The 288,358-nt window shown below is 39.6% G+C and overlaps 1 protein-coding gene across 8 annotated transcripts; it reads left to right on the top strand.

Moving 5' to 3' along the window:
• The first annotated feature begins 57,656 nt into the window (after nucleotides 1–57,656).
• On the top strand, nucleotides 57,657–252,934 carry LOC126183261 (neuropathy target esterase sws). 8 transcript variants are annotated; one of them, XR_007536712.1, is made up of 29 exons: nucleotides 57,657–57,956; nucleotides 62,627–62,711; nucleotides 65,021–65,103; nucleotides 70,389–70,508; nucleotides 70,605–70,702; nucleotides 70,919–71,013; nucleotides 81,382–81,527; nucleotides 95,665–95,874; nucleotides 98,380–98,431; nucleotides 102,613–102,776; nucleotides 106,714–106,914; nucleotides 107,207–107,412; nucleotides 122,812–122,943; nucleotides 133,114–133,237; nucleotides 147,587–147,743; nucleotides 151,869–152,015; nucleotides 167,214–167,446; nucleotides 167,830–168,012; nucleotides 170,793–170,948; nucleotides 180,127–180,246; nucleotides 198,985–199,171; nucleotides 207,684–207,800; nucleotides 227,668–227,879; nucleotides 233,155–233,244; nucleotides 238,013–238,214; nucleotides 239,689–239,834; nucleotides 245,228–245,587; nucleotides 252,356–252,449; nucleotides 252,546–252,589. XR_007536712.1 is itself a non-coding variant. In XM_049925078.1 (28 exons), the coding sequence occupies exons 1-28, from the start codon at nucleotides 57,846–57,848 to the stop codon at nucleotides 252,629–252,631; spliced, it is 3,954 nt and encodes a 1,317-aa protein (XP_049781035.1). In that variant the 5' UTR covers nucleotides 57,657–57,845; the 3' UTR covers nucleotides 252,632–252,934. The 8 variants fall into 8 exon arrangements, 4 of the variants coding, with proteins under 4 accessions (XP_049781035.1, XP_049781034.1, XP_049781036.1 ...); XR_007536713.1 differs by having other exon boundaries at nucleotides 252,356–252,453; nucleotides 252,546–252,562; XR_007536714.1 differs by lacking the exon at nucleotides 252,356–252,449 and having other exon boundaries at nucleotides 252,546–252,934.
• Nucleotides 252,935–288,358: the final 35,424 nt, after the last annotated feature.

Here is a 288,358-nt window from a genome sequence, read left to right as displayed (position 1 = left end):
GCATTTCCGCTGTTTCTTTTTTGGGACATTTTCTGAGTCTGTTTAGGTTACACGAACATCCTCAGACAATGTGGGGCACGTGTAACGCCAGAAATGCATATCCTCCTATTTCCATCTATTGTACTATAAATTTGTTTTCCTTATTTTTGTTACCTGAATACATGACATTTCTGTGTCTTTACATATTGTAATTGTTTTACTATTTGTATATATATTTATGCATTTATATCGATGTATAATTGGTTTGTTTCGTAAATATTATTTGTATTTTTACGCTGGGTCTTGCCTAGGGAAAACTGCTATCGAACGATTACATCGATAGGTCGTGTGAAGAATCAAAGTGTGTAGGATCTTTGGTAGTGTTAACTCTGCCGCGTGGAGCGCGGGCTGAGAGAGAGTGTCTGGCTGGGGTAGTGCAGTGGTGCAGGTGTGTTGTGTGCCGCTCCCGCGCGTTGCCGCGCTTTCGGGGTTTGGCAGCATGTAATTGCGCTCGAATTGCTATGATAGTTTCTGACACGGTGTCGCGGACGGGAAACATTAGCTGGCTCACATCAAGAGCCCGTTTCGCCTGGTGACCGTGTCGAGAAGAAGGCGCGCCAACATCCAGCTTCTGCAACAGCGACGGCCGACAATGAGTGACTGTCGCCACCTCCTCGATCGACGGCTTCAAACCTTCAATCAACCAACAAGGAATACTGGTAGCACATAAAGTTTTAGAACTGTATGGCAGACCTCAGCTTTTAAAATTGTTCCATTTGCCTCGCAAAATTACAGCAACTTAGCATGAACCTTTGTTGCTCATTGTCCCAATTGCATTACCAAGTAGGGTCCCTTCCTTTTCCAAAAAGAAACCGAGTGTCGTTGAAATTCAGACGCCAGCATTAAATCACAATCATTCCAGTTCACTACTTTAATTTCAAAGTTCAGTTAAAGTATTGATAGCTGGCTACAATATTAGATTACACAAGCACAAATTAAGAGTGCAGGTTTCGTTACCACATTTTAGCTTACCTGTGACTGCAGCTCAGCTTGGTACGTACTAAATTTTACTATTGTTAATTGTTCAGAATCATTTAATTCAAGTTCAAAGTTAAATCTCTTATTTCTAAATTGCGTAGATTCAAGTAGCTTTTGAAATGATTGTTGAGGTAGTCCAAGACTAACCGCATTTTACTGAATTTCGATGTGCTTCAGAAAGAAAGCTCACTATTAACTTCAGTCACTAAATTAACTTTCGATTTTCCGGTTTTATTAATTCTTTTGCTAAATTAAGTCAGAGCGTAGCGAAATTTATTACTTCTGACAAACTTTCAGTTTTCACACTACATGTGTCAACTTTCAGTTGCCACGCTTCTAGTGCTAATTATATGTGCAATAACCTTTCTTTTTCAGTTACTATAGTAATTGTCCATAGGACTGGCGACCGTAATTTTCCCCAAATCTCAAATATCTAATTACCGCTAGTTAATTGTTAACGTAACGGCCGCACATTTACTTTCTTTATTAACTTTACCCCTTTTCAAAATTTATTTCCTCCAGTATCATTTGCATTTTTCCTTTCATTTAGATGTAACCCTTTCCTCCCTCTTTACCGACAAATTAACTTCGGTGACGATTGCTTTTCCCAAATTTCCATTAGGTACACGCGGTTTCATTTTTCACTGTCATTAAGGTCGATAAGTGAGGGGGAGGTTACAACGGAGATCCCAAATCGAACAACTACACTGCAGATTTTGTAAGTGACGTCTCCGTACGTGAATGATAACAAATGTAAAAGCCAACGCCTCGTCGACTTTGAATATCTTAAAAATGTGAGCCAATATTTTTAAAACTCGAGTGACGAAGGTTGCGGCATCAAAAATCAGACAACACACAAGGTAAGCGATTCAGCTGCGTGTATTAACACTGGGATATACTGATGAAATTTGAAGATTCGCTATACAACCCTGGCGTCGCAATATACAATGCATTTCTTCTGGCGGCAAAATACGCAAAGGCTAAAGTCTATCACTCAAATACTGCGACTATTAATGCTTACAGTTGTGCCAATGGAGTAAATACAGAAAAATAAGCAGTTTTTATCATATATGTTACGTATAAACTTAGAAACATTTGTAGGCCAGATTTGGAATTCACAAGGCCCACTAAGTGGGTTGCTATTTCATGTCTAAGTCAACTGACGAATGTAATTAAATTTCAAATTGCAGCGACAAGCATTCAGAGTTCCGATATCGCCGCCTCTAGCCTTGCGTGTTATTGGCGTTCGAAGTCTGAGTCTTCCGGCGGGTAAGCTCCGTGTCAATTATTACTTACGTCTATCTACGTTTCAATGTCATCTGAACATCAGTTACGCTCTTTGGAACTTCCAATAGAAGCTTAATAGGGAGCTACTTCATAGGGCCGCCTCTGGCCTAATTTCGACCTCTTTCCAATGCCATTAATCGACGTAGCGTGCAGTATGCGACCGTCCTTCAAATCAACAACACCAAAAACACACATCCTTTAATATTTGCGTCGAGTTACCAGTGCTTTCGGAAAAAAAAACATTGTTAACCTCAAGGTGGACAGAAAACGTATCACTTAGTTTTATTTGATGTTATCGACGGAAACTACACACATACACACACACACACACACACACACACACACACACACACACACACACACACACACAGTTTACGGACATAATTACTAGCTTATTATACTGAATGAGAGGACATGGCTAGTATCAAAAAGCAAGGCTCTACAGCCACAATCCCAAAAGGAAAAAGCCTCTTTATTGAGTTAACCTACTCGTGACATACAGTGAACAGACGCTCCTGCAGGCTTCATCTTACAGAGGCTAATGCATCAACGCTACTAAATTAATGGAACTTTCACCTGGTTTGTGAACAAATTAATGAGTCTTCATGACCTATAAGAATAGGGATCTCGGCTTATACACTTTTTATTTGTGCGCTGTGACCCATCGATAATTTACTGGAGCACTCTTCTTGGAATTACGCGAAGCTTGAAAGTACCAGTGCACTCTCAAGCTCTCCCAAAGTTTGCGGATACTTCTCTGGCTCCCATACAGGATTACCACACTTGGAAAAGGTCTCTGGTGGGTAATAACTTAGTGAGAGATTAAAGGTTAACTTTAACTTTCACTACATAATGAATCGTTCTATGAGAGCAATGTGTAGACGGACAAAGTATGTCCGTGATTAGTGCTCTTCACATTGCCTTATCACTTGCTTAACCACATGTGCTTTGATTATGGCGCAGGGACGAAAATTAAACTGTATCTTAAAAACAATCTAAATACACCGTTTCAGCATTTCCATTTCGTTCGTTCAGTTCTTCAGTAGTATATGCATCGAAACAACATAGGGCATGAAAGAGGGAGTTCCGTAACAGATTCCTTTACTTCCTGGTGTGCGTATTCCTACAACATGTTGTACAAGTAGTCAAAACAGTTTACAGCTACGGAAAAAGTAATAAAGTGCACTGATTGATGAAATACTGTCCATATGGACTGTCACAGTTGTAATGAGCACAGTTAAAAAAAATCAAATTATGTATGCTTAATACTTCGTACGGAATACAATGTGTTCATTGATTCTTGACGTTTATGTTTCGCTGACGGTCTGTGTGAATGCCGTCATTTGAAATGCATTGTGGATTGTTTTCACGTCCATTGTGAATTGACCTGCGTGTGTACGCCGTGGTAGGATTACATATGCAAATGATTAACATTTCACAGCAACCGCATAAACCAGAGAGGGGTAATGCCATCTATATTCTATATATAAGGACAAACTACGCAGCAGGTTTCGTACCCAGAAATCGCATTAGAATTTTGCTTGTTTATAAGAACGAGAAACGTCTACCAGCAATATCGCTACGCGACAGATGCAGGATCGCGCCTTTTCGATTTCCGTGATATAGCTGCACACATTAGTCGGGATTGCACGTCTGTCATGTGAATATGAAATCGATGGGTTCAGGACAGCCGTACTCATTGCCATGCAGGCAGCCATGGATCTGCGATCTTTCCGAACCGAAACAAAAAACTTGAAAGTGGCGCCTCCCCCCCCTCCCTCCCCCCACCAAACCATCGCCCCTTCGAGCGTTTGAGATAGGAAGACAAAAATTATATTAAAAAAAATATTTCTCAGAAATATATTCATTTTGTAGCGCGCATCTTTCTGAAGAGTTTTATATATAAAACATATGTGTTCGAGGAAATGTAAGACATGTTATTAGGTTGGTCTTAAGTGTGCCAAAGTGCAGTGTCACGCGTCGCCACCAGCATTCTTGTGTCGCACGTCACTGTACTTCGCTCTGTGGAATTCAAACATGTATATTTTATAATGGATGCCATCAAACCTATATTCAGGACATTCGAAGTAAAAAGTCCTGTCGTGCCTCTCCTGCCCCCAGTCGGCCGGTTTGATAACCTTACACTCTAAATAATAATAATAATAATAATAATAATAATAACAATAATCACAGTTAATACTGGGTGGAATTATTTGTGACTGGGAGAATAAGAACTCTTCAGAAAATTTGCGCTCCTTATTGCCTATTAGCTAATAACTTTCTCTTCTGTGTGAAACAATTTTAAATATACGAAACATACACACATCAAAAAAAAGTTTAGAATCTCCTCGATTCCGGGAGTTCCGGAACCTGTACAGAAAATTGGAATAGAGATCAACATAAACATCATTTCCGGCCTTTTTATTGCTCATAAGAACCACACATTGCATGTTTACCACCATACAGCGAGACCTTCAGAGGTGGTCAACCAGATTGCTGTACACAGCAGTACCTGTAATACCCAGTAGCACGTCCTCTTGCATTGATGCATGCCTGTATTCGTCGTGGCATACTATCCACAAGTTCAGCAAGGCACTGTTGATCCAGATTGTCCCACTCCTCAACGACGATTCCGCGTAGGTCCCTCAGAGTGGTTGGTGGGTCACGTCGTCCATAAACAGCCCTTTTCAATCTATCCCAGGCATGTTCGATAGGGTTCATGTCTGGAGAACATGCTGGCCACTCTAGTCGAGCAATGTCATTATCCTGAAGGAAGTCATTCACAAGATGTGTACAATGGGGGCACGAATTGTCGTCCGTGAAGACGAATGCCTCGCCAATATGCTGCAGATATGGTTGCGCTATCGGCCGGAGGATGACATTCACGTATCGTACAGCCGTTACAGCGCCTTCCATGAGCACCAGTACGTGCGTGAATGAGGATAATGCACAGTCGACAGAAGTTGAAAATAAGTTACGAGTGGGCACACAACCCAACGTATATAATGAAGGAAGTTATGAAGCGATAATTAGAGCATTTAGATGCGATTATGTGGAAGTAGCGACGAAGAAGAAGAAGATAGATGAGGATGAGGAAAAAGTAGAGGATGTTGAAGAAAGCGTAAATGAAGGAAGAAATAGAGAAGAGGAAATAAAAGAGAGAGAAGTAGCAGTCGAAACTTATCCTACAGAAAGTTCGAATTCACAAGGGAAATTCCTAAAAAGACTCATGTATGATTCCGTGGAGGATTCGTTGATGCAAGAAGAAGAAGAACAGAACCAACGCTTTCAAATTCAACCAATTGTGAAGGCCATGGTAAAGCATATCCCAGTCAATATTGTAATTGATAGCGGAAGTGAACTGACTGCGATCTCAGAAAATTTATTCATGCAGTGTAATGCCAATGAGGAATTGCCAATTCTGAAAACACGTAAGATTAAAGTAAGAGGTCCTATTAGAAACAATGCTGCGGAAGTTACGAGACAAACAAGGTTAACTCTTTCGTGTCAAGGTCAAAAGATCAAAGCCAACTTCGTGATTATACCTAAACTAACTGTAGATTTGATTATAGGTGCAGATTTTTTAAATGAGAGACGAGCGATAATAGATATGGGGAAAGGTAGCGTAACATTCGGGAATGTCACACTTCTCTTTGAGCAAAAGCTAAAATTAGAAGAAATACCAGTTATAAACAAACAATTAAGAATGACGCGAGATAAAGAGGATGAAGAATGGTATGCACAAAAGGGGGAATCGCCTCAACTCATGTTAGAAGTCCATAAAGAAATCGATGAAAAATTTCAAGAAGTTCAAGGTATTTCGGAACATAGTAAAAGAGAATTAGAGGGTATTTTACGAGATAAAGCAGAGGTATTTTTACCTAAGACTGGCAGTATTAAACACTTTCAGTACAAGTTTGAAGATTAATTTTATTCCTGGTAAATAATCAGCACAATATTTCAAGATTATATTGCAGATAAGATCGCCAGGAGAAAGAAGAATGAAGAGAGAGGAAGGTGGGAAAAAGAAAGTACTTTCAATAAAAACAAAAACAAAAATAACACCAATAGTACCATAGATTAAGGTGAAGGGATAAAGCGTAGATAGTCTAACAGCATGAAATACTAAAATGCTATACACCATGACACTACACAAAAAATAAAAAACGAATTTGAGGATTTTTGTAGAAGTTAAGACTCAAAATATCTTAGAATTGTAACATGGAAAGGGCGCCGAAAATGGAATACCACAGACTAACACAAGAATGTCTAAATGCATGTCATGCCTTCCCACCGTGAGACAGACACAGTTCCGAGGGGAGAAACGAGAACAGAATCTGAGAGCAGAACCGTGCTAAGCTGAAAGGCCCTACGATAAGGAACGGACACCCACGTCGCCAGCTAACCGCTAGGACCACCCCCCAGCGCATGTTAAATGCTACAGCCCTCCAGAACAACAGTATAGATCTTACGATAACACAAAAAGGGCCACCCCCAGGAGCAAGTTTTAGTGTATGACTTTTTCGCGTCTCTGTTACGTTAGGACCACCCCTCAGCTCATGTTAAAAGATAGAGCCCTCCAGAAGAACAGTATAGATCTTACGATAACACTAAAAGGACCACACCAGCTGCAAGTTTTAGCGTGAGACTTTTTCGTGTCTCTGTTACATTGCAAACATTAAAAACATTGCCCCACCACGAAAAATATAACGTTTCTCATTGGATAGACAGAATTTTTGTAGGCAGAGCTTAAGGTTAACATTGAGAGCCTGATTGGTCAGATGAAAACACAGCCAGATAGTTTTTTTAAACCAACTTCAGTAAATTGTAGTAAGGAGAAGTTAGAAGAGAGTTGCTTCCGAGACGGCGAGGTGAGCGGAGCTGTGCTGCCCGTCGCCCCCTGACGAACACCGACAAGGTAATGAACGCATGCGACCTGTAAATAACTCGTAAATTACCAAAATAACGCACAACAAACAACTCGTAAATTATCGAAATAATTTCAGTACACAGCATACAGACCTGCAAACTACTCCTAAATAATGCATGTATAATGCTCTGCAGACATGTTTGCCAATTGTAAACTGCCAAAATAATGCATTGCACAGCCTACAGACCTGCAAACCACTTGCAAATAATGCAATACATTTATGTCTAGAGAGCCAAACAACTCGTAAATTGTCAAAATAATAATCCATCTAAAAGACCCTGAAAACATGTTTTCTTATCCTCAACTCACGAAATCATGCACCAGTCTTTATTTAAACAATTTGAGGGACTACAGCCATCCAGTGTATTCGCCATGAGGTCCAGAGTCTAACTGACCTAGTATACAGTACCACCACCAGAGGTCGCTGTTGTCCATTCCATTGCATGACATAATCAAAAATGGAGGGGGAAAATGGAGGGAAACAGTGTGTTTGCCTATGAGGTCCGGCCTAGTACACAGTACCACCACCAGAGAGTGCTGTCATCCCTCTCATCTGTTCGACCACTTTCTCTCTCATAATCCTAAAGGGGCATGTGTCACGTGTCTAGCCCACGTGTGCACATAGTGATGTCACAGTTCATGATATAGAAACCTGTTCCACTGCTCATGATTCTAACGGGACATGCGTGATGTGTGTAGCCTGTGCGCGTGCATACTAGCGTCACAGTGTCTCGCCCGCACGCGCATGCTGACATCACAGATTGTGCAATTTGAAATCTGCTCTGCTGCTCGCGATTTTAACGGAACGTGCGTGACGTGTAGCTAACGCATTGCCTTGAAAAGTGCACATCCAACAAGGTTCTCAATGTTATACTAAAGTCACATCACTATGTAAAAACAAGGTCCAAGTCAAACTCTCGGAAACTGTATATTGTCCCACAAATACTTAACGTTTGCTTTCTTGACGTCTCAGCTTGTCAGCATAGAAAAATTCCTGCCCTAACGTGATCTGTTTACCAATATGGCCCAGAATTTCATGTTTTCTGCTGTACACCATCCCTAAATACTAAAAAAGATTCTCTATTTTATCATCTCAAGACCTTCTAAATGATTTGCTTCAGCCTTTATGAAGCTAAGTTAAATCTATGAAACAATAGACTTAATACCAGCAACCTACAACTGCATATATATAGCATTCACCTTCGAAAATCACTAAGCTCTCAGACTTTGAGCGAAATGCAATAAAAAAAACATCCGTTCCTTGATCAAGAATATATCTAATTGCATTCTCCACAGATGAGCTTGTAATATACGCATAATGACTCCAGATGCAGAGGCTGAATTCAATATCATCCAGCATGCATTCCAAATAGCATCTTCACTCATAGTATGAATTCTTTCGCTGTAAATCGATAAATTATCATACAATCAGTTCTCCTCAAGGTACTGAAAGCGTCTGGTTAGTTCAGCTTTCAGTCACTAGGACTGCTAATGAGCCCCCCCCCCCCACACCAAAATGTTCAACACCCATTGGTTAATGCTGAGATCATGTGATGCTACGTCATCACATCTATATAAGGAATCGCTCTCCTACAGTCTTTCTCATTCTTCCTTAGTTCGTCTCAGCGTTCGCTGATGTGTGTGTGTTTGTGTGTTCACTATTTGTTGTATCGCTACAAGATGAAGAGAGATAACTCCAGCAATATCTCAGAGTGTAGTGGGAGGAGACTTAGAATCCAGGAGATGGGATTACCAAGTGAGTAAGTAATTTCTATTTTCAGTTTGAATTTTCGTGTTTATGTTAAGTTCGCCTTATTAATTCTGCCTCCTTGTAACAGTAAAACTCGAAGATTTTGTCCTCAAGGAGAGAGAGGAGTGGGCTGGATCACAACAGGCTCTGGAAGTCCAGCGTCCTGTGTTGGTTGTACAGTCGGAATTGCATTGTGAGTATAATTTTCATTGTAATTTGTTCTTCTTCTGTACTACCCATTCAAATTTTTTCTTACTTCATACTTTTTTTTTTCTAGATCACCTGAAGCACATGCAAATTTAGTTGGTGGCACAGCTGCGGTCTGCTCCATGTACTGTTGCTACTGCTGTAGTAGATAATTGTTTTCAGCCACCAGCTGTAGATAGCCGACAACAGCACCCACGTAAGTATAGAGAAAAATATCCATGTATGATCTTTCAGTGTAACTCGACATTCAAAATAAATAAAATTATGTCTCTTTCTGTTACAGGAACAGCTCTACTGGACTTGCATTTGCTGGGCAGGCAGCTGGAGGCTACCCATCAGGAAATGCAGGAACAACCTCCAACAAATAATGAGATGCCCAAGCATCATACTTGCAAGTTAAAAAAAAAAAAATATTGCCTCTCACTACTAATAGTGGCAGTACTAGGATAGGAAGTTTTTTCTTTTCTCTAACAAATCTATTTATATATCCTTTTTTTTTGTTGTTCTAGACGAGGATCTAGAAAGGCACTCATATCTCGCCCTCCTACACGATAGTTACGATGATTTTTTGAGGGTGCGGTGGAGTCACCTGATAAATTGTTTATGCCCTGGAGCCAGAGCGAAAAAGATAATTACTCACTCTGCTTATAACCATGTCATCGTCAGAATTCACTCTTTCACCACGCCAGCAGCAGTAAACAATGTAATTAACTATTAGTTATTTTATCTCTTCTTCTTCTTTTTCTTCTACAGCGGTGTGGCACGCATACCGATGGCGACTAAACTGTCCTCCTCATCAAAGCGGCGTCCAGAAAGGCACGCCTCGCCTGTAAGAGCGCCGCTAGTCGCCGCACGGGAAGCGTCCGCCGCCGTCGCCGCTGACCAGGGTCCCGAGCCTGCCCCGGCTGCCGCAGCCACTACAACATCGCTCTGGCGTCCATGGGCCACCCTCTCGCAGCGACTCGATTCAGCAGCGTCTCCTCCTGTGCCACCACGTGAGGTACAGCGCGCACCCCTATCCACCTCGCCAACTCCATCGACTAGTTCTAGTTACAGAATTAGTAATAGAGAAGATCCTGTGGCTAGTGGCAGTTCCCTACCCCGTCCTTTCAGGGAAGGACATCAGGTCAGTGATACCATACGGCAGTTAGAGTACTCGGTGATTGCTGACGCCTTTGAGGAGCAAATCTTGTTCACCAGTATCGACAACCCGGCAGGAGGGTACCGCGATCCTGTTGGATTTCTAAGTGTGTGCCTTCCTGTCGTGGAAACGGAGCTCCGCAAGGTAGTCAATGATCCGCGGTATCCCGCCAGCAAAATGCAGAGCTGTGTTTTCCATTGAATTATAGCACCCCCCCCACCCCCACCCCCCAAGTTGAGTCTGGTGTTGAAGAAATGAGTACTCATTATCTTCGGCGGGAAAATGGCGTACTAACATGGAGCACATCAATCGGCTAGTGGTTTCATAAATCCACCTTGAGTGCTATATGGGGCCGGTTTTCTGAGATGGAAGTGGGAGGCTCAGATAAGGTACCCAGCAGAATTCTACACCAGGAGATTCATACACATGTCTACGACCCGGTAAAGGGAGGGTCTAGCTTTATCATGCTCCCTAAAGATATAGCTAACAAGAAGGCATGCATTAATGTCGAAAATAGAAAGGATCAGGCTTGTTTTGCATGGTCAGTCCTGACTTGCGAAAGAAAGTACAATTACAGAGATCATCCTGAGCGTCCCAGTACATACCATGTAGGTATTCGTGTTATAACTTTGATAGTATAGAGTTCCCCGTCAACCAGGACATACCTAAATTTGAGGCACAGAATACCGGCATATCAGTGTATGTTTATGGACTGGAGAAGAAAAGCAAGTCAGATGAGCAAGACAAGCATATCATCGTTGAACCCTCCGTTTCTCAAAATTTGCCGGTGAGCGTGAGCTGCATGTAAACATGCTGCTCTTCTCTGAAGGTGGTAATTATCACTATGTTTGGATCAAAGACATGTCCCGACTCCTTTCCGCCCACCTATCATCTGATCATCATCTAAAACATATTTGCTTAAGGTACCTCAATTATTTCTCCTCAGACAAGTTATTATCCGCGCATCTAGTAGACTGCTCTTCCAAGGATCCGGTACGTTTAATTATGCCTACTGAGGATAACAAATTCATAAAGTCTAAGAATTCTCACCACCAGGAGCGATGCCCGTTTGTAGAGTATGCCAACTTTGAAAGCCTCCTGGCTCCTGTGATCTGCTGTGAAGGTGACCCTACAGCCTCACATACCACCTTTACAGAAAAACGCGTACCATATGTGGCAGCATACCCAATTGTATCATCATATGATTCCAGTCCTTACCGCTACAGATCGTATCTCGGGGACAGACCTGGAGTTTGGTTGCTCACTGAACTCGTAAAACTTTCATGGGAGGTTGATATGCTTTACAGTGGCAACGTTCCCATGACCAGATCAAAGGAGAGGGAAGATCTGTATAATAAGGCACTTGATTGTCATGTTTGTGAGCTGCTGTTAGAGAGAAAAGCGGAAACTCCTCGTAGGGACCACTGTCATCTTACGGGTAAGTTCCGTGGTGCAGCTCACAATGTGTGCAATTTGAAGTACCAGCTAGCTAGGCACATACCTATTTTCTTCCACCATTTAAATGGTTATGACGCTCACTTTCTAGTTGAGCACTTGGCTGATTTCGGTATGTAGAAAGATCAGGTCAGTGTCCTACCTAAGAGCGTTGAGAAGTATATTTCATTCTCCAAATCAATGACGCTGAGAATTACGCTCCGCTTCCTTGAAATGCTACGTTTTATGCAGGCACCACTCGAGAAACTCGTTCAACTCTACCTCTGAGGGATATGCATATCACTCAAACTGCATTTCCGATGATTGAAAGTTACAACTTGCTACTATGTAGGGGGCTTTCCCATATGAGTATGTGGATAGTATGACGAAATTCAACGAAACCAGGCTACCCGGCATAACTGCATTCTCCAGCAACCTCACAGGCAATGCCATAATGGGTGCAGAGTATGAGCATGCTGTGAATGTATGGCGGGAATTCAATATTTCCACTTTAGGAGAGTATGCACGGCTTTACATGGACACAGACGTGCGCTTGCTTGCGGACGTTTTTGAGAAATTCCAAATTCCGGAGCCTATGTATGACCATATAATCTCTGGATCCTGCCTTTTATTACACGGCACCTGGGTTGTCTTGGGACGCAATACTCAAGAAAACGAACTGCAGCATCGAATTATTGACCGATCCTGACATATTTCTTTTCTTTGAGTGAGAGATCCGTGGGGGACTTTGTCACTGTGTCCATAGGCACGCGAAGGCAAATAATCCGCAGATGAGGGACAGGTTCTGCACATACCTTGATTCGAGTTATATAATGTACCTCGACGTGAATAGCTTATACGGGCATGACATGCAGCAATCACTGCCGACTGGCGAGTTTCCATGGGTGCCCGAAGACGAATGCAAGGGATTAGGTGGAAAAATCATGGGGGGTATGGCAGCTGATTCTGATGTAGGGTATTTGGAAGAGGCAGAACTCATGTACCCTATTAGTTTGCATGATGCGCATACCGCTTTGCCACTGTCTCCAGAGCAACTAGTTCCGCAAGGAGGCTCCACACCAAAACTGATGAAAACTCTGGGAATAAGCACAGATACATTATTCATTATTGTAACCTCCAGCAATGGTTAGAATGACCCGGGCTATCTCCTTCAAGCAGTCCCCCTGGTTGAAGGAGAATATTAATATGAATAGGAGACAGAAGCTTCCTTGATGTGTGACTTCGAGAAATATTTTTATAAATTAATGAATAATTCAATTTTCGGTAAAACAATGGAGAATTTGAGAGGATGACGTGAAATTTTTATTAGAACCGAATGGGATAGGCGTTATATCGTAAGAAAATGCATTGCTATACCAAATTTTAAGCATATCACCATTTTCAATAAGAACTTTGTTGCTGTGGAGATGGCGAAGACTGCAGTAGAGTTTATGAAACCTATTTATGTGGGGATGTGCATACTAGACCTATCCAAACTCCACATGTACCACATTCATTATGAGTTTACGAAAACTCATTTTGCAGATCCTAAATTACTTTATGTGGATACAGATAGTTTTATCTACTGTGTGAAGAACTGCGAGCCATATGAAGTAATTAGGTGCCATGGTAATGCATTCGACATGTCCTCATACACAGCTGATAATCCTTATGCTATTATTCTGCAGAACAAGAAGGTTATCGGTCTTATGAAGGACGACGAGTCGAATGGATTGCTGATTGTAGAGTTTGTAGTTCTACGCTCAAAAATGTATGCATATCGCCCATTGGAAGGTGCCACCCCTAAGCACACATCTCGATCCCTGAGTCAACAGATGGGGACGTCTGCAAGACAACCACCATCAGCACGAACAGTTCAAACATGTCTGCAGCAGCATGGACTATCAGCTCGGAGACCATGGCTGCTGTTACCCTTGACACTGCATCACAGACAGGAGCGCCTGTGATAGTGTACTCAACGACGAACCTGGGTGCACGAATGGCAAAACGTCATTTTTTCGGATGAATCCAGACTCTGTTTACAGCATCATGATGGTCGCATCAGTGTTTGTCGACATCACGGTGAACGCAAGTTGGAAGCGTGTATTCGTCATCGCCATACTGGCGTATCACCCAGCGTGATAGTATGGGGTGCCATTGGTTACACGTCTCGGTCACCTCTTGTTCGCATTGATGGCACTTGAGCAGTGGACATTACATTTCAGATGTGTTACGACCCGTGGCTCTACCCTTCATTCGATCCCTGAGAAACCCCACATTTCAGCAGGATAATGCACGACCGCATGTTGCAGGCCCTGTACGGGCCTTTCTGGATACAGAAAATGTTCGACTGCTGCCCTGGCCAGCACATTCTCCAGATCTCTCACCAATTGAAAACGTCTGGTGAATGATGGCTGAGCAACTGGCTCGTCACAATACGCCAGTCACTACTCTTGATGAACTGTGGTATCGTGTTGAAGCTGCATGGGCAGCTGTACCTGTACACGCCATCCAAGCTCTGTTTGACTCAATGCCCAGGCATATCAAGGCCGTTATTAAGGCCACAGGTGGTTTTTCTGGGTACTTATTTCTCAGGATCTATGCACCCAAACTGCATGAAAATGTAATCACATGTCAGATCTAGTATAATATATTTGTCCAATGAATACCCGTTTATCATCTGCATTTCTTCTTGGTGTAGCAATTTTAATGGCCAGTAGTGTATATATATAAAGGCTTTGTATGTCTAAAATGATATTAGTTTTGCTGAAGATGAATGCTATTAAGGAGGTGAAGTTTAACATGGGAGATAACAAAACACATAAAATGCTTACATGGAATTACGCCTATCATACAGCACGAATTGGGTTATGGGAGCAGGAGGGACGTGACTGTGTCCACTTCCAGAGATATATAGCAGACATGTCTAATATTATATCTCCTGTGCTTGAAGAAAAGCACAGACATAGCATGTGGTTAAAAAACTGTACACTGTCACAGTGGGAACAGGGTTGAGAAAGAATACAGAGGCTGTGAGGTAAAAGTTCATTTATTTCTCATCCAACTTAAAAGTAATTTTACACTTTCATAAGCAGACATAGCAACACTTTTTTCATACATGTTCTTGAGTCGATGGAGAGAAGGCCCCATGTAGAATTCCACGTCTTGAATAGCAGCAAACTGAAAGATTCGGCGCATGCATGAGATCTTCTCCTCGCTATTCATGTAGACGATGGTATCCATGTGATCGAATAATCTAAGCACAGTCACCATATCTTTATAAGGTATGCCAGGATCATCCCAGTGAATTCCATAGTAGAAATGTGTTAACCACTTTGCACTCTTCCGTGTCTTAGCACACTTCAGATACTTGAAAGGCCTTGGTGATGCAATGTTTGCTGAGAATGTCTCTATTATTCCAGCATCTTGTGTGTATGCTACAAACGCAACATCTTTGAATATGAACTGTCTACACTCACCATCATAGAAACCCTGAGCATCTGCAATGATGTTCACTCCTTGAGACGCCATTGTGAAATGCTGTAGGTATCGTGGAGCATTTATACAGGTCATTGCACTACACCAGTGAGCGGGCAGTAGTTTATCACACTGTGGGGCGGCTGGTTGGAATTTATAGTTGCTGTTATTTAATTGAATGTAGAAACACTGCATTTCCCTGCCATTTAACCATAAGTGGGGCGGCGGGTGGAATTTATATGTTATATAAATGTTCCTATTATTTATGCTGTCTTTTGCCGTTCTCAACACTGGCTATCTAACTACAATATTGGCAACCAGAAAGTGATTAGCAAAACGTGAAGCCTGTAATTAGAATTCCTAGTGCCCACTTCATCTGAGAAATACACTTATAGCTACAGCTTATAGCTCTGAGGAATTAGGAGATTGTCTGGGATTCATAACAAAAAACGATCGTGAAAAAACGTTCGATATATTCTGAAAGTCACAGATGAAAAAAAAAAGCATCCACACAATCCAACTACCAGAGCAGTTCAGAGTCTAATGCGCTGATGCAACTATAACTGTTCAAATTAAATGTTTAAATGAATGCTCGCCATAATTTGATGATAATGTTCATCAAACGCCACGCTAAATAATGGTAGAATGTCTGCCCCGCGGCGGCACGTGAAAATACGACATTCGCAAACTGAAGATATATCATTAAAGTCATCCCAGAATTTACACTTCACTCGAAAATGATTTCATGGTTACGCGCATCCCGAGTAACTTAATACAGCATCTGAGGCTGTTTATAGCAGTGATACCGACGCGACGCGACTCCCGGCACAGATGGTGTGCTAATCTGCGTCTGGAGAGAACTGGGGCCTTGCTTCCTCGCGCAGCGTTCTTATATATAAAGCCGCGGTGCGGACGGCTAAGGGAACGCCTGATCAAATCGGCACTCCCAACTAGCCGCTGGGCTAGTAATGCACCACTTTAAGTCGTTGAATAAATCATAGCTTCTTTTGCTGATGGCCGATGAAGCTCTCAATTTAAATGTGCATTCAGCACACAGGTAAGTAATTATAATAAAAGTCTGACGTGGCTAAGTAAAATATTTTGGGCGAGAGAATTAATTTAATTACACTACACGCAGTAGACGAGCTCTGAACTTGCCCTTTGGAGATACGCTATCGCTATGGTTATATAGTTATTCAATTGAAACTTCTCACATCTTTATGATTATAGCGGATATCCATTCTACTTAAATATAAACATCCTAGCCTTATTTATTAGCCTACTTAATCTATCTTGCTTCCTTAATTTTTAAGACAAAAACCAGAAAATATTGAATTTCAACTAAAATCTTAATTTGTAAGATCCAAAGTACTGTTTCTATTAAATTATTATGAAAATGAATCTAAATATAAATTTTTAAGTCTCTAGCTCTTTTCTGTTGCGCCAATGATTTTTACAGAAAAACGTCCAAATTTTGAAAATGGTTAGAGTTATTGAGCTGACATTCAACACATACTGATTTAGTATTACTCCTAACGTGCCAGAAACGTTTCAGGTTATTTACTTGATTTTTAAAGTATTGCACAACATTCATGACGTCAGAGCTAGTCACAGCGGACTCGGCTGGCACACAATAGAAAGACTGACGTGAATTTATTATGGCGTGAGTAGGCTGCTTCCCTACATCACCCACTACTTAAATTTTTCGTTTTTGAATGTTAATGAATGAAAAAAAATTAATTACAAAAAGGGAAGCAAAAGTACAGCTTAACTTCCTATGAAAATTTAAAATTGAACTGTATACATATAGAAATATTAAAAGGGAAACTGATCACCTACTTTAATTATTTAAATTTCTGGCTTGTTCACTGCCTCTCAAGCAATATTATCTTTCAAATTTAAGCAAAATCAATGAAACACTTTGGCATACATATTGCCTTGACAAACAAACACATAAAATTATGTAAAATTATAAAAATCTCAAATCCATTAAATACATTTTTACATACACAAATTCAAAGAAAATAACACAGTTATTCATGATACATAAACAGATGATTGTATCTTAGCAGTCTTTTCTAAACCTGAAAGAAAATTTTACAATCATGACAATTTCAATTTTACACACGAGGTTGTAGCCGCTTTGGCTGGCGTTCTACACTTCCATTCACAAGGGTAGAGGAGGGGAAGTTGCTATGGTGTGCGTCCTTCACGTTCACTCTAAATTACATGGGGAAAGGGAGGGGTCACTATGAGTTGTGTCCAAGTCACTCCACGCTCTCACGCAGTTACCAGGCTGCCATTATCTGGTTTGTCCTGTAGAACAAACAAAAAGAGTGCCTTAGACTCTGTTCACTTAATATCTAAGGGTGGGTCACAATGAAATGGGGATATACACATTTTATCTTTCAATATGTTGCTGGAACAAAGTTAACAGAACTTTTTCAATTTTACTCCCTCGGTTACTTAACTGACATAAAATCGGTAAACATATGGCTCAAAACGCCGTTAGCCACGTACTAGAGAAAATTTATGCTCAAGGCATACAATCATAAATCCTATTTAATTTCAATTTATTATTTCTGGGCCGGAACACTGAACCAATGCTCGGTACATTCCTGATACATTTGTATTTTATTTTTTTAGCTGACTCATCTTCGATTATCTTATTCTTAGAGATAGTATATTTGATTAGTAGTTGTCTTCTCAGCTTCTTTGTAGATGTGAGTAACTTGTGGTAGTAGTACAGTTCTGAGTGTTCAAAACACACTACGTTTAGTTGACTACTAAATCCATTTATTGGTCCTCTGCTGCTGTGTCAGTTCCACATATGCAATTATGTACTTACTTCATCGAAGTGTATTTATGCTGAGCTATAAATAATGTTTCATGTCTGCTATTATGTACTTACTTGCTTTGCCAGTGTATGAACTTAAGTAATACTCCATTAAAATTTAAAGCACAGGATAGCTTATTTATTTCATATCTATAGTGTATTGTAGCTGATCAGTTTGCGCACGTGGCAATCCATTTCCACTCGATCGGATGCTGAAACCTCAGGTAGTCTCTCTCGACCTACCACTAAAGTGCATTAAGTAATTATGGATGAGCGTAATGTTAAATTCCTTAAACCTATAGGACACTATGAGCTGCTCTGTCTCATCTAACATAGGGGTACCTATGGTCGCATTCACGCCTCCAACTCATAACCTCAATACGTGTAGGTGTGTCCTGTCACACACTACACCAAATAACGGCCAGCTCCAACCTTATAAATATTTCAAGGACGTGTCCTTCACGTCTCAACCACAAACATTATTCAATTCTATTACATTGCCATTCCTTGCTACACAAGGTGAGTTCATTCTTACAACTTATCTGCATATTTTTCATAACACTAAGCAATCTCTTAGCTCTACAGCATACAATAGGTTTCACTGCCACTTCAGATCCTGCTTGTACATGAATTTGTATATCTTTTTTAAATATTATTGCGGGACCATTTCCAATAAAACAACACTTTGTACTTACAATACTACCAGGATTCTATACATACTTGTTACTCAAATACATTTGTGTCTTAATTACATCATACTTCTCTGTTGTTTATGTCACAGTTAGGTTTCTCACGTTAGGTATTTTCTTCACTAATCGGTGGATAGAATGTTTACAGAGCTCATGGCTTGATAGCCATGACAGAAAATTTTTGTATTGCAAAGAAGGAGTGGAAACTTTGTTGGATAGGAAAGATGAAGATTGAGTGAGACCTGAAATGGAAAGAAGATCTCACACAGCTGGGACTGCACAGCTGCCACACTGTGTAGAGGTTCCAGAACAACCTCCACCCTACAGAATTCATTGGTGTCAGACAATTTTTCATATGGGAAAGAAGGGGTCGAAATTTTTGTGGATAGAAAAGATGAAGAGAGTGAGTGAGATCTGAAATAGGAAAGAAGATCTCACACAGCTGGGACTGCACAGCTGCCACACTGTGTAGAGGTTATAGAACAACCTCCTCCCTACAGAATTCATTAGTTTATTATTGGTTTGATAACCATAACGGAAAATTTAATGTGTTGGAAAGAAGAGGTCGAAATTTTTGTAGATAGGAAAGATGAAGAGTGAGTGAGATCTGAAATGGGAAAGAAGATCTCACACAGCTGGGACTGCACAGCTGCCACACTGTGTAGAGGTTACAGAACAACCTCCTCCCTACAGCATTCATTCATAACCTTTGACCACGCCAGGTCGATTTGAAAATACCATATGATGCCTCTTTAGAACCTGTCTCAGTTCTTCCTTTTGATTAGCTGAAATTTTATCGATTTCCTGCACTTTAGCTTCTATTTTGTCCAAAATAATTGCTTCTTCTTCTGTGTTTAGCTTACTTTTACTAAGATTAACACCTTCGTCCCAATATCCCCTATTTTTCAGAACTCGTATAGGCAGTTCCCAAGTTTCATCATTAGTTACTACATGTTTATCACAAAAAGGTACTGTAATTACTCCAGTTATCGGCAAGATCATTTTTAACTGACTTCTTTCAAAGTCAACAACACTCTGATATTTTGACAAGAAATCTATGCCAATTAAAACCTCAATACTGAGATTGTTTACAATCAAGCAGGGATGATCAATTAAATTACCATTAATGTTAAAGGGCAGCAAAGCTTCTTGCTTTACCGTTTTTGACACCTTGCCGGTAGCACCAATTATTCTTAGTCCTGATACCCTCATTACTGTAAGCTTGTCTTTACCAGGTAATGCATCAAAGAAGGACTGAGATATTGCACTCACCTCACTTCCACTGTCTAAGAGACAACGTACATTGATACCCAACATATTCACTATTATTATTGGGTGGCTTATTCTAGGTTGTACAGGTGGTTCCTCAAACTCATCCAATAGTTCCTTTTTGATTTGTCTCCAACTAAAGTGATCGACATCTGTCTTCATTACATTTAGGTCAAAGTGTGTAGGGGTTTCCTGAATTACATTTTCAGCTGCCTTTTCCAGTCGGTCTATTAATTTCAAATCGAAACACCGCACGACTTCATTACATTTAGTTTGCTGAACATGACCCAAATTACTGTAGTCTGAGCGATTCTGCGCCTCCAGACCGGGCATAACACTAGTTACAGCTAAACCACTTTCACTATTATCGTCGGGTTCCTTCTCTAGTGACAACTGGTCACAGCTACCAGGTTCATCGACCCCCAACAGGCTACCCTCTACATTCTCACTTACCTCCTGTCCTAAATCTATTAGTACAGTATCAACATCCTGCACAGGCACTTTAGATAAGAGCACATCATCCTCATCGTAAATATAAGCTTCTTCACCTGACAATTCAGTATTTTGTAGCTCCTCCCTACCGTTACACTGCTGCGCCTTCTCGTTCTCTTCCCACTTAGAGAGCGTCTCTAACACGGTATCTATCAAATACTGTGAGTGATCTAATCATTCTGCTGTATCCTTAGATGCTACCGACCCTTCATCCACATGTTCAGTTTGAGTATTCTGATCTGTCTTACCAATTACTGTAATCACTGGGTTAGGAAAAGTAACCGCCTGGTGAGCGCCAGTGTCTTCATAGACGGGAAGTAGTTTTCCTGCCTCGGCTTACTACTGTTTCCTTTATTTCCATTATAGTTAACTGGCACAGCATTGCTTTCCGCACTGTTGTTTACCTGCATAATCTTGTTTGGAACAAAATTACTATCATTTGGATGCCATTGTTGGTTCTGATAATTATTTCTCCAATTCCTACCTCTCTTAGGATGGCGAACACCTACTGTTCTGATGTTTACATTGCCATTCTGCTCGTTCTTAAAATTACTACTAGTGTTATTACCATTTCTGTTATTACGTGCTTGCTCCTCATTGGCAGCAACACGCTCTACACATTCCAAATACTCAATGAAACGATCAAGATTGTCTCTAGGGGCAGATATAATTCTAGTTTGCCAATACCATGGCAGTTTGGCTTCAAGGCCTAGTATTATCATTTCAGGTTTTAGCTTTTCGGCCAAATGTGACAAACGTGAGATCCATGACGTAGCAAATTCTTTAATGGATTCCTTGCCTGCATTGAAGCGTTTTCCACTCCAAAATTCTCTCAACACTTCATTTTGCTTATTACTAGACCAATACTCATTAATGAAAACTGTTTTGAATTCCGCTAATGTTTTACATTTCAACATAACATCAGCTGACCAACGCATGGCGTCATCTGCTAAATGGCTTCTAATAAATGAGATTTTCTCTCGTTCAGACCAAGTTGGTGGAATCACATCTTCAAAATCGTTCCAGAAATCTAGCGGGTGGATATTTTTGTCTGGATCGAACTGCAAGAACTGCCGACACCCGATAAAAGCGGCGTTTGCAGCTACAACTTGTTGCATACTACCATTACCAGAAATTACTGAAGCTACTTTACTCTCAATGTTAGTACTAATATTTTCTACTCTCATTTCAACATTATCTACTCTTTGCACAATATGAGTAGTATCAGTTTTGATTGCGTCTACTTCTGCTTGACATATGTTTACTTTTATATTAACATCTTTAAACCTATCTGAGCACAGTTCAGATTCCGCCTCGATCTTTTCTGTTAACTTCTGCTCCAGCTTCACATCTTCCATTTGGAAGTCTTTGCGAACCTCAGCAACTTCGGATTTTACTGTTTTATACATTTCAGAAAATTGTTGAGCAACCTTTTTCTTAATATCCTCATGGTTGTAATCAATGTTATAATTCAAACTGTCCAGATCCTCTTTCAACTTATTGCAACCAGCCTTGAAGGTATCGTCCATTACCTCCAATCGTTTATCAAAATTAGTTTGGCTAGCCACAATCCTGTTATTTACCTCAATTATATTAGATTTTAATTCAGCATTGCTGGTAGCTATTGCTTGTAATATAACATTTAAATCAATAACCCCAGTATCTTTGGGTTGCTCGCTAGCTGGCTTTTTATCACACTCAGGTGATGAAAAACTTGCTCCAACACCAGAATCATCAAAACTAAATGAAACTTCTGATTGATTAGTCATATCTAACTTCTCCTTCTTAAACTCTACCATCTCTGATGACTGTTTCGTTTTTAACTCATCAGATAAACTATCATCCAATAAATTAACAATTTCTGCTTTCTGTTTTACTACAGGGGTCTCTATTATTGAATCATTGCGCCTTTTTACACTTGTCAGGAGACAATACTTCATATTTCACTTTAACATTACTATTTTCATGCATATTTACACTTGAACCGTTGTCTGGATTTACAGTTCCCTCAACAGACATAGGTTTTGATTTAAGTTTAACCTCAGTTTCTTTTGAGGTTCGATCGCCGAAAGTCTTTTAGTAAAATTTTTAACAGCTTTTCACTTAACTTAGTTCCTTCTGCACGACGTATGGCGTTGCCGGCGCGACGTACCAGGATTACTGATGCGACGCGGCGCGCTGAACTGCAGACGGCACTTCCACGGTTGCTGTGTGTTTGCGAGGCCCGCAACTGCAGGCGCGGCACCGGTTGCTCCGGCGGACGACTGCAGTGAGGCTAAACTGGCTTCTCGCGATGCCGGCAGCGCCGCTAGACTCAGTGCCAGCACCGTCAATCCAGATGCGTTGTTAATCCAATTGCGTCGTCCACATACACACGTAACACTATCGCTCTTCTGTCACTCAGTTGCGTGTCGCATTTCACTCCCGAATTCGAATATTTAAAAATCACTTTCACTATTACTCAATTTCTTTCCCGGCCGATGCACCATATGCGGGGCGGCTGGTTGGAATTTATAGTTGCTGTTATTTAATTGAATGTAGAAACACTGCATTTCCCTGCCATTTAACCATAAGTGGGGCGGCGAGTGGGATTTATATGTTATATAAATGTTCCTATTATTTATGCTGTCTTTTGCCGTTCTCAACACTGGCTCTCTAACTACAATATTGGCAACCAGAAAGTGATTAGCAAAACGTGAAGCCTGTAATTAGAATTCCTAGTGCCCACTTCATCTGAGAAATACACTTATAGCTACAGCTTATAGCTCTGAGGAATTAGGAGATTGTCTGGAATTCATAATCAAAAACGATCGTGAAAAAACGTTCGATATATTCTGAAAGTCACAGATGAAAAAAAAAGCATCCACACAATCCAACTACCAGAGCATTTCAGAGTCTAATGCGCTGATACAACTATAACTGTTCAAATTAAATGTTTAAATGAATGCTCGCCATAATTTGATGATAATGTTCATCAAACGCCACGCTAAATAATGGTAGAATGTCTGTCCCGCGGCGGCACGTGAAAATACGACATTCGCAAACTGAAGATATATCATTAAAGTCATCCCAGAATTTACACTTCACTCGAAAATGATTTCATGGTTACGCGTATCCAGAGTAACTTAATATGGCATCCGAGGCTGTTTATAGCAGTGATACCGACGCGACGCGACTCCCGGCACAGATGGTGTGCTAATCTGCGTCTGGAGAGAACTGGGGCCTTGCTTCCTCGCGCAGCGTTCTTATATATAAAGCCGCGGTGCGGACGGCTAAGGGAACGCCTGATCAAATCGGCACTCCCAACTAGCCGCTGGGCTAGTAATGCACCACTTTAAGTCATTGAATAAATCATAGTTTCTTTTGCTGATGGCCGATGAAGCTCTCAATTTAAATGTGCATTCAGCACACAGGTAAGTAATTATAATAAAAGTCTGACGTGGCTAAGTAAAATATTTTGGGCGAGAGAATTAATTTAATTACACTACACGCAGTAGACGAGCTCTGAACTTGCCCTTTGGAGATACGCTATCGCTATGGTTATATAGTTATTCAATTGAAACTGCTCACATCTTTATGATTATAGCGGATCTCCATTCTACTTAAATATAAACATCCTAGCCTTATTTATTAGCCTACTTAATCTATCTTGCTTCCTTAATTTTTAAGACAAAAACCATAAAATATTGAATTTCAACTAAAATCTTAATTTGTGAGATCCAAAGTACTGTTTCTATTAAATTATTATGAAAAAGGAATCTAAATATAAATTTTTAAGTCTCTGGCTCTTTTCTGTTGCGCCAATGATTTTTACAGATTAACGTCCAAATTTTGAAAATGGTTAAAGTTATTGAACTGACATTCAACACATACTGATTTAGTATTACTCCTAACGTGCCAGAAACGTTTCAGGTTATTTACTTGATTTTTAAAGTATTGCGCAACATTCATGACGTCAGAGCTAGTTACAGCGGACTCGGCTGGCACACAATGGAAAGGCTGATGTGAATTTATTACGGCGTGAGTAGGCTGCTTCCCTACAACACGGTCATGTAGAACTAGAGCATACACAGCAGTGTGTTCTGGAAAATTTGTCGATGATTCAAATTCAATTCGCACATCAGTAGGTCCAGACTTAAATCTCGTTCTGTATCGAGCAGTCTATTACGATGATCGGTGAAAACTCCTTGAACTTACGCAGACTGAGTAGACACCCTCCTCCTTCTCCTTCGGCAATTTTATAGTAAGAAGCACTGATGACCGTGCAGCTTCGCTAGAATAAATGATAATTAATTGAAACTCTCAGCTGCCGACAGGTGTTGTTGATATACCTCGATGGGGACAGTTGAAAATGTGTGCCCCAACTGGGACTTGAACCTGGGATCTCCTGCTTACATGGCAGACGCTCTATCTATCTGAGCCACTGAGGACACAGATGAATTATTCTAGAGAAGCTGCACGGTCATCAGTGGTATCTGTTCTTTTGAGAACAATTACTATCTTCATATATAGTTAAAGGCTACCCGGCCATTGACCTTCTTCTGTGTGAATGCGCACGGGTTGCCCAAACTCTTATGGGTATTGTCACCTTAGTGGGCATGAGTAATGAGTGGATGGGCAAATATCTATTATGTGCATTACATATGTAGATATGTAGATTGTGGACAGTTGGGAATGTTGTTCTCACGGGAAGCGTGCAAGGGATAAGTCCCAGCAGTCGCGCTATTCATCTGTGTCCTAGGTGGCTCAGATGGATAGAGCATGTGACATGTAAGGAGGAGATTACCTCGTACCTCTTCTATCAGTCTGAAATGCAAGTATGATTAATCTAGTTGCTTCTAGATGGGAGAAGGTTTTAATAGCCCATGTTTGTCTGCTCACAGTCGGTAACACTGGGTACTCGAAAACCTCCCACAAGCGAAATGTCAGTGACAGAAATGTGCCAGAATTCAGAACTTTTAAAAGCTTCAAACGCACCTCGTCTGATACACTGATGTGAATCATTTTCCATATTATCTTGTTAATTGTGATCATATTCTCCTTGAATGTATGAGTTATTGTCCGTCGCACTCCGTACCAGAATGAGTTCTTTTTTAGCGTTCGCAATAATCTGTCTCATGTCCTCAGAGTATCCCGTAAGCAGTTTTAGAGGTATGCATGCAGTACAGTAAATCGACTGTAGTCTGCAACTGTTCTATCCTCTGAATCTTCTATGAAGCATCTCGCATTTTCTAAACTACGCAAATCTGCTGGTGATGCCGAGACATATTTTTTAAGGGTTGATGTTATGCTGACATTGTGTGTACGGTCGATCTCAGACTCACTGAGTTCACAGCGTATCTCTTGGAACAGGAATGCTAAAGTGTTACGTGTAAGCTTGGATCCCACTGTATCACTGCACAATCCTAATTTCATCATTCTTGTTAAATGTGGTTTAAGTGTAAGGTTTATGAGAGAAGTATTCCTGACGTACAATTCTCTCATCATACTCGACCGGACTGGTTATATAGAGTGAGGACGTCATTGTGCGGTTTCGAGCCAACTGATTTAAGAAACTCGTAGTTCGCATGTGTTATCACATTGCTGTTTGGTAGCGAAGTGACATGCTGTGGATTGGGTGCACTTGTTTTATACCGTACGCCCATCCTGCCTTAGATGTAATCGTACAATGATTTCCTGACCACGAAAGTCAACAAGTTGGTTATTCTGGTCCACAATACCAGCTCCAAATAGTTCAGTGTCTGAGCTGTCACTGGAAGGTAAATTGCATTGGTAGGGGTCTCAACAATCATACCCCGTTGCAACTGAGGGGAATGATCCGTAAATAGTGTGAATCAGACTATCGTTGAGATAGGAGTTCGTTGCAATGTTACACTCGACTCGGATTGTGCTGATGGGAAGTATGTCCACAGTCTGATCTGTCTTGTAAAATTTACTTGGATCCTTCTTCAAAACCCAGTAGGCGCCCTATTGAACCTTTCTGTTTAAATTCAATCGTTGCATTTACAGTCCTTATTTCAGATTTAAGTGTATTGATGTTTGCACGTAGTTCAATAACTTTTCTAGACTGTTTTAAGACTTCGTGTAAATCGTCGATATCGTACGCACCCAGTTCTATTTCCACAATATCTTTTTCACCATTAGATGCAGTTTGTTGTTAGTCTCAGTGATATTTGCGATGCTGTTGTACGTCTCCACTCCAATCAATGCAATACTCCATTCACCAACGCTCAAATCAATTGGCGGGAAGTAATTTGCATGCAATACAGATAATCGTTCTTTTAACGTCAAAGTGTACGACATTGCATCTGAACCTCAACTAATGAAGAAATGTGTAAAGCTCCTCCTTATACAGCATGCTTCTTCTTCTTCTTCATCTTTGTAAACGTCAAGAGAAACATGGTGTATAGATGCCCCCAGAGATATGTATTAAAGTCCTGATAGCGCCGATAATTGTAGAACACGCGTCTTCTGTGAGTGAAGTATCGTTGTAATTCTTTTGGTGGTTGCAGGTCACAAAATGAATCGAAATAGTAGACGGTATCTGAATTTTTCATAACATATGACACCCAGTATGTGCCGGGGCCTGCAGGAACATCTAAATTTACAATGCCACATTCACCAGTTTTCCACATAGTCTTCTGTAATGTATCCTGCATAAGCACACCATGGAATCTTGGAATGTTGAATTTACTTCTAACAAACTTAAGAACGTCAGTATTTGTGAGTGGTCGATCTGGTAGGACTGCTAATGGGCTTTTTTTTCATTTATGAATAGACCAAGCCCTTTCCTGTACGGTTTCAAGTATAGTCCTTTTCCGATGGCTGCGGCTTCCATCATGAGGTTATGTCTTCTTGCCTCTTCTAACTGCGCTTGGGAGTTTTGCGCGTTCTTGACTATTCAAGCGATAGCTGCAGCGCCACCAGCGAGGGAACCTACCGCCGAGAGCGCGGAGAGGGCCGGGATGAGAAATGGAAGAAAACCACCAGATGCCTTGGGTATTGGTAAAACTCGAGGTGCTTTAACCGATCCTATTCATCTTCATCTTCTTCCTGCATCTTTGTGCTTCAGTGCGTTTTTAGCTGCATACATCACTGTCGGGATACAGTTATTCAAACAGCTCTGCTTCCCGCCCTCGTCCTTCTTTTCGTTTAGAGCACAACGTGCAGCATTCATAACTCGCTTGAAATTCATCACTCCTAAACCCAACTTAATTTTTCCTCGCATGGTTTTATCAACTGCAAATGCTGCAATGCTTTCACCTCTACCAATATCCTTTCTTCTCCGTATCACCTTAGCCTTATCAGCTAAAATCCTATCTGCAATGTGACGACTTGATAGATCTTTATTTTCAGCGTTGTTGTTGTTGTGGTCTTCAGTCCTGAGACTGGTTTGATGCAGCTCTCCATGCTACTCTATCCTGTGCAAGCTTCTTCATCTCCCAGTACCTACTGCAACCTACATCCTTCTGAATCTGCGTGGTGTATTCATCTCTTGGTCTCCCTCTACGATTTTTACCCTCCACGCTGCCCACCAATACTAAATTGGTGATCCCTTGATGCCACAGAACATGTCCTACCAACCGATCCCTTCTTCTAGTCAAGTTGTGCCACAAACTTCTCTTCTCCCCAATCCTATTCAATACCTCCTCATTAGTTATGTGATCTACCCATCTAATCTTCAGCATTCTTCTGTAGCACCACATTTCGAAAGCTTCTATTCTCTTCTTGTCTAAACTATTTATCGTCCATGTTTCACTTCCATACATAGCTACACTCCATACAAATACTTTCAGAAACGACTTCCTGACACTTAAATCTATACTCGATGTTAACAAATTTCTCTTCTTCAGAAACGCTTTCCTTCCCATTGCCAGTCTACATTTTATATCCTCTCTACTTCGACCATCATCAGTTATTTTGCTCCCCAAATAGCAAAACTCCTTTACTACTTTAAGTGTCTCATTTCCTAATCTAATACCCTCAACATCACCCGACTGCATTCGAGTACATTCCATTATCCACGTTTTGCTTTTGTTGATGTTCATCTTATATCCTCCCTTCAAGACACTATCCATTCCGTTCAACTGCTCTTCCAAGTCCTTTGCTGTCTCTGACAGAATTACAATGTCATCGGCGAACCTCAAAGTTTTTATTTCTTCTCCATATCATGTTCCATACACGCTTCGTCGAACAGATTAACCATCTTATCACCTCGTGCCAAGCGTTTCTGAAGCTTTGTCCCAGGTCCACAGTAGTTATACACGGGATGTGTAATTCCACTGGCAGTTTGTCTATAATACCACCACCACCCCTAATGCGTCTCCTAGCACGCATTTTATGCTACTGCGGTGGTTGTGAACTATGCGCCCCCATTATATAGCAGATCGTCGGCATCAATCCAACTGTTTTGTGTAGCAGGAAAACAAAGCCATTTGACTAGTGCTTTATTTCCACGACGTCTTATGACTCCACGAGAAAAACATCCGGTTCTGAGCTTTTCTGCAACTCCTCGGTGTAGAAGCAGTCTGCAATTTCTTCACCTTTACTATCCTTCAATACAAAAGTTCTAAGATTCGTTCTTTGCACTTTTGAAACTGTAAATATCTCTGTTGACCAGTTCGGTAGGTATGATTTCTCAAATGCCGTCTTGTGTTTTGAGATACGTACCAAATCACCTACATTAAATTTCTGTCTGCGTGGATCCAGCATTTTAATGCGATAGTACACCGTATTCATGAGTTCATTATCACGAAAATCGATTGGTCTCGTTTTTATTGTGGTATGTTTGGTTCGACTATAGTGAGCAATTATTTCTGGGACGATATTTGTCCATTTGTATGAGCCGCGAATGTTAAAACGCATCCACATTCGACCTTTTATTGTTCTGTTCAGACGCTCCACGCTACTTGCCTTCAGTTGAGTGAATGTTGAGTAGTGATGTACTCCATACCGCTGCATCACGGTCTTGAAATATCGATTGTAAAACTCTCCGCCGTGATCGGTTTGGAGGTTGTCTGGGCATAGATTCGTCCCTGTCTGCACCAAATGCTCAAAACCATCCGCGTCATTTCTACCCGTTTTTGTTTTAACAGGTAATGCCCAAGAAAATTTGCAGTATGTATCAATAAGCATTAAAACATATTTGAATCCATTATTCTCATGTGAATATTCCCTAATACCTACAAGATTAGCTTGCCATAAGTCATCCAAACCTTTAATCATAACATGCCTACGAAGGTATGGTTTGCGTGCTGGTTTGTGCAGTTCTCGAACTACTGTCTCCATACTTATTCGATGACACCTCTCTCTCTAAGCTCTGAGATTATTGAAACAACTTAATTCGAATGAGCTGTATTACCTGCAACAGCTGATGCCATGAGCAGCCATAGTCGATCTATTAGCTCGTTGGGGTCGTCATAATATACATACTGCAGGAGTCGATTGTTCACTGCCTCATGCTCAATATCAATGCCATCACCGCTGTTGTTGTTGTTGTTGCCGTCTTCACGTATTGGTTTTATAATGGTTTTCTATTTCTTGTTGCTCAGGCTTTTCACGATCCTATGTACGTACATCAGCCATGTGCAGTATTTCACGGTACGTTTTCCTATCATTAACTGAATAATTTATAGGTTTTTAGTAGGTCTTCTGAAAATAAGATTCATTAAGCCAGGTGTTCTCTCAAGCCACCTATCACCAGTCCGTATTGTGTCATCAGTTACAGTTAAAGGATGCGTACCCAACATGTACAGTCTTCCTTTGCTAACGCCGAATGTTCTGTCTATCTGACCAGGGGCGTGACGGATAATGAGTTCGTCAATGGCAACACCATCGTTATCGAGTGTTTTTGTTTCTGCTGAGAGCTGTCGGAGAGATTCAGTAACCGGCTTAAAGGTCTCTCTTAGTGTTTGCAGTCGATCCATATGCCCTAACCTCAGCAACCGTAATTTCTCACGAACTGCTTTCTTCACTTGAATCACTTTCTGCTTCGTTGACATCTCGGTGTATACTAATCCGACATCTCCGCAGCGTTAGGCTTTATATATCCGCTCATCTTCTTCCTCTTACTATGTACCTGCTCCCCCTTCTCAACAACAAGGAACTCTACATCTGTTTTCCCCTCAATAGCCTCGAACTTTAAAGTTAAGTTGGCTACTTCATTAACTAACCCATTTAACGCATTCACCATTCTCAGAAGAGTCTGGTAATACGTCTCTAGTTCCCTGCGTATACCTCCAACTTTATGCACAACAGCCTGAATTTCCGCAGTCATGTACAGGCGAATGTTCTGTCTGTGTACACCCATTCCCTCGCGTTGAGAGCTAGACATATGCGGGAATTTGTCCATGGTGCAGTGCATACTGATGTACTAACCTCTCTTACCGTGCTATATATGCAAAAACTCTTGAATGTTTCGCCTGTACCTACCATCGGTCAATTTTCTTGTTTTATCAGTAAGGAGAAACCCATACTGTGAATGATTCCAGCAATCAGCACATATCTTTACAAAATCATTGAACGACATGTCGGTTCCGACATGTGCCTGGTAAATGTGTTTTAAATTCAGATTGTCTTGTTTGAAGGCTATAATGAGGTTTGCACTATCCCTAACAAATTGTTTCATAATTCTGCAACATCTTTGGCTTAGATAAAATACATCACCACCCATATGACGACCGAAACAGAAATATTTTCGAATTCGGTCTTGGTTTTCCACAGCAACATCGTCAAATATGAAGACAGTGTTTGGCTTTGCTTTTTCAGGTGGTGAATATTACTGCTTTCATTGAATTTCGTGTGTAACACCATCTACACCATGTAATATCTCCTGAAATAGCTGATACTTGGGTTGAAACAGTGTTTTTGAGAATACACAAACATGCTCAAATCGGACTCCATCTACATGTGTTAGCAGCGTCATGAGGACATTAGTCTTCCCACAATTGCATGGACCTACAATAATTGCTGGTATATTATCAGGAAGGAGAATTCCGTTCTTCTTCTTCTTCAGGTCTTCTTTTGCATCTTCAGAGGACCAGTCACCGACATCAAAGTTCATGTGATGAGGATGTTTCACTCACACTGCCATGATTCTCACTACACCACGTACTGACAAGTAGTTGACATATACAGAAAGATACACTTGAAGGGAAAGTAATAGTATGTGTAGCTACTATAGCTCCATCACTTAACTGACTGAGCTATATTGGCTACACAGAGAAAATAGATGTATACATATATTTTACCCATGAAGAGTAAGTTGACTATTCATTATGTCAATAATTGATATAGCATTGAAAAAAATTAATAATTCTAATACTTTGACTATAGTGAGAGTTGTATGAAATAAAACACAAGCGCAGTTTGAGATTATGTATACATACATTATTTATTTATTTAAATATCATACATAGGGTGTAGTATTTCAGGAAAATCATTACTCTCTTTATGTATCTTCTTGTTCGCACCTGTACAGTATTTCCCAAACTCAGCCAGTGGATGCCTCACAGTACTCAGGTTTTTCACACACACATTTAATCTTTTTCTCTTTCGGTTCAGCATTCTTGTGCAAACAAAGGCGATGCTGCAGATCATCAACATGTACACTATGCACATGTAGGGAGTTCACAACATCATTGTATGTACAGTCTATGCTGGGCAGCCAACGGTTCAGTCTCTCCAATGCAAGATGTAGCGCAGTATCCAGATCGTATAACTTCATAACTGAGGCGTGCATTAGATAAACACAGTTGTCACCCGATTTCACACATCGTGCACAGTCATCATACATTTTTGTAATAGAAAGTGTCACAGCAGTAAGGCAAATGTATTGGGGGGGGGGGGGGGGACGAGTTGGATAATACTCTGTAGTCATCTGCTGGATAGATGTAGCACTCTGCATGACATATTTCGTCCCAGTCCTGACTCGGAAACTGGCACTTTAACACCCTTCGATACACTTTCAATTTCCATTCTCGCATGCAAGCCCGAGACATTACGTGCTTCTATACCAATGTTTACACGTTTCGTTCCACTGGGAGTTAAATTGTATGTGGAAGCGAAAAGCATGAGTACACTCGATGCCTTCTTATCCACAGAATCTGCACTCTGTGGTTGCACTATCACAGGGGTGTTATGCTGAGATGGGTCATATGTTGGTGACCAGTACTGTCCTCCATCTTCATGCTGTTTAGGATCACTAGCAGCGTTTGATGTGTTGGGGGCAGATTGCGTGTCATCATCACACAAATCGATGAGTGGGATGGACAACAGCTCATTGTCCTGCTCCAGGACGTGGGCTATGTGTGCTACAGAATCCCACGTGGTCGCTACAGGTTCAGACATGCTGGAGGTTGTTGCTGTCGTAGGTCTAGAGGTCGCTGCAGCTCTCGACAATATGACAGCTGAGGTTGCTATAGGTCTGGAAGCGGCAGAGATTGGTATGTTGGCGCTCGCCCTGCTGGCCTGGACTCATTGAGAGCTACTGCTGAACAAAGACAAGGAAGCATTACACATGGATCAATACACAGAAACAATGAATAATAATAATAATAATAATAATAATAATGCTAACCACAGAGGAAAATGTGATATGGGGTACTTACTTTTCCATCTCCTCCTGTTCTGCCAGGCCGTGTTGGATTGCAACTGCTGTTGACGCTTCATGGTTCCTCTTCTTCTCCTTCTTCTGCTGCTGTTGAGTGACTAAGCAAGACTGAGGTCCCAGAGCTGCTGAGCCAGCACTGCATCCCCTCCAGTGACATTACGAGATACTGCCATCCTGCTGACTAAAGCCTAAAATATAACTAGATTAAGGGCTGCTATTGGTTCCCACCATTTTCCCCGCCATCTTGGATTACGTTACGGAAGGAATGACAGCACCCTCTGGTGGCAGTACTGTGCACTAGGTCAGTTGGACTCCAGACCTTGTGGCGAACACACTGAATGGCTGTTCTGCATCAAATTGTTCAAATAAAAACAGCATGCAAAATGAAGACTTATGTCCAGCACAGGTTGGGTCCTTTTCCCACCAATCCCGAGGAAGAGGTGGCGCTCGGGTGACTCAGGTTAGTGGAGGTAGCCCAAGTGACCTATTTTCCTGCCATTTTCTTGGGTTAGTAGAGGTGTGTTACATTGTCCTGATGGAATTTGAACTTCCGCCATTTTCTGGGGGAGGGGAGGGGAGGAGGGTTAGGTTAGTGGAGGTAGCCCAGTTGACTTATCTTCCCACCAAAATTCAAATTTCCCGCCAAAATACTCCATCTTGGATGATGTCATGCACTGTTGCCAAATCTACAGGCCGCCATCTTGGATGATGTGATCGCCACCATCTTGGATACATCTGGCAACAATGGAGAGTGTGGTGACGCCTGCTTTGTCGCACTACTGACGATCCTCTGCATAAATGCTCTTCTTCAGTACTGTGTCCCTCTGGTTGATTTTGACCTTCACAGTGACGAGCACTATATAAAATGTTTCATTGTCCTGTATTAAATAATTTCGATAGTCACCTGAACAATTTTTCTGAACCTTTTTAATCAAAGAAATGTGACTGTAACGATACCGGTATTCCTTACCCCAAGTACCAAGTTTTCTTATATTTATTTTCGTGTCCATGTCCGTAGCTGCAGTATCTACGGCTGAAGTTGCGATAATAATACGTGTTCGATTCGTTTTCGCACGGAACATGGTTGCAACTAACTTACTTGCTGCGCACGCACCAAGCAGGAGTTTAGAACTAACGAAACTCCACGTGGCACTCCTGTAAGCCGACTTGCGCGCCAGTGAGAACGTGTCCCTAAACTATCCACGCCTCTGAGCGCCACGGTTCTGTGTACGTTCAGGACCGCACACAAATGCTCCTCACTTAGTCGTGCGGTTAAAACGGTACGTGCGAGGGCCACTATTGTTGCGGCTTCCCTTGAGGCGGAAACAGAGACAAGCGCCGACAGTGACGTGTCCAACGACAACCCTGGACACGGGAATGACTCCAGGTCATCCTTTCAGACGAGAAACGGCTCTGCAGATAGCCTCAGGTACCCATGTACGGAGACCCCAAGGAAAACAAACATTGCTACATTGTATTCATCGTTGTCATAAGAGCCCAGCAGTGGTGTGACGGTAGCGATGCTAATGAGAAAAACAGGCCGTGTCGTATACGTCACAGCACGTGACAATGCAGTTCTTGCCAATGCTAGCAGCCGTCTCCGGCGGGGAGTAACTATTTCAGACGAGTTTAATAGCTCTTGCCTGCACGTTTAAATGAATGCAAGCGGCACACGACAAAATTAAGATCTTCAGCGGGTCCCTTTTCAATTACATATTGATTTCCCGTGTGCCCTGCGCAGAGCGGAGCGTTCGCGAAGTGTGATGGCCTGTGACGTCAAAAGTTCGTTGCGAGGTCCGTATTTCCCGTGGGCCCCGGACGGTAGGGGGTACCATCAAGTACACAACGCAATCACCCCTGGCTGGCATACTGCGTCATTTGGACAGCAGGCATTACATTTATGACGCATCAGTCCTTTGAGTCCCACCAATATGAAAAAAAACTAATTTTTTTCAAGTAATTAACCTTTATTATCACAGTAAGCAACGAATGAAAGAAGACATTGGCGAAAATTAAACATTCAGTTGTTTTAAGAAGGTAACTTCACTTTGAAACTCAATTTTAAAATTTTCGCAAAATTAACCTTTATTATCATAGCGAACGACGAATATAAGAAGAAACTTGCAAAAAGTAAACAATTTTTTTATGGAGGTGGTTTTACTTTTAAGCCGCTAGGACATACAGTTTTCAAACACCCACTGTGCGGCTGGTCCCGGCGGAGGTTCGAGTCCTCCGTCGGGCATGGGTGTGTGTGTTTGTCCTTAGGATAATTTAGGTTAAGTAGTGTGTAAGCTTAGAGACTGATGACCTTAGCAGTTAAGTCCCACAAGATTTCACACACATTTTTTTTTCAAACACCCATCATTTCATGTGATACATTTGATAACAAATTCGCATATTTCCTAGACACAATCCCACATCTCGAAATTAAACAAAATATTGTCCTAAATAACAAGCGAAAAGTGCCATAAAATTTAATAAGTTTTTTTATAAAAGCTATATACTGTCCCAGTGGTTTCATTTGGAAACCACTCATAAGAACAGTAGTACAAACTCAAATGTATGTTACAATAACTTCAGATATACTCACATTCACTGTCAATGATCTGTTCAATACGGCCACTATAAAAGAAACCTCATCTTCCACAATCACGTAGCACAGTCTCCGCGCCGACTGTTGGTTTGAACGCTATTAGTGACTGCTACAATGCACTACATTAGTAGAAGTACGTCAGCGTACTAGTCGATGTCTCTGTCTTACAACCGCATCAGTGGTTTCATGCTGAAGGCACAGGTACTTCAAAAACATTAATAAAATGGTGGTTTCAGGCAGAAATCAATGTTACTCAAAGGGTTAACGCTGGTGGCTGTGCCCTGTCTTCGAGGTCTCCGTGATGTTATCTTTCAACAAGATAATGTAAGACAGCATGTTATCTGCGCTGTCCTGATCTACAGGGGGGGGGGGGGGGGGTGTACAGAAATATGGAAACACCAAAAATACAACGCATTACCGTGCCTAATACAGTGTAGGAAAACTGTTGACATTCAAAACAACGTTCAACAATGGATAAATACAGGTACTGCACAGTTCTCGAGGGAATCACATACTATTCTTGCACCACAATAGTGGCAAGTCAGGAAACGATGATGAACGTGGGTAGTGGGGGGTGATGATGATGTTTGGTTTGTGGGGCGCTCAACAGCGTGGTTATCAGCGCCCGAAACGTGGGTAGTGATCACACGTTCTTCTCCCCAACGTAGACCACAAACGGTTAATGATACTGAGATCTAGTGACTGTGGGGATCAGGGGAGATTCAACAATGCATCCTCACGTTGACAGAACCAGTCACTGACGATGCTGGCTGTGTGGACAGAAGCCCTGTCGTCTTGGATCACAGGTCACCATTAGCGAACAAACATTGCGCCATGGGATGGACCCGATCAGCCAAAACGGTCTCATAATCCACGGCAGTAACGCTACCTTGCAGAGAACCATAGGGCTCATGGAATATGATAAGGCTGCCTAAATCATCACCGAACCCTGCCATGTTTCACTCCTGGGGAGTAAACTCGACCAGAAATTGGAAACAGTGTGGAACAAGACTCATCCGACTGAATGACATTTTTTCATTGCTCCATACTCCAGGTTTTACGATGTCGGCACCACGTTTTCCTATTACGGGCATTTCCACCATTGATGAGTGGTTTTTGAATTCCAGCTCGTCCTTCAAATCCCTGCTTGTGGAGCTCCCATCGTGTTATTTTGGTGCTGAAAGGGTTCGCGGTTCGACATTGAGTTCTGAAGTGACTTTTGCAGCTGTCGTCGTCTTACTTTTCGTGACAATGCTCTTCAATGAACGTCCGGCACTACCACTGAGCACACACTTCCGTCCAAGTCTTGATTTATCGGATGATGTTTTTCCACTTTCCCTATATGCGATATAACCCTTCGATACTTTGCCTGTTGAAGCACCATACTCTCCGGCTACCTCGGTTGCAGAAGCGTCCACGACACTAGCACCAATAATATTTGCCCTATTCGAATTCGCTTAGCTCCGACATAATGCAGTCACGACTACACAGAACACTGTTCTGACCATGATGATAATTGCAATTTATTGAGGGCATTGCACGGGTGCCGTCCATGGTGAAATACACTGGTGTCCAAAATTAAAGCAACAAACGGCAGTTTTTTCACAAAACAGTATAGACAGATGTTAATAAAGTAGAAATAATGTGAAGAATACAGAACGTAAACAACTGCAACATGCATAACTGTAGACAAAAATGTTCTTCGTTTTTTCCAACTTAACGGATTTGCACACACATTCCGACAGCTGGTTAGTGTGCTCAGTACTGAGTGTGACCATCACTGGCAGCAGTACAAGCCTGACAACGACGGGACATGCTGTGAATGATCTCATTAATCTCATGTTGAGGCAGTAACGGCCATTCTTCCTACAAAGCTGTTCGCAAGTCTTGGAGAGTGGTTGATGGATGTTGACGTGATGCAACCCGTCTCCCTATGGCGTCCCGGCCGTGCACTATGGGATTCAAGTCGGGTGAGCGAGCAGGCCACGCCATGCGTGCAATATCTTCCGTTTCCAAGAAAACATCAACCACCCCTGTTCAATGAGGCCGACCGTTATCGTCCGTCAATTCGAAGTCCTCCTCGATATCGGTGTCTTTCCACAACGTTTGGGTCACGAAATCGCGTTACAAGTTCCCTACAGAAGCGAATCAGTCGACAATCACTCTCCAGACCACATCGTGACTCATCTGTGCAAAGAACATTGGCCCACCGTTCGACTGCCGGGTGGTATGTTGACGACTCCACTCTTAAGGGGCTCCGGAAAGGCTCAAAATCATGAAAAGTTCAATTTTTACTTTTTTTCGTTTTCTGAATCTGCAGACTATTACCTTTTAATAGATATATAATTTATTCAATTCCGAAGACTACAACTATTTTTAATTTTTTTTTTCAAATGTGTTCTACATGGGCGTGACCCACTGTGGCGCTGTTAAACTGTTGTCAAATGGTGTTATTATTAACGTCCGTGTTCATCAGGTACATTTTAGTGATGTGAGATAAAGTATGTGTTGTGGCTAACCTGTGATGGTTCAATATATATCGCTAGTGTGATTGTCGATTGTTTCATGTTTATTTACTCTGTCGTTATCTCGAAAATATTCGTAATTAATTCTGTTTCTTGAGTCTCTGTTTTGTTGAAGTATAATAATGAGTAAAAGTAAAGTTATTAGAAATCCTCTGAAGGCTTTTAAGAAAAGGAGAAATGTTGGAAAGCCAAAGGTATGTGTTATTACTGTAAATAATAACATTCTAACATGGTACGAGCGATGCTTGCTTTAGACAAGGAACGCCTTCGGGCTGCAGACAGGGCTGTAAAGAGTCTAGAAATACAAGCAAGAGTAAACAGGAGGAGAAACAAGAGGAAGCTGGAGGAGGAGTTTGCAGAGGATGAAGATAATCCATCCTATGGACCTGGAATGCACTAAAAAGTTAATCCAATCTTTGTCGCTCGATTCCCAAAACTTTTATTTTCTCATACTAATTACATGTTTTCTAAGGATCTTCCAAATATATTTGTTTCAAACTTTCAGTAAATGTTACACAGTACCTTCTGCATAATTTAACACAGCCTTTTTCCAAAAAACTGTATATTTTTGAATATATAAATAAAAATTTGCAATAAAATGTACTGAATTTTCATTACAATTGAAAAAAAAATCATCTTTAATAACTGAACTAAAATTTTGTAAAATCCCTGTGTTAAGTTGTAGCCCATATTCCAATAAATAATCTGTAAAAAGTTCAACTTCCTACCTCAAATACTTTGAGAGGAAAGATGTAATTTATAAGCGTTATTTTAACATTGCAAGTATAGGGCGTTCCGGAGCCCCTTAAGGCCGGTTCCCACTACAACGCGGCAGCGCACCGTGCGGCAACCGCAGCGGCAAGCGTTTTCCGCTTTGCGCGGCGGCTCGCGGAATTGGCGTTCCCATCTGGAAGCGGCAGACGCTAGCGGTAGCCAATGACGGAAAGCCACTGAGGTGCGGGGTGGGACCCACTGAAACGCCCGGTGCGTTTGAAACAGATTTCATGACTACCGTTCATGATTGTACACTATCTCCTGACACATTCAGATAGTTAAGAGAGACAAAAATTTAAAATGTGATACGGTAGCAGGTACAGGAAAACAGTAAGAACACAAAGGCTTAGGGGAAGGGATGAAAGTGGAAGCCACCTGATAGAATTTCGCACAGAGCATAATGTTATCATCGCCAGCACCTAGCTTAAGAATCATGATAGAATAATACGTATTTGGAACAGAGTTTTCGAAACCAGATTTTAAATTGTAAGACAGTTCCCGGTGCAGACGCAAACCGACAATAATTTATTGGTTACGAGCTGCAGTTTACAGCTAAGCAGACAGTAAACGGTAGCAAATTAAGGAGATGGAACTTGAATAAGTCAAAATTGGTTCAAATGGCTCTGAGCACTATGGGACTTAACATCTTAGGTCATCAGTCCCCTAGAACTTAGAACTACTTAAACCTAACTAACCTAAGGACAACACACACATCCATGCCCGAGGCAGGATTCGAACCTGCGACCGTAGCAGTCCCGCGGTTCCGGACTGCAGCGCCTAGAACCGCACGGTCACTCCGGCCGGCTGGAGGGGTTATACAACTAACATAAGCACAATGTTAGACTCCTTTGAAATGTCTGAACACGCAAGGCAATACTGATCCTATCACTTAGCTAAGTAGACAGACTGAAGAACTGCAAAACTGTATTTATAGCATTTGCATGTTTAGAGAAAGGTTTTGACAATCTTAATTAAAAACATTCTTTGAAGCTCTTATGACTGGTCCTTCATAACCACTTGCGAGACTGTGATCAGTGAGACTTTATGGATACTGAAAATGATTCACATAATATTATATTTAGTGCTTTATGCCAAGGTGTTTGACACAAAGATGCGATCAGGGATGTAAAATCTTTCGGTAAAAGAAATCAACTTATCAAAGACTATACATCTGACTTTAAAGACTGTTTTGGCGATGCTGGAAAGAGTAATTGGCAATCAGGTGTTATTACATGTAATTATAAAGTATTCTAAACGTTGCAAATAAACAAAATATCTTAAGGCAAAACGAAATAATAAATAAGAAATTTGTTTACGTGGCCATCACCTGCAGCAAGCACTGAAATATTCGTTTTGTAAATAACAAACGCCATTTTCTTCCTGTGAAGTATTTTGTTTGTTATATACGCTTTTCGCCTTTTACTTTAAGGCACTTCCAGTGGAATCTTTGTGTTATTTGTAGATTATGAAACAGTTCGGGTCCTATTTTTTTACGTGAATAAGTGATTACTGACAGTTAATCGAATTTTTGGCTGGCGTCTGCGTTTCCACTCATCGCACAGCGCAGGCTGTAGATCGCACTATAAAATCACTTACCAGACGTAAGCACATAAATTTCACGTTACAAACTTTTTCCTTCACAATTTTTATGTTTTTTGCACTAATTGGTGTGGAGCACAATTATTCTTCTGTCACTAGCTGCGAATATTTTACCAAAAACTGATTTAGAGTCGTAATGCCTGCGTGTTCAATGTATGTCTCTTCTTATTTGGTTTGTTTTTGTACACGTTGACAACCTAACGAAGGATTAGCTGAAAACTAAAGGCTGTTCATTCTGTCTTCTTTATATCTGTTCATGTGTGCGTGTAGTTAGTCAGGCTGATCTGAAGAAATTTAATGTGAATGTAATATATGCCAGAGCGTAGTTGAAAGTTTTCGTGTTCAGCTGATTCGAGTTTTGATTTAAATATCTTGTGGAGGAGTTCATGTAAGAGTGAGAACAAAGGGGTTGTATGCTAATATTCTGATAATAATCATCTGTTGAAATGTTGTTCTACTATTTTATCTTTTCATGTAAGCAATAAATTCACTCTTACATGAACTCCTCCACAAAACATTTAAACCAAAACTGAAATCAGCTGAACACCAAACATTTCAACCACTGTCTGACAACTACCGCACTCACTTTCAACTTTCTATAACTATCACTGGCTAGCCACACACACATACAGATATAAGGAGAACAGAAATAAACAAACATTAGTTTTCAACATATAATTCTTTAGGTTGGCAACATATACATAAACAAACCAAACAGGGAGGGACATGAGGTGAACACACTATAGTTACGACTTTAAATCAGAGTTTTCGATAAAATGTCTGCAGCTAGTGACAGAAGAAAAGAGAGCGAACATGAAAATGTGCTTTGTTCCATAAGCTAAGTTTTAGTTCAACCTCCAGCATGTGACCAGGTGAGGGAAAACGCATATGTCCACCAAAAACTCGATTAACTGTAAGTAATCAGTTATTCACGTAAAAAAAAGATATGAACTGTTTTATAATCTGCAAGTATCACACATCAAAACAAAACTGAATCATTCTAGATTCCACCGAAGATGTCTTAAAATAAAAGGCAAAACGCGTCTTGAACAAGCAAAGTACACTGGAGCAAGAAAAAAAACGTTTGTTACTTACCAAAGGACATAATCAATAGCTGTAGATACTTAGCAAATTACATCTTATGACATACCAGCAAATTAGTTTCGGTTTAACTTCTGTAAGTCTATATAGAATATTGTAAATATTAACGTGTGCCATGTCACTGTAATTTTCATTCCACCTGCTATTAAATGCCGTTTAAAAAATTCATCTATCCAATCTGAAAAACTGTTGTTACTTTCATATCTCGGTAGATAAATCTATTTTGGATATTTATCATGCGACCAAATACATGACTTTTTACAAGTTATCGTTTGCAAAAAAAACAAGTTTCGATTTCTTGAAAAGTTTACGAAATTTGCGGTTAATATAACCACATGGTTTACGCATCGCGATCAACCCGCACGCGGTCACCGCACAGCCCGTCCGCCGACATATAATTCAATATCTCGAGAACGGTGACAGCTATCGTTCTGCTCTCGGCTTTAAAAACAATTTAGATATGTTGACCAAATTTCATAAGCAATAATGTATTACCTAAAATGAACTGTACGCAAAGTCCACGCAATGCGTTTTTACCTCTGCATACTCATTAAAATTTTGTGTAATCGTTTACGTAAATGCAATACAGCAAGTAACCATGACGAATAACGAAAAGAAATTCGGCCCTTTATCGAGAGAAGATATCAGCCTGTAACATGGACGAAAATGATTTCCTTCTGTGAAGGCGCGACAGAGGTACACATACAGCAGGTCTGGCCACTCTGACGAAGCCTCCTTACTCCGTCTGCCTCGATACAACACGTCCAGTGGATGCTGAGGGGTCAAACACCAAATGCCGTGCAGGACTAAGGCGGTACCGTCGTGTCCTTACAGCCAAATAACGGTCCTCTTTTTCTGATGTCAACATGGTCGGCCCTGTCCTGATCTAAACCACCGTCACCTCCGAGAAACAAGAGAACGATTCACATTAAGCCATCGGGCCTCACCAGTTTGCGACTGTCGTGCTTCCATTCTTCCTACGGTACGCCATAGGCGTCTTCCCTGTGCCATATTCAGTAGCGGTTTGTAAGTATACATTCCTAGTGTTCACAAATTTTTAAATTCCGATAAATATGAGAGTGTTAAATTAATAGCGTCTGATGTGTAACAGTTATACTTATCAACATATTTATATGACTTCAGCCGGTGTCAATAGTAATAATAGTAATCGTAATAATAATAATAATAATAATAATAATAATATGCATAACTTGTCTGTTTTGTGGAAATTTGTCGTTTTGTACATAATTAAGCACTGTTTATGTCAAGAACGAAATAATGTTTAAGCTTTCAGTACTCTCCGTTTCGCGTTTTTGTGTAATTGGGAGTTTTCGCCCTTCTTTATTTTTTCGGACAAATGTACAAGATCCCTAACACATATATAAGTTAACGAATTAACTTCTGGGCTGAAAATCAGACATTCTTATGTTCCACCCACACAACAACTTACGCTTACCATACACTTATTCGTTAAATGTTCGCTTGTAGTCACGCTTATTTGATTTTGTCATTTTTATCAGACAGCGGATCTGGTCTGGGAGGCCCTAGTTCCTCTGAGGCTAACTTTTCTCGATAACTTTTTTTTCTGTTAGCATTTAAAACAGATTCAACAGTGTTCGTGTTGACACTGCACAGGAAGCCGTCTTCGACGCCATTTTTAAGTGAATACCAGAGAAACAGTAAGACAGCTTTTCGTGAATATTCATATATACGTACAATGTGGGCCCACAGTACAGATAAACCTGTCCTATCATGACATCAACAGATGTCAGAAGGATGAATAAATGCTATAGTCTCACAATCGACGATGATGTGCCTTATAGTTATCAGCGCCTCAAATGGATTACTGTATGATAAAATCCAAAACTTGATAAAGTGTATCTCATTCAGAACCCCACAAAATAGGTTTTCCTATGACTGTAACTATAACATATATTGATGTCCGATCTAATTTTGCTATACAAGATGTCTTATTTATCTTGCTCACCCAAAATAATTTTTTTCTGGTGCGTTAAATGAAAAACTGTTCCAACCAATATTTTTTATCATCACTGGGTAGTTCTTGCTGAGAGTATATGTTTTATGTATCCCCACAGATGTAGCAGATACAGGTAGAGGTTAAATTTTTTTAAAAATGGAACCATGTACATTTTATCCAAGAATACAATTACGCTCTCCAAGAGTTATTCAAAAATATGTCACATTTCATCACTTTTGTCAATAAAATGTAGATGTGCAAACCATAAAGAGTATACAGGTTGTGACGAAACCGCCGGCCGGAGTGGCCGAGCGGTTCTAGCCGCTACAGTCAGGAACCGCGCGACCGCTACGGTCGCAGGTTCGAATCCTGCCTCGGGCATGGATGTGTGTGACGTTCTTAGGTTAGTTAGGTTTAAGTAGTTCTAAGTTCTAGGGGCCTGATGACCTCAGAAGTTAAGTCCCATAGTGCTCAAAGCCATTTGAACCATTTTTTTGTGACGAAACCGAGCTGTTTACTGCCTTGACTGCTCACATTACATGCCCAGTGTAGTGCTGTGTGGGTTTTGTTTATGATTTCCGACTCATGTAAACAAAGGTACCACTCCTCCTCCCCTACCCCTCCCACCTCGTTTGTTGTCGCTTTAGCCTACAGTACACTGCATCAGAGTAAGTTAGTAACTGCATAGCGGTAGTACACACTGTGAATACAATTTTTGTTGCATAAAGGTGTATGATCTACACACATAACGATGAGGTAGAAATGCTGCTGATCTACGTACGTTGCTAGGAAATAATTTAGTAATTTGCACTTTTATGTTCAGTACCGTTAGAGACCATCATGATTATTATGTTAGTATGTCTATCTTCTACTCTACTGTACGTACCCGTACTGTAATTTGTTGTAGGTGGGCGAAATTCTGCTCGTTAGCAACGACTCTGTAGCAGGCGATTCGTTGACAAGCCATCACATCGTTGGGTGTTTGGTCGTCTCATTTCTCGCCTACTTGAAACGGGAAGTTTAAATGCGAGACCTCGAAATCATCAGAGAACACAACACGAAAAAGACATTAAATGTAACAGCATCCAAAGAAAAATGATCAATAAATCTGCATAGCCGCGAATCCTTGGCGTCTCAAAAACAAGTGAACATCGCATTCTGAATAGTTATAAATTGTATCCTTACCATGTTCATTTACAACAAGAACTTCATGGAAATGACTTCAACAATAGGGTTCAATTTTGTCAGTGGGCCCAATAACAACTTCTGACTAATCCTAATCTCTTCTCAGATGTTCTTTTTACCGACGAGGGGTCATTCTCCAACAAAGGAATTGTCGATATGAGAAATAAGTATTATTGATCCACCAACAATCCACGATGGCTCCGACAGGTAGAACATCAACGTCAGTGGAAAGTTAATGTTTGGTGCAGAATTATTGGAGATACCTTTATTGGACCTTTCTTTGTGTCAACCAAAGTAGCAGACAATATGCCCGATTTTTTAAGACATACTCTTCCTGTTCTCTTAGACGCCGTACCTCTAAATCAGAGGATGATCATGTGGTATCAGTATGATGGATGCTCTGCTCATAATGCCTTATGAGCACTAATTCTGGACTACAAATACCCTTGTAGGTGGAAAAGCTGTGGTGGCCAGTTAGTTGGCCTGCCCGATCTCCGGACCTTACACCGCTGGATTCTTTTTCTGTGGGTAGCAGTCAAGAGTGCTGTCTGCCAAAATGTCCCAACAACACCAAAGGACATACAGCAACACATTATTGATGCTTGTAAGCCATCACAGACGAAGAAGTAGCACGATATAGGGCGCCCTTCATCCACAGAGTGGCACTATATATGAATGACAATGGTCACCATTTTCAGCATGGCCGGCCGCTGTGACCGATCGGTTCTAGGCGCTTCAGTCCGGAACCGCACTGCTGCTACGGTCGTAGGTTCGAATCCTGCCTCGGGCATGGATGTGTGTGATGTTCTTAGCTTAGTTAGGTTTAAGTAGTTCTAAGTCTAAGGGACTGATGAGTGATGACCTCAGATGTAAATTCCCATAGTGCTCAGAGCCATCTGAACCATTTTCTTTTCAACATGTGGTGTAAATGCTCTGTTTTTCATGTAGTGGTCCAATAAATGTATCACAATAAGAGTTACTACAAAGGGCCATGTTACTTCTACATTGTCATAAATGCTGTAATACGGTACTGTATAATGACAAGATCCAACTACTGTACAGTGCTGTGCTAAGTTTATTGGTAATTTGTTAAATGTTAAAATGCTCCTCAAAGACGTTAATAAAATGCACTGAAGTGATAATTCAATTAGAGAAGCTAAGTATTATTTATCATTTCCATAGCTACTAGTTTTGTAGATAAAATGGTACAGTGTGATACATTTTTGAATACCTTTTGGTGAGGGTGAGGCTGAATAAAATGTACATGTTTCGTTTCCATTTAAAAAATGTAACCTCTACCCCGTGTCTCCGACATCTGGGAGGAAACGTAAGACTTAAACCCTCAGCAAGAACTACCCAATTATGTAAGCGTAGGCTTCCGCGGCCGTTGTCATCTTCAATAAAATTCTTCAGGGTATCAGACCGCATCGTCATAATTTTACCCCTCCTCCTCCTCCTTTTACAGCCAATCAAGTAACGACACGGTTTTCTCGTGCAGCTATTTAAGGAACCAAGTGAGTTTCATTTAGCGGTTTAACGTAAGGCCCTGATGAAGGCTAGCTGCAACGCTGGCCGAAACGTTGGCGCATTTTAAATTATGACGATGCGGTCTGATACCCTGAAGAATCTTATTGAAGCTACCCAATTATGTTAAAAATCATTGGTTGAAACCATTTTTCATTTAACATATCAGAAAAAAGTTATTTTGGGTGAGCAAGATAAATGGGACACCCTGTATAGTGAGTGAATTGTCATATGTGAGGAATGTACTATCGTCTAGCGGGATTTATACCAAGCCAATAGGGCAAAAGTCTGCTGCCACCTGGTGGCACTGACATAAACTTGTAGTTGAGTACTAAGGACTAGCAGTGCACGTCGTGAACCGCGCACGTTGTTAACAAATCCGTATGTATTTGGCCGGTAAGGCAATTACGTCACGTCTGGCGTGCATGCGCAAAAGATCTTTAAAACCTGCACAACTGAAGGTGTGCACGCGACCCTGATGCGAAGTTTTACCGAGTCTAAAGGAGCAAGGTAGCATAACGCGGTAGATTTAGTGCCGTGTACTTCAGATTACTGTATCTACATTACATGTAACAACATCCAAAGAAAAATAATCAATAAATCTACAAGGTGTCAAAAGTTAGGGTGTGCACGTGCTGTTACACAACAGCCGCCACCGGCCCATACTGCACCATTTGTGACTGTGTACACAGCGGTTGTGGATGTGGGACTACCCGGCAAACACTACCCCGTTTCATAGGTGCCCTGATGTCATCGGTGGAGTGTCTGAGCGTTGACCAAAATGCCATCTTCCATGCAGAACACGATCGTGCGGGCACCTGTTGACAGTCTGTATGATTATATCGTGAATTGGACAGATGTGGCGGAAGTAGTGGTTTGTTACTTTAATTTTGGACGCCAGTGCACAACATCGCAGCCTGCATTAACAAGCATGCATTTCTTGCCGTGTTTCCATATTTTTGTCCCACCCCTGTCCTTGACATCGAGGGGGTTCAGTTGTTGCCTGTAGTGCCACTTCCTCGGACGAAAAATGAAAAAAGAAAAAATAGCAAGCAATACCCCAAAAATTTCCCCAAAACAAGTTCCAAATTCCATGAAAAGTGAACATGTAACCAAAGTTCCATTTAACAGTATTATCTGGATAATAACCAGTAATTGAAACAAGAACCTTATACTTAGCAATTTATCAACTTACAAAAGAAAGATAGAACCTCAGTAAACTCAAACTCAAAATCATAGTAAATCGCAAAATTACTATAATTAAAATTAGCAAAGTAGAACCAACGATCTCAAAGAATACTTCGTGTGAGTACTCGTTGAGAATCGTGAGTAATGCCTAAGGAAAATTTGATCCATTGTCACTACGTTACGAGAGTTAGCCGAAGCTGGTCAGACTTGTTTGAATACTCGTATATGTAGGCGTGGTTAGATTGTTTTTCGAGGATTGATAATTGCGATCTACTATGACGCAGTGAAACGAAACATTAACTTTAACTATAACATCGTTTAGAACTCAGATAGAGGACTACCTTATATTAGACTAAAGTGAACTTTTTAATTAGGTAACTCGAACTCAGCTCTAGTTAGGCGTTGAACGGTGATAGACAATTAACTTCATTCGTAATTGCAAACGGACTCTGGAACTTGGCAATAGTTTTAAAGCAGATAATTTATAAATCCCCCCCTCCCCACCCCACCACCACCATCACCACCTGGGGAAGCTTCTTCTCACGGCCTTATTAGGAAGTGATCGTTATTGTGAAATAAACCATCCTTTCGTGCCAATTTACGCATTTGTTACTCCAAATTACAAATTTGTTTAGAGACATAACTGTGATCTTTTGCGTGCTGGGATAATATTTGACTGAAGCGCTCGGCGCATATATAGAAACTCTTTGACGTTAGCCCGCATCTCGTGGTCGTGTGGTAGCGTTCTCGCTTCCCACGCTCGGGTTCCCGGGTTCGATTCCCGGCGGGGTCAGGGATTTTCTCTCTGCCTCGTGATGGCTGGGTGTTGTGTGCTGTCCTTAGGTTAGTTAGGTTTAAGTAGTTCTAAGTTCTAGGGGACTTATGACCACAGCAGTTGAGTCCCATAGTGCTCAGAGCCATTTGAACCATTTGAACTCTTTGACGTTAGGAAGCAATCGCAATGTTACGACTTATTAGAGATTTGAAATTACAACCAAACTATGGGGAAGTTGGTGTCGGTGGAACTGAATTGAATTTATCATTAATATTTTAATAGCAACTGTTAAACCATCGAATATAAACGAGTTAATTTCTACGAGTAGCGTAATATTTGTCACAATTGGTGAAGTAAATATCACACACACGTCGAGAGTTCAGTTCAGCACTGTTTTTTGTAATGTGGTCTTTACCTAACAACAGTATCATCGCTCTACCGACTATCGCCGAGTTTTGGCCAGGGCCGATCAATACTAATCAATCAACTACCAACTAGAAAAACCGCTGACGTTACATGCCCTGGCCAGCACATTAACCAGAGCTCTCACTCACTGGAAATATCTCGATAATTGGTAGCAAGAGACTGGCGCACCACAGCTTGTCAGGCACTACGATCGATGGAATGAAATACCCGTATCCGTCACCAAAGCTGAGTTCGTCTCGACGTTCACGCGGGTTAGCGTCATTGTTGCTGGCATAGGTGGCAGCCCTGTGTACTAAATTTTGCACTCTGTATGCCCCCAAGTCACCTTCAAATTCAATCGTATATTCTGCCTAATATAATGTATACGCGTAGTAAGTGAATTTCGTTGATTGCTATATACAGTATACTGATGCTGCAATTTTGAAGGCCAGCTGTGTAGCTCAAACGAGTGCTCAAGTGAAAACGCGGAAGTAGCACGTGGCGACGTAGCCTCGTGGCCGCCAGGTTGGGAGCAATCGTTTCGACTTAGGCAAGGCCAGCAACTTGTACACGGGTCCGGCTCCACAGAGCAGCTTGGCCTGTCTCACAGACTCGCAGGCCACCGACAGGCGATCCCTGCTTGTGCCTCGCTATGAGGCCCCAACCTCATGGGCACAACTCGATGTCCTCCCCATTCGACAGCACACGCTTGTCACCATGGACGCAGTACTTTTTCCTCTACGGCGAGTGTCCGTCAGAGACAAGGGTATCGTCAAAAGTGCCTCAGGGAAGTGTGACAGGACCGCTGTTATTTTCTATACACGTAAACCATCTGGCGGACAGGGTGAGCAGCAATTTGCTGTTAATGCTGTGGTTTACGGGAACGAGACGTTGTTGAGTGACTATAGGAGGATATAGGATGACTTAGACAAAATTATTAGTTGGTGTGATGAATTACAGCTAGCTCAAAATACAGAAAAAAATGTAAGTTAATGCAGATAAGTGGGACAAAACAAACCCGTAATGTTCGAATACAGCATCAGTAGTGTGCTCATTGACACAATCACTTCGATTAAATATCTAGGCGTAGAGTTGCAAAGCGATATGAAATGGAAGGAGCACGTGAGGTTTGTTATAGGGAAGGCGAATTATCGACTTCTGGTCATTGGGAGAATTTGGGGGCAAGTATGGTTCATGTGTAAAGGAGTCCGTTTACAGGACGCTAATGTGACCTATTCTTGAGTAATGCTCGGGTGTTTGGGACCTGTACCACACCAAGGAAGGCATCGAAGCAGTTCAAATGTGGGCTACTAGGTTTGTTACTGGTAGCTTCGAACAACATGCAGGTGTTATGGAGATGCTTCGGGAACTTAAATGGGATTCCGTGGAAGGAAGACGACGTTCTTTTTGAGGAACACTAGTGTCAAAACTTAGAGAACTGGCATTTGAAGCTGACTGCAGTACGATTCTATTTTTGCCAACTTACATTTCGCGTAAGAACCACGAATATAGGTAAATTAGGGCTCATAGACAGTCGTTTCTCCCTACCTCTATTTGCGAGAGGAACAGGAAAGGAAATGACTAGTACTCGTAAAGAGTACCCTCAGCCACGCACCGTAAGCTGGCTTGTGGAGTATGTATGTAGATGTAGACTGCTCTTGAACAGGCCTAGTGCGGGAATGGTCGCTGTTTGTGATGTACACAGTGCCTTTGAATAATTGTGAACACCGACATTCTTTGCATAGCTGAGACAGCTTAACTGTTCGAATAAACTTCGTAAGTTTCACATTAAAAACATTGGATTTTTCCGTCTTAATCGCATAGCAAAAAAAAAAAGAAGTTTTTCACTTTCTTACACTACTGGCCATTAAAATTGCCACACCACGAAGATGGCGTGCTACAGACGCCAAATTTAACCGACAGGAAGAAGATGCTGTGATATGCAAATGATTAGCTTTTCAGAGCATTCACACAAGGTTGGCGCCGGTGGCGACACCTACAACTTGCTGACATGAGGAAAGTTTCCAACCGATTTCTCATACACAAACAGCAGTTTACCGGCGTTGCCTGGTGAAACGTTGTTGTGATGCCTCGTGTAAGGAGGAGAAACGCTTACCATCACGTTTCCGACTTTGATAAAGGTCGGATTGTAGACTATCGCGATTGCGGTTTATCGTATCGCGACATTGCTGCTCGCGTTGGTCGAGATCCAATGACTGCGGTGGGTTCAGGAGGGTAATACGGAACGCCGTGCTGGATCCCAACGGCCTCGTATCACTCAGCCACGTCTCGATCATGATGGTAGCATCCGTGTTTGGCGACATCGCGGTGAACGAACGTTGGGAGCGTGTATTCGTCATCGCCATACTGGCGTATCACCCGGCGTGATGGTATGGGGTGCCATTGGTTGCACGTCTCGGTCACCTCTTGGTCGCATTGACGGCACAGTGGACATTACATTTCAGATTTGTTACAACCCGTGGCTCTACCCTTCATTCGATCCCTGTGAAACCCTATATTTCAGCAGGATAATGCACGACCGCGTGTGGCAGGTCCTCTACGGGCCTGTCGGATACAGAAAATGTTCGACTGCTGCCCTGGCCAGCACATTCTCCAGATCTCTCACCCATTGAAAACGTCGGGTCAATGGTGGCCGAGCAGCTGGCTCGTCACAATACGCCAGTCACTACTCTTGATGAACTGTGGTATCGTGTTGAAGCTGCATGGGCAGTTATACCTGTACACGCCATACAAGCTCTGTTTGACTCAATGCCCAGGCGTATCAAGGCCGTTATTACGGCTAGAGGTGGTTGTTCTGGGTACTGATTTCTCAGGCTCTGTGCACCCAAATCGCGTGAAAATGTAATCACATGTTAGTTCTAGTATAATATATTTGTCCAATGAATACCCGTTTAATATCTGCATTTATTCTTGGTGTAGCAATTTTAATGGCCAGTAGTGTAATTGGTAAAGCATCATCAGTGGTGATTCTATACGCGCTTTCCATACATAACACCTTTTTTACCTTCGATTCCTATACCACCGAAAAAAACTTGCTCATATGACATGTTTTGAACATGTTTGTTACGGCTTTCATTGCTCCTCTTCACAAGTTTAAATGACGATTGATTTATCCTCTCGTTATTATCGGAAGTTTCACTCGAAAAAAGCTTGATAACGCTTTCGTTACTTCTTTTTCATGACTTTTAAAAGCAGACTTCCCCTTTAACTGCATTTTGTTTTTATATGAATTTCACTTTAATTTCGTTAGGCTTTGTTCGGCATAGGAGAAAAAGGGGATGGGTTATTTTAACTGTATAGTGATTAAAATGTAAAGAATTATTACGTGTGCAAAATGTTCATGACATCACAACTGTTTATGCTTTATCGACGAACGACAATTATCAAGTTTTCTTGTGTAGACTGGAGCATCCGCCAGGTTAGCTGCGCGCGTTAGAGCGTCGATTCCATGATTCGGGGAAGCGCGCCTATGCTGAATAGAATCCGTCCGGGGATTAAAGGCCTAGTGAGACAGAACGCGGCCTGCCTGCGCCGCTCACGACGCAGGTGGCAAAACGCTAGTGCCACACAGGCAAAAGCGTCTGGCCTTAGCGGCTGCTGTTGCTGCGTCAGCTGTCACACGGTGGACGCAGTAGAAACGTCGTTAGCAGCTTGCATGTGTAGCGCGCTACAACGGAGCTGCCTCCCGCAGCTGCTGCCACGCAGCGGTCAAACGCGTCATCAGGCGTGCACAGCCGCTCCTCTGTCCGGCGAATCTGTATTCTGCGACAATTCGGCGCCACCGGCGCTGTTTCTAAAGTTGCTGCAGCGTCACAGTCGCACTCCTTGTGACCTGCACGATACATAACGAACGTTTCAACGATGCCGTCTGGCCGTTGCGTCTCAGCACCTCATGAACGAGGGCCGGTGTGCCGGATGTGGTGTTTACGCGCTTTCCCACATCCGATTAGGTGAATACCGGGCTGGTACCCACATTCCGCCTCAATTACCCGACACGCAAACATTTCGAAAACGTTCCCGCATTTTCATATGGGATAAGACATTTCTAGTCTATTCCAAGCTATACGGGGTGCACAAATTTCGTCCTGGGAAGGGGGGGAGGGGGGGGGGAAGGGGTAACAGAAAGGGCATCCGCCAACCCCTGCCATCAATATTGCCAAATCCAGATTAACATGCCAACCCTGTGGAGATACTGGATAAAAAAAAAAGAGAAAGGAGAGTTGTGTATACAGATATTTTCTACTAGTTGCTAAAGATAATAGCAGACTTCAACAAGAAACAGAAGTGAAAATTCTACTGGGTCTGTGATGTATTGGTGAACATGTTTAGACACCGTGATGGACCTTCGTAGCAACAGGACATCACTGCGCACCGCGATTTTTAAAAGACTGCACTGCACACAGTAGTAACAGCTGTATGAATAAAAAAAAATCACAATGGTTGCTGCGATGTTTGGTTTCCGTAAATTACCTTTAGCATGCGCGACTAATCAGTCTTACCCTAGTTCCTCAATGTTGAAACCAAATCGATAATTTTTTCTAAGAATCTTGCTCTTGTAAAATCTATGGTACTCTTCGCTATCACACTTGCATATAGTGGAACGTATTTACTGTTCCTTCACAAGAAACTCGAATGTGCTGATTAAGAGTAACGGGAGAGAAAAATGCTGTAAAGCAACAATGACAGGAAACTATGAGATATCAGCGGATAGTAACAAAAACAAAAACACGGTTTCCCAGTAGCAACTGTGGTGATTTCTCTGGGCGAATGCCCAGATAGTTCCTTTGCAAGGATATGGTCCATTTCCACCGCCATCCTTTCTCATTCCATGGTTTGATTCATCGTTAATGACTTCTCCGTCGACGGACGTTCGACCCCACTCTTTCGTCCTTCTTTCACGCAGCTGGCGCAGAGCAGTAGCTTCGCTGCCGAAATGACAGCTATCTCGAAAAAAATGCGGGCCAGATGGTTTTATTCTTCAGCTGAAAACCTTATTGTGTAAGTCAAAACCTAAACTACGGAACAATACGAACAGGAAAGATAACTGTTTATAGAGATAACTACACAGTCCAGACACGTTAATGTTACTAAAAACTATGTTCGATGTCAACGTGCGAGAACCATTCGCGGACGGCAGGCGGTAGCACTATATAGCAGTGGAGGGTATGTAAAGTTTGTCGAGGGACGCAGAAGACAGTGCAAATGTGGTACGGCAGAAACAGTTCTATTTATCTGACGATGAAACGGGCAAGGCCATTGATGTTTGGGCCAGGTGAAAGCATTCCCGAAACGGCTGACATAGTAAACTGTTCGCGTGCCGCCGTGGCGAAAGTATACCGTGCATGGCAAAATGGCGCTATCCAAAACCGCCACGGGCCATAGATGACAGGGGTGAACTACGGTTGTGGAGATGTGTACTTCGGGAGAACAGACCCGCAACTGTTTGGCTAATAACTCACCGATAAGTATCACATAATTTATGCTGGTCATGCGGCACTGTGCGACATGACTAAAACTTGGGACTCCACATTTCATTGCCCCAGCCCTCTCTCTCCGGTAGAGCCTATATGAACTACTTGCCATTCTGTGCAGATTATGCCATGATGTTAAAACTGTTTTATGATGCCCACATTTCCTCGTCCGGTATTCCGAGCCTGCTCTACAGTTTTTATCATATTGCCTCCGTGTGCAAAGAATGTATAAGGGGCGACCAAAAAGTTTCCGTTCGAGGGCGTTGCCGCAGCGTGTATGCAATTTGGCGCGACTCCAATGCGGGTGTATAAACACCGACATATAGGCAAGAGATTAGTACCGGGTGATCAAAAAGTCAGTATAAATTTGAAAACTTAATAAACCACGGAATAATGTAGATAGAGAGGTAAAAATTGACAAACATGCTTGGAATGACATGGGGTTTTATTAGAACCAAAAAAAGTTCACAAAATGTCCGACAGATGGCGCTGGACAGCAAAACGTCAGTGACTGCGCATGATAATCGTGTATCAATGGTGATGTAATGAGAGAGAGCAGTCGCAGCAGTGAGCCAGCAGTCGCAGCATGTTAACGTTACCTGAAAAGGAGCTTTTAGTGGAGCTGTATTATCAGAATGGGGAATGTGCTAGTTCAGCGTTACGATCCTATCGCCATAGGAAGGGGATTCGAACGGGTAAAGGTCCGTTGTCAAATGCAGCTGTGGCGAGAATGATTTCGAAGTTCGAAGCCACGGGTTGTTTAGACGACAGAGCCCGTAGTGGCAGACCGAGCACAAGGCGTAATGCTGCTCAGACAGTTCAGGAAGAAATGGAGACTGTAGCGGGTTCGTCTATGCACGGGGAAATCAGTGCTCGGGCAGTCACACGTCGCACCGGCATTCCATACACTACTGTTTGGTTGACAATGAGGCGTACCCTTCGATACTGTCCGTACAAAATCCATCGGCTACCTGGTGATTTAGTGAAGCGGAGGGCATTTGCGGTTTGGGCGTTTCAAAAGATGGCGGAAGATGACGACTGGTTGAGTAACGTGTTGTGGACCGACGAAGCTCATTTCACGCTCCGGGGTTCTGTTAACGCCCACAACTGCAGAATTTGGGCTACCGAAAATCCTAGAACTGTCGTGGAAACTCCATTGCACGACGAGAAAGTCGCGGTATTGGTTGGATTTACCACATCTACCGTTATCGGGCCTTTTTTCTTCGAGGAAATGCGTGATTCTGGTTTTGTAACTGCTACCGTGACGTGTGAGAGGTACTTCGATATGTTACAGAATCGCATCATCCCCAGCTTGCCCGATAAACACCTGCTGGGACGTACGATGTTTATGCAGGATGACGCTCCACCCCATATTGCTAGACGCGTGAAAGATCTCTTGCGCGCGTCGTTTGGTGATGATCGTGTGCTCAGCCGCCACTTTCGTCATGCTTGGCCTCCCAGGTCCCAGACCTCAGTCCGTGCGATTATTGGCTTTGGGGTTACCTGAAGTCGCAAGTGCATCGTGATCGACCGACATCTCTAGGGGTGTTGAAAGACAACATCTGACGCCAATGCCTCACCATAGCTCCGGACATGCTTTACAGTGCTGTTCACAACATTATTCCTCGACTACAGCTATTGTTGAGGAATGATGGTGGACATATTGAGCATTTCCTGTAAAGAACATCATCTTTGCTTTGTCTTACTTTGTTATGCTAATTATTGCTATTCTGATCAGATGAAGCGCCATCTATCGGAGATTTTTTGAACTTTTGTATTCTTTTGGTTCTAATAAAACCCCATGTCATTCCAAGCATGTGTGTCAATTTGTATCTCTCTATCTACATTATTCCGTGATTTATTCAGTTTTCAAATTTATACTGACTTTTTGATCACCCGATATCTTTCCGACGTGCGTGCGGTAAATGTGGCAGCGTGAACTGCCGGGCGGGGTAGCCCGCGGTCTTTACCCCAGCACCATTGCACAGTTCGCGCGGCTTCCCCCGTCGGAGGTTCGAGTCCTCCCTCGGGCATGGGTGTGTGTACTGTCCTTAGCGTAAGTTAGTTTAAGTTGGATTAAGTAGTGTGTAAGCCTAGGTACCGATGACCTCAGCACCTTGGTCCCATGGGGAAAAAAGGAAGACGTGAACTATGGCGACGTTGTTACCAGGTCCGACGTGCTTTTATTCTTTTCTTGGTTTCCGAAGGACAAACGCCGGTGGGCATCCATCAGAGAATGAAGAGTGTGTATGGGGCAACATGTCTGTCGAAAACTAGCGGCGTGGAATGGTGCGCCAATAGCCGGTCGCGATTCGACACAAGGTGCCGGTCGATCTGGAGGCTAGAGCCTCATCCAAGCGACACTTGAGCACCCGCTCTGTATTCCTGACCTGTCCCCATGCGATTATTACGCCTTCGTTTCCTTAAAGAAAGGCTTGAAGGGTCGACGATTCGTGTCTGAAGAGGATGTGCAGTAGGCAGTTACGGATTCTTCACACAGCAGGACACGGTATTTCACTAAACGAGTATGTTCCAACCTGGAGCTTAGGTGGGTTGATTACCTCAATGCTCGCGGCGATTTTGCCTGATTGGCTTACCAGTTCTGGCCTGTGCGGCCTTCGAACGGAAACTTTTTGATCGCCCCTTGTATAATGTACGACGCAGTTCCTTATTTATATGTGTTTAGGCCTACAGAACGATCAACAGAACGGTTATTAGCGCTTTTTCTCATTTACGGTTACCTCTCTTGCGAAAAAAATACATTTTGTATGAAGCTTAACATTCTCACTCAATGGAGAAATGGGCAGCCTTTGAACTGCCACACTTCTGCTCTGTATAGCAAGTCTTAATACTGTTGTGTATAGTTTGCTTGTTTATTTGCTATAAATTCTTTAATCTGCTTCCGTATCAAAAGTAATCGTCTAATGTTCTATCCCAACTCTGTTCTAATACGCGGAATACTATGTGTCTGGTAGCTCTGAAACACGACTGGTCAATAAGAAAGCACACGAAAAGACAGGCAGGCAAACGTCACTCGTGCGATTCAGTTGTTGTCCAGTTGGTGATGCATGTATCGGCGACAGTATTTCGCTCACATTTTCTTTCGTCATACACAAAACTTCAGTAGGTAGTTCTCATCTCTGCGGAAGTTGTCAGTCGGTGCCTTTTACTTCGTTATTTATCAGTTTTGGCACAGAACATGTAGAATATATTTTATTTTGTACTTTATTATGACGAATCACCGCCTTGAAAACTTTTATTTACATATTGCCTTTGTCAATACATCGGGTACCACGGTGTGCTGTTCGCAATTCAGTATGACGTAACGCATTGCCGCCAATCGAATTCGTTGTTGATCCTCAGACTTTGCCCCTCGTACAGTCAGCTGTTTGGTAGTGCGGGAGAAGGACGCCGTGCGCCTGTGTCAGCGTTTTAACAGTGTTAGCATGAAGTGAACTTTTCCAGGGATTTAGTAATTATCTAAAAGTCCAGATGAACGTGTGTGCTCTACAGCTACATGCGAAAGACACAAAGAAAATTTAATGACGAGGAGAGTCGACGGGCACGATGTTCAGTTTGAATATGCTGTATTTAAAAGAATACCTGTACGGATTCGGCGACTATATAGGGTTTGAAAAATGGTCCGAGACTATATCAACAGTCGTGCATCGGAATCTGGTTTGTACTTCTTGTTCATATGTTATGCAATGTTGACGATTACTAACAAAAATGCTCACTTCACTCACATCAATTAAGTGTCACTGAGTAAAGATACTGGTACAATTTAGTTGAATTGTAAACTTCTTCATTAAAAGGGTAGTATAATGTCCTTCCTATCCGTAAATTACTTTGTTGGCGTTGAAGATATATATGTGTGAAGAAGATTGTTTTCGAGATGAAATATTTGTGTATATGTAAGGGATTATGTTTTAAAACCCAGAATCATGTCATTCAGACCTAACGCCATAAAGTGTAACTGATTAATATATGCAGACCACATCTGTGAAGCACAGTTAAGTTTTTATCCTGTTGTGTGACACGTAAGGTGTTTTGGCAGAGGCAGCAGATACAAATAAGCAAATCACATGTACGCTCATAAATGTGAGTGAGTGATGACAGTTAAGTACTTTTCATCCAATATCACACATAAGAGTGAACCAAGTATTGTATTATTGATTATATGTAAAACTGAAGTGCATGTTTGCTATAATAAAACACCCGTAATTCCTTAGGACAAGAGTGTTGCCAGTAGCATAAACAAGTTATGTTTGGAGAAGTTCAAAAAGCAAACAAAACCTGCAGTTGTATGTCAGGACACATGGACGGAACAGAAATTGTTGGGTACCCACATTGTGCATGTGATATTTTTATTTCTAAACAAATAAAATGTTAACACAAAGGTCCCCTTCGTTATGTGATTATGTGCTCGTTTTTATTTGGCTGCCAAATGACCTGTAGAAAGCAACTCTGTGAGTTGCACAAGACATTCAAGCTGATTGTTTTCATTGCACTGCCAAACATCATTTGGACATTAACTCTGTGTCTTGCACAAGATACTTGAGGTGTGAACAGTGGAACTGTTTTGAGGCATAAAGAGATTCCCCTTTCTTATAATTATTCTGTTGATGTCATGTACACTAAATCTGGACGGTTTTTATCAACTTATTGGTTAAAGTATGGTATTGGACCCCCACCCACCACCCTGAAATCTTGGTTGTGGTGACAGACTGATGTGTACACAGCTCGAGGTCTAGTTTAGGTTGGAAGGTGACAGTTTGGTTGTGAGTTGGCAAAGCCAGTGAATGTGAAAGTCAGATAAAGTTTGTGGTAACAATTTGACCAGTAATGAAGCTTAATGTTTACATATGTGATGTATTGAAAAAAAGGGGGGGGGGGTCCATTATGTAAATGTATCACACAACCCCTAAAACTCCAGGCACACAAAAAAGTTGCATTTAATTACATTGTGGTTTGTCATAAAGTCAATGAGAAATCTGGCCTGAATTTGCCACAAAACTCAAAAGCAATTCTGTGGACAGCACAACATTCTGCCAAATTTATTATGAAAACCTATTTGTAATCAGAGGGGGGGGGGGGGGGGGGGGGGGGAGGGATGTATTACTGAAATTGAGCTATGCTAGAGATTATAGATCAGTCTGTCACCACAGCCAACATTTTATTTATTTATTTTTTTTTGGGGGGGGGGGGGGGGGCTGTGGCACTATTACTGTCACCTGGAATCCTTGATGAATTGAACAAATTCTTTATTTACAAGTACCCTGCTGTTAATGGAATGTTAAACTGTGAGAAAGAAAGGCAAAAAAATATCTGTGTAACAGGAGCAGTACTATATAAACATGACATTGATAAATTTCTATACACCGTGTGTGATTTTGAGCTGTGCACCAGAGGATACGTATGAAACTGCAGATTTTGTAAATATATTTTGTGGAGGGGTATGTCAGGGAAATAAGTGAGTTGAAGAGGACATGATATTAGGGACGGGACCTGCAAGCTCAAGCCTTCTGACAGATGTATTCCATGTATCTTATTTGTGCCCAGCTCCAGTCTGGGCAGTTTAATTGTGGAAACCTTTGCAGGGCTGAGAAAGGTCTTAGAGCTGTGCCAGTCTCTAACATTTGCAGTATTAACCTGTTATCAGAGAAAGTTGTCATCTATTACAGGAGATTTTGGTTGGAGCTCTTTTACAGAGATCGATGACAGAATACTCCACCAAAAGGTGGTAAGGCTAAATTTTCTCTGCACCACTGCTGCCGACAAGCTGCTGATCACATGAACAAATGGCCAAGCTAGCTTAGTGATGCAAATAACACGATCATTGATTAGTGGTGAATTGGAAGATGATTGTATTGTGTGATATAATATACTAATATATGGTGATGTGTGGCTGTTGCAGAAGACAAACTATTGTTGTTGTGCCAATGGCAAAGTTTGTGCAGATGGTGTATGATCATGGGGCTGTTTTTTGATTTTTGATCTTTTACTGTTACTTTTGGTCGATAACTGGATCATATTGTGAATATGTTCACACATTTTAGACATTGGCCACACAGTAGCAACAGTTTGATAGCTAACATTTTTTCTGTGTGCGCATGATAATGCTTCTTTCCACAAAGCAGGCTCCAGTACATTATGATATCAAGAAAATAAGATGGATGTGGTGGACAAAAAGCAAAATAATTCAGATCCTTCTAAAATGGGGACAAGTACTTCTTACCAGTATAGTTAATAGGGCAGAGAAACCCCACACACTGCCCGGTATGAATTGTATTGCAACAACTGATAATAGGAAGAAACTTTGTGCCGGAATAGGACAGGAACCCAAGTCTGCTGTGAACAGGCAGCTCAGTACCTACTAAGTCATGTGGGCAGATCCGCAGCTAATCTCACACCTGCCATATATTAATGATTTTCATTTTTTAGTACCATTTTGCAGTGTTGTATAAAAGATCTACAAAATTAGAAATTTTAAAAGGAAAGCAGAGGTAAATAGAACCTGTGAGCAGAGCCATGCGTGTGCTTGTACAGCTCATTTAATAAAACCTTGCCCACTAAAGATAAACCTTTTATCAAATTTGTTTCTAAAGTTAGCTGCTTGTTTTTACACCTTAGAAGATTTTCATTCATGTAACGTGCTGTAGCACTCAAATTGAGAGCCAGCTCCAATTGAGGAATACTTATCTTTTCATTTGTAATGTTAAGAAACTTCCCTGCTGTAACACACAGTAGCAGTGAAGGATGGGCTTTCATCCGACAACAGTGGAAGTTACTTCTCCATGGAGGAGTAGGAGTGTCCTTTAAGACCTATCCCAATCTTTAACAAACTATCATTCAAAGAGTAGTATTGTGTCTTTTAAAGAAGTGTAGTCACTTCTTGTTCTGAAGTGAAGGAGGAATTGTGCCCCATTATCCTTGCAGAAAAGAGCTTGGGATGGATAGGCAGCTCTACTGTGTACTGGATTCTAGAATCCAAAATCTGAAGTTCCTTGTGGTATGACTTTTTGAGCCAGGTTAATTGACTCCTACCACATCACTTTGCCTTCTCACAACCAGCCCTCCACCCGTCTACCTAAACTAGACCTTACTCTGTGCTACCAATCTGTCTGTTGCCACTACTGAGATTTGGTATTCACATTCATTGGCTTCAACTACTCAGGACTGAGCTGAAGCCGTTCGGCCTAGCCTCAACCTTGGGCTACACTACAGAGCAGCCTGTCAGCACAAGATACATTCTACAAAATATTATAAATGCAAAACAAATATTGTCAGTATTATGTTTGCTCACCTATGATGTGACATACCAAGTAGCATTTGTATCATGGGTCAAACCCAGCATCCAGTTTAGTTTGCACCAACTGATCCACATTTGAGGCCTTCTAATGACAGTGTTATTGATGAGATACATGAGTGATGTGTCATCACAGTTCAGGTGGAGACAGTCTAGTAAGAGATTATTATGGGTCATCAACAACAAAGATTACTGTATAGGAAAGCTACTGATTTCAGATATGAAAAATGACTGAGCATTTTATTGGTGACAGTGATTTAACTACATTAGAAATGGTTACAGATACTGCAATGCCTGTTGTTATGATTCAAACATTTCTGTTTAACTCTGTCATTTGTCTTATCCTCGAAGGCTGATTTTATATTTTGATGTCACTCATTTTAAGTTTTTCTTTCTGATGTTCCTTTTTTATGCATGCGGTTCAAGGGGAGGATTTTAGAAATTGGCTTGTTTTTCTCATCATTATTGACTTCTTAATGTAATTCACTTATCATTAATTTTAGGGGGTTAGTTATACTGTTGTTTTGCTGTCCTAAGCTTATAACTTAGGACAGCAAGGCAATGTACTACAATAACAATTGTCACCATCTGCATTTTCATCAAATCAGAGAAATTTCTCTTTGTGATGGACAATCGTGTCGGCCCTGGAGTGTCGGGACATTTGCTACTTTTCTGCCTTCTCAAAATTAATTAATTTAGTAGTGTGTCATTTTCTGGGCTGTGTTTTCATCTTCAAACAGTTAGCTAATGTTCAGGGGACCTGTCCCAGTTCTGATGAAGCTCCAGAGCTCGGTCCAGAGACGAATTCATGCTTCCAGTCCAGTTCGTGTAGCCTATGTGTAATTCACGACATGGAGAACACTGGATTAGATTAGAACAGATTAGATTAGATTGCCTCAAATCAGATTATGGAGTGCATTGTCTTGTAGTATCTAGTGAATTGTCAGTTTATTTAGATAATTTATGTTACTGCCTAGACAAGAAAATTTTATCAAATCATCTTATGGAATCTCTAATGCTGTTGGGTTGTGTGTTTCAGTTCATGTTCCAAGTGGTAACTGTCCTGCTCATTCTCTATGCAATTCAGATAATTCTAAACTATGTTCGAGACTGGAGCAACAAGGGTAAGTGTGTGTGTTTTATTGCAATGCATTCTTACAGTGGTTACTCTCTTTCCATTTTCGAGTTGTGGTTGTATACTGTGTGTTAAAACCAATTCCTTTACTTCTCTTTTGAATAACAGGGTCTCATTAGAGAGAGTGCACAAACCAGTTTTGGTAATAATAAACGTTTATGTACAAAAAGTTCTTCTTTGAATACTCAAATAATCATGGCACACATGCAAAATGTTTGACAACAGAGAAACTTGTCACCCATCACACCATTCCCCTGTTGCTTGGATGCTGGCTGTTTGCGTGAAAATGTTTTGTACTGGACATATGCCTGAAAAACTAAAGAATTAAATTAACTTTCACTTTAAAGCATTGCAAATAATAGTAGTTGTGTGTACCTAGGCTGTATTTCAAATTTTTTGAAAAGGATGATAATAGTGATGATATTTTGAGGTAATTTTACAATTACTAATGGGTATGCTGAAAACAGATTTGAGAAGAAAATGAAAATGGGGAACATAGAAATAGTCTGACTGTAGCAAAATTGCTGATGGAAATTACTGTAGCTGTGGGCAGGAAAATTGTTTAGAACGGAAGTAGTGAAGTAGTAGAAAAGAATTTTACAACTTAGAGCACTATGCTGACATACATTAATATTTTTAAGAATAAGAAATTAAATATTGTAGAACCCATGTTGGTACTGTCTGCCAAATTGCAGATATTTTTCTTTAACTGACAAATAATTAGTTACACCTGAAAAGATAAAAGTTTATTGGGTAAAATCGCACCTCTCTTACTGAGAGCTTTTGTTACAGAGGGTTTGTGGTAGATGTGGTTACTCATTTTGTAGTCTGTATGAATTTTTTTATGTTCTTAACATATCTGTGTTACATCTTTCATTAGCAGGTGTCCTAAACAGATTTTGTATAATGATTTTCTCTTTAAAACCTCAATATTTTATGTTATCTCACAATTGTGCAGGTTTCATCATCACTCTGTTGTGCAGTTTATTCTAGAGGTTAGCCTAAATCCAAAGTGGTGATGCAGCAGTTAAGACAAGAGAGTCAGAATACCTTTCTGGATGTCTTGAGTTAGATTTCCATATTTTCTCTAAATGAGGAAATGTGTGTGAAATTTTATGGGACTTAACTGCTAAGGTCATCAGTCCCTAAGCTTACACACTACTTAACCTAAATTATCCTAAGGACGAACACACACACCCATGCCCGAGGGAGGACTCGAACCTACTCCGGGACCAGCCGCACAGTCCATGACTGCAGCGCCTTAGACCGCTCGGCTAATCCCATGCGGCTTTCTCTAAATGACTTTATATGAATATTATGATATTTCCTTACACAGACAATTGCTGATTCATACCTGTAATGCTTTTCTAGATCAACTATCAGTGTCTAATGTCCTTGATGTTGATGGGATATTGAATTCTTAATGTTCCTTTGTTAAAACCATTTACTTTACTTTTCTTTTGAACAACAGAGTGTCATTAGAGATAGTGCACAAAACCAGTTTCGGGAAGGAAATTGAAAGGAACCGTCATGACATTTGATTTAATCAATTTAGTGAAACCATGGAACACCTAAATCTGGATGGCCCCAAATGTAATTGAACAAGGTCCTCCTAAATGGAAGTCCAGTTCTCAACCATTGCACCATCTTGCTCATTAATTCTCTTTGATGCAAACAGTATCAAATTTTTATGTGTAAACACAGTTTCACCAAACTGTCATGGTGATAAGTGGTGATAAGGAAATGTTAACAACCTTTACAACATCTGGTTGAACACTATCTTAACATATCCTTTTGTTGTTCAGAAAGGAATATGATGTCAGTGAGGGGGTGATATTTACTCAACCTTTACCCTTATTTCAATTGCATGTGGTAATCAGCTAATACTAAACAGCAAGCAACTCACAGAGCTCAAATAATGATGGTTGAGAATGGGTTTCGTGAGTCTGGGTTCCTGAGTTTGTGTCTGATGAGTGTTCTTATGTGCTATTTCTTTGAAGAAAAGGGGTGGCGCAGTGGTTAGCACACTAGACTTGCATTTGGGAGGACGACAGTTCATTCCCGTGTCCGGCCATCCTGATTTAGGTTTTCCGTGATTTCCCTAAATCGCTCTAGGCAAATGCTGGGATGGTTCCTTCGAAAGGGCACAGTCGACTTCCTTCTCCATCCTTCCCTTATCCGATGACACCGATGACATTGCTGTTTGGTCTCCTCCCCAAAGCAACCCAACCCCAGTCTTAAATCTGAAACTTATTTGATTTTTCATCTGTCACTTATTAAAATACCTCTTGTTTACAGATTTACCAGAGGCAAGACGGTCTGGAAAACGCTTCAGGAAAAGGGATAAGATGATGTACTACGGCAGGAAAATTATGAGAAAGGTCAGATGATTTTCCACAAAATAAATAACACTTTCCCCATGTTACTGTTTGATACTGAGCTATAAGAGCACTTCGTAAAAACTTTCAATTCATCGAGTACCTTTGCCTTTCAGCATGATTGTGAAAAAGTTTATACTCAGAAGTCAAGTAAGTCAGTCAGTCAGTCAGTCTCAGGCTCTGTCCTGTGTTTTATGGGCAGTGCAGCAATCATGAACAGCTTTCTTGGCAAATTCTTAGTTTTTTTCATTGTCTTTCTCTGCTTTGTGTGCTAGGAAGTGTGCATATATTCATTGTGTGGGGCGACCACCTTGTTGGATGCCTTTGCCATGTAGCGTTGTAGAAGGTGTATCAAAATTATGTTCATGATTTCAGAAATTAGAAATTAAATAAGAAAGTGCATTATAATAATGCCAGTATTGGTGTACAGGGAGACTCAATTTTTTTTCCTTTACAAATGTTCAATTTGTACACCACATATCACATGGCTTACATTGAGCCGACAACAAAAACTGTCTGAATCCAATTAGCTGCAACAATTTATGATTGTTGGGTTTACACTTCCCGTGTGACAGCAGCAACTGAAAACTTTCACGAGCCACTGTGTTTGTCCATTCATTGGTAGCATATGTAGCAGGAGCAGTGAAAAAGAGATCTGGCCATAAGCAGAGTGTTTATAGCTATCAGTGCTCTTGATGTTTGTATAAATGGCATAATTTCTAGATCCAATTGCCCGCATCTCGTGGTCGTGCGGTAGCGTTCTCGCTTCCCACGCCCGGGTTCCCGGGTTCGATTCCCAGCGGGGTCAGGGATTTTCTCTGCCTCGTGATGGCTGGGTGTTGTGTGCTGTCCTTAGGTTAGTTAGGTTTAAGTAGTTCTAAGTTCTAGGGGACTTATGACCACAGCAGTTGAGTCCCATAGTGCTCAGAGCCATTTGAACCATCTAGATCCAATTTTTAGTAGGTCCATTAGCTGATACTTCAGAAAAGCTGTAATTGTTTAAAAAATGAGTTGCATTTGTAAGTGAAACTTTGACACTTGATGATATAGCCTAGAACTTAGTATACTACAGAAGACAGTGTGGCAGTTGTTATTGAAATGTCTGATAATGAAGAACTGGGAACACAATTTTTTCTCATCCTATATTTATGTTACGCTGAGCTAGTGAAGTATGTATCCATGTGCAGTCATCATACCTCTAGTGCTAACAATGTATATATTCGATAGGAGCTGAGTGTGCCAGTAGAGCTAATGCCAAATATGTGTATTTTGTGGTTTTCTTAATAAATGACAGTGACGTAATACTCAGTTGTAACTCTTCAGGTAGTTTGTGGGATTACTAATTGTTCCTCCGTGTGACTCACATGGCAGGAGCTGCAGTTTGTCGATCTTGTGGCCTGCTGTGTATTGTTCCATTGTATTTGAAAATATGTATGTGTGTGTTGTCTGAGGAGGAAATAGGATATATTCTCACAGAAAGTTGTAGTGAGAGTTAGTTTTGTCGTTCTTTGTCTGAAACTGAGTACACTGTGCCTCTTTATTCTTGTCCTCCGATGCCTCATGACTGGAAAGCTGCTTTTCTCATTGCATAACTTCATCTTCCAGAAGTTCTACTGACAGTGATAAAATAGAGATTAAGATAACATGCCCCAGTGAAGAAAGGCAACTTTGTGGAAAAATTTCATGGTACAAAAAAGAGCTGAAACTTAGGGTTTACGATTTTGATACAGCACATTCAGATGTGACTCCTATAATTCTGGAAAACCCTTGTGCATTACAAGTTTATCAGACATGTTTGCAAATAAATTAGTCTCAATTATTGTAGATAAGATTAACAGATCCTGCCTGGTGCAAGGTGCTTCTATTTATGAGAGAAGCTGTTTGAGGGCCTGGAAAGATATGTATATGTATATAGCAGAAATGTATTGTTTCCTGGCAGTAACTCATCTCAAGTCGACAACTAAAACCTTGAAATGTAAGCTGTACAAAATAATATCAGATAAAGCTCATCCATTGTGGATGTTTAAGATCAGTTGTTTCTTGCCTGAGAGGGTTAGTTCAGAAGAGCACTTACTAGATTCCAGAAAGCTTGTATTGGCAATAGTCTCCCATTGTTCAGGGAATGCATGGCTTGCAAACAGTACATTCCATTTAAAAGATGACTTTTAGTATAAAAATATTTGTTCAGTGTGAGTGTGAAATAGAATTTATGCTTGACTTTCTAGTTTTTAATGGTGCAAAGTGTGACATCGTACTCAGTGAAGACTATTTGGGAATTACTTACAATATTGTGACAACATTATTGGAACCTTATTTGGGGAGAGGGCACACACCGTATGTGAATTGTTTTCATGAAAGTGGAACAAATGCTGTAGTTACAGTTCACATGAACATGGAAGGTGTGCTAAAACTTGAAGCCAAAATGCAAAGAAGAGAGAGTGAGTTTGGGTCGACAGACACTGTGATGGCTTTGAATAAGAGAGATGATTTGTGTGTTGAAGACATGGCATACTGCTGAAATGAAATCAGCAGGGAAAGTAGACAACGAAACTAGTACTGAAAAATTTAAACCACAATGTGTATTGGATTACAGCAGTGGACAAATGCAGCATGCTACTTAGCTCAGTGGAATGAGTTCACAAAACACACAAATGGCACAAAAAAACTGTTTTTTTCTTATTACTTAGGCATGTGTGTGCTAAAATCCCACATTTTTTACAAGGTTTGCACTGGAAAGAATACTTCAGTTATCAAATTTCATGTCAGCCTCATAGAGTGATTTTAGAGACATGCCATCAAGAAATGAAAATACCAGAAGATTGTTGATCAGGCAAGGAAAATCAAGTGTGGCTTTGAGAAAGACACTTTCCAAGCAATAGTGAACTGTCAGTGAAACAACGTGGACCTGTAAAGAGATTCATCATATGCAACAAGAACAAAAAATAAAAGAAACTGCTTTACTCCTCTAAACAGTATGATGTGGGGCTGTGTGCTGTACCTTGTTTTGAAATATATCACACAAAAGCTCTTTCTGAAATGTGCCATTAGAGGATCCCTTAGCCACTTCAGTGTGGCGCAGGTCCATCTTTCCATGACAATCTTGATTTCGCCCAAACAGCTGTGTGCAAAGGTAGGCTACATAATTAAAAATCAGTAAGAAACAATGTTGGGAAATTATACATTTGCAGAAAGTGTGTGTCAACATCTCTGGCTCCCCAACCTACAGAGTGCACAATTCTGGCCACCCTGAGTAGATTGCAAAATCTTTTCTACGTCTACATTTGTACTCCACAAGCCACCATATGGTTAATGGCAGAGGGTACCTTTGACCACTGCCAGTTATTTCCTTCCCTTTTCTACACGCAGATTAAGTGAGGGAATAGCGACTATCTATACTAGTACATATGAGCCCTGATATCTCATATCTTGTCTTTGATGTTCTTAATCAGAATTTAGAGTGGCAGCAATAGAATTGCTCTGCAGTCAGCCTCAAACTCTGGTTCTCTGTAAAACTGAATTGGGGTTCCATCTTGACCTGGCAACTTATTTATTTTCAATTGTTTTGGTTTGCTTCTTTGTGTCATTGATGCCTGTTTAATGTCCTCCATACAGGAGTCTGTGTGGCTGTGAAATGATGGTACATTTTTATGATCATCCAGCATGAATGCTTTCTTAAATGCAAAATTTAAAACTTCATCTTTCTTTTTTGTACCTTCTATTACCACATCAGACCAGTTGGTGAGTAGTTGAATAGAAACCTTCAATCTGCATAGCAGTTTTACATAGGACCAGAATTTTCTCTGGTTCTCAGCAAGATGTTTTGCTAATGTGTGATAATGGAAGTTGTTGTATGCTTTGCGCATCAGTATTTTTATAGATGCATGAATTTCTACTAAATTTTGCCTGTCCCTCATAGTTACTAACAGCAGAACTCCTGTCACACGAGTTGTATGTTTCTTGTAAGAAATTGGTCTCAACCTTGAAAGCTCTAGTTCTACATCACGGAGAAGTGCTGCATGAACCTGTGGGACCTCCAGTTGCATACTTCACGTACCCCAGATGTGTTTACCCATTCCTCTCCTTTGTTACGTTGTGTTCCCGTAAACATACGGCAACTGTTACCTTTTTCTGTAGATCTTTTCAGGTTGGTATGGTGGAGCTTTTAGCTGTATTTTGTTAGTATGATACTGGGTAAATGAGTGTGTCATTGTAAGTGCCAGACTATTAATCCAAATATCTGGGGTTTGATCTCTAGTCAGTTCAAGGATTTTTGTCACTTACCACTTTTTTCAGTTCTGATAATGATTTATTAATTAGAAAAATGCCAGGTTACACTGTGTTTTGGAGTCCACATTAAACTATTATCTCCCCCTATAATTAGCTGGGTCATTTGTTTCCAATGTTAAAGGAAGACAACAGCATAGCACCTCCAATAGGACTGTGCCTAATAAAGTACTGTGTTGCTCTAAACAACTTTTGGGTTGTTGAAAACATGACTTTTGTACCAGATAAACATTCAGCTATCTTTCATTTAATATACTCATATCTGCAAATATCTTAAACAAGACAACTAAGTGAAAATTTATTCAGTAGTGATAATCACCAATATTTTCAATGCTCAAGGCTAAAACATCATGACCAATGTACTTGACCGTTTGACATTAATATGAAGTGGGCATTGGGTGGCCTTTAAGGTTGGGCTTCTTGCTACAGATTTTGAAATTTTGGAGTTGTGGCTCCAGTTGACCCACTCTGATGGGTCCACTCTCCCTCCTCCTGAACAATATCAGTCCCACCTGAATAATACCATAGATGCTCAGAGTGCTCTCATCTACTGCCTGTCCTTCCAGTGACATCAATTCATATCAGCAACCAGACCTCCATCTAAATGAGAAGCTACCAACTCCTACCTACTACACCATTATTAGAGGCTATTGAAAACTGTTTGTTCTTATTTTAAACATGTGTGTCAACTTTTTTGTGCACTACTGTTTTCCTGGAAATTAAGATTGGTTATGAAATCTTTCAACATACTTCTATAATTCAGATTCAGAAATGGTTAGTGAATCCTAAAGAATTTGATGGGTGAGGCTGTACAAGTCATACATAATTCCCAGATGTGTCAGTGTCAGATAACTACACAGATTTTATCGATTAGATACTTTTATTTTGAACCTTGTATCCTAGTGCTTGAAAATACTACTTATTAAAAACTGGAATGGCATATTCTTTTACTTTAGCTGTATGTAAATGACAAATAAAATAAACATATTGTATGTGTGTTCCAGGTGAAATCTGTAGCCTCATCACAAGATATGAAAGGCCAGAGGCGCAAAATAGCAATATCAAAATTTGCCAAGCAGATACTTCTGCAAATGAGCAAGGATTCAACACCCACACAACTTAAGGTTAGCAGTTATGTAGGCTTACCATTAAATTTAGTCCCAGCATTGAGATGTCTCTGCAATAGTTGCCTGATATATGTATTTTTCATTTTTCAAAAGGTCTTAGAACCTCCTGCTGAATATTTGGAAGAGGATGTTACAAGCAAAACAGACAAAGGAGTCCCCCCTGATGTTGTATATATGTTGCAGAGTATAAGGTGAGAATACAGTACATATTAAGACACTAAACAAGCAATTTGCATGTTTTGTATTGTTATGGGAAGAAATCGTAGGAAAAGTGATGATCATGCAATTAATACAGAAGAACAAGACTTAGGAAAGTGTAATTAGTATGTTCTCATTTTTCATTGATTCATTTTGTAGCATAACATTGAGTATTAGTAGTATTGGTTTTCCATTTTTTTCTTTTGCAGAGTTTTTGGACATTTTGAAAAGCCTGTGTTTTTGAAACTGTGCAGACGGACAGAGATAATTAATGTTCCTGCTGGATCCTTTCTTTTCAAGATTGGTAGGTACATAACTGGCATCTGATAACTTCACCTTCATAAATGTTGCTGAAATTAATTATATGGTGTCTTTTAATCTGTAGGGAGTTGTATACTTACATGTAGTAGTTAAGCTTCTACTTTAATTTCCTATAGTACTCTCATTAGGTAAAAGAAAGGTACTCTTCTGGCCATTAAAATTGCAACACTATGGAGACAGTTGGCAACAAACATAAAATTGACATGAATTACAATATATTCATGGATATGCAAATTATTAGAATTTCACTGTAACCATATAAATTACCTAAGAGTAATGCCACCTACAGTCTGTATGTAAGAAATAATTACTGAGCGGGTATCTCCTACATAAATCACCTTTCAGTGTTGTTTGCTTGTGAGGTGATGGTGTAGTGCAGCTTGTAAGAAGGAAAAATACCTACCATCATGTGTGGAAATTCTACTGTAGCAGCATAGTGACCTATTGAGATTGCAGTTTATCATTCCGTGATATTTCTGCTCACTTTGGGTGGGGTCCTGTGACTGTCATGCAGATGTGGAATCAATGTGTTCAGGAGGACCATACTCAATCTCACATGGGATCTCCGTAGCTCTGCATGACTGTACAGCCGTGTCACCTACCTTGAGTTAGGAAATGGCCTTGTTTGCAGTAAGAATGGTATCCACTTGTGCACCGGAATAGTGTTTGGACCGTCACTGACTCTCAGCATGGTTACCATTGTTGGGGGGGTTTCCTTGATGGAGCACCTGAGAGATATGCACCAAATGTGGTGTACCCACTAGTGGCACAACATTGTCTTTTCGGTTAACTCCTGGTTGTGTGTGCTACACCTCAATTTCTCTCTCTCTCTCTCTCTCTCTCTCTCTCTCTCTCTCTGTCTCTGTCTCTGTCTCTCTCTCTCTGTCTCTCTCTCTCTGTGTGTGTGTGCGTGTGTGCGTGTGTGCGTACGTGCGTGCGTGCACGTACATATGTCCTGAGAGCCTCGTACATACAAGGCTCTCAGGAGAATGAAAATTATCAGGTTGCATTCCTTATCCTCATACGGGGCAAGTACCTAACATGATGGTATGGGGTGCTATTGGAAACAAATGATCACGTTCGCACAATCTGGCAGCAGGTGTTACATTTATTTTTGACCTATGCATGAGGTCTCCTTGATGATGTCTTCCAACAAGATAATGCATGACTCAATGTTGCCCTGCTGTCTTTACCTACCTCAATTCAGTGGGTGTAAACATCTGATTATGCATTGCTGAGAGACTGACATGGAACCAATTGCTGTACACTATGATTGATTAACTCTGGCACAGAGCAAAAGCAGCGAGGAATGACATCTAAGCTCAGTTTGATTGTAGCCAGATGGATGAGAGACATTGTTGCTGCCAGTGATGGCATTTCTGTGAACTAAATTTGCATCCTACACCCCCATCTCACTTGCAATTTTTATCGTGTATTCGTCCCACTGGACTGTACATACAAATTAAGTTAAATTTCATTATTTGCTGTCCTTCCTGGTGTTGAAATTTGAATGACAAGCAGTATGTTATGGTTGAGCAATGAGTACTTGACATTTATTGTATACTAACAGTTAATAGAAAATTGTATGATCTTAACTTCACTGCTGTTTAAATGTGTGGGATTCATGTATGGGAGGTAGTGGGAACACAGAATTAAATGGTACAAATGATCAGTAGTGTAAAAACTTAAAGATCCATTGGTTAGGAAGAACTGGAGGAGTATAATTACATACAGTGAGTTAAAACTGCATTCCAGACTGAGACGTGGATGAGGATCCCCCACCGCCTTCTCCTCTTTCATAGGCAATGTACTACCAATTGCGCACCCTGAGCAAGCTTCATGAGCCAACTCAAATGTGCCAGCTTACCTGTGGCTGTCCTCATATCCTACTAATTCCATACTGTCTCCCATATATTGGTTAACAACACTGATATACAGAAAAATAATTTCTGTGACAAGGACAAAATACATACTACTTGGAAGATAATTCTTCTCTCAATCCAGATCTAATTTCAGAAATTCTGTATAGGCCTCAGTTTTTGTGTAATAATGGTTTTGTGCTAAGCACATGCCAGCTTATGCATTAAATGTTTCTGACAAATGACACTTAATTATAACAAGAGTTCCAAATTTTAAATAGCAAAGAAATTGTCAGCATACCAAGGAATCAAATAAATGTGCAATAAGCGTAAAGAATAGCAATGAAACATACCTAAAAAATATTTCCTTCTTGTTTTCTTGTGATATTCAGCCTCGGAAACATCTCTTTGTCAGATCCAGGACAATATTTAGCCTCTTATTTGGCTTTGACAACAATTTTCAGTGTGAGAAATGGCTGTTGTAACCATTTGGCATGGTTGTTATCAAAGACACCAAGGTTATCTCTGAAGAAATTGAAGTGATAAACAAAGAAATGTAGTTTATGTGATAGGCTACATTCCATATGGTGGTAGGATATTGGTATTTTATGTATAATGTTACACTATTTCTTTGCCTTTTGGCTGTTGGGAAAGATATTGCAGACACTTGTGAAAGAAGAGCCATAATTTTTTTTCCCAATATTAATCAACAAATCAAGATGATGATCAGCAATTACTTCTCCCATTTGTGGTCCTACAAATACTCCTTTCATCTTTGCTTGATTGATCTTTGGGACCTAAGATGTCGCTTTTTGTTTGTGGCACTCACAAAGTTTTTGACAAACGCAAGTTATTAATATGCAGAAGTGGTAGCTAGGCATTCTAGGGCTCAACAGGAGGAGTGTTTGTGACATTCTTCTGTCAAGCTGTAGTTCATCTCACCTGTACCTCATTTTTTGCCTGTTATAAATAGAGAGCAGCTGTGATTTGTGTACCTGATGAAGTACTTGTGAGTAACATTTTGAAGTTCTCATATGTCTCTTTTTGGGTGAAGTGAACATTCAGAATGGAAGATAATTTATTCAATTTGTGGAGAAGTACTGTGTTCAGATTAACTTTGCTACAATCTATGAACAGGCTTCACTAATTTATACTGAGATCATTGCCAAGATTCTCTGTAAATGATTCAAATACCATTACAAAAAAGTCATGACACCTTTATTCAGAAAAGAGAATATGTCGGTCATGAGATACTTATTTTCCTATTGCATTAAAGAATATTCCATCTTTGAAACCTGGAAACTAAAAATGCAGGCTGTTGCTTTGTCAAATTTAAATCATGAATGAGATCATAAGTGTGGCTAATTTCTTTCATAGGAGGTATGAAATGTAGGGTTGGCATGCATATCTCTTCCTCTGAGTTCACTGTATTTGTCATCATATGAGGTGTAGCTATAAAATAATGGCACTATTCCTGTAAAACATTATATTTCAAATACATAAATATTTATTTATTGTCACCTTTAATATACTCCCCTCCTCTATCACTACAGCACTCCATTTGAATTTTCCTTTGATGGAAACAGTGCTGGAGGTCTTCCTCTGTGAGCTCCTTGATGACACATGTCACTTCTTTCTTTTTTTCCACTGCTTCAGCAGACTGAAAACTTGTTCCTTCTAATGCAGCTTTGACCTTGGGGAATAAATAAGTCACATGGTACTAGGTCAGGTGAATAAGGCGGATGGTCTAACACTTGGATGCTGTGTCTTGATGCAGAACCCATGACTTGTTCTTCCACAGTTTGCATCATTTTTTCTTATTTTTTTCACGGACTTGAGCAGTAACTTCAAGGTAGTAATGTTGATTAATAGATTGATCTTCCATAAACAATGTCATGAATATTGTGGGGGAGGGGGGGAGGGACAGTCAAAAATTCAAGCTTTTTTTGCTCTTGGTGAAGTTGGGCACTTAGTTTCTGGATCATAATTGAAGAGCCAGGATTAGTTACATGTTATCACTCTTTTCAAGACATTAGGATCATTTTTGATGATATTCAATGTGTCAGTACAATCATTTTCACAAGTTTCTTTTTGTTTGTTTGTGAGAATTCTGAGCATCAATTTTACACACGCTTCTCTCAAGTTGGTAACGTAAAATTTGCCTTATGCATTCTTCAGAAATTCCTCCAGTTTCAGAAATTGATTGACTACTCAACTTATGGGCAGATCGAATAAGATATAAGGGCATCCGAGGAGTGAATAATATCCAACGTCTTCTCGGCCATCTTGGAAACACTTGAACCACTCAGAAACTGGCATGTGATAAACAGCCTTCACCATACGCTTCTTTTAGTTTGCTCTATTATTACACTTACATTTTTCTGACAAAACAAAATGACAGCTCTTACACAAATGACTGCCACGGCCACACTGATTTGTCTACAAATGCTAGAGATGCTGCATTTGACTGAGAAAGCTTCGTGCTTGACAGCTATCAGTTGTTTGTGTTTGGGCATGTGTACTTAGTCTGTCACAACATGTCTTGTTATTTTATAGCCACACCTCGTATCATCTTCACTCACTGTTACAGAAGCAGATGGCACCGATACTGGCAATTCTCCACTGTGAAATATCTGTTGTAGTAGTATATCATGATACTGCACAGTTTCCTTGACTTTCAGTGTGAGTTAAGGCATTTTTGTGAGACAGAAATAAGAGTCTTGTGCACCACGGTTGTTTCAACCAAATCTTGGGTGTAGCAAAGGGTATGTGATGTGATACTTTTAATGCAGTACTTTTAATTGGGCTGTCAGGAGTGTATCGCATGTCAAACAGTTTTTGTATGGGAGGGGCAGGGATATTTCAGTCATAGTCAACCTCACAATTAACATAGTGATCATAGCACTTCTTTACCTGGTAATTAAGCTTTTGGGATTTTGGAGTCACCTCTCCTCACATACAACAAAAAGCATTTGTACAATTCACACCTTAAAGAAAAATTTCTTCTAAATTACTTTAGAAGATGAGCCTCCATGAATGTAGAAAACAAGCAGTCACATCTAACAATTGTCTGAACCCAATGCTGATATAGAAGAAACATAACACAATGCGATTGTGTGTGTTTGAGCATGACTCAACAGTGTTGCCAAACATGTCACTGAAGGTGGATTTGTAAACTGAAGGTTATATACGCGAAGTCCTTTTACATAATTAGACTGTTTTTCAGCAATTACATCTGCAGAATAATTAAAATGAGCCACAGCAAAAGAGACAAACTATAGAATTTTCAAGAAATTCAATAGATAGAAACCAGTATGTCACAGGAACAGTTAGCTCAATGGACAAAACCCAGTTTCAGTTTTGAACACACCATGCACAATGTAGCTGAGTGCACTATTCACATTGTTGATGAGAAGACTCCCTCTGACCAGTTGTTGTTGTTGTTGTTGTTGTTGTTGTTCTCAAGTTTTTCCATCCTTTTTAAATAATTTGTGTCAGTATTTTACAACTATATAGCTGAGTGGTCAGCATGGCAAAATGCCATGTGAAGAGGTCCGGGTTCAGTTCCTTGCTGCGTAAGAGATTTTCCTCTGCTCGAGGACTGGGTGTTGTGTTGTCTTCATCATCATATCGTCCTCATCAACGTGCAAGTCACCTGAGTGGTGTCAACTGAGAAGACTTGCATCAGGCTACTGGTCTACCCAACAGGAGGCCCTAGCCACACAACATTTCATTTCATTTCATTTCATCCATTAAACTGATGGTTTGGTAATATTCACATCGGTCAGCACCTACATTCTTTGAAGTAGGAATCATGACATTCTTTGTGAAGTGTGATGGTATTTCACCTTGCACATAAGATGGAATAGTTTCATCATGGCTGGCTCCCCCAAGATCTCAGTAATTCTAAGGTAATGTCGTCTGCTGTAGTCAATTTGTTTTGACTTAGGTCTTTCAGAGCTGGCACAGTCTTCTTGTAGTATCATATCTCCCATCTGATTCTTATTGATGTCTTCTCTTTCTATAGTTTTTGCACACAATTTGAATAAATACAGTGTGTTGAATAGCCAATATCAAAATATACGTACACTGCTACGGGCAAAAAACATGAGCTATGAGCTGCCAAATATAGACTATAAGTACACATAAAGACAGAGAGCTTCATGCAGAATAGTCCAAACATGGCTGAATATTGTAGATGAATGAGCAAGTGCATTAAGTAACATTTAAATTATGGAAATAAACTACATTACGCACCCATGGTACCTGAAATGCAGTAGACATGAAGGTTAATAAGTAACCCATAGCCTTTCACAATGAGCACCTCAAATGAAGACAAGCTGAATACAGATCTCTTTGGAACATTCTTCTAAACCACTCTTGAAACAGTATTCAGAAGGTGTTGGGAATGATCGTGGATGTTTGTTGGTTTAACCACATTTGAAGAAAGCAAATCAGATCAATTGTTTGAATCCAGATGCCAGAGTGTGGAAGTTCACGAAAAATTGATTGTGAAGAAAATGTATTCTTTGCCATGCTTTAACGGTGGATGGTTGGACTATTGTATCTGTGATAAACCATACTGTACTTTTGAATCGACAAAAAAAGAAAACATTCTCTGGTTGTACCAGTCCAGTACTTTTTACATGGATCAGCTTCTTGTGAAATTCGTCACTGAAACTCTCTCATTGTATAGGGCATCATCTTTATTTGTTGTCCAAGAATCAATCAAAAGAAGAATTTGATCTTTCCTATGCAAATCTGTTTCCTATGCAACCTGTTTCAGGAGCACCTTCAAATCCCTTTTTTACGTTTGTAATTGCTAGTATATGCTTTCGTGTTGGTTAATCGAGTGTCGTAAGTGCCAGAAATTTTCTACTGGGTTCCAACACAAGAACATCGAAGGGTGACATCCATCACAATAAAATGTGTGAATCAAATATGAATGGGTGATTGGTGCCACTGAACTGACAGCACCATAAACTATCTTTGCCCCCTTAGTGCAAGCATTCTATCAGTATGTAACTATTTACCGTAACTTGAATGATATGCTTTAATTATCTGCTCTTGTGTAAAATTTTACTCTCGAATGGGTCACCTTGCTTCCATAACAAACTCATCAGCTTTCTTTTGTATAAAGCATCACCAACAAATCTGCTTCCAACTTTATACATGCGAGAACAATTCCCCCCTTTGAACCACTGCAGCCATGTTTTGGAAACTTTTAATGTTAAGATGTTGTTTGGATCAGTTTGTACTTTAAAAGACGTCTCCCAGATTTGTAGCATTTGGTCGAATATACACACATCAAAAAAACTTTTGCGTCACCTCGGTTCTGAGAGTTCTGGAACCTGTACATAATATTGGAATAGAGATCAACATAAACATCATTGACATCTTGGGTTGTCAGGTGTTCTTCCGGATATCGGTGTCATGCTTGCATGATATTTCGGTAACGTAGCTTGTAACCTTCATCAGACGACGCTGATATCCATCAGAACACTTGGCAATCCAAGATGTCATTAGGTTGCTGGGAAAGCCTGAAGAGTTATAAACATCATTTCCTCCCTTTTTATTGATCATGAAAACCACACATTGCATGTTGTACCACCATACAGCGAGACCTTCAGAGATGGTAGTCCAGATTGCTGTACACACCGGTACCTCTAATACCCAGTAGTACATTCTGTTGCATTGATGCATGCCTGTATTCGTCATGGCATACTATCCACAAGTTCATCAAGGCACTGTTGGCCCAGATTGTCCCACTCCACAACGGCGATTCCGCGTAGATCCCTCGGAGTGATTGGTGGGTCGCATTGTCCATAAAAAGCCCTTTTCATTCTATTCCAGGCATGTTTGATAGGGTTCATGTCTGAAAAACATGCTGACCACTCTAGTTGAGTGATGTCATTATCCTGAAGGAAGTCATTCACAAGATGTGCATAACGGGGTCACAAATTGTCATCAATGAAGATGAATGCCTCGCCAATATGCTGCTGATATTGTTGCACTATCAGTCGGAGGACGGTGTTCATGTATCGTACAGCCATTATGGCGCCTTCCATGACCACCAGTGGTGTACGTTGGCCCCCACATAACGTCGCCCCAAAACAGCACGGAACCTCCACCTTGCTGCACTCTCTGGACAGTGTGTCTGAGGCATTCAGCCTGACCAGGTTGCCTCCAAACATGTCTCCAACGATTGTCTGGTTGATGGCATATGCGACACTCATCGGTGAAGAAAACATGATGCCAGCCCTGAGCAGTCAATTTGGCATGTTGTTGGACCCATCTGTACCATGCTGCATGGTGTCATGGTTACAAATGCATGTTGGGAGTGAAGTTGCACATTATGCAACCTATTTCGCACAGTTTGAGACGTAATATGACTTCCTGTGGCTGCACGAAATGCATTATTCAACATGGTGGTGTTGCTGTCAGGGTTCCTCCGAGCCATAATTCATAGCAATAGCAGACCTTGGGCAGCCTGAGAAAGGCAAGTCATCGACAATTCATGTCTCTCTTTATCCCCTCTATGTCCGAACAACATTGCTTTGTTTCACTCTGAGACACCTGGACACTTCCCTTGTTGAGAGCCCTTCCTGGCACAAAATAACAATTCGTACGTGATTAAACTGCGGTATTATCCGTCTAGGCATGGTTGAACTACAGACAACATGAGCCGTGTACCTCTGTGCTGGTGGAATGACTGGAACTGATTGGCTGTCAGTCCCCCCTCCGTCTAATTGGCACTGCTCATGCATGGTTGTTTACAGCTTTGGGCGGGTTCAGTGACATATCTGAACAGTCAAAGGAACTGTGTCTGTGGTACAATATTCACAGTCAATGTCTTATCTTCAAGAGTTCTGGATAACTGGGGTGATGCAAAACTTTTTCTGATGTGTGTATTTCCATGTTGTTCTCGGATTGCAGTCAATTGATCATGTACCTCATTATTTATTCTCTCTCGTAGCACCTTCATGTTTCTGTCATGTTATTTGTGTCTCTTCAAAGTCTTACAAAACTGTCTTGCTTTTTGTCTTTTTTGTGTCCTTGCAGTAGTGAATTTGACTTAACATGTCAAATTGCACCAAATATCTTTTCTTGTGTTCTGAAACATAAATCAACTGGTCTCGTTCAAAAGTAGGCAACAACTGTGGGTTAGCATGGGTTTGCCACCTCAGCTGTTTAGTATGTGTACAGGTACTTGCCTTTTCTCCAAAAATTTCTTTTAATTTTCCTATATGTTACAGCTGTCTTGCCAATAGTAATGCATTTTCTACTGCCTTGAGAAGTATAATAGAAGAATTTGGTCTTTTTCAGATGTCGTCATGTTAATGATTGACTGCAGGGAATATTTTGCTATGGTTTGAAATGATAGGCAAGCCTAGTGTTACTCCATCGGCGGCCCCATTGTGGATGATCATTACATCTTCACTGCTTCATCCAGATTTTATAGGCATCAGCAAAGTAATCTACAGGAATTTTGTTCTATTCTTCTTTGGTGATGGATGATATGAGGAACCACTGCTGTTGTCACTGCCAAGCAATGGTAGACCACTTTCTGAAGTTAGCTCATTGTCTAGCTGTATTGCTGGATTGTCCCCAAAAACCAGTCTTCATTGGTGCCTTCTTAATTTACCACAAGGTTTCTATACTCTTCAACAACGTCTTCATCAAGTAGCAGTTTTCTGATCTGTTTGAATAGTATGTGAGCTGCCCTAGTTGGCCTTTCCTCTGAAATACCTAAAAAAATCAGCTCAATGACCTCAGCTGGTTTCATAGTGTAACAGCCTATGCATACAACACATTGCATTACCCACTGATACATAATTAGCAGACCATTCTCCATCTACTCCTTTCGTTGCACTCCCTGCTCCCCTGCCCCTCCTACCAATTCCAGTGGTCCTTAACATGTCAAATTGCACCAAATATCTTTTCTTGTGTTCTGAAACGTAAATCAACTGGTCTCGTTCAAAAGTCGGCAACAGCTGTGGGTTAGCATGGGTTTGCCACCTCAGCTGTTTAGTATGTGTACAGGTACTTGCCTTTTCTCCAAAAATTTCTTTTAATTTTCCTATATGTTACAGCTGTCTTGCCAATAGTAATGCATTTTCTACTGCCTTGAGAAGTATAATAGAAGAATTTGGTCTTTTTCAGATGTCGTCATGTTAATGATTGACTGCAGGGAATATTTTGCTATGGTTTGAAATGATAGGCAAGCCTTTTAGTTCTAGTGCTACTATAGCAAATTTCATTCTAATGTGGGTAATAAGGAGAATTCACATCAGTCCTGAGAAGTAAGAGAGGAAACAATGCATGAGGTGTGATTGTTACTACAGTATGTGTACCCACACGCACGCACGCAGGCACACACACACACACACACACACACACACACACACAAACACACACATTCCCACATTCCTTCACATTTTTTCTGTCTAATATTGTTTATAATCTGCACTTCCATTTCCTATTCTGTCTAGGAAATCCTGATGAAAATGTCTATATTGTTCAGAGTGGAAAATTAGTCGTTTTCACCCAAGAAGGTAATACACCACCAGTGGAGCTAAAGATTGTGAGGCCTGGTGAGACTGTGACATCGTTACTCAGTTTCACAGACGTTTTAACAGTAAGTGTGTTTCTTATCTGGTGTATGAAATAATATTATTTAAAGTCAACACTTCATACATGTTATGTAGATGTAGAAAATAAAATATTTATCAATATAATTAGTAGAAAAGTACACATAACCAGGAGTAACAATTTTTATATTTGTGCTCTAGAAGTTTAGAGTGTGCAATAAAATTGATTTTATGTGAGAGTAGCTTGGGCCTGTTTTGTATGAACCTGTTGTGGCCTGGTTGTGTGTGTTCTGACAGTACTCTGTTTTGATTTCTGTGTTTGCTGTAGTACTTGTCACATGCAGTATCATAGTACCTACTTCCTATGTTCAGTTGGGAAAATCTTTTGCTTTTTGAACTGATTATGTGCTTTTGAGAATTTAATTATTGTGGAAAGAAAAGCCATGTAATATGATACAGGTATATTTTTAATTAATTTTATGTACACTTGCTCTTATGACAGGCTGGTCACTGGCTTAAGTTTTTTATTATTTGGATTAATGTTCAGTAATGTAACCATTGAATTGCAGTTTTGTAAAAACTGCAGGTCATTTTCAAGTATGCAAATAATCGCTGTCTGTTTAAAGTAAAACTGTCCTCAGTCTGAAGGCTGGTTTGAACATCCAAAGTTCTTGGTAGTCATGGTCCTTTTGGATGTGGTATTGTAATATCACTAATCTAGTTTATGACTGATGTAGAACTCTTAATCTGTAGTTTCTTGCTGAAAACTATGCACAGTTTATAACCCTTGGCAGTGGCCACTTATATTGTAAACCATTCCATAACAAATTCAGTACTCTGATCCCTATACACATTAACCTTCCACAGATCACAGTTCGTAATAATAAATAGTTCTGAGTGAATCATAAAAACATTTAGTATATTAAGTAATAAGGATAGATACTAGAATTGGCTTTGACACACACTTTGACAAACAGATACACACTTTGACACAAAATGTTAACTGGACAAATTCTGGTGGCAAACTTTGTTACTGATATGTTGAATAATAGATTGTGGATTGCAAACAAATATTTACCAGCTTGACTAAGTAGTCTAACTTAGAGATGTTAGCTGGGTGATAGCTAGCCATTGATGCTGACTTACTGTCTTGTGGTAGTATGGATAGCCATGTGTAAGTATTATTAGAGAAACTAGTAATTAAATTTTACTTTTATTATTATTCTGCTTTTGCGGCCTCATGGGACCTCTTCAGTCAGTCATTTTCTGGTCATCCTCTTCAGTAGATTTTCTTTCTGAACTGTCCAGCATCTTTTTTGTCATTCTTCATCTGTAAATACCCTTGTTATTGTTTGTTGATTTTTGTTTAAATCTTATTTTTATGTTTTTCAGTTTTTTAAATTTCTTGTTTTGTTTTGCAAATTGCCCTGGGTTAATTCTAGCTCTTTCATATCATCCCTGATTTCCTTCAACCGTCCAGCTTGTTACTTCATGTTCAGAAGTTTGTGTGTAATTTTTCTTGATAATCTCATTTCTGGTGTCGTCATAATGTGACCACAAAAAGAGGTCATCTTTTTTCCCTACAGTATCTGTAATGGGCTAAAGTTTGTTGTACACCACTTCATTTGGCAAGTTTGTTGTACACCACTTCCTTTGGCACTATCCGCCATTGTCAATCTTTTTGATTTTTCTTATTTATGCGTGTTCCAGCTCTTCTTCTCTCTACTTTTAGGATTCTGTCGATACTGTTTTTCTGGGTGACTGTGAAGAGTTTCGCTTTCATGTGTAACTTTTGGTTGAGAAACCATGTTGTAATGTTTAAACCGTGTTAATTTCTGAGCTTTTATCATTTTGTTAGTTCTTACTTGCCATGCAAGTTTCTCATCCAAGTTACATGTTAAAATTTCTCCAGGTATTTCAATTGTTTTACTATTTTTATTTTCCTGTTATTTACTGTTATGTGGTTGATTATTACTGGATCTGCTGCCATTATCTCGGTCTTTTTGAATGATATCTGGAGTCCTATTTTTTGTGCTATATTTTGTAGACTTGTTATTTGATTTCTGGCTTCTTGAATGTTATTATCTAGTAACACTAAGTCATCTGCAAATTCCAATCAATTTAAGTTTATTTGACCTTTTCTGTTTCCAGTTCTTATGTTTTTAGGATTTTTCTTGTACCACTCCCTCAAGTACTCGTGAGCAGAGTTGAGAAATAACAACAATAAACCATCTTCCTATCTTAACACTGTTTTAATTGTAAATGGCTCAGATGTTTCTCCTCTGAACTTTGCTTTAGATTTGATGTTCGTTAGAGTCAAGTTTATAAGTTTTATTAATTTGGTGTGGAGACTGAAATTCCTTCACATCTTCACCGTATAAGTCCACAAAGGTTATGGCTTGTTGGTTTTGTTTTGTTTTTTAGTAATCCATTACCAATTTCAAAGTGATTGTCTGTTCTGGGCTGTTTTTCCAGGGTCTAAAAACATCTTGGTATTGTCTTAGTTCCAGTTCAAGTTGACCTTTACAACAATTGTGTAGAATTCTTGGCATGACTATACATGATATCCAATAGAGAAATTCCTCTATAGTTGTATGGATTTGATTTGTCTCCTTTTTGTGTAATGGATGGATTATAGCTGTAATTCAGTGTTTTGGTATTTCTTCTTTGTTCCAAATTTTCACTATGCCTTGGTGTAATGATGCCTCCTCTGGTTCTGCTGCATATTTTCAAAGTTTTGCAATGTTTCATTTTCTCCACTTCCTTTGTAGTTTCTGAGCTCTTTCATAGCTTTGCAGACTTCATGGTTTATAGATGAGTTTATATGTTCTGATGGTGTTTCAGTAGGGGTATCTGTGTTGATTTGCAGTAGTGTTTATTTGCAGTAGTTCTGGAGGATCTTTGCAATTTACTAACTTTTAATTGATGTTTCTTCTAAAATTTCTATATCTTTTCTACTGCCATGGGCCAGCTTATTATTTTTATCCATTAACATTAATACTGGAGTGTCATATTTTTGTAGGTGTCTACTAAATAATTGTAGTAATCCTTGAGTTTGTTTTCTCTGTATTTGTTTCTATCATTAGAAGTATATATCTTTTTGATATTGGCATTTAACCCTTCTTATTATTTATTTGGTTATCATTCTCTGTTCTGTGAGTTCCAAGTGTGATTATTTTGTGTTATATCTCTAATACCTTAACCATCTGCCACTGTTTTATCACACTCACCATTCCATAATCAGTGTTTTTTCCTTGGATGTACTATGGCTACCTGCTCAGCTATTTGTTTCAACTGGGGAACTATTTCTTCTAGATCATCAGTTATTTTTATATTCCTTGTTTGTTCTTCAAATTCATTGTTACTTATCAGTTTTCATTCTATTGAACTAAGTACTGATTTTGTATAACTTTACGCTAGATAATTAGAAAAGTGTTAGTCAGATCTACTGTTTGATTGATATGTGAAGGTTTACCAATTTTCGTGTATATTTCTCAGGTTCATAATTTCCCTAATTCGTCCAATTTCTTAATTAGTGGCATATTTGGATAACCAAATGTACTCTCTGGTTCAGAAAATTAGGGCAATAAAAGTATAACATCAGATCTCGGAACTGAACAAAAATAGTTAAAAACGAAATAGTTAAAAATGAAAGTAATTTTCTTTTTGTGAGTAAAGAGGTATTAAATCACAGCATTTTTATTGATTACTTGATACTGGAACAATTTCAATTACAGATTTCTCTTAAAGGAAGATGTTTTGTGGAACTTAACTATGCCATGTGAATTAGCACCATCCAAATAATCTAGTGAACTATGAATTTTAGTAAAGTACAGACACTATATAAATTTTTGACATATTAAGTAAATGACATATTAAGTAAGTGACATATTAAGTAAGTGACATATTAAGTAAGTGACATATTAAGTAAGTGACATATTAAGTAAGTGACATATTAAGTAAGTGACATATTAAGTAAGTGACATATTAAGTAAGTGACATATTAAGTAAGTGACATATTAAGTAAGTGACATATTAAGTAAGTGACATATTAAGTAAGTGACATATTAAGTAAGTGACATATTAAGTAAATGACATATTAAGTAAATGATATACATCTTCTACCAGTCTAATAATACTGAAAAAAAAGACAAATTGGCAGATATTTTGGTATCCAACACTTGTTCTAAGACAAGTGAAACATACTGATTCAAAAGATGCAAACCATTTATCTCCATTACCCATTGTTTATTTAGATTTACTCATTCAACCAGTTTGATTTCACTAGAACAGTTATTTGTTACATGGAGTATTAGTGAACATGGCCTTAGTAAAGAAAGTAGTGAGATCGAACCACATGACACATATACTATATAGTAATATCTAGTTAAAGGTATAATACACACATAAAATTCTTACACACTGAAAATGCTTCCTTATCGAAGGTGTGTTAGGTTTGAATTTCATGACTGTAGGCTTTGGTTTCTGCTGAGCATTTGCCATGTTACACTGAAGTGTCCGGCAGTAGTCAGCCAACACTGCTGCACTCCATTAACCTTGATACCGAGATGTCCTGGTGAAAATATTCACTGTGTTTGTCACTGATTGAACCAAGATTTTTGGGGAAGAAGTCAAGATGTGAGTCGAGGAGACATTTTGAGGGACATGCTGACAACCAGCTGTTTGTACGCACTGATGCACTTCTTCACAACATTTCCATAGTCAGAAGATTTATGAGTTCCAAGAAAATTTGTTACAGTAAAGTAGACTCTGAGGCATGGTGCCATCCACTATTTTTCAGGTACACAAATAACACCCAGAGATTGGAAGAAAAAATAAATTACAGGAAAAATCCGAGGACTGACTTGGGACTGAATTAGGACCTTTTGATTGATAACCTGCTACTTGCCCAGTTATCTACTGAACTGTTGAGCCGCACACTACATGTTTATTAAACTGAGGACATCAAACATTCGTTAGCCTTTTCAGTTTTCTATTTGTGCCTCAAATTCACATCATCTTAGAACCTTTACTGTATTATTGAGAATTTATGTATGTCTTTAAAAAATAGAAGCAATGCTCTTCACTATTCTAATCAAGAGTGTTTAGAGTTTGTAGGCTTCTAATTTAAATAGCTATCTGTGAGACTCAAAAATTATGTTGTACTCAAACATTTTGTGGAAACATTGCTGGAAGTTAATCTTGCAAAAACAATGAATTTGCCAAAAGAACCTCCATAATTGTCCTATTCTCATAGAAAAAATTTCAATGATCTACCAAGTGAAAATCTATTGTTTTCTCTGTCTGTGTCTGGATCTCAGTGAAGAAGTGACCACTACTCAAGCTGGAGAGCCTGATGAGCTTAAGAGTCATTTTCTCGATATGGAGATCCTGCTGTTCAATCACATGTACAGCAATAGTAGATGTGTTGACTGTTGCCATTGTGGTTTCCAGCCAGTTGTGGGCAACAGACAACTTCTCCATACTAGCCATACTCCCTAACTGTATCTATTGTTGAAAGAGTAAAGATCCACTTTAACTTTGTTCAGTGAGATTAAAAGTGAGCAACTACCTTGTACACTGATATTACACTAGATATAATTTTTACAGAAGAGCAACTGTTTGAAGCTGAAGTGAAGAAACTTTTCCTGGTACTTCCATCTATGGTGCTTTGATACCTGCCCACAGTACAGATAACATTGCTACGGGTCTTCTGTGCAGGCTGGTTGTAGTCTGACCAGAGGTGATAGCGATGATCCTGTACCTCTGGCATTTGTGCCAAGGGTGTTTGCCTCCTAACCTTTCTGCAATATTTTCTATGCAGATGTTGCAAATTTTAAAATTTGTAAATAGTTTTAATGAGACGGACACATTATTAAAAAATATATTACTTAAATTGACTAATTGATTGAAAGCATTGCACGCAAATTGTAGCAGATAAGTTACAAATTATATAAATTTTCTAAAGAAGTTGAAAATAAAGGATTATTGTTTATGGCAGTTACTATACTTTGGTTTTAGTATCATATATAATAAATAACAGATTTTATTTGCTGTTCATTAGTTATTACTAATGGATAAATTGTTAATTAGAAATTAAACAAAAATGGTGAGAAAGTATACCATTCCAGGAAATGTTGTTGTTATAATTTTACTGTGCTTTTCCTTGTTTTGAACAAAGCAAACTCACTGTCATTGTAGTCAAGATTAGCATCTGTGTTATATTCTGTCAGCTGTCTGCTTTTACCTGTACGTGACCATGGGTACTTAATTTGCTGAAACTGCTTTCACTAGATCAGGGGTGGAAAAATGTGCTATTGTGAATATAACTGCCTGTGAATGCCCACACTGCTTGCCTGTAGTTCCATTCTACCTCTCTGTTAACATCACTCGTTTGTTACTGATGTGTGCGTGTGGCAAGATGGGCCTCTTTACTTCACGTCATTCATGTTATCAGTGTTGAAGTCACTTTGGCATTCATTGTAGGACAAAATTAGTGATAGGAAAATGGTTGAGAAAGTTTTAAGATTTTCAAAATATAAAACTGTCCAATCCCTACACTCCAACCCACAGTGGGAAGAAGATAACTTTATTGAAACATGGATTGGCCCCTAAGTGTCTGTTTTGTAATGCCATTTTATCGGCTAAATTCAAGTAGGTGTATGTTATTTCTTGAAAATGTTGTTATTATTTATAAAGCCTTATGTGGTTTTTGCTTTTGATTTTACCTCTTTGTTGTAGTGTATTTACAGGAATAGAACCATGCCATCCACAGTGATGGTGCATTTAGAGGGAGCCATCACATGGCTCTTAAAATAGCCAAAACAGCACTTCCAATCAGCAATGTAGAATTTTTTAAACAATGTTTTGCTACTGCCTCAACAGTCTTGTGCCTAGCGGCTCTTAAGTTTTCGAAACAGTTCCTTTTTTATGGAGAACAGATTGTAGATGCATCAAAGAAATGGCAAATGACGTTTAAATGCAACTGAAAGATAATACTAAAGATTTATTTCTCTTTGTCATGGATCCTGCTCAGCTTGCTGTTGTTGTGAGAAGTGTTGGCACCGAGTTCAACTTGCTTGAGGAACTCCTCAATTTAATCCCAGTGCCAATTGCTTATAAAACATTAGTGATGCATGTGACGTCTGTTGGGAAAGATTTCTGTTGATGGCAACAGATGGAGCACAAACTGGACAGAAGTCTGGTGTCATTGCTTTGACACAGAACAAGGTGAAAGCAGTTGCTATCCACCAGTGATACACTGCATCCTACATGGCCTCAATCTCCGGAGTGAAATTTGCACCCTGCAGTGAATTGTGCACTCAGGACCTTTCCCTTTCGCAGGCAAGTGCTTCACCAACAGAGCTAACTGAGCACAACTTCACAACCCATTCTCACAGCTTTACTTTGTCCAGTACCTCATCTCCTATATTTTACAGATCACAGAAGCCATCCTGCGAAAATTGCAGGACTAGCACTCCTGAAAGAAAGGATATTGTGGAGATATGGCTTAGCCACAACCTGGGGCATGTTTCCATAATGAAATTTTCACTCTGCAACAGATCACACACTGATATGAAAGTTCCCCACAGAATAAAACTGTGTGCCAGATCAAGAATCCAATCCAGGAACTGTTTCCTGAGTTTGAGACTTCATCTGGCACACAGCTTTCATCTGCCAGGATGATTCGTCATGTTAATCCGCTTGAAAAATGTGCCAGAATAAGTGGCATCATGGTCATTGTTGCAAAGTAATTAATAAACTGAGATCATACAATTTGCAATATTGGAGTTTATATCCTTTCTGGCATTCTGGCAGAGCTGGAGTGTGATAGTAGCAATGTGCCATATTTTTGTGAAGTGTACCAGTTGTCGAGGTGCTAGTTTAGATTTTTTTTTCCCAACTTGCGTAAATACACAGCATTATTCATGAACATGAAAGTACTTCTTATAAAGGAGTTTGAATATCTCCAATGTATATTAGATCTTTGATTTCTAACTCACCTTACGAAGCACCTGAATGTCTTGAGTACAACTTCACAAGGTATGCTTAAACTAATAGCTGATGTTTTTGACACCGGTTTTGGGGTCTAAAAGAAAATTGCTGTTGTGAATAAAGCAGCTTAATAGGTGTTTAACAATAATAATAGTAATAATAATAATAATAATAATAATAATAATAAAAGATCAAGCAGACACAGCAAACCCAGCTAAGTATCGCCCCATAACATGCCTACCAACAATATACAAAATATTAACTTCAGTAATTACACAGAAATTAATGACACATACTACACAGAACAAAATTGTAAATGAAGAACAAAAAGGCTGTTGCAAAGGAGCACGAGGATGTAAAGAGCAACTGATAGTATATGCAGAGGTGACATATCAAGCTAAAACTAAACAAAGGTCGCTACACTACGCATACATTGATTACCGAAAAGCTTTTGATAGTGTACCCCACTCATGGTTACTACAAATATTGGAAATATACAAAGTAGATCGTAAATTGATACAGTTCCTAAACATAGTAATGAAAAATTGGAAAACCACACTTAATATCCAAACAAGTTCAAATAATATCACATCACAGCCAATACAGATTAAGCGTGGAATATACCAAGGAGACTCATTAAGTCCTTTCTGGTTCTGCCTTGCTCTGAACCCACTATCCAACATGCTAAATAATACAAATTATGGCTACAATATTACTGGCACATATCATCACAAAATCACACATTTGCTATACATGGATGATCTAAAACTACTGGCAGCAACAAATCAACAACTCAACTAATTACTAAAGATAACAGAAGTATTCAGCAATGATATAAATATGGCTTTTGGAACAGACAAATGTAAGAAAAATAGCATAGTCAAAGGAAAACACACTAAACAAGAAGATTACATATTAGATAACCATAGCGACTGCATAGAAGCGATGGAAAAAACAGATGCTTATAAATATCTAGGATACAGACAAAAAATAGGAATAGATAATACATATATTAAAGAAGAACTAAAAGAAACATATAGACAAAGACTAACAAAAATACTGAAAACAGAATTGACAGCAAGAAACAAGACAAAAGCTATAAATACTTATGCTATACCAATATTGACCTACTCATTTGTAGTAGTGAAATGGAATAACACAGACCTAGAAGCACTCAATACACTTACACGATCACAATGCCACAAATATAGAATACATCACATACATTCAACAACAGAAAGATTCACATTAAGCAGAAAGGAAGGAGGAAGGGGATTTATCGACATAAAAAACGTGCATTATGGACAGGTAGACAATTTAAGAAAATTCTTTCTAGAACGAGCAGAAACTAGCAAAATACACAAAGCAGTGACTCATATAAATACATCGGCTACACCACTGCAATTTCATAACCACTTCTACAACCCTTTAGATCACATGACATCAACAGATAAGAAGAAAGTAAATTGGAAAAAGAAAACACTACATGGCAAGCACCCGTATCATCTAACACGGCCACACATCGATCAAGACGCTTCCAACACATGGCTAAGAAAAGGCAATATATACAGTGAGATGGAAGGATTCATGATTGCGATACAGGATCAAACAATAAACACCCGATATTACAGCAAGCATATTATTAAAGATCCCAATACCGCAGCAGATAAATGCAGACTTTGCAAACAACAAATAGAAACAGTAGATCACACCACAAGTGCATGTACAATACTAGCAAATACAGAATACCCCAGAAGACATGACAATGTAGCAAAAATAATAAATTAACAGCTTGCCTTACAACATGAACTTATAAAACAACACATTCCCACATACAAGTATGCACCACAAAATGTACTGGAGAATGAGGAATACAAATTATACTGGAATAGAACCATTATAACAGATAAGACAACACCACATAACAAACCTGACATCATACTTACCAATGAAAAGAAGAAATTAACACGACTAATTGAAATATCCATACCCAATACAACAAATATACAGAAGAAAACAGGAGAAGAAATTGAAAAATACATCTAACTGGCTGAGGAAGTCAAGGACGTGGCATCAGGATAAAGTTGACATTATACCAATTATACTGTCAACTACAGGAGTCATACCACACAATATCCACCAGTACATCAACACAATACAGCTACATCCAAACTTATATATACAACTACAGAAATCTGTAATTATTGATACATGTTCAATTACCCAAAAGTTCCTAAATGCAATGTAACATATACCGTACAGTTAAAAGGAAGTCATGCTTGATCAAGGTCCGCGTCACTTTCCATTTTTGACCAGACACAATGTCTGAGAAAAGAAAGAATAATAATATTAATACTAATAATACACTATTGGCCATTAAAATTGCTACACCAAGAAGAAATGCAGATGATAAACGGGTATTCATTGGACAAATATATTATACTAGAACTGACATGTGATTTCATTTTCACGCAATTTGGGTGCATAGATCCTGAGAAATCAGTACCCAGAACAACCACCTCTGGCCATAATAACGGCCTTGATACGCTGGGCATCGAGTCAAACAGAGCTTGGATGGCGTGTACAGGTACAATTGCCCATGCAGCTTCAACACAATACCACAGTTCATCAAGAGTAGTGACTGGCGTATTGTGAGGAGCCAGTTGCTTGGCCACCATTGACCAGACATTTTCAGTTGGTGAGAGATCTGGCCAGAGCAGCAGTCAAACATTTTCTGTATCCAGAAAGGCCCGTACAGGACCTACAACATGCGGTCGTGCATTATCCTGCTGAAATGTAGTGTTTTGCAGGGATCGAATGAAGGATAGAGCCATGGGTCGTAACACATCTGAAATGTAACGTCCACTGTTCAAAGTGCCGTCAATGTGAACAAGAAGTGACTGAGACGTGTAACCAATGGCATCCCATACCATCATGCCGGTGATACGCCAGTATGGTGATGACGAATACACGCTTCCAGTGTGCGTTCACTGCGGTGTCACCAAGCACGGATGCGACCATCATGATGCTGTAAACAGAACCTGGATTCATCCGAAAAAATGACATTTTTCCGTTCGTACATCCAGGTTCGTCGTTGAGTACACCATCGCAGGAGCTCCTGTCTGTGATGCAGCGTCAAGGGTAACCGCAGCCATGGTCTCCGAGATGATAGTCCATGCTTCTGCAAACATCGTTGAACTGTTCGTGCAGATGGTTGTCGTCTTGCAAACGTCCCCACCTGTTGACTCAGGGATCGACACGTGGCTGGATGATCCGTTGCAGCCATGTGGCCTGTCATCTTGACTGCTAGTCATACGAGGCCATTGGGATCCAGCACGGTGTTCCGTATTACCCTCCTGAACCCAACAGTTCCATATTGTGCTAACAGTCATTGGATCTTGACCATGAATATCTCTCTTTAGGGCACCAAAGATATGTAAATTGTATGGAGAGAGATGAGGGCTGTATGGAGGATGCATAAGGGCCTCCCAGCAAACTTCTGCAGCTTAGTCGAAATATCGTTGGCAGTGTGTGTGGGCATTATATCCTTTAACAGAATGATGCTGTCCATCAACATTCCTGGGAGTTTGGACTTAATGGCATGCCTCAATTTTTGCAAAGTGTCTATGTACCATGGTGCAGCACTATGTTCCGGAACATCAATGAGCAGTGGGCCCTTGTATTCAAAGAAAAAGCTCGTCATGTCTTTCCCAGAGCTAGCATCCACGGATTTGGATTTTTTGGTGGGGTTGATTTCATGTGTTTCTATTGTTGGCTCTGACGCTTGCTCTCTGGCTCAAAATTATGCCATGTTCCATCATCTGTGACAGTACGGGGCAGGAAACGACATTCATCTTCATGATACCATTCCAGGTGCTGCAGTGATGTTGACATTCTGTTCAGCTTCTGCTCATGCGTCAGGCTGTGGGGTACCAAATGCACACAGAACTTTAGATATTCTGCGGAACTGTAGATGATCTGCCATGATGGCATGAGTGGTACCATGACTGATGCCCAATATAAGCCGAATGTTTTCCACTGTCCATTGTTCATCATTTCTGACAACATCCATTGCAGGGAATGACATGATAAACCTGTCATGGTCAACTGCTGTCTTTCAGTGGTACCCAGCCACCTCTAAACCGTTTATTCCATGCAAAAACGTGCATGTGACATACTGTGTTCGCCACGGACAACAGACATTGGGGCATGCATGTCACTTCCCAATACTCCTTCTGCAGTCAAAAACTGCAATACTCCTTGCTGTTCCTCTTTCTTGGCCTCCATAGTGAAGTTAGATGCAAGCATGACTCGATGATCTTATGTCGAGCACATCTAACAGACAAATGATGCATCAGTCAACGTTCCCCCCATCCATCCTGATTCCCAGTAGAGGGCACTTCCATACACACACATACCTCCATTACCAACATCCATGCCATTCTTGTTAGACCAGTCTCATTTTCATTTGACTGCCCCCTATAGCATATATGTGAATCAGAGTGCAGTGCCTATTAATTCAAGTAACTAGTGGGCATTATATTTCAGAACAGTGAAAGAAGAATTGCAGGGAGCTGACTGATTATGTAACTAACTGCAACATGTAGAGTCCCTGTAGTGACTGTCATTTTAGTTGCATAGTGCACAGTATTATTTGTTATGCAATTAGCTGCAGAATTAATGTAACTACTACAACAATGAACTCTGTTATATTTGTATTGTTAGCACCTCATGGATTGAAGAATATCTTCATTAAAGCAGATTATTTACGTTGATGCCAGATGTAATAGACGTTGTTTTCAAACTGACCTACAGATGTATTTTGCAGACAGTGGTGCATGATTTAACTGCAGTGTGAGCAACATTTAACATGTTATATAATGTGTAAAAATATTATTTGCAAAATGAGGTGCAAAAAGAATCATTACATGTGCATAAATGATACCAAAAGATGTGAGAGAAAGTGTGAAGCAAGCTGTGTTACTAGTAGTATTTATAGTAATTAATTATTTCATGAAAAATTTCAGCTAAAATCTGAAGTATGCGTGACTAAAGTACAGTATAAATACATACTGCAGGTATACAGGATAAATTTAATTTATTTTATATCAGTACGCCATTGTAAAGGCATCATGGAAGTTGTATCTGCAATTTCTCAGAATTGATGCACAATGGGTGACATCATTACATGTCCCACATCAGAAACATAGTAAAAAGCAAAAAGCCCTCCATGCTCCCATAATTTTTTTTCCATTCATATGTGATATGTTAAACATTGCTCACATTGCAGTTAAGTCATGCACCATTGTTTGTAAAATACAGCTCTATATCAATTTGAAAACACCTCGTGTATTTGGCATCAGTGTGAATAACCTGATGTAAATTAATGAAGTTGTCAATGCATTACCCACTAATAATACAACTTGACCTTAACAAAGCCATGAGCTCTCTTGTGGAAGGTTTTACTATTACTGGTGGGTTAGAAAGTAAAGAAAATTATCTTTGAAGTTCCTACAGCCTGATATCTTTAGCATACAGCCTAATGCACTTAAGAAAAGGAATGATTGGACTTGAACTTGCGACTTTGCGTATTCATTGCATGATGTTTACCACTGGACCACAAACAGATACAGCATTATAACAGCTCAAGCACAATACAACATTTCCTCAACACATCCTACATGGGTGCCAGATTGTACAGTTGGCCAGATTTCTTACACGTGTAATTAGTTCATTTTCATATTTATGATTGTGATGTATGGACACGGACAAATATTTAATGTCACTCCTTTTAAAGAACAAGTGGATTTTTATTTATTTATTTTGAAAAAAAAAGCATTTCTGAAAGTGTTAGTTATATTAAGAGTCAATTTGGTAACCAAAAAATGACTTAATTGATAATATAAATTATTTCCTGAGAAGAACTGACTCTTCATGTATTAGAAATTTATTAGTTGGTGTACCTTAGGGATTCATTAAAAAGACTAATGTGCCATGGGTTTATTAGTGTGAAGCTACCAATCTACTCAGTGATGAACTACATAAATAAAACATTTTGTCAAATTAAAGGATACCAATTGCTTTAGTAAAAGTGCAATATGGAGGCCTTTTTTGAAGTTGTTAAATAAGGTGATACTTGCATTAAATTTGACACCTACAGAGACTGAAATTTTGGAATGCATATTGCAGGGTCACACGAGCTCATACAAGACTGTATCAGCGAGAGCTGCAGAAGATTCTACAGTGCTGCGTCTTCCCATGTCGGCATTTCAAGATTTGTTCGAAGACTACCCCGACATATTTATTAGAGTGATGCAAGTTATAATGGTGCGTCTTCAGAGAGTAACATTTACTGCTCTGCACCAGTATCTGGGTCTGTCGTCAGAATTGGTTAACCAGGTATGTTAGGGGAAATGGGATAGAAAACTACCAGACTTTTATTTGACAATTGACACATGAAAAGCTGCCCACATTTCAACTGTAAGAATCTGCTGTATTCTACCCAGTACTTCAGGTACTTAAGGTTTTGGTAAATGAATTTGCCTTACTGGTGAATTGAAGTAGTCTTCTTTCAAACTGTTGATTCATATGTGTAAGTAAATTTTTGGGGTAAAATTTGATAATTATCATTGTGAAATAAAATTATATATTTCACAGAACCCACTGGATAGTGATATAGTATTTGCTACCTGCTGTGACATTATAAGTATATAAGGTTAGAGAAGACTAAAAAATATTGTGGTTTCTAACTGCAGTAGAGCAGTTATGGTTAAAGAGCTGTATCTTTCATTTACTGTGTTTTAATACAGTTTCTCTTAAATAAGATATGCCATGTGAACACATTAAAGTGTAATACCTACCTCTGTCAACAAAACATTTAATTATTTGAACTTATTCTGTAACTGGGAGAAGTACTTGAAGTTACCGTTGTTTATAGTTCAGTTGCTAACAGGTATGAGTTGGTTTCTGGTCTAATCATGCAGAGTTGATATCACAACCATTTCCAGATGGTAAGGTTCTGAATTAATTGTTAACAGGGGCAGGAAGGGAGATAGATTTTTCCTTTAGCCTGATTTCTTCAGTGTGGTTTATAACTTCAGTCTTGGTACTGGCCAAGGCCCTGGCAGTGGTAGACTTTCAGGAAAACACAGAAGTATTGATTTCATTTTATTTTCTGAATATCTTGAGAGTTTTGATGTGAAGGGGGTAAAGGAACATCCATGTGTGTAGTTGACCTTGTAATTGTAAAGATGCATTCCAAAATGTTACTAATGTATGAAAACTGAATGGACTAGGGCACTTGCAGCAATACAAGTAATTTGATTTTCCTGATTTGCACATTAGGTGAAAACCATCAAAGCTATGAGCAGTGGTGTGTTGTTGGACATTCAGCTTAAATGCACCCTGACCTTGCGCAATGGAATAGTTCTTTCATTCCTCCTCCTTCTCGTCCTCCTCTGAGTGAGATGATGGTGTTAAAGCCACTATACACAGATCTGAGAGTGGCCGAGCTCAAATCCTGCACAGCCATCATGTTTTAGATATTCTGTGGTTTCCTTAAATCATTTCAGGCCAGTCTCATGTTTCTGCCTTCAACAAGGCTGTGCACAGCTTCCTCCCCTGTTGATGTCAGTCTCATCTAGTGCTCCATCTTTATTGAGCTCATTCTCTTTGGGGTGTTAACCATTCTTCCTTTACCAACGTTGGCTATGCAAGTTAAAAACAGAACTTTTATCTATGATTCCATTTGTGTCCACCGTGCAGACACGAATATGTATTGCCATGTTGGCTAACATGATGATTTTATGTTGTAGTCAATATTCTTTTCATCTGTATGGTAATGACTTCTTGACTTCCTGTGTCCTGCAATGATTCTGTCTAGTAAAGATCCCAGACTGATGAGCAGTATTCAAAAATCAGTTCAACGAGAGTTTGGTACCACAGAGAAGGTAGCTTACAGAACACTCATTTGATTGACATTTGAATATTGCTCATCAGTGTGGGATCTGTACCAGACACGATTGAAAGAGGCAATAAAGAAGATCCAAAGAAGAGCAGCACATTTTGTTTTAAGTTCGTTTAGTAAGCTGAAAGTGTCATGGAGATGCTTTTTGCATTAATGTGTGGTTTACAGTCTAAATTCTGCGAACATACCTCCTAGAAGAGTCAAGTAATATATTGCTTCTTCTTATGTATATCTCACCAAAAGACCACGATGGTTAAGTTGGAGAGATTTAGCTCACACAGTGATTATTTGTGAGTGGAATGGGAAAAGAGGGGGGGGGGGGGGGGGGGCATAACAGTGATACACGAAGTACTCTCCAACATACATCATAAGGTGGCTTGTAGAGTATAGGTGTAGATGTACAGGCTGACAATTATTGAACTATATGAAAAAAACGAAAATTAGTTACAATCTGCGGTGCACACACACTTTATTCAACATGTTAACATCATTACAGATATTCAGATTTAAATTGTCACATGTCTGATATCCCTGCCATCCTTGGTGGTATGTGGCATAGATGGATAGCTGCTAAAGTGTTGGAACATCAATGCTGATGATGGTCTCCTGAATGGCTGTTCTCAGCTCAGCAGTGGATTTGGGGTTATTGGTATACACCTTGTCTTTAATATAGACCCACAAAAAAGGAGTTGCATGTGTTCAAACCCAAACAATACGGCTGTCAATTGAGTCCAATGCCAGTGGTCCCCAAATTGCTCCTCCAGGACATCAAACACTCTCCTGCTTATAGGAGGTTGAGCTCCGTCTTGCGTGAACCACATCTTATCGAAATCAGAATGACGATTTTAGTTCATATTGTTCAATAATTGTCACCCTATAGATGTGCATAATTACTTTTAAGTTCTTACAGAGATGTTTTATTTGTTTACTTATTTCAGAATTCTCAGAGGAAGGAAGCCAAAACTCCACTTGCAGTAGTGAAAAAGCAATGTAAGTATTACCTTCTACACGTGTACAATTTGTTCTGTAGTGTAAAAAGTCATGTAGCTAATGTTCAACAACAGTGACCTAATTTCATAATATGCTAGTGTTTCACTAAGCAAGTTTAATCCGTGAAGCAAGTTTAATCCATGGGAAATGTTTGGACTCTGAACTGTATCAGAGTATACAGAGTTTTGCCATTGGTTTCTTAAAGCTGCTCAAAAAAATATTGGAATAGTTTCTTCAACAGTACCACAACTGATTCTTCCCCCATTCTTAAAAAATTAACTGTTGCTCGTAAGTTAGTATGTGCTATATAACCGGAAGAAAAATATAATAACCAGTCTCCCTCCCAATCTGGTAACAGTGACAACTCGGCAAATAGCAGAAGCATTGAGTTCTCTACAGGCACAGTGTGTGTGTGTGTGTGTGTGTGTGTGTGTGTGTGTGTGTGTGTGTGTGTACAGCTATGTTGTGCTGGCTGGATGAACACACAATGTCAGGACTGCAGTTCAACAGGTTGACTGGGGTGATGGGTTTTGCAGATGAGGAAAGAGTCATCCAGGAGGGTTGGGGAAGGTTTGCTAACTGCTTGAGTGGGGGCAGCGTGTGTTGAAGATAAGAATACTGGGGGGGGGCGGGGGGGGGGGGAGGCAGTAGGTGCACAGGTTAGGAATGTGCCACACAGACGCTGGAGACGGTCAGTTTGGGCAGTGCATGATGATAATGATGGGCAGCAGATTTGGTTGGGGTGACAGAATAGAAGAAGGGGAGAAAGCCTTGGACGAGACTGGAGTTGGATGTGCTGGGTAAAGCAATCGGGCACGTCTTTCATCTGGGTTCTCCACAGGGATATGACCCATGAATGAGGGGTTGGGATGGGAGTGGCATAGCAATGGACCAGGACATGTAGGTTGGGTGTCTGGCAGAGTACCAGTAGGAGGGTTGAGAAGGATTGTGGATAGCAGTCATTTCAGGACATAACAGATAGTTGAAGTCCTGGCAAATCGTATGGTTCAGTTGCTCCAGTCTTTAATGATATTGAGTGATGGAAGGCGGCCAGGGGGAGGGGGGGGGGGGGTGTTCCTTTGCAGCTGGTTCTTGGGGGGTGCTGAGAGTATTGGGGGGAAGTGAGGATATCACATGGGGATTTTATTTGTATACTAGATTTCAAGATAGTGCAATTTTGTGAAGACCGGAGACCTTCAGCATACTGTGCAAGAGAATTCTCATCAGTGCAGATATGCTGTCTATGGATGGCCAGACTGTATGGGAGGGACATTTTGTGTAGAATGGATGGTAGCCATCAAAAAGGCAGGTACTGTTCGTGGAAAGAGGACTTTATGATGTTGACAGAAGGTGGAGGCCAGTGTCCAGGTAGTTGGCATATCAGGTTGAGGGAAAACCAAGTGAAGTGAATCGGAGAGAAGGTAATGAGGTTGTGGAGGAATGAGAATAAGGTGTCATGGCCCTGAGCCAAATCATGAAGATATGATCAATAAATCTGAACCCGTCAATGGATTTGGAATTTTGGGAGCCTAGGGAAGTTTCTTTTAGAAGGCCAATAAACAGATTGGCATATGTGGGCACCTGTGCTAGTGCTGCAGGTTTGTTTATATATCCTCTCAAAGGAGAAGTTATTACGTGTGAGGATGTAATTAATTAAATGTACACCGAAGAGCCAAAACATTATGGCCCCTGCCCACCAGGAGTTTGAATGATGCATGGAGGTGTTGCGGTTACATGACACATTCAGGGAAGTATATAACTGGAGCAGATATGAATAGGGAACCATTTCTAGTGATGATACTGCTGATAGTGTGGAAATTTAATGGCATAAACAACACTGACAAAGAGCAGATTGTTATAGCCCGGTGCCTGGGAATGAGTATCTCGGAAATCATGAAGCTGGTTGGCTGTTGATGTGCTACTGTTGTGAGCATCTCTGGAGTATGGTTGAAAAATGACAAAGTCACAAAGAGGTGTCAAGGTGTTGGACATCCATGCCTCATCAGGGAACCTGGATGTCGGAGGCTTTTCCGCTTAATAAAACAGGATGGGTGGCAACCTGTGGCAGATATGGCAGCAGAGTACAATGCTTGCGCAGGCACTAGTATTCTGGAGCACACCATTCAGTACACCTTTCTGAACATGGGGCTCCGCAGTAGGTGACCCTTACTTGTTCCCATGTAGACTCAATGGCATCATTAATCATGATTGCAATGTACAAGGGAAAATCGAGATTCTACTACTGATCAATGGAAATGGGCCACCTGCTTAGATGATTCATGTTTCTCGTTACACCATGTCAGTATTCTTTTACAGATATGCTGTCATCCAGGTGGATGGCTGTGTGAAATGTGCATCACACTATGGATGCAGGCTGCTGGGACAGTATTATGCTATGGGCGACATTTACCTAGATTTATGTGGGACCTGTGTCAGTAATAAAAGGTGCCAAGACAGCTGTAGACGATGTAAATATTATTGTGGGGCACCTGAATCTCTTCATCTTGTTTTCTCCAACTGCAATGGCATTATCCAGCGGGATAACCACCAGTGTCACAAGGCCAGAATTGTGCTGTAGTGGTTTGAGGAGTATGACAGTGAGATGACATTGATGTCTTGACCACCAAATATGCCTGACCTGAACCTGATGGAACATCTGTGGGATGCTGTCAGGCACCAGCTCCTTATCCGTAAGCCACCGGCCCATAATTTGTGACAATTGTGTGACCTGTGCATAAACATATGGTGCCACATACCTCTGGAAACCAACCATGGACCTATTGGATTCATGCCAGGCAGAATTGGTGCTGTCTTGTGTTCCGAAAGTGGACCAGCGTGGTATTAGCCAGGTGTTCATAATGTGTTGGCTCATCAGTGTATAAGGAATGAGTTGATGGGTTTGGAGTCACGAATGCATTAGGAGAGGTAATTTCCAATTGCAACAGGGCCATAGGTGTGGGGGATGTTCAGGCATAAGGAGGGGATATCAATAGTGATGAGTAGGAATCCAAGCGGTAATGGGGTGGGGATGCTCAAGAACTGGTGAAGAAAGTTGTTTGTAGCTTTAATATGAAAGGCTAAGCTAAGAGCAAAAGGCTGGTAGTGCAGGTTGACAAGATCATAGATTTTCTCAGTGGAAGGACATTAATCAGCTACAGTGGGGCCACTAAGATTTTTGGGTTTATGCATTTTATGAAGCAAGTAGAACGTAGGTGTGCAGGAGATCAAAGGGGTGAGGAGGGGATGGATTTGAGGAAAGGATTGTGGAATTGGCCTAAATATTTGTGTAGGGTGTGGCACCCTTCTATGTCCATATGTTTACAAGTGACCTAGAGGAAACCTTCGTAGCATCCTAAAACACTAAACCCCTTGTATGGTTTAGGTTTATTGTGATATTTTCATGATCTGGACACCTTACCATCATTCCTCCACAACCTCAATACTTTCGCGCTAGTGAAGTTTTCATTCTTTTTATGTGCCTGTGGACAATTTCTACTGTTCAGTGAGTTGTTATCTACTCCTAAATTATTTACATTCTGCCACAATGTTGCATACCATATTTATGCTCTGTTTGTGATTGGAATGGAACAGGACGAAACAGCAGTGGCAGTGGCAGTGGCATAACCATAAATATTCTCTGTCAGCTGTTTGACAATGGTCTGTCGTGAATGGATATAGAGGGTGTAAAACATCATTTATAGCTTATTTAAGCCATTCCAATTAGGGTTTCCCAAAGTCTTACGAAGTCATTCTAGATGAATTGTGGGATGGTTCCTGCTGATGGTCATGGCCAGCATCTTTCCCAGTCTCTGCCCTGTATTTAGCTATACAAGGATTATCTAAATTTATGTATTGAGTTAGTAGTAGCATAATTCTTGTGTTGTGGTTTTTGTTTTCACTTTGAGATTTTTCTGTAGAACAAGTTGTATATATATGCAATTACTTGTTCCATGATCAGATAGCATTGACATTCAGATTTAATGAAATAAAAATAAAATAAGTGTTTGTAAATGACTTGATATGTACTTGGAAGTAATGTAGAAATGGTGATGCTGATGCTTCTGTAATGATGGTATCTATTCTTGCTGTTTTATATACATTGCTGATATGTTGTTGTTAATAATAATAATAATAATAATAATAATAATAATAATAATAATAATATGAGTATTATTTTACAGCAAAAAATGTACTCCAGAAGACTTCAGATTTTGCTCAGCATGAGTTATTTTTGACTAGGAATCAGACTGATAATTTTAAGGCAGCTACAGATTCTGAGTTTCACCAATTTTCACTCAGTAATCCACAGCCAGATATGCTGGATTCAACACCATGCTTGCCAACGGTAATTTCTCATTTTATAAAATAAAATGTCTTTTAAAATTTTCTTTTGCATGCCCTGGAATACCTCCCCAATTTTACAGTATTCTCAAAGAAATAGTGAACAAAGGTAAGATGGGGACTTTTGTGTGTGTGTGTGTGTGGGGGGGGGGGGGGGGGGGGATAGGATAGATTAGATTCAGTTTTCATTCCATAGATTCAAAAATGAGATGATTCTTGTGAATAAGGACTAAGTCAAAAAATCTAAAATAAAAAAAACCACATTAAACATTTGAGTATAATAGTCACTACCTTGATCATTTGTCACATGAAACACTGAATAAATAAAGGAGATGATCGCTGGTAACCTCAGCACATAGAATATGTGTAAACTGATGTAGGAAAGGAAAGGGCTCAGTTTTGGACAAAAATTTTTTGTCACTATGTTTCAGGAAAGAGTAAAGAAGACAGCAGAAATCAGTGCACACACAACAGCATGTGCTACCTATGTTCCAAAATGCCACACTTGAAAACTGGATACTTTCAAGGATAATACCTCAGGTTCTATTGGTGATGAGTATGGTAGGGTCAAGTGTTTCGGATGGCTCTTGGGCTAGGAACCATTTGTATACTCAACAGACGCGTCATCTTAGTGTCACTGTCCTACAGTACAGGGTCAAACTATGATTATTACACACTTCCTCCTCAGTTGGTTCTTTTTTTCATTTTATTGTAGCCTATGGTGTTGGGCCTTAACAGACTTATGGAGGAACAGGTAGTTCCTGGATGGGTACTTAGAAAAACCCCCCAAAAGCATTTTTTTGCCATTTTTGTGCCAAAACTGATCCACAGATTCCAAGACAGCTATACCCAACAAATGGCTGAAATTTTTGTGATGTATTCCTAAGATCCTGATCTCGAATAACCTTTAAAATTTTCTTGATATCTTTACCCATTTCCGAGATACAGAGGTTCAAAGCTACCCAATGTCTACACTTAAAATACGCATGTAAAACTCAGTGTGAGGCAAAAATGTAGTTTGTAAGTGACATAGTATGGAGAAATATGCTATAAAATGTCTTCATTATCATCAGAAGAGTTCTTGGAATCCCATATTTATTTATTAATTTATTTATTTATTTAGTCCTTTGATCATGTGCAGTACAGTGTACAAGATGATATTGGACTTAAGTCATTACAGAGGACAGTTTTCAAGATTATACAGTGTGTTTAATTCATGTTACAAGCTTCTAGAGGTATAGGGGACTTGACCTACAAAGTTTTACATAGAAATCCATGTCTGGAAATATCATCCAATGATGCTAAAACAGGTGCCAGTGAATATAAATGTATGCATATACACAAACAAACTTACAAACGTTCTAAGATGATGGAGATGGATAAATGTATCAATTTGTGGTAGTGGTCCCTGCTTCGGAAACAAATGAGTCGAAAGTCACAAGCAAAAATTAATCTGATACCTCTGACAATGCAATATGTGTACCGGTACTGCTGTTCCTAAAATTTTAGGAGATGCAACTTTCAGAGGTGGTAGTATGGACCAAGACAAGAAAAAAATTTCAAGTAAACATGGCTCTAAAATGCAGACCTGAGGAATTATGAGCACTTTTTCATCTTAGCTATTGTGAAACACAAAATTTTGTACATGGCTGCACGTTCAGAGACCGTGAATAGTTACAATTGGAAGAAAAGCAGCCCTCAGTCACTATTTTTAATGAATTAACCAGGTTTCAACACTGCTAGGAGTGTCTTCCTCAGAATTTAAATCAGAGAATGGTCTATATTCTATAACATGGTCACAGAATTATGACTAAAAACGCATGATAGAGTGTAAGTACAGAATCATCGTGAAAGACTGGCAGTACTTATATGTCACTTATAAAATAATAAATATGCCAAAAGGGCATTAGTCACAAAGATATTTAAGATAAAGAAAACTGTGATGGTGAGCCACTAAGGGCTGCTCGTTACTTGCGTGGTGCAGGTTGCAAAACGGAGTCTTTCACACAGTGAAAGATTGTTCTTGAAGTTTTGTAATGAGGTTCTCATGAAATATAAGAAATATAAGGCATCTTTTTAAAAAGTCTCTGCCAGTTACTTGCTCTCAAAATTCCTGTTCCACTTTCTTGTTAATCGAACTAGCAAATGAGCATTTGAGCGACCCTTCTTTGTGCACACTGAGTGTCCTCCCCGTTTGTCTGACCTGATATGGCTCACAAACCCATGACATTTCTTTTGTGTTTTTAATCAGTCCTTAAGATGCAAATCCACACAGTCCACTTCATTGGATACTGCCAATAGGTGCTGTACCCTGTGTACATTCGCAGTCTCAAGACTGTTTAAAGATGTTAAAGTAATGGCATTAACAGCTGCCCACTGCAGTGGTTATTGTATGACATAACCACTGTCCACAACAGGGCTAATGGATGCCATAAACATTATGGTATCCTGTTACACTTCCTGAGACACACCAGATATTACTTCAGTGTCTGTTGATGGGTCACCATCCAAAATAACATGTTGCATTATGCTTGTCAATAAATTTTGGATTGAATCTCAAATCTGGTTAGTTTCTTTAGAAAGCATTTTGTGGTACTGACTCAAAAGCTTTTTGAAAGTCTAGAAAATCTGAATCAACCTGGTTTCCCTTCTCTGTCGTGCTGGTGATATTATGCGTGAAAAGTGGAAATTTACTTAGGCAGTTTTATACATCCACTTGTATAAATACCAGGGTGGTTCCCACATTCGTAGATTCACAGTGCGCAAAATATGGAAAAGTGGTGTCACATTTGACCATGTGGTTATATAGACACAGAGAGGAGTAAATGGATTCTTGCTTGGTGATCGTTGGCAGTAGCTTTGAAATGCCTTTGGGAGTGGCAACCTCAGCATAATGATAGCTTATGTCCTGGTATGGTTGGATCTGTGTGAAATTGAAGACATACCATACCAGTCCCAAGCTGTTAATGACAGGGTAAGGCACTGGAAAGGAAGGAATATAGCTATTCACTCACAAGTCCTGTGCAGAACTAGACAGGGACTCCATCATGCTCCTTCACATTATTGAATTTAAGTAATTTAAGGAGCATTTCAACATCCCTAGTACTGATTACTGTGTCACTCAACTTAGCAGTTGTATGGCTGTTGAATGAATTTTGGAACATTCTGTGATTTGCCTTTGTGAAAGAATATTTGAAGTCAGAAGCATTTTAGCTTTTGTTTTGCTATCTTGTATTTGAGTTATAGACTCATCCACAAGTATTTTGACATTTTTTGTGCTACAGATGGCCTTAACATATGACCAAAATTTCTTGGGGTTTTGAGGCAGGTTGTGTCACAGTTGTTCACTATAGTTATACTGAAGGTTATGTGCATTGCCTTCTGTTAACGAAGTGAATTTCAGAGCTGTCTGTCTGCAGATTTTTGCTGTTTTGTATGCCTGTTGCATAGTAGACACTGTTTCTTAATAAGCATTTTGATATTATCTTTATACCAAGGGGGATAACCCATGTTTTGTAAGGATTACTTGATTTTTCATTTAAAATTGAGCTTCAAGCAGTTTCTGTACATAACCACAGTGTAAATCAAATGAACCTAACTTCCCTCAGAAATAGGATAACCTCCTCCTCAGTGTGTAGTACTGTAATATTGTATGAGACAATTATGTTTAAATATTCTGTATTGATTGAAGAAATTCTTTTTCAGTGTCTTCCCTGTCTCCATTTCCCCCACTCCCACGCTCCCGCCCCATTACTGTCCTGTTCCCATATGCTTGATAATGTTCATATGATTAGTTGCGATCATATTTCCAGGTATTTGTATTATGTATCTGCTGTTTATTATGTATCAGTCAGAAGAAGCCTTAATGTAATTAAAAAAATTACTGTACCATACTCTTTTAACACACAGTAATGATGAATTATCTGCATTTTATGCAATAGGCACCAGCTTCAAGATGTAGCCCAGATACCTTAATCCAGTCAGATAGTGCTAGTTATGATGAGGCTGCTTTAGTTGAAATTGCAACGGCAGCATTTGTGAAAGAGCTGGGTCTACAGGATTCAAGTGTTCTGTCTGATGGAAAAGTTGAAATACGTGAAGTGTCAGCAGGAACTTACCTAATGAAAGAAGAGAGCCATAAGGTAATAATGAATTTGGTTAGTTACAAATACTGCATTAATAACTATAACTTGCCATACAATCTCTCTCTCTCTCTCTCTCTCTCTCTCTCTCTCTCTTTTTATATCACACACACATTTTGTTTCAAATGTCACTCACAGGAATGTCAACTTTCTGTAATGAATGTAATTGTGTATTCTTCTTGCAGAGCCTCCCATCTATTCACATTTTGTCAAATTTTCACTTGCCATCATGCTGTACATTACTTCTGAAGTGTAAAATGATCCATCCATGTAACTGTTTTGTTCTCCTCAGGATGTGGCGTTGGTGTATCTAGTCACGGGTACCTTAGTTGTATCACAGAAGCTGACTGATGTTGATGAAGAGGTCTTGATGTTTAAAGCCCTTCCAGGAGAAATCGTTGGAGGTCTTGCTGTACTCACTGGAGAACCCAGTTTTTTCACCATTCGTGCAGAAACTGCATGTATTGTAGCACTGATGTCAAAAACAACATTTTATGAGTGAGTAATCTGTGGTTCCTGAAATGATTATTTATTCTTTGTTCAGAATAATTGAGGAGTAACTTTCCAAAATTTCACGAGTCCACAAATAAAAAAATTTACAGGAGAGACCCAAAACTTGAATATAAAAGAATGGGATAAGTAGGAAAATTCTTACTCTTTATTTAAAGGCACAGCTGCTACTTTGTCCAATTATTTGCATCAGCCATAAGGATATTTCATGTTCTGAACCATATTTACATAAGAAAAATTTGATAATCTATTCTTTAACTTTTATTTTGAGCAAAAATAAATGATACAAAGAAACAAGATGTATCCAACTTCAGTGTGAATGATACAATTAAAATTAATGAGTTTGGTTTAAAGATAACATACTGTTTATATGAGAAATTTCCATTTACTCTGTGAGCACTCATTCAAAATTGTAACTAGGCAGTACATTTTTAAACAGTCTTTAAAGAGTACAACCAAAAATGTAATTAAACGTATTATTTTAAGCATACCTTTTTCCAGAAAAAAAGTTTTAATTCTCTTCAAAGCATTTGGTATCCAGGTTCCTCTCCCAGCAATCACACTCCTTGTCCTCAACTTTCTCTTCTACATTGTTTGCCTAATCATCTATCTCAAGAAGTTGAACATAAAATTGCAGACTTTCATCTTCACTCCAGTTGTAACTATAGTGTTGTTTCAGAAGGCTTATGAAGTCCTTTTTTTCTGATTTTGCAGGGTGTATCAAACTTACAACATTTGTATCAGGTTTAAGATCTGTCACTACACCTTATTTTGGCAAGGTGATATAACCTTTTGATGCATCATCCAAGCCTTATGAAGTCTCTATTTGTACATAAAAAAATCTTCTTTTCCCCTTCAGTTCCTTTTTCAATATTATTTGTTTCATTTCTCGTATCACCACTGGCTTCTTCAGATAATGGAATAGGTTCTTAAAGTTTAAAATATTCCAGTCCATTCCTAGCCTTTGAACATCCCCATTTTGTGACAAATATTTTGATATAGTTGAGAGGGTAATATTTTAGCCTATTTCTCAGGACTCATCTCCACTGTATGAAAAAGGCAATCCTTGGGCAAGTGTAAATGACCATGCACCCGAAATACCTACCGTATTTCTTTCACTGAGTCTGGAAACTGTTTTAGACATCACTAGTAGAGAGAATGATCTACATAGGCATTAGTGTTCTGCTCCAGGCAGCCATAGGAAAATAATCTTGTACTTTTAGTGTATTCATGGCATTTGTTGCTTACTTAGAGGATCTATCAAGGCTGAAGGTACTTCATTTGATTCACAACGAGCCTTCTCTTCAGTCCAGCAGTAGAAACTTGGAGACTTATTTTGGGGGTCAGTTATGCAGAGAGCAAGATAGAGCATAATATGAGAGTTGCTGCACATAAAGTGCTTGACCGATAGCACATCTTGGTAAGGGTTGCACTTGTAGATCAAAGCAGAGAGACATACTGTTGGGCAATTTCTGTTTCATAATTTTATAAAATTATTTTGCTCTCATTTTATGAGCAGCAAGCTCTATTTGAACTCTGTCTTTTGACTAAGTGCTTAGTGAGTTTCATTTTATTTTCCATTCCACAGCAATAGCTATGGACATCTACTGCCGGATCATCAAATCCCAGGTTAAAAGGTTTAGACAAAATGTAATTGAGAACCACTTTTTTTACCTTTAAAGAGTCTGGAATGCTCTCATTGTACATAGCTAAAAGCTTTGTGATGTATAACTCTGTAGAAAGATAGAGCCTTTTACTTTTGTTGCAGTGACTTTATCTAACCTTCAAATTCAAGATGAACTTAATCATATATGTTTCCTTGGAAAGTTTTGTTTTGTTCTGCAGCCCTCGCCTCCTTCCTCATGAATGGAATTATCATTAAGTATTGAGGAAGCAGTACCATTAATTCTGGTTATTCCTACAGAGAATACAACTCTAAGAAGCTTGGAACACAGAGGAACTTGTTCATTGTTTATTCAGATGTGGCACTTTTTAACTAGAGAATTCAGCTTTCCATCATCCTTACTAGAGCCATTGTTTCTGGCAGGACACAGCTATAAATGAAGACAAAATCGAGTCCTGTTGGTGTTTGTTGAAGCGTCTGTAGACCTGCTTTCTATTTCTGATGAGATAGTAGACAGGAATGGTACAGCATTTGGCTCTTTCCCCTTTGCATCCTCAAGGCAGTTCAAACACCTGCATTTCAGACTCCTCGTCGTGATATCGAACAATTAAAAAGTAATTGTTGGTTTTTATTCAGAAATTAATAGAGGAATACATAGCTATTAATCATAATGAAAGCCACTGATGATAATTTTGCAGCCATTTGCAGCTTTACCTTGTTGATTCTGTCTTGAATATTAAATGCTCCAATTGCTACATTTAAAGGCTCTATTTGGTTCTTACGACATGTTTCTGGATGCTCTATCTCATTTTCAAGTCACTTAAAAGCATAAACTGTAAAGCATCGCCACACTGTAGCACATTACTATCATTTAAGCAATAATGTGTTGTCATTTGATAATAGTTTATATTCACTGTTTCATCATGCACAAGTACTCTTTAATGGCAGCCAGTAGGTTTCAAAAACTGGCATGTGTCTTTCTGACCACCAGAACATAAATAAAATGAAAATTATTCCTGTTTTCATGGTCAGAAAAAGACATTCTAGTTTTTGAAACACTTGTGCACAATGGAGATTTTCTGTCTGAATGTATAATTAAATAGCAACATCTTATGGCTTAAATAATATTAATGTGCTGAAGTATGATGATGCTTCACAGCTTATGCTTGTAAGTAACTTTAAAATGGGGTATAGCATCCCAAAGCATGTCATGAGGACCAAATAAATACAGGAGCATTTAATATTCAAGAAAGAAAACCCACTGACTAGTCAAGTTCATAACAAAGTTTACTTTTGTAATCACTCATCTCCCATCTGCTTCACATTTGTTTTCATTATGTCTTTCTACTGCTTCCTATATCCAGAAGAGTGGTCCCCTACAAGTACAATGTCTTCAGAGTCCATCATATGTCACATGAATTGCACTCACGAAAACAAAGTGCTAGGCAACAAACCTGTTATACATGCCAATCCATTGCCCACAACAATAAACAGCATACAATGAAAACATCGAGAACTTTCAAAATGTCGGATTTTATTGGACTTTTTGTGCTACTTACATTAGCAGTCATGAAAAAACGGACCTATTGCTGCTCGACATATTTTGTTTTCGAACCAGAGGCCAAACTTTGCACATAATTTAAATGGTTAAAAATTGTGTTTTGAATGAAAACGACACCATAGCTTGATGCAGTCCATCTTCTGGAGTACAAATCTGATTCAAACTAATTTACAGTCACAAGTGGACTTATCTCATTTTGAAATGTCACTTCTCAATTAACATTTTGCAAGGAATCTATAGTCAATGTATCCATCTAGTTTTTATCATTTAGAGAATCAGAAACTATGTAATTAGATGACAATATCTTAATGGGTATAGACATTAGCCTTAATATTTGTGCATACAGGGTTAAAATTTGTGTAGTTCCATAGGAACAAATGACATGAAAACCTGTGAAGAACAAATGTGAATTAACAGAAAGTACTCTATGATTGTTGCATCATATGAATTTTTAATTGTAATAGTAAGCTGGAGGAAAGAAAAGAAGGGGAAGGGTATTTGATAGGAGTACACATGCAGATTCAAAACTGTACTATCTGAAGTACTATACAAAAGCAATTCCAGCTTGTTCAGAAAAGAAATACACAGCAAATATGCTAGGTGTTTCTTGTCTGCATCTATATATTAGTTAGTAACAGTACATTTGCTCCGAAAGTTGATCAAACTGTGGTGTTGAGAAATGTGGTGTGGTGTGGTTAATAGCATTTTTTATTAGTATTTTTTATGAGGACTACAGGTAACATCAAGTTAACTATTTATTTTTAATAATGAAAAGAGAAGCGGGGAAATTTGATATCATTTTGTCCTTTTACATTCAAAAAGCTATAAAATCTGTGACTACAAACTTGATGTCAGTCAACTTCAGGATGGGGCATCACTAACTGAAACAGCAGCAAAATTTCATCTTAAATACTAAACATTTTATGAATAACTAGTTGTGTTTGAAAAGCATAATACGCATCACTAAAGTAAAGGTGTATTTCATGCTCAAATATTACAAAAATTAACACAAAAAATGCCAAGGGGAATGTTTTGGTGAATACACAATGAATATCAGGAATGTAGTATATAAAGTTTTATTACAAATAACCAGGAACACAGCAGTGACAGAACACCAGAGTTTATACATGCTCATGAAAAGAAAACAGTGGGAGAACAGTGCCGGATAAGTCCGGTAACAAGCATAGCTTGTCATAACCAATCGTGGAACAGTCCCAGTCATCAAACAGAATTTGCACGAACACAAACAATTCAAGAGAGAGCAGGCTGCACTGCTGACATGTGGCTGTCCCCACTCAGCTAGCGATGGTGCTGGCACTAGCAGCAAGCAAAATGGGCACTATTGTTTCTGTCTCTTGTCAGCACCAAATGTGAACTTTGCAGTTGTGCTGGTGGCAGCATATTGAGACATGCCACCACTTTCTTCCCATCCCTTCAGGGAGCTGACATCACAGGCTTCAGTGGAACAAGGCAGGAGGCCAAACAGTTGGGACTACCACTCGGGATGAATAGGTGTGCCTGGGGAGGCTATGGGATCAGCCCAGGTGACTCCATGGCAGCTGTGTGGTGATGCTGTTTGCCTCCACAAGCTCTTAGAGTCTGATAAGGTGTGGGTGTCACAACACTGGGCAATCAGCCATCACTGGCCTGGTGGGGCATACAGCCAGAAGTAGTCCAGATGATTGTGAGCCAGGTAGGTGCCGTTCACTTGGAAACCATGCCTTGGGCAGCAAAGAACAGGTGCGGCAATGCGTTGGGAGGTGCTGACATCAGGGTAGACACAGTCGAACTTCAGTGAAGGGCTCAATGTGGCAACTGCATCTTGACATTGATGGCACCTGACAGGTCCTCAAGTGGAGGCGACCCCGCACCTCCCGGCCTCTGGACTGGAGCAGTGCTCGCAGGGGAACTCCCCACTTGTGTCTGTTGTGGCTGCTTTAGGCTGTTAGGGCTGGTGGCCATGGAGGATCTCCACCAGGCTTTGTCCATGCAGCAGTGTGGTCCTGTGGGTGTTGAGAAACCTACAATATGGGGCTGGAACAATTGTAGCCCACAGAAACACTAATGGGTCTGATAAACCTATCTTGTATGCCTCCAAAACATTGACAGTCACCCAACACAAATATTCTCATGCAGAAAGGGAGGCTTTAGTCATTGTGCACGCTATCCTGAAGTTCCATGTTTTCCTCTATTGTACCAAATTCCATCTCATTACTGGCCACAAGCTGCCTGTGGCACTATTTGAAACCTGTTCATGACTTTCCGACAGGATTGCACAATGTCTTCAATGCTGAGCTTTGTTTTTGAGTGCATGTCAGTATGAGATTTATTATAGATCCACGGCACAGTGTGCTAATGCAGACGCATTGTTTCACCTGCCCGTGGGTCCCGACTTGGTCGAGGTGACAATGAGTCTGCCAAGCACTTTTGTAATCATGTCTTAAAAGTACACAGCACAATATTCTGTGCATCCTCACTCAATAGCAGACCAAACAGTGTTGACATGAGGTGGGGAATACCACTGCAGCCACAGAAATCTTGAAACAATTCCAGTGTGAACTGCGGGCCATAATTAGTCGATCGTCTGGGGCAAACCTTCATATGCATACAAGTGGGTGAGAGCTGCAAAATAGCTTCTGTGGTTGTGTGGTTGTATAGCAAATGTGCAAGACATACGGGTAATTGGACGGTACGTAGACCACCATCAATCATATAGACTGGCACAAGGCATCCACAGAGTTATTTTGAATGCCATCCCAAGGCTTACCCGGCAAGTGCTAAGGATAGAAAGTTCTTGGCAGTGTTGCCTGCTGTTTGGCACACTGTTTGCACATGTGCATGACCCTCTCAGTTGCCGAATTGATCCCAGGCCATTAGATAGAACACTATATGAGGAACTTATTGTAGATCATACCCTAATGGCTGTGGTGTAAGAGAGTAAGAATACAAGATTGGAGGATAGAAGACCAACTTGTTGTCAAAGTCATTGTTAAGAAGGAAGGTGCTGTTGACTGCCACCAGCCAATAGTGGAGGAGGAAATAGGTGCTGAACAGACCAGACTCCTTTGCAGGCAGGCACTCTGGCCAACCATGCACACAAAATCAGCCCCTGCTGGAGCATGGGATCTTGCTTGGTGGCTGCACTATGTGATGAGCTGTCTATTCACCATGTGTTGCAAGTACACTTTGACCTGAAATTGGACAGCTTCTGCTTTCTTGAAGGCCAGGTTGGGACCCATGGGCAGGTGCAACAATGTGTCCTCATCAGCACATTGTGCCGTGGATCTATAATGAATCTTACAGTGACATGCACTCGAAAACAAAGCCCAGCATTGGAGACATTGCGTGATACTATTGGGAAGTCACAAACGGGTTTCAAATAGCGCCACAGGCAGATCGTGGCCTCTGATGAAATGGAATTTGGTACAGTAGAGGAAAACATGGAGCTTCAGGATAGTGTACACAATGGCTAAAGCCTCCCTTTCTACATGAGACTATTACCCATATTGGGAAGCATCTGTTGCCAGGACAAGCTGTTTGACCAGTTTAAAAGTACCAGTGACTTTAGTGCATGAACCCAATGTTGCAGTCTGCTGACCAAATGAGTGGAACACCATTTTTACTCAATTTGGTCAACAGATGAATTATACACTGTAGCGCCAAAGAAACTGGTATAGGCATGCGTATTAAAATACAGAAATACGTAAACAGGCAGAATACAGCACTGTGCTTGGCAATTCCTGTATAAGACTAGTGTTTGGCGCAGTTGTTAGATTGGTTAATGCTGCTACAGTGGCAGATTATCAAGGTTTAAGTGAGTTTGAACGTGGTGTTATAGTTAGCACATGAGCGATGGTATACAGCATCTCCAAGGTAGCGATGAAGTGGGGATTTTCTAGTATGAACGTTTCATGAGTGGACCATGAATATCAGGAATCTGGTAAAATGTCAATTCTCTGACATCGCTATGGCCGGAAAAAGATCTTGCAAGAACGGGACCAATGATGACTGAAGAAGAGAATAGTTCAACATGAAGAATTGCAACCATTCTGCAAATTGCTGCAGATTTCAATGCTGGGCCATCAACAAATGTCAGCATGTGAACCATTCAACTAAACAGCATTGATATGGGCTGCGAGTCTAAGGCCCACTCGTGTACCCTTGATGACTGCATGACACAAAGCTTTACGCCTCACCTGGGCCCGACAAAGCTTTAGGCCTTACCTGGGCCTGTCAACACTAACATTGTACCATTGATGACTGGAAACGTTGCCTGGTTGGACAAGTCTCGTTTCAAATTGTATCAAGCAGATGGTCGTGTACAGGTATGGAATGAATCCATGGGCCCTGCATGTCAGCAGGAGACTGTTCAAGCTGCTGGAGGCTCTCTAATGGTGTGGAGCGTGTGCAGTTGGAGTGATATGGGACCCCTGATATGTCTAGATATGACCCGGACAGGTGGCATGTACATAAGCATCCTGTCTGATGACCTGCATTCATTCATGTCCATTGTGCATTCCAACGGACATGGGCAATTCCAGCAGGGCAATGTGACACTCCACATGTCCAGAATTACTACAGAGTGGCTCCAGGAACACTTCCATTGGCCACCAAACTCCGCAGACATGAACATTATTGAGCATATCTGGAATGCCTCGCAATGTGCTGTTTAAAAGAGATCTCCACCCCCTTGTACCCTTATGGATTTATGGACAGCCCTGCAGGATTCATGGTGTCAGTTCCCTCCAGCATTATTTCAGACATTAGTCGAGTCCGTGCCACATCGTGTTGCGGCACTTCTATGTGCTCGCAGGGACCCTAAAGGATATTAGGCAGATGTACCAGTTTCTTTGGCTCTTCAGTGTATATGCTGTATTAGGAAGACATTTTGAATATTAATTAACTTTATCCAGAAATAATTGAGGTTCATTCAGGTTCCATAGTTTAGATAGTTTATCAACTGACACTGTGTGGTGCTTCATAGGTTTGATACCATTCTTCGAGAGAAGGTGGACCAAATATTCTATTTTTGTCCAAAAAAACTTTGATTTCTGCTGGTAGCACTTAAGGCCTACCACTTGCAGTTTAGTGAACAGAATCTGAAGGTTAGTGTGATGTTCGTGCTATGAGAAACCTAAAACAATAATGCCATCAGTGTAGTTTTCACAGAATGAAAGAGGCAGAATCCAGCTGAAGCTACAGGTGTACCTCTGCCAAGTCAATTTTAGGAAAACATTCACTGCCCACCAGTTTTGTGAGTATGTGTTGAGGACAACGAATAAAGTAGCTAGCCATTAACAATTGGGCATTAATGGCAGACATAAAATCTGCACAAAAATGAAGCATCAGAGGCATAGCCTACTGGCTGGAAGGAAGGGGTTCAGTAATACCCAGGCAATGCAACCTGTCCAGTTCTTCTTTCACTGCTGACCACAGAGCAAATGGAGTAGGCTGAGCATGACAAAATTTGGGAACTGCCATTGGATTAAGGGTGGTTTTAGTGTCATAGTCTTTTGCAGAGACCAATCCCAGCCAAAACAGTGAACCAAACTTGCAGCAAAGGTCGCCTAGTGCCTGCAATGGGATGGAGTTGGAAATGATTTGGGCAGCATCCTGAAAATCAAAAACCGTGGATGTGTCAAGACCAAAATTGTTTTTGGACAATGCACTGTCGACAGTCAAAACTATGACCACCCACATGACAGGCCGATACTCAACACTGATCTTAAACTGGTCTTAGACACGAATTGGATGGTCAGCATAACTGACCAAACAATGGTTGGTGGAGGAATTAGAAAAGCAGACTGAGCAGTGATACATGTCAAGATTCAAGAGAGACATAGAGGGTTCAGTATCGCTTTTGTTGAATTTGCAGTGTAAAATCTTGCTGGGAACACTGAGCTCCTGGCTGAGCATCATCATAACACTACGAATCTCTGGGGACGTCACTTATGTGTTTAAGGACTGGCCATGCTGGCTGCCATGACGGGCAACTGCTGCATGGCGTAGTTTATGGTAAGCTGTCACCGTATCTGCTGCTGTGGGCAGTGGCTATGGATGTGTGATCAGAAACAGTTGGCACAAGAGGGGAAACTGCTTTGGAAAAAGCCACAGGCCGAAGACGAATGGTGCGAATGAGAAGAAAAGGGTGTCAGTGAATGGTGCCTTTGTTGTGGTATGGAATGCACCACCACTACTCTCATGACATCCCCAAGCATCTGAGTGACAGCCACGACCTCCATGACCGTGAGATCTTCTAAACGTGATGCCTCCTAATGCACCTATCCATTTGGAACAGGTACGACTATGATGTTGCGTATAAGTATTGGCATAGGACTGTTTACAGTAAGCAGCACAAGCAAACATACATTTCTGACTTAAATCCTGGAGCTTGGCCACCCGTGCCATAGGACCTGCTCTCTTTTGTCACTGCTGAAAATCTGTACGGGAAGCCACAGCATTGATTTGCTTGAGATAATAAGCCCTGGGCAACTCACACGTTTGAGAATAATGTCATTAACAGAGCAAGTTTTGTAAACAAAAAATGTTTCATGTCCAATCCAGACAAGGAAAAGGTTTTTTTTGAAGTTAGGTCTATTACATGAAATGCTACAAAATGCAGCTGTAAATGCCACATATACGAGTCCCACTCTTCCCCCACCTCTTGAAACAGGAAAAGCTGGGGGCTCAGGTGGGTGTGCCAAGGGTTGTTGTGGAAGGATTATGGCAATCTGTGAAACTGTAACCAATTCACAAACCAAGTGTAGCTGCTGCTGCTGCTCCTGCTGTTTTTGTTATTGTAACAACTGAACCAATGTTGAATCCATTGTGCTGGTGGGAAACACGTGAAAATGAAATGACCTCATCACCAAAACTTGTAGTATCTGTAGTTTAGTTACAAATAACCAAGTACACAGTAAATATACGACAGTAGTGACAGAACACCAGGGTTTACCCACACTCGTGAACAAAAGACTGTGGGGTGAACAAAAAACTGTGGGAGAACTGTCTAGGCCAAGTCTGGTAACAAGGACAGTCTGTCATAACCAGTCACAGAGCAGTCCCAATCACCAAATAGAGCGTTAATGGAGCGAAAACAGTCCAGAAGAGCCCAGTTTGTGCTGTTGATGTGCATCACCACCAACAATAGGGCAGAAGGTAACTAATCCATGGATACATCATTTATTTTAGCAAGTGAAATGACAGTGATGCAAATTTTAAGGTTTTGTGAAATATCTGACCTCCCTCCCAAATTATCAGGAGAAGTAGTTAATGTTTTGTGAGTGAGACTGAAATCTTTATAAATTGAGTGGCCATACTCAACATGAGATAGGTATTATTTTAGCCTTTTCATCTTTGTTTTAATAGGTTGTAAAATGACAAGCTGTTTAACTTCTTATAGCTGGAGTTCAGTCATGTAAAATTTTTTGAAGGACATTATGTTCACTTTTGACTTAAAAATTATTTATTTATAAAAACAGCTATAACAGTTTCAGCCATCTGACCATTATCAAGTGATGAAATTGTGCTTCAGCACCTGTCAAAATCCCGCCGGGAGGAGATTATTTTAACTCGGCTGCATATTGAGCACTGCATTTTTAGCCATCGTAATTTGCTCAGTGGTGGTGCCCCACCACTTTGTACGCATTGCGTCCAAATTTTAACTGTCTGCCTCTTCCTGCTGGAATGCCTTTTTTTTTACTTTCCAACTTGGGTTTGCCGTCTGATTTATCAGCTGTTTTAGCAACTGATGCATGGGCTGTCGACCGCGATTTACTTTTTATCCACCAAAGCAATATGGCGAAGGCCATTTAATTTTTAGTTTTGGACCTCCATTTTTGTATTCCCCCCTACGTGCCTTTTTTAGCTGTCGCCTATTATGTCCATTGGGACTGACATATAGTTGTTTCCCTCATCTCTGTGTTTGTTCTCTATAGTTTTGACTTGAGTGCATATGAACCTAGTTGTTTTTGGCACCCTAAAATGAAACAAACGAACAACCTGTCAAAACCTTAAAAAATAACTGAAATGTATACATGTCATCATCTCATCCTATGATGGGAATTTAACATTAGTGGTGTTCTCACATTTTACATAAGTCAGACCAAACTGCTCCTCATGTACACTGAGTAAATGCAGATTTGTGTGGCTTCAGAAAATATTGTTCTTGTGAGACACAGCAAGCTCTTTATTCTCACAAAGAAGGCTTTTGATACTGTTCCTCACAAGTGACTTCTAATCAAATTGCATGCCTATGTAGTATCGTCTCAGTTATGTGACTGGATTTGTGATTTCATGTCAGAAAGGACGCAGTTTGTAGTAACTGATGGAAAGTCATTGACTGAAACACAAGTAATATCTGGCATTACCCAAGGGAGTGTTTGTTACAGACCCTCTGCAATTCCTGATCTACACTCCTGGAAATTGAAATAAGAACACCGTGAATTCATTGTCCCAGGAAGGGGAAACTTTATTGACACATTCCTGGGGTCAGATACATCACATGATCACACTGACAGAACCACAGGCACATAGACACAGGCAACAGAGCATGCACAATGTCGGCACTAGTACAGTGTATATCCACCTTTCGCAGCAATGTAGGCTGCTATTCTCCCATGGAGACGATCGTAGAGATGCTGGATGTAGTCCTGTGGAACGGCTTGCCATGCCATTTCCACCTGGCGCCTCAGTTGGACCAGCGTTCGTGCTGGACGTGCAGACCGCGTGAGACGACGCTTCATCCAGTCCCAAACATGCTCAATGGGGGACAGATCCGGAGATCTTGCTGGCCAGGGTAGTTGACTTACACCTTCTAGAGCACGTTGGGTGGCACGGGATACATGCGGACGTGCATTGTCCTGTTGGAACAGCAAGTTCCCTTGCCGGTCTAGGAATGGTAGAACGATGGGTTCGATGACGGTTTGGATGTACCGTGCACTATTCAGTGTCCCCTCGACGATCACCAGTGGTGTACGGCCAGTGTAGGAGATCGCTCCCCACACCATGATGCCGGGTGTTGGCCCTGTGTGCCTCGGTCGTATGCAGTCCTGATTGTGGCGCTCACCTGCACGGTGCCAAACACGCATACGACCATCATTGGCACCAAGGCAGAAGCGACTCTCATCGCTGAAGACGACACGTCTCCATTTGTCCCTCCATTCACGCCTGTCGCGACACCACTGGAGGCGGGCTGCACGATGTTGGGGCGTGAGCGGAAGACGGCCTAACGGTGTGCGGGACCGTAGCCCAGCTTCATGGAGACGGTTGCCAATGGTCCTCGCCGATACCCCAGGAGCAACAGTGTCCCTAATTTGCAGGGAAGTGGCGGTGCGGTCCCCTACGGCACTGCGTAGGATCCTACAGTCTTAGCGTGCATCTGTGTGTTGCTGCGGTCCGGTCCCAGGTCGACGGGCACGTGCACCTTCCGCCGACCACTGGCGACAACATCGATGTTCTGTGGAGACCTCACGCCCCACGTTTTGAGCAATTCGGCGGTACGTCCACCCGGCCTCCCGTATGCCCACTATACGCCCTCGCTCAAAGTCCGTCAACTGCACATACGGTTCACGTCCACGCTGTCTCGGCATGCTACCAGTGTTAAAGACTGCGATGGAGCTCCGTATGCCACGGCAAACTGGCTGACACTGATGGCGGCGGTGCACAAATGCTGCGCAGCTAGCGCCATTCGACGGCCAACACCGCGGTTCCTGGTGTGTCCGCTGTGCCGTGCGTGTGATCATTGCTTGTACAGCCCTCTCGCAGTGTCCAGAGCAAGTATGGTGGGTCTGACACACCGGTGTCAATGTGTTCTTTTTTCCATTTCCAGGAATGTATATAAATGATTTAGGAGACAATCTGAACAGCTCTCTTAGATTGTTTGCAGATGATGCTGTCATTTACTGTCTTATAAAGTCATCAGAAGATAAGAACAAATTGCAAAATGATTTAGACAAGATATCTGTGTGGTACAAAAAGTGGCAATTAACTCTAGATAATAAAAAGTGTGAAGTCATTCACGTGAGTACTAAAAGGAAGCTACTAAATTTCGGTTACAGAATAAAACACACAAATCTAAAGGCTATAAATTCAACCAAATACTTAGGCATTACAATTACGAATGACTTACATTGGACTGATCACATAGATAATGTTGTGGGGAAATCAAACCAAAGACTGAGGTTAATTGCCAGAACACTTAGAAAATGCAACAGATCTACTAAGAGACTGCTTACACCATACTTGTCCATCCACTTCTGGGTGCAGTGTGGAATCCACATCAAATACAATTGATGGAGGAAATCGAAAAAGTTCAAAGAAGGGCAGCTCATTTTGTATTATTGCAAAATAGGGAGAGAATGCCATGGATATGATACATGAATTTGGGTGCCAATCATTAACCCTTGAATGAATGGGTGTGCCTGTGTGTAAAGTGCACAAATCACAAATAACATTGTTTTGTATCATTACGTTATTGTTTCACAATTGTGAGCCCATATCTATTCCCTCATTATTGCTTCTGCTAACACAGTAATAAATTGTGTTGTCATATGTCCAAAAATAACAGCAAGCTAGGTTAGAAAAATTTTCGACCCATGCAAGAAAGTGACCCAGATTCCGAGCTAGCAGCAAAATCACACAATGAGGCAGTTATCTATGAGATAATTCATAATCAAGTAAGCGGTTGGCAGGGATGTGATGCAACTGCATGGTTTAATGCATCCAGTGGGTCATTACTATGGGATAACACTTGTGTGCAGGAACAGTGTGATGCAATGAAAAGTATAGTTTATTATTGTTTAATTAAACAGTGATTTAGCTCAGACATTGTTAGCTTATTTTATCATTGTTTAGTTAAAGTAAGATTAAACCATAATTTTGTCACATGTCTGTCTTGGTAATATAAAGACAGTTATTCTTTACATGTGTACAAAGTGTGCCATGCTCCTGCTCATGTTAATGGAAATCGGCACCCCCACTGGAGGGTTAAATCATAGGTGTTTTTCATTGCAGCAAGATCTTCTCTTAAAATTTAGCGTCACCAACTTCTCCTAAGAGTGTGAAAATATTTTGTTAGCGCCCACCTACACAGGAAAAATGTTAGTCACAATAAAATAAGAGAAATTAGATTACCATGGGAAGTTTTAAGTGTTCATTTTTCCTGTACACTGGCCTGTACACTGTTAGAGAGAGGAACTGCTGAGAAATAGCTAGAAGTTGATGCAGTGAACCCTCTGCCAGGCATATTAAATCCAGCGTAGTCATCAAATGTGGTGCGTCCAGGAAACCTGCTTTTTCGGATTGCTAAACAACATTCAAACAAATCATATTAATGAGTTTTATTACAGAGTGAACAAATACAATACTTAACTTTGTGTTACACAGATGTGTCGCAAGCAAAAGGCGACACGCAAAATAAGCAATGTTCTTCAATATAACAATTCCCAAGTCCGTGTTACATAGACATGAATAGAGTAGTCGCTGCTATACAAGTGCCTAGTCTTGAAGCTGCTCTTCAACTGGACCAGGACCAGTCAGGCGCACCTCTTATGTCCACTTCACATAGGAGCCGCTGCTGTCAGGTTGTCGTCCTGAAGAAGGACCGGTCAGCGTGCAATTGGTTGACGTCTTCTCATGGCTCTCTCTGCTCTATTATTCCTGATGTGTGTGCTGGCGCTTGACTTTATGCCATAATAAGGCAGTTAATTGTGAATTGCAGAGCAATCATGTAGATGTAGTCTATGCAAGTTGTGATTTGATGTGATTTATGTTAAAGGTAACAACGATAAAATTAAATACCCAATATGTGGTGATGACATATCTGATATGTATATGTTTATTGAAGTTTTAAAATATGCTGACGCATAATTTAGCCACCTCATAATGGCCACACAGCCAAAATTGCAACAGTGAGTTTTATAAATAAAAAATGTTAGTCAAAGGTGACCAAGACGTCCTTTAAAAACCCACAAACTGTATTTACAGTTTTACATTGAGTGATAGTGTACGTGATTGTATGGACATACATAATGATGGGGTAGAGGTGATTTTAACTTAGGTTGTATTTCATATATTTAAAGTTTGATTCATTTTAATCACAATTGTCTCAGAACTTTTAAAGGCAGACAAAGGAGGGGATTGAGATGTACACACATTCTTGTTTATTGTTATTTGTACCATATTGCCTCCTTTTTGCTTTCAGGGTTATGTGCCATGAACCACGTGTTGTGCTCCACATTGCCCATACAGTTGTTAGGAGGTTATCACCATTTGTTCGACAAGTAGATTTTGGTCTGGACTGGGTCTTTGTTGAAACAGGACGTGCAGTTTACAGGTTAGTAATTGAAAGTGTCATCTTAAATCGAACAAATAGATACAAATGTGTGTTTTTGCTTTGTATTTATGAGAGGTGCCTATTGCAGTTATTGTCGACAAGACTACAGGAAAGTCCCTGCCCCCCCCCCCCCCCCCGCCCCCTCCCCCCAATATGAATGAATTAATAGAAACATTTCCCAGAAAATAAATCCTTATCTTAATAAATCCTCATCCTAATGCCTGAGTGACCTGGCTTTCATTTTTAACCCTCCACAACCTATCCTCCCTTCTCCCTGAGGAAGGAACTAATGGTTCCAAAACCCAGGATAGTTTTGTGTACTCTTATTTGCACTCATCAGTCTGCTTAAGGTAAGTAACAGCTAGCAGTTCTGTCTCATAATTTTATAAATAAAATATGAGACTATAACAGGAGTTGATAGTCAGCCATCATCATCCATTGATCTGCATGATGATCGTATTTTGGGCTCAGCTACACCTGTTAATCTTTTGTATCCTTCAGATGTGGTTGCTGCATTCCACTGTCTTTATTGCTGAGTCTTTCTGTGTAATCTGGCTGCTTGCCTTGAGTGCTTGTGTTAAGACTGCTGCCAGATGCCAAGGTACCAGAACAGCTGGCCTCACACTATGTTGAGTACACCTACAGTGGTAGCTGTGACAATTCTTGTTGCTTGAGTTTTGCTACTGTTGAGTGAAACTAAATTCATTGACTGTAAAAGTTAATCAGATTATGAATTTATGACGGTGAATTTTCCATAAAACTCGTTACTGTAATTGCAAAACAGGGAGATGTTAAAATGACTTTTACCACAAAGAATTACGTGTTTATCTGCACCACAATAATTCCTCCAGGAAAAAAGTTCGCAATCGGCAACTCTTACAGTGTCCAAACTTTGTTTACACCTCATCCTTTTGACACACACACACACACACACACACACACACACACACACACACACACACACACACACACACACCTATGTCACCTTTCTTGGACAGTTCATGAGTATCTTTTTTGTGATAAGACATGAAACACAATACAATACACAATAGTAATTTGTACTATTTGCATTTGTTTCTGGTTTCTTGGCAGACATTCTATGACAAGCAAATTATGCAATTATGTATCAACACTGCTATCTTTGATTGTTCTGTTTAAAACATGTAAAAAAGTATACCAATAAATAGTTATAGGATTCTCATCATCAGTGTGTCTTCCTCGAATTTCTTCAGTTCTGTTGAAAAGTTTCTACAAGTTCTCTTACCAGTGACAGATGAAACACCATTACTAACTTGTTTTGCCCAACTACCATCCAGTGGAGATAATGAGAAACTGAAGCACAGTGGTTCAGAAGGTGGAAGGTGAACTTCCTGTACTACTTCACAGTTCTCGGTATCGTTTCAGAAAGGTCAGCTGTTTCGTAGGAGAGTTTTATAATCACGAAATTCCAGTTTCTTAAAATTTTTTACCATCACTGTTTTCTCTCTTAGGAATGTCTATGCTGTTCAGCTGCTGAACATGCATGCCTCTCTTATACCCTACATCTTGATTGCCATGTAATGTATCATTTGACGTAAACAAGGGTCACGCACTATCCATTTTCTCCTGGAGTTTTGATGTGTTGCGCCCATTCCCACAAACAATGGTGCATATTATTTCTCTGACTGGAAAAAAATTATCTCAGGGTGTTCCACAAGGCTCCATATTAGGCCCAGTTCTATTTCCCTTGTATGTTAATGACTTGCCATTAAATATCAGCTCCCCATCAGTTCTATTTGCAGATGATACTTCTGTGTTAGCTGAAGATCAGGATTCGGAAAAAATTCCCAAATTTGTGATCAACACCTTCAGTACCTTAGAAACTTGGTTTCAGCTAAATGAGTTGAATCTAAACATATCTAAGATTCCCATGATGCAGTTCAAAGCCAAACAGTCAAAATGTGAGCAGATTATGATTGTACACAACAACCAAGATATAGAGGAAGTTGACTCAGTCAAATTCTTAGGTTTAAATGTAGCTAAAAATTTGAACTGGCAGGCACACATTAAATACCTGGCAAACAAACTGAGCAGCTTTCTTCATTTGCAGTGCAAATATTATCAACAGCAACTGACATGGACACACAAAAAGTAGCATATACAAACTACTTTGAATCCATTATTAGGTATGGTATTGTTTTTTGGAGTAACTCGACAAACAATGTGCGGATACTAAAAATACAGGAAAAAATCATTCGAAATATGTGCACTGCAAATCACAAAGAAGCATGTCGACCATTATTTAGAAAACTTAAAATATTAACTCTGCCATCCTTATACATATATGAGATTATTATATTTTTGTACACCAGACATGAATTATTTGAGGGAAACCATTTTGTCCATTCTCATGATACTAGAAATCTTATGCTCCCTACCCACCACCTCAGACTGTATTCCCAGGGACCTCAATACATGGGAATGAAAATTTGTAATAAATTAAAAAGGGAAGAAGTTGATGCAGAGAAATTTAGGTTCACTTAAAAGAAAGCTATATGAGGTACTGACACTGAAGTGTTATTACTCAGTGGATAAATTCATGCAGAACAACTGGAAATTTGAGCTGGATACAATGTGTTACACATGCCAAGAAATATCCTTATAGTGTTATTATTTATTGTAGTGCTATTATTTATAAATACAAAAATCATTATAACTGTATTATAAATTTTTGACATGTCTCCTGTACACAAACAAAATGGATTGCAAATGTACATCACGAGATGAATAAAATACAATTGACAACGCTAATCCTTGTGGTTGTTCCATGATTGTGAACTGAGAAAGCATGCCTGGGATTGACTACCAATTGTTGAAATAAAGACCTACTTCTTTTGAATGAAATGAACTTTTAAAAGATAATGATCCTTTCAACTACAATGAACTTTCATCAATAAAAATCTTTTGGTGGTGTTAACATTTACTGTGTATGCCTTATGAACTTTGTCAACACTATTCCTAATCCTGAAGAAACTTTTTATGCTAGCAGAGCTGTCACAGAAGGATTCTCATAAAGTAGACAGTGCATCAGTAAACAATTTAGTTAAAACTCATATCGGGAAAATGTGCATATCTGGATCATTTGCTGCAAACTTTCACCGGCTGGATTTTTTTGTGATCTGTCCAAGGCATTCAATTACATAGATCATGTTGCTCTCCTAGAGAAAAAGTTTAATGGAACTGCTGTTGTTACAAACAACCTATTTGAATCATACTCAACAGACAGAATGCAAAAAGTTGTGCTGAATAATTCAAACAATGTTGGAAGAAAAGTAAATTTTAGTGACTGGGGAGAAATCGCAAAGGGACTCCCACAGTTTTCAATTTTGGGTACACTCCTATCCTTTATATATGTGAAGGATCTTCCACTTATCATTCAACGAGCAGAATAGGTACTTTTTGCAGATAATGCTAGTGCTATGAATCCCATTAGAAAGAAAGGAAAAGAATAAATTGTTAGTGATGTTTTTCAAAACACTATTAAGTTAATTTCTGAAAATAGACTCTCCATTAAGGGTATACGGGATGAGTTTTTCGATGAAAATATCGATTTTGGGGTAAATGCATTTTCGAAAAATTGAGACTCTCCTGTTTAATACCATATATAAAATATTTGGATGACGTGAATAGAACTATTTTAAATAATTTTTTAAAATAATTTCGACACACGATGTTCTGCACCTTGTATATGAGATGCGAAATATACCTGATAGAGACAGCCTTGCCAGAGATAAAATTGAGCACAAGAGAGTTAGCTTTTCTGTTGGCTACACTGCCAGGCAGTTGACAATAGATTCTGCACCATTTGTATTGTTTCCTTTGTGAGTACATCCATGTCATTGTTGTGAAAGTCGTATGTGGAGAAGTCATTGAGTTTTCTTTCCTTCAACATGCCAAGACCTAGTCTGAAGGTATTTAGAAAGCGTGTACATTGGCGCAAGAAAGTAAAGTGTACTAAAAATTCCTCTGATTCATCTTCATGAGTATCTGATGTCCCAGTAGCGACTAACCTCAACACTGGTAGTGATACATTGAGTGATGCTGCTGCCACTACATTGGAAAGTGCTTCAAGAAGAAAACTAGCTGGAATTGAAGAAGAATACAAGAAACGAAATGCTGGGACTATAAAATATGAGGTAATTAACGTCTCTTTATTATCAGACGTTTTGGAGAACAATGTGTGCTGCAAACAATGTGGAAAATGTGGTGTTTCATTGAAAACAAACTTACATGTAGGATTTGCTTGTGAATTAGAGTTGATGTGCAGTTATTGCAAACACAGCGTGACTTTCTTCAATTCCTCACATGTTACTGCAGATACAGGTACACTATACGATATAAACATTAGACTGGTTTATGGTTTACGGTGTATAGGATAGGGCAGGGCTGCAGGTGCCATGTTGTGTGGTATGATGAACCTCCCTCCTCCACCTTCAAAATTTAACAAACACATAATTGCAATAGGCTCTGCTGTAGAAGATGTGGCACAGGAAAACATGAAAGATGCTGTTGAGGAAGCAGTTGTTGAAAATAATAATAGCAGAGACTTGTCCGTAGCTTTTGATGGAAGCTGGCAGAAGAGAGGCCACACGTCTCTGAATGGTGTAGTAACAGCTACAAGTGTGGACACTGGTAAGGTAGTTGATTGAGGCAATACTTTCCAAGCATTGCAGATGCAAGGAGAAAATGAAAAATAAACATGAAGAGGAGTGCATGACAAATTTCTGTGGGTCAAGTGGTAATATGGAAGTTGCTGGTGTAAGAAGTATTTATCAACGCTCAGTAAAATGGTACAACGTTAGATACATAAATTATCTTGGAGACGGTGACTCAAAGGCTTTCAAAGAAATTGAGGAAGTGAGACCCTATGGTAACGATGTGAAAATTTCCAAACTGGAGTGTGTTGGCCATGTTCAGAAAAGGATGGGATCAAGACTTCGATGGCTCAAGGCTAGCATGAAAGGCAAGAAATTGAGCGATGGAAAAACTTTAGATGGGAAAAACAGACTGACAGATGCTACAATTGTAGTGGACTGACAAGACAGCCAGTCCACAGTGACGGGTAACCGAAAGGCACGCGTACACACACGCCGACTGGCGTGAAGTCTGGAACAGGATACGTTATTAATGCACTAAAGAAAAGTACGTAGCGTCTGTTTACTTAACTTTAATTCATCCTTGTGGTACATCGCTCTTGGTTATACAAATAAGACTCTTTCCAGATATGGTTAATGGCGCCTTGCTAGGTCGTAGCCATGGACTTAGCTGAAGGCTATTCTAACTGTCTCTCGGCAAATGAGAGAAAGGCTTCGTCAGTGTAGTTGCTAGCAAAGTCGTCGTACAACTGGGGTGAGTGCTAGTCCGTCTCTCTAGACCTGCCGTGTGGTGGCGCTAGGTCTGCAATTACTGACAGTGGCGACATGCGGGTCCAACATGTACTAATGGACCGCGGCCGATTTAAAGCTACCACCTAGCAAGTGTGGTGTCTGGCGGTGACACCACAACAATAGATCATATTCCGAAGTGCTATGGTCTAGCAATAAGACAGAATACAGCAGATGCAGAATTAATGAGAAGAGCAGTCTGGGCTCTGTTTTTTCATACAGCTTCAAACAATGAAAATCCCCTACATGGGCTATGTCCAAAAGGAGACGATAGTTGGTGCAAGTACAACAGAGGCAAGGTAACTAAGAAACAATACAATCACCCTCATCACCTGCCACCTGCCATAATGGATTAAATAAAACCAATATTCCGAGACCTCGCAGATATTAGTCTACTAAAGAAATGTCTTCATGGCCGGACTCAAAATCCAAATGAGTTTGTGAACCATGTGATATGGAATAGACTACCTAAAACTGTTTGTGGGTATACACACACTTCACTTTGGCGCTTATGATGCTGCTTCATCATTCAATCAGGGCAGTATAACAAAGTGCAAAGTTCTGCAGAAGTTGGGGCTCTGTGTAGGACTACGAACTGCCGCTGTTATGCTTTGTTTGGACAAGGAACGGCTCAGGTCTTCAGATAATGCCATAAAAGTATATTCAAAGATGGCTAGACAGCATAGCACAGCCATCAAGAGGAAGCTGTTGGACGATTCTGATGATACAAGCTATGGAGCAGGCTTGTACTGAAGTAAAAACTTTGAAGCTAATTTCCAATAACTTTAGTTTTTTTGTGTATAAGGTACATTTTCTCAGGGCCTATTTATAGTAGAAAGATGAAATTTTCTGTAGTTGTTCCTTAAGACCTTCTAATATATCTAAATTAAAAGATATGTGGAATTATTTTGTATTAATGGATGTAAATTTTAAAATACTTGTTAAAATGTATAACTTTTTTAACATTTACGAAAAATAAAATATCTGAAAAACTATACATTATTTTTTAAAAATTAATAATTCAGCATAAAAGCAGAACATATCTCTGCATTCTGTGAAAAAATCAAGAGTATCGTCCAAATAACAAATGAGAAAATGTTCCTAACTTTTAGCTCAATTTAACATTGTAAGCATAGCGCATTCCGTATACCCTTACTGTGAGAGAACTCACTATATGAGCTCAACAAATAGTCATACCAATGATTGATATAGAAAATGAACAGGATTCAGTAAATAGGGTAGAATGTTCCAAATTCTTGGGTTGACATACTGGTGAAAAATTAATCCAGAAGAAACACAGTACTCAGCCGCTCAAACAATTAAGTTCAACTACTTTTGTTTTTCATATAATTGCTAGTCTTGGCCAGCCACTGTGGCTGAGCGGTTCTAGGTGTTTCAGTCCAGAACCGCACTGCTGCTATGGTCGCAAGTTCAAACCCTGCCTCGGGCATGGATATGTGTGATGTCCTTAGGTTAGTTAGGTTTAAGTGGTTCCAAGTCTAGGGGACTGATGACCTCAGATGTTAAGTCCCATAGTGCTTAGAGCCATGTGAACCATTTTCGCTAGTCTTGGAACCAAACAAGTTAACCTCCTAACATAGTTTCATATTTTGACTCGGTAATGTATTATGGAATAATTTACTGGGGTAATTCATCACTCAGAAAGCATTAATCACATAAAAGTAAGCAATAAGCATAATAAATGATGTTCACCAGCAGTCATCTTATAGATATATATTCAAAGAGTTAGGCATTTTAACTGCTATTATTATTATTATTATTATTATTGTTGTTGTTGGGTGTCACTAGACCCTGTTGGATCACACAAAGCTATTATGTTTCAGCCTTCAGAATTTCCAAGCAGATCTCATTTTTTCTCCTTGGATTCTTTTTCTTTCTTCAGTCAACTTTGTCCGTGGTCTGTTGGTGACTTTGTCTGCTAATTTTTTTTGTCTGTACGATTTTATGTGGAAAATATATGATTGACTTATATGAGCCTTTTCTAAGTCCTTTTTGGCCTGCTGAATTCAGGATGTGATTTTGACTTGTTATGTCGGTCTGCCATGAAATTTGATTTTTTTTTTGTGGGGGGGGGGGGGGGGGCGGGGATTGTAGTCTGCATCTGTCTTCTATCCTTTCTTTATTTTCCATACAAGAATTCAGGCTTGATAACTGTATTAAATTGCCAGATTTTTTAGAGTATGGCCATCATGTTTTTTTGTTGTAGGTTATGTAAGTTTTACCATAAGCTCTCCTATGTTTTTACATTTGGTTTTCTGTGCCATTTTCTCTCCCCCTGTAGGATCGAGAATTTCGTCTAATTGCTTAAAGTATGAAACACACTTAATTTCTCCATATTTTGTGATTAGCTTATGAACAGAGTGTTTTGAGCAGATGTACTCAATTTCTTTAGAAGAATATTTGAGGACCAACTCTTTCAGTATGTTCCTTGAGAGTTTCTATCCATTTGATTGCTGTCGTCTCAGCATCTGCTTTTTCCAGATCATCTGCAAAAGCTAAATGAGAAATCTGGATGCCATTTTAAGGTCTTCCAAGTTGTGTGGTTTTGGTTTTAGTTCTTTCTCCATTCTCAGATGAATTTGTCAAAAACCAGTTTAAAGAGATAGGAGACAGACCGTTGCCCTGTTGAACACTGGTTCTGAACAGAAATAGTTCTGACACCTCACCAATGAATTTTACTTCAGAGGTGAGTTTTTGATGAGATGTAGGGTTTTTGGGTTGAATCCTTGTTCTTCAGTGGACTGGACTGGGACTGGATAGAATCATATGCCTTCTCAAAATCAACAAAGGAGCATGTGATTGGCTCTTCTTACAGGCTTTTATTTTAATTTTTAAATTGAATATTTGCACTATACAGTTTCGACCAGTGCAGAAGCGGGCTTGGTATTCACCAATTTTGTGACTGAGTTACTAATGAAAGTCATTGCAAATAATCCATCACAGTTTGAAAAGAATGTTTGAAAAGACTAGCAATGTCCATACCTAAAACACTAGAAGAAAAACTGACCTTTATAATTCATTATCATTAAAGCTGTCAGAGACTCTCCCGCTGGAGGTTCAAGTCCTCCCTTGAGCGTGTGTGTGTGTGTGTGTGTGTGTGTGTGTGTGTGTGTTGTTGTTGTTATCATAAGTTAGTTTAAGTAGTGTGTAAGTCTAGGGACCAATGACCTAAGCGGTTTGGTCCCTTAGGGATTCACACACATTTGAAAATTTGAACATGAGGACTATGTTCATTAATTTTAAATTTAGGCCAGTGTGCCATTTATGAACTCATCAGTTACCAGCATGTAACATTCAACTGAAAATAATCATGTATACATATCCTGTAAACTGACTCATTCAAATGATCTAAGGAACATGTCACTAACTAATTAACTAATTAAATTGTGTAGAACAGAATAACAAAGAGAACAATATTGTAATTCCAACACTAAAAATTATCCAGATATGTAAATAGGAGTTGCAAACTGATTACAGATCTATAGATTGACAGTTTGGATGGAAATATTCAAAAACTCTGATCACCACCAATAGCAGCCGAGCGGTGTGAGACGCCTCACCACAGTTCTCGCATTTCCCCCTGTCGGCATTTGTGTTGTCCTTTGTGTAAGTTAGTTTAAGTTAGATTAAGTAGTGTGTAAGCCTAGGGACCAATGACCTCAGCAGTTTGCTCGCATAGGAACGTACCACAAAATACCACCAATAGCAAGTTAACACAATTGCTGCACAGCTGCTCTAACTCCCAAGATGCACATACAAATTTTTAAAGTTATTGCATGATGTAGACAGCAGAGCTTATACCGTGTGCTACAGCCAGTACCAGGGGCATGCAATGAATATGTTGTTGCAGAAGTCAGGGTGCCTTTCATAATACATTTGCACACTGAGCCAAGTTGTAATTGAGAAGTACAAACAGCGCAGTATGACAGCACCTAATGCATCATTCTGTGAGCCTAGCAATATAGAGTCAACACATAACCTCCAAGGTCATTCACTCCATGGCATCCATCTTATGGAAAGTGCAAAGGTTAGGGGAACTGACAATAATTGAGGCACCACAATGGGAAAATTTCCACTGACTCCCCCAGATAATGAGGGCAAATGACCACATCTCTGGTCACAATGATGATATGTCCATCTAGAACCTCCTGACAGCACCTAGCTGCCCTACCCTCCCTCCACCTTGTCGCTGTATGCCCGCACAAGCAGCACTTTACTGTCTCCCATCCCTACTCTGCTATTCCTCCCTGTCCCTTCCCCAGTCTCCTCCTTACCCCCACCACCCGGTTGCCTGTCCCATCAAGCGCTGCTGCTCGCAGTCTGGCTTCAGCGGCCAGAGGCTGTGGTCATGTGTGTTTTAGTTGCATTTGTGTGTGTGTGTGTGTGTGTGTGTGTGTGTGTGTGTGTCTCTTTTCAAAGAAGGCATTGTTGGCCGAAAGCTCCCTTTCTGACAGTCTTTTTGGTTGTGCCTATCTGTGACTCGTCATCTCCGCTGTATGACGAGTAGCAACTGTCCTTTTCATAATATTGAATCAATGTCGATAACACAAAGAATGATGAATAGTTTGGTATGGGTTTCTTCAAAGTAGTAGTCCGGTTTTGGAAGGTGGTAGATTTTTTTGATCGTTATGGAAAAATGACATGATTACTGCATACAGAATTGCAAAAGAAAAATAGTGGCATAGGTCATCAGATATGCAAATAATGTAACTTATTTCTGTTTCAGGCAAGGTGATGAGTCAGACAGCACTTTTATTGTTCTAAGTGGTCGTCTAAGATCTGTAATCACACACAGCAATGGCAAAAAGGAGCAAGTTGGTGAATATGGCAAGGGTGACCTTATTGGAATTGTAAGTAACATAATGTTGAAAGTCTGTCTGTTCATATAATGTTTGTATTTTGAGAAACTTAATTAGAAAATAAAGGTTTGTATATAAATAATTTATACTATAAATCAAGATTTATGTGATTAGTCATTTAGTTGTAAACAATAAAAAGAACATTTTATTGCAACTTAAATCTGAGTCAAATGTAGAACTAAATTAGTCCAACTCAGTGAAGCAGATGTGATTAAACACTGGATAGGTCTTAGTTTGAATCCATATGCAGCCTTCTTTATTAAAGTTCTCGTGTGGTGTCTCTAAATCACTTCAAGTAAAAATGTCATGACTGGTTCTTTCTCTTTTAATGTACACTAGAGCTATCATTCTCTCACAGCTGATGCTAATATTGATGAAGTATTCTAACATATCTTAATGGAGCAATACATAAAATAAGGGAAAGGCAACCACTCACCTGTAGCAGATCAGAGTATGGCGCACAGAAACACATAATAGAAAACAGCATTTACACTAGCATTCAAGCACTAGCTCTTTTTCGAGCAATTACACACACACACACACACACACACACACACACACACACACACACCCAAATGTACCCTACTTTAGCCATGGCAATTCTTGTGGTCGCCACGAGAGAGAGTGTTTGGGGTGTCTGTGTTGTGTGAGAGAATATGTGCTATTGCTAGAAAAAGAGCTAGTGCTCAAAAGCTAATGTGAATGTCATTTTCTATTATGTGTTTCTGCACTCCACATACTGATCTACTACAGGATATTTCGTATACAATTTTTTTATTTTGCCCTGAACACTGAAAATCAAACTGAAGTAATGTATTTATTCTCCATAGATAAATACAAGATTTACTTTGGATTGCAGACACATAGAACATTTTGTGTCATAAGTACATAGGTAAATCATGTAAACAAATCCAATAATACATTGTTTCTTAGTTAATTATAACTAGTATGGTACAAACGTGAAGCTAAGCTATTCCTGTGGAAGGAATTCTGTGGTGCTAAATGCACTTCTCAGTAAGAAATCCCCAGTATGAGGTTGTACTTCATCTTTAATGACCTCTTCATTGACAGGATGTTAAACACTAATCTTTCTTCCTCCTCCTTTTTGAACCCATGTCAACACAGCTTTCTTCAATTCATAAGTGCCTTGATTGTCTATTGCTTAACATGATCCCTATGTTGTCACCTGGAATGATGAGTACTCTGTTTATCTGCTTGTCTGTGACATTTTCCCATCTCCTATTTTGCATGTGAAGTGTGGAAATACTAATGCAAAGAACTTGTAACATAGTCCTCATTTGATAAATCTGGTGTGTTTTTGCAATACTGTGTTCGCAAGAGTGGTGACTGTTTCACATACACCAAGTAGGGCAGTTGTTTCATCCCATTTTAGTTTTATATCATCACCAGACATAAAACATTGTATTACACCAGCTTGATGATTTTCAATTAAATCAGTTATATTTATTTTTTTATGTTCAAAATGTAATGTAATAATTACTTTGACAATAACTCCTGAAGATATCAAACACAGCAGAATAATTTAGTGTCAGATTGTCCTGGGTCCCTTCAAAACCCCTGTTGTATTGAAAGTTCCTGTGTGCCAGACCGGAACTTGAACCTGGAACCGTTGCCTTTCAGGGTCATAGCTTTACTTCTGCCAATACTTCATCTCTTATCTCCTGAACTTCACAGGAGTTCTCCTGCATACCTTGTTGGTCTAGCACTCGTGAAAGATATGATATTGCGGATACGTGGCTAAGCCGCTCCCCGTGGGAATATTTCCTGAGTGAATTTCCACTCTGCTTCTTCAAACATTGAAGTTTCCAGTTAATTAAGTACATATGTTCAAGAGAAACTCCCAAAATGTGTCAGATCTAAGAATAAATACACCGTTCCCAACTGTCTACTCAACATTACAGATGCTGAAACATCTTGACACTAGAATGGTGGAGTTTCTGACATTCCTAAAATGATGGCAAGGGATCAAATCTGACCTTGCATAAAATATTTTCGTATTTAACATAAACAAGCATTTCATTTTAGTAAGTGTTAATCCCTACCTTTTAGTGAGTTCTAACAATAATTATATGCTAACAATTTTCCTTAACTGTAGACTGTCACATATTCATTATTTGTAGAACCCTCTAGACACATTTAGATGCCATCATTGCTTGCAGAGTTAAAGTATTTTACTCATTTTATTTATTTATTTATTTATTTATTTTTGGTATTTCGTATTGTGTGACAGTGCTGAAGTACAGTGACCTACTACATATGTTTATTGGATTGGGTATTGTTATTTATGTGTGATTGTATTATCTTCAACACCTGCGAAAATGTTAAATTTGTTAGCTACTTCTAAGTGTTTGTTACTTTTTTATTTTCATATGATAGTATTATATTTTCAGACAATGCTCTGTTTTCATCAGTTTCTTTTTTTACACACTCCACACACTCTTCCCTTTGTTTGTTGAATTATATATGTATTTCTCATTTACATTACTTTTGCTTGCTTAATGCAAGCCATGCCTTTAGCATCCTTCTGTAACTACATTTGTGGAAGTATAATAACCAAACAATATACAAAGATGAGATATTCCAGCTTGAAAATCCATGGAAACTGCTCATTTCATATGAGTGCTCTCAGAGGAATTATTGTTCTGATTCTTCACTTCCTGGTATCCCGACATATGCCATACACATGTTTTATCTATGACTGACACTGTTATGCTGATTGACTTATCCATGAATGCGCATTTTACATGTCTTTATATCATTGTGTCAAATGGATTTAATTCAGTCATGCACTCACCTCAGTTAACAGATGAAATAATGGAAGATTAAATATTGCTGTCCCAGGTGCGTGCCTGAAAGATGATAGAATAAAATAATACGCAGTTTGTTTGCTGAATTCTCAGGAGAATGGTATAATCAGTCACACACCAGAAAAATCTAAGAAACTGCAGTGTGCGTGTGTTTACAGTAATGTCACCAGTGTAAGATTTTCAATGAAAGTGAAGGAAGAAAACTGCACCACTGTTTTGGAAACCATTACATCTTAATGCACAATTTGCACACTATTATGTTATGAGAAGACACACTTTGCTTTACATAAAATGTATTACTTGTTTCCTATCACATTGGCTTTAATTGCTGCAGATGGAAACTTGTTCCAGCAATGGTTCGTACTTTTCCCACTCAGTTTACTTTGAAGTTAATTGACTGTTAATCTATGGTTACTCCATCTATCACTACACTGACCATCACTGTTACAGTCCTACTGTTGCATCATCATATAGGTTCTTTGTTGTCTCCTCATTTTGTCTTTCTAATTTTAGTTCCATCCTTTTATATTTTCTTATGCTTCATCATCTTATTTTGACCCTTTTTTTCTTTTTTTGTGTACGTCACCTCAGTTTTGATTTTTAGCCCCTGTCATCAATACTGCTGTCCATTCATCCCTTTTTTTGCTTTTTAATTCATCAATCTAATCTTTCATATATATTTTTTACGCGTTAATTCTCAGTTTTCCCTTACATTGTAACTGCAACAGTAATCCTTGGGAAAGTAGCTGGGTGTGAGCATCTTGCTGGCTCAGTATTTAAGTGAAAGCTCATTCCCATCCGCAGGTGCTGCTGAAATGTCAGGGAGGTGCCTCATGATTATATACTTCAGTATGATGTGTCTGCCTCTAGTCACCCATGTGTTACCCAGTGTGGTCTGCTCTACTTGAATGATTTGGGAGACTTGATGTTCCATATTTAGTTAATTTCCTTGCATTGGGCTGTTCTGTACATTGTCCATAAACATGGTGACAATGGGAGTCTAGGTGATAACTTTTTGGTTTGCTCCACACCTTGCGAGGGTTCTGTATGAAGTCTGCACCATCGCGGCCATGGTGGGAGGCCAGATGTTCAGATGCCAAGTATTTTTGCTTGTTCTGTCTGCAGTCTGGTCTCATTGGAAATGCTGCGAAAAGCAGGTATTAAGTTTTCAGATCACACTTCAATGCTCTAATACTTGAGGAATTGCTGTTAAAGTAACAACACATTGTATCTATGTTGCAACATGGCACTGAGCTGAGCAAAGCAGTGAATTAGTGCACTGGAAGAGACACAGGACTTACATTTAGAAGCAGCTGGTTTCAAATCCCAGCCATCCAGATTTTGATTTTCCATAGTTTCGTGAAAGCATTTAAGATGAAATCAGGGATGGCTCCTTTGAAGAGCAAAAAAGGGGGCAGTGATTTTTTTCCTACCCTTGTCCAATTCAAACTAGTGTTCCATATCTAAAGACGGTGCTTGCAATGTGGCATAAAACCCTAATCCTCTAACCTTTCTTGACTCCTTGCTTCCATCACACATTAAGATTTCTGCAGTAAATATTACCTTCTCTGCAGCACTTTATATTGTAAATGGAAAATTTGTATTCTGTGTTCACTGGCAATTGGGTAAAACTACTTGAGAGTGTTTTTGTCACACAGTCAGATTTAGAATTAGTAGTTTTTATTAGATGTGGGAAGTATTGTGTTCAAGGAAGAGAAGAAGTAGTTCATCATTTCTGTAGCATTTTTAAAACTGCATGGTTTCTCTTGTTAGGTGCAAATGACAAGCACCTCAAGTAATATAACTCTGTTTAGTTTCGGCCAATTTGGAGCCCTCAAGTTGAGAGGTGATCAGCATCATCCCCATCTTCTGCTATTGTAAGTGCTCTCTCTCTCTGTCTCTTTCTCTCTCTCTCTCTCTCTCTCTCTCTCTCTCTCTCTCTCTCTCTCTCTCTCTCTCTCTCTGTCTCTCTGTGTGTGTGTGTGTGTGTGTGGGGGGGGGAGGGGAGGTGTTCATGCGCGCGCACTTGTGTGTGCCAGTGAGAAACTTTGAACATGGCAATGGAACCTTGTGCATTGCAGAGACTAGGATAGAAACTTCTTTAACATGGGTGGGTGGTGGGGACCTCAAGTTGAGCAAAGTGCGAAAGAAGGGAAATGAATGTGCATGTAAAACGCTCATTTGTTGACACCTGGCAGTTGTTATGGCTCACTCATTCATGCGGGATATCCATGACTGGAAAACTTCATCTCTAGATACTCACAGGACATAATATCAATTTATTTTTCAATTTAATACCCATGTACACTAATACACTTGCGGGCACACTCAGATAACTTCTGCAGACCATTCAAATGAAAGGTCATCGATTTCGAGTTCAACCAAGCATTCACAGCATCAACCATTCCATCATCATTGTCAAACTGTTGTCCTTTGAGGTCTTTTTTTATGTTTGGGAAAAGATAAAAGTCTGGAAGAGCCAAATCTGGAGAATATGACAGATGACGTAACGATTCGAACCTGTAGTCATGCAGAGTTTCCTGTGTGGTGAGGGCTTTGTTTACTGGTGCTTTGTCCTGATGCAAAAGAACTCCACACACCAATTTTCCATGCCTTTTTTTCTTTATCTCTTCTCTCATATGGTTTAGAAGGGTGCAGTAGTGTGATGCATTGATAGTTACGCACTTTTGCAAGTAATCCACCATAATTAGCCCTTTGCATTCCAGAAGACTGATGCCATCACCATACTGGCTGATTTTTGCACTCGTAATTTTTTTGGGGTACGGGATGAAGAATGTTTCCATTGTTGTCCCTGATGTTTTGTCTCAGGATCAAAGTGGTGAAGTCACATTTTGTCCATTGTCACATATCTTGCAAGAGAGCCACCTTCATCTGCTTCAAATTTGTGGACGATTTCTTCACAACACTGCACACACTCCCATCTGTGATCTGCATACAAGTCTTTTGGAACCCACCTAGATGAAACTTTCCGCATTCCCAAAATATCCACAACAATGTCATGAGCATCCCAATGGGAAATTCCAAATGTGGTTTCAATGTGCTGCAATGCTGTTCAACAATCCTGCAAAATCATATTGTGAATTGCAGCCACCATTTCATCAGTGGCAATGGTGACAGGCCTTCTGCACCTTGGTGCATCTTCCACACTCGTTCTTCCATGTTTGAAGTCGGACACCCAGTTTTTCACTGTTGCAAAAGATGGAGCACTGTCCTTAAGTGTACTCCACATGTCCTTCGTAACTTCCTTGGTGTCATTCCCTTCAATCAAGATATTCAGTCACAGCAAAGTTCTTGATTCTCTCTCTATTCACCATTTTGCTTACACGGTGGTACTCAACACACCCTAGCAGCAAAACTAATGAAGCTTGCATACTGTCAAAGGGTCACCATAAAAGTGGGTGGTGGTGTTTGTGCGAGACATTATGGTAACTATCTCAGGCTAGAAACTTTTCAACTGCCCCTTGTACTGATCATCATGTACTATTAATTCCAAAGCTGCAGAGAGAACTGGAAAAATGGAAAAAAATGTAGCAAATCCAAAAAATAATGAAAAGAGTGTATGAGGAAGTTGTTAAAGCAGTTGCCCCCATACTAATATTTAACACGTAAGTACTCATATTTTGCAAAGACTTCAGATAAGTCTGCAGCGATGTCGACAGAAGTGAGCTGTATATAGCAATGGAAGAGTTAGAGCTTCCTAATAAACTGATTGCCTTAGTGAAAGCTACTATGGAAAACAGCCAGAGTCAAGTTAAAAACAGAAAATGCTATCAAGTTTTGTGACCATAAAAAATGGAGTAAGGCAGGGAGACACATTATCCTGCCTTCTGTTTAATATAGCCATGGAAAAAGAGATGCAGACATCAATACAAAGGGAACTATCCTGTGTAAATCAGTTCAGGTACTGGCATATACAGATGATACTTGATACAATTACAAGCCTTGAAAGAGCTACTAGAAAGATGAACCTACAGATAAATGGAGGGAAAATTAAATATATGCCCACAGCTGTTAAAGATTATCAAAATGAGCCCCCATTCAGAGAAACTGTTTCATATAAGTTTGATGTCATGTGTAGTTTCACTTTAGTTAGTTAGTTTACCTTGGATGAGAAGTACACGCTAAGAACAATGTCAGCTCTGAAATCCGAGAATGAATAATATCTGCCAATAAGTGCTACAGTGGCCGCAGAAAACATCTGAAATCCAACTTGCTTTCTGGAAAACTAAAGCCAGTGCTATCGTATGATGCTGAAAGATGAACATTAACAAAATTTGATGAAAAGCGATGGGTATATTTCAGGAAAGATCTTGAGACAGTTGTTGAGTCAGTAGAATAAAATGGTATCCGGACGAGGAGATTCAACTGTGAATTATATAGTCTGTATCATATCTACATCTACATCTACATCTATATGCACACTCCGCAATCCACCATACGGTGCGTGGCAGAGGGTACCTCGTACCACAACTAGCATCTTCTCTCCCTGTTCCACTCCCAAACAGAACGAGGGAAAAATGACTGCCTATATGCCTCTGTACGAGCCCTAATCTCTCTCATCTTATCTTTGTGGTCTTTCTGCGAAATATAAGTTGGCAGCAGTAAAATTGCACTGCAGTCAGCCTCAAATGCTGGTTCTCTAAATGTCCTCAGTAGTGATTCACGAAAAGGACGCCTCCTTTCCTCTATAGACTCCCACCTGAGTTCCTGAAGCATTTCCGTAACACTCATGTGATGATCAAACCTACCAGTAACAAATCTAGCAGCCCACCTCTGAATTGCTTCTATGTCCTCCCTCAATCCGACCTGATAGGGATCCCAAATACTTGAGCAGTACTCAAGAATAGGTCATATTAGTGTTTTATAAGCGGTCTCCTTTACAGATGAACCACATCTTCCCAAAATTCTACCAATGATCAGAAGACGACTATCTGCCTTCCCCACAACTGCCATTACATGCTTGTCCCACTTCATATCGCTCTGCAACATTACACCCAAATATTTAATTGACGTGACTGTGTAAAGCGCTACACTACTAATGGAGTATTCAAACATTACAGGATTCTTTTCCTATTCATCTGCATTAATTTAAATTTATCTATATTTAGAGTTAGCTGCCATTCTTTACACCAGTCACAAATCCTGTCCAAGTCATCTTGTATCCTGCTACAGTCACTCAATGATGACACCTTCCCGTTCACCACAGCAGCATCAGCAAACAGCTGCACATTGCTATCCACCCTATCCAAAAGATCATTTATGTAGATAGAATACAACAGCGTACTTACTACACTTCCCTGGGGCACTCCAGATGATACCCTCACCTCCGATGAACACTCACCATCGAGGACAACGTACTGGGTTCTATTACTTAAGAAGTCTTCAAGCCACTCACATATTTTGGAACCAATCCCATATGCTTGTACATTATTTAGGAGCCTGCAGTGGGGCACCAAGTCAAACGCTTTCCGGAAGTCAAGGAATATGGCATCCGTCTGATACCCTTCATCCATGGTTCGCAAGATATCATGTGGAAAAAGGGCGAGTTGTGTTTCGCAGGAGCGATGCTTTCTAAAGCCGTGCTGATGTATGGACAGTAACTTCTCTGTCTCAAGGAAATTCATTATATTCGAACTGAGAATATGTTCGAGAATCCTGTAACAAACCGATGTTAAGGATATCGGTCTGTAATTTTGAGGATCCGTCCTTCTACCCTTCTTATATACAGGCGTCACCTGCGCTTTTTTCCAGTCGCTTAGGACTTTACGTTGGGCAAGAGATTCACGATAAATGCAAGCTAAGTAAGGAGCCAATGCAGTAGAGTACTCTTTGTAAAACCGAATTGGAATCCCATCAGGACCTGGCGATTTATTTATTTTCAAGCCATTCAGCTGCTTCACAATCCCAGGGATGTCTGTCACTATGTCCTCCATACGGGAATCTGTAGGAGACTCAAACGGCGGTAAGTTTGTACAGTCCTCCTGCGTGAAAGATTTCTCAAATGCTAAATTTAAAATTTCAGCTTTTGTTTTGCTGTCTTCTGTTGCCAGGCCAGACTGATCAGTGAGTGACTGGATGGAAGCCTTCAACCCACTTACCGATTTTACGTAAGACCAGAATTTCCTTGGGTTTTCAGCAAGATCTTGTCTGCTACATTGAGGCTAAAAGGCTGAAATGTGCAGGACATGTACTGAGAGCAATGTGACTAGTAGTCACTGGGCTTATTTGGAGAGTGCAGTTGCTCATTTATGAAGACATATGGCATCTCCCACAACTTCCTGAAATTGTCTTATTATATCCAATTCAAAAAATGATCTAGTGGAATGATCTATTGAGTTCAGGAACTCGTGCCATGGTATCATCTAGCTTTGTGTAAAAGTAATTTTGGGTGTGGTCAGACTTTCATTATGAATATTTCCTAAGATGTGTTTTTGGAAAAATGAAACAGAGTACTGCAAAGAGTGAAATTAGGGGTTTCTAATGAGCTGTGTCAATCCCCTTAAAGTTATTAAGTAGCTCACACTAATTTCGCTATTACATTCTGTTGTAACAATTTCAGTTGTCAAGATTTCTTAATCAATTAGTTTTTAGGCAAAACTAAATCATAAGACTGCAAACTGTATGGTAAATAATGAGATACATAAAATACTACATAAATAAGAACTTAGCAATTTTGTGTACACATGGTTTATAGAATACTTGCATGAGTAGAATTAGCCAAAGACAAGGAAAGAAGTCATTTATCTAAAGAAGCAGAATGATAGCATCTGGAGTGATTCCACCTTGCTATGTTTCAAGTTTACACAATTTTCAGACAAAATCAGTATGCTAACACAGATTCTTATATTCGTCTCCTTTTACAAGTTTAGATTGAAGTAACAAGTACTTAAAGGGCTTACCTGAGCACACAAATGAGTGATATACATGGGTACATGATTATAGATAAAAGTTTTGACGTCTAACTGGTTAATATATTTAGTAAAAGTTCACACACACAAACATAGTAACATTCCTGATAATATAATAATAATAATAATAATAATAATAATAATAATAATAATAATAATGATGATGATGATGATGATGATGATGATGATGTCTCTATCATAAACAGAACTATGATCAGTTCACAGGCGACCTCTACCGTAAGTTCCCATTAAATAGTCTTTCACCCTGACTTCTAATAATCAAAGTTAATTGCTCTCCACAAAAGAGGAAAATAATCTCACCACTTGCCACGCAGTTTTGTCAACATTACAGGTGGCACACAAACAGTTATTTCAGTGAAAGCTAAGTGATGGAGGATGGTGCACAGTCCTTGCGAGTTCACTTCCTATTTGTACCGAAAACATACGTTTAGCAGCAGCCAGGCTGTGACGTTATGAGACACAGTGTTGCCGGTATTTGACTGATGCGGACAGAGTGAGAAGTGGTGTCTTTTTTGAGAATTCTAAATGATCCACGACAGTGTACAGTCCTCGCAATTTCACTTTCTACTCTTATCAAACACGTGTTTAGTAACTGCCTGGCTGTGATATCACCCAAGGCACCTTGTAAGCCGGTGTTTGACTGACGTGGACCATATGATAGTGGGGTGCAAAGTGTAGTGTCACTGTCTCTCAGGCTGTATTTATATATGGGCACAGCAGACAGCCAAGTGGAACATCTGCCGTCACCTGCTCTAAGCCCATGTAGCAGCATCTAAATGTCCACTTCCATGAACACACATATTTTAATAACTCCATCATGAATCAATTTACAGTCTTTGTAATCTGTATATGAGTGGAGTTAAGTTAGCTTTAATCATAGAAAAAGTTTCAGCTCAACTGCATTTAAAATTTTTCTGGCTAGAAATTTTAGAGTGGAACCGACAGTAGAATATTACCTCTGAACTACAACTTTAAGAGGCTTTGTATTCGTTGGTATTTATATCAAAGTCTTGAAATTTGTTATAGCTCTATTATTTAATGGATGTAATCAATTACTGTCATCAGAACTTCCTATCATTAATATAAATGATGCTTAATCTATTACAAATATGGACTTTTTGTTCCAAATTTAGTTTTTAGTCCATTACTTGAAAACTGATAGAGGTAGCTTAATGGGGCCACATAGGTAATGGGACCGATGACCGTAGCAGTCTGGTCGCTTTAATCCCCCAAACCAACCAACCAACCACATAGGTAATGCTTTTTATATCAAACTGAAGCATCACACTAATTTTCGTATTTCTGAGACTAATATTTAACGCCTTCAATTTTCCTAAAAGCACTGTTTCTGTCCAAAATATTGCTCCAATCAGGCTGAGACTTATAAAAGTTGCTTTTGACATATATTTGCATGTTGTTGTTGTTGTTGTTGGTGGTGGTGGTGGTGGTGGTGGTGGTGGTGGTGGTGGTCTTCAGTCCTGAGACTGGTTTGATGCAGCTCTCCATGCTACTCTATCCTGTGCAAGCTTCTTCATCTCCCAGTACTTACTGCAACCTACATCCTTCTGAATCTGCTTAGTGTATTCATCTCTTGGTCTCTCTCTGAGTTTTACCCTCCACACTGCCCTCCAATACTAAATTGGTGATCGCTTGATGCCTCAGAACATGTCCTACCAACCGATCCCTTCTTCTAGTCAAGTTGTGTCACAAACTTCTCTTCTCCCCAATCCTATTCAGTACCTCCTCATTAGTTATGTGATCTACCCATTTAATCTTCAGCATTCCTCTGTAGCACCACATTTCAAAAACTTCTATTCTCTTCTTGTCCAAACTATTTATCGTCCATGTTTCACTTCCATACATGGCTACACTCCATACAAATACTTTCAGAAATGACTTCCTGACACTTAAATCTGTACTCGATGTTAACAAATTTGTCTTCTTCAGAAACGCTTTTCTTGCCATTGCCAGTCTACATTTTATATCCTCTGTACTTCGACCATCATCAGTTATTTTGCTCCTCAAATAGCAAAACTCCTTTACTACTTTAAGTGTCTCATTTCCTAATCTAATTCCCTCAGTGTCACCCGACTTAATTTGACTACATTCCATTATCCTCATTTTGCTTTTGTTGATGTTCATCTTATATCCTCCTTTCAAGACACTATCCATTCCGTTCAACTGCTCTTCCAAGTCCGTTGCTGTCTCTGACAGAATTACAATGTCATCGGCGAACCTCAAAGTTATTTCTTCTCCATGGATTTTAATACCTACTCTGAATTTTTCTTTGATTATAAAGAGAAATGCAAATAATGATATCACACAATACAACTTTACCAAAGAAATGAGTTTACATAAATACCAAATGAAATTAACTGTACACAATTTTGAAGAACATAATTATATACCATCTAAGATCATAATATGGATTGACAAGGATGTTGAATAATGTCCGTACAAATGTCAAGTAAAACATGTGCTGTCGTATACAAGAATTAGACCTAACCAGTAGCTGACTACAGTTATAATGCCAAGGCACTGCTAATGGAGCCATATCATAAGCTGGTATCACTAGAGGGTAGCATTTCTGATGACATGTAAAATGGAAATGTTAATAAAAATAATAAAAGCTCAATCAGCACTAATGTGTATGAAGATGAATCATAAAAACCGTACAATAGTACAAGGCATTCCATTTACAATAACATCATATAGCACCACGTTCAGTACGATTTGTTCATAATCTAAGTGTAAGGCACCACATCCGATACAAAGTTAATTAAAATGATTGTCTTTTTAAAAAAACATACTTAATTAAAAATTATTTTGTTTTTACCAGCACAGTTGTGCAATAAAGTCAACAGTAAAACTCAATGCAATAGTGCAGGTTTCATAAACCAGGTATACTGTTACATGTCATCTTTAAATTTGCAATATGATGTAAGAAAAACAGTTTGCTAAGCAGGTTTTTGAATGGATAATAAACAGGGTAAATTGCTGCAACACAAGTTACGACTACCACTGTATAAATACAGTAGTGCAGGTGTCTATAAGATGTTCTGCAGTTCATGTAAGAAATATTATGTCTGGCGAAGTGGATGGGGGTTTCAGATTAGATTTTGTGAACATGGACATGCAAGTAGTGGAAGTGTGTTAGTACAACATTTAAAGGAGAACCAACATCAGCTTAAAAACATTGTAGATGACATGTCCATTTTGCATTTTAGTAATAAAGGAATATTACTGGACGTTTTAGAAGAAATTGAAACATAAGTGAGTGATCCAGAACTTACAATAAATGAGCAGATTTCAGGCAGTCGTAGATGATTCTTAGATTTTTTCAGCGAGTTACTTGTGGCTAGGAAGAAACAGTAAGACTCCCTATCCAGCTATTCTTTCTTTCAACTACCTTTATCATTTATGGAATTTTTACAACCACATGTAATTTTATTAGCAAACTTTTTTTCTTACATCATACTCCAAATTTTAAGATTACATGTAACAGTATATTTGGTTTATGAAACTTGCACAATTGCATTGAGTTTTACTGTTGACTTTCTTGCACAACTGTGCTGGTATAAACAAAAAAAAAATTAATTAATTATGTTTTTTTAAAGAAAAGACAATCGTTTTAATTAACTTTTTATAAGATGTGGTGTCCTATGCTTAGATTATAGACAAATCGTACTGAATGTGGTGCTATATGATGTTATTATAAATGGAATGCCTTGTACTGTTGTACAATTCACTTTCATATGCATTAGTGCTGATTGAGCTTTTATTATTTTTATTAACATTTCCGTTTTACATGTCATCAAAATTGCTACCCTCTTGTAACACCAGCTTACGTTATGGCTCCATTAGCGGTGCCTTGACATTATAACTGTAGTCAGCTACTGGTTAGGTCTAATTCTTGTATATGACAGCACATGTTTTACTTGACATTTGTACGGACAATATTCAACATCCTTGTCAATGCATATTATGATCTTAGATGGTATATAATTATGTTCTTCAAAATTGTGTGCAGTTAATTTCATTTGATATTTATGTAATCTCATTTCTTTGGTAAAGCTGTATTGTGTGATATCATTATTTGCACTTCTCTTTATTATTTGTTACCAGGTCATCTGATGATGGGCGATGCCCGAAACGTGTCGTGAACACAATAAAGGATTCAATACCGTCTGGACCTATATTAGTTGTGCGACTTACCATCATTTTTAAATTCACTTTCATAGTTACCAAATTCAATAAATGAGTGCTGTAATTGATGTTTGATGCATAACTGTCAATCTGTGCAATTTTTTCAAATAATAATTAGTTATGTAGGTGTTGGAACTGCTGACAGTTTTATCAGGTCATTCATTTAGTATACCAATCATGTCACACATTTTGAAATGTAAGAACGTTCTGCATGAAGAGTTCTTTTTTAACAGTGTGTTACAACACTGTAATCATATCATAAATCTAAAACATTTCCAATTATGTTATTAATTTGCCAATTTACTATTCTCTTCATTAGTTGTAGACATTTTTAAAAACAGGAATTTTTCTTTCAGGTTGAGATGGTGACACATACCCCTCGAGGCACAACAGTTATGGCTGTTCGTGATTCTGAATTGGCAAAACTTCCTGAAGGACTTTTCAATGCAATTAAACTGAAGTATCCTGTTGTTGTAACAAGACTGATTCATCTGCTAGGGCACAGAATACTGGGTAAATATCTTTATACACACTTATTACTTTTCTTGATTTGTGAAGTTTACTTGGTATTGTGCACATTTTTGCATGCTAATGTGTCCATTCATAGGCTCATCACCAAACAATAGTCTGTAATTGAATGTTTCATTTGTATGATAATTCTTAATGATGTCGGGATGAGGAGTCAGTCACCTTTCTTACCTTTAGTTGCTTTTTTAACATTGTCACCTTTTTCGACATTTTTTGCTCATTTAAAAGAAAGTAAGCTGCTTACTATTGTTTCCAAGTTTCTGTATTCATGTTCATTTGTTTTACTTTTTATATTGCTCAAATGAAAATAGTAGATAAATTCTAATGTGAGGGGCTTCTGAAGTTTGAGATTGATTGTTTCTTTTTGATTTTTTGAGTATTTTTTTTAATATATTGTGCAGCTGTTATTGGCATCAAATATTTCTCTATTACAACTGCTTCTGATTTTGTAAACTGTCTTCTAATTTTGCAGTAGTAACAAAGCTGCTGCTGTGATACTCTGTTCAATTTCGAAAGTAAACTTTTAAAATGGAGAAAATGCAAAGACAGACAGTTTGGAAAGTAAAGTCTCTGCCTGGGGAAGAGCTAAGTAGTGTGTGGGGAGGGGGAGTGAGTGGAAATGAACTGTTTTGCAGTGTGTGTTCTTGATCTGTTAATTTTGAGACACAAGGTTTTCAGACACTTTTTAGCCACTCACTCTCAACAAAACATAAGTGTAACTTTCAAATTAAATGTGGCTCTCATCAGTTACATGTACAAAACTCTGATCTGAGTTTCCTGCATGTAACTGATGTGAGCCTCAAAGTTTGGCTTGTACACCAACAATAGGGATGGTAAGTATCAAGCATAGTTCCACCACCACTGACTTGATGTGGACAATGAAATAGGTGATTTTCAATTTCTCTATGGATGCATCAAATAATATTTGTAACATTTTTAAGAAGAGGTTTCGTGGTAGTATTCCTGAACATTTTTCGCTTCCGTTTGAGAAAAGAGGACACCTAATGACAAGCACTACATTTCCAGAAACATATGTTAGAAGAAACATGTTCATCTTATTACACGTTGAATTTGAATGAAACTACCAGTGTTACATTTTTGTCTGAGAGTTAGTGTCGCATAACAATGCATCACCTAAGAATTTTCTCTATCAGCAAATCAGTTAGTGAAATGTTACATCAGAAGTTATGTGAAGCACATTCTGAAGCCAACCTGTCTCTAAATAAATGCCTTATGTTGGGATCAGATGGCCCTAACCTTAATAAAAAAGTGTTTAGGCTTTTAGATAGTGATATCCAGGAGACACAAGACAAACAATTTATAAACATCAGAAGTTGCAACAGTCATACAGTGTGTAATACCAGGGTCAAGGCTTTAGAGTGTTTAGGTGAAGGAGCATGTAAATTTCTGGTCAGTATTTGCCATTAGTTTGACGGTTAGCCTGTTTGCTGGGAAGAATGTGAAGGAATTTGCATGTAAGTTTAATATTCTGCATCGCAAGGTTTTGAAACGTACAACCATAAGGTGGCTTACTTTAGCAACTTCACCTAACAGGTTCTGGAATGGAGGGATAGTATTTAATCTTACGTTCTTAAGCATATACCTTTAAAAAATAATTCTGCTACTGTACAGCCCAAATCTTACAATGCCATTGTAAATGCTTTTAAAAAACCTTCAATGGAAGCTGAACTTCATTTTTGCACAGGTCTATTCAGTAGGTTCACACAATGTTTTCAAAGCCAAAGACCTTTGATTCACAAATTGCATACAGAAGTAGAAAACATAATTCAAACCTTTTTGGCTTATATGTTTGTTGTGCCAGCGATCAACAACAAACTTTAGTTAGACACAAGTATGTTTGTAATTAACATGGTTTGCACGCTATCACAGAATACACAATTTTTTCTGTTTGAATGATTTCAGAATGGGTTCTGAAACCTGAAACTGGTCATAATTTAAATAAAAAGAACTGAATTTTGCAACTTTGGCTGTTTTCTCCATAAAACTTTTTGGCTTGTGTTTTGAGGGTTTTTGCTTTGAGAAAAACCATGAATATTTGAAGTTCCTCGCAATGAACTCTTCACATTGGATAATCTGCTTCCTCGTGTACAACAAGCTTTCAACAGGCAAGTAAGCGAAGAGCTTAGTAAACTGGAAGAATGTGACAGCTTATGGATTCAGGAGAATGCTCAAAAACATTACGTGGAAGCCCAAGCATGTGATGGAAAAGAAGTGCTTATGAAGTACCTCACTGAAAAGTTTTAGGGTTTTCTATCTCAGAGAAAGAATAAAGAGCAGAAACTACAGTAACATGTTAAAAGTTGCAAAAATGATGCCATTTGATGTCTGACAAGATTACTTATCAGATGAATGGAAGATTTTACAGCTGGAAAAGATGACACAGCTTTAGATAACAGGGATATTGACAATTACTGACAACCGCACATCTCAAAAAGAGTCTCACCATCCATAGAGTTAAAGTATCAAAATGTTTTAAAATTGTTAATGCTTCTCTTACATTTAATTTTATGAAATTGGCGTGACTACATGTCACATCTTGGATTCCCTTATATTACCCCATGGAAATGTGGACACAGAAGTAAGATATTCCATTTTGACGCACATAGTAGGAGAAGACAAAACGACAGGGACTGATAATTTTTCATACAGTGTTTGACTGTGAGGGGTGCTTTGGAAAGTACTCCCATTTTCTTTCTTGTGCCCTTTGACTTGGTATAGACAGCCAGAACATGCAAATTATACTGCTTATAAGGAAGAATGTCAAAAGAAAAGAAAACATGAATTAGAAGGAAACAAAAGGAGGAACAAAACCAAAGGCATCTTGAAGAGGATATTAAAAAGATGAATAACATGAAAAAATCGATTGACTATGAGGCAATCAAAGGCAGCAAACTTGGCCCATGGTATGCTTGAGGGAGCATAGATAATTAAAATAGGAGAAAGCATGCAAGAAAGGGAGATGTAGAGCAATCAAAAGAATCTTGCGGAAAGGAAATCCAGTCTAATTATTTCATTTTTGGTTAACATTCCTAAGAAATAGTTATCCAAAAATATTTTGTTTAACTTTTTCCAGTATCGAAAGTTATAATGTTGTTTGCTGTAAAAATGCAATGTGGATTTTGTTTGTGATTTGCAGTTACCAATATCAAGTTACCAGTGTAGCTGCACATATTAATAAAATTGTTTGAAGGGAAAAAAGGGGCCACACCCCATCCAGGATCATAATAAAGAAATTTATTATGGTCTTAACCGGGCTTTTTAGTAGGGGATTATCGAAAATGTGAATAATTCATTTATACAATCTGTTTGTTTAAATAATTTGTCAGCTTTTATCCATCTTTATAAAATATTTTATCACCTTCTTAAACTACTCTTTCACTTTCCCTCATCTTTTTCAAGTGCCACCATGGCTTGTCACCCCTTGATGTATTTTTACATTCACATCACAAATTATTTTGCAAATATGCCTATATGCTGATCATTTAAGAGTTAAAAAAGAAAGAAAGAAAAGAAAAGAAAAGATTTACTGTTGTGAGTTAGTTATTCTTGCCCACCACATTTTACGCATTACGATAATAGAAATTCTTCTATGGAATATGAGGAATTGTGAAGGAGAATCTTTTTTTGTTTGTTTTCAAATTTTACTTGGCTGTCTGTCAGACATTTTATATCACAGGGAAAGTGATCAAAAATTTTGATTGCAGCATTGCACACTCCTTTTTGTGCTAAAGTCAATCTTAATGGGGCATAATGAATGTCACTTTTTTCTTCTTGTATTGCAATTATGTACACTGCTGTGGATTATTTACAGCAAACTTTATGAGGGAATAAATATATTGTGAAGCAGTTGTCAGAATGCCTAACTCCTTAAACAACAGTATTAAGAAAAGGATAGATTGTTGTTCACTGTTCAGATGACACATTGAGTTGCAGGCAGGCACAACAAAAAGACAGTTACACATCCAGCTTTTGGCCAAAACCTTCTTCAGAATGTTTGTTTTATTGTTATATTGCATTTTATTCTTATTTTGCATGTGATTCCTATGCAAATATAATATCTCTAAATCATGTTTTTCTGACAATTTAAAGGTTCTTGGCAGAGACCACATGGAGGTGTACCTGTTGATAGCCGGCCCTCTCATGGAAATTTTTCAACAGTTGCAATAGTTCCAATTTCTGATGATGTTCCTATTCTGCCTTTCACATATGAACTGTACCATGCATTGCGCAGCATAGGTGAGTTTTAATGGGTGTTCTGTCTCATTGAAAACTTCTTGAATTTTCTTATAAGGTATGTATGAGACACTATAGAAGTAATTTTCATTTTTATTATACAAATAAAGATTTTGATTTTTTTCTCTACCTTTGAACTTATTGTTTACATATCTGCTTATAGCAGTTGGAGGTATGTTTAAAAGGACCAGTTAAATACTACAGCTGCAATTCATTGTTGTAAGAATGCGTTCTGTAAATTGACTATAGGCGAGTAAAAAATAAATAAAAGGTTACCTTTTATTGGCTTTCCAATTGATAGCTGGTTGAATAATTAAACTTTATCATTAACTCACTGACTTTCCATTGCATGCAAGCATTTGTGGCATTGATATTAAGTGCTGACTCTAGCTACTAAAGAAGAAATGATATCGTATTTAATATTATTCTTCTCCATGGCTCTCTTATATAGAATTTCAGAAATTTTCTTGGGATTATCTGCGTATTTATCTCTGGTGGTGGTGGTGGCCATGGTAGTTGTCATCTTCTGTCCAAAGACTGAGGTGATGCAGTGCTCTATACTAGTCTGTCCTGAGCAAGACTCGTCGCTAGTCCTGCAGCCATTTGAACCTGGTTACTGTATTTAAGACTTGTCTCCATTTACAGTCCCCCCCTCCCCCCCCTCCTCACACTCTTCCTCCCTTACGAAACTGACAATTCCTTGATGCCTCAGAATGTGTCCTTTCAACTCCTCTGCATCTACATAAATACTCTGCAAGCTGTCATACAGTGCATGGTGGAGGGTACCTTGTACCACTACTAGTCATTTCATTTCCAGTTCCACTCAAAAAGAGAGCAAAGCGGGAAAATGACTGTCTATTTGCGTTTGTATGGGTCCCCAGTTTTTATTATGTTTGTGGTCTTCATGTGAAATGTTCATTGGCGGCAGTAGAAACATTCTGCAGTCAACTTCAAATACTGGTTCTCTAAATTTTCTCAGAAGTGTTTTGCAAAAGAATATCACCTTCCCTCCAGGGATTCCCATTTTAGTTCACAAAGAATCTCCATAACAATCATGTATAGACTGAACTTACTGGTAACAAATCTAGCAGCCTGTGTCATCAGCAAGCAGCCATAGACTGCTACTCACCCTGTCCATCAGCTCTTTTATGTATACAGGGAATAAGAGCTGTCCTATCACACATATTTGGGGCACTCTTAACAATACCCGTATCTCCGATGAACACTCATTGTCTTGGACAATGAACCATGTTCTATTACTTAAGAAATCTTCGAGCCACTCACATATCAGTGAAATTATTCCGTACGATCAAAACTATGCTCACAGAATCTGTCTATTGGCCTTCATCAATGATTCACAGGATATTGTGAGAGAGAAAAAAAAAAAAAAAAAGTTGAGTTTCACATGAGGAGTGCTTTCTAATTCCATGCTAATTTGTTGACACAAGCTTACCCGTCTCAAGGAAATTTATTATATTCAGCCTGAGAATATGTTCAAGAATTCTGCAGCAAACTGATGTTAAGGATATTGGTCTGTAATTCTGTGGCCCCATTCTTTTACCCTTCTTATATATAGGAGTCAGTTGTGCTTTTTTTTCTAGTTGCTTGGGACTTTATACCAGATGAGACAGTCATGATAAATACAAGTTACATAAGGTCCAATGCTGTAGAAAGCTCTGTGAAACTGAATTAGAATTTGATCTGAAACTTGAGATTTATTTGTTTTCAGCTCTTTCAGTTGCTTTTCTATGCAAGGGATGCCTATTTCTCTGTCCTCCACACAGGAGTCTGTGCAACGGTGAATTGGAAATATTTTGTACAGTCCTCCTTTATCAATGATTTCTTAAACAGGATATTTAAAACATTGCTGTTCTCTGTTGCCACACCAGATTGGTCAAAGAGTAACTGGATAAAAGCCTTTGACCTGCTTAGCAATTTTATGTAGGACCAGAATTTACTAGGGTTCTCGGCAAGGTCTTTTACTGAGTTAGGACTGTGATAGTTTTTGTAGGCTTCACACATTGTTCCTTTTACAGAAATACCAGTTTCTACTAACATTTGCCTCTCATCATTTATGCATCCATTTATGAAGTGATGTCTTCATGCAGTCAAGTTATGCAGTCATTTTGTTTTTTTCCCAAATTTGCCGGCCGCAGTGGCCAAGCGGCTCTAGGCACTTCACTCCGGAACCGCACGACCGTTACGGTCACAGGTTTGAATCCTGCCTTCGGCATGGATGTGTGTGATGTCCTTAGGTAAGTTAGGTTTAAGTAGTTCTAAGTTCTAGGGGACTGATGACCTCAGATGTTAAGTCCCATAGTGCTCAGAGCCATTTTTCCCAAATTTGATTCTGTATCTTCTCATTGGTTATTCAGTTTACCCATCTACTCTTCTGCATTCTTTTGTAGCATCACATTCGGAAAGCGTCTATTCTCTTCTTATGTAAACCGTTTATCATCCATGTTTCACTTCTGTACAAGACAAAATACCCCCAGAAAGGAGTTCCTAATGTTTACATGCATGAGGATGTGCTGAAAAATAAAAAGCTTTCTGAATAAAATAAATGGTATTAACATTCTATAGATTTATTCTTCATGTTTGCATATTTATTTCTCAATATAGTCATTCTGGTGATGAACACATTTCTCCCAATGAGAGACCAGTTTGTTGATACCATTACTGTATAGCGTTTGACTTTGTTGATGGAGCCATGTCCCCTCTGCTTGCTGCACCATTTCATCACTCTCAGAATGAAGTCCTTGAAGGTGTTCTTTAAGTTTTGGAAACAGATGAAAATTGGATGGGACCAAGTCGGGACTCTATGGAGGATGATTGATGACAGTGAACCCAAGACATCAGATTGTTGCAAATGATGCAGCTCTCATGTGCAGTCTGGCATCATCATGCTGAAGGATAGGGTGCCCCATATGTGGATGAACTCTTTGAATTCAAAACTCAGCTGCAGCATTCTGTTTCTCATGCACAGACATAGTTGCATTGCACATCACCACATTACAGGCTAAACGTCCGCCGCTCGTGGTCTCGCGGTAGCGTTCTCGCTTCCCGAGCACGGGGTCCCGGGTTCGATTCCCGGCGGGGTCGGGGATTTTCACCTGCCTCGAGATGACTGGGTGTTTGTGTTGTCCTCATCATTTCATCATCATCCAGAAAAGTGGCGAAATTGGACTGAGCAAAGATTGGGTAATTGTACGGGCGCTGATAACCACGCAGTTGAGCGCCCCACAAACCAAACATCATCATCATTACAGGCTAAAATTTGGAGCCCTCCAGCAGTGACATGTAGACATGTTGAATAAAGACGTAGAATGGTAATAACATTTGTTTTATTTAAAAATATTTAAGAGTTTTCACATAAAAAATTCAGGAGCATTACTTTGCAGCACGCCCTTGTATATTTGGTGCTAACAAATAGTCTTTTTTTCAGAAATGCTTTTCTTACTATTGCCAGTCTACATTTTATATCCTCTCAAGTTTGAGCATCATCAGTTGTTCTGTTGCCCAAATATCAAAATTAATCTACTCACTTTTAGTGTCTCATTTCCTAATCTGATTCACTGAGCATCACCTAATTTGACAAAATTCAGTCACCCTTCCTAAACTTAATTTGATGATCAACTTACAACCTGCTTTCAAGGCACTATTCATTCTTTTCAACTGATCTTCCAAGTCCTTAGCTGTGTCTGTATTTCTGTCAGTGTCAATGACAACTCTCAGTGTTTTCATTTCTCCTCTCTGACATTTAATTCCCTTACAGAATTTTTCCTTGGTTTCCTTTATTGCTTGCTAAGAGCACAGGTTTAATAATGATGAGGGTAGGCCACTACCTTGTCTCACTCCTCTCTCAACTACTACCTCCATTTCATGTCCTTTGACTCATACAATGTCACATCGATTTTTGTACTAATTGTAGATAGTCTCTCGCTCCGTGTCTTTTGTCCCTGTTACATCCAGTCAACAGTGTCAAAAACTTTCTGTAAATCTGTAAACTATATAAGCATTGCTTTCCACTTCTTTTATCTTCTAAGATAAGTCACAGGGTTAGTATTGCTTCACTTGTTCATATACATATCTGGTACCCTGAACTGATCTGTGACGTCGCTGGTGAGTGAGAAAATGTGGAGTTGAGGGGGCTCCTTCAGTTGGATGTTAGATCTCGTATTGGTGCTGTTCTAGCAGCTGCTGTAGGGAGATGGGGTTATATTTCCAATGCCCTACACCTGAATGGGAGTGGTAAGGACAAATTAGGAAATCTATTAGCAGAAAACATAATGGGGTCCACCAGCACACAAAGGCAAATCTGTGTGGCTGTTGGGGTCAGGTGAGACACTAACTTTAACTCAAATTCAGACAGACAATATTGAAGGAATGAAATTGGCAGACTCCCAGTTCATCTTACAGTAACAGAGAGAAGGTTAAAATCAACTTGCTTCAACAGAGTGTTAGGGGGATAAAAAATTAAGCAAATGCAGTGTTAATTTGTTTACAATAACTTAGTAGTCAGAAAGGAATTGATGTGATTTTTCTATCTGAATACTAGACAATCATGGGGATAGAAAATCTGATTAAGTGGTCCTAAGTTAGCCGCATATTAACAGATATCCAATACGGATAAAGGAGTTGTCAAATTCATAAAAAATTAATATAAATATGGAAATGCAGAAACAAGTAGATTCTGTATGGATCAGGATTTAGAAACATGGGCTTGCCTGTCAGTATTAGGAAATACATTATTAGTATTACAGTACACAGGTCTCCAATGGATATTGGGGAAATTTTTTATGAAAAATTTGGATTTTTTTATTGTGCTGTTTTAGTCACTTATAATTTTGTCTTAGTCATAAATTACCCTACATGAGTTGCCCAAGATAATAGTACCCTTATTGATAATGTATTCATACATAAAACAGAAGTTGAAGAAATATATGGTTGTCCAGTGGTAAATGGATTTTCAGATCACAATGCACAGTTACTCACATAACATAAGTTAGATCTATCTGTGAACAGTTCGAAAATACTCGAGAAAACAGCAAGGCTGTTTAATGACAAAACTACTGAAGATTTTAAGGGAAACTTGGAAAATGTTGACTGGGGTGATATTTACACAGAGCATAATGCTAGCTTTAAATTCAGCATTTTTTTTAACAAATTGGTATCAATTTTTGAAAGTAGTTTTCCTAAAAGGTAATTAAATGTAATAACGGGAAGTCATTAAAGAACCCTTGCATCATGACAGTTATCAGAGGCTCTTCAAAATGAAAAAGGCACATGTACAAAATAGCCAGAACAACTAATAATCCAAAAATACTTTCATATTATAAACAATACTGTAACACAGTAAGAAAAATTGTAAAAAAAGTGCAGGGCACATCTTGTCAGATCAGAGAATAAAATCATGTCAGTGTGGCATGTTGTTAAAGAAGAGACAGAAAAAGGAGCCATTAAAGATATCTTATTTCTGCTAACACACACACACACACACACACACACACACACACACACACACACTCACATATTTTCTGCATGGAGATAAATTATAGTGTTATGAAGCTGAGCAAAGAAGCATCAGTGGAGAAAATAGCAAATGATATTTTTGTGAAACTTATTGACTGGTTATGCATTAATGATCTAGCTTTACGCTTGGGGGAGGGGGGGGGGACGTAGTTCAAAACCACCAAAAATACCTGTTAGCCTTATACACCAACAAAAAATAAAAACAGGATAGAAAGTTCTAGGTTCTTGGGTGTGAATATTGATGAAACGTGAAGTAGAAAACCCTTTTAGTAAACTTGTTTTCTTTTGTCATTATTCTTATTGGGTAATATTGTGGAACGACTCCCAGTTTAGTCAAAAAGTATTCATTGTACAAAAGAATGTAATTAGAATTATGTGTGGGTTTCACACATATACATATACACAGCCTCACTTATGAAATTCACTTATGAATTGTGTTATTAGTAGTCTATCTGAGTTTGACAGTAAGAGATATTTACTGGAAAGAAAAAAAGATATGTGCATTAACTCTTAACTGTGGCACAGATTATCTGAAACTACTTGACAATCTACCCATGAAAATAAAATGCTTCACTGATATTAAATGTAGATTAAATTTTTTTGTTAACAATTACTTTTATGCATTAGAAGAATTATTTAATACAAATAATTAGACATTTTTCAGAAAAAACTGTAAATGGCCTCTCTCTCTCTCTTCTCTCTCTCTCTCTCTCTCTCTCTCTCTCTCTCTCTCTCTCTCTCTCTCTCTCTCTCTCTCTCTGTGTGTGTGTGTGTGTGTGTGTGTGTGTGTGTGTGTGTGTGTGTGTGTGTGAGAGAGAGAGAGAGAGAGAGAGAGAGAGAGAGAGAGAGAGAGAGAGAGAGATTTCCATTCTGTTGACATACTGAACATTATAACATTTATCATGAATATGATCTATGGAACAATTAACTAAATTTCAGTGTCAAATTCTTCTCGCACTATCGTATCTCCCAGCTCATTTTCACCTACTTACACTTATTTTTATTTATAATATTAGTCTTGAAGTTCATTTCCTTTTTAAGAGTCATTCTGTATATTCCTTCATCCCTTCAGGCATTAATTCAAGCGCTTGATATCAATTCAGCAGCTTCCTACATAACCTAAACTTTGGGCTTCCTTCAGATCAGCCTGCCCTGCAACCTGCATTCCAAAAATTAATATGAGCATGAAATAAATATTGGCAAGGTTCTGTTCTCTTTCTGTTTGAGCACATATGACATCATATGCCACTTCATTATTATGTTACAGGATGGAGCAGGTGTCCATTATTGGTAGATTTAGTTAACCCTCTTCCCTTTAAAGTCTGTATTCCCTTTAACCTGCTTGATTTGCTGCATTTTTATTTTATTTTATTTTTTCCTTTCATCATTCAAATTCAGTATCTCACATTATACAAGGTGTTCAAAAAGGCTCTCCGCAGTGCCGTATAATTGTTAGCCGCGCATCCCGTATGATTGTTCGCCTGCTTGGGTTATTTCCCTTCAAGTGGACTCTCCAAACATTCCCCTGTTTTGTTTACTTCAGCCAGCATCAGTAGTATCGTTGGTGTGTGTCGTTACGTGTTGATGTGAATGTTTAAGTTTAATTTCTTTGTTTGTTTGTTTCTTTTTTGTCACTGTTAAAATGCTAACCATTGAAGAACGTGTGTTTTTAGTTGAACAAGTGTTCAAAGCTGGCAGTAAATACACAGTTTCAGTTCATCAAACATTCAATTCAGTTTTCCCGGAGACAACACTCCCACATCGCGATACTGTGCTACTCAATATTTCTGATAAAATGTCCGTGAGTTCGAACAAGTCAGTAAGAAAACTTGCCCAGTAAATCGATGTTAGTGTTGGAACGGCCCACATAGCTGTAAGGAAAAAATTAGAACTTTTCCCATACAAAGTGGCAGTCGTGCAAGAACTGAAAAATACTGATCATGGCAAGAGACTGCATTATTGTCAATGGTTCAAAAATTTTGTTCAACAAAATGGAAGGGATATTCTTAATGAAATGTTTTTCACTGATGAGGCGTGGTTTCATTTATCCGGGTACTTGAACTTGCAAAATTCTCATATGTGGAGTACTGCAAATCCATTGTGTATTCATGAGGAACCACTTCATTCTGTGAAAATAGGAGACAGGATTGCAATTTCTAGACGTCGGATTGTGGGCCCCGTATTTTTCAACGAAACAATAAATGCACAATGCTACTGCAGTGATATTCTGTACCCATTCATAAGAGAACTTGTGTTAAGTGAGGTACTGAATGGTTATTTTCAACAAGATGGTGCAACCGCACATACAGCTTGCGTTTCAATATCTCTGCTTGCTGATGTTTTTGGTGGTCACATAATTTCACAGGCACTTTGGCCTCCACGATCGCCTGATGTAACACCACCTGACTTTTTCTTCTGGGGTGCAGTGAAGGCAACTGTCTATAAAAACCGTCCAAAATCCATCGATGAACTGAAAACTGCAATATCCACTATCACTGCTTCTGTTACAGAAGAAATGTTACAGCTTGTGTTTGGAAACATGATTAGACGAATTTAATTATGTATTCAACAATGGGGGGGACTTTCAACGTTTAATGTGAAGATTTGTAAGTAAAAATGAATTTTCAATAAATTAATAACTTGTATTTCACCGAGTTTCATTTCGGTATATTCACTGTGGCATACGGCACGCGCAGCAAGCAATCAAACGGCACTGCGGAGAGACTTTTTGAACACCCCGTAGAAGGATTTCTACTGAATCATGTCATTTTGTCTATTTGATTGCTGCCTTCACTATTTCATCTGTCAAAGCTACTATTCATCTTCTGTTGTATTCCATTCTCATGTTTTAGTTAGATGTTGATTGGTGCTCCCTTTTAAAGTCTCAACAATTCTTCCAATTTACCCATATCCCATCCCTCTTAGGCAGTACCTTTCTAAAAGTTCTTTAGTTTTAATCTGCAGTTCATAACCAATAAAAAATGGTCAGTCCACATCTACCCCAGGAAATGTTTTGCAGTTTAAAATACGATTTTGAAATTTCTGTCTTAGAACTGTATAATCAAGCCAGCTTTCTTCCACTTATAGAGTGTTTCACAATTCTTTTTAATGCAAGCTTATAGGGGTTGTTGAGGGCGCTTAGTGGATGAAGGTTTGCTAAGGAACCCATGTCCAGAAACATACCATTTTGATGTAAAATGAGTTCGAAGATCAGATAAATTTTAAATCTCTTGCTTTATGGTATATAAACAAGAGGGACAATGAGCTCTGACCCGTGTTCTCTACAGGAGCCCACAGCATGGGCAATGTTTTGAGTACTTATCGTCATGTTCTCTAAGTGATGAAAGCCATCTTTTTCGAAGTCGAGTGTGGCATGTCTGTGGTGCACCAGTCGTCCCTTCTAATTGTGAATGTACCAATTCTTCACAGCTGTTGTAGTCAGATGAAAATGATATGTGATGTCAAAAGCACAACAGGCTGACAACAGTGCTCTCATCTCAGTTTGTGTGTGAATTGTCAAGTGGGAGATTTGAACGTGATCTACTCTTCTAACTTATTTTATATCCAAGTGATACATTTCCGGACATTAATCTCTTCTAAAAATTTTATCTACTGAGTCCCTTCTTCTACATTAGAAGCCCGTAATAGGAATCATGAAACATACTGTGTACAATGGTCGTTCATAATTTTTAAACCAGGTGTTTGCAAGGATTAAAAAGTACTCTACAAATTTCTACCAAGCAGATTACCCTTTCATTCCTATCTCCCAGTCAATGCTACTATTTTCCCTTCTGTTCCTTTTTGTACTGTCAAATATTAGTCCCCCAGTACAGTTAAATTTTGGTTTTTCTTAACTGTCTAAATAATTTTTGTTATCTCATCATAAATTGTTTCAATCTAATCATCGTCTTTCAAACTAGTTGGGTTATAACTTGTGCTGCCATGGGGGGTGCTGGCTTCATGACTGTCTTGGCTGCGATGATGTGTTCACTCAACTGTTGATAGTAGCTTTCCCACTTTCCTATCTTCTTGTTCCTTATTAGACCTAACCATACCTCACTAATTACCACTATGTCTAATTTCAACCTTGGGAATGTATCTTGCCTATAGTTCTTCAGATGCTGTAAGGAAGTGCACTACTGAAACATTTTTTGTGGCTGCCATTAATTATCCATACTACCTGCTTGACCAAGTTGCTATCTCGAAAATGCAATGTCTTTACCAGCTGGAAATCTCAAACACCAACTATGACAAAATAAATTCACATGCTGCTTCATCCGCAGCTCTCGTGGTCTAGTGGCTAGTGTTGGATCACGGGATCCCAGGTTCGATTCCCAGACAGGTTGGGGATTTTCTCTGCCCAGGGACTGGGTGCTTGTGTCATCACCACCACCACCACCACCACCACCACCACCACCACCACCATCACCATTTGTGACAGTGGATAGATTGGACTGTGAAAAAGAAATTTGACTGTGAAAAAATTGGGACTTTGTATGGGTGCTGATGACCCCACAGTTGAACGCCCCACAAACCTATCGTCATCATCATCAACAACAACAACAACATGCTGCTTCTTTATCTCGCTTGTATTTCATATCCATTATATACATTCCTTTTTTATTTTACTTCAGTGTATGATTTTAACATAGTTCATGGTACAGATTGGTCTTTGAAATTTGCACTCTGTATGTCCTCTCTGGGTTTAGATTGATAAGCAGTGTCATGAACATTGTCATGCCCAGTGAGGTTCCATGGTCTGCAGCAAATCTCGGAGGTGGGACAGTGTTTTCATGGAATAACTACCCTGATGAGCAGGTGTCTCCAAGAACAGGAATCTATGTGCCCATCGCCCTGCATTGCAGATACACTGCATCCACTTTCATTCTCATGCATGCAGAAAACAAACACTTACTTACTAAAATAACAAGATACTTGCTCAAGGTCACAATTGCCCTTCATCTTTTAGATAGGTAGTCTGTTTGAGAGAGAGAGGGAATAACATATTACTTTCTCCAAAGTGGTAGGTTACCCCTTAACCTATTCATCTCTCATTTTAAATTCTCTAACCTACCACCTCCAACAAAGGATTCAACACTTCACACTTCAGGTTGTAGAGGGCTTCTTTTATTTTTCCTGGTGACATTGTCTTCTTGAGTAATTCTTCCCTGGAGATTCAAATGAGGTATTATTTTAATTTTGGAATGTTTTACCCAAGAGGGTGCTGTCATAATTAAGGCATACAGTAGAGCTACATGTCCTCAGGAAAAATAACAGCAGTAGTTTCCACTGGTTTCCAGCCATCAGTAGTGCGACAACAGAATGGCCATGTTGGGTTATGTTACAAGGCCAGATGAGTCTAGATTATTGTCCCTCCAACTGCTGAAAAGGCTGCTGCCCCACTCAAGGAACCACAGATAACCCTCTGTTGTGGTTGAAGCATGGAAGCCACCCCACCTTGTAAAGGTTGCAGGTACACAGGAGTGGGCTCAATTTGTTACAGTGTGCAATGTAACTCCTATTGTCCAAACTCCAACTATCCTTATCACCAGTTATCCACATCACTTTAAGGAAAAAGTAATTTGTACTGTATGGCTAAAATTGCTGGTTTTGTTCAAGAGTTATTACAGTACACTGTACATTTCTTTACCCTTCAAAAATTAATCTACAGCAAATGTATTAAAAGGTAAAATCATACAGTGAACAATGAATACAGTCTGCACATTGTTGTACATGCAATATGCGCAATGTTGTGTTTGTGTGACCTACATTCAGTGTGGCCTACATCAATCTGTCTCATGACCATAAGGTGTACACTGATTTGTCACTATAGGTTCTGTCTTCTGACTCTTGTTTGTGAGTGCATTTTAATTTACTGTGTGGCATATGTCTTCTAAAAATAAACAAATTGTATTTTTGTTGACAGACAAAATAAAAGTCCTTGAACTATTAGACAAAGACATGAGTGGTACGCAGTTAACCAAGAGGATCAGCATGGGAAAATCAACAATTTCAGACAAAAAGAAGAACAAGTCCTCAGTTTTAAACTTTGTGTCTGCCCTTGAGAATGAAGATGATAATTCATTGAAAAAAGCAAATAAAACAGCAGAAAACACAGAGCTTTAGGAGGCCGTTTTCAAGTGGTTTTTGCAGCAGTGAGCATTGGGATACCCTCTTTCAAGGCCGACAGTTTGCAAAAAAAAAACAAAAAAAAAAAAAAAAAAAAACTTTTAGTAAAGAAATTGACAGTTTGTCTTCACTTAAAACAAGCACTGGCTGGCTACAGAATTTCAGAGAAAAGTGGATTTATGTTGTAACCCGAAAGCAGCTGAAAATGTTATTAAAAAATTCAAAATTGAGGCAGAATCTTATGACCCCAAATTTTTATACAGTGCAGATGAGGCAGGTCTTATTTGGAAGGTTTTGCCTGAAACAAGTTAGCTTCTAAAAGGGAAACCAGTGCTCCTGCCCATGAAGTTAGTAAAGACCATGCTGATCTGTGTTAACTCCACAGGAAACCACAAAATACCCCTTCTGTTGATAAGAAAATTACAAAACCCATGGGCTTTCAGAAATGTTGAAAAACTGCCAATCAAAGGCAGATGACTGTTACTTTGTTTTGCAAATGGTATGATTCAATTGTCATACCTGAAGTAAAAAAATATGAAAAGGTCGTAGGAGAGAAGGCAGTAAGATTATGATGATACTTCTGGACAGTGATACACCTTATTTTCTTAAACTGACAGAGCACACATGGCTAGCAGGAAGATCAATGCAAGATTGAGTGAACCTCAGTACATAATTTTAACAGTGGAGAAGGCAGTGTATTTATCCAAGTATGAAGGTATATAAAAACTCCAGAATGTAAAGGCAGATTCACACTGGAAATCAGTGTAATGAAATGGAAGGCAACATCACTGCCAAATACTTGTGTGTACATGCTAAACAGAAGCTCAGTATGGAATCACTTTATTTAACACAGAACAAAACAGTGAAATTGAGGTTTTGAGATATGCTTTGTGGTACAAAAAGTTGGAATATAGTTTCAGAATTAAGAAACTAGTGGTGTTAAAGTTTATTAATAGCCACAGAAAAATTCATAACATATGTACTTGACAAACTATTTACTATGAAATGCTGAGAAGTGAAGCAATATGAAAATTGCTGTTCAAACATTTCAAAACATTTATTTGCTTGAGAAAATACATACATACATACATACATACAAAATAATAATTGAAAGGCAACAAACAGAGCCTTTTAACCTTGTTGAGTGTATTTTTTCCTTTCAGGTACCAGTTAACATGAAGAAACACTGTATTTCTGTACTTCAGTGGAGCTGAATTTTTCACTGGCAAAAATAGATTTTTTATGAAAATAGGTTCATCAATTTATGTCCTTGTTTATGCACAGTGTAGCCATTTTGGTCCAGGTATTGGGAAACCTAAATTATTTTTCACTCTCTGATCTGTTGCCTCATTTTGTGGAGGAACAGGAAAAATATCAAAGTCCACATGGAGCCTTTACAATGTGTCACAGAAATAGAACCAACAGTAAAATAAATACTAAGATTACACAAAACCACAAACTCCTCTGTTATAACATAAGTGAATGTGATAACAGGTTTGACTTCTGATGTTAGCAGACATCATCTTTCTTTTCCCCACCGTTGTCAATGTCAGAACTTCCTTCCTGAGAAATCCTGATATTGACATCCCTTTCCATTCTGCCCTGTCCCGTTGCATTCTGTGTAATACTGCCATTTTAAATGCATGTTGGAATGTTTTGACATTGTGTTCTGTCAAGTGTTTATCAACCTTAAGGCAGCAGTTATGAATTCTTACAAGGGTACATTTTTCATATAGGGTATTTTGTATTTTTGTGCAGTTTCAAGGTGGATATCCAGATTAGTGGCAGAATGGCTTTTTAAAAGTCAACAAAAATCTCTTTAGGTGTGATGGCACCCCACTTTATCCCCACCATTGAAGTAAGTTGTCACGTCAGAGTCTGTTAAGGACGTTGTAACATGGCATGTGACACACTATTCTAATGGAGAAGCTCAAGCTGTGCCATGCCTATCATTTTATAATTGCACTTCTGCAATCTTTTTATTGAATTTTTCCTTATTGAGGAAAGGAGACCGCTCTCAATTGGATTAAAATTTATTATTTTCATTTAGGTGATCAAGTGAAAGTGTGGCATCCCCTCCCCCAGCTCTCTCCCTGAAATAGCTTTGAATATGGTTTTGGTTTGTTTGAAGTTGAATGGTTCAGCTTCCTTCAAATCAAGTGTCTGATAGGTACATTGAACATTGATTATGGGGTTCTTTCTTTGGTGTGTTTTGTGCAGGTATTAGTGTTTCTTATTTATGCTAATACTATATACAGCTATATGAGGAAAATTGAAGTCTTCATGAAAGGTTTTTTTTTTTTTGGGGAGGGGGGGGGGGGGGCAGTGGATATCATCCATAAGCACATGTGAAAACAAGCATACTAATAGTTATCACTCTTGGATTATAACTAACAGGCTGAAATTCAATTGCAATAAACTCATTACATGCAATTTTGTCTACAGCTGCATTCAATTGTCTTACGGTGGTTGTAAAATCAGAGACACGGATGACATCAGATTTCTAGGATTAGCAAAAGATAGAAACTCTCATTACCCCTTGCAGAAGCTCAGTGCTAGTTTCACAGCTAGAAAATTGTCATTAATCTGCACCTTTGATACCCAGAAACTAGTTTAAATTGCATACTACCATTTCTTGATACCATATGGGACAACTCTGTTCAGATGCAGAGAATATTATTAGTCCAAAAGCGAGCAACAGTTGTGTTAAATCAGGAATCTCATTTCAGTTAACTTTTACTAACATTTGTGGGACTTTTACACAGACATTACAGCACATTTATTTGTTTTTGACAACATGAACTTTATTTGAAGAAAGGGGGCAGCATCCTACTAATGAAGGCAGAAGATTAAGCTTTATGTTGCAAACAAGTCATTAACTGTTGTTCAGTAAATTATGCAACAGACCACACTGTATATTTTCAGTAGGTTTCCTCAAGAGTTACAGGCTGTTACTGACAATTCAAAGTGGAGAAATTTCTCCACGTGAACTCTTTAATTGTCGCAGGAATAATTTGAGCTAATAATTTTATTATGAGAATATAATTCACAGAAATGAGTGGAACAGTATATTTCCTGTTCATATGTAAGTATCTTCTCTGCTTTATTGTGTTAAGATATGTGTGGATCACTGAAATGATTGAAAAGTGTGAAACACTGTTCATGTAAAGGGGATTAAGGTTTATTTATCTGTATAGTCCAGTCATCCTACTTTGAAATTTTTTTTTTTTCAAGTGGATGATAGGATGGTTCCTTGTCAATTATTAGTGTCTTGTAAAATAAAATAAAATTTATTTCTTTAAATTTATTCTTGTTTTAATTGTTGTTCTCATCCTGGAATTTTGTAATTTATTATTTTATTGTCATGAACTTTTTCTTTTAAAATGCTCTTGATATGCCTTTTTCCACGACATGACACAGAAGCCCTATTGAATGAAAATAAACAAATAAAATGAGCATTACTGGTAAGAACAGCCTGTTTCATCTTAACCACAAATAAATACAAGGATACTGAAATATATGTGACCTTTTATATTTCAGGTCCTACTTTAAGACTGACATCAGATGTGATTCGGAATTCTCTGGGTCCATCCATTTTGGATCCAAAGAATGACTACAGGTTAACTTCTTGGTGTCTTCAGCAGGAAGACCAGCACAAAATTACACTTTATCAGTGTGACTTCCAGTTTACTCCATGGACTCAACGCTGTGTACGTCAGGCTGACTGCATTCTTATAGTTGGTTTGGCAGAGAAGGAGCCAACAGTGGGAAAGGTAAATATTTTTCATTGTGAAGAAGATACACACAGTTCATAGGATCTATATTTAATGGAACAAGTAAAGGTAACAACTTACTATATACTTGAGGCACTGAGTTGTTGACAAGCAGTAAATACTGCTAGTTTTCTGGTGCTTTTCAGTATTGTGTCATGTGCTTTATGAAGTTACGGGCCCTCAACTGTACAATGAGATTTTACCTTTGCTTTTTCCATTATATATAGTACTCTTACAAATGTATGTTACCGTATTTAACCTTATATTTGTGTGATATATATGAGAGTGAATATTCCTTTATTTTGTCTCTGGCCTATGTTTTATATATAATCCATTTTGTATTGTTTATGTGTTGACATATACTCTCATACTTTCAATTTCAGATTGAAAAAGAAATAGAACGCCTGGCAGTACGGACACAGAAGGAGCTTGTTCTGCTGCATCGTGATCGCAGTAAAAAGCCAAAAAATACAGTGGCGTGGTTGAACAACAGAAACTGGGTATCGGCGCACCACCACATTCTCTGCAAAAAACGTCTCTTTACTGAAAGGACAAATGCTAGACTTGTGAGTAACAGGGTGATCTTTTTATGTATTTTGTGTCTCTGAATTCATATCCATAAAAAGCATATCCATTCACTAGGAACAAGAGCATTTTGGGAATCAATTCTATGATAGAAGGTCCTGCAGATATTTATTGTCATTTCCTTCATATGGATCTTGACTTTTCAGATCTCATACATAAACATACAATATAAATGACTGCTATGAGGACATTTTTAGTGCAGCATGTTTATATTGGACTTGAAAATGGATGACAAAGAAATGAAGATATTTGGTACCAGCAAATGGCTCACTTGTCTAAAGTATTGAAGGCCAACAAATGGTGTCTCAGTCTGCTAGATGAATGACGTTGAAGCATAGTTTCTGTCCTTACTTCACATGTTGGACAGTTATCCAGAAATTACATTTCATATACCTTTTTTATGAAAACACAAACATGTTACAAAATCCCTGGATGTCTATTGTTCCTTCGTTTAATGCATCATTATCTAGAATTTGCTTTTGCAAATCTGCACACCTGTTGCCATGTACAAGACTGTGTAACATATGTCATCCTCTGTTATTTACAAGTTTGTATTCAGTGTCACCCATTCATATATGTTCCCAAGAGCCATCATTGTGTTGCAGTGGAACATTTTCTTACTTGTAAACAGCAAATTTGAGTCTTACATATTCCCAATAAACTGTTGGTTTGGGACAGCAACCAACACAATCAGGAAAAAGTATTTGTAGTAGTCTATGATCACAATTTTTTATTTTGCTTGTGCCCTGGTTGGGAAATGGGCATAAGGACTGCTTGCCAGGGATGCTCTGAGGATGGTACTGTGTACTGAAACCAGTAGCCAGTAGGCAACATAAAAACTAGTGACTATAGCTTAAAACATTTTTTTTTCCTAATTTTGAGTTTGTTTATCTTCTGCCGAGATTGCTCACCCAGTTAAATCCCAGCCTCTAACAGTGGTGCTCGGTAAGAAAACTGGATATCTTCAGGCAGTTGTGTTCATTAACTTGTTATGAATTAATATGGAATATAGATTTCCAACTACCTTCTCTTTAGCCTCTCACACTATTGTGCTATTTTTAATGCATATTACTTTAGCTATTATAATCACCAACTCAGAAGTATGTTGGGAGTTTCAGAAGTAAATTTCACATCGTCCCACTCTATGATCATTGCTATAAAAGTGGCGCATTGACAGAAGAGAGTTTCTGGATTTACTTCAGACACAGTTCTGCTGCGGTACAGATAACAGGAGCATAACAATGTCTGAGTGAGATGGAATGGCAGCTGGAAACATACTCCACAGTTGAAGTATACCTGACAGTATGATTCAAAGGGGGGGAAAGTCTAAATTGCACCAGATTTATTCTGAAATTCTGGTGATATATGGACCAAATACAATGTTGAGTCCAGCAGTAGTGAAATGGTGGAAACAATTTGACCAAGGCGTCACAATATGGATGATACTGATCAGGAAAGAATACCATTGACATTGATTGCAGATGACAATGTTCAACCAGTTGAGGAGCTGATTCGTAGCAATTGTAGATTTTAAAACAATGAGAACATTCTAACATAGCTTCTCAGATGGTTCCATGACCAAGGAGCAGATTTCTGTAGTTGAGGAGCTGAACAATTGGTAAAACTGTTCTACCACTGCTTATGGAGAGGTGGTGACTGTATTGAAAACGCCGGCCACTGTGGCTGAGCGCTTCTAGGCGCTTCAGTCCCGATTCGCACTGCTGCTACGGTCACAGGTTCGAATCCTGCCTCGGGCATGGACGTCTGTGATGTCCTTAGGTTAGTTAGGTTTAAGTAGTTCTAAGTTCTAGGGGACTTATGACCTCAGAAGTTTAGTCCCATAGTGCTCAGAGCCATTTGAACCATTTTGTGTTGAAAACCAGTGTCATGTATCTCTGACACTCTGGAGTGCAGTGCAGGATTCAATAAAAGTTACTTGGGCTACCATAGTAATGTTAAGTTACTTTTTCTGTAGTCTCCTCATAACCACAAGTCTTATAAATGTATTAGTACCATTAACAGTGGAACATTTTGAGGAAAATTCTTACTCATAATTTTTGCCCACATCAAACTGCCAAATGGAAATTTGGACTTTGAATAGATTATGAGATAATAAACATTATGGAATATTGCTTAAAATTTCAATCATTTCATGTGATGTAGCAACAACCTACTGTATTCAGTAAACAGTATTTCACCATCCATGTCACAGATAGCTCACTAGGTATCATACAATGAACTCTGAGGTTTCCGAGTTTCCTGTGATGCTCTGTCCCTGACAGCTTGATTTGCCCAAATAAGGTTCTCAGGTGTTTGCTCTGTAGGGCTCTCCAGTTTCACCTGTACATTTTTTTCCAGTGACACAGCACAGTCCTCGCAAGCTCTGTGATGGTGTTGGCAGCTTAGTGGCCCTCTCTTTATATGAAGGCTGTGTGGAGTTAGACATGATACCAGAGATGTTCAAGATACAGCACTGTTTTGCTGGAACAATTCCTCGTGGAGAGACTTAAGAATAGTGAGAGAACTGATTGCATAGCCTCTTTGTCATAATGGCATGCTGTTAAGGTGCCTAAAATAAATATTAAGGATGATCTGAAGATCGTAATAAAAAAGGCCTGTTTTGAAAACTCAGAGCTTTGATTTTTTCTATTTTCGTGTCATTTCAGCTGATTTTTTTTTTTAAAGACAACTTTATTTAGTCATTTACAGTTTATTAATATTTTTCAACAGTATTGTAATCTCTACTTTTTTTATTTTTTAGGAGGAACTGTATAAAAGAGTCTTGCAGACTGTTCCAGATGCACAGTCAGACTTCTCCCGTTTGGCTCGGTGGCTTACCGGTACTTCAATAGGCCTTGTTCTGGGAGGTGGTGGTGCACGTGGAGCTGCACATGTAGGCATGGTCAAAGCAATTGAGGTATTAACAATTTCATTTCCTTTATTCTACTTAGATGTAGGTAGTTACATTGTCAGAGTACGATTTCTATTCAAATCAGCTGGGGAAAAAAAGACTATTTCTGAGATATGACCAATTTCCATACTGTTATGTTTTGAAATTTGCATTAGCACAAAAGCTTATTCCAAACTTAAGCTTTAATCTCTGACATTCTTTCTATCACTGATAAATAGTTGCAAAGCTTGCAGGAATGCAGTCAGGTATAAACATGAAAGATTACTAGCATCCACAAGTCACAAACTGCAAACAAAACTGCACAGTGTAAACCTGTGGTGGGCTGAGCTCCCCAGCCCAGACCTATGAAGAGAATAAATAGCAAGCAAAAAATACAAGTATCAGATGGCCAGGTGTATTCTCTTGGTTCCCTCTGTACCTTTGCGGGAACCACTTCCCGCACTTGGCCAGAGAAGTGTTCTCTCTCTTTGGCATCTGCCATCGAGAGGGCTTCATCTTGGGGTTCCTCTCCCCGGTAACCTCTGAATGAGAGGCCCAGTGCCAAATAATGGCTGAAGGAACTGCTCTTCATTGGTCCCTGCCCTCAATTCAGATAGCCTCTTGAATGACCCTTGCCCACCAAAGGTTATGAAAAAAGAAAAAGAAGAAGAAGAAGAATTGGGACAAGGATCCTCTGGTGGCCCCGGGGGCACCAGATATCCACCCGCACCCTGCAACATGCAGTCAGGTTCTGTGTCGATGTTTGTGGATGTAGTTCCATCCCCACAGGTGACAGGCAGTGATCCTGTGGCATGCTCGGAACTCCTGGCACCTTCACATGTAACCTGGCCACCAGTCGTATGATCATTCAGTGGAATTGTAATGGGTGCTACTGTCACCTGCCAGAACTATATATCTTATTTCCCCTTTTCTGGGATTTGCATTGCTCTCCAAGAAACACACTTCACTCATGACCATTCTCCAACATTCCGTGGTTATTGTGCATTCTGTTGGAACCATGCTCGTTCCGAGAGGACATTTGGAATGGTCTCTACTTTTTTCTGTACAGATGTTGTAACTGAATGGATTCCCCTTCCTACCTCATTGGAGGCAATAGCAGTGCAGGTGTAGACAGCCTCAATGATTACTATCTGTAATGTTTACCTACCTCCAAGCAGGCCACTTATTTACGTTGAATTGAGCACATTAATCCAACAACTTTCCCTCTCTTTTCTCCTCCTTGGGGACTTCAGTGCACACCACTCCCTGTGGGGGATTACAGCCTCATCTGGTAGGGGCCTTTTAATTGACTAGCTTCTCACAGACCATGATCTATGCCGCCTCAATGAAGGTTCTCCTACCCACTTCATTGCCAACCTGTGATATCCTAAATCGTGTTAGACAAATGCCAGGATAGTTCCTTTAAAAGGGCATGACCCCTTTCCTCCTCCAACCTTCCCTAAATTGAGCTTGTGCTCTGTCTCTAATGATCTCATTGTTGATGGAACAATAAATGCTAACCTCCTCCTCCTCCCACACCTCCCCCCTCCTCTCCCCCCCCCCTCCCCCACTCATATCCACCCATGACACCTTTTCAGCTGTCAATATAACAGTTTTTTCCCTAATCTAGTGGCTTCGCTATATTGGTCACAACAGAATGACCTTTGTGACAGTGACCACTTTCTGGTGATCCTGTTGTTTCCTTGTCACCACCAGACAGATCAACTGCCACTTTGGGCACTTCACAGAGCCAACTACCCCCCCCCCCCTCCCCCCCCCCCCCCCAAATCCGTTTGATTTCTGGGATGGACTATACACAACTGACCATCTGCTTAGGTTCGAAGCAACAGTCCGACAGGCTTTTTCTAAATGCCAACACCTTATCACAGTCATTTTTGACCTGCATGAGGCATACGACGCAGCTTAGCATCACTAAATTTTATTTACCCCCCATGACTGGGGGTTTTGAGGCCTTACTTGCCCCTTGTTTGCTTTGCTGATCCCAGATGTGGATTTGTGGGTGCACATAATATCTCTGCTCACTCGGAAATAGAACATCTGGTGGGCTGCTTGCCCATCTAGTATCCTCTGCACAATCAAGGACACTACTGTAGCGTAGGGCTCTTCCTTCTGCTTCTTGTGGAAGAAATCCATGATCCTGTGATGTCTCCATATCAATCATACCAGGTTATCACATATTTTTATTTTGTTTACTGAGAGACTCTCACATTGTTGTTGTGGTGCCTTACAAACAATAGCTCATTTCTTTGTGGAATGCCCCCTCCATGCTGAGTATGGGCTTCTGGACATACTGCCTTTAAAATTGGCAGACAACTCCCAGATGATTTACGAGGTTCTCAGTTTTCTCCATGAAAGTGGTTTTCCTTCTCATTTATAAGGTGTTAACCTATATCCGGAGAAGGGGCAGGGTGATGGGGAATGGGGTATCTCCTGCTGTCTGCTAGGTCTTGGGGTTCCTTGATCCTATCTCCTAGAGCCAGGCTTCTCTTTCCTCTCTCTTTTATTCTGCTTAATCACTTTTAGGTTTGGTTTGCCTCTTTTATGCCGCTTTCGGTTTTCTATTTTGCGTGTTGCACTCTGTTAAATAGTGGGCACTCTTGAGTATATGGACCAGAGGTGCAACAGCTGCAGGTGGAACATTTCCTGTTGCATGCAGAGCCACAGGAACACCCAACTGCTGACTTCCCTATTTGCTTCATCTTTTGTTTTATTATTGAAAGTGCAAAAGATGTCCATTACGGTGTTAGCCCTCTTCCTTATACTGTTATGAATCTCCTGAAAAGCTCAGAAAATGTTCTTGGCGGATATCTACACTCTTGGATCGTGGGACTGATGACCTTGTTGTTTGGTCTCTTAAACACCCCCCCCCCCACCCCCCAATAAATAAATAAATAAATTAATTAAATAAATAAGTCAGTCAGCCAACATTTTGAAAACTGAGACCTGTTATTTCTGCCAGGAATGTGAAGTTATACTGAGTGTCAATGCAAATAATCCTCATAAAGAAGTATGTGAAGAATACAAAATAATGAAAGTTACACAATACTAAACTAAAGGATGATACCAACTGAATGGCAGTCAGCTTTAATCCATCCTGTACACAAAAAAAAAGTGATAAAAAGAATGTCAGTAACTATAGGGGCATCTCATTAGTATCTGTTCCATATAAGATTCTCTCCAAAGCGATACAGAACAGAATAGAACAGGCTCGTCCAAACTGTGCCCCTGGGGCGCTAGCGCCCACGATCACCCACGGCCAGCGCCCCGGGCGAATTCGTATATTGCTGCAGTGGCCGAGTCGTGCCGCTTAGCTGGCCATGCGGACCGCCCGAACGCCAGCCGATAGATATATTTGTTCGCCCATTTTCCTTTCGGGCAGAGGACGTCATACAAGTGCTTTAACTAGAGCTGATTAACCTACAGTGCCATATCCACCTAAAGGACCGCTTTCTTATGTGTAAAACTCTGGATGACTTTTACAGCTGTCTTCCACAGCTGTCTCTTTTGCACAAGCACGCGGCCAAAGTTCTCTCAATGTTGGTGCCACGTATATTTGTGAGCGCTTTTTCTCTCTTTTAAAGCTTCCTAAAACTAAGAACCGTTCATTCCTTGGCGATAAAAATTTGACCAATTCTTTTAGGTTAGCAGTCTTACGGAATATGGTACCAAACCTAGACAAAATTGTTTCCTCGAAAAAGAGAAACGAGTAAAATGTTACTTGTCTTCTTTAACAATGTTAACTGTAAGAATTAAAGAGCTTTATAACCTTAATTCTATTTTAATAAGTTTTCAAACTTGGTTAGTTAAAATTATTACGTACAAAACAACAAACTAAGGATCCGATTTCTAAACTCTGAAAAGAGATACAAAAATTGTAGCATGAAATATAACAAAAAATACTTACTTGTAACTACTAACAGTAAGAATGAAACTCTGTATCCCTTACATAAAATTAATAGAATATTTTGTTTAGGTTAGCTCTGACTGCGGGGCAGTCCAGCGCAGAGCAGCGCTGTGCGGTCTCACTTGCTCTGCAGCTCTCTCTCTCTCTCTCTCTCTCTCTCTCTCTCTCTCTCTCTCTCTCTCTCTCTCTCTCTCTCCCCCCCCCCCCCCCCCCCCACACTAGCGACACACGGTCACGGACGGGGTGCTGAACCACACTGTCTTGCGCCCATGGGGCGCGGGCGCAATTCTTGGATGAGCCTGGAATAGAAGGTCATCTTGACCAACTGATTGTGGAATATCAAACTGGTTTCCAAAAGGGCCGTTCTTGCGCAGAACAGATCTTTAACCTGAAGAACATCATCAGGTACCAAAAAACTGTAGGAAATAACTACATGGTCATGTTTGTTGATTTTCAGAAGGCACATGACTCCATCGACATCAAGTTCCGATATTATAATACAGTTGTAAAACACTTATATGCATCCAAAACCTATCACAGCATCAATTAAGAAGAGACGATTGTTATTTTACAGTCATCTCATGAGGATGGACAGTGATTGACTAACAAAAAGAATATGGAGTTTCATCCAATCTAAGAAAACAAGGCCAAGATGGTTTGAAGAATGTGAAAAAGATCTTAGGCAGATTGGTATCTTTAGAGAGAGAAATTCCTGACAGGAACAAATTTATAAGATTGGTGAACAACTGCCAAGATTTTAAAATGGCATCAACATCCAAAAGATGAGAGGACCATTATCTGAAGAGCATAAACAGGCACTTCTTTGTGGGCTCAGAAGATACTGGCAGGAAGTCAAAGATGGAACAAGACCAAGACCTGGACACTAGACTCTAGAGTGAAGTTGGTTGTTACCATGCAGTCCATAGACTCTCAACTCACTAATAATTAAAAGAGAGAGAGAGAGAGAGAGAGAGAAAGGAAAAGTGTATGCAGTCAGCCAAACTTCATCTACATATCTACATCTAGATGACTACTCTGCAATTCACACTTAAGTTCCAGGCAGAGTGTTCTGTGAACCACCTTCAGACTATTCCTCTCTAACAGTACGAGGGGAAAATGAACACTTAAATCTTTTTGTATGAGCTCAGATTTATCTTATTTTATTATCATGATCATTTCTCACTATTATGTAGGTTGGTGACAATAAAATATTTTCATGCTCAGAGAGAAAATTGGTGATTGAAATTTCATGACAAGATCTCACCTCAATGAAAAATGCCTTTGTTTTGATGATTGCCATCTCAACTCGCTTATCATATCCATGACACTCACTCTCCTATTTCATGCTAATACAAAACAAGCTGCCCTTCTTTGGACTTCTGTAGTGTCCTTCATCGATCCTATCCTATGGGGTCCCATACAGCACAGCACTATTCTTGTAGAGGACAGACAAGTGTAATGTAGGCAGTCTCTTTAATAGATCTGTTGCATATTCTAAGTTTTCTGCCAGTAAAATGCAATCCTTGGTTTGCCTTTCCCACAACATTATTTATGTAATTGTTCCTATTTAAGGTTTCGTGATTGTAAATCCCAGATGTTTAGCTGAATTGTCAACCTTTAAATTTATGTGATTTATTGTGTAACCAAAATTTAACTAATTTCTTTTTGCACTAATGTGGATAACCTCACACTTTTCCTTACTCAGAGACAGTTGCCACATTTTGCACCATAGAGATATCATGCCTAAGTCATTTTGCAGTTGGTTTTGATATCTGATGACTAGACTAGATGGTAAATGACATCATCATCTGCAAACTTTCTAAGAGGGCTGCTCAGATTGTCTTCTCAATCATTTATATGGATTAGGAACAGCAGAGGACGTACTATACTTCCTTGAGGAATGCCAGATATCACTTACATTTTACTCAATTTTACATTGATTACTATGTATTGTAACCTTATGAACAGGAAATCAGTAATTCAGATGCACAACTGAAGCAATACTCCATAGACACAGAAACATGCTCAAGTTTCATTATGCACAGAACTTGCTTCTGCCTAAACCAAACATTACTGCACAGATCTATGTACTTAATTTTCCCTTTCACAATAACCAGTCAAGTAAATTTCATTGTTTTATAGAAGGTGCAGAAAAAAATTAAATTCTGTTTGTTCCTTTTATATGATTTTGTAATTACTAAGCTCCAGGATCCAAACCATATTAAGACCATTATACATCTATCAGATTCATGCGGAGGGTAAAGAATGGAAAAACATAACCATACGTGTTCCAGTTAGGGGTCACTCGGTAAGTGTGAGCACTACTTCGGCATATATGAAAAAATTCTAAGATATATTGATTGAAAACATTTAGAATGTGTGCCAGTTTGAAAGTGCTTCAGAGCTTCAGAAATAATCCAGCATTCTTTTGAAGTGGTAGCAATGGACATTATTGAGGACTGGACAGTAGCAGTATCACAATCCTATGACAAGAGACCCAAAGAAAAGAAAAAACGCAGAGTGAAACCCAAAAATACATTATGTTGTGTTACAACAGAAACTCATTTTCAGTCTCATTGCAGGAACATTCTTTCCTTATCTAATAATAATAATAATAATAATAATAATAATATAAATAAAAGGATGTACATTGCCAATGCTGAAGAAAATGAATACGTAACCATGCAAAGACTATTGAATATCATTTGAGATAAAGTCATTCCTTATTTGAATTGAAAAAATGCATTTATTTCACATTGTGACAGATATTGTTAATAATAAGTTTTTAAAGAAGAATGTATGTGTTCTGTTTATAGCTTTTGTTGGAATAAGATCTGGGACTGCTACTATTAACAACTAATTTAATAGTAAAATATGGAAAATTTGCCCCCCCCCCCCCTGTCCCCTCATGTTATACAGTGATTTGTGGAAGAGCATCTTAAGTTTGGTACTAAATTATCACTTCAGAGCAGTCAGTAAGCCTTAAATGTTACACTGTCTGTCATATATTCTGACAATATAATATTTCATTTATATTTGATTTAAATCTCTAAATCTTGATTTCAGTATGTTTCACTGAAGTTGTCGTTCCAGAGAATGCCTCCGTTGTTCCCATAAGAAATTTGTGACTGGAGTAATCTATGGTCTTAGTTGTTGGCATTTGTGTTTGCTTGTCAAAGTTTCTTCTCCCATCCTTAGAATGGTGATGCCAGAGTGGGGAGAGGGCAGAGGGGTGTTGAGTTTTCCCATATAAATATTTGTGTGGGCTTTTCAAACAGTCCACACACTGGAATAACTTTATCTTTCAGTGATGGCTATATAAGTATCAGTTCTCTCTCCTTTTTCTGACAATGTATTTTAGCTAAAGTAAGGGGTTTATCTTTCGTCAGTGGAATCCTGCTGTAAACTGATAACTGGTTGTCAGGCAGATCTCACACACGCACACGCACACACACACACACACACACACACACACACACACACACACACACTCAGTTGTAGGGAAGAGATTGAATTCCTCACTGGGAACAATGTAAATCACCACTGCTGTGTGGTGTTTCCCACCATATTCACTTTCCTCTTTCCCCGCATCCCTCTCTCATCACGTTTATTACTCCTGCTGCTCTCTTCTCATATTATGAAGCAAGGCTGCTCATTGGCTAAAACAGTGGACTCACTTTCAAGTGGACTGTGTCTCAAACCCCTGTCTGGTGATAGAGACTCAGCTTGCCTGTGATAACTCTTAATCACTTTAGTCGAATGCTAGGGTTTTTCCTTTGAAAACGACATAGACAGTTTCCTATTCCATCCTTATACAATTCTTGCTTGTACTGCTTCTTGCGACCTCATTATTGAGACGCAAAACCTAAGTCTTCATTTGTTCCTTCAATACTACCTGCCCTGTTCTGCATTTCTGTTTTCTTACTATGATCCTTCTGACATTTCCCATTCTGTCCCCTCCCCCCCTTTTTTTTTTTTACCATTTCCAGTCCTCTTCGTACTCTCCTGTCTCCCCCCCCCCCCTCCCAATATTTTCCTCTGCTCATTTTTCCCCTCTTGGTACCATCTCTTAGGCTATTTTCCCTGCCCCTACCTTACAGCCATACTCTCTCTCTCTCTCTCTCTCTCTCTCTCTCTCTCTCTCTCTCTCTCTCCCTCTCTCCCTCCCCTCTATCTCCCCCCACCAAACTCTGTCTCTCTCCCACTCTCTGTCTTCCCCCCCCCCCTTTTCCTCTTCCATTCCACTATTGGTAAAAGTACAGTGTTTCCTCTCAGCAAATAAAGCAAAATGAAACTAATATGGAGACCCATCCATGTAAACAAGACAAAACCAAAAACAGTGTGTCCCTATCCAAAACTACACTTACAGCAGTCAAAAATGAGAGATTATCCATATGTAGCTTGTTGTAAACAATCTGATAACTTGGTGTCATCAGATGCTAAAGGAAACTGATCAGTTACTAGTGGAATGGCTGTAGATGTTTATCAGGGATCATCAAAATGTTCCTCAACTCCTGAGGTAACAATCACAGGTCACTTATCTAGATGGTAAGGAAGGACTTCACTGCTAAGATATTGTCAGTTGTACAGTGGAAATTAAATGGGTTCGGCATCTACATGGAAGAACTAGATCTCCTGAGACTGGTAATACCCCTTTGTATTTGCCTCCAGAGGCACGTGGCAAACCTTGGAACACCTCCCGCCAAAGATGATGACCTCACTAGTGAGACAGGTGGAGGGTATTGCTGCATTCATCAGTGACTTATATGATACCTCACTAGTGGTTTCACCAGAGATTTGTGAGCAGTGGCAGTCACATTATATTCCCAGCACTGTGTGGTACTTCTGCCATAAAAAATTCTTTATGCCAGAACTAAATTTGTGTTATATCATGACAAGAGGGCTGCAACTAGTTTACCGGCTGATCTGCCATCTGTCATACTTGATAATGAAATGAACTTGGAATTTATTTTAAGGTTTTGGTGATGCCTCAAGTTGTTTCTAAATTTTTAGATAGACGATTGTAGGGCATACTTAGGGTGTCCAACTCATCAATTTTTAGGCAAGTGTGTGTGACAGAATTCTAGTTTTAAAGATGTCTTTCTTGCCATGAATAATGTGTCATAAATATTGTAAATTGATTAGAAACTTTATAAAAAGTAATTATTAAAACCCATTCTTCTATCACTGGTGTTTTAGTTTAGTGATCATGTTTTTGTCTAAAATACTACTACTATAAGCAATTCTGAGTTCCAATGTGTGTTTTTTTTTTCTATGTAGGAAGCTGGCATTCCAATTGATATGGTTGGAGGTGTTAGCATAGGTGCCTTCATGGGTGCTCTGTGGTGCATGGAGAGGGATGTCACTACAATGACGCAGAAAGCTCGAGACTGGTCTAAGGTATGGTCGTGCATTTGCTTAATTAGGAGACTTTGTTACAGATAGGAAACTGCATATGTTAGACCCAAGAAAGGCAGATTGTTTACTGCCCCATCAAATATTTATAATGATGTGTCACATATACTGAATAGCTGTTCCTCCAGCTGGTTATGCAGTTTCCCATCTGTCATAAATACGGAGGAGAAACAAACTGTCATTTTAATTTTATATGAAGTACAAACTAATTATGCAAAGTATGAATAATTATGCACATGCACCTGTCAAAATTTAGATAATAAATTGCTGTGAACTTCTACAAACCCAAATAATGTACTTGTATCAACCTCAGCTTTCGTGTTACTCCACACCTATTGTTTGCAGCATCACAAATGACCAATGCTGGAAAGATCATGCGCAGCAGCTGTCAGTAGATCGCTTGTAATTAAGTGTATCCACAGTTGTGAATATGGATAACCATCAGCTGTAGAATGGAATGATGACAATGAAATTTGTGCCAGACCGGGGCTCGAACCTGGATATGCTGCTTATTGTGAGCGGTCGCCACCTGGCTATCTGAGCATGACTCATGGCCAGACCAAAACTTCTGTATGTCATCAACCCTGTGTTCCTTCAGACATGTATACGTGTCCAAAGGAATGTTGCATCATAATTTTGAGTAACACAGGCACTGCAATATTGCATAATAATGTGTGCAGTTGTTAGGCACCTGTTACCCAGTGGGGTGACAATATTATCTATGATAGTAGTCATTTGTCTTGTTTTTCTACAGACCAGTAAAAAGTATTATATGTAAGTGAAGGGTGCTATGTATTAACTATCTATGAAGGGGTGACCCTAACAAAATTTTCACTGGATAGTTACAACAACTACTACTACTATTGCAGCAACAATTATGACACCGGCAATAGTAATGACATCAGCAACAGCTGCAACACCAGCAGCAGCTACTGTGCAGTCAGCAGTGTCAGCACATGGAAGAGGTGACCTCACTGCGAGAGCAGTACCAGGAGCAACTATGAACATGACTGGAAGCAAAAGTGCTACCTGCAGTACAATCACAGGAGTTGCTGCAGTCACGTGGCCAGGAAAGCAACCTGGCATAGCCAGACGACAACCTGTCTGTGGCCAACACCAGCTTGACCTGTGTCCCGAGTGTAACCCTTCTTGTACCTGCCCACAGCCACAAGTCCAAATATTCATATTATCCTCCACCATCCTCTGATACTAAACCAACAGTGCAGGTGAACCACTTGGCACGTAAAGTACCAGCCCATTGGATGGACTGTCCACCACTGCAGTTCATAAATGTAGAAATCCATTTACTCACCATTGGGATAACGCAAGACTCCACCAAATATGTACACATGGTGACTATTGGACTGGCACTCTTCCAGTGAGGTTAGTAATGTCATCACAAACCGTCTGCGTCTGAAAAGTGAGTTACTAAAAGTCAAGCTCACTCAGTGGCTTTCCCCCGCTTATACGTAATGCTTTGCTTAATTGTTGGAGAGGGATAAAATTGGTGACTGAAAGCCGTCATAGTTCTTGCAATGCCTCCACACCCCTGGCTGGACCAAAAATTCCTGCACCCACTCCTACAGTTCAGATGGATTTCAGTTGCCAACATGCAGCGCACCCTACTCTTGGCAACACAAGAGTCAAACTCGAGCAAGCTGGCATAGACACTGGATACAGTATCTGAGGCCAGCACTCAGCAAGTTTTACTGCGATGTCTGGCAGGGACAGGACAGACTATATCACCTCACATCTCGACAAGTTGACAAGACGGTTCGCAGCCCCTGTTCTGCACGAATTACAAAATTGCATAGCATCTCATGGATGATGCAGTGTGCACTCCTCGCCCTCACCAGACCAGCATGAGTCATTCTGGCAACAGAGCATGTAGGTGCAGATCACTGTGTTTCTGTATGGAAAACATGAACAGAGGCATCTCATGCGTGGCAGGCAAATCTGCCAGCAACACCAGCCAGTGTACCTATCACAACATTTTGCGGTAAGAGACAGGACTACTAAGATGTTGTTTCTGGTTTGAAAAACGTCACCACCAATCCTTTGTCTAGAGTGGAAACCATTTCCACACCTGCGGGTTTCACCAAGCTGGTAGCAGCACAAAGTGACGATACTGCAATGAGTGCTTAAAAGAAGACTTGCAGGCCTCTCCATCAGCATTGGTCTATGGTGAACTTCTACATTCACCAGGAGTGTTTTTCAAACCACATCTCAGCCCCCACACTCTACTCAAAATTTCTTCCCCATGGTACTCCAAAGACAAATGGAGCCTATGCGATTGAGTGGAACAACACTTCATAGAAAACAAGGTGATTTTGTTTTTAAAGGCCTAGAAACTATGAAACACATTTTCTTCCAACATCGCAAACTTCTCAGATCACTTTAGCCTCCCTGTCATTGTCCTTACATGGTTAAGATAAGAAATGGAAGGACACCCACTCTCCACATTAGAAAGGTAGACACGTTAGTGTCTGTTGACTGGTGCAAACCAACCTATTTAAGTACAGAAGATGCCACCGAAATGCAGGCAACCACAAGACACAAAATGCCTGTGATACTACAGTTGCTAGCACCACGTCATCATCCAGAGCAGTGCAGTCGGCCTGGAAATCGAACAGCCAACACTCACTCAGGTGCAGCAGCTACCTTGCAGCACCAGTTGATCCACCAGTATCCAGACAGAACAGAAACTCTTTATGGTTTCATTTCAATCTCCTCCTGCTCCTCATCCCACCCCCTCCCCATCTCCCTCCCTCTATTCCTATTTTCATGCATTTCTATTGCTATGCAAAAGAATTTCTGAAAAATATAATTTTGCTGTCATGGAAGATAAATTTAAGTATTAGAAAGTCTTTTCGGAAAGTGTCTGGAGTATAGCCTTGTATGAAAGTGAATCATTCATGATAAACAGTTCAGGAAAAAGAGAAGGGATGCTTTTGAAATCTGTCATTGCAGAAAAATGATGATGATGATACGGGTGGATCAAACAAATAATGAAAGCATACTGAATGAAATTGGAGAGAAAAGATTTTTATAGCACACCTTGCTAAAGTAAGGGATTGGTTGATAGGACACAACCGGAAGCATGAAGGAATTATTATTTTGCGATGGAAAGAAGTGTAGGGTAAAAACAGTAGAGGGAAACCAAGGATTGACTACAATAAGCAGATTCAAATGGTTGTAGGTTGCAGCAGTAATGCAGAGTTGTAGAGGCTTTCACATGATAGGCTAGTGTGGAGAACCATATCACACATGATGATGACGACGAACTGTTGCATCCTTAGAAAACCTCTATCCCACATATTAATTTGTAGTAATATTTTTGCATGATAGATAAACCTGAGCATTCATTGGTGTATAGTGGACCAGAAGAAAGAACAGGCCAACTTGGAACGGTGTTTATAATAACTAGGGGAGTTAGGAAAAGCCTTCTAGAATTTGAACCCATAAATGAAAGGATGTGCAGACTCAGAAGACTAAGAGGGAAATTTAGGAATATATCAATAGTTAATGCACATGCACCAACAGAGGAAAAAGAATATAATTGGCTTGGAAAAGTATGCTGCGCAGTACCTAAATATGACCTGATGCTAGCAATAGGAGATTTTAATGCAAAAATAGGGAGGAATGAACACCCATATGGAGTTTCTGGAAAATATTCACTACATGAAGAAAACAACGAGAATGGAGACTTATTATGCCAATTCACAGCAAGGAATAATATGATTATTAAAAGTACCTGCTTTCCACACAAAAAGATCCATCTGGTTACTTGGAAGTCTGCAGCCAATGGAGTAGTCAATCAGATTGACCATATTTTAGTGATTGTATGCCACTCCACATCAGCTATGGATGTATGGAGCTGCAGAGGACCAAACTGTGATTCAGACCACTTTGTGATAAAATCAGTCTTGAGAGAGAAACTGTCACTAACAAATGGCAATAGAATAGGAAAGATGATGAAATGGAATACAGGCAAACTGAACATCCCTGATGAAGTAAAAAAATACCAAGTAACACTAAGCAGAAAGTTGAGCAATTAAGAGACTGCAGTAGGAGTAGACGAAAGGTGGAACAGGATTGAAAAAGCCATTAAGGATGCTGCAGAGGAAATAACAGGCATAAGAAGGAATAGAAGAACCCAGGAATGGTTTGATGAAGATTGCAAGTCAGAAATAGAGAAAAAGAACAGGGCAAGAACAAAAGTGTTACAGAGAGAAACCAGAAATAATGTGGAACAATATAGAGAATCGAGGAGAAGAGCTAACAGCCTGTGCAAGAGAAAGAAAAGAGAGTCGAATAAGAAGAAATTTCAAGAACTAGAAGAATTAAAGGAACAGAGTGAAATAAGAAAGTTCTATCATGCTACAGGCAAAATGCTACAGGAAAAATGATTCCAACCAAAAGCAATGGCCTGTTCCAGTAGAGATGGGAAAATGATAAGGGAGGAAGAACAGATAGTGGGAAGATGGGCAGAGTATTTCAAAGCTACACTAAGCACCAGCCTAGAAGATGAAGAGACAGCCACACGGGAGGAAAGAGTGGAGTTGGAAGTAGACAATGAAACCAATGAGGCAAGAAAGCCAACACTACAAGAGGTCTCCCAGGCTGTGCACAAGTCAAAAACCAATCGAGCCCCTGGGGAAGACAGCATACTTGCTGAATTAATAAAAACTAGTGGTAAGGCTGTAATAAAGGAACTGCACACATTAATGTCATATATATGAGAAACAGAAACTGTGCCAGATAATTGGAAAATTGGAATAATAATCCCCATTTATAAGTAAGGGGACAGAACAGCACATGAAAACATTAGAGGTATAACACTCCTAAGCACAGCTTATAAGATCTTCACAAGCATATTAAACGAAAGGATACAGAAGTGTGCAGAAGGCATACTAGGGGAATATCAGTGTGGCTTTCGAACAGAGAGGGGACAACTGATCAAATATTTGTGATAAGACAAATGATGGAAAAGTTCTATGAATATGATATAGGTCTGCATTTCCTATTCATCGACTTCGAACAAGCCTTTGACAGCATAAACTGGCAAGAACTATACAGAGTACTGAAAGACGTTGGTATATGTGGTAAACTAATAAGACTTATTTATTTATTTATTTATTTATTTATCTTACAGCTCGAAACATGTATTTAACATGCATGGGCAATGTTATAATAATTACATTTAGATTATTGATACACAATATAAATAGATTACATGCTACTAAGTAAAATATCAGTTAAGTATATTTAATATAGCATTCCTGAGGTCAAATCATGTCAGCACCATACTGTATGGGCACTTCAATACAAGCCATTTTTTAACTCGTTTTTAAAAATTCTACCAGAAAGCTGTTTCAGGTTGTTTGGCAGAGAATTATAAAATATTGCTCCCTTAATGAATGGGGTATTTTTTGTTAGATTCAATTGTCTGCTCACCATATGAAAGTCTGATTTTTGTCTTGTATTGTAATCATGGATTTCCATATTCCTGTTTGTCACTTTTTTGTCTTTTTTCACTAATAATATTGATTGAAACATATATACTGCATAGATAGTCATAATATTAAACTTAATAAACAGGTTTTTACATGAAGTTCTGGGTCTTACTTTTGCCATAGTTCTTATTACTCTTTTCTGCAATGCAAATACCCTTTTTATATTGTATTGGCTACACCCACCCCACAATACAATTCCATAAGATAGATGGGGATACACCAACCCAAAATACGCTATTGTTATTGCTTCGATATCTAAATATTGAACTAATCTTTAGTAAATACAGACTAGATGTTATTTTACCACAGACATGATCTATTTGCTGATTCCACGAAAGTCTGTCATCTATATATATCCCCAGAAATTTACATTCTGAACAGTTATTTTCCTGAATGTCGTCATTTAGAACAGTATTTTTATTTGAACTACTTGTCTTAAAATAAATTAAATTAGTTTTGTTAATATTGACCCTCAGGTTTTCTTTTTCAAAATGTGTTTGGGCTTTTTCAACAAAATTCTGTACCACTGAATTTAGGTCATCATTACTACGTGCCCAGCAAACCCCAGAGGTGTCATCAGCATACATAGTAATACGATGACTGGTGTCTAATACTTTTGGGAAATCATTCACGTAGCAAATAAACAAGAAGGGGCCCAAGATAGAGCCTTGTGACACACCAAAATTTATGTTCCTTATCTTTGATCTTCTTTTTGCAATTACCTCTCCATTATCATACACAACTTCTGTGCATTGTTGTCTATCTTTAAGGTAAGATTCTATTAAAAGCAACAGTTTCCCACTGACACCATTATAAGCAAGTTTACTTAAAAGAGCGCCATGATGGACTCTGTCAAACGCTTTGGAAAGATCTAAAAACACTCCTGCCGTTTCGTAACCCTCATTTATTTTCTCCATCAGACAGTGTACAAACTGTACTGCTGCAGATATGGTGCTCCGACCACTTCTAAAGCCGTGTTGGAAATCTCCTATTAAGTTATTCATATTATAGTGCTCAATTAGGATTCCTAGCATTATTTTTTCAGTTAATTTACCAAACACTGACGTTAAGGCAACTGGTCTGTAGTTCTGTGGTTGTTTTCTTTCCCCTTTTTTATATAAAGGTTTAACTAAAGCAAGTTTCAGTTTCTTCGGAAACACACCTTCTTCAAGTACACAAAAGGAGAGAATTCATCCCATCCAGCTGATCTTTTATTTTTTAGGTTGTCAATTAGCTCTGTTACGTCCTTGATGGTTACTGTAGGTAGCATACAAGAGTCCCGTTCCTTTTCCTTATCATATTAAAACTGCCTCTCCTGTTTCATGCAAGTATCATTTTCAATAGCATCTATAAAGAAATCATTACATATATTGCTAACTATATAAGGATCAGAAAAATTATCATTATGTATACTCAACTCTATATTATTAATTTTAGTTTTTGAATCAGTGTTCCTCATATCATTAACTACTGCCCAGCACGACTTTGAGACACAGTCAGAATGTCGGATCTGTTTACTAATATGTTCTACTTTCCTTCTCCTTACTTCCTTGCGATACTTATATTTATATTTTTTATAATCCTCTTTATATGAATCAAGACTGATTTCTCTGTGTAGCTTATACATATACTCCATTCCTTCTTTGAGTCTTTTCGTTTTTTCATCAAGTTTTACACGTTTGACTACTGGAGGTTTATTTTTATTTACATTGATCTTCTTTGCCGGGTTAGTAATATCAATATGTCTAGTTAAAATTTTTACAAATACTTCCCATTTGCTGTCAACTCCCCTTTCTCTATAAACTGATTCCCAAGATTTTTGACCCAAAGTTTTCTTTAGCAAGGTGGTGATGTATTCAGAAAATAATCTTCTATTCTCATATTTTTTGTTTTGTTTAAGTTTATTAAGACAACCAATCACTAATAATTGTCCTAGATGATCAGATATGTGCCCGTTTACAGTCTGTGCCGACACAACATTTTCATAATTGGTCATCACATGATCTATGGAACTGCTGCTTGACTCAGTTATTCTAGTGGGCACATGACCAAGTAGATCTTTAATATCATAGGATCTTATGCAGTCTTGTAAACCTTTGCATTCCTGGCTGTTGCTTAGTGTGTTTATATTAAAGTCTCCTAACATTATAATATTTACTGTATTGCCACCCTTGCTTAGCTTCCCCAATACACTATCCAGTGCTTCCAGGAAAACCTCGAGATTACCAGAAGGGGCTTGATATATACCTACCACAATAAGTGGGACGGATACAATCATTAACTTAATTATCACTGCTTCAAAGTCTTTCTCGATACAATAATCCTTAACCCATGATACTTTTTCAACAGAACTTATTAGGTTACATTTCCTTGCGTAAGTAGCAACACCCCCTCCTTTATGTTCTGTTCTACAAAAAAACGATGTAAGATTATACTCCTGTAACTTATAATACTGAATATTATGGTTAGCTTTTTGATGCTCTGTAACCACGATTACATGTGGAGCTAGATCTGTAACTAAGGCCTCAAATACATCGATTTTGTTACCCAAGCCCTCAACATTATAATGTAAAAATGATATATTAGAGGATATATCCTTCTTACTTCAAAATGACATTCAGGCATTGAGGATATATCCTTCTCAAGGTTAACATTATCACACAAATTGATAGTTTCTAAATTGGGAACACTGAGGGACTTTTTAATCCTAAAAAATCAACAGTCTTGACACTGCAGTGAGGAATTATTTCCGTTTGCTTGCTCTGCAGGCATATATAATTATCACTTCCGTCTTTCGTGTGTATGACATCTGAGGTAAAAGGTATCAGATTTGAATTATCGCTTTTTGTTTCCTCAATAGCTCTGTTGATGTCAGTTGCTAGAGTATTCTTACCCAGACGATTAAGATGTAGTCCATGTACAGTGAAGCTGCTTCTTTGATAACTGTTAAGGTCCAGCAGTCTCACATTTTTTAACTTGGAGCAGAAATGTTTTAATTTTTTATTTGTAGATCGGATTTCTCGGTTCACACACGACCAGTCAGGCAGATCAAATCTCGCCGGAATATTTGACAAGATCACATTTGTATGGGACAACATCATTAACATAACAATCAACTTTTTAATAAATGAAATGGCCTCGTTGCAATAAACGTCGTTTGAACCTGCTATAATAACAACAACATCACTTTCTGTAAAATCGGTACAGTCATTGTTTACAGAGCTTGTTACATCAACAAACTTCGCCCCAGGTTTAATAACGGATGAAATGCGCACGTTTTCTGTGGTCGAGTTAGACATACAATCAGAAATATTGCGTGCATGACTATCTCCGTAAATTTTAATATTATTTTTACACTGAAATTGAGCTTGTTTAACCTTAGGACTACTTTTTGTAGTTTTGGTGACACTACTTGCATTTGCAGTTGCACTTTTACACGTGGTTTTCAATTCTTGTTGCTGTTTTGTTTTATGTATTTTACCCACATCGGACTGTTTTTCAAGTATTAATCTAGAATTTTCTTCCTTTAAACATAGTATTTCAGTTTTTAATGCCTGAATGTCATTTTGAAGTAATTTTATAATTTCATTTTTGGAGTCCTCTATAGTTGCAAGATCAGCCGTTTCGCTACGTAAACAAGCGTGACACGTCCACGGAAAATCCTCACTGATGTATTTTAAGTTTATTTTTGCGCACTTTTCGTGTAACCAATAGTTGCACTTGACACACCAAATACCTTTCATAACTCGCTTTTCACATTCTTTACACGACGAACTGCTTATTTTTTGCCTTTTGGATGAGAGCACAGTGCCACTACACTTTTCTACCGGCGCCATCTTGGTAAGTCAATCAGAATGACTGTGACAGAGACAAGAACAAAAGCAAAGGTCCTTAGCAGGTGATAGTCTCTCCACTGTGCTATTCAATATAGCCCTGCACAGTGTAGTAAATAAAATCAACATAACAGTCACCATATTTATGAAAACTAGCCAGATATGTGCATACGCTGATGACATTGCTATAGAAGGAAGAAAAATATCAATACCCTCCTAGAAACATACCGGGCAAAGGAAACAGAAGCCTTAAAAATTGGCCTCATAGTAAATGAAAACAAAACAAAATATATGGTAATGTCACAATCTGAGGCCAGAAGAACCCCTAAAAACCTAAACATCAATGGGAAATGCTTCAAAGGAATGTCCTCTTTTAACTACTTGGTAGACCTAATAACGAATGATAAAAGTATTGGAAAGGCTATAAGGGAAAGAATTACCTTGCAAATATGCAACTTTTCAATAATAGCCTTGTTACAAGAAAAACAAAACTGCTAAAATATAATTCCCTAGTCCACCCAGTTATCACATACAGGTCAAAGGTATGGACATTGACAGAACACGATAAAAATGCACTAAGAACCATTGAGGAGAAAATACTATGCAAAATCTATGGGCTAATAAGGGAGGAAGAAGGCTGGAGAATACGCTCCAATGCCGAATTACAAGAGTTAATACAAGGCAGGGACATAGTAAAATTTGTGAAATCACAGCAAAATTTGTGAAATCACAGCGAATATGATGGCTGGGACACTTGGAGCAAATGGCAGTGGATAGAATTCCAAAGAAAATGATGAAAGGTGTGATCCATTCAGCTAGGCGAAAAGGGAGACCTAGAAGAAGATGGATTGATGAGGTAACAATGGATATCACCAGTATGGGAGTCCAGGGGTGGAAAAGAGCAGCAAATAACCGAGAAATGTGCAGGAAGATTGTTGAAGAAGCCAAGGCTCACCAAGGGCTGTAGGGCTACTTAAGAAGATGAATATTTTTGCATGCCTGAGTACTTTTACTGTTAAAAAGAAGAAAAATGAGTTGTAAAAGTTCTGAACTCCCAGAAACTGATTTAATTTTTATTCACAGACGTACGTATTGAATAATGAAGCATAAAGCAAATATTATGCACAATGATGTATTCTGGGGAGCTTTTATGATACAGTTTTCTCTTTTGTTCAATAAATTTTTGTACTTTGTATTATGCATGATGCTATTCCACACAAACACACACACAAATTTCAAGCTTTCACAACCCACGGTTGCTTCATCAGGAAAGAGGGAAGTAGAGGGAAAGACGAAAGGATGTAGGTTTTAAGGGAGAGGGTAAGGAGTCATTCCAATCCCGGGAGCGGAAAGACTTACCTTGGGGGGAAAAAGGGACAGGTATACACACGCGCGCGCCCTCGTGCACACACACACACACACACACACACACACACATCCATCCGCACATATACAGACAGAAGCAGACATATGCCAACTCAGTGGATTAGGACTCAACAGCTATTTAGCAGAAAGCATCTTGCCAAAACAATTCTAAACAAAAGCTTGAAGAAGACAGAAACAATAACAATAATTAGAATGCTCTCAAAGTTATAAGAAGCTAACTGAAGTAGGTATAATAGAGGGAAACATTCCACTGCTTGTATCTGTATATGTGCGGATGGATATGTGTACGCGAGTGTATACCTGTCCCTGTTCCTTTGTAAAGGAACATTTGAAAACGGAGTTAAGCATTTCATCTTTTGTTTTGCTACCCTCAATTTTAGTTATATATATTTTGATACCTTCTTCAGTTAGCTTCTTATAACTTTGAGAGCATTCTAATTATTGTCATTGTTTCTGTCTTCTTCAACCTTGTGTTTAGAATTGTTTTGGCAAGATGCTTTCTGCTAAATAAGCTGTTGAGTCCTAATCCACTGAGTTGGCATATGATATTCTGTCTCTCTGCCAGATCACCACAGATGATTACCATAAACTAAGAAGTGTGAGGCATTCACTCATTGTTTTGTTATTACATATGCAGGAATTTACTAGCACTATCAGCTTCTTGGGAACTGAATTCCTCTGACATTTCAGAGTTCAGTGCTGAAATGCCCTGATAGACATTGGACAGACAAAACAACACCCAACTTTCTTAAGTGTAACCCACCATACAGGATGGCTTTGAATTCCTGCCTCTTCTTTTTGCTACTATGTGCTTAGTGCTTATCATCTATAATCATCCAACAATTAATTCAGAAAATTACAGTTTTTTTAGTGGTCGGTGTGATAAGACATCCTGTGGAACTTTACGGAATGCATTCTCTGAAAACTACTTAGAACAGATAGTTAGGAAACCCAGTCATGAGGGAAATACGTATATTGGATCTAATGCCAATGAGGATGTCCACATTGAAACTGGTATCAGTGACTGATGTGGTTGTGGCTACAATGATTACCAAAGTACAAAGGACAACCAAAACAAGCAGAAAGATATATATGTTCAGTAAACTAGATAAAAAATCAGTAATGTCATATCTCAGTGCGAAACTTGAAACTTTCAGCACAGGTCAATAGAGGAAGTCTGGGTCAAGTTTAAGAGACTAGTTAACCATGCACTGGATAGATATGTACCCAGTAGAACATTTCATAATTGGAGGGAACCTCCATGGTATACAGTCACTGAAAAAAAAATTTCTAAGGAAGCAGAGGTTACTGCATAATAGGTGTAAAACAAAGTGTAGGGCTATAGATAGAGAGATGCTGACTGAAACACATTTGGTTGTCAAAAGAGCAACGCATGAGACTATCAATGACTATTGTAGCATAATATTGTCAAATGACATTTCACAAAATTCAAAGAAATTCTGGTTGTATGTAAAGGCTGTCAGTGGCACCAAAGTTAGTGTCCAGTCCCTAGCAAATAAGACAGGAACTAAAATTGAGGGTAGCAAAACAAAAGATGAAATGCTTAACTCCATTTTCAAATGTTCCTTTACAAAGGAAAACCCTGGAGAATTACCCCAATTTAATTCTCATAACACTCAAAAGATGAATGAAATAAGTATTAGTGTCAGTGGTGTTAAGAAACAGATGAAATCGTTAAAATTGAACAAATTGCAGGACCCCATGGAATCACTGTCAGATTCTATACTGAATTTGCAGCTGAGTTAGTCCCTCTTCCAACTGTAATCTATTGTATATACTTTGAACAAAAAGCAATGCCCAAATCTTGGAAAAAGGCATAGTTCACACCTGTCTACAAGAAGGGTAGTGGAAGTGATCCAAAAAACTACCGTCCAATATCTTTTGCCTCGATTTGTTGTAGACTCTTAGAACATATTTTGAGCTCAAACATAATGAGGTATCTTGAACAGAATGACTCCCCAATGCCAACCAGCACGGATTTCGAAAACACTGACCATGTGAAACTCAACTCGCACTTTTCTCAAATGACATACTGAAAGCTTTGGATCAAGGCAACTAGGTAAATGCAGTGTTTCTTGATTTCCAAAAGCATTTAACTCAGTATCGCACCTACACCTATTGTCAAAAGTACAATCATATAGGGTATCAAGTGACATTTGTGACTGGATTTAGGACTTTTGGTAGGGCGGATACAGTGTGTTATCTTAGATGGAAAGTCATTGTCAGATGTAGAAGTAACTTCGGTTGTACCCCAGGGAAATGTGTTGGGCTCCTTGCTGTTCCTGTTGTGTATGAATGACCTTGCAGCCAATATTAATAGTAAAATCAGGCTTTTTGCAGATGATGCAGTTGTCTATAATGAAGTACTATCTGAGAGAAGCTGCATGAATATTCAGTCAGATTTTGATAGGATTTCAATGTGTTGCAGAGATTGGCAACTTCCTCTAAATGTTCAAAAATGTAAAATTTTGCACTTCACAAAATTAAAAAATGCAGTATTGTGTGACTATAGATTAGATTAGATTAATACTTGTTCCATAGATCATGAATACGACACTTCGTAATGATATGGAACGTGTCAGGTTAATAAAAGATGTCTGTACAAGATATTACATTACACAAAATATTGCATGACACTAATGTTTAAGTTAGTTTTTTTCCCCCTCCCTTAATTTATATCTAAAAATTCAGCCAATGAGTAGAAGGAGTTGTCATCTAGAAATTCTTTTAATTTATTTTTAATTGTTGGTTGACTATCTGTCAGGCTTTTGATGCTGTTTGGTAGGTGACCAAAGACTTTTGTGGCAGCATAATTTACCCCTTTCTGTGCCAAAGTCAGATTTAACCCTGCATAGTGAAGATCATCCTTTCTTCTGGTGTTATAGCTATGGACACTGCTATTACTTTTGAACTGGGTTGGATTATTAACAACAAATTTCATAAGTGAATATATATACTGTGAGGTATAATATCAATGAGTCACTATTGGAATTGGCTAACTCATACAAGTACCTGGGTGTAACACTTTGTAGGGGTATGAAATGGAATGATCACGTAGGTTCAGTCGTGGGTTAGGCAGGTGGTAGACTTCGGATTATTGGTTGAACACTGGGAAGTGCAACCAGTCTACAAAAGAGATTGCTTACAAATCACTCTTGTGACTAGTTCTAGAATATTGCTCAAGTGTGTGGGACCCATACCAGATAGGACTAACAGGGGATATTGAACATATACAGAGAAGGGCAGCACAAATGGTCACAGGTTTGTTTAATCCATGGGAGAGTGTCACAGAGATACTGAAAGAATTGAACTGGACAACTCTTGAAGAGAGATGCAAAGTATCCTAAGAAACTTCCTGGCAGATTAAAACTGTGTGCCCGACCGAGACTCGAACTCGGGACCTTTGCCTTTTGCGGGCAAGTGCTCTACCATCTGAGCTACCGAAGCACGACTCACGCCCGGTACTCACAGCTTTACTTCTGCCAGTATCTCGTCTCCTACCTTCCAAACTTTACAGAGGCTCTCCTGCGAACCTTGCAGAACTAGCACTCCTGAAAGAAAGGATACTGCGGAGACATAGCTTAGCCACAGCCTGGGGATTGTTTCCAGAATGAGATTTTCACTCTGCAGCAGAGCGTGCGCTGATATGAAACTTCCTGGCAGATTAAAACTGTGTGCCCAACTGAGACTCGAACTCGGGACCTTTGCCTTTCGCGGGCAAGTGCTCTACCATCTGAGATACCGAAGCACGACTCACGCCCGGTACTCACAGCTTTACTTACAGCTTCGGTAGCTCAGATGGTAGAGCACTTGCCCGCAAAAGGCAAAGGTCCCGAGTTCGAGTCTCGGTCGGGCACACAGTTTTAATCTGCCAGGAAGTTTCATATCAGCGCACACTCCGCTGCAGAGTGAAAATCTCATTCTGGAAACAATTCCCAGGCTGTGGCTAAGCCATGTCTCCGCAGTATCCTTTCTTTCAGGAGTGCTAGTTCTGCAAGGTTCGCAGGAGAGCTTCTGTAAAGTTTGGAAGGTAGGAGACGAGATACTGGCAGAAGTAAAGCTGTGAGTACCGGGCGTGAGTCGTGCTTCGGTAGCTCAGATGGTAGAGCACTTGCCCGCGAAAGGCAAAGGTCCCGAGTTCGAGTCTCGGTCGGGCACACAGTTTTAATCTGCACGAAGTTTCATATCAGCGCACACTCCGCTGCAGAGTGAAAATCTCATTCTGGAAACTATCCTAAGAAAGTCTGATAACATCATTTCAAGAACTGGTTTTAAATAATTACTCTAGGGATATATTACAACACCCTCCATATCACTCGCATACGGTTTGTGAGGATAAGATTAGAATAATTATCGCATACAAAGAGGTATTCAAACAGTCATTCTTCCTGTGCTCCATACGTGACTGGAACAGGAAGAAATACTAATAACTGGTACAATGAGAAGTAGCCTCTGCCATGCACCTCATAGTGCTTTGCAGAGTATAGATGTAGATGTCTTTCCAACACAGTGTTAAGAAATTTCCTTGGACTCTTGTACTTCATAGTGTGATTTCTATTTAGATTTTCTTATGGTTCCACAAGAACAGATTTTGCAACTTTGAATTCTGAAGCAAGCATAAGACTTTTATAAAATTTGTCTGTAAAGGAAGTGTAACTCTTTGCAGACAAATCACTAAGCAAAGTCATATGTCATAGTGACATGCTTCTTACTTGCATAAGCAGTGAAATTCTCGATAAAACATACTGTATAAGTCACTTCGTTAAGGTGTACAGCTGTGTTCACTTTTTTTTTTTTTTTTTTTTTTTTCATGTAAAGCTTGAAATCTGCAGGGAAAATCTAATTTAGACATCTTTTAGCCTGTAACCGTGTTTTGAGGTAGTGGATATGGTGACTGGAAATTAGCACACAGTTTCTTTTCTGCTGTGTATCATGCCCAGTTTATCCTTTTTTTTCATAGCAAATTGTGAGCTATATTGAAGTGTGAAATTATATGTAATGTATTCACAGACTACGAGTTTTAGACACAAATTTCATATTGTTAGGCATTTCAGAAAGTAAATTACACATGTCATTCCATGCTAAGATCATTGTGTAACAAGAACGACACATGAGGATGTCAAGTTAAAGGCCTTTCATCTGTTAATTTTCAACCTTATTTTATTGGGCAACCAGTTCAAGCATTTTACTACGCCATTTTCAGGTCCCTGAGAAGTGTTGTAGATTATTCCTACACGTCGGTCAGGGGCCTGAAGGTGATGTAGTAAAACGCTAAAGCTGGTTGCCCAATAAAATAAGGTTGAAAATTGATGGCTGAAAGGCATTTAATTTGACATCCTATTTGAACAGCCGAGTCCCGCAACCATCGCTAAGAAGATGTGCACATAGAGAGTGGCACATTGTCAGAAGGAAGTACATGTTCTTGGGTTCCTGTAGATACAGTTCCACTGCTGTATGGATAACATCACAGTGTTCATAAAGTTGTGTGACAGCTGAAACATACTCTAAATATTAAGTATGCAGGACAGCATACTTCATGTGGGAAAAACATCTAAATTACCACAGATTCACCATGAAATTCTGGATATATATGGACCAAATGCAATTTCATGTCTAGCTGTAGTGAAATGATGCTAACAGTTTGACCAAGGCCACATACACAAGAGTTATGCTGATTGGGAAGTCCACATCTTGCGCTGTGTGATTTCAGCAAGCTGAAAGACCACCAGGGGGAAAGAGAATTTCCAACGAAGAGGACGTCTACACAGCACTTCTTCGATGGTCTTGTGACCAAAGAGCGGCTTTCTATCATTTATAAATTGAATGATAGATAGTGTGTTCTGACCACTGTTTACAGACTTGATGACTATGTTGAAAAATAGTGTCGTGTCACTTTGAAGTGTAGTGCAGGATTCAATAAAAGTTACTTGGTTTGCCATAATAATGTGCAACTTACTTTCTGAAGTCTGATGGCAACAGAATTCTGTGATCAGTGTTTTAATATATGAGCACTCACACTGATACACATTGGCCATAATTGCCAGAAACCTTTTAATTTTGGCCAGTGTAATTACTTTCTACAGTGCTAGTGTAAAGGCAGCTGAAAGGAAATTCATGCGTTGTAACTTTTTTGTATTCCTTTGGGCATACATATTCATTTTCTACTATGTGAGTTTCATTGTGGACTGTTAAGAAAATAAGGTGGTCTGAAGTTCCACTCTTCTCATCCAGTATAATTACACTGTACTCTCTTGAGTGTTATGATATGTTGTCAGTTTTCTTCCTTTGAATATATCTGACAAGAAGCTGTCACCCACACCCATAATCTACTGCATAATTTACAGAGAAATAATGCTACTGTTTGCGAATGAAATGCCTCAGTGTCAATTTTTGTCTTCTGATTATACTGCATAAATACATACATGCAAATGAATTAACAGGAATCTGAATAAAACTACTGAGTATTGTGAAACGTTAATTATCTTGCTTTCCAATGTGTGTACTTTGGTGTAGTCCGTATCATCGCCACAATTGTTCACTGCATCATCATCTGAAAAATCTATGTCATCTTTTTGAAAGTCACCTGTTAAGCACATTTGTCTTCAGTCATCAGTCGAACCCCACACTTTGCTCAGTTAATACAGCTGAATCTGTGTGGCAGAAACATGGCTCTGCAAATATTCACAATAACAAAGAAATACACATGTTGTTCTAAAATTTTGGCTCCATCTAATGATCAGTTTAAAATTACAATCTCCACTGATTATCCCAGGCAAGACAGAATTATAAGAGAATGTAAAAGAATAAACAAGAATCCTAAGATGGTGCACCCATAAAATTGCAGGTGTCAAACTTTCAGGCAGTGCGAACAGTCAGTATTTTTACATACATCAAAATCAAAGACCTAAGTGTATTCAGCTACCATTCATTTTGCCCTTATATGAGGAGTCATTCACACCTCTCCCAAAAATGGTATTCCATTCCCTGATCAACATATGAAATATAATGCTCTGCCCATATGCCACTCCTGCTATTGACCACATGTGTCATAGGTCATATGCATACAAAGATCAAAGTGTAAGATCTGTTACATGTGCCTGTACAAAACTTACTATTGCAGTCCTATGACTTGTACACCCTGTTGTATAGGAGGTGGAGCATTCATTCCATGTTTGAAGCCTATTATGACAACTGCAGGGCTTTTATTTGGCCATGACCACTAACCAGTTGACCTTTCAAATGAACGGCCACTGCCAAACTTCAACCAATGTCAGGTTTGACCACCCAGCACAAATGGTGCTCAACACAACATGGCTACTTCACAAACGGTGTGATTAGCTTGTCTGGATTGTACATCTGAGGATTTTCCCTCCAACAGCGTGTCAGCAGTTCCACAGTCTTTTTGGCTCTCAATCTTTGCTAGTCCCTGTCCTACAGTTACTTATGCCCCCCTCCCCATCACTTCCTCCTTGCCCCCCTCATATCTTCACCTATCTCCCACTGTAATTATATTTGTAGGTTATGAAGATTCGTCATTATTTCCTTTGCTCTCTTCCTCTATTCCTTCATCCTGCTTTCCATGCCCCACTTGTGTGTACCCTTATACACCTTGTGTAACTGCCCCCGTTTGCTCCTTGATGAGTGTAAGGATTCAAATTAGGCACAGCTCACCCTTTCCTTAAGAATCTGAATATAGTAGTATCCCATAAGGTATTTATGAAGTCCTTGATTAACTTGGTGTGCAGTTACCTTGATAAACACACTGAAAATTTGTTTTTAATTCTGATTACAGAGATTTCAGATGTGAGAGGTGGGTTTTCATCCAAACTCTCACACTAATGTTTCATAGCTTTCAGATTTAAAATTTTAGATTGGTAGCATAATCTTCTTCTTTTATACGCAATAATGTAACTGAAAACAACAATGACACATTCTTGTTAATCTTGTAACATGTACTTGTTTAACAGAGACTCACCCACTGGTGGAGGCAGATGTTGGATCTCACCTACCCAGTAACATCAATGTTTACTGGTCGTGAATTCAATCATACTATACGTTCTACTTTTGGAGATACTCACATTGAAGATCTCTGGGTCCCATATTTTACAGTCACAACTGATATTACGGAAAGCTGTATGAGAGTGCATACACATGGTAAGAAAATCATGTAATTCTTAAATATATGTCTACTTAGAATTTGTTTTTATGTAAAACACTACAGCTCTAAGAGTGTCTTTCCTTCCATTACTAATAACATGTTTGGTAGTATTCTTCATGTATATATTTTTATGTGCATCTCATGACTTTGCAGATAATGCTTTAGTAGTATAGGCTTACTTCGAGGAGAAAAATATTGGAATTGTAGATAATATTGATAGATTAATGTGATCACCTAATAGTTGAGTATCTTATGCATACATTGCTGGGGGAAAACACACGTACTAATTAGAAAGACCTAGAAAATTGTGATAAGACTGTCATATTGTAGTCTCAAAGTGACAAATCGAGAACTTCAGTAATGAGGAAAACCTGTTAACTCATAGAATTAGTTATTAATGTATTGAAAGTTGAATAATGCAACTGTTTGGAATGGTGAATGCCTACTGGGACAGTGGCATGTAACAAATTAAAATGTTGTAAGAGAGAAGAAAGAAAACACAAGGAAAGTGCTTTGTATAGACTGTTGCAGTCATTGACTCTGAACCGCTACTCCACTGTGCTCGTATGCAGTACACAATTCTGTAAAACGTGTTCATATCTTTCCACATTTAGCATTTTCTTAACTGCAATAACAACACTCCATAGCATACATAACACCACCTCTTCTGTACTTCAATGTTGGCTCCACACGTGGTGGCGGCTAACATTCTCTAGACATTGCTACTCCACCCCTCCATCAGATTGCCACAGGGTATACCATGGGTCATCACTCCAAACCACTCGTTTCCAGTCATCCACTGTCAAATGGTGTTGTTCTTTATGCCACCTCAAGCATCGCCAGCTATTGACTACAGAAATGTGTGACTTATGAGGAGCTGTTCAACCACTGCACCCTATTCTTTTTAATTTACTAGCTACATTTATTGTGCTATCTGGACTGTTGGTAGCACTTTGGAACACGAGTGATTCCTCCTGCTGATTTCATGCATGTTTTTACAACCACCTTCCACAATGTTTGATGGTCCTTGTCCATCAGTACATGAGGTCTGCTTGGTCTTGGTCAGCTGTGGTTGTCCCATGCTTTTCCACTTCACAATCACATCACCAACAGCTGACTTGTGTAGCTTTTAAAGGGTAGAACTGTCCTTGATGGATTTCTTATTCAGGTGATATCCAATGGACTAATCCACATCCAAAGTCACTGAGCTAACCTTATTGACCTATTCTGCTGTTACTACTTCTCTACTGACAACACAGTACTCCCACCTCTTTTTATACTGGCAAGTTCACCACTCATGACATCTAGTGAACAGTTCTGCATTATGTAGGGGTGTCTCCATACTTTTGATAAGATAGTGTACATGTACTAAACTGTGAATCAGTTAATGTACAAATAGAGTGCACACAGAATAATGTGGCTGGCAGATGCGCAATCAGAAGGCACACATGGGGAGAGCAGTAGTGCTGGGGATTATGGCCAGGCACTGTAGGAGAAATGCTGAATGCTGGAGGGGAAGTGCCATTCTAAACTAAAGTGTACATTCATATTTTTTGTAAATATTAAGAAGAGCCCCTCCACGTCCACACCTGCGTGGTGACCATTCAAAAAGATCATCTGCTTTGGTTAGTGTCTAAAATGAATTCTGCTGAAAATGTAACAAAACCAGTGATTTATTTTTGTCTGGCTTGTTAAGCATTTGTAACATTAACAAAAGTGTAATGAATGGCAAATCTTGAGTAAAACTTACATTTCTCTGGTTGCCATGTTAAAATATGCTTCTTTTGCCAAAAGGCAGTGGAGTTTACACAATGTCACCTCACTAACATGTTGTGCAGACTCAATTGAAAGAGAATTCTGTATCAGTGATTTATTAAGTGAGGGGCTGAGGGAAATTAAGGACAATAGCTTGGAAAAGCACATCCTGAGATAAAAATAAACATATGTCTTCACTTATGTTGTTCCAAAACCTACAGCATTTCTCATTCCACCAGCTATCAATGGCCCTTAAAAATTATGTTCTTTTGTTGAAAACTCTGTAGTTGGTGGAATAACATGGTAGATAATGAATTTCTACATAACAACCATATGGAGAAATGCTCTCCTCATTGCATGCTATCATTTGCCAAAGTATCATTCCAATATCTCAAACCATTTATGATGTATGAGGAATTTTACTGCTGTTTTATTCTGGGATTATCGCTGATGCGCATGATTGTAAATGAGTACACTACATAAAATAAATTTTCTCGAGATTGGTGACAGATAAAGATCTCCACCCCAAGTCTAAGGAAAAATTCAATATGTTAGCTGAATTTCATATGCTGCAACATATTACGTAATATGCATGAGATGCTAAATCAAAGCAACCCCTATTTTTCGTTGCAAGCTTTTTTGAATTTGTCACAGTGTCTTATTTAAATGCAAATATCATAATAACTTGCCACCGTTAATGAAATGATACATCATCATGAAGCTGACATATAAAGCTATAAGTAACACAAAAATGAAATTTTGTAGCCGAATAATTTTTATAAAATTGTTCAAGATTGAAGGGCACGCGCCTTGATTCTGTCACCACCGACCAGCCAGAAAGGGGCAAACACTGTCGTTCTCCCCTTCTGAATGTTTTGCCATAATCAAGATAGTCCTGCCTCTCCCTGAACCTGTACACAAAATAAATTAAGTAAAAGGTCCTAAAAGTTGTTCTCTTTTCTTCAGGACAAGTATCTCAGGGACAAGGATGTAATGTTAGAATTGTACAGCATTTGAGAGTGAATGTCAGAAGCTGCACTCTAAAGCTATTTTTACACTGACAGTGTTTAATTATTATGGTTATGGAAGCCTATGTATGTAAAATGTGGATGAGAATTTGTTGTGGCATCAGTGGTGTTACACACATTTTTTCTTCATAGGCTGGAACACAGTTTATGAGGAATTCCAAAAAATCTTCATGGTCCTTCCCTTCATTACTTCTCTTTTTTTCCAACCAATCAAGTAAAAACTAGAAGAGGGGTAAAAAAAAGATCTCTTCTAGCTGTGCTTTTCATTGTTCATATGATGGAAGAATATAGCATTTCTACTGCAATTAGTGTATTTGTAAAAGCATAAGTATTAACTACCATTTTTCATCGTATTACTGAGGAAGACATAATTTCTGTTGCTATTAAATAATGTAAAACTATTGTAGTACCATTGAAGTTTCTATAATATCTTGTCACACTCCTCCTCCTCCTCCTCCTCCTCCTCCTCCTCCTCCTCCTCCTCCCTTTAGTAATACTCTGTCATTCAAAAAAAAAAAAAAAAATCACATCCAACATAACCTTTTAACGGACAACCGGCTTATTAAATAACTTTATCAGACCACACAACAGTCCTTCAACCATCTCCATCCATCAATGGCAGCATAACTGCACTGTTGAGTGTCCTGTTATTCTGTTGAACTCTACAGATTTTTTGGCCGGGGGAGGAAGAGGGGGTGGTTTGTTTAACTGATATGGAAGTCCTCTTCCATGTCAGGTAAACAAACCACCCCCCTCCCAAAAAAATTCTATAGAGTTCAACAGAATAGCAGTACCATTGCCAGCACCAGTACTACTTCACCCTATCCTCTTTCCCCATCACTTCATCACTTCTGGTGATTTCACAGTCTTCAAACACATCCTACATATGTCCCCTACCCCAGCCCCCCTGCCCCCCCCCCCCCTATCACTTTCTATCCTCCGCTCTTCCCCCCCCCCCTCCCCCTTCCCAGTTTTGTTGCACACTATCAACTTCAGTATCTAGATTGTATTGTAATAGATGTGCCTGATGGTTTCTTATGTCGTTTACGTGTATGGTGACCACTACTACACCTAATTATTAGAGGTACCTTTGAAAATGACAAATGCTTTAATTATTCTTTTCAGATAACAAGTATAGGACACTTACTTTTATCGGACTTGTTGCTTTCTGTGACTATTATGATATCCAGTTTCCAGTGTGTTTTAATTTTTAATCCCAGCATATTCTCCATTTACCTGAGAGAGAAAATATTTACTATAAATATAGTCCCGTGATCAAGAATTGTATGAACCAGAATGATTTTTTTTTCATAGAAAAATGTAACAATTTCATATTTAAGTTGCATAACCAATCCCAGTGAATGGATTTTTAAATAAACTGTAAATATTGAAATTTTTTTTTTGTTTCATGCCATTACTATGAACACACGTCACCAAATAGCTGCATGAATTTGATGCACAATGACATGCAAAATGTTGCTAAGCTTCATAGTACATTAATGGGCGATTCATATGTTGCGTAAACATGCTTATGCACAGTTTTGGAAACTCAAATATTTAAAGATAAACCACCAATTATCATTATTGCTGTTTATTTACACACACACACACACACACACACACACACACACACACACACACACACACTCGAAAGTATGTCTATGAAGCCTATCAAGACAGTAGTCCTTGGGTAAAAATTTTGATGATTGCCTCCATCATTGTCATCAGGGGCTAAATCTGAGTGCTGTGAAACTGGCAAGGCTCCCATTTTCATGCCCAGAGGACAGCGTCTGATTGGCTGGTTATGTAACAAATAGCACATTTTTAGGAGATGTCATCTGTATCCACAGATTACATTTGTACTCCCTATCCAGTGTCTCTTGCATGGACCAGAATTCTGAACACAAGGTAGTGTTTATTTAACAGGCTTGGACACCACAGATTTTTCAAAATCCCTGTATTTAAGGTGATGTTCAACACATCGATCGGCAACAGTCCATATAGGCTGCCCCGCGTAGCTGCTGCCACACTCGCGAGGAGTATTATAAATCACCGGTACCCTCAAGTCGAGATAATCTTTAAGAGGTCACAACATTTCTTTATTTTTGCTTGGTGGCCAGAAGACTGGTCTGATTCATTGCCTGTTCACGAGTCTATCTATCTTACAGTTGTTGCACCACAGAATGGATGCCACGCTGTGTGTTGATCCTCTAGGCTTGGTTGGGTGGCATCATGTCCTGATTTCCTTCAAAACGTTCTGTCATGGACAGAATATCCACTCCTAAACACCATCATCAGGTGATTAACCTTGGAGCTGAGGTAATCCTTGTCCAAAATAGCCCTGGCTCTGTGTATTAGGGTTTTTAGCACAGCTCCCTCTGAGCTGGGTGGTGGAAGCTATGCCTTTTGAGATATGGGTCTGTATGCATAGGTTTTCAATAGACAGAATGTCCAAATTGTCCATGTGCTTTCCATTCGACCAGTACAGAGGCAACTTCCCTATCTTCTCTGTCTCCATTGCAAATCTTTTTTTATCTATACCATTCATATACGATATTAAAAATGTATATTCTGCATTTCTGAAGAAGCAGGATGGATGGAGGGGGCACTGTAGAATGCTCATTCTTTGACACCCTATGTGTAAAAATTAGGTGTGGCTGGTGACAAGTGGCAAACCCGTGTCTGTTTCACCAGTTGGTTGGTTGGTTGGTTGGTTGGTTGGTTGGTTTGGGGAAGGAGACCAGACAGCGTGGTCATCGGTCTCATCGGATTAGGGAAGGATTGGGAAGGAAGTCGGCCGTGCCCTTTCAGAGGAACCATCCCGGCATTTGCCTGGAGTGATTTAGGGAAATCACGGAAAACCCAAATCAGGATGGCCGGACGCGGGATTGAACCGTCGTCCTCCCGAATGCGAGTCCAGTGTCTAACCACTGCGCCACCCCGCTCGGTTTCACCAGTCATTTCATAATAATTTCCACCACACAAAAAATATGTGGTTATCAAGGCTTGTCAGAACAGTTTTAAAATGTTGGGAGAGAAATGAGTGGCCAATTGTTTTAATGTGTTTTCTACTGGTACTGTTGTAAAAAGGAAGACCATGCCAAGGCTTATCATGATTTCACAAAACTTACTCTCATCTGATTTATGATGATGCCAGTGATGGAGACAATCGTCGGACGCTTGCGATTTTAACCAAATTTTATGTGGCAAGTTAACTGAGAACTTTTTATTCACACTACATGTGCATTTAGATAATTTTAAACAAATTTCTACAATCAGATATCATTTTAATTTCCTTATAAACTGCAAGCTTGTGTTACAGTACATTCAACCAAAATCGAGTGTGTTAGTGACGTAATTTTGCATTTCCCTCTAATTAGTGAATGTGCTTTAAATCCTCATTTATATTGTGTCAGATTTCATCTCGGTATTTATGTTATGTCAGACAATGTCTTGGTGTTTCTGTTGTGTTAGACTATATCTCAGTATTTCTGTTGTGCCAGACTACATCTCAGTATTTCTATTGTGTCAAACTAAATGTAGATATTTACATTTATATAATGCATATTTCCTATCACCAACAAACCACAACACTTACCAATATTCAGCATGGTGTTCGTTATCAAATTAAAAGTATAATAATGTCAACAAGTATATGCAACAACCTGATGATTGACCCCAACTAAAGGCATAGCATAATTTAAACACCTATTTAAATTTAATTGTGGCTTTTTCAAGATTACTTTCACTTTATTAATTGCTTTTGAAGTTCAGCTTTCAATGAAATTGGTGCTACGTAATTATGGTAAGTCCACTTTAATATGAGAGCAGTCTTAAACTAAGATTTATACCTTAATTTGTCTGTTGCACATGTGGAGACGATGAGAAGGGTTACAAGTGAAGTTTTCACTGCTAAACTACTGAAAGGGAGAAGGTAATATAGATGCAGCAGACAATATGGACACATTTTATGCTGGTGTTAACACTTACATAAAAGGAGCTTCTTGGTAAGACACATTTCATAGTGGCAGCATTATTGACATAGGAGCTTCTACTATTTGAATATCAGTGTATTAGACTCATTTAATTATTAAATATGTACTTGCATTACAGAGAATCACAAATACAAGAATATTTATATGGTGCAGAAATGGAGAGGAACAAGAGTGATTAAGTGATGTGAGGGCGACAGCAGCGACTACAACAGTGCATTGGTGTGGTGCTAGTAGTAATGGCAATAGTAGTGATAGTAGTAGAGAAGGCTTACGCCAAATAGTGTGCTACCTATTCAAACCCATTATTAACAGCTTAGGAACTTCACTTTAAATTGTTACAGAAATTGGTATACCACAGAAATCAACTGAAACATACGTGTGTGTGTGTGTGTGTGTGTGTGTGTGTGTGTGTGTGTGTGTGTGTGTGTGGTGGGGGTTATATATGTATTTTTAATCTAATCATCCACAGCTGACAGTATGAAAGATAACAGTCTTTCAGACCAAAGCCCTGACTTGAGTGTTTCTTGAAGCATAAGCAGCGTTATATTGCATTTAGGATAAAGTAGGCAGTGGCAACTTGTTTTAAAGCTGTGGTAGTTACGCTCAGGACCAGACAGAAATATATAAACAAAATCAAATGAATATTCAGGTATTTCTAACAGTTTTGTCAAGCAATGTAGCGTGACAGAAATTTTGCAAACAAAATTAAACATATATATGCGATGGAGTTGGGAGAAGGGGGAAGGACGGAGGACAGAATAATAAAAGTCAAATTCAAAGAAAATTTTCACAGTCTCATGTTGCACTACTGGTAAACATTAATTCTTGCCTCACATTTTTCTCTTATCTTAGTGTGGTATCATATAATTTGGATCAGTGCTTTAGTAGGATCAGTGCTTTAGTAAACATATTGATTATATGACAGCAAAGTACATGTGATACATTGACTCATGGGTGGGACTTGGTTTTCTTATATTTTGAACATAAAACTTTGGATTGAGAACTAATTCAATTGTTGAAGGCTCATATGAACTACATTGTAAAATTCCATCTCTGCGAATAAAAGTGTGTGTGTGTGTGTGTGTGTGTGTGTGTACACCTTGAGTGTAATTTTTCTCGAAATTTCATATTATGTACACAATTGTCATTATTTGACGGGTACAGGCGTATTCATTTCTGCGTGTTCTGTTTCTATAGCCACATGCTGTATTTCTTAAGCTAGTGAATATCTATTTTAACTAACTGACAGAAGGTTTGCAATATTTTATATGTTATGTCTGTAACATAGTTAATTGACCTTCCAAAGTAATTTTATGTATTTGCTATTAATGGAGCATTTATTAGTGGAACAATTACCAGGGGAATTTACCGTCTTGATTCTCTAACAGAAAAGGTAAAGAATAAGACACTGTTGTTCATGTAAGACTGAACACACAAAAAATTAATCGAGTGTTACATAATTCAGTCACAGTAACTTTTGAAAAATAGAACAAATCATTCAAAAAAACTTTGGAACCAGTGTGCAAGTGATTCAAACATTTTACAAATCTTGAAATTTAGGATCTTTTTCTTGTGTGGCAAGAAACAGCAGAGCCATGCCTGATAATAAAGATTATATTTCCACAATTATATTGGGTGCATTTGAGGATCTCTCATACAGTATTTTGGGCTCATTTTCCAAAGTTGAATGTGTAAGTTTCTTATTTCGTAAACAGTGAAATATATTTCAGGTTCTTTGTGGCGCTATATAAGAGCATCTATGTCCCTCTCAGGATACATGCCACCATTGTGTGATCCCTCTGATGGCCACCTTCTTCTTGATGGTGGCTATGTCAACAACTTGCCAGGTAAAGTAAAAGAACACTTTGACCATCCTCATGGTCTTTATTCCTAAGAAATTGTTTGACTAGCCACTACACAGTGCACGTATCTGCTGCCTTTTTGGTATGTAAAAAGTAAAACTGTTCTGGTCCTTAATGCTTCAGAATAATTACTTATCAACACTGTCTTTTCTGCTTGTTCCTATAAAAGTTTGGGAAGTTTTTCTTTCTTCTCATAATCTTACTGTGATGTTCTGCAGTTTATTTGGTTAGCTTTTATGTCTATTTCAATTTACCCTTGTTTATTACTTTCTGTTCTTAAGACATTTTCTTGGTAGAGAAATATCAAAGTACTTATTACATTGTTACAGGAGCTTTTTATTACTGTTAGGAACACTGTTAAAAAACAGAATAAAAAGCACTTTGGTTTATCACTACAGCCGCAGTACCTAATATCACTGACTTCACGTGTCAGTGTCGTGTAACTAGAATTGGTATCTACCTGATCAGTATAGAAATTGGTAGTATTTTGTAGCTTGAGTCTGTATAGAAAAAGTTTATTTTTCAGGGCAAGTATTTGGTGGGTGTGTGCATACCATTAGGTGTAGAGTATACCATTAGGTGTAGACTTAACCAGAAGTGTGTAGTAAGCAAGGGAAATTATATTAAAGCTGTCATCAACAATATTTCCCATCATATACAACAGGTATGATAATTTTCCAGATGATTACAGTTTTTTTCTCTTGCATTATAATATGATCAAAATACGTATGATGTGAATCATGTTTTCATAGGGCTGTTTTTAAAGTGTCTATAGCATTTTCATTTGTTATGTTTTCAGTTAGTAGAGACTGTAATGTTACAATGCTGTACATTATGCATAACTTATCACAGCTTATGTTTCTTGCATGTCACACCTGTAGCAATGTTGCTATAAAATTTTTTGAATAACATGTTATGTTATATGGAATGGCACATGGAAGTCTGTTGTATGACACCTGTCATTTAGCTCTTAACAGTATGTTAGTAATACATAGTAACTTGTTTTTAACATAAAATGCATGAAATTGCATGTAAATCATCCTAATTTCCTGTCAGCAACTGTAAAGTAAAGAGGTTAAATATTTCTAAGAGCTTAATGATTGTTAGAAAAGATCATTACCAATAAAAAAATTTACTGTGTTGGATTGTTTTCTCACAAAGGCAGTTTTATTGTAGAAATAAGAATTTATGAATCAGTTCCTGAAGTCTAACAGTACTTATTGCCTCATTTTACACAAGTCTCTACATGTCATCATTTGAAAAACAGATATGATTTAATAAAAGTATTGTCTGAAATAAGATATACAAAGAGATTGAGGAAAAAATGGTGTGCGTGACTCAACATAGTATAAAACATACTAAAAATTACTAAAGAAGTGTCTCCATCCACATTATTAGAAGCAGAAAAGATGGAAACAGTGTTACCATATTGCAGTGCCTGTGTTTTTCCGAATTATGGTACAATGTTCCTTCGGACATGCATGCATGTCCAAAGGGATAACCACAGATGCAAGTCTGAAGGGCCGTGCACTGCAGCGACTACAGCCATTATGAAACACATGAAATGTACTCACAGTTGCAAATACGGACAACCATCAGCTATATAATGGAATGACGACAACGAAAAGTGAGAAATCCAGGTTCAAGTCATGGCCCAGCACGAATTTTCATTGTCATCATCTCATTACACTCTGATGGTTGTCATATTCACAACTGTTAATACGTTTCATGGAGACAGTATTTGTGACATCATATGGTTTCAGAGGACACAAGGAAACTTTTACTCTGCATCAGATATTGTGGGGGCGGGGGTTAGTGATATGTGGCAGTTGAAACTTTAAAGTAGTATGTGAGACATTCAGTCGATGACTCAAACCATAGGGGGTCATCCAAGAAGGCCATCAAAGTAGTTTGTATTCCAATCTGATACTCAGTTTCAGTCTGTGAGGAAATGTGATTGTTGTACACATTCTGTAGCAAAGAGTCTTTCTGCACCGTACAGTTCCTCCTGGAGATGCTAATTTAACAATGTGTGTAGGAGAGCATATGTAAAGTTCAGAAAGGTACTAATAGAATTATCCTTTGAAATGGTCTATGGGATATGATTGTGGGGAGATGACTGTCACCACAGGGAAAGAATTAGATCTGAGTCTTGGTCTGTGTACAATGTTATCTTAAATCTGTATACATCCCATTTCTCGTAATGTTGTCTTATCATTTCCCTCCTCCTTTTCTAGGATTTCACATTAGTCTTTGATTTTGTGCAAATTCCTTGGGCATTAATGGACTCTTTCCTCAATTGTAATATAATATTCCAGTCTGCACTTTGAATTTGATCATTAAAGCATCAAATCTTTGCAATAAATAATATGATTTCTTTTTGTTTCTAAACGTTTTCTTCATTAGAGTTCCATCAAATTGAATTACTCTTGTATCATATATCATAATATGTTTCTCATGACTTTTGCGTACCTCAGTCTCTTTTATACACGTTGAAGTGTGTGTGTGTGTGGGGGGGGGGGGGGGGCTGTTCATGCATGTCTGTGTGTGTCTAATATTTATGTTTTGCAAATATTATTTTGTAAATCAATAAATATTATGATGTGGAAGTGTTTGTAGAAGAGTGGCAAGTATAACTGATGATGCTCTTTTATTTTTGTTTGGTCACATTTGATCATACAAAAATATTGTATTAAGTCTAAAAAAGTTTATTATGAGTGTAAACTTCAGAATATAAAATATACAGAGAATATATTGTTTCTCACATCATCTTGATTTTAGTACTGCTTCTATTTGGGCACAATACGAGAGATAACATAGATGAAAAATGTGCTGCCTTTTGAAATATAATACTTAGAGAAATCTGTGCTACCCAGTAGATTTACTGGTGTTTCTAGCAGAAATATTTATATAATGAGTGATTTAGAAAGGTCAATAGACTACTTCAATTATCTGTTGTTCCACAGTTTATGTTCTCATTGTTGTGTATTGCTGTTCATTACTAACAAATATCTTTCTCACCTTGTCCTGTTTAATGCTTCTGTGCTTCCTTCCTGTACATACACTCTACAGAGCTGTGGTGGGTTCTTATGTATGTCAAAATTGGTTAGAAGGTGTTGCTTTAGGTCTCCTGTGGCGATATGTTCGTGCAAGTATGTCAATAGCTGGTGTCTTACCTCCAATGTGTGAAACAGATGGTCATTTACTTCTAGATGGATGTTATGTAGACAATGTCCCAGGTAAGAATTGGTAAGATTTTGTTGACAGTGCTTGTAGTAGTTAGAGTTCTCCTCAAATACTTGTGTTCAGAGGCTGCATTTGTCTGTGTTTCCGTGCTTCACATTGACATACATTTCACTAACATTGATGAGGTGTTTAACAGGTTTGTTTGTTATGTGTAAGTCTCTCCATATATACAGCAAACACAGACACAAAGGAAAATTTAAATTGTTGGAATATGGAACTGCAAATAACTGGAAGCTCAAGTTTAAAGGAAATGTTTACATGCCGTTAATTTGATAGATTGGGCATAGCAACCAAAATAAAGGTGCACAGTTCAGTTTAAAAATAAGTTTTCCGAGTAGAATTTTAATCTTGTAGACAAATACAGGGTGTTTCAAAATCTTTGCATCATATGTCTAGGGATGATAGCTCACATGATGGGGAACAGTTATCGTTAGAGACAAAATGTTAGCTGATGCTTCCCAATGATGGTAGGCACCTTTTATAAGTGGTTATGTCCATGAGGGGCGGCAGGGCATAGGCTCTTTGTGGGGTTTGTATGCAATTTGTGTTGCCTATAATCCAGTCATCTACTTCGTATGAAGAGGGGGAAACTGAGCTTCTAAAATATCTTTCTCTGCTTGGAAACATTCGTTCTTAAGGTTTTCTTGTTGAAAATTACTCTGTCAATTCACTGGGGTATTTAGTGTGCAGATGCGCACACCTGATGATTAGCAGACCCTTCTGTTTCAGTGAACCTTCATCATCTCAATAAAGACACCTAGCATCATTGGGAAGTGTCAGCAAACATTATCTCTCTAACAAAATTTGTTCCATAACGTGATCTCTCTCCCTAAATTTTTGATGCAAAGACTTTGAAACACCCTCTCTATCAAAACAGTGTGGTCCACTCATCGCTGGCTAGGTGAAATGGGTTCTCTGCTGTTCTTAATTTATGTAACTTATTCAGGAGACAATCTGAGCTGCCCTTTTAGATTGTTTTCTTACTGTCTTCTTAATTCTTCTGAAGATCAAAATGAATTACAAAATGATTTAAACAAGATATCTGAATAGTGCTAAGTGTGATGTCCTCCACATGAGTACTAAAAAAGTTGCATTAAATTTTGTTCATGTGATAAATCACACATACTTAATGCTTGTCAATTCACACAGTACTTAGGGATTACAGTGACCACCACATAGAAAATAATGCGAGGAAAATTAACCAAAGACAGTGTTTTATTGGCAGAGCATTTAAAAGATGCAATAAATCTACTAAAAATCTGCCTATACTATGCTTGTCCGTCCTCTTCCAGAATGTTGCTGCACAATATGAGATCCTTACCAGATTGGGTTGATGGAGGAAATCAAAAAAGTTAAGAGGAGGGTGGCACACTTTGTATTATTACAAAATATGAGAGAATGTGTCATGGCTTTCATAAGCGAGTTTGGGTGGCACTCATTAGAACAAAGGCATTTTTTGCTGCTTTGAAATCTTTGAATGAAAGTCCCACCTATTTGAGGAAAGATGACCATCATGATTAAGTAACAGAAATCAGAGCTTGCATGGAAAGAGTCCGTTTTTTTAATCACATACTATTCGAGAATGGAACAGTAAAGAAATAATCTGAAAGTGGCTCTAAGAGTCCTCTGCCAAAGACTTAACTGCGAACTGCAGATCTCTCTGCCTCGTGATGGCTGGGTGTTGTGTGCTGTTCTTAGGTTAGTTAGGTTTAAGTAGTTCTAAGTTCTAGGGGACTGATGACCATAGATGTTAAGTCCCATAGTGCTCAGAGCCATTTGAACTGCGAACTGCAGATCAATCATGTAGACATAAATTAAAAGAAGGCCAGAGCATAGTGTCTTTAGTATGACGCATTGTGAAGTGTTGTGGTGTTAATTAATGTTCAGTATGATGACTGCTTTACATTTTTCATCAAATATTGTAGTAAAGTATGGAGTATATATGAGAAGCTCTACATACGTCTACTCAACAGAAAGAGAAGGCATAAAGTAACCACTCACCATATAGTTCAGACACTGAACTCTCAGTAAACACTAAAACAAGGTTGAAATCATTCCTCAGAGCCAATAGTCTTTTATTTCTGAGGAGGGACATTGTCCAAGAGCTTAATGATGATTTCAGAGCAGTTTGTGTGTCTCATCTGTATCGTAAGTGGTTACCTTTTCTCCTTCCATTATTTGTATTTTAGCTACACTTTCCAGTGTTTGTCAACAAAACGAAAACTGTCATGTAAACTATACTTCTAACTACTGTCAAAAATTTCTTAAGCTATGATTACACATTAGACCTACATGAAATGTAAATCCACAGAAGTATCACCTCTTCAGTCAGAAATCAGTCTACTTCTAAAGCACCAGTTATCCCAGATGATGTACAAACATTAAAGTTTTATATTCCAAGTACAAAAACTCACTAAATCTGCCAACTAGTGTCTCCAACATCAATATCAAAGCCACAATAAGTCATGATTTATCAGTCACAAGAATGTTGTTTTCCAGAATTAAGAAAAAAAATTACACTACAAATGATTTGACTTGAGCCACACTGAAACATATCTACTAACTTACCATTAGAAATAGTTTTGTGTAGTTGGGAGTAGGTCCACTTACAGTGGAGCTCAACAGTCTTGTATATTGTTATATGTTGTTTTATTCCATCAGTAGCAATGTTTTACTTATCCTCATGTATACTTTGGATGCAAAATTGGGAAAAGTGTGGTATTTAGGAAATATTTCATTTGCAGGTGAATAGTGAAGTGTACTAATGTAAACAATGACATGAAGCTGCATTCCTTGTAAATAATGGTAATATATAAACTTAACATTTTGAAGAATCCAATTAAAAAAGGAAGAGAAAACTTGCAGTGGTACACATTACATTTGATTATTACTAGAACAGCACTATAAAAATCCTGTTGACACCAATAGAAATGATGTAATCTGTGATGTTTGGTTTGCCATCTGTTATATTTAGAAACTCTTGTACGGATTGTGGAGTGAGTACAAGGACACCCATGTGTCAGTAAATGGGAACCCCACAACTCTTTAATAAGATTAAGGTGGAGGCACCTCATTGGCCAGTCAACTGACTGGATGTTGTATTCTCTCTCTCTCTCTCTCTCTCTCTCTCTCACACACACACACACACACACACACACACACACACACACACACACAGGTGTGTGCACTATGCCACACTGCACTAAGATGCTATTGCAGACAAGGACACCTCTACCTTGATATTGATCCCTTTCAATGATAATGCATATATTGCCATACTTTTTTGAATTCTTTGCAGATCATCTGGCTCAGTGCATGTTGAGAACAACTGTCCAGAGAAAACTGGAGCTCATTATGTGATGAGAACTGCCTGCTGCTGTCCATGCATACAACTTATTTGTGGCTAAGCTATAAGAATCACACTCCTCTTTGATAGTGCTTCTGCAACCTATTCTGGTTAATAAACATCGGCTATTGACAACCCCTAATGTATGCAAATGTATCAGTCATCAGTGGCTGCTAAATGTAACGCATATTACTCTGATTAGAACTTCTTCCACAGCCTTTCAGACTCTTTCCTTTGCTTTGGACTGCATACAAGTATAATTTGTCAGACATATTCTGCCTGCCATCAAGTTTGACGTTTTTCAATATAGAAGTGCTTTAGGAGAACTGGCCATTGACTCCAGGTGTAGATCCTTAAGGACCAATAGCCTAATATACAGTGGGGCAGCACTTGCAACTGTTTTATCACAGGGTTATCAGAATATGTTTATCATTTTATATTACAGTCAACACAAGGTTTCTTTATTTCCAGTTCTGTAAAACTTTTCCTTTTATTTCATAATTTATCGTATACAGTGTAGGTTTAACTCGCAATTTGCATAGTATCTTCCAAGTGATCAGGAGTAAGGTTTTGGTAGAAAGTTACGTATACATCACAAGGGCAACAGGATATATTGTGGTGTGGATACCAGCAGGTGCTCTATAAATGCACGGACAGTGTGGAAACTGGCCACAGCTACAGTGCTGTGTGTGTGTGTGTGTGTGTGTGTGTGTGTGTGTGTGTGTGTACCAAGCTACAATTTGCCCATCATGAATTGTACAAGATTTGAAGTGTTGCTTGAAGTGTTGCTTGTTGGCTTTTGTGCCAGGATATTTGACTGACATTTGTTTAATGAATTTGTTTGATTATCCCGAGATGAAAGCTAACAGGCAGTTTGTTAACAAGTTGTCATGAAAGCCTCAGCAATTTTGTACAAGATTTGATTTTGCCATTATGAACACTGGTAAAAGTATGTAGTTTAGAATGTATTAATAATGAAACAGTTTCACTTTCAAATGAAAGAAGAAAAGAAAAGGGGGGGGGGGGGGGGGAGAGAGAGAGAGAGAGAGAGAGAGAGAGAGAGAGAGAGAGAGAGATGATAACTAGTAAAGTGTGCATACACCTACACACACACACACACACACACACACACACACACACACACACACTAGAATCTAGAATTATCTGTTTAGGCTACAGATCTTGAGAAGAAGAAGAATGGGAAGGAAATAATGAGCCTAGTTTAGACAAAATTAGACAAAAAAAGAGAGAAATAATGATGAAAGTTATTGAAGTTTGCATGAAATATTGGAGATAATTACAAAGCAGAGATTGATCTGTTTTGAAAATGTATACAGAATGAGTGTGGATAGATTAACCACCCAAATAATTCTGTATTTTTAGAAAAAAATCAACAACTGTTTGAATCATAGAAATCGAAAAAAGATCAAATAAGAATGTCTATTTAAAAAAATGAACAAATAAGGATGTCTATTTAAAAAAATGGAAATATGGAAAACCACATAGAAGAGGAACTGATGTTAAAAGGTGATTCTCATTGTCAAGTACAGAACTACAAAAAGGAGTGATGTAATAACAGGTATACAGACAGAGATGTGGGTTATGTAGAATGTCGATAGTTAAAAGGTGGAAGGGGATTTGAGAGAGAAACTGAAGAGGATTAACCTAATGAAAATGAAGTCTGGGAGGACTGAGAGCCCACTTCATGTTTGAGAGCTAGCACCCATCTCTAAAATTTGGAAATACATGTTCAGAGGGGAAGCATCGAGATGACTTACAAGGTGAAACATATGTCAAAGTCTCTGCTATTATGTCCCACAGCACACTCAGTAGCAAGGTGTTTGGTATTGCTTGTTAAGGCAATTTGCCTCTGCTTGTTAATTCTGACTAACAGCTTGCTACTGACAATGCCAATATAAAATGCAGACATAATACAATCAGTTGGACATATCCAGATTTCATTTAATTTTTCACTAAATTTAAAACACTTTTGTTTTCTGCCTACTTCCCAAGATAGCCAAACCCAATGAGCCAAGACATCCTGTCATTACTGGCTTCTAGTCCTCATTGAATGTATTTCTAGCATAGTTGGTTTACTTCCCCATCCTTCCCCCAATCTAGAGTTTGTGCACCATCTCTAGTGGCTTGTTACAAGAGGATTTCAAAACCTAATCTCCATCATGTCTGGACACCCCCCACCCCAGGGGCCTCGTCACTCTTTGGTGGTTCGTGCTTGGCTACCACGGTGTCCCTGTCTTCACATTTATTCCCTTCTGTGCTGCATGTCTATCCTCTCGCTACTCTTTTTCCTCTCATTTGGGAAACATGTCTAGGATGTTATTGGGAATGTTCTGCATTGTCTTTAACTGACGTAAGAACAGTCTCACCTTTGTTTTTTGCTCCTTTTTCCTTTCTTTGTTTCCCTTCTCCTCTTGTTCCTCCACTGCAGCGTTTGAGATTCCTCTTTTCTTCATCCTCCTTGTGTGCTCCTGAAGGCCGGCCCATGCATCTGACGCGTAACAGGTGATTAGGTAACGCATAATTCCCAGCCCCGGGTTGACAGGTAGGGTTTGCACATACCCCCTGGTACAGGCCAGGCCCATGGAGGGGTGATTGCCTGAGCTGCAACCTTCCCAAATTGCTGCTTGGTCCCTCTGTCAGGTGTTCGAGAGGTGTGACCTGTGGTGTGAATGATCACGGAAGGCGGGTGTGCCTCCTTGGGAAGGGGGCCCCCAGTTGGAAGGAGCATGCCATCGGAGATGCTGGCAGTTGTGGGAAGTTTTCTCGCAATGAGTTAATCATCTTCCCAATCAACGTCTATGAAACGTAAACATAATGAGGCTAATGATCCCATGACCCTTCCTGCTGCACCACGGTTCCTCGTGGTTACATGTACTGAAGACGGTCAGTCCTTCACCACCGTAAATCTGTTTATTATTCAGAAAGGTGTTGATGCAATTGCCGGCCCTGTGAAATCGTGCTCTCATTTACAGAATGGCACTTTGCTTTTGGAGATTACTTCTGATTCTCGAGCACAGCAACTGCTCACTGCCTCACTTCTCCGTTGCTACCCTGTTTGTGTCGAGGCCAGTAGAACTTTAAATTTTTCCTGTAGTGTAATTTACACCAGGCTGTTCAACAGTCTAACCGAGGCTGAAATCCAATCTTACCTCTCTGATCAGGGTGTCACTGCCGTCCATCATGTAATGAAAAAGGTAGATTCCTCCTTAGTGCCCAGCCACACTCTTTTTCTCACCTTTGATAGAGTAGTGCTTCGTCCAAGATCAAAGCAGGCTATGAAATTATCACAGTCCGGCCGTATATTCTGAACTCAATGCGCTGCTACCAGTATCATCGTTTCAACCAAACTAGAACATCTTGTCAACACCCAGCCAAATGTGTCGCCTGTGGTAGGGATGCACACAAAGGCATCCTTCTGCATCCTTCTCCCCACCATATCGACTGCAATGGTGGCCGTACCACCTCCTCTCAGGATTGTCCTGTGTCTCTTGATGAGCAGGCTGTCCAAGAGATCCGGGTAAAGGAAAAAGTGCCTTACCCAGTAGCTCGCAAGTTACTGACTAGTCACAATCCCTACATTCTCCCATCTGGCACCTATAGTTCTGTTCTCGTTACCCTTGCTCCATGAAGGACATGGCCATGCAGACATGCGACCTTGAATTCAGCTCAGGTTGTGAAATCGCCCAGTGTCAAGGTAGTATCGCCATCCCCCTCGTCCAGCTGTGCAACAAGCCGTCAAACTCTCACCTCAAGGGGTGAAGCCACCAGTTACACAAACGGTAGGCCGGAAAGGACAGAAGGAGTACTCCCGTAAAGATTTCCTCCCTCCAGTGAAACAACACCTGAATCTTCCTCTAACCGGAAAGGCTTGAAGAAGTCCACCAAAGGCAAACAATTTTCTCTTCTTCAATGGGTCGCCACATGAAGTCTTAACCCAGCCGGCCTCCATGTCGCCGGTGCGCACCACCAACCATTTTTCAGCATTGGACTCCACAGACCGACTGCACAAGCGAACCGATGCTTCTGTGGCCCCATGGAGCAGAATCCTCCTGCTTCTGTGCTCTGTAGTAGCGACTCTTCACCAACTGTCACTTGTGATGACCAGGTGGAGTATCTCACAAACATTATCCTTATTGCTGCAGAACATTCCATTCCTCGCACTTCCTCTTTACCACATTGTGTCCCAGTCCCTTGTCGGACTGAGTCATGCTGCGACGAAATTCGCTCACGGAGACGTGCTCTCTGCATTTTTAACCATTATCCTATAATGGCGAACTGCATTCATTATAAACAGGTGCATGCAAAGTGTCATCATGTTCTTTGAGACAGCAAAAAAGCTAGCTGGTTTCCATTCACTAGTTCTTTTAACAGTTCCACCCCATCCTGTTGTGTGGGCCAACCTCTGATGTCTCTCTGGGACCAAGAGCCATTCCCCAATTTCCGGTTTGACAGTAGCAGACGATGTCCTCGTGGACCCTATTGCTATCTCCAACACCTTAGGCCGCCATTTTGCAGAAGTTTTGAACTCTTCCCACTGTCACCCTTCCTTCCTCCATGAGAAACTAGTGGAGGAGGCTCTGGCAATACACTCTCAGTTCACCTCAATCCCCCTCCCCAGGGCCAGATGCCATCCACACTCAGATGTTGCAGTACCTTTCTCTTGTGGGCAAGCAAATTCTGCTTAACACGTACAACTGCGTGTGGGCAGAGGGCACATTTCCCGAACACACGCGTGAAGCCACAGTCATATCCATACCTAAGCCTGGTAAGGACAAAAACCTTCTTTCAAGCTGCTGCCCCATCTCTCTTAGCAGCTGTGTTTGCAGGGTGATGGAACATACGATTCGTGCCCAGCAGGTATGGTGGCTCAAGTCTCGCAATTTATTGACGAATGCACAGTGTGGACTTCGTTCTGCAGTTGACCATCTCTTTACTTTGTCCACCCACATCATGAATGGTTTTCTGCGGACATCCCAGACCGTGGCCATGTTTTTTGGTTTGGGAAGGCCTATGACACCTGCTGGAGAACTGGTATCCTCTGTACTATTTACATGTGGGGCTTCCATGGCCACCTGCCCTGTTTCCGTCAGGCATTTTTAAAAGACCAAGTTTTCAAGGTGCGTGTAGGTTCTGTCTTGTCAGACACTTTATCCAGGAAAATGGTGTGCCTCAGGGTTCCGTCCTGAGCATCGTCCTCTTTGCTATCGCCATTAACCCTATAATGACCTGTCTCCCGCCGGGCATCTCCGGCTCCCTTTTTGTTGATGATTTTGCCATCTATTGCAGTTCTCCACAGACCTGTCTCACTGAGTGGCGTCTTCAGTGATGTCTTGATTCTCTTTACTCCTGGAGCATTGACAATGGCTTTCACTTTTCCAATGACAAAACCGTCTGTATGAATTTCTGGTGACGCAATTGATTTCTCCCACTGTCTTTACATCTTGGGCCTGTTGCCCTTCCGTTCATTGTAACTACAAAATTCCTGGGGCTCATGCTTGATAGGAAACTCTCTTGGTCCTCACATGTGTCTTACCTGGCAGCCCACTGTACACGGTTCCTCCATGTCCAACATGTCCATGGTGATACATCCTGGGGTGCTGATCGAACCACCCTCCTCCATTTGCACTGGTCCCTTGTCCGTTCGAAACGTGACTATGGGTGCTTTCAGAATGAGGTTTTCATTCTGCAGTGGAGTGTGCTCTGATATGAAATTTCCTGGCAGATTAAAACTGTGTGCCAGACCGAGACTCAAACTCGGGACCTTCGGCTTTCACGGGCAAGTGCTCTACCATCTGAGCTACTCAAGCACGACTCACACCCCATCCTCACAGATTCACTTCTGCCAGTATCTCATCTCCTACCTTCCAAACTTCACAGAAGCTCTCCTGCTCAGATGGTAGAGCTCTTACCCACGAAAGGCATAGGTCCCGAGTTCAAGTCTCGGTCTAGCACACAGTTTTAATCTGCCAGGACGTTTTATGGGTGCTTTGTTTATGCATCTGCATGTCCATCCATCTTAAACCGTCTCAACACTATCCACCATCGTGGCATCCGTTTGGCCACTGGTGCCTTTTACACTAGCCCGGTTGAGAGTCTGTATGCTGAAAATGCTGAACTACTACTGTCCTACCGCCATGACTTTCTTCTCTGCAGGTATGCATGCTGTTTGTCTGCCATATGTGGTCACCCATCCTACACCTCCTCCTTTGATGATTCCTTTGATCGCCAGTATGGGGCACGTCCCTCTTCTCTGTTAACTTCTGGAGTCCGCTTTCGGCACTTGCTACAGTGGCTTAACTTCATACTAGTTCTACCTTTCCTGGTGGGTGTGAACGCTTCACCATCTTGGCTTCGTGAAGCGGCCCATGTTAACCTTGACCTTCATTCATTTCCTAAGGGCACTATGCCAGCCTCGGTCTATCACCTTCAGTTTCACAACCTTCGGATGGAACTTCGCAATAGTACCTTTGTATACACTGATGGTTCTCGGATTGACCATGATGTCGGGTGTGCCTTCGTCATTGGCACCCGTGTCTTTCAATGGCAGCTTCCAGCTCACTGTTCAGTATTTACATCTGAGATCTTCGCTGTGTATCAGGCCACGGAGTACATCCGGTGACACAGCCTTTTCAATTGTGTCCCCAGCTCAGACTCACTCAGTGCCCTTCATAGTCTATGTGCGCTGTACAGTGCCCGTCCCTTAGTGCAGTGGGTCCAGGAAAACTGTCACTTGCTTACTCTTGGTGGTGCCAGTGTGATGTTTCTGTGTGTTCATGATAATGCCAGTCTGCCAGGAAATGAGGCTGCTGACACTGCTGCTAACGCTGCAGTCCTCGTACCTCAGCCCTCAAGTTCCTATATTCCCTGCTATGATCTCTGTGATGCTATCTGTCAGGAGGTGGTGTCCCTTTGGCCTTGCCAATGGTCCTCGCTTCACGGGAATAAGCTACGGCTTATTAAGCGTCTCCCAGTGGCTTGGACGACCTCCTCTCGGCCCTCCCTCTGGGAGGACATCATTTTAAGTAGGCTGCATATTGGGCACTGCCTTTTTTGCCACCGTTATTTGATAAGTGGCACTACCCCACCACTTTGTACGCATTGCACCCAAGTTTTAAATGTCCGCCACTTCCTGATGTACTGCCTATTTTTTAACCGTTTACTTTCCCGCTTGGGTTGGCTGTCCAAGTTATCGGCCGTTTTAGCAAATGACGCTCGAGCTGTAGACCACATTTTACTTTTTATCCGCCAAAGCAATTTGGCGAAGGCCATTTAATTTTTAGTTTTGGACCTCTGTTTCCGTATGGTGTCTTTTTTTTAGCCCTTTTTCTACGTGCCTGTTTTTAGCTGTCTTCTGTTATGTCAATTAGGACTGACGTATTGTGATTTTTTAACTCCTCTCTGTCTTCGTCTTCTATAGTTTTGACTTGAACATGTATAACCCCAGTTGTTTTTTTTTGTACCCTAAAGCAAAACAAAACCAAACCAATCATGTCTGGATGGCTTATCCACTACTGAACACTTAGTTTTACAGTGGCCCTCCAACTTTAAGCCAAGGGCATCACTCCTTAACTTTGGTTGACTTTGTTCTTATAAATATTTTACTGCTGAAAGTGAAAGACAAATAAGATGTACAGCAATCAGTGCCCCCCAAATTCTCCTTATATCAGGCTATTTGTGAATTATTGAGAACAAATCTTCATGGAGTTTCATGAATTGTAACCCCTGATCTGGGAAAAGGTCATATATGAAACTGTTATTGGTTGAACTCAGGGAAAGCCCAAACTCCTTAATTTTCTGACACAATTCATTTCCTTTTATGGGAAATACATTAGTTATTTTTCTTATTCCATGTATTGGTGTTGATATTAATTTATTGAATGATCAGAGTCACTCTATTGTACACAATGAGCTCATGCTGAAAATCTTGTTGCATGACTGTAACTGTACCATCCCGTCCACATGAAGCACACTTTCTTTTAATGCTCTCTGCTTCTTGTGGAACTGATTTGTCCTGACATTCTGTCTTCCTCAATTAATATACCAATAATCCTATTAATTCATTTGTGCTCGAAACTATTCTACACAGAGTACGCGAAAGAACTTGCCCCCCTTCTAACAGCGATCGTGTGAGACCCAACTCGCTCTATTTGTTCATGAGACCCAGAAAATATTAGATACAGGCTCCTAGGTAGATGCTATTTTTCTTGACTTCCGGAAGGCGTTCGATACAGTTCCGCACTGTCGCCTGATAAACAAAGTAAGAGCCTACGGAATATCAGACCAGCTGTGTGGCTGGATTGAAGAGTTTTTAGCAAACAGAACACAGCATGTTGTTCTCAACGGAGAGACGTCTACAGACGTTAAAGTAACCTCTGGCGTGCCACAGGGGAGTGTTATGGGACCATTGCTTTTCACAATATATATAAATGACCTAGTAGATAGTGTCGGAAGTTCCATGCGGCTTTTCGCGGATGATGCTGTAGTATACAGAGAAGTTGCAGCATTAGAAAATTGTAGCGAAATGCAGGAAGATCTGCAGCGGATAGGCACTTGGTGCAGGGAGTGGCAACTGACCCTTAACATAGACAAATGTAATGTATTGAGAATACATAGAAAGAAGGATCCTTTATTGTATGATTATATGATAGCGGAACAAACACTGGTAGCAGTTACTTCTGTAAAATATCTGGGAGTATGCGTGCGGAACGATTTGAAGTGGAATGATCATATAAAATTAATTGTTGGTAAGGCGGGTACCAGGTTGAGATTCATTGGGAGAGTCCTTAGAAAATGTAGTCCATCAACAAAGGAGGTGGCTTACAAAACACTCGTTCGACCTATACTTGAGTATTGCTCATCAGTGTGGGATCCGTACCAGATCGGGTTGACGGAAGAGATAGAGAAGATCCAAAGAAGAGCGGCGCGTTTCGTCACAGGGTTATCTGGTAACCGTGATAGCGTTACGCAGATGTTTAACAAACTCCAGTGGCAGACTCTGCAAGAGAGGCGCTCTGCATCGCGGTGTAGCTTGCTCGCCAGGTTTCGAGAGGGTGCGTTTCTGGATGAGGTATCGAATATATTGCTTCCCCCTACTTATACCTCCCGAGGAGATCACGAATGTAAAATTAGAGAGATTAGAGCGCGCACAGAGGCTTTCAGACAGTCGTTCTTCCCGCGAACCATACGCGACTGGAACAGGAAAGGGAGGTAATGACAGTGGCACGTAAAGTGCCCTCCGCCACACACCCTTGGGTGGCTTGCGGAGTATAAATGTAGATGTAGATGTATAACAATAAATTTCCATGTAAGCAGGTGATTTGGGATATTGTGGCTGAGCTCAAGCAAAATAATTCACCCATGTCCCCCCCCCCCTCTGTTCTCCCATCTTCCCCATGATCTTTTATTGCCATCCAGGACTGTAATAGCCTAAAATATTTTGTCGTTAATGCATAATTACAAATGAAAGCTATATATGATGCCATTGTGTGGCTCATTGGTTGGGTGTATAAGTGCAGACTAAAAATTCAGACGTTCAAAGTACAACATATGGTCAGTCCTAGGTTGTTTTCTGACAGCTATTGTTTCTTTCACCTCTGGCAATGATTTCTGTGTTCAAAAACTGCCAAGTTACACTGTTCTTTGGACTGCACAATAAACTAGGTTTAGTAACTTATTTCAGGTTGGGTGAAGGCAAGTATAAGCCACTTCCAGTAGGACAATGCCTAAAAAAACACATTGGTTTTCAAATTCAACTTCAGGTTGATGACACCTGTAATCATTGCAAATTAAATTACTCTATGGCTAACACCCATGTTAGTTGCTTAAATTGCAGGTCCTGACCTTGTGCTCTTGCACTGTGTTCTGTGACCCACTGTTCGTGTAATGTATGTTATAGTCGGGCCTGATGATCTACTAGTAAAGTATATGCCTGGAAACCAAAAGGTCGTAGTATCAAATCGCAGGTGTACTACAGAATATTTAAGTGTGCTGTTGACCTGTCCTTAACCTCTCAGTGATGCGAAGATTAATGAGGCACAACACATGAGTCAGATTCCAGGTTCAACTGTAGCCTACTTTTCCCTGGTAGGATTATGGGGGTAGGTTAGGGACAAGCAAAGTGGCGTGCGATTTAAAGACTTGAAGCAGGGTGTTGAACCACAAAGAATTACTATCATCATCCTCGTCGCATTGTCCAGTATTTTATGTTTACGTGACAACCTGCAAGCAGTCAGTCAGAACAAATGGCCCCAGACATACTGTGTACACCAGTAACATCAGTTATCCTGTTGCTGTGTGTGCTGTTGAACTTACCAGCGTGGCTTAAGTACCTGTTTTACTACACAGACCATAATAATCCTTCCTACCAACATAAAAGCTTCTGAACTCTAAAGCTAGCAAGTGTTTCTTTGACACATACTTCACATATTTGTATCTTGTAATCCATGTAGTCCTGATTTAAAATATCATCTTAATTCTTGGAAAGAAAGTCACTATGCTACACTGCTTATTGTACATTTGTGAATTTCAGAGCTGTCAGTCAACTCATATGCCCACCCATATAAACACACTTTTGTCCTGTTTTTATGTTTTGGTATAATGTTGTTTAGTGCAATTTTTTCTTTGCCCAGTCAGTGTTGTCTGTTGTAAATGTTGTTTGTGTGATTTCACTACTTCATAACAACTTATCTACACAGTTCAAGGAGATCATTACCCTTCTTGTGTTGTGTAAATTTTGGAATATCTGAATTGGTTGTTACACAGAACTCTCCCATGGAAGGTGCAGAGCAAGTCCGCGAGAAATGACATCACAACTTTTTTTTTTGTGAGTAATTATGTGTTGACTGTCACATATATTTACCAGAAGGATATCAGTTAATATCAAGATGTCCTGTGTCATGTTCTTGGTGTAATTGAACAAAAGAGGATAGGCATTTAGACACTGTATTGCTTGCAACTACATTATTACAGTGTCTCAAACAATTAATTGAATCTGATGTTAGACTTCCTGATGATAAAACTTTGACTTATTTACAAGGCTCTATATTCTGTGGGTAGGTGTTCCTGCAAGATATTGTTGGTGCCTTAAACTGGAAATCCTATGGTAGGCTTGAATTTTGAAAACTTACATAGCAAGATATGAAAGAAGAAGAGGTATTTATCAGATGGGACTGAGAGCTTAAACACTATCACATTCAGCTGCATATTAACTAGTGCAATGTTGGATATCTGTTTAATGTGCTGGACGTGTAAATAAATGTGATTGTTACAAAACCAACAGTGAGATCAAACAAAGATGGGAAGAGTAACTGTAAGGACTGCATGATACTACACAAACTTAGATTGCTACATCTTGAATCTTGACATTACGTGGATGATGATGATGATGATGATGATGATGATGATGATGACACAGGGGGATCAATCTTAGTACAGGAGGCACAGTGGAAAAGTGGTAGAAACAGATATAGTGCTAGTTAAATACTGAAGTTCCTGAATGAAGACTGAATAAGATTTCTGAGACTATGCAGTAGAATAGAGCTTAGGACATTGAGGACTGCCCATAATCTTTCCTGACTACACTAACAATCCCAGTACCAAACAACAAGGAAATGTAGTGAGCATAGAACCATAAACATTTTTCTCGTGCTGCCTAGATAATGTTTAGGATCACAAACAACAGATTGGAAAGAACAATTGGAGTAAACCATGACTGTGTTGTAAATTGGTTTTTATAGAAAACCAGGGACAAGGAATGCTATATGACTCTTGCATTATTGTAGAGAGATTTACTGAGAAAGCAGAGCATTTAAAACATATGATTTACAGACTTGAAGAAAGATTTTAGTAATATGAACTGGAAAAAAAGTGAACTGGAAAGATGAACAGCATCTGAACCAAAACACTTTGGTAAGATTGAAAATAAAGAATATCAACAGGATAGACTTTGTGGAACGTGTGAGATAAGATTGTTATACTCTTCAATATGTATTGAGAATATATTATTGAACATTTTTCATTAATGGAGAAGGGTTTAAAAATTCGGGTTTAAAAATTCGGGTTTAAAAAATATGGTGGCTGAGATTCACACACAGTATTGTTCCTGAAGCTATATATGGAAATGGTAAAGAATATCAAAACTGCTTAAAAGTGTATGAGAAGAAAATAAATCCAAAGAAATTGAAAATAATGACAATAGGAAGAAAGGAAATGATAAAAATAATGCTAAATGGATGCAAAATTTTAGTTGTAGAGGAAGTAGACTAGAAAGAAATTCAAGATGCAGTATGTTACATCAAAAATAGCAATAGCAAAAGAAGTGCTGTCCAATAACAACTTAATTAATGATACACTTGATGAAATGTTTGTCTCAGGTGTCCTACTTTACAGTGCTGAACCTGAACCCTTTTAAGGAAAGACAAGAGGAAGCTGGAATCATTTGAAATGTGGATATGGCAGAGAATGAAAGAAAGTGAACTGGGTGCGCAAAGTGGCAACAAAGAGATGCTGAGAAGAATGAGAGAGGAATGGCAGTCAGTGGTTGCAGTTGAATGTAGGGTGAAAGATAATTCAGATCATCTATAATGTGCTTAGCAGATGTAAACATAGCAACCTGAGGAAGGAACTGATTGAGTGCAAAAAGTACACATAACAAGGACCTGATCACAGAGCAAAGAACATTACGCTAATGATGTATACAGATAATTATTTTTTCACTCATGAACTCTCTTAGTAATAATCTATTTCAAATCCTGTATAATAGAAAAATAACCCTCATATGTTTGTGATGGGTGTACATATAATACTTTGCAGTTTTGTGTGTATTCAGTTGTTTGCTGTTAATCTTCAGTGTTACAGTTTCTTTTACATGCAAAGTATGTTTCCTCTTTTTTGTGGTGTGGCTCATGTAACTGAAATTGTGTGATTGTGTTTGTAGATATCATCAGTTTCGTCCAACAGAAAAGAGGTTTTGTGTGTGTGTGTGTGTGTGTGTGTGTGTGTGTGTGTGTGAGAGAGAGAGAGAGAGAGAGAGAGAGAGAGAGAGAGAGAGAGAGAGAGAAAATAGTTGTTGGGGGGAGGGGGGGGGGGGAGACAGTGATATTTAATTGAGGAGCATGGGGGATCAGTGATATTTAAATGATTTAACTCTCACATACTTTTAGTCACTACATTGCCTGTAAGTCCACTTCTTACCATTTGAAATGCAGTTATACGTGCTAGACATTATATTACAATTTCCAGCTGATGTTATGAGAAATCTTGGTGCAAAGCATGTTTTGGCTGTTGATGTTGGCTCACAAGATGATATTGATCTCACTAACTATGGTGACTGCCTCTCTGGGTGGTGGTTGCTATGGAAAAGGTGGAACCCATTTGCTACACCGGTGAAAGTTCCTAATTTGCCAGATATTCAGTCAAGACTGGCATATGTTTCATGTGTGAGGCAGCTAGAGGTAAGTTGAATAATTATTTTAATTTTCCATGTTTGTGTACATTACTTTTATTCAATCATTCCACCTATTGCTCAGATCAAGTTCAGTCATGTATTACTTTTCATGGAGTCGAGAGGTAGACTGCTGATACTTAAACTGGAGCCTGATACTTTCTCAGCAAACAGACATTTCTCTGACAATGCAGTTATATTCTTTGTTTACACCTTTATATTAACATTAACTATTCTATAAAAACAATTTGAGTCTTTTTGTTGTCTGAAGTTTTGCATTTTCAGTGGTGTTGCACACAACAGGTGGGCTACCTGCGTGTTATGTAATCAGATTTATTTAAGGCTGTCATTGTGTGAATGTGTGTGTGTGTGTGTGTGTGTGTGTGTGTGTGTGTGTGTGTGTGTGTGTGTTTTAAACACAACATTGAGGTTTCAGCATAACAGAATGATGACAATGGGATACCAAATCCTGTACTTTTTTAAAATTAAAGAAGTTTGCTTAGTTTGTGTGGAAGAGACACTGTTAATTTATGTATCTAGAAAAAATGCATTTATATAAAAGTCATCTCTTCCAAACATTTCTGCCTCTTTCCAAATTTTCTGTCACAATATGGTTCTTACTCATTTAGTTATTGTAAATTTGCAACTCAGTAATTATGGAAAATACTGTTGAGCCTAGTGACACACAGTTGATTACAATTCCTCTCATATTGATATATGAGAACGTAATAACTGCTCGATACACTTTTTAGCATCTGCACAGGTGTGACAATACCTCTACTCAACACTGTCAGTGCAGGTACTTAATGGGCTGACGGTGGCTTGATAGCAGCCATGGAACAGAATCCTATGCAAGGAAATGAATTCACTGTGTGAGTCAATCTATGGGAAGCATAGTGTCCGAATCCATGTGTAGATGTGTAGTTGTGTATGGCAATAAATTCAGCACGTGGCTGGTGCAGGCAGCTAATAACTAAGCACATGAGAACAGCAGCACTGGGCACAAAGTGCAAGGCAGGTCCACAGTGGTTGAGCTCAGTGTGAGTACTGGTCCATTCCACTACCCACAAGTAAACACTTCCGTTGGCAGGTCTGCCCATACTACGTGACGCGTGCACCCTCCCTTGCAGGTTTCCAAACTGCTCTACCCACACCTTCACATCTGCCTCCACCACACTGTCCACTGTCAGGGGTATTAAATCTCTTCTCCCTGAATAGGCTATGTAGGGCTGAAAATGCCTTGGCTCAGACTGCGACCTCCAGTGCAGAACCGAAGATGGTGCCAGAGAATCCAACACCAGACTGACCACCAAAGGAGGCAATTGAAGCTGTCAGCTCTGCCAGAACAGTGGAAGGGCATGGAGGCTGTGGCACTGGGACTAAGCTACCTCCATCAATGATTGAGGGGAGGGGGGGAGGACGACAGGTAAAAATCCATGGTCTCCACCTTCGCAGGTATCCATAGGGTGGCAGCTGACAGGCGGGCCACTACAAGTGGTAGCCCACCCCTGGAACAATGTCGAGATCAACCCTGGAACTCAGCTGACTGGAAAATCACAGTGGTGATGGCCCAAAAGGGAGCTAAAGCAACTGATTTGCATGACAGTTCAGCATCTCCCCATCATTGTCCACCACAAACTACTGCTGATCTTTTTGCCCACCATAACACGTGGCAACCAACCCCGCTGCCAGACAAAGGAGTGGGTTCAAACAGCAGCCCCAACTGGAACACATGGCAGGTCACGGTAGTCTGTGTCTTATGAGTCAGGTTGCAACAAATCCAGGAGACTCCGCGGCTGGCACCCATGCGAACATTTCACCGACTGCACCCACGTACTGGTGTCACATGGTATGTAGCCAGAAAACTTGACAATGGGTTGTGGCAAGAAGAGGCAGGCACGGACATCTTCATTTGGGTCTGAAATGTATGCACGAGATGCACCAGTCCCAAGTTAGAAGGTGAGTGGAAACGTGCCATAATCACATGCTGGATAATACTGCAGATGTAGAAGTCTTCAAGCTCTTATGACACAAATTGCCTACCATTATCAGACACTAGTGTCCTGGGGAATCCCTCAAAGGCAAAAAACAACCAACGCTGAGTGAGTAGTGGCAGTCAACAATGTGGAGGACAGCTCGATTATGATTGGGAAACAGGACAATGCATTGATCACCAACTACCACATGCTGCCCAAAAATGGACCAGTAAAACTGACATGCACCATACGCCAAGGGTGCCCCAGCACTGGCCAAGGAAAGAATTGATGCAGTGGTGCAACCTGGTTCTGTGCACAGACCCTGCAATTCTGCACCAGATGTTTAATGTCATGATCGATCACTGGCCAGTAGACGTGATGTCATGCCAATGCCTTCATACATATTGGACCCCAGTGTGACACATGCATCAGATGGAGTATGTGAGGACACAATGCCACAATGGCGACAGCTCAATAGCATTGCTCGTCTTTGGTAAGCATGAAGACCATCTGGACGTTGTTGAGTCAGGCACATAGGAGGAAAAACGTATGCCGTGACTGATCCACACTTGAAGAGACGTGCTCTGGCCAACTCGAGTGGACAGCTGGAACAATTTTCTGGAAAAGCAGGTCAGAGGTCATGGTTTGGTGTGCTGTCAACAGAAAATCTGACAGGGTTTGCTGCAAGGCTCATCCATGTGAACACGAGAGCATCCTATCAGTCAGACTATATATCAGCCCCCATTGATAGTCACAATAGTGCATCAGCATTGGCATACTGGGCAGTGGAGTGGTAATGAATATCGTATCAATCAGTGCGTGATCTTATCCAGCAGCTGAAAATGATGGCCAAAAAAGGAAACCAACAGCTTTTGGTTAGTGATGATGAGGAACATCGCCCCATACAGGAATACTTGAAACTTTTTAACCCCAAAAATAATACTTAGTACATCTTTCTCCACATGTGAATAACTACGTGGCACTTCAGTCCGGAACCATGCAGCTTCTACGGTTGCAGGTTCGAATGCTGCCTCTGGCATGGATGTGTGTGATGTCTGTAGGTTACTTAGGTTTAAGTAGTTCTAAGTATAGGGACTGATGACCTCAGATGTTAAGTCCCATAGTGCTTAGAGCCATTTAAATCATTTGAACTATGTGGCGCAGCAGAATGATCTTCAAAGCGCAAGTGATGGGCTTTTTAGTGCCATCCGCATTCTGATGGGACAGGGCGGCACCAATCCCATATTTGGATGGAAATTACAATGCTGTGAATGACACAAACCTGGTGAGCTCAGCACGGGTGTAGAAGGGCTGCGCTGCACTGGAATCGTCAATGGCAGCAACACGTGGTAACTTGACGAGAGGCAAAGCCGCTTGGTACCCTGTGGGGCACCTGCGGCTGTTTACTGTGCATGCCTAACTGAGCCACCTGGCAGTTGTCAGAAAGGATGTCACTTGCCGCCATTGTAAGCTCATATGATTCTTCAATTTCAGCAATGTCAGCTATGGAAGGGTTGGACAAGATCAGTGCCAAGATCAGTGCCATCAGTGCCAAGCTCAGGAACAGGAACTGGTTAGCTTCTAATTAGTGAGTCTGCATAGGATGTAGCACATTTGAGATGCTTAAAATGACACTTGTGTAAGAGGCCATGCAAATCGGTGATCCCGGCCGCATACGACAGCCCTCGGTGCTTGTGGTGTTGAGTAAACTGCAACCGTGCCTTCACCACATGAGTTTTATGACCAAAATTTTACATAAGCAACTGACAAAGCTCATTAAAGGGGAGTTTCCTGGGCTCAGTGGAGGGCTTCAAATTTGACAACTTCGTATAAACCCTCAGTGCTGGACAACAACAAACCAGCTGTATCAACTGGATTGACGATACACTTAATCTGGTAGTGCAGCAAGAACTGGCGCAAGTAATTCTAACGTGCTCCCATAGACTCATCGAAACTAGCAGGTGGCACCAGGGACAGAGAAGAAAACTGCCTAGCAGGCACGAGGCCCTCCACCGATGAGGCAAGGGCGCGAAGCCAGTTCGTATTCCTAGTTTATCAGTATCTGCATTAACTCCTGTTGTTGCTCCTTCTGTAGGTGCAACTGTTCCAGCAAGCACTGCAGAAATATCAGATCCATTGTGACCCAAAGTTAAAAATTTTGAAAGGGCCAGAAAGAGAAATACATGCATCACAGTTATAAGAAAGTCCTTTCTCACCACTTTAGTATCTGCACAGGTGCGACAATGCCACTACCCTTGACTGTCAGTGCAGGTACTTCAGGGGCCAATGGTCTCTTGAAAACAACCAGGCAACCGAAACATGTAAGAGGAAACGAACTCGGAGGAACCCGTGTAGAAACATGCACAGAAATAAACTCAGCACACGGGTGGTTTTTGCAGATAATGACTAAGCACGTGACAACACCACTCGACGCAAAGCACAAGTCGAGGTCCACGGTGTTTGAGGTCAGCATGACTGGTGGCCCTTTCCACTTAGTGCTACCTGCAAGCAAATATTTCTGTCTGCAGGTCTGCCCATAATATGCAGTGCATGCATTCTCCATGGCATGTTTCCAGACTACTCCACTGCTCCACCGATGCCTCCATTGCAATGTCTGCTGATGGGATACTAAACACTTCTCCATTTATTTGTTTCTGTGCTTTATTCACTCACTATCAGAAATGTATAAGTGTTTTATTAATAGCAGATGTGTTTAATTCTACTTGTTTCCAAAGATAAATAAAATTATGTATGTCATATTACTATTTTTTGCTACGTCATGCTACCAGTTTTTTTGCGAACAGATTTTGCTACTTAACATTCTACTAGTTTACAGTATATAGGATAGCTTACTGAGGACTAAACACACACACACACACACACACACACACACACACACACTCTGTAAAGCTGACTGGGTACTGCAGCTCTTGAGCTGGCACTATGTAGCCACACAGGATGTGTGTGTGTGGGGGGGGGGGGGGGGGCGGGGGCAAGTGGCACGCGGCGTGAAGGTATGTGTGCAGGTTTGCACACACGTGTGCTCTGTCTCAAAAAAAGGTCTCTTCCCAAAACTAGCAAAGTTCTCTTTCATGGTTATGTGCTGCTGGTGGCTCAATGCGTCCATTACTCCACTATTCAGTAAGCAGTTGCCTTTAGTCTTAAAGTTGTTTACATTCCACCAAGACTTTACATTACCATATCATAATATATCTAACATGCCTGTTAATAGCTTATAGCAATTCAAGTTTACGTGTTGCTATGAGTCAATTAACTTCTTATCCTTTTCTTATTTTTATCAAAAACCAGGAAGTGAAGAGTAGTGACTACTGTGAGTATATCAGGCCACCAATTGATAAGTACAAGACACTGCAGTTTGGCAGCTTTGATGAAATAAAGGTATGTATCAGCAGAGCCCCTCAGTGATACAGTGGTGATTCATTCTTTACATAAGAATTTTACAGTTACTTTATTTTATTGATTGCTAAGAGATTTAGGAAAATCAACATAGTGAGAGTCCAAAAAGTGAACACAAACCTAGTGGGAAGATGAGGACTAAGAGGATTTCCCACTACTACCAACTGCTCATTTCCCATTCTTGCTTAGCTAGAAGTACTTGTATTTGTGTCTGCTTTGTCATGATGTTGTAGAATTGAAATCCAAAAACTTTTAAAACATTAATTTGGTCAAAAGCTGACAACTTATTGTTGTTGCATATTAACACATACAGCACTTTTAACATCTGAAAAATATTAATCACCACCTCAATAGTTGATAAACAAATATTTGCTGGCACTGAAGCCTGCCTTAATAACACTGTCAATGGGACAATAACCCTTATCTTCCCTTGTTTTCCTTACTGAAACTTACCATTTCCTCATCCTGTATCCCATATGGGATCCCTTTGTTTCAGGAATGCAATGATATATATTTAAAAGCATTAAAGCTGGCCAACACAAATCAGAGCCCAAGTGTAATTCCTCAATAGAACTGATGTGAGTGAAATGCATCATGTAAGTTTGCATTAGGAGCACATGGAAGAGGCAGTAATACAAGGGGCAGTGAAATGGAAATGAGCCAAATGAAAAAATTTAAGAAAACCATTATTTCAAAAATAATCACGGTAACTTTCAATACATTTATCCCACTGAGAGACAAGACAGTCAGTGCCTTCACAGAAAAGAGTTTGCAGTTTCCTGTGGTGCCATGACTATACTTAGGCAAGCAGCTCTTCAACTAAAGTAAATCTGTGGGCACAAATGTCTTTCTTCAGGGCTCCAAAAATTTGGAACCTGTATGGAGAGAGACGGGACTGTATAGGGGATGTGTAAGGGCCTGAAGAGACATTTGTTGCTGTTGATTGGCTTCAGACAAAGATGTGCACACCTAGGTGCAATCATGGTCCCATAGACAACTGCAAATACATTTCCATGAAGCCATTGACTGTCTTATCTGACATGGGGGGTAAATATATCAACATTTGTGGTATTTACTTTTGAAATAATAAACAGCTTACTTGCTCTTCTTTCCATCTGTCTCATTTTCATTTTACTGCCCCTTATATAACAACAGCCTGCCCAAACAATAGAGAACTTTTCTTTGTACAGAATGCATAACTTATAGTTTTCACAGCTTGTGCTGATTGCCAGATTTGTAAATCTCATTAGCAGTCAAGTTTATTATGCATTGTGATTAGCTCTGATGTAATAACTTTGTAAAAAAGGAAGGTGGGATGTCCATTGGTGAATAATTATTAATTGAAGATGAAACAAGATATCATGTGGTATAAGAACCACTTACAATGTTCTGTTTAGAACCCTCACATATCTTATCTCCATTACCTGTTAATTATGTGTTGGGGTGTTGCAGATGTCACAGCACTCGTGTATGGCGTGGCATTGTTGTGCTGAAGGAGAGGGTGTCCACATGTGGGTGAAATCTTTGAATTTGAAACTTGATTGCAGCATGCTGTTTCTCACACACCAACATAGTTACGTTACACACTGCCATATTATTTGCCACAATGTGGAGCCGTCTATTGGCAGAGGGCAGCGAAGTGGGAAAGTCGACCACGTAATATGTGTGACATGTAAAACCTCAACTGATATTGAGAACAGAATAAAAAAAATGGGAGGCAATACTTTTTAGCATGTCCTCATACATGTAGCATTCTCAAAATACAATGAGCTCTTTTATAATGTGGTGGATAGCTCAGATTTTGGCTTCAGACTTTTTTTTGTGTTGACAAATGTACATATTGTCAGAAAACATTCCACATACTAAGCGATAGTAAAAAATAATCTCTATCAAAATCTTATTTGCAGCAATCATTTAATTAGTATTCAAAAAGTCTTGTGAGTGAGCATTCATTCATACACTTCTTCCTTCTCTAAATTTCATTTAATTATGAAACATTATTTAAATACTTCCACAACACATTCCAATAGCTGCACAACAGGTTCCAATAGCTATAAAACTATTGTCAACACTAATTTCTGAGTTATCACAAACAATGAAAAATCCAGAATGGAATAACAACGTAAATTGATAGACTGCTACTCACCACATAGAAGAGGCATTGAGCGATAGACAGGCACATTTAAAAGTAAACTGTTGGAAAATATCGGTTTTCAGAAAAAGTCCGAAAGATGAATCATAAAACCACAACTCACACACTCAGGCATTGTGGTGTACTTCAAAATCAACAGCATTTAGAAGGTGGAAAATGCTAAGAAATTCTGAGCTCTGATGGAAAGCAGTATATGTAGCAGGTAGAATCCTGATTTTCACAGAAAAGTGGCATGGGGCACTTGTTGACAGCACATAAACACAATTTGATTTGTTTAGTTTGTTTATTCTTCTTGAGCTGGTGGAACTGATAAAAACTTCAGTACAGAAAAATTAACTGAGGGTGAACAGTATTTGGAGAAAATTAATAAAGTACAACACATTTACTTTTTTTAACAAATGTATCATGAAAATGCCAAAAATGAATAGTTAACAGCCAAAGAAAACACTTATTCACAGTTGGTTTTCTGCTTCTGTGATGTGTTGAGATTACTTTGGGCAATCATATCAAATTTTCATGTTTGCAACAATGATAATTATGAGTCGGGAATTATCAGTCTGTTCAAAATATGCACATTCTTTTACCATCTAAACTCTATTTTTTCTACTTATTTTGCTTCACGTGTCAAACTAATTGTTGTCAAAAGTATTTGTGGATTTTGAGAGCACAAAAAATCCTGTGTACATGAAAAACAAGTGAGACATACAGTGTGAGGTCATTTCTTGTTTGTGATGCTTCTCTTGGTTATGTGGTGCAAATGGCAGTTTATGCTGGAAAAGCAGCAGAAGAACAAGGTGTTGTGAGATTTCTAAGGAGATGTCTGCAAAAGTACTTTCGACAACAACTTCACTGTGTATATTGATCACTATTGTAGTTCACCTGCTATTTTTGATTATCCATAGAAGCGTGAAACAAAAACGGTGAGCATGTTGAACAGAAAGGAGCTTCCAAAATATACTACTGTCGAACAGAAAATTTAAAACTGAGAAAGAATTCCTGCTAGAAGGGAACATTCATTGTGCCGTAGTGGGGAGATACAAGAGACATTTTGATGCTGTTAACATGTCCTACAGCATCTAAATCAAATGTTGTGCTATATTACAAAAAGAAGAAAACAGCCAGATTACTTTTGTCATCTCTTCATTATGAGTGCCCCAAATGCTTACATTCTTCACCAGAAAACCAAGAACTCATATGAAAGAAAAAACTCAGATTATTGCATTTTCAGATAGAAACGGCAAAAGCTTTGTTGGGCAAGGAAGCAAACTCAAAGAAACAAGCAGCTCCTCAGAACCTAACATACGCTTTTTGCAGGCAAATTGTCACCAACGGAAAAAAGCAAAATCCATCTGGGGTTTGTAAAGTCTGTTCAGACACAAGAAAGAAAGAAACTGGCAAAGTTTCCAAAAAAGGGAAGTTGTTGGTGCTTTCCTGATGGAAACATCTGTGCAGGCCTGATTGCTTCACATTATACTGAAGCTAACTTGTGAGTGTAAGCATCCTCCAATCAAAAAAAGTGAAATCAAAAATTATGTATGATGCTCTATATACACGAATGCATGTAACATTAATTTTTGTTGGTTAACAACAAATGATACCATGCTTTGTGTAATATAATTACTAATTTTTACAACATAATTCTTTTGAAAACATGAACACTTTGTTAGGCCAGCTGACTCAAGGTTACATTGGGATTTAGTATTCAAAGTGTTAACTTTATTCTGAAAGTCACCACATGAAGTCTGAAAGATGTGTCCTTAAAGAAATGTTAATTACTAGTGCTTCTTTGTATTCAAATGGCTGAAATGTTGCCAGTTGTAACACGGCAACACATGTAATAGAACCACAATACAATTAAATGTCAGAATTCTTAAGCTGTGAAAATGATTTGCTCTGCTTCCACTTCATAGTACTTCTGCAAGTGTGTTGAATCTGACATTTACCTATTGTGTGACCTTTCCTTCTCATTTCATATATGAAATATTAATTGCACTTTCTTAGTTTGTATTTACTCTGGTTTGTGTTGTTGAACATGATGGTGGTAATGTGGTTAAGTACTGGAAGGCTATGTTAAAATTTCTGTCTGACTGTGTTCATTTTGGCTTTCTGCTATTTTCAAAATTGCTTCAACTGGGTACTGGTGTGGTCACTTGGACAGTGCTTCAACCAATTCCTTCCTCAGGTTACTCTAAATGGGCTAGGGTTCCATTGCTAATGACCTCATTGTTAAATGGACTTTAAATTGCAAGTTTTCTTCCATCCTTTCTTCCTTCCTTCAGAATTACATTTATTTCCTTGACACTGTAAGAGATTGACCTCTGAACAGTTGCTGTGAACTCTGAATATTTATTACAAAGTACTCATATAACTGTGAACATTATTATCAATCTTATACTTATAATAAGAGAGTTACAATAAAGAAACTTATATTCGATTTGGATTGCTGACAATTTATTTTGGACATTGTGCTTCCTAATAAAACTGAAATCAAAAAAATATATTACCAGTAAAAATTAAGCAGTGAAGGAATGAGTATTATCTCACTTTTAAACTAATTCAGTAATTGCCATGAGGAAAACTGTTCATTTTGTGCTGCAGGATGTTGGATATCATCATGGTAGCACATATTTTGCTGGCTTAAGGAAAGCAGGCTGTTTGCCATTCCTAAAAACAGAAACAAGCAAGGAAGATTTTGTTGGAAGAAGTGAAACAAAATGTGATTTAAACCGCATATCTGGATACAGTTTCACAGATTTAGCACAGCTGGTGTGTAGAGTACCTCAGCGTAAAAGACAAACAGGTATGATTAAAATTTCTGAAAAAATGTCACCCAGTTTTTTTGTAGTTTATATAAATTCCAGAAAATTTTTGTGAAATGTGATATATAATATGTTTATGATCTTTTTAATAACAATATGGTGTTATGGGGAAAAAAACTATTGTGTGCTGATGCATCAACGAGCCAAGGAAGTACATTTCTCTTGTATACATTATGTATTGTATTTGCACATATTAGATTGGCGATTATGCCATGTGTGAAATTATTTCATTAGTTGCTATTGCACATGATTACATTTTGTTGACATTAGGATTTAATTCCTCATACACATAATCTAATAGCCTTGAGGCCTTGACTGATTTTATTAAATAAGGTACAGGATACCAGTACAAACTGTCCATATCTCCATTTCGAATCATAATAAATGAGATGTAATTGCCCCATAATGTGTAATCAAGGGACAGCTTACTGCTGTAGACCTTCAGGAAACTTTTTAAAGTGATGGTATCCACATAAATGTCTTCCTCTCACTTTGAAAATCACGTTCTGTAGATTTCAGTTTCAGATAAAAGTATAAAATTCTGAAGCTACCAATGTTTAGGTTCTGCTATTTTCATTTGTCATCATTTTTCAAGGAAAAGTAACCATAAGATATCACTTGCAACTACAAAAAGGGTGTGTCTATTCTGTGTTTGATTGATCCCTAGAGCAGCCCTTTTCCACATATTAGTATAGAGATCTGAACTATTAGCATTTGCTGTAAGAATTTTTTACCCTTTTTCCTACAAAAGAATCTGAATCGCAGGATACAGCTTAGTAGCTCAGTACTGCGTACTGTAATCTCTCCTGTTGTGTTTCATAAATGACAGTTATTTTTTTATGTTAAAACTATAGCTTTTGCTTTTATCCCTTCTTATATCCCTTTGATAATCTGGCACTTACAGATACCTGAGTGTGCTGGATTATCAACATTCTACTATACATACATTTCATATTATCACATTGCGTAATTTGTAAAATTGTATTGTTTAAAAAATGAAAATTTTTATGTGGGTTTAAATGACATACTTTGTGACACTGGCCATAAAAAAGAAACAGAAAATGCTGTCATGATTCTAACTAAGAAACCCAAAGGCTTTATGAAATATGTACCACTGATATATGTACAATGCACACAAGTTTCTCACTACTCACTAGTCTGTCTGGAGTGATAAGACACTCAAGCAATTTGTGTAAAGTTTGGAACTGATACATTTTAAGAAAATGAATAATTTTACAAGAAATTTCATCTCAAGTAGCACCACTCTCTTGCTTCCTTGTGCATAGAAATTTAGAAACTGTAATGCAATGTAAGGTTCATTAAAATTAATTTTGTTTATACTGAGCAACAAAATTTCTACTATGTTATATAAATATTGTTTACTGTGCTTCAGTGGTTTGAAGTGACTTGTTTATGCATGCCCAAATGCTAAATCTTATTTCTTTTTCCCTGTAGTAGCAGATGATGAATATATAGGAGACAAAAAAGATGCTGAAAAAGAAAACATCAAGGAAAGCTTTAAAATAGTCTCCACCCATAATACCACAGAAATGAGAGGGGCAGTGGAAGGTAGTGAAGAAATGTACCATTTGGATACGGTGGTAAGTTGTCCATTTTATCTGTTTCTGTGACTCACAAATCACCAATTCACTGCAAACAGTCATAAGATAACCATACAACTTTTAAACAATCAAATGTCCAGGGTGGAATAACAATAATATGGAAAGGATAGATCACTACTGACCATGAAGAGGAAGCGCTGAATTGCAGATAGGCACAAAGAAAAAGAATGCTAGAAATACTTCAGCTTTCAGGTAAAGTCCTTCTTCAGAAACACAGAACTCAAAACACATTCACACAAGTTGTGTGAGTTGTTCTCGTGTGACTGTGTGTGTGTTTTCTACTCAATTCATTGTGAATAATCTCTTAAAAACTCACAACCTAGTGGCAATTGGAAGTGGCCTGAATTCAAAATAGCAAAGAAAATATGCATACTATGAACAAGGATATTAAAAAGTTATGAAAGACTGAAATAAAGTGGAAATCCTCTTGACATCTCAGTGTTAATTTATGTAGTATAATTCAGTAGAGAGAGGCAGAACACAATAAAGAAACAAATGAAGGATAAGGGTAAAGGAACAGGTAATTCAGCTTTATTCATAATTGAGCAAAACACATTTTTAACTTCAAAACTTTGTGGGGAGTAATGCAAAGCTCTGGAGTGATAAGACAAATAGTTGAGTGCTAATGTAAACTTGGAGGCTACAAAACATAATGGGAATCCATTTGTTCCTCTAGATTAAATGAAAGCAGAAAAACATTTCAGACTCTCACTTTCTGTTTAATAAAACCAGTCAAATTACCTAAATGCAAACAAGAACAAAGTATGTTAACTAAGGCTGCTTTATACAAAGTGGTTAATTACTATTAAATGTTGTTAACAGGAACAGTTTACGTACATTCAACTAATCATCAGGTAGGCTACTGTAGAGTACTGCTGCATTCAGGTCTTTGGACTTGACACTTGAAACAGTGTGAATACGCAAAAGAAAACTTTTCATTAAAAATGTTATTAGTTCATAAGATATTAGTATGGTTGGATAACATTCCTTAAACAGCCCAAATATTTTTGTAACATTCAAATGTTCCAGTAAGTACACTTGTCTTGTATCTTTGAACCTGTAGTGGCTGCGGTGACCTTTGAAACTTTTAATGTGGCTGCATGTTAAGGGTTGAAGCTTCTTATAGAAAGACTGTTTTTGCCTCTATTGCCAATTGGTGGACACCCACTACACTGCAGGCCCTATTGTATGTATTCAAGTATATTTTTGTAATAGCATGAATGAAGCAAAATGCTTTGATACAAACAGGTATGACTCTTTTCATTTTGGTGCTATCACCTTTTCAAACTTTGTATTTGTAACTAATATCAGAGAGTTTTGCCATATATTCATCATGTTGTGATCTGTATTTAACAGGGAGCGATGTAATTAAGCCTGCCAAATATTGGTTTTGCTCATTGTGTGGATCAAGCAGGTCAAAATTACAGGGTATTAAAGTCATTCTGCTTCAGCTGTCTCGACAAAACAAGTTCAGTCTAAGACTTTTATGGAGTTCTCATCTCGTGCATACTTAGTTGTATTTGTCTGTTAACCTGTGTCTGTTCATTGATCTTTGCAGCCTTGTCTGAATTTTTTGCTATCACGAAAACACTTGCAACGTGTTTATATCAGCCAAATAAATAACCCTACAGTCAAAAAACCATAAAATAAGGCAGCTGTTTTGAAGAAACCTCACTGCAGCAAACAAAGCCACATCATATGCATCGTTATGTTTGGGCTGCCCTATGTCACAGATTGGATGACTTTCCTGCTTCTTTCAACCTTTTGCTTGAATCGCTTGGTTTCTTCACATTACAGTAAGACTTTCATGAGGGACAGAGAGTGTTGTAGATCTGCCCAGACCCAAGCCCCCTTAACTGTTTCTTGTAAGTCATGGAAACCAGTTGGAGCTGGGTGCAAGGCATGCTCATCTCTTGATGGTGTCCCAGATGTGCTAAATATGATTAAGGTCAGTGAAATGGGGAGGCAGAAAATAATATCCATGTCCCAAACAGTTTTGAAACAATGGCGGACTTACCTGAAGACCTTTTTCATCCCATTTGAAAAACCTGATGCATGATGCCGACATGACTTACCTGAATGCTGCCTTGTTATGAAATGGGATATATCGCCACATGTGTTTTTTGATGTACTTTTACCCTGCCATCAGTATTTGCCAACGTATGCCGTGACTCCAAAGCCAAGGCAAGTTTTTTTTCCATGCTTTAAGTGTCCAATGATAGTGTTTCTGTGTTCATGCTACTCTCAGCTCTGTGAATTGTGTTGAAAAGTGGTACATATTTGAGTGAGTCACTTCTGTTTAGTAGGGCTACTCACCATTTGATGTCCAGCATTGAACTGGTAAGAGGTTAGCTTCTTTGTGGCTTATCTTTTCACTGACACAGTCCATGATAGTCAATGGTGAACCCTGTCAATAACATGGTGTTGCCCATTGAAACTGGCACTGCCAGCAGCAGTTTTCCCTGAATCAAGGGGTACTGTGGTACCACCTTGACACAGTGGCGCATGGAAAGACTAGTGCTCGTACATCCTTGAAGTGCCTGAAGCATTGGGAATCTACAAGCTGCCATTGATAAAATGTCTAGCATTGCATGTCATGCTTATTTTGCACTTGACTGTCACACCATCAGCTAGTATACAGTCTGATGACATTCTTTCCATGTGACACATTAAACTACGCAATATTCTTTAGCTACGTGTCAGTTGTTTATGATTGTAACTAAGACTACAGGAAAAGGTGAAGAATTTGTGAATAACTCAGAAAATTGTCAAGCTTATAAAAGATGAAAGGAAGGCAAGATTGCAAAATTTGTGGGAAGTGTAAGAAACATAAAAATTTCATTCTGTAAGAAACATAAAAATTTCATTCTGTAAGAAACATAAAAATTTCATTCTGTAAGAAACATAACTTGTATTAAAAAAAGAAAGAAAACGTGCAAACAGATACACCAAGAGAGTGTCAGAGACAAAATTGCCAGGTTTTGAGGTAAGATGAAGTGCAGTTTCATGTGAAATTTTTGTTAGACGCAGAAGAAATGGTAGAAGACGGTAGTACTGAAATGGAAGAAATCAGCAATCTGGTAATGATCTCAGAGTTTGAGAGACACAGAATAGTTTAGGTGCAACAAATTGAAGCAGAACTTGATGAAATACCTTCATGGTTACTAAAACTAATGACAGGCCTAAAAAAACTAGAAATTTATTTGACCTGAGGTCCATAATTTATGAAATGAGAGATATACTAACAGATTAAAAGTATGGAACTGACAAGAGAGTACTGGTCAGTAAATAGAAGAACTGCAGATCAGTTACTCAGACTTGTAAGTTACGAGTGAGAATATGTACAGAAAACATTTTTATGAAAGTTTGGTTTCAGAGGCATCTAACTGACCAAAGTAAGAATTTCGACCTTATACTGAGCAAGAAACAGAACAATAAAGAGAAAATAGGGTATCTCAACATCATTTGAGGACCTTGAAAGAGTCCATTGATAACAAGAATTCCTGAGTTTAGCAAGGCCTTTACTGCTTAGAATAACCTTTTTGGATAAGTGCATCACCTTTTTAAGTATGGTGCTATGTCAGATTTCCTCTCCAGATATTGAAGGATTTTCATTTCAGCGTTTGAAGGAAAGCTAGAAAATCTGAAGAGAAGACTGCAAAGGCTCAGTTTAGATTCAGTAGTAGTCAGTGATGTGAAAAGGAAAGGAGACAAGGATTTCTAATTAAATGAATATAGGATAATAAAAACAGTAGCAGAAAATGGTATAACAGGAGTACAAGCCAGCCATTGTGGCCGAGCAGTTCTAGGCACTTCAGTCTGGAACTGTGCAACCGCTACAGTCACAGGTTCAAATCCTGTCTTGGGCATGGATGTGTGCGATGTCCTTAGGTTAGTTAGATTTAAGTAGACCTCAGATTTTAAGTTCAGTAGTGCTCAGAGCCATTTGGAGTACAAATAATTCTAAGTAGAAAGGCTGGGCAAACATAAGTTCCTGTAAACAGTTGAGTAATAGGATTATTCTCATCAGAATTGACAGAGGAGGAGGAGGACAGAAAAATACCAGTCAGATGATGAAATGGTTAGAAAAAGCTTCCAAAATAAGATTTGTATTGTAAGGTGTACATAGTAGTACATGTACATTCAGATCACAATGTAGTAATGATGAAGAGTAGGCTGAAGCTTAAGAGAATCATTAGGAAGACACATTGTGTAAATAGGTGGAATAGTGAAGTGTTTGAAAGCATCTGAGGCCATAGATGCAGGATAATGAATAACCAAGCTGGCAGTTAAGTTGAAGAGGAATGAACATCCCTAAAAGGGGCAATCACAGAAGAAGGACAGACTGATATAGGTACAAGGAAAATAGAGCTGTGAAGAACCTCGCATGAAAGAATAAATACTTCACAATTGATTGAAAAAGGAAGGAAATACAAAAATGTTGAGGAAAAAAAACAGGAAATTAGTAAGAAATGCAAGGAAGCTAAAGCAATATTTGTGCATCAAAAATATGAAGAAATTGAAAAGGAAGTGGTGGTAAGGATGGACAAATTCAGCATAGATTCAACATGTGAGACCCTTAAAGCACAAGTGGTGTAGCTCCACATTCCTCATTTTTAATAGGGTTGGGATTTTGCTCAACAAGTGAAATTCTGTTAACAAAGCAAACCATGTAATTCGTACCTACCATACATCTAGCAGTGCAGATTTCTGATGTGAGCTGATAGCTGAAGTGGTGTAGCTGGGAGTTACACAACTGTGCCTGCATTGTTTTGAGTTTTCTCAATTCACTGTGGATGTTCTATCTTTTGACTGTTCCCATGATAGGATTTTACCTGTTTATTTATTTGAATTGTGTTCAGTGTGATTCATTCAGTGTGATTCACCATGAGGTGTAGTGATGATGACATAATCAGAGAACAGATTATTTGGGATGATAAAGAAACCAGCAATGAATAATTTCCATCACATTCAGAGCCATCTTATTGGAAAATGGGGTCTTTTTCTGCTCAAAATACATTCTTGTGCTGCCTGATAAAACAGGAAATGCCACAATGTCATTGACCAAAGAATGGCAGCTAACGTATTTCACGTGACCATTGATGGAAGAAGTAAAACAGTATACAAAAAATATTTCTTGGAACATGAAATCATTTCAAGAAAACTCATGACTGGTCACAGTATTTGCTGCAGTGTAATTTGCAAACATAGCTTCAGTGTTCTCCAACCAAAATGGATAAAATAAAACTGAAAAATCAGTTTCTGATAGTTCACACTACTCCTTTCCTTTGACCAAAAAGCTTATATAATTTATATCTTTACAGTTTGGGTTGCCATGAGCTGTTGTCTAAATTAGGATTCATTTACTGCAGGGATGGCAACAATCGAGAAAGACAGACACTGAAAAATCATCCAGTGCCTTGGCTAAAGATGCAATGGACTTAGAATAAAAAGAGTATCCATTCAAAAAAATTTTCGAGGAAACTCTCTCAACAGACATTGAATTTCATAAGTAGGACTTCATGCAGGGATTTGAAAAAGGATGCACCATTTTTCTAACATACCTCAAGGAAAGCTGCACACAGCACCATGGGCTATTACAAAAGAGAAGAAGAAGGTCACAGAAGAACTTTTGTGCATCATTCCACCTGTTCAGTATTGTCAGAAGAAATAAGACTCAAAGTATTGGAGATGAAGACATTAGGTCACTGATGGAAATTACAGTACAGACAGTGAGTAACAAAGATAATGTGAAATTATGTTTACCATGGTGTTGACTGCCATGCATGTTTTTAAAATATATAAAATCCTTTAAAGATTCACACAATTACAGCACTGGTGCTGCTGCTCACAATGGTTTCAGCTCTCTGTAACTGCAGACGTGTGTGCAAGTTGCATTTGTGTGTGTGTGTGTGTGTGTGTGTGTGTGTGTGTGTGTGTGTGTGTGCTGCTGCTGACAAAGGCCTTAATGGACGAAAGCTATAATTGTGTGAACCTTTTTGTTGTGCCTATCGCGACTCAGCATCTCCACTATGTGGTGAGTAGCAACTTTCCTTCTCTGGTACTATTCTGATAACACCCATACATATTATGAAAATATATGTTTCACATCTCCTCCTAAACAGTGGCATCAATTTCAATCAAACTTGATACAATTTCAATCAAACTTGATACACAAATCACTTACTGTCTGGAAAGAATCACTCTGGAGATAAGAACCACCTACCTCTCAAAGGGGCGGGGGTGAAAAAGAAGTGTGTTTCAAGATGCTCAAATACACAGACTTTACTCGTCCAATATTTGAGAATGAGACTACTTAGTGAGTTGCAACAAACTTCACACCTTATTACAAACATTTATGAAACTTTTTCTTGCTGATACCCCCTACAAAGCGATGAAAGGAAAAAAGTTTATCACTTATTACATTTTCATTGTTCGTGAAGTAAAACTACCACATTGGTCTTGACGTTTTAACTTATTACGTCTTTACTGCTAATTCTATTCATTACACATTTTGCCGACAATTTTCACATATATCACTGAATGTACTTGCAAAATTATATCACTCAGAAGAATTATGACGGTTTTGAAAAATAAACAGCTCCTCTATAAAAATCAACATGGATTCTGCAAACAGAGATCCTGCGAAACTCAGCTCGCTCTGCTCCTCCATGAGATCTACAGCGCAGTGGACAACAGCGCTCAGGCTGATGCTGTGCTCCTTGGCCTCAGTAAGGCATTTGACACCATCCTGCATTGCCATTAAATGAAAAAAAAAAAAAAAGTGAGCTTACAGAGTATCGAAGCAGACCTGCATTGGATTCAAGACTTTCTTGCAGATAGAACTCAACACATCGCTCTTAATGGAACTAAATCGACAGAGATAAAGGTGAAATAGAACCGTTGCTGTTCACAATGTATATAAATGATCTAATAGAAAGCATCAGGTGCTCTCTAAGGCTATTCACAGATGATGCAGTTGTTTATACTAAAGTAGCAATACCAGAAGATAGTAAGAATTTGCAGAACAACCTGCAGGGAATTGATGAATGGTGCAGACTCTGGCAGTTGAGAAATAAATGTAACATATTGCGCATACATAGGAAAAGAAATCCACTACTGTCCAGCTACACTATTGATGACAGACAGCTGGAAACATCGTCTGCCATAAAATATCTAGGCGTAATTATCCAGAGCGACCTTAAGTGGAATGACCATATTATAACACAGAAATTGGGAAAAGCAAACACAAGACTCAGATTAATTGGAAGAATCTTAAGGAAATGTAACCCACCCATGAAAGAAGTGACTAATAAGGTGCTTGTTCGCCCGATTGTTGAGTATTGTTCATCTATCTGGGATCCCTATCAGGTAGGCCTGGTAGAGGAGATAGAGAACATCCAATGAAGAGTGGCATGTTGCATCGTGGGTTCGTTTAGCTGGTGAGAGAGCATTATGGAGATGCTAAACAAACTCCACTGGCAAGCATTACAAGAGCAACATTGTGCATCATAGAGAGATTTACTATTGAAATTTCGGGACAGCACTTTTCAGGAGGAGTCAGACGACGTATTACTTCCCCCCAGATACATCTCGCGTATTGACTACGAGGAGAAAATTCGAGAAATTAGAGCCAGTACAGAGGCTTACCAAAAATCATTCTTCCCACACACTATTCGCGAGTGGAACAGGGTTGGAGGGATCAGATAGTGGTAGTGTAAGTACCCCCCACCACTCACCATTAGGTGGCTTGCGGAGTATGATGTAAATGTAGATACGACGTCATAGACACTATGATGTGTGAAAACTGCCGCATCATACATGATTTTTTTTTAAATTAATTACTTCTTTACTATTAACTCTATTCTCAATATATTTTGCAGACAGTATCAATCTATGCCACTGAATGTACCTGCTAAAACTACCTCTTTGCACTACACATTGTTCAGGAGATATTACATCATGTACACTGAGATCCATGAAAACCTGCTACATTATGCATGACGTTTCAATTTGTACTTCTTTTCTACTGAATCTATTTGTAACCCATTTCACAGACAATCTCGAAATAAACCACAGAATCTGCCTGCAAAATTATACCATTATATGACACACACAGTTCAGGAGATTTAATGTCATAAACACTTAGCTTCGCGAACACAAAACTGCAGGGCATTATTTGCTAAAGATGCAGGTGAAACAATTGTACACATATGTGGGAAATATATGTGATGTATGCATAAACAGTAGAAGTCACAGATAAAACGCTCCTCCTAAACATCTGGAACAATTTCTACCAATGTTGGTACACACATTATTTACTATCCGGAAAGATATACTGTGGGAGTAAGAATGAGCAACACTTTATTTGGGTAAGAATGATAAATTGGAGAGAGAAGGGGGAGGAAGAGATGGACTAACGTAATTTTAGAAGAAATACATACCTAGGCAACGCTGGATACTCAGCTAGTATATGATAAAAAAGTAACACAGAAAGTACATTTGAGTTTTGTATAACAATCCTAGTAAACCATTCAGTATTTAAAAAAAAAAAAAAAAAAAAAAGTGTAATGTGAAACTTGTTGACAGATTAAAACTGTGTGCTGGACCGATAGTCAAACTTGGGATCTTTGCCTTTTCCGGGCAAGTGCTCTGCCTACTGAGCTACCCAAGCACGAATCATGGTGCGTCTTCACAGCTTTACTTCTGCCAGTACCTCGTCTCTTACCTTCCAAACTTCACGTAAGTTCTCTTGCAAGGTACTGACAGAAGTAAAGCTGTGAGGATGAGTCGTGCTTGGGTAGCTCAGTCGGTAGAGCACTTGCCCGGGGAAGGCAAAGGTCTCAAGTTCGAATCTTGGTCTGGCACACAGTTTTAAACTGCCAGGAAGCTTAATACCAGTGCTCACTCTGCTGCAAAGTGCACCACTTTTGCTCTAAGGAACTCATGTGGAAACGTAGAAATAACTTTCAGTGAAATAAAAATTAAGGGCATAAGCATTAGGAGTGCAAAAAGAGTTCCCCTGTTACGTACAGAGGAGAGTGCAGGGAAATGGAAACAGTACATTGAGAACATCTAAATGGAGAAGGAACTACACTCCTGGAAATGGAAAAAAAGAACACATTGATACCGGTGTGTCAGACCCACCATACTTGCTCCGGACACTGTGAGAGGGCTGTACAAGCAATGATCACACGCACGGCACAGCGGACACACCAGGAACCGCGGTGTTGGCCGTCGAATGGCGCTAGCTGCGCAGCATTTGTGCACCGCCGCCGTCAGTGTCAGCCAGTTTGCCGTGGCATACGGAGCTCCATCGCAGTCTTTAACACTGGTAGCATGCCGCGACAGCGTGGACGTGAACCGTATGTGCAGTTGACGGACTTTGAGCGAGGGCGTATAGTGGGCATGCGGGAGGCCGGGTGGACGTACCGCCGAATTGCTCAACATGTGGGGCGTGAGGTCTCCACAGTACATCGATGTTGTCGCCAGTGGTCGGCGGAAGGTGCACGTGCCCGTCGACCTGGGACCGGGCCGCAGCGACGCACGGATGCACGCCAAGACCGTAGGATCTTACGCAGTGCCTTAGGGGACCGCACCGCCACTTCCCAGCAAATTAGGGACACTGTTGCTCCTGGGGTATCGGCGAGGACCATTCGCAACCCTCTCCATGAAGCTGGGCTACGGTCCCGCACGCCGTTAGGCCGTCTTCCGCTCACGCCCCAACATCGTGCAGCCCGCCTCCAGTGGTGTCGCGACAGGCGTGAATGGAAGGACGAATGGAGTCGTGTCATCTTCAGCGATGAGAGTCGCTTCTGCCTTGGTGCCAATGATGGTCGTATGCGTGTTTGGCGCCGTGCAGGTGAGCGCCACAATCAGGACTGCATACGACCGAGGCACACAGGGCCAACACCCGGCATCATGGTGTGGGGAGCGATCTCCTACACTGGCCGTACACCACTGGTGATCGTCGAGGGGACACTGAATAGTGCCCGGTACATCCAAACCGTCATCGAACCCATCGTTCTACCATTCCTAGACCGGCAAGGGAACTTGCTGTTCCAACAGGACAATGCACGTCCGCATGTATCCCGTGCCACCCAACGTGCTCTAGAAGGTGTAAGTCAACTACCCTGGCCAGCAAGATCTCCAGATCTGTCCCCCATTGAGCATGTTTGGGACTGGATGAAGCGTCATCTCACGCGGTCTGCACGTCCAGCACGAACGCTGGTCCAACTGAGGCGCCAGGTGGAAATGGCATGGCAAGCCGTTCCACAGGACTACATCCAGCATCTCTACGATCGTCTCCATGGGAGAATAGCAGCCTGCATTGCTGCGAAAGGTGGTTATACACTGTACTAGTGCCGACATTGTGCATGCTCTGTTGCCTGTGTCTATGTGCCTGTGGTTCTGTCAGTGTGATCATGTGATGTATCTGACCCCAGGAATGTGTCAATAAAGTTTCCCCTTCCTGGGACAATGAATTCACGGTGTTCTTATTTCAATTTCCAGGAGTGTATATGCTGACATGATAGAAGGGAAAATGGGCTTTGATTTGGAAGACATAAGGATTCAGTATTAGTCAAATTTGAGTGAGTTGTGGACGACTTGCAATAAAATATGATAGATGGGATGGATAACATTCTTTTGGAATTTCCACGATCAGTGGAGGAAAGTGGCAGTCAAACAATTATTCAAGTTAGTTTGCAAAATCTATGAGACTGGAGACATGACATTGGACTTTAGGAATCCCAAAGATATCAAAGGTAGGTAAATGTGAGAACTACCGCATAACCAGCTTGACAGCTCATGTGTAAATGTTGCTAACAAGAATAATATACAAAAGAATGGAAAAGAAAATTTAGAAACTGGTAGATGACGATCAGTTTGGCTTCAGTAAAGGTAAAGGCACCAGAGAGGCAGTGTTGGCATATCATTTAATAATGGAGGCAATACTTGAGAAAAATTAAGACACCTCCGTAGCATTTGTCAAGCTAGAAAAGATATTCAGCGACATAAAATGATGCAAAACTTTTGCAATTTTCAGAAAATAGGTGTAAGCCATAGTGAAAGACATGAAGCATGGAGTATGTACAAAGAACCAAGAGGGAACAATAAGAATGAAAGACCAAGAGAGAAGTCCTCTGTACATCAAAGAGAGAATTTTCAAAATGAAAGAAAGTCAGGATTGGGTTTAAAATTCAGAGTGAGAGGATATCAGTGATATGATTCACTGATGACATTACTATTGTCAGTGAATGTGAGTAACAATTGCAGGACCTACTGAATAGAATAAACAGCCTAATGAGCACAGAATATGAACTGAGAGTAAAAGAAAGAAATACAAAAGTAGCAGAAATAAGATTGGCGATAAACTTATCACAATTCAGGGTCATGTTGTAGGCGAAGTGAAGAAACTCTACCAACTTGGAAGCAAAATAATGCCTGATGGGTGAAGCAAGGAAGATTGAAGAACCAGACTAGCGTAGGGAAAGAGGGTATCCCTTCCTAAAAGAATTCTACTATACTCCGATTAAAATAACTTTATGATTGACTAATGGCAGTGGCGGGGTGCAATGTTGCAGGAATGCAGCCAACCACAATTCACAAGGTACTGCGTGTAATCTGCAAAACCGGCAACACCGCACATTCATGGCACTCAAGAATGAACTACGGTTGCTTGACAGCTGGGGACTAATGACCTCAGATGTTAAGTCCCATAGTGCTTAGAGCTATTTGAACCATTTGAGCAGACAGCTGGACCCTACAACTTGCCTTGCTGAAATACCAGTCACAGAGTTATTTTTAATTGGAGTATAGTATCAAACGTATGCCTCAATTTGAGGAAGATGTTTGTAATGTAAATCTGGAGCTCAGCATTATAAGGTAATGAATCCTGGGAAATGGAAAAACCAGAAAAGAAAATAATTGGAACATTTGAAATGAAACTGTAAGAAATGAAGCAGGCCTCCACAAAATATGTGGAAAACGCAGACTAGGTGGAGGGCAGGATGGAAAGTCACTATTAAGACTTTGGCAAATAACTAGAGAGAGCCGTAGAAGGCAAAACCTGTAGGAGAAGACAGAGATTGAAATGTAGCCAACAAATTGGGTTAAGTGCTACTCTGAGATGAGACAAATATCAGCTGTATATTATTTGTTTTGTAACATTTTAAATGATAAGAGTTAGTGCTTCAAGATTTGCATATAAATTTATTGTATGAAAAAAATTTCTTTGTGAGTGAATGGGAACTTTCATGGAAGATTGTTGTCTGTTTATTTTCTTTATATGCTACTTTAAAAATGGCATGTATCTTACAACTAAGAATGAGTAGGTCAAAATCTTCTATCCTGCTTCAGTCCATAGTCTGCATTTTCTTTTTATCTTTTTTCTTGCGAGTTTCAGAGTGACTTTTCTGTCCTTTGCCATCTTTTTATGTGTTTCCTTATTACTTGTGTAGAACGCAGTAACTTCAGTTCCATAATAATTTTATCTTCAGGATAGTAAAACTTCTACACCACAGAAACGTGCTGCTAGTTCTCTTTCACTCTCTGGTTACATAAAGGGCAGCAATGTTGCAGAGGATAAAAACAGTATGTATGTGACACTGAGTCCTTTACTTTCTTGTGTTTTCCTTTTAATAAAATCATGTTTACCTTGAATTAACAAAGATTTGTCTCATGTTATAGGCAATATCAGGGCAGATGAAGATCAATTAAGTAGAATTTCGACAAATCTGTGTTCCACTGAAGAAGACACTCCAATGAAAATATAAGTGGTCCAAAGTGGTGTGAAACAGTGCTTGAATTTTATAGTGTGCTGCTATTAATACTTGACCTTTTGTGAAGAACAGTTGTTGCAGCTACATATTCACTGGAAGCTGGTAGTGAACTGTGAATTGCAGTGTCTATTTATTTATTTTTTTCTATAGCTCTTCACAGTTTAGAATGTGATAACCTGCAATTTGGACAGTGATGTGTAAGAATTTTGTAAATTTTTGTACAGTAACCTTTATACTTATATTTGTACTATGTTAGTGATGAAACTCCTCGCAATAAATGTCTCAAGATGCTCTAGACATTGAGGTTCTGTTTTATTATATACACGGAATAGTTCAGTATTCTCAGGCAACAGAATTATTCACAGGTGGGATACAAATTATTATGTCATATCCTCTGCCACACACTTTATACTGATCTGCAGAGTATGTACTTCGCCAAGAAAAACTCTGCTGGCTGGGATGGGATACTCACCAAAATAATTAAAAAAGTTTACAGCATAATAGCTCATCCTCTCTCTCTCATAATAAACAAATCCTTTGAAGAAGGTTACTTCCCTGATCTCTTTAAATATGTGGAAGTAAAACCATTGTTTGAAAAAGATTCAAAACATGATATGGGAAAGTATCACCCCATATCCATACTCCTTGTCATATCAAAAATATTTGAAAAAAATGCTGCTTTACAGATACAAAGCTTCATTACACAGAATGATATCATTTCACATACCCAATTTGGCTTCCAACAAGGCAAAAACACAGTAGATGCGATAAGTGAGTTTATCGAAAAAATTACTTCATCACTATATAGGAAAGCTAAGGTCACAGGAATATTCTGTGATCTTATAAAAGCATTCGACTCTGTAAACCATGCCCTGATGCTTTTCAAACTGAACAGGTATGGAATAAGGGACGTTGCTTTGATATGGTTTGAATCATATCTCTTGTAGAGGAAACAAAGAGTGGTATTCACATCAAATGAAGCAGATCACTTCTCCAAGTGGAAAACTGTCTCACTAGGTGTTCCTCAAGGCTCAATCCTTGGACCCATTTTATTGCTGTTTTTTGTAAATGACTTGCCTCTCAATATAAATACTCATTTAACTTTGTTTGCAGATTATACTTCCGCCCTAATTGAAAATGAAAATTCTGACAATATACCACAGAATCTCATGCATATGTTAAGTAACGTGGAAACATGGTTCAGTCAAAATGGCTTAAGGCTAAACATTTCAGAAACCCACATGATGAGTTTTAAAACCAAACATTCAAAAACTGAAAAAATCTGTGTCACTCACAACAATCAAAAAATGGAAGTACTTGACTCAGTCAGGTTCCTGAGAATAAACTTAGACAGAACTTTGAGTTGGAATTCTCATATAGAATATCTAGCAAATAAATTAAACAGCCTTGCATTTGCAATGGAAATTTTAGCCTGTGCCACTGATATGGCCACCAGGAAAATAGCATATTATAGCTACTTTGAATCGGTTATTCGATATGGAATAATTTTTTGGGGAAACTCAGGAAATGTTACACGAATTTTAAAGTTGCAAAAAAGAATCATTCGCAACATGTGCTCTGCACAGCCGAGGGCATCATGTCGACCATTATTTAAATACCTAAAAATATTAACTGTCCCCTCTTTATACATCTTTGAGGTGGTTCTTTTCCTATGCCGCAGAGCTGATCTATCAGGGGGGAAAAAAAAAACATTTTGAACACTCATATGACAAGACATAAAGAGAACTTTATGCTTACCTGTCATCTCTTGAAACTTCATAACACAATAAAAGGGTGTGACATAATGACTATGAAGATAAATATTTTAAAAAGCAAGTTACATGATTTTCTAATTGAACGATGCTACTGCTCTGCGGAAAATTTCATGAAGGACGAAGTTATACTTTCTCTACTCACACTTGCCACCAATACATCCTTATTCTCCCCTGCACATATGGTGGTTGTTAGTTCTTAGTCTGTTACTTAAATGTGCAACCAATTACAAACTACAAGAACCTAACAACAAAAACAATTACTGATCTGTGGGTAACTGATTTGTGGTGCACAGGTACACGTAAAGGAGATCTGATGTCCCAAGTTTTGAGCTACAGATATTTTTGTAGCATGTAGGTTCTAGATGAGATTTACACATCTACACCAAGACTGAAACATGAAACTGTGTTTTGTGTGCCAAAAGCAGAACATGATCAGAGGCTGCAAGAAGGCAGCACAGAAACATTGACCAAAGTTTTCTGTGCCCCAAGTATTATAAAATTAATTTTTCTTTTTCTCTCCTTACATCAGACCTCAAAGTAGATTACTGAGGGTGTGATCCATAAAAGACAGTAATCCACACACTTCAGAAGATTCAGGCTGTTCTAAAGAATATAACATGCCACAGGCACAGACAAAGTTATCTGAAACAGAGTGGCACAGACTGTGGAACAGTGATTATCGTCCTACTGATCATACTTTGTGACACGCAATTAATACAGGCACTGCTTAGTGACTACTGCCTTCACTAAGTTACACCTGCAGGACATGGTTGGGCCTTAAGCAGCAAAACTGACTAATCTAAAATCATACGTTTCTCGGCTGTTATCGCTTACAGCCACTTCATGTTGTGCACACTATAGTCAAGGCTAGGGGTTTTGTTATTGATCAGATTTATTAAACAGCAAGAGGAAAACACAAGACTGAAGTGCAACGATTGATTGTACCAATGATAGCTGCTGCTGCTGAAAAGACCCATAACTTTAGCAAGGAAACACAGTACTACACAACTAACTCTATTGTTGCCCATAGTGCTACATCAAATATTTATAAATGTGCTGCTACATCAGATGTTAACATTTGTCTGTGTTTAAGCGGGCATGTATGTATTTTCAAAACTTAATGTACTGTCCGCATACGTTTTTACATTTTTTGAAAATGTCGATATTTTTTTTTAGTTTTGGTGATTAGAATCTTTTGGTTTTGGTTTTCATAACTTCTCATCAACAATTTATATGGTTTTTACTTCAGTTACAGAACTACATCATCATGGACTTATGTGGAAGAATCTATCAAATCTTTGTTTGATAAAAATATTGAAATTTATGATGAAAAGTGTTTTGATCAGTTTTCAAATTTAAAAAAGAAATTATGGTCACTTATGATGGAAAATCCAGCCAAGCCAGAAGTAATGATGCAATTACATTGAGTCATCTAGTAGTGAAAAACAGTTTGGTGAATTAATTAAAATTGTGTATTTTTTCCTTGAAGTGCAGCCCATAATGCTTGGTTGTTCTTAATACAACCACAGTGGGCAAAGGAGAGAAATAGACTGACAGTTGCATGGTAAAATTTTATTTTTGTCAATAAAAGGAACTTTTAAACAAGATTCAGTCCACTGAAAAATACACAAGGGATATGGAATCTAAAGTAAAGTAGGTTGAAAAATTAAGCAAATACAGAATATTAACCTTTGGAAATATAAACACTGATATAAGGCTTAAGACATCAAAACAGCTTTATCAACAGAATATGTTAAGACAGCATTAATAACAATCCACCAATGCAGTAATCCTGTCTTGAAGTCATCACCAATGTTGAAAAAGATCTGTATTAATTAGGGTTGTTCAATACTTACTTTCTTTCAGACAGTGAAGGTATATGGTTAAAGTTAAAAATTAATAACCCTCTATCTGACCGCCTCAAAGCAAAGCATATTAGGCTACTGTATGATCAAAATATTGACAACTACAGGATGCAGTTGCAGGTGATTAGATGGTATGACACCCTGCTTGAAAATGAGACTGTTGAGGATGCATTTGCAGTTTTCATCAATGTGCTCCCAGACATTTTTAAGACCTGTTGCCCAAAGATTCTGAAAAGAAATACAACAACAGCCCGAAAACAGGACTGTACATCTAAGTGGTTCACACCCACTCTGCCGAGACTTTGAATATTAATTATGATTTACTATCATAAATAGAAAAATTATGATGCAGACAAAGCTAGTTGCATAGGTTAAAAGAGTAAATACAGATCAGAAATCAGGTTAGCAAAGTGTAATGCAAATGACAATTACTTTAAAGAACTTGGAATATTGTTAGAAGGGAAACAGGGCAACTGAGAGCACAGGAAGACTGTATTTCTATCAAACTCAGTGAAAAGTTTAACAAAAAGTTAGAAGTAGAATATATTTTAATAATCATTTTTAAGTGTTGTAGAGAAAATGTGATCCAGTTGTTCATTAGGAAATGCAAGGTTGTATACAGAAGGGGCAATACCTATGCAATTTGATAATATTGAAATTCATTATATTAAAATTAGAAACACAATACATTTACTCAAAAGTAAAAGCTCACATGGAATTGATGGCGTTACCAACACAGAACTAAAAGCTTGTTCTCAACAGATAAGTAGGACTGTCAGCCACATGTGTAGTAGCTCACTGAAACATGGCATTTTTCTGGATAGACAAACATGCTATTGCTAAACCTTTGCATAAAAAAGGAGGTGAGTCTGCTGCTAATAACTACTGCCCAGTCTTATTTCTGACAGCTTTAACCCCTCCTCAACCCTCTCCCCCCCCCCCCCCCCCCCCGCCCACCACCACCGCCCCCTGCAGATTCAGTCGTTAGTTTAGACCTGAGGTTTTCCTGCCTGTCGTAAGAGGTGGCTAAAAGAAGTATCCTTTTCAGCCTTCAGCATTATGGTCCCCTTTAGGGTTTGACCCCCTCACTTTCCAAATTTTTCAGAAGTGTGCGTATTTTGGGGAAGGACACCTTACATGTTGCATCAAATATCTGTTGTGCACGTAGACCTTCTTTACCTATTATTGTCATGGCTCTATGATTCCACCCGTAATCCAGCAATTTGGGCGAGGACACCTTATGGGATGCATAATCTACATCTGGTGTCTGCTGTCTTCTTTCTCCCCCATGACAATACTGGATTTCTTTGCTGCCAATATCCAGCAAGGTAGCCAGTGTGTCGTGGACAGGCTGTCATGTACCCACTTGGTTGTACCTCCCTGACAACACAGGTATCACACTAATGATGCCTGAGATGCAAACTCCCCACATATGCCAAGGAGTAGATGTCCATCTACTTGGGGCATCAGGACTCCTGCCTTTGCTGAGGCTGATCGGAGTGGGTCGAACCAGGGCAGATGGATGACCTGCAGTCAAGTGGATCAAGTCATCTTTAGGTGGTGACCATATGGCCCCAGCAGTCTCTAACAAGGAAAATGTAGACTTCAGTGCCAAGAGATATGATCCCAAATCATTCCTTTCCCTAGCTATGCCATGGGAGGAATGTAGGGCTACAGAAACAAGAGAGGCATATTTGTCTTTCTACTTAGTTTGCAGCAGGACCAATGGGGACTCCTTTCTGGGTAGAAAGCCTCTGTTTTTCACAGAAAACCTAAGGGATAAGTTTGGAAGTGGTGGCATTGTACAAAATGCAAAGTGGGTCAGTCCAGATTGAGACAGCATCCCCAGCCCAGTCATGAGCATTGCTCGCCTGTGACATGCTGGCTGATATTCACGTTTTGATCACTCTCCATAAAAGCCTAAATATGGTCCAGGAGATTATTTTTCATCGAGACCTCCTGTTGCAGTCTGACGACGAGCTCTGTGCCAATTTACGATGGTGAGTCAAATGAAAACCTTGAATATTTTATAAAAATATTATTTATTGTGCAGAAGTGGTACAAAGCTGTATCACTTTTCAACATAATCTCCCCCACGCTCAATGCAAGTCCTCCAGCGCTTCCAACGTGCTTGAATTCCTTTAGAAAAAAATTCTTTTGGTAGTCCGCGCAACCACTAATGCACCGCGTGGTGTACCTTTTCATCAGAACGGAATTTCTTTCCTCCCATTGCGTCTTTGAGTGGTCCAAACATAGGGAAATCACTTGGGGCAAGGTCTGGTGAGTGTGGTAGATGAGGAAGACACTCAAAATGCAGGTCTGTGATTGTTGCAACTGTTGTACAGGCAGTGTGGGGTCTTGCATTGTCATGTTGCAAAAGGACACCTGCTGACAGCAATCCACTTCACTTTGATTTGATTGCAGGCCGCAGATGATTTTTTAGGAGATCTGTGTATGATGCACTGGTGACAGTGGTCCCTCTAGGCATATAATGCTCCAGAATGACGCCCTTTTCGTTCCAAAAGAGAGTCAGCATAACCTTCCCTCCTGATGGTTCTGTTCGAAACTTCTTTGGTTTTGGTGATGAGGAATGGCGCCATTCCTTGCTCGCTCTCTTCATTTCCCATTGGTGGAAGTGAACCCAGGTCTCGTCCCCAGTAACGATTCTTGCAAGAAAGCCATCACCTTCTCGTTCAAAGCACCGAAGAAGTTCTTCACAAGCATCAACACGTCATTCTCTCATTTCAAGAGTCAGCTGCCATGGCACCCATCTTGCAGACACTTTGTGAAACTGGAGCACATCATGCACAATGTGGTCTGCTGACCCATGACTAATCTGTAAACATGCTGCAATGTCATTCATGTGGGGTCACAAGTCGTTGTGCCTGACCTGGACGAGGAGCATCTTCCACTGAAGTCACACCATTTGCGAACTTCCTACTCCATTCGTAGACTTGCTGCTGTGACAAACATGCATCGCCATACTGAACCTTCATTCGTTGATGAATTTCAATAGGTTTCACACCTTCACCCTAAAACCGAATAACAGAACGCTGTTCATCCATGGTGCTAGTCGCAAGTGGGGCAGCCATCTTTATACTGATACTGCGACGGTATGTGTGCATCTGCGCTATGCTGCCACCTACAGGCCATTGTGCACGCTGTTTGTAGCACGCTTACCAACTTACAGGATAACGGCGCGAAATTTCGATTTGTTATTACAAATTTAAGGTTTTCATTTGACTCACCCTCGTAGAACGATGTGGTGTTCACTTTGTCTGGCACATATATAGGGGACCTAAAGATAATAGCATTGCTACTGGTTTCTTCATCTTCGCTTTTGAGGATGATCTGTTACCTGAAAATGTCAGGTTGACGGTACACCGATGTGACATAAAACCTTACATCCCTCCCCCTATGCAGCGCTTCAAGTTCAGGAAGTTCAGGCACATGTCTTACTGGTGCAATTCCAGCGCCACCTGTAGAGACTGTGGACATCCATTGAACCCGAATACTCCATGTGCCTCTCCTCCCACCTGTGTCAACTATGGAGAACACCACTCACCCTGGTCACTGGAATGCATAGTACTGGAAAAAGAGAGGAAAATTATGGATTACTAGTCCCTGGACTGGCTGACTTATCGAGAGGCTTAACAGAAATATGAAAGGTTGAGCTCCATTAGCCTGACATCTTCCTATGCTGCAGCTAGAATGGTATCACCCTTGCTGGCAATGGTAGTCCCCTCATCTCTGCCTCATACAGTGTTTCCTCAGGGCCACCCATCTACTGGAACCCCCACTTCGTGTTTGGAGGCTATATATATATATATATATATATATATAGCGAACCTGTGCCCCCTCAAACACCTTTACAAACTGTGGCTGTCAGTATGAGGGCGACACCAGAAATTACCATCTGCAACATCTACCTGCCTCCAGATGGTGAAGTACCGCAACATGTCTTGGCTGCACTAATTTCTCAAGTCCCTCCACATAATCTACTTCTGGCTGATTTTAACGTCCATAACCCTTTGTAGGGTGGAACCAAGGTTACTGGCCATGGTAAAGATGTCGAGAATCAACTAACTCAGCTCGACCTTTGCTTCCAAAATACACTCATTTCACTGTGGCACGTGGCACATACTCGGCCATTTCTCTATCAGTTTGCAGTCCTGCCCTTCTACCATCTATCCACTGTGAAGCTCATGACAACTAGTGTGGTAGTGACCACTTTCCACTCTTCCTGTCTGCCCCTGGCGTCACTCACTTGGACACTTGACCAGATGGGCTCTTACCAAGGCTCACTTGGATGCTTTCGCCTCTGATACCACAGTTGGATCTCCATTGCTTGGTAACATCGATGTGATGATACAGGATGTTACTATAACCATTGTTTCTGCAGCTGAATCAGCAATCCCTTGCCCCGTTGTTCCTCAGGTTGTCCCCAGCCGAAGACAGTGCCGGAAATTGCTGCGGCCATTAGGGATCGAAGGCGAGCCCTACAATGTCATAAGTGGCACCCATCCATGGAGCACCTCATTGTCTTCAAACAGCTCAATGGCAGGGTCTGTCGTCTAATCAAAAGACGGCAGCACGAGTGCTGGGAATGGTACATCTTCACTAATGAAACACGAAGCTCTCCTTCCCAGGCTTGAACTAATCTCAGTCACCTTAACGGATACAGATCCCTGCAGATACACCTTGGATTTCCGCACATGGAGCTGTGTATACCGACACAGAGACAATTATGCTCGAATCTCTTTGTCTGAGAATTACTAGTCCATCTTTCATACCCTAAAACAGTGGGTGAAAAGACAGCACCTCTGTTTTAGTACATGCCATCCTGAGCCATATAATACTCCATTCACTGAGTGGGAATTTCTGAGTGCCCTTGCAGATTGTCATGACACAACCCTTGTGCCAAATCGCATCCATCACCAAATGATTAAACATCCGTCAGTGGATTACCAGCACCACCCCCTTGCTGTCTTCAACCGTATCTGGAGTCATGGTGATCGCCGTTGCAGTGGCGAGAAAGTATCATCGTTCCAGTGCTAAAACCTGGTAAGAACCCGCTGGATATGGATAGCTATCATCCAATTAGCCTCACCAACTTTCTGTTCAAGCTGCTCGAACGTATGGTGGCCCAGCGGTTGTGTTGTCTCCATGAGGCTCGGGGCCATGTGGCTCCATCCCAGGGTGGTTTTCGCCACTGACAACTTGGTATACCTGGTATCTGCCATCCAAACGGCCTTTCGCCGCAATCATCACATCATTGCCGTCTTTATTTACCTGATGAAACCGTAAGACACCACTTAGTGATACCACATCCTTGCTACATTGCACAAGTGTGGTCTCTGGTTCAAGTCAGTGCTTTACACAGGTCTCCCATATCTAAGAGAGTGGGGTCCTAAAGAGCTCTTTACTGAAGGTCCCACTCTTTTTAGTGGCCATTAATGGTCTTGCAGCAGCTGTGGGGTCCTCAGTATCACACTTCTTATATGCTGACAACTCTTGTATTTCCTTTTGCTCATATATTATCGGTATGACTGAATGTCGACTGCAGGGAGCCATATGAAAGGTGCAGTCATGGGCGACGTTTGTCATGCACTTCTGTCGCCGTCGTACAGTTCACCCACACCCACAGCTTTATTCTGATGACCATCTCCTTGATCTTCTGCACTCTTATGGCTTTTCAAGACTGGTTTTTGATGCCCGCTTGACTTGGCTTCTCCATCTTCGTCACCTTAAGCAAAAGTGCTGGCAGCACCCTAACATTCTTCAATGCCTGAGTCAAAGTGACTGGGGTGCAGATCGCCCTACACTGTTGCATCTGTACAAAGCCCTTGTACAGTAGTGCCTTGTCTTTGGGACCCTGGCATATGGTTCAGCGTTGCCCTCAACGTTGCGGATGCTGGACCCTATACACCACTGTGGAGTTCGACTAGCGATGTGAGCTTTCCCAACAAGACCTGTGAACAGCCTACTGATGGAAGCTGGGGTTCCTTCATTGTGGATCAGGTGACAACAACTGCTTGTGAATTGTACTGAGCACATTCACAGCTTGTCTAAACATCCAAATTTCTGTCTCTTTATCCCTAACATGGCGATTCATCTGCCGCAATGGCGGCCCAGATCAGGGATTACAATTGCAATCTGTGTCCAATCCCCTCTCACTGAGTTCGAGCCTTTTCCTATACCACCTCTCCTCTGGGTCCACTCACATACACCTCCGTGTTGTATACCTCGATCACAGCTTCATCTGGACCCCTGACAAGTCCCAGAAGACTCGGTTCACCCTGCGGCCTCCCGCCCAGCTGTTTCTATTCTTGACGTGTCCCGGAGTTCAGACGTAGTTAACACTATTGGCTCGATGGTTGTTAGTCATGTTGGGTCCGCTTATGCTCATGCAGGACCCAATGAACAGTGCTACAGTGCTCCTCGCCAGATGGCTGCAGTGTTTCCAGTGCAGACCTGATAGTCATCTCTCGCGCTCTTGAGCATATCAGTTCCTGCATTGGGGAGTCCCTCCCCACTTGTAGCACGCCTTGTGTGCCCTACATGGTCTCTCCCTGATTTTTCGCAACAAGTTATGTATGGTAAAGGAGATGACGGAAGTATGGGGTCCTCCATGCGAGCCCTTCGTAAGGACTTCATTGTCCTTTGCTGGCTCCTCATTGATCATACTTCGCTGACTCACAGTCACCAGCTATGATGTGAAGACCCACCTCGGTGTCGCTGTGTTTCACATTCGACAGTGGTCCACATCTCGTTGGACTCCCCAAATTTAGTTACCTGAGGCGGACTCTTAACCTTCCTGATGCACAACCTACGCTGTTAGGTGACAGTGTCTCAATGGCTGATTTTGTCTTAAGTTTTATTTGAGAAGGTGGTTTTTATCACCCAATCTACGGGAGGGCATCCGGACTTCTCTCCCCTTCACCCTACCTGCATTTTAACTCTTCCTAACTGCCTCTTGGTGCTGTCAGTTCGACTTTATGTTCGTCTTTTCCCCATCTGTGTTTCTCTTACCTTGTATTTTTAGGCTGGAGATTGTAGTGTGTTGCAGAGTGGCTGGCTCATGCTTGTTTACTCTTGCAATCAGCCAGCCCAGGCTGTGTGTTATATTGTTTTAACATTTTCTACTGCATTTTTCCTTATAGTTAATGTTTTCAGTTATGGCTTGCTACTTTCGCTTTTTCCTTCAGTGTGGTTGCACACTTAGTTTTACGCATTTTGTTCCTTCCCTGTGTGAGTTAACGAGCATTTCGCTCTCATTTAAGTACCGGTATATGGCCGAAAGAGACAGCCTCCAGGAATTGTGCAACGAACCCTCTCATCCAGGACCGTGTGCCACAAAGAGCGCAGATTTGCCACAAAATGGGGTAATTCACAGGCGTCTATTGTGCTGAATGAGGCCTAAGCGCTGTAGTGTACGAGTGAGACAGACGAGAACCTACAACATAGGGAAACCCCATAGAAGCTGTTTGTGGCCAGGGAGATGTAGCAGTGTTAAATATGGCGGACCTAAGATTGGCCATAAAGAAAAACGTTTATGAAAACTATTTAATTCTTTAGTAATTCAGGGAATGAATCCATACTAATTTTAATCTACCATCATTCATAAATTTTATCCCAATAAAACTTGAATATTGATCATATCTACGATAGTTTAGGATTTACTGTTAAAGTGAAATTAACAGGTTTTGTAACAATGGCCTGAATGCCAAAATCTGAATGCTTTGGTCGATCTTAACGATTGACATTTCATATAGAAGCGCATCATTAAAATGGCACATGTTGTAAGTATCAACTTTGTAACTTTATTTGTTTAAAAGATATGGTAAATTTAAATGATCAGTATTTTCAGTTAAGCATCAGATCATCATTTTCTCCAAAAAAAAAATTATTGAACGATGACAGCATGACACTTTATTGAATCATTGGGCATAGAATATTTGTTGTAAAGTTTAGTGCCTAATAGTTACTTTTGTTCTTTATTTATTTATCAGAAAGCACATTGGTGGAAGGCTACCGGCCGTGACATTAAAAGTTAAGAAGGAAATTGTATTGGTTTTATATAAAAGAATGTAATGTTTATTATTTAATGGATATTATTGTTTCTTTATTTAGAACGTGAAAGTGGCCAAGCTTTGATTATTTAAATGTGTTAAAATGTAAAATAATATAGAATGAGCTGTATCCAATCAGACGGACGGCTTCAGGAAAGGGAACTGCACTAGTCAGTTGAGCTAGGATGTTCGGCGCGGGAAACGCGGCCGGGGACAGGCTGGTGGAGACGCGAAAGTGGACAGTCGGTCTTTAGGTAGCTAGAAAGTGAAACAACTTAGAAAATTTCGCGTTGTGTGATATCGCGGGACTTAGTCGCTGTGCAGTGAGCAGCCGTGTGCCTGGTGTGAGCTCTAGCTTTTCGCATTGTTACCCAGGTGGAGTATTGGACTTGTGATTCACGATGAGATTGTGAATAATCGAACTGTGTCAAATGGATATACCCTCAAGTGCAACAGTAATTCTAAATACGACCACTTTCACTATTAGTTTACTTTCTGAATAAACATTATTCTAACCAAATCGCAATTGTGTAGCCTCCATGATGCATGGGTCGTTAATTTAGTTCCCCATATTATAATTACTGTTGTTATATGATATATTAATGTTGTATGTTTCATTCAATTTCGCATGTGAGCCCAAACATCTTTGGAATGTTAGCTTGCACCTGATTTAAGGCAACAGGATTCTTTTGGGGTATGATTTAATCCAGTGCCTGTGTGACAACAGAAAAAGGGAACGATGGCCATGCATTTTAGTGCCTTTACCATACTGACCAACTAACTGACACTTTTATCCAAAATTCTTGAAAATGTCATCTATTCAACAGTAGCTTCATATATTTGTAAAAATGTAGGGTTTTCAGAATTGCTCTTCAACAGAAAATGCTATATGTGTTTTCACTGATCAGATATTAATCCATTGAGACATACTGTGCTCTCTCAAAAGCTTTTGACTGTGTGAATCACGAAATTCTTCTAGATAAGGTTAAGAATTGTAGTATGAGTGAAACAGTGCACAAATTGCTTAATTCATATTTAACTGGAAGAGTGCAGAAGGTTGAAATTAACGGTACAGATAGTCTGAAAAAATCAACAGAGTCCTCTAACTGGGGAGATATCAAGAATGGTGTCCCACAGGGTTCAGTCTTGGGTCCCTTATTGTTCTTAATATATATTAATGACCTGCCACTGTATGTTCATGAAGATACAAAGCTAGTTATTTTTGCTGATAATACAAGTATAGTATTTACACTTAAAAAACATGAATTAACTCAGAAAATTGTAAATAATATCTTTCAGAAATTATTAAGTGGTTCTCTGCAAATGTACTCTCACTAAATTTTGAGAAAATACAATATATACAGTTCTGTACAGTAAATGGCACAACATCATTGATAAATATAGGCTTTGAAGCGAGGTCTGTCGCTAAGACAGAATATTCAAAATTTCTGAGAGTGTGCATTGATGAGAGATTGAATTGGAAGAGGCCCATCGATGATCTGCTGACATATTTGGATTCAGCTACTTATGCTATCAGGGTTATTGCAAATTTTGGTGATAAACATATCAGTAAATTAGCCTACTATATCTGTTTCCTTTCACTGCTTTCATACAGCATCATTGCATAACAGCTCATAATCAGAATAATAGCTTAAGCCACCCAAGGTCACCTTGCAGATATTTATTTAACGAATTAGGGATATTCACAATGCCTCTAGAATACATATATTCATTTATGGAATTTGTTATTGATAACCCATCCCAATTCAAAAAGAAGAGCAAAGTGTGTAGCTACAACACTAGAAAAAAGGATGATCTTGACTATTCTGAGTTAAATCTGACTTTGGCACAGAAAGGGGTAAATAATGCTCCCACAAAAATTTTTGGTCATCTACCAAATAGCATTAAAAGTCTGACAGATAGTCAACCAGCATTTAAAAACAAATTTAATTAATTTCTACATGGCAATGCCTTCTATTCAATTGATGAATTATTAGATATGAAGTAGGGAAAAAAGTTAAATTGCATAAGGAAAACTTACATTGCACATCATTATGAAATGTCGTATCCATGATCTGTGCTAAAAGTATTAATGTAATGTAATATAATATAATACAATGTAAATTAATAAATCCCACAAGTGTAAAGTTGCTTGGAATGTTGTAAAGACTGAACTGGAGAGAAACAAGAATTATAAAAGTGATGACTGTAATGTTAGTATCACACCAGATGAATTGAATGCCTATTTTGTTAATGCTTATGATATAAGGTCCTCTTTTGCAACTGAGTCAAATAATAAATATTAACAGTACCTAACAGATGCTATCCATTTCCTACAACATTCTGAACATATTTGTCCTACATGTGAATGGAAAGAGGTTCATTTATGTGATATCAGTTGCAAAATTAAGCAACTCAAAAGCAGAGGACATTCATAGTTTATCTAATTTTGCAATTTAAAAAATTTAAAAATAGAGAGACATAATAGCATACCCACTCTGTTTACTTATAAATTGGATATTTACTAGTGGTAGTTTCCTTGCATGTTTAAAAGTGACAATGGTCACACTATAACACTACTGGCAGCGTGTGCTACCTGTTTCCTAATAACTGAACTTCTAGTCCTGTCACAGGAAAGACAAGTATAACGCAGAATGTATAATGCCAAATATTGACCTTAAAATGCAGTAAGCGTTGCCCTCTGGGAGGAATTTTGCTGTTTGACCGTGATTTAACCTAACGGATAGAGGGATTCAAAACTGAATTTCGTATGGGTGGCAGTTATCAGAAAGCAGAAAGATTATAATTTAGAAAATAATGAAAGTGGTAAAAGTTTACGTACATGAAAAGAAAAAAAAAAACGGCCACCAGCCTAGTTAGGCATAATAATGTGCAAACATTATTCTCAATGGATTTGTATATACTCTTGTAAAAGTAACTTTCATAAATTATTTCTTAGTAAAGTGCAATGAACACCTACTACAACAAGACGAACTACACAGTGGTTAGCAATAATTATCATCAGCATAGGTTAGTTGTTGAAACAGTTGCGCAAAAGTGGTGGCAAGCATGTGGCAGCTATCTGTTCCCCCCTGGCGGTGTAATGCTCTACTTCATTTCTTCTTGGCGACGAGTTAATCATTTTTAGAGCAATTCCAAATGCGAGAGCACCATTTTACAGCCAGAAACACATCCAAGGCTATTTCACCATAGATTTGGTTTCAGAGCACCTCGCTTGACACCCGCGGTGTTGACTATGCGACTGCTAGCCACTGACTGCCTACCGTGTTCTCTCTCTTGCTGCCCAGATTGATCGCCACTTCCACATTTTTTTTGCACGCCACGCCCCTTCCATAGTGGAGGAGGTTCTCTATGCATTTTACGTCACATCACATAATTTCCCTAAGTACAAACCAATTATTTACCTACAATTTTGTTTTAACAAACAGACATATTTAATAAAATCCCATTACTTAAACACACTATTAAGTTAAACAAATTATACATCATTAAGATCCATTTCCTTCCAACAATTCAAAGAACTCAACTCGTAAAGAATAAATACTCCATAGTTACATACAATTAATTACACTGTACCAATTACTCACAATTAATAATGGTGTTACAACACCACTATACAAAAAAAGAAATATATCATGCCCAAGTAATTATCAACTAATTTCTCAAATACCCATTCTATCATAAGTAGCAGAGCGCTGCATGCAACTCCAAATCCATAAGCATATACACAGTGCCAAGAGAACTACATGAAACAGAATCGTCATAACTTCTGAATGGCTTGCATTAGGATGCTCAAACTGCGCAGTGTCCACAGGGCATGATTGGAATTAGTATGCACATTATGGTTTGGTTTAGTGACTAAAGCCACTTTTATTTAGATAGGTTTGTCAATAAGCAAAATTGGCGCATTTGGGGAACTGAGAATCCGCATTTCACCATCGAGAGTCTCTTCACCCTCAATGGGTAACTGTGTGGTGGGCGATGTTCAGTCACGGAATAATTGGTGCGATATTCCTTGATAGCATGGTGCCTACTGACCAGTACATGAAGGTTTTGGAAGATGATTTCATACCCATTATCCAAAGTGACCCTGATTTCGAAAAAATGCGGATCATGCGATGCCCCACTTGTAGACCACAGTAAAGCTTTTGACTCTGTCACCCACAGAATTCTGTTAAAAAAGCTCTACTCTTATGGTTGTAATGACAAAATTCTATCTCATATTACGTCTTATCTGAGTGAGACAAGACAAATTTTACGTTAAAAAAATCAGTTACTCTGGGTGTAACACACAGTGCACCACAAGTTTGTGCTTGGAGCCTTGCTTTTCATAATATATAGAAATTATTTGTCCAATAAGATACCATACAAGTCCACACTACACGCATATGTCGCCATCCTTCTTACAGTTGATAGTGCCCTTGATACACTCAAGCAGAAAAGTACAGAACAAATCATAATATCCAGTATATGGTTCAGAGCAAAGGAATTACAAATTAACCATTCTAAAACTGTAAATGTTCTTTTTAGTCTATGTAACAATGACAACTGCAGTACCTCATTTAAGCTTCTTGGCATTCATCTTGATCCAAAACTAACTTGGCAAACTTACAATAACTATGTATGCAAAATTTACCCTGAGTCACTTATCTGCTAATTAAACTTAGCACTTGGGTGTTTTTTTTTTTTTGTCACAGCCAACTCACATATGCAGTGCTATTATGGGGGCAACTACTCTGGAGCAAAAATAATTTTTATTTGTCAGAAAAAGACCAATAGGTGCATTGCTTGAGTAAGAAAACATGTGTCATGCATAGAATACTTTAAAGAGCTCAAAATACTGACAGGTGCATCACTGTGTATTCTCAGCTGCTTCGTCCACATTAAGGAAAACCAAGACCGCCATGAACTATGAAAGTCTGTACATAACCATGACACACATGGACATTTGGGTTACTGCACTTAAGGAAACCCAAAACATTTACACGTAGAAAGGGATACGATTATTTAAAATGTTACCACCTACAGCACACAGAGTATTGCTGAATGTCTTCAGAAATATTATAAAAAGGTGGCTTGAACAAAACGCCTTCTATATAATAGAAGAATTTAAAATATGTAATAAAAATGATCTGATCTACTCAAGCTGCTGTACAATATGACCACTATATTACTTGAGTTATTACGAAAATGGTATTGTATCATGCTGTTGCGTTTTGTTTTCATAATGCATTTATATTTAATGATTAATATGTATCAAGTATATCTCATTTATATTTGTTAAAATGTTTTTCTCGGCATGTTTATTGTGTTATGTATACTGTTCCTCCTTTTGTCTTTCTGTATGACACATTTATATTTAATTATTACAAAATGTGTGCAGTAAAGACCATATATATTCCTTGAACATGTTAAAATGTATGACATATTATGTAGCTATGTAAAATGTCAACATCAATTTCATGGAAATTGCTTAAAGATGGATCAAATCAAAATCATCATTGTACTGTGGTTGGAACTGTGTTAAGCATTAACAACACAAATTTCACCACCAGTTGTAACTAATTATCAATCCGCGACTTTTTTATTATTAGCGTTTTAGAATATTCACCAAAGCCACACAGAGGGCACAAATTCAAAAGTTTAATTATGAGTTAAGCAAAAGAACACACACTACACTGCAACCACTCTATATCCAAGTTTTAATGACTTCCACAATACAAAATCAAATTAGGTCTAAATACACGGGCATGCAGCTTTACTGTATGGTTAAATGATGATGGCGTCCTCTTGGGTAAAATATTCCGGAGGTAAAATAGTTCCCCATTCGAATCTCCGGGTGGGGACTACTCAAGAGGACGAAGTTATCAGGAGAAAGAAAACTAGTGTGATATGGATCAGACTGTGGAATGTCAGATCCCTTAATCGGGCAGGTAGGTTAGAAAATTTAAAAAGGGAAGTGGATAGGTTAAAGATAGATATAGTGGGATTAAGTGAAGTTCGGTGGCAGGAGGAACAAGACTTTTGGTCAGGTGAATACAGGGTTATAAATATCAAATCAAATAGGGGTAATGCAGGAGTCGGTTTAATAATGAATAAAAAATAGGAGTGCAGATAAGCTACTACAAACAGCATAGTGAACGCCTTATTGTGCCCAAGATAGACACGAAGCCCACGCCTACTACAGTAGTACAAGTTTATATGCCAACTGACTCTACAGATGACGAAGAAATTGAAGAAATCTATGATGAAATAAAAGAAATTATTCAGATAGTGAAGTCATGGCGGACTGGAATTCGGTAGTAGGAAAAGGGAGAGAAGGAAACGTAGTAGGTGAATATGGATTGGGGCTAAGAAATGAAAGAGGAAGCCGCCTGGTAGAATTTTGCACAGAGCACAACTTAATCATAGCTAACACTTGGTTCGAGGATCATGAAAGAAGGTTGTATACATGGAAGAACCCTGGAGATACTAAAAAGTTTCAGATAGATTATACACTCCTCGAAATGGAAAAAAGAACACATTGACACCGGTGTGTCAGACCCACCATACTTGCTCCGGACACTGCGAGAGGGCTGTACAAGCAATGATCACACGCACGGCACAGCGGACACACCAGGAACCGCGGTGTTGGCCGTCGAATGGCGCTAGCTGCGCAGCATTTGTGCACCGCCGCCGTCAGTGTCAGCCAGTTTGCCGTGGCATACGGAGCTCCATCGCAGTCTTTAACACTGGTAGCATGCCGCGACAGCGTGGACGTGAACCGTATGTGCAGTTGACGGACTTTGAGCGAGGGCGTATAGTGGGCATGCGGGAGGCCGGGTGGACGTACCGCCGAATTGCTCAACACGTGGGGCGTGAGGTCTCCACAGTACATCGATGTTGTCGCCAGTGGTCGGCGGAAGGTGCACGTGCCCGTCGACCTGGGACCGGACCGCAGCGACGCACGGATGCATGCCAAGACCGTAGGATCCTACGCAGTGCCGTAGGGGACCGCACCGCCACTTCCCAGCAAATTAGGGACACTGTTGCTCCTGGGGTATCGGCGAGGACCATTCGCAACCGTCTCCATGAAGCTGGGCTACGGTCCCGCACACCGTTAGGCCGTCTTCCGCTCACGCCCCAACATCGTGCAGCCCGCCTCCAGTGGTGTCGCGACAGGCGTGAATGGAGGGACGAATGGAGACGTGTCGTCTTCAGCGATGAGAGTCGCTTCTGCCTTGGTGCCAATGATGGTCGTATGCGTGTTTGGCGCCGTGCAGGTGAGCGCCACAATCAGGACTGCATACGACCGAGGCACACAGGGCCAACACCCGGCATCATGGTGTGGGGAGCGATCTCCTACACTGGCCGTACACCACTGGTGATCGTCGAGGGGACACTGAATAGTGCACGGTACATCCAAACCGTCATCGAACCCATCGTTCTACCATTCCTAGACCGGCAAGGGAACTTGCTGTTCCAACAGGACAATGCACGTCCGCATGTATCCCGTGCCACCCAATGTGCTCTAGAAGGTGTAAGTCAACTACCCTGGCCAGCAAGATCTCCGGATCTGTCCCCCATTGAGCATGTTTGGGACTGGATGAAGCGTCGTCTCACGCAGTCTGCACGTCCAGCACGAACGCTGGTCCAACTGAGGCGCCAGGTGGAAATGGCATGGCAAGCCGTTCCACAGGACTACATCCAGCATCTCTACGATCGTCTCCATGGGAGAATAGCAGCCTGCATTGCTGCGAAAGGCGGATATACACTGTACTAGTGCCGACATTGTGCATGCTCTGTTGCCTGTGTCTATGTGCCTGTGGTTCTGTCAGTGTGATCATGTGATGTATCTGACCCCAGGAATGTGTCAATAAAGTTTCCCCTTCCTGGGACAATGAATTCACGGTGTTCTTATTTCAATTTCCAGGAGTGTATAATGCAGAGTTTTAAGAACCAGGTTTTAAATTGTAAGACATTTCCAGGGGCAGATGTGGACTCTGACCACAATCTATTGGTGAAGAAACTGCAAAAAGGTGGGAATTTAAGTAGGTGGGACCTGGATAAACTGACTAAACCAGAGGTTGTACAGAGTTTCAGGGAGAGCATAAGGGAACAATTGACAAGAATGGGTGAAAGAAATACAGTAAAAGTAGTATGGGTAGCTTTGAGGGATGAAGTAGTGAAGGCAGCAGAGGATCAAGTAGGTAAAAAGACGAGGGCTAGTAGAAATCCTTGGGTAACAGAAGAAATATTGAATTTAATTGATGAAAGGTGAAGATATAAAAATGCAGTAAAAGAAGCAGGCAAAAAGGAATACAAACGTCTCAAAAATGAGATGGACAGGAAGTGCAAAATGGCTAAGCAGGCATGGCTAGAGGACAAATGTAAGGATGTAGAGGCTCATCTCACTAGGAGTAAGATAGATACTGCCTACAGGAAAATGAAAGAGACCTTTGGAGAAAAGAGAACCACCTGTATGAATATCAAGAGCTCAGATGGAAACCCAGTTCTAAGCAAAGAAGGGAAAGCAGAAAGGTGGAAGGAGTATATAGAGGGTCTATACAAGGGCGAGGTACTTGAGGGCAATATTATGGAAATGGAAAAGGATGTAGATGAAGATGAAATGGGAGATATGGTACTGTGTGAAAAGTTTGACAGAGCACTGAAAGACCTAAGTCGAACAAGGCCCGGGGGTAGACAATATTCCGTTAGAACTACTGACAGCCTTGGGAGACCTGACAAAACTCTACCATCTGGTGAGCAAAGTGTATGAGGCAGGCGAACTACCCTCAGACTTCAAGAAGAATATAATAATTCCAATCCCAAAGAAAACAGGTGCTGACAGATGTGAAAATTACCGAACAATCAGTTTAATAAATCACGGATGCAAAATACTAACACGAATTCTTTACAGACGAATGGAAAAACTGGTAGAAGCCGACCTCGGGGTAGATCAGTTTGGATTCCGTAGAAATATTGGAACACGTGAGCTCTACGACTTATCTTAGAAGCTAGATTAAGGAAAGGCAAACCTACGTTTCTAGTATTTGTAGACTTAGAAAAAGCTTTTGACAATGTTGACCGGAATACTCTCTTTCAAATTCTGAAGGTGGTAGGGGTAAAATGCAGGGAGCGAAAGACTATTTACAATTTGTATAGAAACCAGATGGCAGTTATAAGAGTCGAGGAACATGAAAGGGAAGCAGTGGTTGGGAAGGGAGTGAGACAGGGTTGTAGCCGCTCCCCAATGTTATTCAATCTGTATATTGAGCAAGCAGTGAAGGAAACAAAAGAAAAATTCGGAGTAGGTATTAAAATCCATGGAGAAGAAATAAAAACTTTAAGGTTCGCCGATGACATTGTAATTCTATCAGAGACAGCAAAGGACTTGGAAGAGCAGTTGAACGGAATGGATAGTGTCTTGAAAGGAGGATATAAGATGAACATCAACAAAAGCAAAACGAGGATAATGGAATGTAGTCGAATAAAATCGGGTGATGCTGAGGGAATTAGATTAGGAAATGAGACACTTAAAGTAGTAAAGGAGTTTTGCTATTTGGGGAGCAAAATAACTGATGATGGTCGAAGTAGAGAGGATATAAAATGTAGACTGGCAATGGCAAGGAAAGCGTTTCTGAAGAAGAGAAATTTGTTGACATCTAGTATACAGGGTGTTACAAAAAGGTACGGCCAAACTTTCAGGAAACATTCCACACACACAAATAAAGAAAAGATGTTATGTGGACATGTGTCCGGAAACACTTAATTTCCATTTTAGAGCTCATTTTAGTTTCATCAGTATGTACTGTACTTCCTCGATTCACCGCCAGTTGGCCCAATTGAAGGAAGGTAATGTTGACTTTGGTGCTTGTGTTGACATGCGACTCATTGCTCTACAGTACTAGCATCAGTACTTGCATCAACAGATTAGTGTGGTTTTGCAGTCAGTGCAATGTTTACAAATGCGGAGTTGGCAGATGCCCATTTGATGTATGGATTAGCACGGGGCAATAGCCGTGGCGCGGTACGTTTGTATCGAGACAGATTTCCAGGACGAAGGTGTCCCGACTGGAAGACGTTCGAAGCAATTGATCAGCGTCTTAGGGAGCAGGGAACATTCCAGCCTATGACTCGCGACTGGGGAAGACCTAGAACGACGAGGACACCTGCAATGGACGAGGCAATTCTTCGTGCAGTTGACGATAACCCTAATGTCAGCGTCAGAGAAGTTGCTGCTGTACAAGGTAACGTTGACCACGTCACTGTATGGAGAGTGCTATGGGAGAACCAGTTGTTTCCGTACCATGTACAGCGTGTGCAGGCACTATCAGCAGGTGATTGGCCTCCACGGGTACACTTCTGCGAATGGTTCATCCAACAATGTGTCAATCCTCATTTCAGTGCAAATGTTCTCTTTACGGATGAGGCTTCATTCCAACGTGATCAAATTGTAAATTTTCACAATCAACATGTGTGGGCTGACGAGAATCCGCACGCAATTGTGCAATCACGTCATCGACACAGATTTTCTGTGAACGTTTGGGCAGGCATTGTTGGTGATGTCTTGATTGGGCCCCATGTTCTTCCACCTACGCTCAATGGAGCACGTTATCACGATTTCATACGGGATACTCTACCTGTGCTGCTAGAACATGTGCCTTTACAAGTACGACACAATATGTGGTTCATGCACGATGGAGCTCCTGCACATTTCTTTCGAAGTGTTCGTACGCTTCTCAATAACAGATTCGGTGACTGATGGATTGGTAGAGGCTGACCAATTCCATGGCCTCCACGCTCTCCTGACCTCAACCCTCTTGACTTTCATTTATGGGGGCATTTGAAAGCTCTTGTCTGCGCAACCCCGATACCAAATGTAGAGACTCCTCGTGCTCGTATTGTGGACGGCTGTGATACAATACGCCATTCTCCAGGGCTGCATCAGCGCATCAGGGATTCCATGCGACGGAGGGTGGATGCATGTATCCTCGCTAACGGAGGACATTTTGAACATTTCCTGTAACACAGTGTTTGAAGTCACGCTGGTACGTTCTGTTGTTGTGTGTTTCCATTCCATGATTAATGTGATTTGAAGAGAAGTAATAAAATGAGCTCTAACATGGAAAGTAAGCGTTTCCGAGCACATGTCCACATAACATATTTTCTTTCTTTGTGTGTGAGGAATGTTTCCTGAAAGTTTGGCCGTACCTCTTTGTAACACCCTGTATATTTAAGTGTCAGGAAGTCTTTTCTGAAAGTATTTTTATGGAGTGTAGCCATGTATGGAAGTGAAACATGGACGATAAATAGTTTGGACAAGAAGAGAATAGAAGCTTTCGAAATGTGGTGTTACAGAAGAATGCTGAAGATTAGATGGGTAGATCATATAACTAATGAGGAAGTATTGAATAGGATTGGGGAGAAGAGAAGTTTGTGGCACAACTTGACCAGAGGTAGGGATCGGTTGGTGGGACATGTTCTGAGGCATCAAGGGATCACCAATTTAGTATTGGAGGGCAGCGTGGAGGCTAAAAATCGTAGAGGGAGAGCAAGAGATGAATACGCTAAACAGATACAGAAGGATGTAGGTTGGAGCAGGTACTGGGAGATGAAGAAGCTTGCACAGGATAGAGTAGCATGGAGAGCTGCGTCAAACCATTCTCAGGACTGAAGACCACAACAACAGCACACAAAATATAAAATTTCATGGCGAATCTTGGTTTCATGTGGGTATTTCACCGGTGTACTATGTTTATGCTGCCACAGAACTCATTTTCACAGATTCATTGAATTCCACATCACAACATTAACAAACACGAAGTATTAAATGTCAAGGTGAATCATGGATTTGTGGGGATAAAAGGAGGCATTGTCATTTGGTTGATTTGGGGGAAGGGACCAAACTTTGCGGTCATTGGTCTCATTGAGCCAGAATTTGCCTGAAGTGATTTAGGGAAATCACTGAAAACATAAATCAGGATGCCAAGATGCGGATTTGACACGTTTTCCTCTCGAGCGCGAATCCAATTTGCTAACCACTGCACCACCTCGCTGGGTAAAGGGAGGCAAACACAAAGTTTCACGGTTTGCCTAACTGGAACTCCCAACCATTTCGTGGTGAATATTTCTTTTGTTTATTCAGTCATTTCGTGACACACAAATGTTTTGTAAACGTCAGAAGTTAATTTCCAGTCGATTCGCGCCGAACGTTTTCATTGGTTGATGGTAACTTCGTTCTCATTGGTTGACTGCACTGTCAATACTTATCTTTGAATGGAATGTATTTTTGGTCAAGGAAATAAGCGCATGTCTGATTCGTTCACAGCAAGCGAGTGTGCTTCACTCCTTCTTTTCGATTCAACAGTGCTGTTGCTCATCCGGAACTGCGCTACTCCTAAAGTCGCAGGTTTCTAATCCTGCCTCGGGTATGGATGTGTGTGATGTCCTTAGGTTAGTTAGGTTTAAGTAGTCTAGGGGACTGATGACCTCAGATGTTAAGTCCCATAGTGCTTAGAGCCATTTGAACCACTTTGCTGTTGCTCACCTCAAGACGGGCGTCACTGGCTTCCCTTGTCTGGTACATTAGAGCTGTGACCTTCTCCACCCAACTTTGCCATCGAGTGTTTGAAAGCCCCACGCCCGGGTTCCCGGGTTCGATTCCCGGCGGGGTCAGGGATTTTCTCTGCCTCGTGATGGCTGGGTGTTGTGTGCTGTCCTTAGGTTAGTTAGGTTTAAGTAGTTCTAAGTTCTCGGGGAATTATGACTACAGCAGTTGAGTCCCATAGTGCTCAGAGCCATTTGAACCATTTGTTTGAAAGGTTGTTTACCGCTAAAACTGGTACGCTGCTCATAAATTTCCCACCTCTGAGTGGATGCACTGAAAAAAATTTACATTCTTTGAATTACACCAAAACATGTGAGTGCTTTTGTTGCAGATTCTGCTGCATATGATAACACAATATGGATATAAGATGCTCTTGCATTGCACTTTAGAATTCTAGCTTGAACACCGCTTCGATAACCTTTCATATTTGCGCCATTATCGTAACGTTGCCCTGTGCAATCACGAGTATCGAGTCCTAGTTGATCTAGTTTCGACAAAAGGGTTTCAGTCAAACTTTCTGCTGTTATTGCTGTGACGTTCAGAAAGTTGAGGAATTGTTCTTCTACAGTCATTGCGTCTTCTGATAAATTTACAAACGTAACAATCAATGTCATTTGTTCATTGTGACTTGTATCAGGAGTACAATCAAGCATGGCAGAAAAATATTTACTTTCTCTTACAAAATTAACAGTGCTGTTTTTTACTTTGTTGGCAGGCAAATTTACGAGTTCATTCTGAATGTCTTCCCCAATATAATTGTCGTGAATTTCTGGAGTTTTACCCTTCTAAAATGTTCATGCAAAACCGGGTCAAATTCTGTCATCAAATTTACCAAGAAATTTACCATTGTGTGCTTGATAGAGCTTGTCGCCGGTTCCAGTTAAGGCCATATTACGTTGAGCTAGGTACATGATGATGAGTATAATTCATTTTAGAACCTGACACCAATGTTCCTTCTCTTTGTTCTAGTAGTTCAAGGTCAGTTTGATCAATACCACTTTTTTGTTTCAAACGCATCTCTCATTCTATACTTTTTTTTACTGTTTATGTGGTTTAACTATTGTTCAAGCTCTTGAAGCCAAAAAGTTTACACTAAAAACAAAAACAAAAATTCGGTAGCTTTCGAATACACAAGCCATTTACGATCCCTTTTTTCTCCATTTGGTAAAGTTCTTACTTAAAAAAAGAGTTGAAAATTTTCTTCTGTTCTCATTTAAGCGATACTAAAAATTTATAATTTTAGTAGGACCTTTCTGTGCAGTTTCATTTACCACTGAGGATGTTAAAGGATTAGGCCAAGTGGCTGGGTCCGCATTTGTGATTACTTCACAACTGCTACTACTAGTCCTACCTGAATGTGAGATAGCAGGGGGTCCCAATTCCAACGCTTCATGTTCACTTTGATCTAAAGCACCACCTGATGAGAGACTACTGTTCATGCCATCGTCCTTTAAGCACACTTTGCTGTCAGTGTCTGAAGTTGTTGGTTGAAGAAATTTTTCGAAAGCTCCTTTTTGTGTATTCAAAAACTGTTCATGTTGTAGCTTTTTCTTGATCTTTTGAGCACCTGAATCGTATTTTCTAAATCTGTCCCTTTCACGAGAAATTTCCGTGTTAGCAAAAAATGGTTCAAGTGGCTCTGAGCACTATGGAACTTAAAATCTGAGGTCATCAGTCCCCTAAACTTAGAACTACTTAAACCTAACTAGCCTAAGGACATCACACACATCCTTGCCCGAGGCCGGATTCGAACCTGCGACCGTATCAGCCTCGTGGTTCCGGACTGAAGCGCCTAGAAGCGCTTGGCCACCGCGGCCGGCCGTGTTAGCACTTTGAGCTCCACAGGACAGGCAAAAACACCATATCCTCATACAGAGTGCACACACGACAAGTAAAACGGCGTGAACTGGAAAAGTAAGGTACGTTTAAACAGACGACAATGAACAAATCATTCTGTGGAAACACCCACTGATGGAAGGAAGAATATCATGCTTGATTGCTAGCCCCAGAAATGAGTAGAAAGAGCGCGGAGAGGCGCTGAGAAATAATGAATCACATTCCTCTTAATTTATGCATGAGCAATAGCCTTATGTTGACAATAGATATTACTATAACGCATCAGTATCATAGCCCCTGGCTACCTCAACTCCGATGCAGGCATAATTTTCTGAAATGTACTCGTGGTCATAGTCGTGTCACAATGGGTATATGATTACATTACATTAAAAGTAGTTCATAAACACCTTAGTTTATTTTTTCACTTTATCTGTAATAATAAAATTACCGGTGACAGTTTCCAAATCACTCTCTAATGTTTTAGGCGGAGCCCCTAGAAGCTCGGACGCCCTAGAAGCTTGGGGCCCTGTGCAGTTTGCACCGTTTGCACATGCCTAAGGTCAGCCCTGGTAAGGATGGTTAATATCTCATATTAAAGATATTTTAAATTTGTCTCTTTAACTACAGGAAAATACGTATTTTGTCACCAAACACGTTTCCTTTTATTGAAATAAAACATAATCAGTAATATGCAATGATTGTATTTACAATGCGACTTGCTTTCTAATTCAAAAAACAGTTTGTTACAAAATACGTTGATTTTAATTACGGTATTTTATGTCCAGTTCTCGCTCACCTCAGGAAATGCCGTCTGCTTGCACATTTTCGAGGTATTTCTTCGTTTGGCATTGCTTTGCGAAACTGTGCATTTCTTGATGCAACACATAGCAGCACCACAAAACTATGTGGGAGTAGGCTGGAATCAACAGCGGCGTTTTCAGACCGAGTTTTCGAAATTCCGCCATGGCAGGCACAAAAATAAATTCCCAAAATGATACAATTTCGGCAACGTTTCCCCAAATATCTTAAACCTACTACTTCGTTTAAACTATTATGTTATCAGTGTTGGCAGCTTGAAGTGGTGGAATTGTGTGTTCGGGACCGCAAAATTATCATTCTTATCAAAAAAAATTGTTCTATCGATTTAGCATTAGTCACGACCTATATCTCACTTTACAACATAACGCCTTATCCACTACACTACTGCAAAAACACAAAATCTGTGCCACTGTTTTTTCACTTACACCTCCTGAAGGCTTTTAACTGCTCATCTCTCATTACCTTACATTTAATTATAACAAATTATTTTCGAGAGTTCCTCAATATTTGAAACCTAGGACATTCGTTTTAATATAAAAGCCATCAAATACAAGCTTCAACTAAAAATGACAAAATCCAATATCAATATGGTGTCCCCCCAAAAGTTGATATGACCATGAAGGTCAATAAGACATCCCAAACTGTCGAAACTGATCAACAGTGCCTGACCAACATGACGCCTCTATGGAGGACTTGACAAACATGCAAGGAGATGGTCTTGCCTGATGTGATACAAAATTGTACATAAAATACCAGAAATAGAATGAACATCTTTTGTTTAGAACTGGTTTTCGATTTGCAAAGCAAGCTAATTGTAATTATCTTTCATTAAACGCATTTGGCCATAAAATACACATCTTCTTGCAGTTACAAAGACGGATTTAAAATACTGGTACCTTCAATTTTTATATATCAACTACAGCCAATATGGACACACAAACTGAGTTACTTTCAAATTAATATGTAAATATTATTGTAAAAAACAAAGCTATGCCTTCACAAATTGTGGTTAAGCAGGAACTTAATGGCACAGCTCACGAGCAGCAATACGTTCTTACTTGTCAACAAATTTTTGCTTTTATTTTCGAATATGTCGTCATTTTTAGCATAATGAGGTCCTACTGCTCTACAACACTGTCGATTTTCAAGTGTGGCTGCAGTGTTAATCTGAAGTTGTACAATTTGTGTGATTCAGCTGTAGGGAGCTGAGAGGACACAATGTTGTTGTCATTCATTATGCTTACATTCAGGGACGGCTTCTGTGGTAGTATCGCTGTGCCGTGGCACCACTTGTATAAAAAAATAAAAAAATAAAAAAAGAGAGAAATCTCTGCAAACTACGCATAAAACATTGTTTCGGAATATGATGTTATAAAAGCTGTATCCAAATTTTCAGGTTCTAAAAGTCAATACACTCAATCGCCAAAACATTAGCTCTTATTTTTAATAAATATGTAGAATTTGGAGTTTTTCCAGATGCACTTACGGTATCAAAAGTTGTCCTAGATTTTACAAAAGGGGACAAACATCTTCCCCGAAGCTACAGACCAGTCTCCATTATTCCAATATTCTCGAAGATATTTGAGGCACTGATACACACACAAATAAGCAGCTTCTTTGGAAAACACAATATCCTATGTAGCAATCAGTGTGGTTTTCGCAAAAGGAAAAACACAACAGGGGCCATCTTGGAAATCATTGACCAAACATTAACAGCTTTTGTAAACAATAACATTGTATCACTGGTATTATGTGACCTAAGCGAAGCTTTCGATTGCATTCCTGTTGACGTACTACTGGGAAAGCTAGAGTTTTATGGGGGTGAGAGGGAGCACTTTAGCTGTGATAAATTCTTATTTAAGTAACAGAAAACAATTCGTTTCAGTCAGAAATGTAAATCTTGTGTAATGGAAATCATGACAGGTGTACCACAAGGGTCTATCCTTGGAGCCTTCTTCTTCATTGTAGCTATTAATGACTTACCTAAAAACATAGCCCACCCTGTTGTGTGTTATTCTGACGATACAACACTACTTACCACACATCAGAAAATTTCAGATCTGGAGGCCCTGGACTGGTTTGCAGCCAATAAGCTCCTGTGCAATCCTGATAAAGCCCAACAGCTTTTAATGGGAACATCGCCAGCCGAAGTGGCCGTGCGGTTAAAGGCGCTGCAGTCTGGAACCGCAAGGCCGCTACGGTCACAGGTTCGAATCCTGCCTCGGGCATGGATGTTTGTGATGTCCTTAGGTTAGTTAGGTTTAACTAGTTCTAAGTTCTAGGGGACTAATGACCTCAGCAGTTGAGTCCCATAGTGCTCAGAGCCATTTGAACCATTTTTTTGGGAACATCAAATGAAGTAGGCAATAAGTCGGTAAAACACTTAGGTATTCACATTGACTCTAAACTCTATTGGGAGGAACATGTCAATCATGTATGTGAAAAAATATTTCGGGTGGCGTACCTTATCTTGAAACTAAGGGGGGTAGTGAGCTTAGAGTAACTTAGGGTGACATACTTTGGGCTATTCCAGTCACATATTTCATATGGTCTGATTATATGGAGGCACTCTCCTCACATCAAGAACATCTTGAAATTACAAAGAGAAAACAAAACTTATGCATAATATGTAAAAGAGGTCATAGGGAGCTCTGTCGTCCTCATTTTTCCAGACTTAGAATACTCACAATTATATTTTTATACATCTATGTGTCTGTACTCTATATTAAAAATAATATTTAAGAATTTATTGCCAGAGGGGAAATACATGAACACAAACCAGGGCTAAGGTTAATTTAGACATACCACACCACAAATTTAACCCACTCAAAATGTTCAATAAACTGCTAATTCATGTTCATTCTATGTATATATTTTTTTTTTAACTGAGTGGTACAACTGGCTGTCAGACCATCCATTCTATGACAATAAAGAATTCTTAGAGATGCCTGAGGAGGATATTAGCATTTAAAAGTTATCTGTAGTTAAACATATTATTGTGTGCTGTGGTTAATCGTGTGTAATTACATAGTGTATACAATAGTATTTTATATTAGATTATAGTATAGTTTATTGCATTTACTTTTAGGAGCTATCCTGGTGTAATTTGGTACACTGCCATGGTTGAAATTTATTCTATAATGTACTGACACTTGTTTATTTTATTATTCTGTATGTACTACTACATCCTGTATGACGAAGCCAATATCATTGTAAAATGATCTATGGTGAATCAAGTTCTTGATTCTTGATGTATTTTCTGATTACAAAAGGCGCGTTTCGCCGCACGCGCTCTCGCAGTAGTTTTCTGAAGCTTGGAGCCAACTGCAGATTGGCACCATCTGTCCTCACAAGCGCTGTGTGAAAGGCTCAGCCGTTGGCTTCTACACGCTTCTTAGATAACGATCAACCTGACGAAGACGGCAGCCGTTATGTTCACACGGAAGAAACCACTTCTGAACGATAGACTCCAAATAGCTGATCAATTTATCCCATGGTCGCCGGGAGTGAAGTACCTCAGTGTCAATCTTGACAAAAAACTACTCTTTATGCAGCATATTGACGACAAGAAGATGGCAGCCCAGAAGATGGGCAGGTCATTGATTTCGATCCTGAAGAGTAAGGATCTCAACCCTAAGACTCCAATTGTATAAGGCAACGGTGGAACCCACAATATTATATGGCTCCACCTCGTGGGGAACTACATGCGTCTCCGACTACAACAAACTCCAAACGCTGCAAAACATTTGCTATCAATGGATCACAGGAGCTCCATGGTGGCATGGTGGACAAGAAATGTCGGCATCCACACTGCACTCCACGAGACCACTATACAGGAGAAGGTCCATGACAAGGCTCTACGAGTTTTTGACAAAATCGATGCCCTTAGGGACCAAGTTATACAATTAGAATCGGTAGGAACGGTAAACGCTGCAAGGTGGCACAAGTATCGAGTACCAAAGTCAATAACGTTTCACCCCCCATAGGCAATCTGTCGTAACACGAGAAAGCAGTCACACATATCACCATCCACAGCAGATAGACATCACCAAAGACAGCAGGCTAAAGGACCCATTGAGTGCCCAAGCCTAACTGAATGTGTAATAAGTAAAGAGTTTTCCTTTTATCCTTACATCCCATCCTAGAAGAATAAGTCATCAAGAATGATCTCTTCAGCCCACACTACACAGTAAAAAAAGATAGATAGATAGATAGATAGATAGATAGATAGATAGAGAGAGAGAGAGAGAGAGAACCGCTTCCTATGTCAGAGGTGGCGCCACAGCTAGTCTGGCTCAGAGCTTTACGCTCCTTCCACCAGAGAGCAGTAAAGTGCAGGACCTGCCACCTATAGATCATGTTAGAATACATTGGGGCGCAGTTATGTTGTAATTCAGTTTTGCAATCTTTTGCAAGTTAATGCTAATGCATTCCTAAACGCTAAATAATGCTTAATGAAATGGAATACTTAAATGTTACACTTAAATATCGTCAAATAGCTACATGTAATTTGAATATAATTATGTCCTTAGATTTTGAAACTAAGAGGCATTATTTCAATATTGGTATATCACGCAACAGCAGGGCTAATGCTACAGAACAAAAAACTAATGTTTTCACCTCATGTTGAGCATCTGTTTTCCAAACAAAGGTGTATTTCTGTTTATACTCGTTACGTTCATGTAATACAGTTCCGTACAAATACGTTGTAGTTATTGACCGTTTATAACTGTCTGCACAGTGTTATCTGCAAGGGAAAATTCAGTTGACCATGAAAATAGCAAACATGAACACACTAAATGAGTCATTTAGCGACAGGGCTCTCGGATAAAAAACAATAGGCCACTCCAAAATCTGAATCTGTAGCAGCAAATAAAAAAATCGACACCTGAAGTTTAATCCAGAAATTCACCAAATGAAGAAATGGATTTGTGGTTGTGAAGAAAGCAACGCTGGTTTTTGTTTTCCGTGTGTGTTATTCGGTGGGGGGGATGTTCATTGGTGTGAGGCCAGAATAACTGATATTGGGCATATATGGCCTAAAATGAAAGTACATGAAATTCAAAGTGACACGTGAATAATGTGCTTAGTCTTTCATTTCTCAACAAAACCAAAATTCAGCAGAAATTAGATTCGCAATATAGACAAACAATTGACAGCCACAACAAACGTGTAGAAAAGAATAGGTATACATCGAATTTAATTGTTAACTGTATTCGGTTCTGTGGTGCTTTGGAACTAGCCCTCAGGGGCCACAATGAATCTGATGCCTTTCAAAATAAGGGGGTTTTTCGCGAGCTAATTCAGTTCTGCGCGGCACTGGACAAAAATCTTCAAGTTCATCTCATTCAAGCATCAGTGTTGAAAGGCATTTCTAAGACTGTTCAGAACGAACTACTGCAATGCACGTTCTAACTGTATCATGATGACGTTCGTAAAAAATGAAACGTGCGATTATGTTGCAATAATCGCGGATGAAGCGCAGATGTGTCTTGCGAATTTCGACTGGTTATTGCTTTGTGTTATGTTGTTAAGGGAAAACATGTTGAAAGATTTTGGAACTTTGTTAATCCGGAAAGTCAGAATGCTCATACTATAGCTGAGAGTATATCAAAATGCAAACTACATCCATTGTTATGCGCCTCTCTTAATCGCAAAGCCCGCATCTTTTTTGCACACCTTTCAGGTAATTCTTCTTTCGTTTCTAACTCGCCACAGAGATCAAAAGTGTTGCATACCATTATTCAAAAAAAGCTTGCCCTGTGTGTGTGATGAGATGGAATTACCATTCGTTGAGTGGTAAAAGATGTTTTTGAAAACAGGGAAAAATCTTGTTATTGTTATGGAAGTCACTGAAACATGTGAGAGCATAAAACTATCTTCTACTATTGAAAAAAATTGTTCATACAAGGGTCACTCCAAAAGAAATGCACACTATTTTTGTAAAAATACAGTTTTCATTCTGCATGTGTGAAAGTTTTACAGAGTGTAAATACATCCTTCCCACTTGTTTTCAAACTTAGTTCAACCTGTTCCCGTGAGTGGCGCCGTCACAGTGTGTCTTCAAGATGGCTGCTACACTTGACGTTCGTCAGAAGCAACGTGCTGTCATAGAATTCCTGTGCTGTGAAAACGAGACAGTGGGAAACATCCACAAGAGGTTGAAAAAGGTGTATGGAGATGCTGCTGTCGATCGCAGTACAGTTATTCGGCGGGCAAGCAGGTTACGTGATGAAAGCGGGCACGGCAATATTCAGGATTGTCCTCGCAGCGGCAGGCCTCGTACTGCACACACTCTCGACAATTTGCAGAGAGTTAACGAATTGGTGACTGGGCTGACAGACGTATCACGGTGAACGAATTGTCACGCTACATTGGGATAGAGGAAGGAAGTGTTTGCAGAATACTGAAAGTGTTGTCGTTAAAAAAAGTTTGTGCCAGATGAGTTCCCAGGATGTTAACAGTGACTCACAAAGAAACAAGAAAAACGGTATGCAGCGAACTTTTGGAACAGTATGAGAATGGTGGAATGAATTTCTTGGAAGATTTGTGACAGGTGATGAAACATGGCTCCATCATTTTTCACCAGAGACTAAGAGGCAACCAATAGAGTGGCATCATACAAATTCACCCAAGAAATAAAAATTCAAAAGCACACCTTCTGCTGGAAAAGTTATGGCTACAGTGTTTTTCGACTCCAAAGGACTCTTGCTTGTGGACATCATGCCAAGTGGAACCACCATAAATTCTGATGCATATGTGACGGCATTGAAGAAACTTCAAGCTCGACTGAGTCGTGTTCGACCAAATCGGCAAAAGCAGGATGTTTTGCTTTTGCACGACAATGCACGGCCACATGTCAGTCAAAAAACCATGGAAGCGATCACAAAACTCGGATGGACAACACTGAAACACCCACTTTACAGTCCTGACCTGGCTCCATGTGACTATCCTCTCTTTGGGAAACTGAAATACTCTCTTCATGGAACAAGGTTTGAAGATGACTCCCTCGTGCACGCTGCCAAGCTGTGACTCCAACAGGTTGGTCCATAATTTTACTGTGTGGGTATACAGGCGCTCGTTCCAAGATGGTATAAGGCAGTTGAGAGGGATGGAAATTATGTGGAGAAATGAAAATATTGTTCCTAAATGATGTATCTACACAATGTAAAACTTTCAAACATGATGGTTGGTTGGTTGGTTGTTTGGGGAAGGAGACCAGACAGCGTGGTCATCGGTCTTATCGGATTAGGAAAGGATGGGGAAGGAAGTCGGCCGTGCCCTTTCAGAGGAACCATCCCGGCATTTGCCTGGAGTGATTTAGGGAAATCACGGAAAACCTTAATCAGGATGGCCGGTCTTTTGGAGTGACCCTCGTACAAACAAAGACTGCAAGATAACAAATTCATTTTCTCACTATCATTTTTCTTTAAGATAATGCCTCTTGCAGATGTACTTTTTAATCAGCTTCAGAAGAAGAAAAAAAATGGAAATTTGTGGTAGGGTCTTATGGGATCAAACTTCCGAGGTCATCGCTCCCTAGGACCGAGAGAGGTGGCGCAGTGGCTAGACACTGGACTCGCATTCGGGGAGACGACGGTTCAAATCCGCGTCCGGCCATCCTGATTTAGGTTTTCTGTGATTTCCCTAAATTGCTCCAGGCAAATGCTGGGATGGTTCCTTTCAAAGGGCATGGCCAACTTCCTTCCCTAATCCGATGAGACCGATGACCTTGCTGTCTGGTCTCCTTCCCCAAAACAACCCAACCCAGTCATCGCTCCCTAAGCTTACACACAATCATGCCCGAGGGAGGACTCGAAACTCTGGCAGGGGGAGCCTCGCAGACCGTGACAAGACACCTTAGATCATGTGGCTACCCCACGCGGCTCAGAAGAAGATAACCGAACCGATCACAGCAATGCAAAACAACCAGAACTTTGAAGTGGTAATGCAAAACATCAGAGATGACACTGATTCAATACTTAGCAAAATTGGTCTCGAAAATAATGAAACGATACCTGCCAAGAAGCCACGGATTCTTGATGGGCATAAAAAAATAAATGCTTTGAAGTGTGCGATGCCGTCCTTTCTGAAATAAAATTACATTTTCAGTTCACTGGACAGCTCATTGCAGCCAACTTAGTTGATGTAAATCAGTTTGACAAATACATCACAGATTTTCCAGACAAATACCTTGAAATTAAAGACACATATACATTTCTGGAAAAAAGAAAGTTGAAGAGTGAGTTTCAAGTCTTCTATGCTAAGCCTGAGTTGAGAGCTGTTTCTGGAGCGGTTCCGTTTATTCGCTGATTCTAGAGGATGACACATTCGACGAGAATGTTAAAGTTTTGAAACTTCTAATCACGATGCCTATCTCGACATCATAAGCTGAGTGGTGCTTTTCAATGCTCAATAGAATTAAAACGTACCTAAGAAAGACCATGAAAAAAGAATGAGTGCCTTAGGGATGCTATCCTGTGAAAAGTCGTTCGTGTGTAAAATTGAACATTTCAATCTGAGATAACAGATTTTTTTTCCAACAAGAAGGAGCGACGGATCAAATGGTTCAAGTGGCTCTAAGCACTTTGGGATTTAACATCCGAGGACATCAGTCCCCTAGACTTAGAACTACCTAAACCTAACTAACCTAAGTACATCACACACAACCATGCCCGAGGCAGGATTCGAACCTGCGACCGTAGCAGCAGCGCGGTTCTGGACTGAAGCGTCTAGAACCGCTC

The sequence above is a fragment of the Schistocerca cancellata genome, chromosome 4 (genome assembly GCF_023864275.1).
Source record: "Schistocerca cancellata isolate TAMUIC-IGC-003103 chromosome 4, iqSchCanc2.1, whole genome shotgun sequence".
In the NCBI taxonomy this organism is placed as follows: Eukaryota; Metazoa; Arthropoda; class Insecta; order Orthoptera; family Acrididae; genus Schistocerca; species Schistocerca cancellata.
This window is presented reverse-complemented; position numbering and strand designations above follow the sequence as displayed.

Bases quoted from the DNA above. Each gene is read 5' to 3' on its own strand.
- LOC126183261 (XM_049925077.1), top strand. From the start codon at position 57,846: ATGTTCAGTTTGAATATGCTGTATTTAAAAGAATACCTGTACGGATTC. The intron at 70,703-70,918 runs GTGAGAATACAG...TTTCTTTTGCAG, and splicing joins TATATGTTGCAGAGTATAAG to AGTTTTTGGACATTTTGAAA. The intron at 98,432-102,612 runs GTAAGTATTACC...ATTATTTTACAG, and splicing joins TGCAGTAGTGAAAAAGCAAT to CAAAAAATGTACTCCAGAAG.